Here is a 232,801-nt window from a genome sequence, read left to right as displayed (position 1 = left end):
AGCACTGGATAAGTGCCGGCTCCTGCCACAGTGGGAGACCCGGGGCCCCTGAGCCCAACCCTCTGAGCCTCCCACTCCAGGACCAGAAAGCAGGGACAGTGCGCAGTCTCGAGGTGTGGTCAGGATGCAGCGAGGGCCTGCAAGGAACACAGTTAGCCTGGGCCCCGGCAGTGGGAGGTGCTGGCAGGAGGCCGGGCAGCGCTGCCGCTCTCTCACCCCACCACTGCAGAGCTGTCTCGAGGCATTAATGCCACGAAACAGCTCAAGAGAAAGACTCCAGCCCTCCCTGCCCGCCCCCGCCCTTCCCGGCCCTCGGTAGGGCAGACACACGCTGGGGAAGGGCTGGCGCATCGGCAGATGCTGACCGGGAGCTCGGGAAGCTGCTTGGACGCCGTCCAGCCCCCAGGACGGGACAGTTCCAGGTTCTGGGTGATCGCGGAGATGGGCTCACTGGTGCACGGGTGGGAAATGCCGCCCCATGCCTGCATGTGACCTCGTGGCAGCCACCCAAAGCGTGGTGGGGCCTCAGAGGGCAAAAGGGGTGCTCAGTGGGGGTGAGAGTAACCCAGGAAGGCCTCCTGGAGGAAGAGGGGTGGGCCCCCCTAGGGCATGGCCAGAGGAGTTCGACAGTAGTCACTGGTCACCTGGTTACTTCTCCCACCAGGATGGCGGCAAACCCCAAAGGGAAGGGGTCTCCGCGGAGGGGAGAGGAGGCCTGGGCCTGTCACAGGGAAAGCCGTGCTCCCTGGCCGTGACATTCACGGGGCACAGCCGTCCGCCCTGCCCCTCTCAGCCCTGCTCAGCGGCCAGGGCGGGGCAGGGCAGCTCGCCTTCCGCCTCCGCCTCCTCCATCGCTGGCGTCTGTCTCTGTGCCGTGGCCTCTCCGCTTCCTGTGGGCAGGAGGGATGGGGACTGGACGGGGGTGCTCTCTTCCCAGTCTGCCCCCGTGGTCCCCACCCCCGAGGGGGCACTGGGCTTCTCAGCTGGGCCCTGCTCCGCCTCCCTTCTCTGCATGGGTGGGGGGAGACTCCTCCTGCCAGGTGTCACTGCCTGTCCCTGTTCAGGGACGGGGAGCCAGGAGACCTGGGGAGCCAGAGACCTGGGGGAGCCAGGAGACCGGGGGAGCCAGGAGACCGGGGGAGCCAGGAGACCGGGGGAGCCAGGAGACCCAGGGGAGCCAGGAGACCGGGGAGCCAGGAGACCTGGGGGAGCCAGGAGACCGGGGGAGCCAGGAGACCGGGGGAGCCAGGAGACCCAGGGGAGCCAGGAGACCGGGGAGCCAGGAGACCTGGGGGAGCCAGGAGACCCGGGGGAGCCAGGAGACCGGGGGAGCCAGGAGACCCGGGGGAGCCAGGAGACCTGGGGGAGCCAGGAGACCCGGGGGAGCCAGGAGACCGGGGGAGCCAGGAGACCCGGGGGAGCCAGGAGACCGGGGAGCCAGGAGACCTGGGGGAGCCAGGAGACCTGGGGGAGCCAGGAGACCCGGGGGAGCCAGGAGACCGGGGGAGCCAGGAGACCCGGGGGAGCCAGGAGACCGGGGAGCCAGGAGACCCGGGGGAGCCAGGAGACCTGGGGGAGCCAGGAGACCCGGGGGAGCCAGGAGACCCGGGGGAGCCAGGAGACCCGGGGCCTGGGCCAGCATCCGGGTGCCCTGGCCTGAGAGCGTTTGGAAGCTGCCTCTGGGCCGGCGCCAGGAGCGCCCGTGGCAGGTGGGCCAAGGTCGCTGCTCCTGCAGGCAGGGCCTGGAAAACTCCAGCCCTCCTGCGACCTCAAGATGCTGGGTGCCCAGGGCGCCCCACCTCAGCTCCCCCGCCTGGCCCATTCCCTGATGTGGCTGCTCGGCCCCTGGGGACACCGGGCAGCACTGGGAAGAGGCAGCTGGCTCGGGGAGACAGGGCGGTTTGTGGACACACCGCCTCGCCGGAGCCCCCGGCCTCACTGGGCCTCCCTCCCCCTGCAGCCCGTCCAGCTGCAAACCCGCGTAGCCAACCCGAGGGCAGAGAAGTAGATGTGTTCTCAAAGAAGTCAGGTCTTTAGAAGCCTGGAAATGTCTGCCCCTCCTGGGCCTCGAGTAACGTTCCCCCGGCGACGCTGCTGGGGACAGAATGGCTCGGGCTGGCGAATTTGCCCCGCGCACTGCCAGCGCCTGGTAAGGAGAGCGAAAGCAGAGGGCCGGGCCTGTGACGCTGGGCGCCTGCCGTGGGCCAGGCAGGGTGTGAAGGCTCCAACACAGGCGCAGACAGCGGGGTCCCGGGACTCGGGAATCGGCACCGACTATCACCCACATCCGACAGGCCCGGCAGCTCAGAGAGGTCAGGAGGCCTGGCAAGGCCACACGGCGAGGCAGTGGAGAAGCTGGGATGTAACACTCGTTCGGCCTCGGCCCACCATCTCGGTCTTTGTCAGAAGCCACCGACTCGGGCTCAGCAGCCGAAGCCTCAAGATCTCCACACCAGAACTGTCACCACCGTTGCCCAGCCTCTCTGGCTGGAGGCCACTCCTTTATTAACACGGCCTCCGCTGGGGAGGCCCAGCGAGTGCCCGGCTCTGCCCTGGGCAGGGCTCTGGGATCCTTTCCGAGGACCGGAGGCCTCGGCTCCTAGAGGGGAGGCGACGGGGACAGAAAACTTCCGGGGACAAGCAGCCCAGTGCAGGGAACGGAGGAGGGAACCAACATGGCTCAGGGCCTGCGTGGTACCAGGCGAGTTACAAACATCTCACTGTGCACGGCGGGGACTGTCACCACCAGCTTACAGACGAGGAAACTGAGTCCCCGGAGCTGCTGGTTAACGCGCAGTCGGGTGTCCCGTCCGGGCCTGCCGAGGCGAGGAGGGGCAGCTCGGGGCAGCCGGGCACCGGCAGGGCTTGGTGACCTGGGTGACTCTGGCCTCGCTGCTCGTCCTGAAGGCCGTGCCCCCGTGGACGCGGAGTGGCCGGAGGGGAGCAAAGGCAGCTCCCGGCAGAGGTCACCGGCTGGAGAGGAGCCGCGGCTGCCAGCGCGCCCGCAGCCCCTGGCCTGAACGCCTTCCAGGTCTCCGCGGGGCCTCGCGCCCTGCCAGCTCCGGGCAGCTGCTGCTTTGGACGACGCTGGGACAGCCAGGGAGAGTTCCTCACCCCACGCCCGCAAGCACCGGCCCTGGCCAGAGAGGAGAGGCGTCCCGGCCCAGGGAAACTGAGGCAGAACCGCCGGCCCTGCGGACTGCGGCATGCTCCCCCGTGCCCCGCACCAGCACGGGCGACAGCACCTGGGCAGAGAGGCAGCTCCGCTTACTCCAGGTCGCCGCTAAGCCGCCAGTCGCCGAGTGGGAACTTGAATTCAGAGCCGGGTCTAGAAACTTCTAAGCCACTGAGTTCCCGGGAGGGCACCTGCCACCCCGTGCGCAGCGCTGACTCTTTCCACCGCGAGCGCCCAGAGCTGCCAGGGACCACGCTCACGGGAGACCGGCTTCCTGAGCCTCTTGTGCCGGGCCCAGGAGGAAACGCCCACAAAGTGAGACGACGTCCCCGTGACAGGGGTCCTACAGCCCAGTGGGACAGACGGGACGTGAACCAAACCACCCCAGAAACCAGTGTGGCATTGCAAGCCAGAAGCCACGCTCCGAGGCCAAGTGGTGAGTGTGGTGACAGCCCAGGACGAAGGGCCCCGAGCCGGCCCGGGTGTCAGAGGAGGCTTGGGTGGACAGCTCGTCACTAAGGCATCGACAGGCCAGAGGTCAGCAGCGGGGGAGGGGAGGAGAGAGAGCTGGGCAGAAGGACCTGTGTGTGCAAAGGCCCTGTGGTGACAGGGGCGGGACACAGAGGGTTCAGGAAAGCACAGGCCAGATCGGCTGGGGGCAGAGGGAGGCACGAGATGGGGCTGGAGGCGTGGACAGAGCCGGGCTATGCTAGGACACAGCCTGGGAAGATGGCGGGCCCAACCCGAAAAGGGGTGGACAGCTGGGCGTGGTGGTGGCACCTGTAGTCCCAGCTACTCAGGAGGCTGAGGCGGGAGGATCGCTTGAGCCCAGGAGTTCAAAGCCAGCCTGGGCAACATAGCGAGGCCTCGTCTCTAAAAATAAATTGATTAATGAATTAATTAATTTTAAAAACAATGGAATTTACCAGTGATTGGCAGTGGGGAAAGGAAACGTGGCGAGTGCATCAGTTAACAGCTACGTGCCCTGCTAGGCGTGTCTCTCGCACTGAATGGCCCCACATTCGTGGTCCTGCACCCACGTCCTCTGCTGGCAGCTGCTGGCTCTTTGCTGCCCGGCCATCTCTGACAGGAGCCGGTGCCTTCGCAGTGTCCCTCTGCTCCGCCGTGGCTGGGTGCAGACGCCTTCCGTCCCCTGGCGGCTGTAATGGTCTGAGCAAAGCGGGGCTTCTCGGCCACTCCTCTGCGCCGGGCGGCGTTGTGTGCCCTTTGCTGCACCCGGCCTGTGGGCGCGCCCAGCCCTCCTGAGCGCCCACGGTCACCTTTGTCGCCCTTCTGCAGGGGAAGGCAGGTTACAGCCCAGGAAGCCAAACCCCAGCCACAGACAGGCCCCACACACACACCCGCCCTGCCCCAGGGCCCCCCAGGGCGCCGGCCAGCTGGGGCGTGGACGAGAGATTGGAACCCGTGTGTGACTAGTTAAGATCCGAGCTGCCCCACCTGCCCGGGCGCTTGTTAACTCATCCACAATCATGCCGGCCCTGTCTACGTCCCGGGCCCCGGGGGGCTCGGGGTCCCACGGGGAGGCGTCCAGCCGAAGAAAAGCCTTCACCACGGCGGGCCAAGCGCCAAAACTGGGACAGGCCGAGTGCTGCGGGCCCCGCTCCGCTCTCCAGCAACGCGGCGATCGTCTTTCTCCTGCACAGGGACACCCGTCCTCCTCCTTGCAGCTTCCCACCGCTGATCCTGGTTCAGACGCCATCCAGGCTCCTTGGCTGCAGGGTTCTAGAATGTTCTGGAGGCAGGCCCCAGAAGGGCAGCCAAGAGGCCTCTCTGCCACCGAGGGAAAACGGCACACTCACCGAAACCAGTCGCCAAGCAGATCCATAGGAAGCTAGCTTGGGCTTGTTAATTGGCCAGAGGCCTAGAATCCGACTGGCAGGGATGGAGCAGACAGATGGGACCCTATATGAAGCGCCTGACTCATTCAACTTAGAAAGAGAAGAAACCCTTATTAGTCAACGTTTCAAAGGGCTGCGACTTCACAGGAAGCCTTCTCCGGCCCAGCCAGCTGGGGCTGCCTCTGCTCCCCGGCCCCGCGGGAGGCTCCCCCACCCAGGCGTCGCAGCGGGGTGCCCGCCAGCCCCATCCCTGTGCCCAGGAACTGCTGCTCCCTGGTCCCAGGGGCTTCCTGTGCCCACCAGCAGGCGGAACCAGGCGGAACCAGGCGGAAGGCCCTCGCGTGGCCTCTTCTTGGTTCTACCCCTGGCCTGACCTCAAAGTGACCTTACTCAAGAGGCTATTACTGGTGGCACACGGGTGCCACCTTCCAGAGATCCTGGCATGTGGCTTGGGACGTGGACATGTGCCCAGCCCGGTGGGTGCAGCTTGTCCCTCGTTGGCCGAGCGATGCTCACCGGGCTTCCTCTCCTGTCCAGCGCCCTCCGTGGGCGCCCGCTGCCATCCACAGGCTCCCGGGCCCCCACTGAAGCCGGGTGGAGACTCTCCCTTCTGAGTTGCTGTAGGAGTTGTCCAGGCTCGGCTTCACTCGTCACTGCCATCTTCTGAAAGCCCAGGCCACGGGATGGCAGCCCAGAGCGCCGCGCCAGGCACCCTGTGAGGGGCCTGCGCCGGGTCCCAGAGCACCGGGTCCAGCGTGCATCTCCTCACCCAGCCGCCCCTGCGCCTGCCAGGCCCTGGCACCACGCGGGCGCCGTCGGCGATGCTGGGATGAACGGGGCTCGTTCCCTGTGATCGCGGAGCTTGCGATGTCCTTTGTGTTTGTTTCCAAAGCCAATGCTTTCGGATCAGCCAGCAGCCCGTGACGCCCTTGCGGGCCAGCAAGCAAATGTCAGACGCCAGCCTTCCCGCTCCTGTCTTCACTCGCCGGGCGCCTGCTACGCGCCACACACATAGATCGTCTCCTTCGACCCTGTCACACTCCCTCCAGGATAGTCATTGCCATCCCATTTTAGAGATGAGGAAGATGAGGCTCAAAGAGGTCGTGAGCTTGCGGAAGGTGACAAAGCTGATATGCGGCTGAGCAGGATCCGAAGGACCCTGAAGCTCGCGTTCAAACCCTCACGGTGCACACCCTGTCCAGCCACGGCCACTGCTCTGCACAGGGCGTGTTCTGAAGACGGGGAGGGAGCGTGAGCCCCGCCCAGGGCCTCCCAGGAGCGGGGCCCTCACCATCCTCGTCCTCGCTGGCTGGCCAGGCTGGGTAATTTGGGGCCGCCCACTCGACCCCTCCCAGAGCACATGGCATTGCTGGTTTTTGCTTTATGAACAAACTGGACCCTTCACGGCCATCATGCAAGCAGAACTGTGGCTTCGTCCCACAGGGCACAGAGCTAGTTTCATGTGCTCATGAGTTTCAAAATCGTATTCCCCTGGGGGCTGAGAGGTGGGGTGTGTGGCCCCTGCCCCTGGTGTTTGTGCTAAGCCACAGATGTGGATGGAGCGGCTCCCGCCCTCAGGGACTGAATGCAGGGGACAGTCATCGTCCCAAGTCCTGGGGCAAGTGTCATACTGAGGGGCTGTGGGAGCCCAGGGGAGGACCTGGGCCTCCTGGCCACGCCCCCCACCCCAGCGCTGGCTGCTTCCCCCTGCGGATGGGGGGGCACCCCTCTCCTCTCACGGAGGAAGCACTGCGTTTGCTCTCCCCACTTAGCAGAGAGGAAAACTGGGGTCCTCTGATCCCAGTGGGAGGTCCTGGCCAAGTCAGGCTGTAGGGTGCTGGCAGTGTCCTGTCCACCAGGCCCAGGCCAGCCAGGCCAGCCCCTCCTCTGGTTCCCATTTTGAGTTCCGTTTCCTGTCATTATGCTGGCGATCCATTCAGGTCAGGCAGGCCAGAGGCCAAGCAGAGGGGTCACCGCTAACTATATGCTAATGACAGCAGGGACCAATCAATCTCCGCTTAATCAGGCAATCAATGCACCCTGCAGGTGTGTCCGATCCTGGCCCCAGGCTGAAGGAGGGGAGAGGAGGGGGCAGAGGGGAGGAGCAGAGAAGGGGAGGAGGGCTGGGGAGGGGGTGGGGCGGAGGGAATGGGCACCGGGCTCCCGCCTCTGCCCCACCCCCACCGCGGTTAGGTGCGGGCTGTGCTCCCAGCCCCGCCCTCCTCTCCAACCCTAGAGAGCCGCTGCAAATTGAAATCACTGCTGCGGGAAAGAACCAAGGGGAAAAGAGGAAGAAAAAAAGACGGCATCTTTTTAATCAACGCTCAGAGCTGCAGCCGCTAATGAATTCAAGGTGCTGGGAACCCCAGGGCAAGTCTGGGTGGATGGAAGCCAAGAGGCTCCCTCTGCCCCCCTGTGCTGTTCCTGGTGGGGGGGGCCTGCTGGGGCCTTCAGACTGTGGGGACCTGGGGGGAGAGGGCTGCTGGGCCTACCCCTCCCTTCAGAGAAGAGCTCAGGGCTCCACCAGGAAGGGCCACCCAAGGTCACGGCCAGGGCAGGGGCTTTTCCTCCCCTCCCTCTCCGCTTAGGGGGTGCTGTTAAAAGAGGTGTGAGTGGGCCTCCCCTCTGAATGGCAGGCGTCCTTTGGGCCAGCTGGAGTCTTTCGTGCTTTGTGCACCTCCTGTGTTCCAGGCTGCAGGTGCAACAGCACGCTGAAGTCTCGCAGCCGCCCGCATCTGACCTAGCTGCCATCATCGGCCTCTTTTCACCCAGGTGAGAACACCAAGGCTCAGGCAGGGTTGCGGGATCTGCCCACGTTTCAGCCAAGTCAGGGTAGACTGGGGGACGCGGCCTGTTGGCCTCCAAATTCTCCTCCCAAGACCCGGGTTAAAGGCTCGGGTGCCCCGGTGCTGGGAGGGGCCCTGGCTCCCAGCTCCCCTCTGCCCGTAGCTTTGGTTTCAGGTCTCTGTTGGCACAGTGTAAGGCACAGGTGATGGCAGTTGTGACTCAATCTGCATTTGTTCCTTGCCGGCTGGCTGTGTGATGATAAGTCGCTGGCATCTCTGGGCTCAGCAGGGGATGTGTGGCATGACAAGCTTACTGCCAGCCCCTCATCCCCTGGAAGAACTTTCCTGTGCCTCACTTGCCCCTCAGAGAGTCAACTGAGACCCAGAGAGGTTAAGTGACTTGCCCAAGGTCACCCAGCAAGCCAGTGAAACCCCGGCTGCCTGAGCTGTCTCTGCTCAGCCTGCTGCCTCTTGGCCCCGGTGGGCCGCGGAGGCCTGCGCAGTCTGCAGCTCCCTCCTCTTCCACCTGTTCTCTTCGCCACCTCTAGAGCTGCCAGATCGGGAGGCAAAATGAAAAGCTGCTCTGCGAAGGCGCAGGGTAAATAATGCTTGTTAAGGAATTCATGGCCTGGGAAGCCTATTCCCAGAACAGCTCATTTCAAAAGTTCTGCGGTTAAGAGCTCTGTGCAGCGCAGCGGAAACTGCGGTGAAAGCCGAGGTTCGAGGCCACGCCCGCCAAGGGGAAACACGGGTCTCATTTGCTTCTCCGCCGCACCTGCCTGGCCCCGTCTGTCATGATCCGCCTTCCTGCACCCCACACACGTGCACACCTGCATGTATGTGCACACGGGCACACACCGCGGCACCCACGCCAGGGCTGACCCCAGCCCTGGAAGTCCCGATTTCGGGAGAAGCCGCACTCAGCACAGCTCAAGCCGGAGGGCGTGGGCACCCGAGGGCAGGAACAGCCCCTGGACCCCTGTGCAAGACGACAGCCACCAGCCACTTCGAATTAAAATTAAGTCCAATTTAAATTTATTTCAGTGAAGTAAAGTTTGATATCCAGGTCCTCAGTTGCACTCAGTAGCCACATGTTATAATCCAAGACTGAGCCCGAGAGGGCTGCCGCCCGCCCGGCCACCAGGGAGGTGGAGCACGTCAGAAAGTTCTGTGGACAGCCCGTCTCCTGAAGAGGAGGGTTTGCCTCTCCGTGGGGCTAGTTCACTCTTCTGGATTTTTCTGTTTGCTCCTCTGGTACATGGCCCAGCACGGCCACCACCGCAGGGCTGCCTTGTGCCTCCTCCGCTCACCCCCTAACTCCGTTCCTCTCAGGTGGCTGCCAGGGTGTCAGGGCTGTCCCGGGAAGCCAGGGCTGGGGGCACAGGGCTTTCTTCGGGAGGAACATGGTTCCAGGGCCCAGAGCATGGAGGACAAGAGCAGGAGAGGAATGGCATTGTTGGTGCGGATGCCACGCTAGGGCGGGATGTGCCCTGCTGAGGATCCTGCTGGTGCCAGCAGCCGTAGGACCCAGGCACCCTGGTCACATTTCACAGATAAGAGCACGAGTCAAGTAACTGATCTAGGCTCCAACAGCCCGTAATTGGCAAACCCCCAGGCTCAAGTTCCCTGCAATGACTGGCCGGAGAGCCAGGCTGCCTGTCTAAGGCCAGCAGGCTGGCACCAGCGCCGGCTGCCCCGGGGCTTCCTTTCCCGCACTCTGGTCTCCTTATCGCTTCATCCTCCTGCGAGGGGGGAAGAGCCCCCACCGCTCTCACCCAGATGGCAGTTCAAGGTCGCCAGGCCTGTGTGACTGTGGAGTGTCAGACTGGTTCCCCCTCCAGCCCTGGCCGGAGACGAGTCTGTCCGCAGGTGTGCAGGGCCGGCGTGACATAGACCAGCAGCCGTGTCTGCTCAGCCCGGACCCGGAGCTCCTCGGGCTGTGTAGACTCAGAGCACTCTGACTGCTCGGACAAATGGCCCCGAATCTCAGGGGCTCGACACAGGCAAGGTTCTTCTCTCGCCGTGTACCCGTCCCGTGCAGGCTACTCTGGCGCGCTCCGCAGTCACCCAGGGCCCAGGCCCCTTCCCGCTGGTGGCTCCAGCATCCCTCAGAGCAGCAGTCAGCCAGCTTTCTCTCCAAAGGGCCAGACAGGAAAGATTTGGGGCTTTGCGGGCCATGCAGGGACAGCTGCTCGTTTCTACTGGTGTGCAAGAGCAGCCATGGTCAACACGGAACGGATGGTGTGACTGTGCCCCCTGTGAACTCTAGTCACAGACACAGGGCTGGGGTTGGCCTGTGGAGCCCAGCTTTCTGACCCCTGCCCTAGAGCTTTGGAGTCCCTCCCTGGCACCCCTGTATCTGATGAGAAGACTGGGAGAGAGAGAGCTGGGGGGTCATGCACCTCTGCATTCCTTTGCAATTAGGAAGACATCAGTGCTGACAAGGAACAGGAGCAGGAACACGATGTAATCACAAGGGTACCGGAGCAGGGGTGCACGGTGAGGGAAATGAGATAAGTGATTGGTGGGGCTGGAAGTGGCATGCGTCATTTCCACCCATATCTCCTTGGCCAGCACTCAACGATGTGATCCCGTCCTGCGGCAAGGGAGTTGGGAAACACAGGCGAGGAGAGCCTTCAGGTGTCACCTGCTCCCTCCTCCTACCTCTGGTCCATACTATTGATGAAGTCACTCCCAGATAGGTGACCTCTCTCCTAGTTCCTCGGAAGCTTTGACAGTGAGAATGTTTTTCCTGCTGTCTCCTGGAGCTAGTCCTCTTCACCCAGCGCCCTCCAGGCAAGCCATTCCCCTCCAGCAGGTGGGTGGAATAATTGGCTGCCCTCATCGCCAGAAGAACTCACCTTGTGGTCAGCTCCCTCATTCAGCAGGTGATCACGCTGGGAATAGAACCACAAACAAGACCTCTCTGGACCTTGCCCTCATTCACCCAAAGACCTCTGTTCCTTTTGAGTTGTCTCCCTTTGTCAGCCCTTGCTAGGAGCTAGGAGCTGCGCTAAGGACCCCATGCCTTTCTCCTTTCATCTCCCCAACAGCCCTGGGAGGAACATCCATGGTAGACTGTAAAAATGGAGCTAACACTTCACCCCTCCATGTACATATGAATTTATAGTTCCCTTCCATTCTGATTCCAAAAGAGTCTCCAAGAGGCTTCCATTGGCCAGTGGGAGGTGGCTCACACCTGTAATCCTAGCACTCTGGGAGGCCAAGGCGGGCGGATTGCTCGAGGTCAAGAATACAAAACCAGCCTGAGCAAGAGCAAGACCCCATCTCTACTATAAATAGAAAGAAATTAATCGGCCAACTAATATATATAGAAAAAATTAGCCGGGTATGGTGGCGCATGCCTGTAGTCCCAGCTATTCCGGAAGCTGAGGCAGAAGGATCGCTTGAGCCCAGGAGTTTGAGGTTACTGTGAGCTAGGCTGACGCCATGGCGCTCACTCTAGCCTGGGCAACAAAGTAAGACTCTGTCTCAAGAAAAAAAAAAAAAAAGAAACTAGTGCAATCATCACATGGTGCGGTTGGCCCTCACTCTTGCATCTCCATCATCGCCAGGAGAATACGCACAGGCTGGCCTGGGGGAGGATGAGAGAAAGTGGCACAGAGCTCAGTCATCTGAGTCACCCCAGCCAACATCTGGCTGACCCCCAGACAGGCAAGGCCTTCAAAGCTGCAAGACCTGTGATCCCTCTCTAGGTGACTCTAGATGCATGAGAAATAAATGCTTATCGTTGCATGCCACTGAGATTTTGGGGTGGTTTGTTATGCAGCATTACTGTAGCAAATAGGTAACTGATACACTCTTATTCTCTCCATTGTGAAGACAAAAACTGACCTAGGATATGTCCAGTGATTTGCTCAAGGTTCCACAGCTGGCAAATGGCCTCGATTTGCCCCTATGTCTCTAGCCACAGAACTCTGCACTAGAGCACAAGTTCCATGAGGGCTGCTATGGTTTGGGGGACTATGTCCCCCAAAGTTCATGTGTTGAAAACTTAATCCCCAATGCCACAGTGTGGAGAGACCTTAAGTGGTGATTAGGTCATGAGGGCTTTCCGTGTGTTATCTCAGGAGTGGGTTCCTGATGAAAAATGAGCTTGGCCCCCTCCCTCCATGGGATGACACAGCGGGAAGGCCCTCACCAGGCAGCCCCCCAACCTTGGGCTTCCCAGCCCCAGTTGAACAAATAAATCTCTGTTCTTTATAAATTACCCAGTCTCAGGTATTCTGTTATAGCAGCAAAAAAATGGACTAAGACAAGGGCCAAAGCTCTTGTCTAAAGATTTGACAACTGCTCAACCCCACTCAGCTATAGCGGTGTCTGCATATTGTAGGTGCCAGTATTTGCTGAGTGGGCAAGAGGCCCCTGCTTGTGAGTGGTAGTGACAGGGAGGCTTTCTTACTCTCAGGAGGCACATGGGGGCCTTGACTCTCCCACAGCAGACAGAGGGGGAAGCCACGAAACCAGAGATTAAAATTCTCTGCAGCAGCAGGAGCCTGAAGTCACGGCAGACACCAGGGCCACGTTACCACTCAATAATGCCCTTTGTTCTCTCCAAGACCCAGGGGGGACAGGGGCAGAATCAAAGGATGAAGAAAGAGAGGCTCTTTAAAAATCACTGGGCTTTTTGACATGATGGAAGCCCTTTTGGGAAAGACACAGGGAAGGGGATGCAGGGTGCAGCTCAGGGGATGGGAGTGGGGGAGGGGCTGGGGGAGGGGGCCTTAGAGCAGGGAGGCTGCTGCTTGGTACAGGCCGAGACGAGCCCAATTGAGACCAAGGAACTGTCCAGAGGGACATCTCAGGGGAGCGTGGAGGGAGAGACACTTGGCCAGGCCCTTCCACAGTGTCCTTCCAGCTCCTGTTCACCCCAATCTTGCCATCCTGGGAGCTCCCTAAAAAAACCCTGCTCTGCCCAGCATTAGCTGCAAGGGTTGGTGAGAGGAGTAAACATTTTCTCTCTGGCTAGAGTTTTACACACTCAGGCGCACATGCACATACGTCGCAGATCCAGGGGAGAATTGATTTTCACTTATCTCATTTCCCCCACCGTGCACCCCTGCTCCGGTACCCTTGTGATTACATCGTGTTCCTGCTCCTGTTCCTTGTCAGCACTGATGTCTTCCTAATTGCAAAGGAATGCAGAGGTGCATGGGCACGTGTGTGCACCATCCTGCAAACACAGAAACCCATCCTGGTGGTCCAGCTTGGTTCCCTGGGTAGTCTGATGTCATCTGACAGCATGACAGAGCTAAGCAGCCACCAGGTGAGTGGTGTCAAGATTCACTGCCTCCTGGAAACTCCAGAGCCTCAGTCCCAAATGTCCCTCTTGTCTCTTGGGGAGTCTATGCATTTTCCAGAACACTCCAGCTCATCCTGAAAGCACAGGAGCTGGTGCCATCCATTGACTGGACCCCCAGGATGGGGCCGGGCACGGAGTCCTCTTGTGCTTCTCTCTGAGAGCTTCCATCTCAAGCCGACTGTGCCAGCGCCCATTGCATTTATGGCCAATACTCATCTTAATGCATGGTGCATGGCACGTGGTGTGTGTTCAATAAGCGTGTGTAGAAATTAATGTAACTTCTAAGTGACGACAGTGTTGTTAGGGGAAGATTGTAGCTCTGCTCGATCCTGGTAAAAGTGAAAACAAAAACAAAAACAAAAGCTCACTACTCCCTATTCTTCCAGCACTGGTTCTTTGGGGGCACAGCTTCGCCATAAGGAAACAGCAGAGCTGGGCTGGTGTCAGCAGTGTTCGGTTACGGGTCATTGCTACGAATCAGATGGACCGGTAGGTAAGAGCTAGACTCTGAGGTAAGACAGACCTTTCCTTGAACCCTGGTTCTCACGTATGTGTGGCTTTGGGCAAGTCACGCCATCCCTTGGAGCCTCCTGACACAATGGTGGTAACAGGAGGGTCTGCTGTCAGAGTTATTGTAAGTTTTCAGTGAGACAGAGCAGGATAGCAGCACGGCGCTGGCACGGCGTTAATGGCCATTGCAGGGGTTGGTGGCGGGGCTGCCACCGCCGATGTCCATGCACAGCTCAGGCTGCGCTCTGCTGAAGGAGGGAGAGAAGGCGGGAGCCAGGACCCCTGCGAGCTTGCAGCTGAGTGGAGAGAGAGAATTCACGGAGATTATCTTGAAAAGCTTTGCTTGCTAAACTTGGCTCCAAGTTCGGTAGGTCAGCAGGGTGAGAAGGCAGAGTGGGCTGCAGTGTCAAGAGAGGCTTCTTAGTGGAGGAGGTGGTGGTGACAGGCCTTAAAAGTTGGGTCAGATGACAAGGTGGAGGGTTGGGAGGGGAAGAGGCCTGGGCTGGGAGGGGCACCATGCAGTAGCCTGCAAAGAGCTTCTGGGCAAAAGGAAGGCGTGGGAATGCAGGTCACAGGTTTGCTTTTGCCATAAGGATGATGTTGGGCGTACTAAGTGGGACACGATTTTCCCACAGGAGGGAGTTGTTGTTTGGTGACTGCAATAATGTGAAAAGAAAGGCACCTTCTCCGGCCTGGTGGCAACTGTCTGACCAGCAGCATTTTGTCCTGTGGTCACTCCTCACTCCACTGCTTCTTTCCTCTCTGGTCTCAGAATTCCTGGAAGGTGGTGGACAGGCTTCCCCAGAGCCAGGCATAGGTGGCGGTTCAGCACCGTGGACAGCACCCTGGGCCCCGCTACAACTTTAGGTTCAAAATGCCAGTGACTTCCATGTCCCCCAGAGGAGCCCCCACCCGGAGCTGGCTGCTGCCCTCCTGCTTGCCCCTTGCCACCCCCTGGCACTTCTGTTTGTATCCCGTACTTCTCAAAGCCCAACTCTCATTCTCCCAAGAGGTCAGCTAATACGCCTGCCTCATTCATTCCACAAGCATGCGCTGAGCGTCCTGTCTGTGCCAGGCCCCATGCTTGTTCACGAATGGAAGAGGGCCACCAGGGGCCCCTCTGGTGTCTAGGCAATGCGCATTGTCTCTGAGGTCTCCTAGATTCCCTGAGCACCTTCGCCAGGGAAACCACTCTGAAGAAGTGAGTGTACACACCCAGAAAGCTAGTCGGTGGGGAGCTGCACCCTCCCAGTCCCTCCCTGAGTGACCAGTGAGTGTAGTAACTAGGACATCACTAGCAAGTAGTATGTTACTACCTGCTAAAGCAGCTTCTGCCGAGTGTGCCTGGATTTTGCACCAGCCACCGAGGCAGGCTCCTGACATACGAAGTTGCCACGGGACTGACAGCCCCCCTGCCCAGCGGGGCTGCGATCACCTGCATTTGACAAGCAGGCACAGGAGACGAGGCCACATTCCCCAGTCCACATGGCTGACAAGCACCGGAGCAGGCCCGGAGCCGGCCTTCCTGGCTCCAGGCGCTCGCCCCTGCCTCCCTCTCTACAGCACAGCCTCAGACAGTCTATCAGATAGAATTGCCATTTTCCTGGGTCAACAAATGGCTGAATATCAGAAATGTCATGTGGCTCCACCTAATATTTCCTCCTCTGAGAGCATCCCTTCCCCTGCCAGGTGCCTGCTTCCCCCCACAGCTTCCAGGCCACGGGGTCTGGGCAGCCGCGACCTTCCCCACCCGGGGCGGCAGGCGGGGAAGAGCTTCCCCTCCCAGGGAACTGCCCGCTCAGAGGTGGCCCCACCGAGCCAGGCCAGACCGCGTGACCCTTGCAGCGGCTAATGAACACAGGTCACAACGAGAAAAGCAGCTTTGTAGAATAATCCTTGATGTGGGAGCTGCCTGGTGTGCGCAGGTGGCTTCATCAGGACGTCGATGGAGGGGAATTAATCAGGAAACTCGCTGGAGCCGCCAGTGGTGGGGAGCGGCAAGGAGGTGGCGGGGCTTGGGAGGGGCTGTTCCGTCTCGGTAATCAATGCTGGAAAGAATCCTGTGAATATTAATGGTCTAAATGCAGGCTGGAGGCCAGAGGAGAACACCAGAGAGCAGGAAAGGCCAGGCTGAGTGAGCGAGGCATGGTCCGCCAGCCTCCAGAAGGTCGCCGGTGACCGTCCATGCACCGACGCCATCGTTCCTTCTTCCAGACAGTCAGTCAGGGTCCGTGGACGTCCCCAGCGTGCTGGGACTGGTGCAGCGGTGACAGGACAGCCGTTCCCCTGCCTTCGTGCACTGAACTGCAAAGACATGTGGAATCAAATTCAGGGATTTTGAGTCTTTCCACAACTTTCTGAGTTCCTCCTGCCTCCCCGACCCCTGATAATAACATATGTGATCATTGTCATGTATGGAGCCCTTGCTGAGTGCCAGGCACGGTGCCACTCTCTCCATGGATCCTGGCAACAGTCTTGAAGTAGATACCATTGTTCCGATGCTACAGATGGGAATAAGGCCCAGAGAGGTGGGGAACTTGCCCAAGGGCCCCGAGTCAGCCAGTGGTGACCCGAGTTTCAGACCCAGGTCTGTGCGTGCAGAGCCCCTCTCTGAGTCGCTCTGCCATACCGTTTCTCTAAGGGAACAAAGCTGTTTGAGGCTTCGACAAGACTCTCCGATTCCCTTGGCTTCCCCGTCCCCGTCCTCATCCTCACCACACCAGCCCCCAACGCGACTGCATGTTCCTCTTGGTCCTCCTTGCTCCCTCGAGTCCTCCCAGCCGGTGTTCAGCTGTGTGATAATTAAGCAAAAGGAAAAGATTTCAGGAAAACTGAAGTTCTTTGAAGACACTGGCTGAGCCTACGGGAGTGCTCCAGCCAGCGTGTCCTTGGCATCTCAGGGCCCCACCTGCGCCGTCCCCATCCTGTCCTGAGAGCTTGCCCTGTTTGGGGTCCATGCTGCTGGCAGGGGACACAATGCCCTGGGACACACTGTGACCTTCAGCGAGGCCCTTGGTCTCTGATTCTTGTTCTCCCCAACTGGGAATGCGACGTGGGCAGAGGGGAACCCCAGGGGGGTCTGGACTCCTTGCTGGGAGAACAGGACGCTGCGTCAAGCTGGGAGTGACACATCTCAGCCCCTTGGGACTGAGTCTTGCTGGTCTCTGCCCCCCCGGGTTCTGCCGGGCCTGATTGGGGGTACAGCCAGCCCCGAGTGTACCTGCCGTGCTCCCTGCCTCCTGTGCCCATCCATCCTGGTCCTTAGTCCACGTTAGACAACTCCCTCCCAGGTCCCCGCCACCCCCCACTTCCTGTGCCCCAAGCTCACCGTGTTAACAGGGGACTTTTTTCCTTCGGTCATCCTCAGACTGAATTAAAATAGCACAGCCATGGAGCCGTGTCAGATGTGCCCAAGGAATTCCGAGTCTCCGGTGACTTCATTAGCTCCAGCGCCTTGAGTCATTCGGGCCACAGTGCTTTCTTGTCCCGTCCCCTCCCCCCTGCAGAAGGGGCCTCATTAGCTGGGAAATATGAGCCACTTAGTAGTTCCATTAGCTCCACGCTTCCAGCACGTTTCATCTCTGCCTTTCTTCCCGCTCTGCCCTCTCCCCGTCTCCCTGCCTCTCCACTCATTAGCCAGAGGCGCCTCCGCTCGCCAGCGACCCCCTCTCGCGTGTCCCTCGCCACCCGCCCCCTTTCTCGGCGCTCCCATCAGCTTCAGAATCAAAGGACTTGGAGGTCTCGAACTAGGACCTCCTCCTTCAGCGAACATCTGATGGCCACTGGCTCGAGAGCCTCCCCCGCATGGCAGGTGTCAGGACCCCAGCCCACCCCACCTGCACCTGGTGCCCAGTCATCTCCAGGAGCTTCTGAAGTGGCATTCACACCTGCCGCGGCCACCACAGGGCTTCTCGGCACTCCCCCTCTGCTGCCCTGGCTCTGGCCACAAACCTCCCTCAGATGCATCCCCCAGGGACCCTCCCATCCCCCAGGGACCCTCCCATCCCCCAGGGACCCTCCCATCCCCCCGGGGACCCTCCCATCCCCCAGGGACACTCTCATTCCCTGGGGACCCTCCCATCCCCCAGGGACACTCTCATTCCCTGGGGACCCTCCCATCCCCCAGGGACACTCTCATTCCCTGGGGACCCTCCCATCCCCCAGGGACACTCTCATTCCCCGGGAACACTCCCACGTCCCGGGACCCCACAGCAGCGTGGAGGGGGTGCAGCCACTCCAGGGGCCGAAGCCTGGGTGCTCTGCCTCTGCCTGCCCTCCCTCTGGGGCTCAGCAGCCCCCCACCACCCTTCACCCCCACCCTGTTCTAGCGTCCCCTAGCATCCACCTTGTAAAAACCTCTCTTTCCCCCAGTCCTAAGGGAAGGCTGCGTGCGTGCGCCGGGCTGTGGCAGGCCCTGCGGTGTGCGGCAGCTGCTGTCGGAGGCAGTGGCAGCCAGAATGGCCTGGAAGGATGGTCCGTGTTAGCACAGAGAGACGGAAACACACCCGGGCGCGGTCGGAGGCCGGAGGGGTGCGGGAGAGGAGCCGCCCACCGTCTCTGGGCAGCCTTTGCTGCCACTGTCCCCCTCGGGTTTGTGCCTCCACCTGGCCGGAATGGAACCGCATCTGTTGGGTGCTCTCCTGTACCAGGCCCGGGTGAGGGGCCGGGAAGTGTCGGCGGGCAAAACAGAGAGAAGTCACGAGCACATGGGGCAGGACAGGAGAGGGAGAACAGGCCTGGGCCTCGGGCGGGAGAACTGTGTCCCCACACGCTGTGGGAGCCTCCCTGACCCCTTTTCCCTCGAGAAGCTCGAGAGGGACACGCACAGACCAGGCACCTGCCACAGGCCAGCCCCGGTGACGTGGCTGCAGAGCAGGGCATGGTGGCATACTCTTTCTGGGTCCGGAAGGCCTGGACCCGCGTCTTTTCCTGCCGCTTATAGGCTGTGCGACCTCAGGGACAAATTGTTTCACTTCTCGTTACCTCAGTTTTGTCATCTATGAAATGGGAATAACAATGGCACCCACCACAGTGTTGCTATGAGGATGAAGTGAGGTGAATCGCCGGGGACCGTGGCTCCAGCCAGGCACCCAGAGAGCAAGCCGTGTGGCTCTCGGTGACAGGCACCATCACGCGGGCGTTCAAGGGAAATGGGGGTCGAGGTTTCTGCGTGGGCGTGAGGAGGAGTAACTGGTTCTGCCCGGAGTTGGCACCTGGGCTTTAGAGGACTTGGAAGTTTCCGTGAGGTGGAAAGCACTTGTGGCCCAGGTTCCTGGGTGGTCTGGCGGGTGCTGTGAGTCTGAGCATGGCGGCCTGCGCCCTCCCTTCCCCGGGCACCTTTACTGAGTTCCTGGAAGGTGCCAGAGACCAGGGCTGCCACCACGCACCATCCTAGGGCACAGTCTCAGGGAAGCGAGACGGAGGACGCCCTAGGCTTGTGTGATGCAGCGTTGAACAGCCCGATCCCTGCCCTCGTGGACAGCCAGGGCCGTGTGCAGAAAGGGGACGGGAGACCCCTGAGCAAGGAGCCCCCCCCCCGCCACCGCTCAGAGCTCCCCAGGCCTGTGACCGCACTTCCCACGTGTCCAGTGGTGCCCCTTGCAGCTCCCAGCGGAGGTGGCTGTTCTTCCTGTGTCTGTCTGGTGGGCAGGTCCCCGTGGGGCAGGGCTTGTCTTCCCCTTGTGTGGCCCACGGCTCTGGGAGGCCAGTTAAGCCTCACGCTGGTCACCAGCATGGGAGAGCCGGGCCGGGGCCGGGTGAAGCAGTTATCTCTGTGCTCCGCTGTAAAGAGGGGAGCTGTCGCCCCGAGTCCAGCCCACGCACTCTCGCCTCCCGGGCAGGCTTATCTGCAGGGACACGGCTTTGCAGCAGCCTCACAAGGCGTCGTTGCTAAATTGTGCGGAGGGCGGGAGTCCCTGCACAGAGTCATTCCTGCATTCAGCAAGTGCCGATTGAGAGGTTCCTCTGTGCCAGGCGCAGGGGACACCGCAGGGACAGGGAGGACACAGCCCTGGCATCAGGGAGTGTGTCAGTCCGTGAACAAGGCAGAGAATGTCAGGTGACTCGCCCAGGAGAGGAAGAGGGCGGACGGGGGCTGGGACGCAGGTTTTGCCGTGTCAAAGGGGCTTTGAGGGAAGGTCCCTGCGAGAAGCTGAGCAGGTTCCAGCAGCATCTCGGAGCCGGCGGGGAGGGAGCTGGCCGGACCCAGAGCGCAGGACTGGCCCTCCCAGCATCGGGCCTTAGTGTCCGTCCGGGGCTGCGGTGACAAACCGCCGCAGGCTGGAGGCTCAACACAGCTGAACGTGTCCTCCGACCAGGAGGCCAGAAGTCCACACTCAGGTGCCAGCAGGGCTGGGTCCTCCCGGCAGCGCGTCGGGGCACTGTGTCCCGGCCTCTCTCCCAGCCCTGGTGCTCGGTGGCACCTGCGTCACTCCGGTCTCCGTCCCCGTCTCCCCGTGGCAGACACCCTGCGCGTCCCTGTGTCCCTTGTGTCATAAGTGCACCCTCACGGATTTGGGGCTTGTCTAATCCAGTATGGCCACATCTTAATTTAACTAACTACATGCAAAGACCCTATTTCCAAATAAGGTCGTGTGCGCAGGGCTGAAGACTTGAACATGTCCTTTGGGGGCTACAGTTCCACCGGCAGGCTTTGGTTCTCTTGAGTGTGGTCTCAGCCGCGTCTGGCCTTGCACGAGCCGAGCATGCCGAGCCCCTGGTCCCCTCCCCGCCCGAGGCGATGGTGAGGGTGAGGACACCACACGGCTGCAGGCAGGGCGGGGACCCTCCACTTGATGGAGCTGCCGCATCCCTGCATCTCTGGGGCCCAGGGGACCCTGCCGTCCCCCCTTGTCACCCCGCACTCCCCCAGCTGGGCACAGCCCCAGCCCCAGGACGACCCCTGAGCTTCTCTGGCTGGAAGGACAGCCGGGCCACAGAGCCGATTGTGGGACCCACCTCCTGGGGCATCTTGTGGCAGCTCCCAGGGCAGGTGTCAGCGAGCCAGGAGGAGGCAGCCACCACTGTCACCTGGACCTGGTGGCCCCAGGTTGAGCTGTGAGGGAGAGGGACGAGGGGAGCCCTGGCCAACTGCCCACATTGTGTAACCAGGTCCCCCGGGGCCCAGGGTAGATCAGTGTTACCCCCACTCTACAGAGGGGGGCAGAAGTGCAAAGAGGCAGAACCCCTAAGCCTGGCCACAGAGCTGGATCGAACCCGGGTTGGTCCACTCCCTGCCGGTGGCTGTCCCCTCCCCTCTCCTGGTCGCAGCCCCACTTTTACATCAGCTGGGCGCCTGGCGCGGAGGCAGGTGGTGAGCAGGAGCTACGACTGTCATCGTGATCAAATCTCATTCTCCCTGTTCTCCCTGTCCGTGGCTGGTGGAGCTCCTCAGCCCTGCACTGGGCGCAGGTGGCCCTCGGGAGCACTCACTTCCTGTGACGATGTCACCCGGGTTCCTAGAGGGCGAGCCCTGAGTAGGCAGGACCCCGACCCTAACCTCTCCTCCTCCTCCTCAGGGAGCCCAGGACAGCGCAGAGCACTTGGGGACCCCCAGGCAGCGTTAGCGGGAGAGCGGCTCTGTGCAGGGAGGAGGTACTGGGGTGGGGGGCGGGTCTCCACGCCAGCCCCTCCTCTGTCAGTGAGGACACTGATGGCCCTGCCTGACACCATCACCCCCCAGCAAGGACCACAGGAAACACTGACCGCAAAACAAGTCCTAACCCTCCCCAGAGCCCGGCCATGGCAGACATACGGGTATTCCATAGGTAATGCCCGAAGACCGGAGTCCACGGCGCGGCGGGACACCAGGCCCTCCTGGGCTCCAACCTGCCTGCTGACCACCCCCCGCCCAGCACCCCCAGAGCCTCTTGTAGATGCCACACCCAGGGCATTTCTCACCTCCATGCTTGGAGGGCCCTGACCCAGCCCCTCTCTGTTTCCTAGGTAACTCCAAGTCACACTTCGTGGCTCCATTCAGCACCCGCTAGGATGGCTGCAGCGCAAAGACCGACAGCACCCAGCGTTGTGGAGGACCCGGAGCTCTCGCACATTCCCGCGGGAGTGCAGGGCGGCAGGACAGCTTTTGAGGTTCCTTATAAAGCAAAGTGTCCATCTACCCCATGGCCCAGTCATTCCACTCCCAGGCGTTTGTTCGCTCAAGGGACATGAACACACGTTTCACAAACAGACACTCAGGAATGTTTATAGCAGCTTTATTTCTAATGGCCAGAATCCGGGAGCAGCCCCAAATGCGCAGCTGCCGGTGGACGGTTAGCCCAGGTGCGGCATCCTCACAGGACACGGCTCAGCCGTGAGAAGGAACGAACGCCTGGTTTGCACATCAGCACGGCGGCTCTCAAAGTCCATGCTCAGGGAGCACACAGGCGCCATTCAAGTGAACCCTGCAACAGGCCACAGTGACCTATTGGGACAAAATCAGAGCAGGGAGGAGGGGAGCGACTGGGAAGAGCATCAGGCTTGGCCTAGGTCTTGCACAGGGAGGCAGTTACATGGGCGTATGAAACTTACTGAAATGAACCCATAAGAGCCGGGCGTTATTGCGCCTTTACTGTACAGGTATGTATGTGTGTGCATGCGTGTGCATGCGTGTGCATGTGTGTGCATGTGTGTAAAGACTCCCCTGGGGCCTCACCCCTCCTGGGAGTCCTCCTCCCCACACCCGCTGCTGAGTCAGGCCCCTCCATCACGCTCCCTCAGTGAGGTCCCTCCTCCTGCCGCTGCTGGGTCATAACCACCCGCCCAGCCGCCCCCATCCCCAGCCCACGGGGCGCCCCTGTGGCCACAGGTGGCTGCTGTGGCTCTTCAGTCTGTGTGATGTGGCCTTGCTGTTGTCCCCGTGGGGCTCAACAGATTCATGTTGAAGGGACACATGAGGAAACGATTGCCAGATCTTCGTAGTCACAGCTGTAGCTGCTGTCGGGTACCTGTTTAGATCCACAAACTCCATTTCCACCTCCGGTTTGCGTTGGCCTCTGTTACATCTGCAGAGATCCACGACCTCCGAGTCCAGCCTGTCGGTGTCACTAGCTCTCTCTGTGACTCAGCCTGCACCCCTCAAAGGCGCTTGTGGAAGGTGCAGGCACTGGTCAGCTCAGAGGTCCTCAGGGTCCCCGTGGGGTAACAAGCTTGCAGCCTCTGCCAGGCCTGCCCCCAGGCTTGCCCCTCCTCCTCCCTGCCTTTCTTCTGCCCTCCCAGCGTGTGCACCACCTCCCCCAGCGTGTGCCCTAGAGCCCAGGGATTCAGAGGCAATCTCTGAACTGAGACAGAGCTGAGTTTGGTTTCTGGCTGTGCTATGTGACCTTGGGCAAGTCACTTACCCTCTCAAGGCCTCAGTTTACTCATCTGTGAAATGGGTAGTACCAGTACCTGCCTCACTGTGGTGTGGGGGTGGGGAGGTTGCTGGGGAAGGTTTCATGTGCAAAGCACCATACCTGGTACTTAAGGAGGACTGGCCAGTTAGGCAGACCCAGTGCGCCTCCAGAGGTTTTGCAAGTTGAGTGGGTCTCCCAGTTCGTCCATCCCCACCCCACGCCCTGTACCCGGGCAGCCTCCAGGGTCCTTCTCATCTGCAAAGAGCATTTGCAGCTCAGGCCAGACAGCCTGAGGCTAATTTGAAAATGAGCCTCCTACTGGGATCCCAAATACCAGGGATGAGCTGCAGGGCGGGGCAGACATTAGCCTCAGAAAGCAGATTAGAGAGTGGCAGGGCCCCCACCCGCTTCCCCCAGCAGGAGAGAAAGCAGAAATCACAGCTTTGCAAAGAAAATGACCAAATGCAGGGTGGGAAGACAGTTCTGGACCGACAGTTCTTGCCTGAACATGGTGAAGGTCACCTCTCTTTCACAATGGGGACAACAGCCCAAAGGCCATGACTTCACCAGCCCACAGCCTGGCCTCAGACACACCTGCTATGTCCCCTGGCACTGAGTGGGGGCAGAGAGGTACTGTCCTCAGCCCACAAAGCCCAAGACCTACGGTGGTTTCCCAGGCTCCACCCCTTACTGTCTGTGTGACCTTGAATACGTCACTAAATATCTCTGAAGTTTGTCCCTCTGCCATGGTAGGCACACAGCCCACCCCTCCCCACACCACAGGGATGTTAAGTCTCCGTGTCTGTCTGATCCCCGGTCCCTCCCCAGGGCCTGGCACAAGCAGGATGTTTGATACAGACTTGCAAAGAATGAAGGACGGTCCCAGCCAGGCCGCATTATGCCCTAACAAGGAGAGTGGGGAAACCAAGGCACAGAGGAGCCGACTTTCATTGTAAAAGGAGCACAGAGATGCTATGCCAGATTTTATCCCAGGTTTAGGGGGCAGGATCCCTGTGGGGCACTTGTCTTCATTCTTCCACTCCCAAAGCCCTCTGTACACACAGCCCAGATGCCCTGCCTGAGAGTGACACAAGAAATACTGTTGGGAAGAAATTAGAAAATACAGGAAAATACAAGGAAGAAAGAGAAACACCCGGATCCCCCCATCCCGAGGCGCCTGCTGGTGAGATCGTGGAGCAGGCTTCCCGCCAGCCCTCCGCGCACACGTCCGTACCCGGCCCGCTCCGGCCCGCGATTGTACAGAGACGGGATCCACGCCCCTCACGCCCAGTGTCGCTCACACCTCACACTTGCGGACTTTTCCTGTCAATAAGAACACATCTCCAACGCCGCCGCTGCTGGCCATGCGGCAATCCATGGTGTGGATGGATTCTAAGTGAATCCATCCACCCCCAGCAGGGGCAGAGAGCCATCGATTGGTGTTTTTCTCGCTGGAAGCAGGTGACCCTGGCAGGCAGACATCTAGCTTCTCTGAAACACCCCTGGTGACAGGCGCTCACTGCTCACGCGGCGGCCACGTTGCATTTCCAGGTGGCTCCATGGTTAGGGAATCCTTCCCGAGGTGGGGGACAAACTGTCCCCCGAACACGCCCTCACACTGGTGTCGGTTTGCACTTGGGGTGACACAGGTTGCCCACCCCTCGGCCTCAGCCTCCTGGCTTCCACCCCAAAGCCAACGTGTGCACCCACCTCTTCCATCTCTGGTTCGAGAGAAGGGCACCTTCCCCACTTGTGGGGGGGGCAAGCCTCCCAGGGCTGCAGGTGGGTGTGAGGCTTCCAGGTTTAGAGGCCAAGAGCCTTGGCTCTAGAGCCAGCCAGACCTGGGTTCAAATCCCAGCTCCACCACTTCCTGGCTGTGTGACCTGGGAAAGGCACTTGACCTCTGGAGCCTCGGTTTCCTCATCTGTAAAATGGGTTTAATAACAGTAGCAACCTCACGGGACTGTCACAAGGATGTCACGGGGCTTCCTGGTAAACCACGTAGCTCAGGACCAGCTCCCGGGAAAGCCTCACTAAATGGTAGACAGCCATGCTCCAAACATCACGGGCTCCTCTCTGTGGGGAGTCTGGGGACAGGCGCAAAAGGTGGGGACCCAGGGGCCTCGGTTAGCCGTCCCAACCCCGCCCGCCCCGCCCCTGGCTGTCGAGGGCTGTGGCAAGCTCATCCCTCAGGGCGGGAGGCTGCAGTACCAGGAGAAGCCGCTCAGGGAGGGGAGGACTAAAGACTTGGAGAGCGATCAATACATTATTTAGCAGCGAGGATGCAAATGAGGCAAAATTAATGAAGGCGCTTTCTCTCCCCTCGCCTCCCCATCCCCCACCCTTCCTTGACTGCGGGATTGCTGACAAATTCTCTAGAAAATATCAAAACAGCCTCCGGCTGGAACCTGCCACAGTGATGCACCATTATCTATTATTGATGTAAACCTTGACAAGTTCTCTTTTTAAGGAAGGCAAGCACGAGAGGGAGCTGCTAATCTGAGTTTAAAGGGACAGGCTCTCATCCGCCCCCTCCCCACGGCCGCTGGCGCCTGCAGATGGCAGCCCCCCTGCCTGCCGCCCCTGTCCTCCCGGAACAGGGAGGGACGCAGGGATAGAACAATGGGAGGGCGGTCCTGCCTTTCACCAACTTTCCCTTGGGTGTGCCTCAGTTTCCCTCTTTGTGCTCTTCCCAAGGCCAGCTAGTCTATGGCTATTCTTTGCATTGCCCTGGGGCAACATGGGTGTCACCGTGAAACCAGAGAGCTCTGAGTCCTGCCTCCTGCCCCGGTTCCCCCAAGGCCATCGAGGGCGGTGAAACCACTCTGTGTGACACTACCATGGCAGATATGTCACTATCCGTGTGCCTGACCCACGCGCCGTCTGACCCCAGGAGTGGCTCTGTGTAAACTGTGGATCTGGGTGACAATGACGTGTCACTAGGTCTATCCGTTGTAACACGGGTGAGACTGAGATCTGGGCATAGATATTCAGGGGTCACAAACTGGAGTGCCTTTATGGGGGCGGCCGGGCCACACACGGGGGAGCCAGGAGGGCGCGCAGTAGGCAGTGGTGGGCACTGCGGCAAACCGGAGCCCACAGGTTGGGTCTGAAAAAGGAGCTGCTCCTGAGCGCCGGCCACGCCCACAATGGAGGAATTGGGCCCATTGCTGTCAGATCTTCCTGTTTTTTGAGAAAAGGTGCAAATCAAATTTTAATGTGAGATTTCCCAGTGTTCAACCATTGACAACTAATTCTTCTTTTCTTTCTTTCTTTCTGTTTTCTTTTCCTTCTCTTCTCTTCTTCTCTTCTGTTTTCTTTTCTTCTCTTTGAGACAGTGTCCTGCTCTGTTGTCCCAGATAGAGAGCCGTGGCGTCAGCCTAGCTCACAGCAACCTCAAACTCCTGGGCTCAAGCGATCCTCCTGCCTCAGCCTCCCGAGTAGCTGGGACTACAGGCATGCACCACTACCACACCCAGCTAATTTTTCTATTTTCAGTAGAGGTGAGGGCTTGCTCTTGCTCAGGCTGAGGCTGGTCTCAAACTCCTGGCCTCAAGCAATCCTCCCGCCTCAGCCACCTCATCCCAGAGCGCTGGGATTACAGGCCACCACGCCCAGCCTAATTCTTATTCTCTAAAGCAGTGCACAGCCCAAAGCCTGCGTGCAGGCTGAGCACGGGCCGGGAGCCTCAGTGCGCAGCCTCTCTCTTCCCTGACGGGGAAACCGAGGCCAGGAGAGGTTTGGTGGTGTCTGTGGTCAGCTGCCCAGCTCTGTGGCCTTTAGGCAGTGGGTGCTCTTTATGGTTGGTGTCTGGGACGTGTAATGAGAATACCCACCAGGTGCTGGTCCTCGCAACACGCCGGGTCTGTGCTGGTCCCCCGCGTGTTCTGTCTCGCAGACCTGCAGAGAACGCTGGGGCGGGTGCCGCGCTTCTCTTTTGTGTCGGTGATGAGATGGAGGCTCAGAGAGTGAAGCAGCTCCCCCCGGGGTCGCGCATCTGCAAAAGCGGCGGAGCTGGGGGGGGGGTGGCGCATGCGCAGGCGGGGGTCCCACACTGGCGTCCCGTGGTGTCCCTCCTCACTGCAAAATGGCAGTGCAGCGGGGAACAAACACAAAGTGGGATCACCGTGTTGGTTTCCTATCCCTGCTCCAACAGATTACCAGGAACCTGGTGGCTTAAGGCAACACAATTTATTGCAGTTCTGGGGTCAAAGGTCCCAAAGTCAAGGTGTCAGCAGGGCTGCCTTCGTCCTGGCAGCTCCAGGGGAGAACTCACTCCTCCCCTTTCCCAGCAACTTGAGGCCGCCTGCGTCCCTTGGCGCTTGGCCCCTTCCTCCCCTTCAAAGCCAGCAGAGTGGCGGCTCCCCATTCCTCTCTCTGATGTCGCCTCTCCTTCCCTGACGGACCCTCCCCCTCATGAGGACCTTTGTGATGTCGTCAGGGTCACCCGGCTAATCCTGGGTGACCCCGCATCTCAGGTCCTGCTAATCCTGGGTGACCCCGCATCCCAGGCCCTTAATTCGATCCCATCTGCAAGGTCATGGTGCCACGTCGGGTGACACACTCCCAGGACCTGGTATCACGACATGGACATCATGGGTGGGGAGCATCATTCTGTCTCCCACAACTGCCTGCCCCGCAGAGATTGTGCTCGTCCCCCCTGAGTGGAGGGGCGTGGGAAGGAAATCAACAGAGAAGTTTCCAGAACAAAGCTCAGACTCCGCTGGGGGCTGTGAGCAGCCCGTGCAGCAAGCAGACGCCCCAGGAGCAGCCCCAGAGAAGCTGGGGCAGAGGTGCTGGCCCCGCCACACTGACCCCAGGCCGACGTCAGGAGGAGACGTTTTATCAACTCTGATCCGTCACCAGCCCTTCTGGGGTCACTTCCTGGGGCGGGGATGCCAGGATCTAGAACCCGGCATTCCCCGTTCCAACTGGGACAGGGCTGTCCAACACGCCTCTTCCAAGTCTGGCCTCATGATCCTGGGGGGCTCCGAGGGCACCCGGCTGCCCCTCAAGCTGACGGGCGCTGCCTCGTCTCATCCCTTCCCTCCTTCGTTCACCACGCACGGTCCAGCACCTGCTCTGGGCCAGGCCCTCTGCCAGGCGCTCGGGCGCAGCTGGAGGAGAGGCAGGTGGGCCCCTGTTCCACCCCTGTGGAGCTGTCGACTTGCCAAAGAGAGAGGCGTTGAGCACACAGTCATTTAATTGCAGGTAGCAAAAGTGCTTCAGGGACATGGCATCTTCCAGAAAAGAGACGCCTCATCTGGTGCATTTCCTAGGAAACTGAAGGTACTTTCTTGAAGAATAAGATGTGAAGAAGAGGAAGAGGAGGAGGAGAAGCCAAAACTCTCCAAAATGTACCACTTGCTTCCCTGCCCCAGTACAGTTGTCAGTTTCATGGTCCAGCCCCAGAGGTCAGATTCATTCTGTTCTGGGCTATGAAGTCCTGACTCCCTTCTCTTGTTCTGGGCTGTCTCCATTTTTTGGTGTTACATCTCTTTCCTCACTGTCTGACCTTTGGTAACACTTCTCCCAGGGAAAAGGGCTTGGCACTTGGAGTGTCACCTCCACTGTTCTGCTGCTGCACCTCCTGTGACCCGTGCACATACCCCTCTCCGCTGGGGTGGACGGGCCCAGACTTCACCAGGAGCCCAGGCCTGGAGTGCCCTGGGAGCTGTCCAGGCCACACCTGTGGCCTGAGGCCCATGTCCCAAGCCTGCCTGGTTGAGGCTGGTGGCCCTGGGCAAGTCCTGCCCACCTCCGAGCCCCAGGCTCCCCATACGAAACATGGGCGGATGGATCAGGTGGTCTGCAAGGCCCCTGGCTCTTTCCCGGCCTGGACTGCAGGCACTTTAAGGACAGGGGTCAGCTCCAAGTGCAGATCTGGGCACAAAGTGGACGCCCCACAAGAACATTGGCGCGAACAGCCTGCGAGCTGCCGCAGGGAGCACAGGCCTCGCTGACATTCTCAAATGATGCCCGCGGTGGGGCTGGCACAGACCCAGTGGCTGCGGCCCAAGGCTGCAGGCTCCCCACGGGGATGTGCCATCCTGCCACTCCGTGGGGAAGTGCGGGCGCTCTGTCCTTGGGCAGGGAGGGAGCTGGGCGGGCCCGGGACTCCCAGGGATGGCACCTTCGCTGAATTCCTCTAGGGCTGCCAACCTGGCTGTGAGTCCCCATCCCTCAGGAGAGAGGGCTGGGTGGGGCAGCCTTCAAGACATGCACTTGGGAATCTAACATCCCTACATTCAAGTCCCGCTCTCTCTGGCTAGCCAGTGGCTCTGGGCAAGCGGCAGAATCTCCAGCAGCCTCCGCTTTCTCGTCTGCACAAAGGGGGCACCCACTCCACGGGGTCTGTGGGGCTAAGCGAGACACTAAGATGTGGCCGAGGGCTCCCCGTGCTGTGAGTGCTCAGTAAGCGAGTGGTGGCTGTCAGGGTTATCACACTGGTGAGTTAGTCTACTGGCTTCAAGGCTGGGCTGCTACTGCCTCTCCGTCCCTCCCCCTGAGAAGTGGGGGAGGAGTGGTCATCCCAGTGGTCTCCCAGGTCCTTTCCAAGCTTACATTCTGTGACCTACGTGAGCTGTTACTCTCCTGTCACTACTTCCAGCACTAGATTGTGGACTTCTGGGGACACTCTGCCCCTGGATGCCCAGCGAACAGGAAGTCATCTGCCAGGGCTGAGCAGCAGAGTGGGCAGAGCTCCTTACCTGGGCAGGGCTGTGTGGGGGCAGGTGCGCAGTGTGGGGCCAGGTGGTGGCAGGGGCAGCCAATGCCACCCACACGGAGGGAGGAGGCAGCAGGGAGGTACCCAGAGCCCCAAAAGAAAGGCCATCCTTTCCCCCCAGGTCAGAGGTTGTCCCGCCCTCAAGGTCAGGGATGGGGCCCGATTTTCAGATGAGCCAGGAAAGCTCCCTGGATTTAAGAGCTTATGGAGAGTTTAATTAAAGAACCTCGTTGTTACTTTTGAAAAAATCCCTCTCCCTGCATTGATCCTCCTTTGAAAGGCGTTTGCTCCAGCAGAGCAGCAGAGGAAGGATGTGGGGGGACGGGAGGGAGAAGGAGGGACTCATAAACGGGCTGGACGTGAGGCGCATGGACGAGAGGCCTGGCTCCCCAGGTCTGCGGGGCCGGGGACCCCGCCCTGCCACTCTGCCTCCTGAAAGGTGGCTGCGTTCAAACAGAGCAGAGACCCCCGGCCCACCCTGGGGCCTGGCTGGCCAGCCTGCCTTCTCCTGGCTGCCACTGTGTCTGTCCTATCTCCCCAGAAGCCAGGGGTGGCTGCAGTGACACAGCAAACAGTCTGGGCCCCAGGCGAGGAGCTTGGGGGCAGCCAGCTCTCTGCAGCTGGGAGTCTCCCGAGACTTCACAAACGGCCCCAGCTTGCCTCGGGCCGGCCAGAGTGCTGGCTCAGCAGGGCTGGGCTCTGGGCAGGGCTCCTGCTCCCTGAGTTATTGCACAGGGCACAGCCGCCAGCTCCCGGCCTCGGCCCAACTCTTCCCTCGGTGCCCCTCCCACCACGGCCACCCCAGCTGCCCTGGGCCCCTGAATCAGGTACAGGGGGCCATCCCTCCTCCCTGCATCTCAGGGGATAGAGCGTCTGTAACACGGGGGCCCAAGAAGCTGCAGGCAAGGTGGGAGCACCGGGTACCAGGGAGGAGGCTGTGCAGGTAGAGTGGGAACCCTGGGGTGGGGGGATATGGTAAGTTACCAGGGTGTCCCCTGAAACCCAGGAGCAGGAGGCAGCCAGGCCTCTGGATAGAACAGAATCTGAGGCCCGGACACCCAGCCCCAGGCTCCTGGCTCCTCTTTCCCTGAGCTTCCTTGGGGGTGGGGGGCTGCCCCACTCCCCTCCGTATTCTTCAAACCACAGGGAGAAAAGTGGCCCCTCACCAGCCCCCTTCTTGGTCCTACCTCCAAGTGCCTGGGAGAGTGAACCGGATTGGTCCTTCTTGGCCCTGTGCCCACCTCGTCCAGTTGGCGGTGGACACGACCTGAACCAGTCTGAGAACCCACTGTGGGAGCGAGGGGAGGGGGCTTGCAGTCGCCCTTCATCCTCGAGCAGGAGCTCACCCCCCGCCCCCAGGCATCCCCGACATGCGGCCTGGGTCTGGGTTCAGAGGAGCCGTGTGGGGCGGGGAGGGCGGGCTGGCCCGGTTCAGCACCTTGGACAGCCCCCACAGTTTCTGCCGGGTCAGAAGGGAGCGACAGCCCCTGCCCTGCTGCCAGCTCCACATGGGGAGGCCAAGTGCGCACAGAACAGCCAGATGTGGCACTCACGTCCTCGGACACCCTGCCTCTGTCCAGGGCTCACCCCACTGCACAAACCCCCCAGGGGCAGGCCCTTCTCCCAGGCTGGCTTGCTGTCTGGCCAAGGCAGGGACTGGTGCAGGTATTCATATAAGAAGGTGTTTAAAAAGGTAGGTTTTATTATTATGCAGGTATGGTGAGGCCGACAGACCAGGAGGTGACTCTCATTGAAAAGACAGTTTGTTACGCCCACAGATCCCTTGGGGAGGGCTCACCACACCACGCAGGGCCACACAGGGCCAGGGGCAGAGGGAGTGCAGGGAAGACATGGGCAGACAAGAGCCTTTATTGTGGTTCTCAGGGGAAGGAGCAGGTGAGGCATGTAAACAGGCTAGGGATTGGCTCGTTTGAATAATTTCAGTGTACTCTGGGCACAAGGGCTGTCCACAGTTGTCTGGTACCTGGCCCTGAGGTGGTTAGGGCAGGTGGATAGTGGCCCAGAGTGTAAGAACCCAAAAGAGTGGCACTGTGGGCTCTGGGTTGGTGGCTTGCATGTGAAAGGCATGCTCTTACTGTCCCTAGGAACTGGCTAGCACTGGGAGGGACAGTCCCTCCAGGTTCAGCCAGGCCCCAAAATGTCAAAGCACCAAAAACATAGAACATAGGCCAGGTGCAGTGGCTCACACCTGTAATCCCAGCACTTTGGGAGGCCAAGGTTGGAGGATCACTTGAACCCAGTAGTTTGAGACTAGCCTAGGCAATATTGAGATCTCATCTCTACAAAAAAAAAAAAAAAATTAGGTGTGTATGGTGGCACGTGTAGTCCCAGCTACTCTGGAGGCTGAGGCAGGAGGATTGCTTGAGCACAGGAGATGGAGACTGCAGTGAGCTATGATGATGTCAGCCCAAGCAACAGAGCGAGACCCTATCTCCTAAAAAGAAAGAAAGAAAGAAAAACACCCATAAAAAGGCAGGATTAATACAGAGGGCAGATGTCTGGGCAGAGGAGCCACAGGGTCCCCACTCAGAGGGTCCCATTCACCCAGCCCAGGAATGATAGTCCCCTGAGGTAGGGCACTGTGCCGTCCTCCAACTCTCCCCACCCGGACAGCCTCCGGCCTTGGCCTCTGTCTTCCTCACCAGAGCTACCTGCTCTGGCCAGTGCTGGCTGGAGACACATGGAACATTCTGGCTCTGAGCCCAGCCCACATGGTGGGGGCAGCTCTCTGACATGGCTCCATGTAGCTGGCAGGGGCAGGATGAGCTCAGGAGGTGGACTTGCGTTTGAGACGAGGCCCCTACTTCCTACTGGGGGCCCACGGTGAGTCACCTAATCTCTGCAGGCCTCAGAAAAAGCTCTTTATTCAAGCTCTTTATTCGATCTCCGCATTTCTTCTCTTTGAAAGCCCAGAGAGGTCGAGCCGTGCCCAGGGCTGCAGAGCTGATTCACGCCCAGCCCCAGCGTACCAGAACCGGCCCCTGCCCCGGGCTCTGTGTTGGCTCCACCAGCCTGACAGTTTGTCCGCCGCCGACTTACAACCCTGCGTGGCCCCGGGCCCTGGCGGTGGGGCAGGGGCGAGCAGGGCCTTCCACAGCCCCTCGCCCTGGCCTCCCAGCCGCCGCTGGCTTCTGGCGCCAGTTTTTGTGACTTTGGAATATTGATCATATTCCCTGCTGGCATGCCTATTTGTTGGTCAGGCTTTTGTTTGGAAGAGTCCTTCTGGAGGCTGCCTAGGGTCACCTTCCCATCCCGTCGGCCCTGCCGGAGGGTCTCCCAGCCACAGAGAAAGGCAGAGAAGAAAGGCAGGGCCCAGGGGAGACCCCAATCGATGGGACAATTCTTCCCGCGCAGCAGCGGCCCCCGCTCCCAGGCACAGGCGGGAGGGGGCCGGGCGCCCGTGTGCAGCCGTGCTTCTGCGAGCGGAAAAGAAGCACCGGACCCCGCGGGGGACAGAAGCCATTGCACAACTGAGCAGCAACGTGGGGCAGAGCTTACAAATGTCAGGAAAGCTTCAGCAGAAGCCAAGCTGGAGCAGCGGGACAGGTGCGGGCCGGGTCTGCAGGCGGGGCGTGCCGGCCTCATGGTGGTGCACCCTCCACCCCGTGCCCTCAGGGCAGAGCCAGGCCCTGCTGCCGCAGGCTGCTTGCAGCACCAATGGAGGCTGTGAGCTCTGGAGTCAGGGAGACCTGGGTCAAATCCCTGGCCAGCTACTGCACCGCACGGCCCATGACTGCATCTGTACAATGGGGGTAATGACCGTGCTTCCTGACAGGCTGCAGGGGGAAGGAGTGAGGTGATGCGTGTAATGGCCACTGATCAGCCAGTACTATCACAACAACACCTCCAGCCTTGCTTCCTCCTGCCCTCCTGCTTGCACCCTCCGGCCCAGCCACGCCCCATTCCACCGTGCGCCCTTCCACGCCCTCGCTCCTCCTGCCTCGTGTGCGAGCAATTCTCACTCTGCTCCTCTTTTTGTTTATTTATTTATTTTGCTGTTGTTTTTTCTCTGTGTGTTTTGTTGCTGTTGTTGTTCCTTGCTCCTCTTTACCCGGCTACGTCTTACCCGGCTTCTAGGTCTCAATCTCAATGTCACCTCCTCCAGGAAGCTCCCCTGGGCTAGGTGCTCTTGCTGTGCGCCCTGCGGCACCTGTGCTGTCCGCATCCCAGCGCTCCTATGGCGGACTCTCCGTTGAATCGCCTGTCTCTTCTGGGATGTGGGCTGCCTGGGCGTGGGGCCCGCGTCTGTCTGTGCACCCCTGTATCTCTGCCCCCCAGCGCCTGAATGAAGCTGCACGTCACAAATGACTAAGCGTGGCGAGCTGGGGCGCTCCATCCAGGGAGTTGGGGTTATCATTACCAAGGAGGGGCTGACAGGTGAGGAAATGAGCCTAACGTGCCCAAGGGGGCGGGCGATGACAACGGACTTGCTTGTAATTTTCGGGGAGCTGAGGCAGTCCCTGGGAAATAGGGTCTTTTCCCCACGAGGCTCAAGAGGTTGTAGCCCGTGCCTGGAAAACCAGGTTCAAATTCTGACTCTCTCGCTTCCTCCTCCAAGCCTGATGGGCTCCCCTTTGATAAAAAGTACGCATGGAAGACGGCTTTTCAGAGAATCAGACGTCACCCCCGAGCACCTAGCACAGGGCCTGGCACGGAGCAGGTGATCCATTTTTTAAAAGCAACAGATGTTAATTTTTTAAAAGACACTACAAATCAAAAACATGTTTTACATCCTGTCCCTTTTTCTAACCAATCCCCCACTCGCAGTTCATAATTCCTTCCCCATGACATTATCCTCAAAATAATGTTTTCAATTTATAATTTATTGGATTTTTTTCCTCCTGAGACAGACATCTTCGAGTCTTGATCTAAAGAATACAATCAACAAAATTAATAATTGAATCTAGGAAAATCTAAATTTGGTGACTGATCTCAGGGATATGAGTTAATCGAAGATTTTTAGGCCTTCCAGGCTCTGCATGGGGCATTGCATTTTGTATGTTCTCCTGGGCTAAGCAGGGCAAGAAAACTGCCTCATTGCTCCCCTAACCCTGCAGCCAGAGCGCTCAACCAGGAAAGGGCGCTGTTGGGAAGCGCACTGGGCGGGGACCGTGCTGACAAATGGGGGGGGGGGCTGTGGTCCCCCTGCTGAGGGCTATCCTCACGGAGGGTCACAGCCTCCTTCCTGCCCCCCCCACCATAGGCTCCTTCCCCCACCTCCCCACCCCAGCCCTGAGGGCAGCCAGTCTCCATCCACCTCCCACACCAGCTAGGCAGGAGCACACACAGTCCGGGAGTCTGGCCCTTTCCTTCCCTGCTCAGAGGGTGCCTGGCCCCGGGGGAGGCGCTCAGTAAATATTTGTTGAGTAAATGACCGAATCAGAGCTGGAACGCAAGAGGAAGCCTTTTGCCACGCCTGCCGCAAATTATGGTGAACTTTGCTCTAAAGTCATCGTCATCTCTAATAAATACTATAGTTCTTCTCTTTGGGTTTTCCTACCTGTGCTACCTTTAACTGTATTTATGAAAATGGGGCTTCAGAAAAATTCTTACTCTTCGAGACAAAATGGGAGCAACAGTGAGAACTCCAACAGTATTTGTGGTATCCAAACAAATTACCTAATTCCCCTGGCAGTTTGGGAGCCACCACCACCACCACCCCCACCCCCACCCAGGATGGCCTCAGTCCGCCTCCTCTTCCTTATAAAGTGCTTCTCATCATCCGAAGTATGAAACAATGTGACCGGAACAGAAATCTCCCACGTTCTAGTTCCAGTTCTGACCTCCCGGTAGGCCCAGATCCTCTGTCCATGTGGCATCTCTGGGTCACCTTTGTTTCCTGGGCACCCAGTGGCCATCGCTCCCGCTGTCCCCTCTCAGGGGAGCTTTGCCTCTTCCCCACCGGAGGTGCCTGGGCCTCCTGCCCCCCCTCCCCCACGCTGCCCCCCTCCCCTCCCCCAGCACTTCAGAGCACACGTCATTGCCCAAAGGGTGGTATGTTTGTTGATTTGCTCCTCTGACAGCGCTATGGAGGGGTAATTGACATGCACAGATTCAAAGTGCACTGTTACGTACTATGGGACATGCGATGACACCCGTGTACCCGTCCCCTCTGTCACGGTGGCGAATACACCTGCTAGGGGCTCAGTTGCATCCTTCTGAAAATGTGCTTGCTGACGCCCTAGCTCCCCGCACCTCAGAACGTGACTGTATATGGAGACAGGTCTTTATAGGAGTAATTAAGTTAAAATAAGGCCGTTAGGCTCAGCCAGGGAAGAAGCAGCGCGCTCAAGAGGCGCTGCCTGACCACACCCATGCTACTGCGGGCCCTGGCCCAAGCCGCAAATGCAGGACATCCCAGTGGCCGGAGCCTCCACAGCAGTGCAGTGGCAGCCACCTACAAGTCCGTGAACGTGCAGGAGTCTGAGATGGACATGAGGTCAGTGACCGACCGGGCAGCCCGGACCCTGCTGTGGACTGAGCTCTTCCGAGGCCTGGGCATGACCCTGAGCTACCTGTCCCGGGAGCCGGCCACCATCCACTACCCCTTTGAGAAGGGCCCGCTGAGCCCTCGCTTCCACGGGGAGCACGCGCTGCACCGTTACCCATCTGGAGAGGGGCGCTGCGTCACCTGCAAGCTCTGTGAGGTCATCTGCCCCACCCAGGCCATCACCATCGAGGCCGAGCCGAGGGCTGATGGCAGCCGCCGTACCACACGCTACGACATCGACATGACCAAGTGCATCTACTGTGGCTTCTGCCAGGAAGCCCGCCCTGTGGACGCCATCGTGGAGGGCCCCAACATTGAGTTCTCCACCGAGACGCATGAGGAGCTGCTGTACAACAAGGAGAAGCTGCTCAACAACGGGGACAAGTGGGAGGCCGAGATCGCCGCCAACACCCAGGCCGACTGCCTGTACCGGTGACGCCCCCGCCTGCCCGGCTCTGCCCGCAGCCCCTGCTGCCCAGCAAAACCGCTCCAACCCCCCCCCTAAAAAAAATAAGTTCCGTTAGGATGGGTCCTAGTCCGATGCGACTGGTGTCCCCATAAGAAGAGGAAATTTGGACACGGACGTGTGCAGAGGGAAGGCAGCGTGAAGCTCCCGGGAGAAACCGGCCACCTATAAGCCAAGGAGAGAGGCCTGGGACAGACCCTTCCTTCTTAGCCCTCGGAAGGGTGAACCCTGCTGACGGCCCAGACTTCCAGCCTCCGGAACCGTGAGGAAATGGATTTCTGTTGTCCAAGCCCTAGTCTGTGCACTCTGTTGTGGCCCCCGGAGCAGCTTAGCAGGTGTCCCCTGTCCCCCAAACCTTCACACGCCTCTGTGCGGCACCTCCTGCCCCCAGCGGCCCCGAGCAACCACTGGGCTGCTTTCTCACTGCACGTTAGCTCGCGTTTTCTAGAATCTTTCTGGAATTTTGTATAAGGAACTCCTCCGCTGTGTACTCTTGTTTGGTCGGCCTCGTTCACTCGGCGTCGTTACTGTGCGATTCCTCCGTGCCGCTGTGCGTGTCGGGAGTTCATTCTTTCCACCGCTAAGTGCCGTCCAGTGAACTGATAGACCGCGGCCTGTTGTTTAATTGGTGATAGCCAAAGGCTGGGGGCAAAACCCAAATGTCCATCAACAGATGAATGGATACTTCTTTGTCTTTAATACTTCTTTCTCTCCACCTGGAACGGGCCCCCACAAGAGCAGGGACGGTGCTCACAGCTGCAGCCACAGCATCCGGGGACCTGAGCCCGGCACACGGTAGGCACGCAGTCATGCCGAGCGAATTCATTGTCTTAAGGTCCCAGCTGTGGGGAGCACCTTCCTGAGTCCTGCAGCCAGGCCGGCCTCTTTCTCCCCGGCACGTGGCCTCTGCCGGCACCTGGCTGAGCCGCTGCTGCACCTGCTGCTCCCCTGCCCACCGTAGCCCCCCGCCCCGCTCCCATGGGGCCTGCTCCTGTGCCAGAGCAGGGAAGATTTAGTCCTCAGGGAAGATTTCCTGGCAATCCCTGCCCACATAGACTTTTCACTCAGCTCAAGCTCTGCCTTTGCAGTGCTGCTGCCCAGCCGGCCTCCTCAGCTAATGCTCTCATTTATTCCTCAAGCGTTCATTGGGCACCTGTTGTGGGCACCGCGCTGGATGCTGGGAAGACCGTGTCCCAGACAGACGCGGAAGTCACAACGCGGTCCCGGAGGCCAAAACTAAGGGAATCGTGTATGATTACCCACCTACACCTGCTACCCTGTGCCATGAAGGGCAAGGGTCCTGACAGAGGGGACTGGTCATGGGGAACCTGATCTCCTTTAGGGGCTCTCTCAGGGGGACCTCGGGGCAGAGACAGGGTTGCGGAGGAGCTGCAAGGCTCCGCGTGTGCAGGGCTGCAGCAGGGTTGTGCGGCCCGAGCGTGGTGAGCACAGGCGGGGTCCCCCTGGGGACATGGGGCCTCTAGTACAGCCTCGAAGACTGTGTTCCCAGCCCTCTCCTCCGTGTTCACGCGGCATCTCACAGCTGCGCCCAGAGCCGACGCCGCCCTTGCTCTCAAACCGCAATTAGTTTCTGTGCACCGCGGGCAGGAGTTGGGGGGTGATGCTTAGTTTTCTTGCCCCTAGTCCCGCCCCCTCCCCTGCGCTTAACAGTATGAGGCCCACGTTAGGCAGATAACGAACGTTCCTGGATTGATTGATTGATCGATTGCCTGATGCTGATTGATTATCTCATTCTTATGCAGAGGACGGGGACTTCGTCCTGAAGGGCACCGAGTCCTCGCTCTGCAAGCTGTGGGTGTCGGCACAGGTGTTCTGGTGCGAGCGTTAGCGTCTGTCTCCTCCAGAGCTGGGCTGCAGACGACGCTGGAAGGTAGTTTATTTGCAGGCAAAGTGGTGTTTCTTGCCTCACCACTTCATTCCCCAGCAGAATCGGGGCTATTACAGATGCTTTCCGATGTGCTGGTGTCAAAACCCACCCTCTTTCCAATGCACCTTGAAAAGGGCTTAACATGTGGAATCTATCAAAACACAATGGATTTGTCTCTGCGTTCGAGAGAGAAAGGCTGGGAGTACCGACCAGAAGACGAAGATGGAAAAACGCACGTTAATGCGCGATGCTCTTTTTCCTTTTTGTCACGGGAACAGCTCTTTCCTCTCTCACTTATTAATCACAAATTTACTTCTCCCGGGCCCCAGTGACCCATTCCTGGAAAGCCACATGGTCTCCTAGTTGCCGTTTTCTTTGAGATGTACCACAGATCTGGTCTAGGGAAGGACCAGACAGATAATGTTGAAAGATGGTTGTGCAGAAACCCCGGGGGGACAGTTAGACGCTGATCCAGGGTGAGAACACAGAGAGGGAATGCAACCGAAGCCGGTGAGGTCATTAAAAACAACAAAACCAGAAACAGGGTATCAGCAAGAGGACAGAAAACCTGCGCCCGAGTGCCAGAGTGAATTAATTGCAGGTGGGGAGCACATGAAACTTGACAAAGATAATCTCAAGATAGAAGAAGAGGAGGAGGAGAGGAAGAAGTCTGCACTCAGTAGGGAAAAGGTAAATTGAACTTACCAGCTAAAAATATAAACAGGTTCAAGAAAGGCTTTCATAAAATATTTAGAACTAGGAGGGGCCTTAGGAATTATCTAGTCTGGTGGTTTTGAACATTGTTTTGGTTAATTTTAGCACCAGAACTTTTTTTCTTTGAAATAACATGGCAAAGCCTTGAAGAGCTGCTCTACCTAGCAGGAGTCGGAGGGACCCCTACTGCTCTTCTTACTCCCAAGACCCTGGGGACACTCCAGGGGGCCCTGATTGAAAAGCTCTGATCCTCTTCTACCCCCACACTACAGAGGAAGCGGCAGAGGTTGAGGGAGGTAACAGGAGGTGACAGGAGTCCCAAGGGAGCCATCCTGTGCTCACCAGTCCCGGGAGGTGACAGCCGCATGTGGGCACGATGACTCAGGCCTTACAGAGGACGACTCTGACCAGGCGCTCCGTGGCCAGACGGTGTGGGGAGCCCCAGGCCGGCTCCTGCAACTTGGGTGGATTAGCGTGCCCCTCTGAGCCTCAGTTTGCTCATCTGTCCAGTGGGCACAATCACCTGCCTCGGTGAGTTGTGGCCCGAAGGCAGGAGTGAAGGGCACCCAGAGCAAGGAGCAGGCCCCTGGGGACACGCTGGGGTGAGGATGGCACCGACGACACCAGTGCTTTTCTGCCCCACACTCCTGGGCCCTCCAGAGGGTGGTCGTGAGGATCAGAGGAGAGAAGACTTTGGAGGCACCAGCCAGATGTCCAGCACAGACTAAGCGCTCAGCAGACCACTGTCATTATCACAGCCATTGTCACCCCCAATACTATTACTAGTTCTGAGGCTCTCCATAGGCCCACAGAGTGCTGCAGTGTTATGATGACACTATTTTACAGGTGCAGAAACGGAGGCACAGAGTAGTTGAATGACTTTCCCGAAGTCCCAAAGCTCGTGGATGACAGAAGCCAAGCGGTCCCTGGATTCCCTCCCCAGGGCTCAGACCACCATACCAGGGCGTGAGCTGAGCAAAGACCCCCCCTCCCTCCCCCCCAGTCAGCAGCAGGGTCCAAGCTGCCCCCTCAGCTCCTCCCTCCCCCACCCCCGTGGCTCTGCCGGGCAGGCGGCACCAGGCGGGGCGGTCCTTCTGCGGGACTGTACCGCCCTCTGGTGGCTCCACCAGCAGACGCCGACCAGCAGCCGGGCTGTCCGGAGGGGCGTGAGAGAGTCCTCGCCCACCACCGTTGCACCCTGGCCCCTTGCACCCCTCACATGTGCACACCCCACGCTGTCCAGGGATGTCGGGGAAGGACTGTGCCATGACCCCCGCCCCACCCGGCACAGATGTCAGCCATGGCTGGAGTGGCCCGCGGGCCTCACCGGTCACCAGTCCAGGTGTAACCAGAAATGGGGACACCGCAGTGGCTGCGTCAGGGGCAGCATGGGATCTTTGTTTAGGAGCCTCGACTCGGGGCTGCAGGTGTGTGCGTGTGCACGTGTGTGTTTCTACGTGTCAGGACCACGTGGAGGCAGCATGAATAGGTGAGAAGGAAAACAGGGACGGAATCCTAGTGCATGCCCTGTATCTCGTCACCTACAAATCCAAAGCAGCAGTCAAACGGGGTTTAGGGAGAGAATGGAATGCTTTCCAGGTGTACATTTTGCAACTGCCTACATCATCATTGCATATTTTATTTTATTTTATTTTATTTATTTATTTTTTTGAGACAGAGTCTCACTTTGTTGCCCAGGCTAGAGTGAGTGCCGTGGCGTCAGCCTAGCTCACAGCAACCTCCAACTCCTGGGCTCAAGCAATCCTCCTGCCTCAGCCTCCCGAGTAGCTGGGACTACAGGCATGCGCCACCATGCCTGGCTAATTTTTTCTATATGTATTAGTTGGCCAATTAATTTCTTTCTATTTATAGCAGAGACAGGGTCTCACTCTTGCTCAGGCTGGTTTCAAACTCCTGACCTCGAGCAATCTACCCGCCTCGGCCTCCCAGAGTGTTAGGATTACAGGCGTGAGCCACTGCACCCAGGCATCATTGCACATTTTAAAAGCCAAGAGACAGGAGTGTAAACTGATAAAATTACTCTGAAACAAATGTTTGGCAGTAACTGCTAAAACTAAATGCACGTATATCCTAAGGCCCAGCAACTCCATTCCCGGGTATGTGTGAGGAAATCTGGAAACACACAGACACATGCTCTCACAAAAGATGGGCGCGAGAATGTTCCTGACTGCATCATTAGTAATGACCCAAACCTGGAAACAACTCAAATGTCCGTCAAGAGTAGAATGGATGAACAAATTGTGGCAGTGGTACACATTTTATATGATATTCTAGAATATTACTCAGCAGTGAAAAAGAACTACGTGCAACAGCATAAGCAAGTCTCATAGACCTCATGCTAAGCAAAAGATGTCAGCCCCAAACCTTCCATTTACACGAAGTTTAAAACCAAGTTAAATCTATGGCGAGAGATCAGAATAGTGGCTACCTCCAGTGGGGTGGGGGTTCTGACTTGGCAGGGCAGAAAGGAACCTTGGTGATGGGTGGGGGTGCTGGGAATGTTCTAGATTTTGTTATGGATGGTAGCTATATTGGGGTAAAATCTCATCAAACTGTACATTTAAGATTATCCTGCTTTCTTGCGTGTTGGCTAAACTTTAAAAACAATCTAGAAGGAAAACGAAAGCCAGCGGACCGTGAGGGAAGGGGGGTGAGCTTATTGCTCACTTGAGCAGCAGTACTGGGCAGTGGTGACTTGGGACACTGAACAGGTGAGCTTGGGCTTGCTGTCCGGCCTCGCTGAGGTAACGCGGCTGAATCTCGGGCATTGAGGAGGTCCCAGGCACGCAGCACTCAGACATGGCTTTCAGAACCCCAGAGGGTCCTGCTTCATATTGTCCTTTTATGAAATGTACTTGGTTAATTTCCTTGTTCAAAGCTGCAGAGTAGGATTGTGTCTTGCCCCTCCTTCTTTCTTTTTGCTTATTTGTATTTTTACATTTTTCTACAATAAATGTGTTACAGCTTTTGTGATATGAAAAAAAGCAATAAAAGCTATTTTAATTAAAGGGAAAAAAAAGCTGTGAGTGCAGATTCTAGTTTGCGGATTTTGCAGAAAGGCAAACTCTAAAAGCATTAAGGTGATTTGAGTTGGGGAAAGGGTGGGGGGTTTTGAGCTTTTTGGCCCAAAACTGCCTCTGCCGCTTTCTCCCATCTAAGAGGTAGCTGCCTTTTTATTGATACAAATGCAAAAACATCGCATGCCTGCATGAGCCGTCAGGCTGTGCCCCCCTTAATGGGTTACTCAACTAAGTGCTTTGCGGACGTTAGCTCCCATAGCTTTCTAACCAGCTAGAAGGCTGGTATTGTCATCAATTTCATTTAGAACGGAAGGCCCACATGGCACACACCACATGGCTGGTAGGTGCCTGGCTTAGAGTGGCTTTGGTGACAGTGGCTTAGATGGCCACGGTGGAGGGGTTGGGAGGAGTCAGGAGCTCCACCTTCCACTTCTGGCCCTTCTCTTGACAGGTGACATTCTTCAAACCCCACCCCCACCTGGACCACCCCTCCTGGAAGGCACTGAGCATTTACTTCCCACCCGACAAGGTTGGTCGCTATTATTATCCCCATTTTACAATCAAAGGAACAGGTTTAAGGGTGTTGAAATAACTTACCCAAGACCACCTAACCCATAAATGACAGTGCAGAGAGTCACCCACAGCCAGAACTTCCTGGCCCAGAATAGAGTTCCCCACCAAGGAGCGCATGCCCCCTCTGGCAGTGTCTAAGTTCTTTTGTTCTACACTGGGTGTGTGAGGCTCTGAAAATCAACTCGTTACAGAGTTTACTTTTCAGAGCAGCAAAAGAGAGGATAGAAAGAATTTCAAGGTGGTTTCTTTTGGGGAAAGATTAAAGGAAATGTTATAGCAAAACTCGGAATGGTTGGTCTTTAAGTACTGTCTTTCCATTGTGGAAAAAAAGTCTATGTGATGAGTTGATGTATTTGCCTCATAGGAATTTGGTAACTAAGGAAGGCGTTCCTTGGTTTCTCATCCTGACTCCCCGGATTGTACATAATACTATAGAGATATTTACTCAGAATTTTTATTGGCAGTGCCCTTTCTTTAAAGCGTGGAGAGCAGTGGCTTGTTAGAATTGGAGAATAAATGTCTCAGGGAAAGTGTAAATTGATACAATCTTTTTAGAGGACAATATGGAAACATGCATCAACATTTCACACATGCATATCTCTCCACCCAGAAGTTTCACTTCTAGCAAAGAGACACGCAAGGATGCTCATAATAACACTGTTTGTAATGGTGAAAATTAGGAACCACCTAAACATCTAACAATATGGAATTGCTCCAGTAAAATACGGCGCGTCCACCCGGTGAAATACAGCACAGCTGTTAGAAACAAGGATGCAGAAACTGATAGCAGAGGGTGGTGCTCCCAGGGTGAGTGGGAAATGTGCTTTTCATCATCTAAATACTTTTGTAATTTTGTAAAAAAATGTTTTAAGGTAATTGTAGATTCACACGCAGTTGTAAGAAATAATACAAAGAGATCCCTGGTACCATTTACCCGATGGTAGCATCTTGCAAAACTAGGGGGAGCTAGCTCACCCAGGATGTTGACATTGATTCAGTCAAGACACAAACACCCTGTCACCACGACTACCCTTCCCCCTCCCTTTTATGGCCACACCCACTTCCCACCTACTCCTACCTCCTCTTTAACTGCTGACAACCACGCATCTGTTCTCCATTTCTACAACTTTGTCGCTCTAAGACTTTCATGTAAACGGAGTCACACAACATATAACCTTTAGGGGCTGACACTTTTCACTCGGCATAATTCTTCGGGGATTTATCCAGGTTGCTTCACGTGTCCAGAGTTGTTTCCTTGGCACTGCTGAGTAGCGCTGCATGGTGTTGGTGGCACGGTTTGTTTAACCATTCACCTATTGAAGGATATCTGGGGTGTTTGCAGGTTTCAGCTGTTATGAATAAAGTTGCTCCTAATATCAGTGTACAGATTTTTGTGAGAACACAAGTTTTCATTTCCCTGGGATGTATGCAGGAGAGGGCAATAGCTGGGTGATATTTTAGTTTTTTATTTATTTTTTTTTAATGGTAAGAGAACTTTATTTTAATAAAAATGTCCTCTTTTTAAGTTGCCCCCCCACCACCACCACCACTAGAAAGCAGCTTTATCACTAAAAAGCAATCCACTTATTTAGACACACTCTTCTTAGGCAACTTTGACTTCTTCCGCCGTTGTAACACCACTCCGTATTTTTCACTTCAAGTCTTCTCTTCAAACACTTTTTTTCAGGAGAGTCCGCATCACTGTCTCTGCTTCTGCTTCTTTATTGTCTCCAACGAGAAGATCCAATGTATCTCCCACTTTCCCCGTTCTGCTTTTCTTCCATAATTTTTCCCCATTCAGCCTGAGTTCACCTGTGCGGACCGCATCTTCCGCTTTGTTTCTCCCAGCGTCTAGGCCCGTCTTCAGGAGAACATCGGACCGAAAAGACGGCAACTACTTTTTCCAAGTCTGCATAGTCTTTGGCCACCCTAGGGTCATCCTCAAGCTCCTCTTCCCTCTCATTCATTTCGCTGTCATCCTCCTCTGCGCCAGAGTCCTCTTCATCTTCTACTTTTTGTGGAGACTTTTTAGTGGGATTTCTTTAGAGCTTATATTGCCTTTGAGTCCTATGGAAAATGGAAAAACATATTCTGGAGACATTAAAAGCCCTGGCAGTCTCAGTGAGAAAATGTTATGGGAAAATGTTTTATAATTTGATGCATTTAACTCAGCACTTGAAAAAGATGCAAGTATTGATTCCAGGAAGTACAGAGTTTATGGGAAGAAGGTGTTCCTCCGAGGAGCACACCCCAGAGTCCAGTCCAGGCATCTGGCTTTCTTGAAACACCGGCAAGCGATCTGACATCAGTCCTAGCCATGGCGCACGTAACGCGGAGCGCGCGCGGGGCGCGCCAGCAGGGGGCGCACTCACCTGGACCACAGCGCCGCTTGTCCCTCCCAGCTTCTGATTGTTTAGTTTTTTTAAAAAACTGCCGGAACTGTTTCCCGGAGGGCTGTTCCATTTTACATTCCCATCAGCAAAGTGTGAATGTTTCTCTGCACTGTCACCAACATTTGGGGTTCTCGCTATTTTTTAATTTTAGCCATTCTGATGGGTATACAGGGGAGTCTCATTGTTTTTAATTTGCGCTTCCCTAATGGCTAAGGATGTTGAATACTCTCTCTCTCTCTCTCTCTCTCTCTCTATATATATATATATATATATATATATAAAATTTGCTTTACAGGGAAATTTTCAGGCTTTACAAAAGAATATGTGATTGGTAGTAAGAGACACACGGAATGTTTATGAAGAAATTGCACTTTCCTTTTCCTTTACATTTGGACTTCTTTATAGTTAAAATATACATATATCTATGACTTCTAAAAATATATATATATATATATACAGTCCTGAGATGGCACATTCCTACAATTGAAGAAGGAGTCTTGGGATCCCCTAAACTTGCATACCCAGTTTTTTTTTGGTATTGTAATAAAAAAAAGTAATATGACAAGAAATACTCTTGTGGAACTGGAGAGGGAGCCCCTCCGCCTGCCCACGCCCCTGCCCCTGCCCCTGCCCCTGCCCCTGCCTTTTCGTGTGCTTCTTGGCTGTCTATATATCCTCTTGGGTGAAAGGTCTTTTCATGTCTTTTGACCATTTTCTAATTGGATTTTTTTTTCTGTTGAGTTTTAAGAGTTCTTTATATGTTCTAGATACCAGTCCTTTATCAGATATCTATGTGGTTTGCAAACATTTTCTTCCATATGTAGCTTGTCTTTTCATTATCTTCACAGAACCTTTAGATCCTAACGTTTTCACCTTTTTTTCTGCTCTAAAATTTTTATAATTTTACATTTTACACTTACGTCCATGATCCACTTTGAACTAACTTTTGCATAAGGTATAATATTTAAGATGATGTCTATATTTTTGCCTATGGATGACCGATTGTTCTAACACCATTTGTTGAAAGGCTTTCTTTCTTCCATCGATTTTTTTGCAACTTTGTTAAAAATCAGTTGGACATACTTGTGAGGATCTATATCTGGATTCTTTATTCATATGCATGTACTACCTATCAAAAATTAATTTTAAAACTATATTAATGATATAGAGCTATAATTATTAATGTGGAAAATGTCAACATAGAGAGGTAGAAAAAATCTTTCAAAGAGCAATTTGCTATATTCCAATTTTCATGAAACTGTTTTTAAGTGTAATTTTGTGCATATACATGGGGTCAACACACAGAAAGACCCTGAAATAGCATTTTCCAGACTGTGTCCTTGAGAGTCCCTTGAAGGGTTATGGGGTAGGAGAGACACTGATTTAGACAAAGCCGCACTCAGCGCCTGTGCCTTGCTGGTGACCTGTGATGTTTGCTGATGGAATGCGGCTCTTCCTAAGAACTCCCAACAGCGGGATCCTCCCCCCACCGTTTTTCCCCCTAAGGAGTGTTTCTCAAGGCCAGTGTTCAAGGGAACATATTTTAGGAAACTGGTCTGAAAGGCTGTCTGCCAAAATGTGAACAGCAGTTATCACAGTATTATGGGATTTGGAGTGGTTTTTACTTTTTCCTTTCTAACTTTTTCTGCTAGCTGAAAACAATTTCATAACAAATATTATTTATATGAAAAACTAAAAAGGCGGCTGGGCAAGGTGGCTCACACCTGTAATCTCAGCACCTTGGGAGGCCAAGGCAGGAGGATCGTGTGAGGCCAGGAGTTTGAGACCAGCCTGAACCACATAGTAGTGAGACCCTGTCTTTACACAAAATTTTAAAAATAGCCAGATGTGGTGCTGCACACCTGTGGTCCCAGCTACTTGGGAGGCTCAGACAGGAGGATCACTTGAGCCCAGGAGTTCAAGTCTAGCCTGGGCAACATAGCAAGACCCCGTGTCTAAAAAAGAAAAAGAGAAAACCTAAAAAGGTAATTCAAGTGTTCCCAGGGCAGGGGGGGGGGAGGGATAGCAGGGCACCCAAGGACGAGAGTGGGGATAAGAGAAGCAGAAAACACACACAACGCCTCCAGTTCACTGAGAGGAGGGAGAAAGAGGAGATGAGGAACAGAATCCACGCAGATCTCAACAGTACTGTGGTGATGGTGGGCGTTTTCACATGCAACACTCTCTGAGACCTCCCTGTGTGACTGGGAGGTGGCCTGGGCTCTGGGAAAAGCCGGTCCTAATGCCACCCACATGGGGAGTGTGTTAGTACAAAGGTGTGCCAAGTGGCTCGTACGGCTGCTGGCCGTTACATCCCTGAGACTTGGTGGAACAGGATTTTGATGAAACCAGGTCACAGAAGAGACTCCTGCTAATTACAGCCACGGCTACTCTTTTTTCAATCTTTCATGCGTTTATTTATACCCACCTTATGCTGGGGGGGGGAGCGGAAATTAAGAATAGCTTACAAGTGCTCATAAAATAAGACGAGACAGCATAAAATTAAATGCAGACGGGAGAAGAGAGGAAAGCAGGGAGGATGCCAAGTGGAGCCAGCAACCAGCTTACGCCCAGCCCGAGGCCCATCGCCCAGGCAAACACAGGCCCTGTCACTCTGCAGTCCCTCGTGGCAGAGGCCGGGGAGGAGCAACGCAAGAGCGGGGCCACCAGGTAGCACCATGGGCCAGGCCAGCTGTTGGTCATATTTGTGGAGTGGATAATACACATTTGACGCTGAGAAGTCAAAGCCGCTTCAGATTTCCATCGCTGACTGTCCGGTTGCGACGGAGTGGCCATTTCCCAGGATCGAGCTTTGTGTGGCTTGGGGGACCAGGGTTCTCTGGGGAGAAGACTTTGAAGAGGTAAACAGCCAATCCCGGACGCTGACTTTCCCTCACGCCATTTGCAATGGCTCTACTCAAAAAACAAAACAATACAAAGTGTTGCTGAGGACGTGGAGAAATTGGAACCCTCGTGCACTGTTGATGGGAAAGTGAAATGATGCGGCCACTGGCAAATAGGATGGTGGCTCCTCCAATAACTAAAACCAGAATTATCATGTGATCTACCAATTCCGCTTCTGGGTATATAGCCAGAAGAACTGAAAGCAAAGTCTTAAAGAGGTATTTGTGCACCCATGTTCATAGCAGCATTATTTGCGATAGCCAAAGGGTGGAAGCCACCTGAGCGTCCCTCAGTGGATGAATCGATCAACAAAATGTAGTCTCTGCACACAATGGAATATTTTTCAGTCTTTACAGAGGAATGAAATTCTGACACATGCTGCAACATGAATGAACCTTAAGGATGTTGTGTTAAGTGAAATAAGCCGGTCACAAAGAGCACGTGTATGATTGCACTTATTGAGGGACCTACAGCAGTAAAGTTCGTGGACACAGAACGTACAACGGAGGTTGCCATTGGGGAGTTAGTGTTTCATGGGTAGAGAGTGTCAGTTTGGGAAGATAAAACGTTCTGGGGACGGATGACGGTGATGGTTGCACAACAGTGTGCATGTACTTGATGCTTCTGAACCGTGCACTCAAAAATGGTTAAGGTAGTAAATTTTATGTTGCATGTATTTTCCCACAATTAAAATTCATTATATTAAAAAAGTAGTCTTCAAAAGCAGGTTGCATGCTGGCAACTGTGGGCCTACCAGCTGTCACAGGGGGTGTGTGTCCAATGGGGAGTGTGGGCTGCCAGGGAGGGCTAGGTGGTCACTAGACCCCTGAAACAAGGATGTCCAAAAAGACACCTTTGTGCTAGCAAGGCCCCTGCTCTCTCGGCCTGCTCTGGTCCAGGGCTCCTGCCCTAGAGAAACTAACACGCAACAAGTATGGATTCACTCAACCAGTATTCACTGAGCAGCTACTATGTGCCAGGCCCTGTGCATAGTGCAAATGTGCACGACAGGCACCGTCTCCCTGTGTATCTTCCACTCTGTTAGGGGGAGACACTCTAAAGCAAACAGGAAATTATAAAATTAAGATATGATAAAAAATGTGCACACCTGGATAGCTCTATTATATACCATTCTAAAAACTGCAAACCAATCTGGAGTGACAGAAAGCAGAGCAAGGCTGTCTGGGGCTGGTGGGGCACGAGGCGTAGACTGCCAAGGGCATGAGGAGACTCTTGGAAGGATGGAAACGTCCTGCACCGTGTTGTCAGTGGTGATTTCCTGGGTGCATACGTCCGTCAAAACACATCACATTGTATACTTTAAGTGGATGCAGTTTATTGTGCATAAATTATACTTTGCTTGATAAAATGTTGTTTTAGTTGAGTGATAAGCTACAAGCAATGGGTTTCTCAAAGGTCATGTTTAAAGTGAGACATACAGGAAGATGAGGGGCTGTCTAGACAATGACAGAGGAAAGGGTGGAGGTGGAGGAGGGCCCAGCACCTCCAAAAAGCTCAGGTGGCTGAGACTGACCAGAAGCAAGAGCATGCACCTGGGGGCCGGGCTGGGGAGGGAGGCTGAAGCCCACCGCAGGGGCTTGGGCTCCAGGCTGTGGTTGTGGGAATAGTGTGAGGCCCTTTAATCTGGAGATTGACAACCGCATCAGGTTAGTGTTGAGAAACCCTCTGGCCATAGGTGGAGAAGAAAGTGTGAGAAGGGCAAGAAGGGAGGTGGAGGCCTGTCGGGAGTGACTCAGGCACAAGGTCATGAGGGCTGGGAGGAACGAGGAGAGTGGCGGGGTTGAGAGGCGTTCGTGATGGAGTGTCCTGGCTTCTGAACTGGGCAACCTGTGGAAGGAGGTGACCTCTCTGATTGGGAAACCCTGGAGAGGAAGCAGGTTTAGGGCCAGCTGGGTGGGCATCTGGATGATCTGAGTCTGAGCTGCCTCCAGGACAGCTGAGTGGAGGCGGCAGCCGGCCGGGATGGAGGCTGAGCTGGACCCAGGGGGCGCTCAGGTGGCCAGGGAACCACGGCGGCTGTGGCAGATCAGCTCTCCAGGGACACTCACGACAAGCTCTGCCATCCCACGTGGTCTTCTCCAGGGCGACCTCGCCAGGCTCTCACCAAGAGGGCCAGTGGGCGTGGCTCACGCCTGTCATCCCAGCACTTTGGGAGGCCGGGCGGCAGGGTCACTTGAGCCAAGGAGTTTCACTTTTTATTTTCTATGTCTGTAGTATTTATTTTTAAAATGATGAACATGTGCTTTCTGTGAGATTGAACGACTTACAGATTTGTAAAAGGATTGCACGTTGCTCTTTTCTTTAGACTTTGAGCGAATGGAGTTTAGAATTCCAAACGTTCGCCAGGGGGCAGAAGAGATGCGCGAGTGTGTCCCCGCTGTTTGCTCTGCGCTGTTTCTGCATCTCTTGCAAAACTTCCCCGCTCACTGGACCACCTGTAACGCCTACTGACCTGTTTAGGGACATGATAGCACTCAGGCCTCTCACACTAGTAGATATCATCTGGGGGCCCAATATTCCCATATTTTCTCCAAATTTTCTTTTTTTTTTTTTAAGACAGAGTCTCACTCTGTTGCCCAGGCTAGAATGAGTGCCGTGGTGTCAGCCTAGCTCACAGCAACCTCAAACTCCTGGGCTCAAGCGATCCTCCTGCCTCAGCCTCCCGAGTAGCTGGGACTACAGGCATGCGCCACCATGCCCGGCTAATTTTTTCTATATATTTTTAGTTGGCCAGTTATTTTTTTTTTTTTTGAGACAGAGTCTCGCTTTGTTGCCCAGGCTAGAGTGAGTGCCATGGCATCAGCCTAGCTCATAGCAACTCACAGCCTAGCTCACAGTAAAAAAAAAAAAAAGCTTTTATTTTTGCGTCTTGTTCTGTCACCCTGGCTAGACTGCAGTGCCATCAACATAACTCACTGGATGTAATCCTAGCACTCCAGGACGCCGAGACGGGCGGATCATTTGAGCTCAGGAGTTCGAGACCTGCCTGAGCAAGAGCGAGAGCAAGACCCCGACTCTACTAAAAATAGAAAGAAATTAATTGGCCAGCTAAAAATATTTACAAAAAATTAGCCGGGCATGGTAGTGCATGCCTATAGTCCCAGCTACTCGGGAGGCTGAGGCAGGAGGATTGCTTGAGCCCAGGAGTTTGAGGTTGCTGTGAGCTAGGCTGATGCCACAGCACTCTAGCCAGGGCAACAGAGTGAGACTCTGTCTCCAAAAAACCCCCCAAAAAACCAAAACAAAACATAACTCACTGGAACCTCAAACTCCTGGGCTCAAGCAATCCTCCTGCCTCAGCCTCCTGAGTAACAGGGGTTATAAGTGTGTGCCATCACACCTGGCTAATTTTTCTATTTTTTGTAGAGACAGAGTCTCTTGCTCAGGCTGGTCTTGAACTCCTTAGATCAAGTGATCCTCCCACCTCGACCTTGCAGAGTGCTAGGATTACAGGCCTGAGCCATCATGCCCAACCCATTTTGTTGTTTTTTTGTTTTAGAGATGGGGTCTGGTTATGTTGCCCAGGCCAGCCTTGAACTCCTGGGCTCAAGGGATCCTCCCACCTCAGCCTCCCCAGTAGCTGGGACTACAGGCATGCACCACCATGCCGGGATTATTTTAGCCATTTTTAAGTATACAGTTCAGTAGCATTAACTACACCCATAATGTTGTGCAGCCAATACCACCACCCATCTCCATAACTCTTTATATCTTGTAAAACTGAAACTCTGTACCTATTAAACAGCTACTCTCCAACACCCCCTCCCCTAGCCCTTGGCAACCAACATTCTACTGTCTCTATAATATTGACTGACTCTAAGTACCTCATATAAGTGGAATCGTACAGTATTTGGTTTTCTGTGACTGGCTTATTTAACTTAGCATAATGTCCTCAAGGCTCATCCATGTTGTAGCATGTGTCAGAATGTCCTTCCTTTCTCAGGCTGAATAATATGCCATTGTATTCTTATGCCATACTTTGTTCATCCATTCATCCATTGATGGATACTTGGATTGTTTCCACAATTTAGCTGTTGTGAATAATGAGGCTATACACATGGGTGTACAAATACCTCTTTGAGGCACTGCTTTCAATTCTTTTAAGTATATAACCATAAGTGGAATTGCTGGATCATATGGTAATTCTATTTTTACTTTCTTGAGGAACCACCATACTGTTTTCCACAGTGGCTGCACCATTTTACATTTCTACCAACAGTGCACAAGTCTTCCAATTTCTCAACATCTTTGCCAACATGTGTTATTTTCTGAGGCTTTTTGATAATAGCCATCTTACTGGGTATGAGGTGGTATTTCATTATAGTTTTAATTTGTATTTCCTAATGATTAGTGATGTTGAGCATCTTTTCATGTGCTTTTTGGTCATTTGCATATATATCTTATTTGGAGAAATGTCTATTCAAGTCCTTTGCCCATTTTTCTTTTTTTGAGAGACACTGTCTCACTTTTTCACCCAGCCTGGAGTGAGGTGGCACAATCACAGGTCACTGAACCCTCTAACTCTTGGGCTTAGGCTCCTGAGTCATAAGGAGTACAGGCACGTGCTAACCTGCCCAGTTAATTTTTAAATTCTTCTGTAGAGACAGAGTTTTGCTATGTTGCCCCAGCTGGTCTCAAACTCCTGGCCTCAGCCTCTCAAAGTGCTGGGATTACAGGTGTGAGCTACTATGCCTGGCTATTTGCCCATTTTTTAATTGGGTTGTTTATTCTTTTTGTTGTTATTGTTGTTGAGTTTTAGGAGTTCTCCAAGTATTATGAATATTAATCCTTTATCTGATATATGATTTGAAAATATTTTCTCCCATTCTGTGGGTTGCCCTTTTATTTTGTTCACAGTGTCTTTTGATGCACAAAAATTGAAACATTTTTATGAAGTCCGATCTATTTTTACCTTTGTTGCCTATGCCTTTGGTGTCATATCCAAGAAATCGCTGACCAATTCAATGTTATGAAACTTTTGCCCTACATTTTCTTTCCCTCCACTTTTGAAGGATATGTACTGTGTTTTCTTCTAAGAGTTTTATGTCTTACATTTAGGCCTTGGACCGGTTAATTTTTGTATATGGTGTGACGTAGGGGTCCAACTTCATTTTTTTTTTTTTTTTTTTTTTGAGACAGAGTCTCACTTTTTGTTGCCCTGGCTAGAGTGAGTGCCGTGGCGTCAGCCTAGCTCACAGCAACCTCAAACTCCTGGGCTCAAGCGATCCTCCTGCCTCAGCCTCCCAAGTAGCTGGGACTACAGGCATGCACCACCATGCCCGGCTAATTTTTTGTATATATATTTTTTTAGTTGGTCAATTAATTTCTTTCTATTTTTAGTAGAGACGGGGTCTCGCTCAGGATGGTTTCGAACTCCCAACCTCGAGCAATCCGCCCGCCTCGGCCTCCCAGAGTGCTAGGATTACAGGTGTGAGCCACCGCGCCCGGCCCCAACTTCATTTTTTAAGTGTGTATATCCAGTTTTCACAGCACCATTGGTTGAAAAGACTGTCTTTTCTCATTGAATGGAGTTTGCACCCTTGTCAATAATCACTTAACCATACATGTGAGTGTTTAATTCTGGGCTGTCTATTTTATTCCATTGGTCTACTTGTCTGTCTTTATCCCAGCACCAATCTACTTTAATTACTGTAGCTTTGTAGTTATTTTATTTTATTATTTTTTCTTTTTTTTTGAGACAGAGTCTCGCTTTCTTGCCCAGGCTAGAGTGAGTGCCATGGTGTCAGCCTAGCTCATAGCAACCTCAAACTCCTGGGCTCAAGCAATCCTCCTGCCTCAGCCTCCCAAGTAGCTGGGACTACAGGCATGCACCACCATGCCCGGCTAATTTTTATAAATATATATTAGCTGGCCAATTAATTTCTTTCTATTTTTATGGTAGAGACGGGGTCTCACTCAGGCTGGTTTTGAACTCCTGACCTTGAGCAATCCGCCCGCCTCGGCCTCCCAGAGTGCTAGGATTACAGGTGTGAGCCACCGCGCCCGGCCGCTTTGTAGTTATTTTGAAATCAAAAGATGTGAGTTCTCCAGCTTTGTTGTCTCTCAGGGTTGTTGGTTATTCACAGACCCTCGAGATTCCATATCAGTCTTAGGATGACAGGGTAAAATGTGAAAAAAAAAATTTTTAGGATGGATTTTTCTATTTCTGCAAAAAAAAAACAAACCCATTAGATTTTGATAGGGATTGCATTACATCTGTAGATTGCTTTGGGTAGTACTGATATTTTAACAATATTAAGTCTTCCAATCCATGAATATGGGATATCTTTTCGTTTATTTATGTCTTTTTTAATTTCTTTCAGAAATGTTTTGTAGTTTTCAGTGTGTAAGTCTTTAACCTCCTTGGTTAAGTTTATCCCTAAGGATTCTGTTATTTTTATTTTTTTTAATTAAATTATTTTTATTATTTTTAGAGATAGGGTCTTGATGTGTTGCCCAGGCTGGACTCATATACTTGGACTTAAGCGACCCTCCTGCCTCAGCCTCCCAAGTAGCTGGGACTATAGGCGCGTGCCACCACACCTGGCCATTTATTTTTGATGCCATTATAAATTGAATTGTTTTTTAAATTTCCTTTTCAGATTCCAGAAACCCCATTTCAACCTGATGCAGGGCTGTGGTTATCTTATGAATCATTACTGAAAATATATCTGTTTCAAACCAGCTTTTTTTTTTTTAAAGGAACCACTCAGACTGCGTCCTCTCCCCTTTGCTCCGCTGAAAGGAGAGAAGAATGATCATCAATGGCAAGTGGCGGTTGCAGCAAATCAACGGCAAGGTCCGGCTTCACTATCAGGAGACAATGCTGTGCCCCATGTGCTGAAAACCAGACCACATGTGTAGACCCCAGCAACTGTGTGCACTGTGTAATTCCAACCTCCCCTCCCCCCACCCCTCGCGCCAGACCTGGCTGGATCCAAGGTGGACCAATGAAGCCGGGCCGATCGGCTCATCTCTCCTGGAATTTAGGTTTGGGATTGAACATCCTTAACGGGTTTGGTCTGTTGGCTGACGTGGGAGAGGAAGGAGCCTGGGGTGTGCAGAAAAGTGACTGTTGTGTGTGATTCAGCTCCTGGTAAGGTGTTGCGGTGCCCACCCTTTGGTTCTACCTGTGAGTCACCTCTGTGTTTTCCGAGAAGTTCCTCTTTGCCCACGTTGCTACGTTGGTGTCTACGATGAGAGAGGCCAAACACCCCCTTATCTAGGCCCCCACCTCCCAGGATTATTGTGAGGGTTGACTTGAGCAAGGCCACCACAGGCAGCCCTCAGGAAGTGTCAGCTCTTGTTACCATGACGACTGTTGGCAGTAGTCCACCTGCTGGCTGCAGAGGAGAGGTAAGGAAGCAGCACCCTCTGTCCTCAGGGCGCTGACGGTGATGTCGGGGAGTTCAGGCAGCTGTGTGCAAACCAATCCCCCGTGATCCAAGCCAAGGTGAGCTCCAGGGCCGCCAGCCTCGCTCAGGCTATTTTCTACCGCAGTGTCAGTGAATTCCTCTTAACCAAATAGCTGAGTGTTATCTGCAAATGCCAAGAAGAGGATGTGACCCTTTTGGAAAAGGCCCCTTCTAAAATAGGCTCTATGAGCAGGCTCCCGGTCACCTTGCTACTGCTTCCACCGCGGAGTATGGAGAGGCACTGGAGTGGCACCTGGTCTGCCCCATCCCTCCCTGGAATGTTGGAGAAGGCCCGACAGCACCCATGCAGGTGTTGCCTGAGCTCCTTCCCTGTGCTGGAGTAGGTGCTGCAGCAGTAACTGAGCCAGATGTGGCCCATTTGTATTAATAGGATTAATACTCTTTTTCATTTTATGTTTGTTTTTTCTATAGAGATGGGGTCTTGCTATGTTGCCCAGGCTGGAGTGCAGTGGCTATTCCTAGGCACCATCATACTGCACTGCAGCTTCAAACTCCTGGGCTCCGGTGATCCTCCTGCCTCAGCCTCCCGAGTAGCTGGAACTACAGGTATGTGCCACTGCACCCTATTATGATGTTTTGTTGTCTTAAAAATCTTGCTGGCCGGGGAGAGAGTGCCCCTCCCAGCATTAGCCAATTCTTAGAGATAGCCAAGGCAGCACATCTTCCATGTGCAAACCAACCAATCCCAAGTGTATAGCTCCGATCACCTCCTTTTCTAATTCTCACACACCAGGCTAATATTTCTCCCGCCCTAAATCACCCCAGAGCCAGATTCCAGGTAGTCAGAGACACCTCTCTGGCCTAGAGCCCACTGGAATCATCCAAACTGGCCAATCCCAAACTCTTTTCCCACCCTACCTGCCCTTTCCCGTGGAGACCCCGGTAAGGCTCTGGCCTAGGCTCTCCCCTTGCTCCTGCTTCTGCCTCCTGACCCAAACCCAGGACTCTCTGCAGCCCTGGGTGGCATGGATGCCTCTTCTCCCGGGAAAGGCAATATATCTTCTTTCAGTGGCATTGGCCTCACGATGCGGTCACTTGGTCACCTCCATACATTAAAATCCTGTATGGCACAAACAAGACAGTCCCCGCCTGCACGGAGCTCACGGTGCCCTGAAGCAGGCAGGCACTAAACAGATGCAAGAAATCAACGGAGGCGTGTGCCATGGAGGAGAACAGAGGAAGCTGTGAGGCTCTGACTGTCTAGATGCCACGGTGGATGTCTGTCTGTTGCCTCATGGCACCTCCTCCCCGATATTGCTTTGAGCAACTGCCCTCTCATCTCCCCGTTGCTGGTTTGGCCTCCACTCCTAAGCTTTCTTGCTTTGCCTACCCCTTTGCCTGCAGTCATTGGCTCGGGATGGGCATGGGACTCAGACGGGGCTAATGAAAGTCCACCTCGGGGCTCTTTTCAGAACAATGAGGAGAGAGACCCTCTTCGTCCACTGGGGTTGTTCAGCAGGCAGATGACAGGCCTGAGACTGCTGGTGCCCAGCTTTGTCCTTCGCCACTATGTAAAGAGAGATGGCTTGAGAATGCAGCCAACAGAGAGGAGCAATGCCATTGTCCCAGAGCTGGGTTAGCTGTGTTTGGGCCTGGCTCTACTCCTAGTCTCCAACAGATTCCTTTTTTGCTCTACCCAAGCAGAGCTGGGTTTCTGACAGTGAAATCGAGTGCCCTGACCAGTGCAGGGTGCTGGCCTGACTGTGGGTGTTGAGGAAGGATTCCCCATGGAAGTGACAGCAGGAGCAGCATGTGAGAAGGCTCCAAGGAGGGAGGACCAGGGCTTTAGGAATTTGTTTGCTTCATTACCCTGTGTGTGGTCTACTGTGACTATAAACACCTTTGATGAATAACCTCTATTAAATAACTTCCATGACCCTGATTTAGAGTGATGTCCACTTGCAAAGTGCTTTATTGTTTGCAAATTCCTTGTCACTTGGTATGTCATGATTTATTCAATAGATTTGGTTTTGTTCTCAGGAACCCCTAATTGCACCTAGTATTCATTCAGTCTAATTTTCTACTTTGCAACCAGGATTTTGGACTTAAAATACTGGCCCTTCTGAGCTCAGAAGCCTAGATGGGTCGGGGCAGCACTGGGCTGTTGTGAGGTGGGCCTGGGCCAGGGGCCAGTTTTGCCTGGTGATGCGGCTGCCAAGAGAGCTGAGCAGGCCCCTCTGGCTCAGAGCAGCCGTTCGTCAGCTCGAAAAGATAAATGAATTTGTCAATCTTTGGCTTTGCCTTTGACCCCTAGAGGGCTGCAACTGACGAACTGATGACTCTGGAAATTTGGCTGCCACCTAAGGCCAGCTCTCAGTTACGGAATCAGTGACCCAAAAGAGAGTGCGGGGAGATGGAAATATCACAATATCAACTACCTTTTCCTTCTCCCTGCATCTCCCCCAAGTCCTATCCCCACACTAGATTATTTAATTCACTTATTTTGGGGGCAACAGGAGGAAAAACTAGCTGAGTTGGTTTGTGCTACTTCTTTAAATTCCATCTTGGGCCAAGAACAGCAGGCAGGCGGCAGTAGACTTCCCCACTCTTGAACATCCCTTATGTTACTATAATTTATTGTTATTTAATACTTGTATTATATGATTTAACCTTGACTCTCCAACTAAATTATGAACGCTTTGGAAGGAAGAATCAATTGTGCTCATTTTTGTAGGGCCCACAGCACCTGAAATAGTGCCTAGCCCTAGTAGGTTCTTTGATTCTTAAACAAGTGACTTCTTTTCTTTTTTTCTTTCGTTTTTCTTTTTTAGACATAGGTGTGCTCTGTTGCCTGGGCTGGAGTGCAGTAGTTTCATCAGAGCTCATTGCAAATGCAGGCTCAAGGGAAACTTCTGCCTCAGCTTCCCAGTAGCTGGGACTACAGGCACGGGCCACGGCTGGCTAATTTTTGTACTTTTTTGTAGAGACAGGGTCTTGCTAGGTTGCTCAGCCTGGTCTTGAACTCCTGGCCTCAAGTGATCCTCCCACCTCAGCCTTCCAAAGTGCTGGGCCACCATGCCCAGCTTCAAGGGACTTTTTTTTTTTTTTTTTTTTTTTTTTTTTTTGAGACAGAGTCTCACTTTGTTGCCCAGGCTAGAGTGAGTGCCGTGGCGTCAGCCTGGCTCACAGCAACCTCAATCTCCGGGGCTCAGCGATCCTACTGCCTCAGCCTCCCGAGTAGCTGGGACTACAGGCATGCGCCACCATGCCCGGCTAATTTTTTGTATATATATTTTTAGTTGGTCAATTAATTTATTTCTATTTTTGGTAGAGACGGGGTCTCGCTCAGGCTGGTTTCGAACTCCTGACCTTGAGCAATCCGCCCGCCTCGGCCTCCCAAAGTGCTAGGATTACAGGCGTGAGCCACCGCGCCCGGCCCAAGGGACTTTTAATTAACTTATTACCACACTAGAAAAGGCCCACAGCTGAGCCCCAGGGTACCCGTCTGGGGGTCTCATGAGCAGGACAGGCATGGGGTGCCATGTCCCTGATGGGCTTGGGCCCAGGCCTTGGCACGGAGGCTCTAGGCCTCAGGGGACACTCAGGCCTGAGTGGGGTGGCTGCAGCTTGCAGGGGCTGCTGAGTCCTGCATGGAGGCGGGGATGAGTCCCATGCCTTGGCATGGACTATGGGCCAGCAGAGAGCTTTGAGTGCCCAGTGCAGTCATTCCCCAGCGAGGAGCCTGTGGGCTGGGAGGGGTGCTCTGGGTTCACTCCCAGGCCTTGGTGTGGGGGCTACAGTTACAGGGCCTGCTGTGTCTTTGGTGGAGGGTCAGGATGGAATCCCAGTCAGCAGAAGTTGAGTCCAGTTCCAGGCCTCGGCAAGGAGCCTCTGGCTGGCAGAGGATGCTGAGTCCTGGACGCGGAGGAGGTGTCGGTTCTAGGTCCTGGGGCAGAAAATCTGGGCTCGTGGCTCGGGTGAGGGGGCATGCTGGGCTCTGGGCAGTGGAATGCACTGACCCTGGGTTGGGGTGTCAGTCCCAGGCCTCCGCCTGGAGACTCTGGACACCTGCAGAGGATTTAGTCTCTGGCGAGGCCGGCCCAGGCGTGGGGACTCCGGACCGGCAGGGGGCGCTGCGTCCCGGGCGGGAGAGGCTCGAGCCAGCTCCGGGCCGACAGGGGGCGCTGTGCCGGCGGCGGCGTGGCGGGCGGCCGGCAGGTGGCGCTGTGGCCGTGGCCGCGGCCGAGGCCCGGCGGGCGGGCGGCGGCGGCGACGGCGCGGCGCTGCGGCCGGCTCGCGGGCCGGGGAGCGGCGGCGGAGCGCAGGAGGCGGAGCGGCGGCGGCGGCGGCGGCGGGAGCGGCGGGAGCGGCGGGGCCCGGGCGGGCTGGAGCGCGGTCGCCGAGCGCACGGGCCGCGGCCGCGCGGAGCCCGCCATGCCGGCGCGGGTCTGAGGCGCGGCGAGCCAGGGCCGAGGCGAGCGGCGGGCGCGCCGGCCTGTCGCCCCGCGGCGGCCCGGCCCGGGCCCGATGAGCGGCGGCCTCGGCCTCCGGCGCAGCCCGGAAATGTCCGGCAAGGTCGAGAAAGCAGGTGAGCGCGGCGGCGGGGGCGGCTCTCTGGGGCCCGGCCCGGCCCGCGGGGTCCCCGCCGCGCCGACTAGGGCTTCCCGGGCGGCGCGGGCTGTGCGTGGCGGCGTCACCCCAGGGCCATTTTGGCGGCGGCGGCGGCCCCGGCCCGGGAACTCGGGAGCGGCCCGCCCCGGCCGCGTGCTGAGGCGGCGGCGGCGGCGGCGCCCGGTGCCGGCCTGGGCCGGGCTGGCGGAGCCGAGCCGAGAAATGTGTCATGTCTAATGAGCCCGAGTTTAAATTTAACCAGAGGCGTCCACACGGGCTGCTTCAGAGGGAGCCGCCGCGCTGTGCCGGGGCGTTCTGAGGACGCAGCCGAGTTTCCCCGGCGGCCGGCCGGGCTCCGGCGGGCTGCGCTCGGTCGGGTGCGAGCCGCCTCTTTGTGTGTGCCTAGAAATCCCGGGGAGGTGCCTCCGATTCCCTGCGCTTTACCTGTGCTGGGAATGGACTCTCCAGAGATTCGGTTGCTGTCGTGCGCAGGGGCCCGGGCGTAGTTAGCCGCGACACCTTGCGGGGCAGTGCTTGGCCCGGGCAGAGGGGGCGGGCTGGCGGGACCCGGCACCAGGTTAGCCTGGCGGCTCAGTTATGGAAGGCAGACTTTTAGGGGAGCCCGAAAGGGGGGTCTGTGGCGTTGATCGTGGGAGTTGCTTATGTTTCCCGGGTTGGATCGGGGTACTTTTCTGGGCCGCACCTGTGCGGTGGACGCAGAAGGCAGCGTAACTTTTGTGGGCCGCGGCTGAAGCTCGCTCAGGAAGGAGATTTTTGTAGCCATTATTGACGGTTTACTCTATATCCGGCTCTTCACTTAAGCACCCAAAGTGTGTTGCTTACTAAACCTTTGGAGATCCTCTGTGAAAGAGAATATGGTCCCAGTTTTACAGGCTCAGAGAGGTTCAGTGAGTTCCTGTAGCCCACACAGCAAGAGGGTGCAGGCCCAGCATTCATGCCTGGTCGTTTGACCAGCAGCTGTGCGCCTTCCTCAGGGGCAGGGCTCTTGGTTTCAGGGACTGTTTCTTGGGTATTTTTCTCACTGTTCTTCAGCCCCAGGCTTGCCCAATGACCATGAGTCGCCTTCCTGCACACGTGCTGTTCCAGAAATATCTTGGGCTCATCTGTGCAGCATTTTTCATGAGCTGCTTGTATAGTGTCTCATCAATGGTACTGTTGGGAAACTTGGACAATCTACTCAAAAAATAACATTAGTTGGATTTTCTGTGATTATAGGACTATTCTATGGTCATTGTCAAAACTTGGAAATCATGGAATGACAATTAGCTGTCATCTCATGAGCTGCTTTCCACAGCTGGGCCTCTCAGATCAAGGTGACTCTTCGCTTGCGTTCTCTGCTACCCGGAGAAAGGTCTAAGGCCTGTTCCATCAGCGTGCGTTATCTGTCCTGGGGCCTTCTCTGGGCATCACCCTCCACTCGAGGCTGTAGTAGGTGCAAAACCCAGCAAGTGCCTGCCCCAGAGGCTTGTCTGACCTAGCGTGATGCCCAGGCTGCCAGCCCATCAGAGCTGTGCTCTGCGGGTGCAGGTGAGGGAGGGGCCTTAGCAGCGGAGGGAATGGGAAGGGCTCTGAAGAGAGGGGGAGCTATTCCAGGTGGAGGTGCAGATGAGGGAAGAGGGCAGAGTGGAAGGGGCTAAGGGGGGCCTGTGGAAAGTGTGAGAGAAGATGCTTTTGGCAAGAAGCAGGAAAGTAAGAGTTCTGAGGTTGGCAAGACCACCTGCCAATTGGGGATCCCAGATGTGGCACTGGCGAGATGTCCAGCCGTTTTGCAAAAGGTCTGTTGCTGTGATCCATACACAGCTGCCATGGAATATTGGGCACTTCTGGAGTAAGGGTTGGCCTTCCTGGTGGTTTCTGCTGCTCGTTGTAAGTGACTTCACTTTGTGTTTCATCAGGATTTTCCATTAGGTTTCTGTTGGAGTTTTCTGAGTGGACCTATTCCTGTTAAGTCCCCAGAGGAGTGTTGGATCCAGAGGAGAGGTCTTTAGGTGAAGTGGGGACAGCCTGCACCCAGCAACCAGTTGTCATGAGTGGAGTTTGCTGTTTTCCATTGTCTTGAAGCAACAGAAATGTTGCTTAAATGTGTTTGTAATCTCTTCTCTTTGAAAGTAGAAGGCCCCGTGTTTTTACTGCTCAGGGCTCAAGCACTCCAAGTTTTTTTGAGTGAACAGGAACGTTTCTTTCATACCTCTTACAGCCTGAGACTCTGCCTGTTCTTTATCCTTCTTCCTTCTCGGGGAACAGGGTTCTCCTCAACCCCTGGGGGAGAGCTTTGGAGCCTGTCACTGCTGCTCCTCAATACGTCCACTCTCTCCCTCGGCAGTGCCTGGCTGGGGCCTTCGGAGGGGCGAGACGTGGCTACACATCCTCAGAGGACTTGTTTCACAGGGACACAGAAAAGCAAGCCTCACATTCAGCTGTCCCAGGTGCCCATGGGGATCAAGCAGTTCCAGAGGGTGGCAGAGTGACAACTTGCTGGGCGGCTGGTGAGGCTTGGCAGAGAAGGGTTGGATTTGGGGGACCTGGACGAAGGCCGGGGTGGAGGGGGAGGCTTCTCTAGACTTTTAGTGCTTCCAGAGATGAGGAGGAGGTGTCTGGTGGGACAGAGCCAGATGGATTAGGGCGCTGCTGCGGTGAGCTTGTGGGCAGGCCTGCCAGGGGGAGGAGGCCCCGAGGAGGTTCCTCGGGAACCAAGGGGGCCTTGTTCTGGAAGACCGATGGGAGGTGTGTGCAGACTTTCATTTGGGGAAGAAATGAGCATGGTTCTGCTTGTGCAGGCAGTTATGGTGGTTCTGTTTGCTCATGTTTCTTCCAGCAAAGACATTAAGTGTTGCTACCCTAACATTTCTGGAGCTTAAGCACAGACTGACAGCAGTGGGATAGATTCAGGCCGTAGATATCTTGTGTTCGATCCATGTGTTCTTGAGGGAAACAAGAATTAATGGTCAATATTGAAAAATCTGGAAATTGCTCAGAAATCTTAGGTTCCTGGTTCTCTTGAAAAATGAGAATCTCTGGTAGCCCCGAGCCCTTGTTCCTACCTACAAGGCAGCTATGGGAGTTGGACAGTGGCCACCTCTGAGGAGCCCGTCACTCCCTTAGCTAGCCATGTCATTATTCCTATTGCTCAGTTGACTGTTGACATTTGAGTTTGCACCCCCTTCTTTGGAGAAATGATTCACGTTTGTTTGTTTTTGATCTGGACTTTGGAATCTTTGCTCCATTCCTTCATTCAGTACTCGATCCCTTCATTCAGCACTGTTGAGGGCCTGCTCCACCAGGCCCTGTATGAGGCCTTGGGAGTTCACTGGTGAAGTCAGCAGACATCATGCCGCCCACTGTGAAGCCAGCCTAGCCTGTGCATTGGGGGGTGGTGGTGGGAGGGTTCCCAAGGATCAGATTCATAGTGGGGAGCCGTAGTCAGGGAACCACTGTACTTCTGTGACAGCATGAGATTTAAGGTGACATGCGGAGGATGAGTGGAATTAGCTGGGCACAGTCCGGCGGGTAGGAGACTGGCCTATTGGGGTAGGGGTGACTAAAAGGCTTGGCGGCTGGAGGGAAGAATGGGTTTCCGTTTACTGATGGCACCCATCAGCTTCTGTTGCTCCTTCCTTCCTTTCTTCCTTCACTCAGTTGATTCATCAGATAGTTTATGGAGCACCTCTTAAGGGCCTGGTGTCATTTTCGTCCTTAGGATACAGCAAAGAGCCCTTCCTCCTGGGCCTTATCTTTAGCTGGGCCTGAGGATAAAAATAGACATCACAAAAGAAGTAAATTATTCAGGGTTTTGTTTGTTTGTTTGTTTTGTTTTATTTTTGAGTCCCTTTCCTCTCTCTCTGTGCTCCTAGCAAACCACAGTCTGCTAGAAGTTGATCTTTGCTGAACCCTCTGGGCAGTACAGGCTCCCTGGCCTCAGCTGCTCAGTGGGGCTACTGAAGTAGAAGCAGCCTCACCCAGCACACCCCCGAAGTCAGAGTAAATACGGTGTTAAACTCAACCTGCTGTGTTTTCCAAATGTGAGAAGTTGCTTTTTATCATCAATTGAAAAGAAATTTACTATGACTATATTCATAGCAACTTTTAGTCATTATGTATTTTCTGTGCATTCATAGTAACATTGTGTCATTATGTACTTTTCAGAACAGATACTAAAAGTGCAAGTACTGTCACTTGGGGCTGCACATTTCTGTAGCCTAAGAAAGAGGTCCTCTTAGATTGGCAGTCGCTGTGTTTTGATAAATTTTAAACTCTTCAAATTTTGTACTTCCTTTTTCCCTCATAGTTAGGAATTTTTGCGGTCAAAATGTACTCAATCAACCAATGTAACATTTTGATGGCCCCTACTCTTCATTCATTCGCTGACTCATTTAATACTTGCTGCTTGGCAAACATCAAGTGACACCTCATGGTGGTAGGGACCCATCAGGAACCCAGTCCTCTGGAAGTCATAGTCCAGGGGTTATATCAAAAATCTTGAACATTTCTGCAATTTCCAATAGTTTCCAGAATGCATTTACAGATTACCTCATTTCAGGTCATGCTCACAACAGCCATGAGGGGGGACAGGGCTGAGATCCCCATTTTGCACCTGAGGGTAGTTAAGGCCCAGAGAAATTTGGTTACTTGCCCAAGATCACAGCCTTAGGGAAGTGAAATGGGGAACCAGCCCCCTTTCTTGTTTTTACAGAGCACTGCTTAGAGCCTCCCTGTTGCTGGAGACACTGTAGTTTTCTATCTCAATTCTTATTCATGCTTCTCAGTTTCTTTTCTGGTCTTTTTTTTTAAAAAAAAAAAAAATCTACCAGTTAAATTAAGGTAGGCCCATCACAGTCTTTAGGCTGCATATGATACTCGTAATACTAATGACATTTAGCAGTGCTGTAGAGAGATAAGAAACAGCACTAGCACAGGCTAAATGTTTTTTTAAAAAATTAACCACAGCAACCCCAAATGTTTCCTGGTCTCTTGAGCAGCTGCTGGCAGAGGCAGCTTGAATGGGATTCCTTGTAGCCAGGAGGCCTGATAGGAGGCCTGTAAAGATGAGTCATGTGTGACGTGCAGAAAAATCATTTCCCAAATTAGCCCGGATTGGAGGTTGCCTCAAATGCCAGGCTGGGTCTTAGTCCAGCTGAATGTGTCCCCTGTTGCCATAACAAGATGACGCACTGGAAAGAGGTGAGGCCTGGCAGCGCCACCCGACGGGGCTGCCCTGCTGCTGGGACAGGTGTGCCTCTGTCTCTCACCCACCTTGCCCCGGAGGCTGTTTTATTAGCAAATGAATAAAGCCCACAGTTTGTGAATTATTAAGGGATCTGTCATCCGGTAGGCCTGTTACCTTAGTTTCTGGTTTTAGACCATCTGAGACCTGATGTTGTGTCCTTGGGTGATTCTTTCCCTTTTCTGGGTCTCATGTTCTCCATCAGTGTCAGGAAGGGCTGGGACTCTAAAATTAGTGCTTCCCTGTTCGTTTAAGCATCAGGTCCGTCTCTATACATAAAGATGTTTATTAGATAACTCTTTCTGCTCTGCTGTGGCCCTGAGGCTCCTCCTTGGACCCTCAAGCAACATGTGAAAACCCACTTCCGGGTGCTCTCACAGCCGCCTCTACCAAAACCAACTTCCTCTGGGCTGTTCATGCCTTCTCATCCTCTAACAGATAGTAAATTCTATGGAAAGGCCCCAAATAAGCACTTGGGTAGAATGATACTATTTAACTCATTCAGAGATCAAAGCCCCAGTTCCCTTTCTGCAAGTTGAAAATCAACAAAGTCTTAAGTAGACCATTGGCTCCACAAGGGAGTGTGTCTGGCCACCACTGGGATGCCATCACCATGCCTTGCACACAGTAGGTGCTTAATAAATAGTTACTAAAAGAATGAGTTAATGTTATCATAGAATAAAGTTAGGTTTCTAATTCCAAGTCTCAAATTATCTTTAGCTGCAGCTTCTTCTGATTTTAAATTGCTAATTAGGATGTTTGTTGGTGAATTAATAGGACCAATACTTTGATCAGGGGTATTCAGTTCATCAGAGGTTCTGTGTTAATCATATACATTGATCAGTGTTTTCGTGTAGTTCTCTGAAAACTAGCGATGAGGCTAAGATCAAAGTTCCAGAACACTCCGTTGGGGGAACAACAGGACGGGGTGAGAGACTGAGCCACAGCTGGGCTCTGATAACACGCCTGTCAGGACACATTCTTTGAACTTCCATTTGTAGTGATTGCATGGTTCTGTGGGATGCACAAGAACAAAGTACTCTTAAGCAGTGCTCAGTTTGCATGTGTGGTTGTAATTTGCCTTATGTTTACAAGCCAGAGTACATGCCAGCTTCGCTCAGTCTGGTGCCCATAACAGGCATCCTACCAGGAGTCCCTGTCCTTTTTTTTTTTCAGTTGGCCTTTGAACATTGTTTAGGACTGGCTTGCTGCACTATCACACTCTGTTCTCGGGATGGCTGTATGGTACATGCCGTCTTAAAGGGCTGGGAGAGGCAGGCTGCTGGGGTTCTTCCTGGCGCCCCTGTGTCAAGGGGCATGGGCATCTCTCTTACCACCTCCTGCTCCTCTGTAGGGTAAGCTGCAGGGGAGAGAACTGCCTGAGGGGATTAGAAATCTGCTATCTGGTAGTCACAATTCCTTTTTCTCCCACCTTTTTCTTCCGGGCTGTGGTTTGATAGTTCTCTGAACCGGAGTCCTGACATGCAATGCAGTCTGGACTGCTGCTTCCTAAAACACCATGACTATCTCATAACAGCTTAGACCTGCTCCTGTTAGTCCCTTAGTGGTGATCTTTCTCTTTGCTTTTCACTAGCTTGCTGGAACCATGGAGTCACTTTACTGCAAATTAAGTTTTGTGATCAGGAAACTCTTTTAAACTGTTAAAACACAGTAACGGAGGCATTGAGCACAGGATGGTGTGCAGTGCTTCCCAGGGCTGGAGACAGAGGGGCAGATTTCAGGTGTTTGCTTTATAACTCTTTAAAATGTATGGCCTTGGTGTGGACCTGATAGATGTGGCCCCCAGCCCACACCATACTATTAAACATGGAGCAGGAGTGTGATGCTGGCAGTATTTGGGAGGAGGAAGGACAGACATGGAATGAGAAGAGAGGGCAACTGAAGCCCAGTGGAATGTGATGGCACCAAATGGCCACTTGCCTGACCCCAAACAAGCACACACACACACACACACAAGACCCCTGGTTGGAAACAGTGATTGTATTTTGTATTTATTTGCTGGTTGTGGGTAATCACGTGTGCCCGCCCTCCTTCAAGTGACTGGTTGTGAATAAATAGATGCATGATTGTGCATGGGCCATGGAATTGGCTACTCTCAACCCCTCCTTTAATAATAAATAAAGATAGTCGTAGCCAATGTTCACTGGGCACTTACCCCCTGCCAGTACCAGGCTCTGTTCTGTGTATTTTACACTTGTGGTCTCGTCCCATCCTCACAATAGGAGAAAGATACCGTGACTGTTCTCATGCTACAGAGGAAGAATCTAAGACACAGAGCTTTTCTTTGAGGTCTGGAACAGTTAAGATATACTGAGTTGGGGAAAAGTTAGGTCTAAAGCCCATTTGACTATTCCCCACTTATTCGTATTTTCATTGATTGTGATGACATTATTTTCTTGGCTGTGTGACTTGGATGAAAGTGAACATTTCCAGGGACCCCTCGCTCTGCTGCTGAGGCAGCTGCTCTACTGACAGGCCCACACCAGTGCTGCAGGGGTCCTGGAGAAGACTGCTCTTTCCTGGTTGTCCTGTGCACACCCACTGGGGGCTCCGGGAGCCTTATTGGGTGACCTGTGGCAAATTGCTTAATCTTTCCAAGCCTCCTGTGCCTCTGTTATAATTTATGGGGCAGACCCACCTCAGAGCACTTTCTAATGCTGATTCTTTGTGAGTAGTCTGCAGCATGAAGGGGGAGTCGGATATATTGAGCGTTATTTTGTTGATGTTTTTAATAGCACTAAATGTTGCATGGTACTTTACTATTTATCATCAGAATAAAACTTAGATATTCTTCATAGCTTTCAAGACAGTTTTATAGACATTAGTTTCTTTGTTGTTTTAGGCTTTGTTAATTTGTTTTTTAAGTTAAGGTATTGGAGTTACACAGCATTTTTCTCAGATAAGGAAGATGACGGCTAACATTTTGAGTACTTCCTGTGTGCCAGCGTGTGTGGTAGGAGCTTTACCTTCAGATACATGTATGATTTAATTTATTCTTTTTTTTTTTTTTTTTTTTTTTTTTTTTGATAGTCTCACTTTGTTGCCTGGGCTAGAGTGCTGTGGCGTTAGCCTCGCTCACAGCAATCTCAAACTCCTGGGCTCAAGTGATCCTCCTGCCTCAGCCTCCTGAGTAGCTGGGACTACAGGCAAACACCACGGCACCCAGCCAATTTTTTCTATTTTTAGTAGAGGCGAGGTCTTACTCTTGCTTACCCTGGTCTCAAGCTCCTGAGCTCAAGTGATCCTCCCACCTCAGCCTCCCAGAGTGTTAGGATTGCAGACATGAGCCACCACGCCCTGCCTAATTTATTCTTAAAGAGAGAAATGGCAGATATTGTTCCCATTTGACAGCTGAGGAAAGGAAGGCAGCAAGAGGCCAAGTGACTTGCCAAGGTCACTTACTGCTAGGAACTTGAGTTTCACTGCCCTCCTCCTCTGGCCTAGGGTCTGATGCTGGTCTGCTGCTGAGCCTAGGGGCTGACTTGGAGGCGCCACCATTGTCTTTGGTTGGAACCTGCCTTGGGAGTCCCCTGGGGCTTTCCAGCCTGTCTGCGGGACTTCTAAGGTTGCCCCACGTGCCTACAGATTGATGATGCAACTTCTGGTTTCTCAATTATAGAAGTGGCTTAAAAAGTGTATTTGCTGAGAATCTGCTTTGGAGAAACCTTTCACAAATGGCACAAGAGTGGGAAGTGGCCCTTGTGAGTTAAAATAGTTCCATCTGCCTACCCACCCAGCACTGGCTGAGTGTCCCTGAGAGTCCGGCAGCCTGCCAGGGCGGGGAAAGGTGCCGAGGGGGGTAGAGGCGTCGTTACCCTTGGGGAGTTGACGGTCCAGCCACACACTCATCCGTGTTGGAGGCAGCGTGAACCTGCGCTGGGGGACGGGAGGCCTGTGTTGTGGCCCCTGGATCATCTTCGCAGAGAGAGGATGGAGTCACTAAGGCAGGAACGGAGCGCGCGCTTCAGGTCCCACAACTGGTGTTGGATCCCAGTTCTTCCATGTGACGTTGTGGGACCCTGGGCCAGTCACTTCACCTTGTCTAAGCCTCAGTTCCTTGTCTGTAAAATGGAGGAAATCATGACAGTGCCCACCTTATGGTGCTGAGGGAGGGTTAAATGAGCTGATGCACACAGAGCATGTTGTCAGAGTCTGGACACTGAAGAAGTGCTCAATAAACCTTAGCTTTGTCCTTGCCTGGGGTCCCCTTCTGCTCTAAAGTGACCATTTCTTTAAAAACGGAAATCTGGTAAGTATAATAAAATTCAGACCTCAGCACTCGAAGAAAGGAGGTCTCTGACTGTTGAGGTATTTTTCCTTTCTCTTTCTGTGTCTCTGTCTCTTCCTGCCCACTCTCATCCCCATCTGAGAAGCCTGAATTCCAGGGAATACATTTTTGTAATTAAGTAATAAACCTTCAAAGAGATCAGTTGTAGGCAGAGTAGGTGGCATTTCATTTCCACTGCACCTGTGGCCCCAGTGCATGCAGGTAGATCAAGGAAAGTCCTGGTTGTGTTACTTCCTGAGTCTGTCTAGAAGGAATGAGCCTGCGCGTGCAGGCCATGGTTTATGTCAGGGTCACAGCAGGGCTCATCCACCAGCAAGTATATTTTTGCTCCACCCCAAGAGACATCACCTCAGGTTCTCCTTGCAGGGTGACTCTCAGGACTAATTAAGTCATCTTTGTTCAGCTCTGGAGGTAAAATGATCATAATATGTTGCTTTTGTTTTGTGATAGTGATAATATCATAAGCCATTCAAAGTCTTCATGTATAAGTAACTTGACAAGTTACATTAAACACCACAAACAGGGTGATCTTATACCCTTTATTTTTTTTCCCTCAATTAGCTTTCACAGTTAAAATAATTTCAGAAATCCTGCAGTATTCTGAGTTTTCCTTAACCCCTGCTCCCCTGGGAATTTTTGATAGGTGAAGGTAAACGTGTGTAGTCTCCTTGCAAATTCATCAGTGCAACTAGCGTAAAGCACAGTGCTGTTTGCAGAGACCAAAGCCCAGGCAGCCCTTTTCACTTTCTTTAATCATTTGGTCCTGGAGCTGCAGAACCTCTCATTTAGCAGAACCACACTAATTTGTGCCTCTGCCTCAGCTTGTCAAGAGCTCCTTACAAATATTAATTCTCTGAGCTCATCTGAAAACCAAAGGCACAGATCAAAAGCATGCTTTTCTGCATGATCTAGCCTTGTTTTTTCTGTTCATGGGGAGCTTTCTCTATTAACACATTGGCTGCCACACTAGAAAAATGTCTTTCCTCAATTGAGGCCACAGTGTTTTATTACAAAAATAGAATAAAAACTTTGAAAAACAAAACAATCCTTTCTAATTTAATGAAAAACAAAGTTTATTGACTTCTATTTATTTAATCCACGTTCATAGAATTAATTTGCCAATATTAATTTTAATAATAAGAACATTAACAAGTAAGATTTTAAAAAAATGACGACAGGGTTTTGCCCAGGTTTGTCTCATGAGGGCCTGGGCTCAAAACTAGCATGAATTAAGTACAATTCACATGACAGTTAATGTGTAATTATGCTAAATATGTAAGGTTGTAACATGAAGTTTTTATATTTAACAAGATAAGCATTGGCTAGGGACTGCCCTGTGTTACAGGGAGCCTGACGATCCTTAGCCCCAGCTTGGTAGGAGAAATGCATCTACTGCTGAGGAAATCATGTGCGCTAAAATCGTTGTGGGGAGCACGTGAGTTACTGTCACCAGGAATGCTTGGGACTGTGGCATCTCCGGGTGAGAGAGAACTGGCCTGGCACTGCCACAAAAATGTGCTTTGTCTTCTGGGGCTACTCTCCCTCCCTGGGCCTTTTGGCCCCCTCCATAAATTGAGGGCCTTGAAGTGGAGCAGCAGTTCCAGAGCTTTTTAGGGTCATAGGTCTACTGACATCTGATGGAAGCTCTGTGGACCTTATCCCCAGGGAGAAAGATTCGTTATGTGCAGACATGTTTCTGCCAACTATAAATTCCTGCTACCATGTGATAAATGATAATCTGCAAACACCCTGGGTCTTGGAAAGATCAAATAGAATCTTGGGTGTCTGGAGTGATCGGGACTTCGTTTCTCCTAGTTCAGTCTGATATGGGTTCAAGTGACAGTAATTGTGCATTCTTGAGGTTTTGTAAGGATACTATGACATGGTGCTTGTAAGCTGTCTAGTGTAATGGCTATGTAAATAAAAGGGGGGAACCTTCCCCTTCTGGGTGAGATCTTAAAAATTTACATACAGCAAAATTGGCTTTTGGGGGAGTTATAACTTTATGAGTTTTAACACAGGTAGATTTGTGTAACCACTGCCACATTCAGTGTACAGAACAATTCTGTCACCCTGGGGAAAAAATCTTTTGCCACCCCTTTGTAGTCAAACCCTTCTCCCACCCCTGACAACCATTGGTCTGTTTTCTGTCTATACCTGTAGATTTGCCTTTTCCAGAATACCATAGAAATGTAACAGTATAGTATGTAATTTGTGGAGATGGGCTGCTTTTTCTCTGGTGATGCCTTTGAGATTAATCAAGCTGTTTTTATTGTTAGTTAATTCCTTTGTATTGCTGAGTAGTAGTCCACTGTGTGGACATAACAACTGTTTATCTGCATGGGAATATGACCTTGGCTAACTATCTAGCTCTGTTCGCTAGAAATAGACAAAGATGGCACAGGGCCAACAATAAACAAACAACCCAATTAGAAAATGGGTGAAGGACTTGCATAGGCATTTCTCCAAAGAAGATATACAAATGGCTAATAAACACATGAAAATATGCTTAGTATCACTAGTCGGTAGGGAAATGAAAACCCAAACCATGGCGAGATACCACCGCACACACGTGAGGATGGCTGCTTTCAAAAACATGAAGAATAGGGTTTCCAGGTAGCTGAACACATGGAGTTTCCTGGAGGGTGGTGTGCCTGGGGAGGTCACGGAATTTCCGTGCCCCTTCTCCACACCTCCTCTACGCATCTCTTCCTCTGTATCCCGTGGTGCAGCTCACTGTGACAGGGTCCAAGCTTTCCCCTGTAAGTGAGACTTAGCCTTTGGATGAAGAGTTGGACTCTGGATTTTTGCTTGTAGATGTACCTAGTCTAGTCTCTCAGTTAGATGTCTGGACACCAGAGGAAAATTGCTTTGAGGATCATTGTGCTCATGTAGACTGTGACAGATGGGATGATGATCATACTTCCTGGCTTACGCCTGCTGTCCTGGCATAATTGTTAATATCACCTGCCCTACCCCTCTCAAAAGTGTCCTGGTTTGGATGAAAGAACTCTGATGGAGTAATCATTGACAACTGCTGCCTTCCACAAATTTGTGTTGGAGAGGGTCTGAGTTTGCAGTAAGAGAACTATTACAGAAACGCAGCCTGTTCCAATGGAGGACCAAGCCCAGCAAGCCCCCTGGAGGGTCTGTGGGACTCAGTTTTGGTTCCATTCTTTCTGTGGGCATCTATGTGCCAATCACTCAACTGTGGCAACATCAAATCTGGGACAGTTTGATTTAAGAAACAATAAACATGTACATATAACAACCAGAGTATATTTTTCTTTTAAACATTTAACCAAATCTTAAATTCATATTCTTTGGAATGGATGGAAGGGATATGAGTATTTGTGCCAATTTAAGTTTTACAGAGAAAGTTGGAAAAGTAATTATATAGGGACAGTAGTCTGGGTTAAGCTGGACAGAGGTTTTTTTGTTTGTTTGTTTTTTCCCCCTGTTGCTATAGAAAGGAGTATGGGGATAGGATTTTTGTAAGATGTTTCATTTTTATGCAAGTGGTATAAATAGCCAGAAAGACAGGTAGGAAGCTTTGTGTTTGTAACAAATTGATAACTTGCAGCTTATTACATTAGTAGGGGTTGCTGACAGGGTCATCTGGGGCCAGGTGTGTTGGGGCCAGGTGCTCCCTGTCCTGAGGACCTACTGGGTGGGTCTCCCAGGATGCTGTCTGCCTGCTCCTTGGTTCTCAAACTTTAGCACCTAGAGATTGCTGGGCTCCAGTCCCTAGTTTCTGATTCAGTAGGTCTGTGGACTGAAAATTGGCATGTCCACCAAGTTCCGAGGTGGCCCTGATGCTCCTGCTGGTGATGGTGGGGTACACTTTGGAACTGCTACTCATTGTTTGGGGAGGAATGGAAAGAGTCCTAGGGATTTCACCTAAAAAATAAAAAGTTGCCCTTAGAAAAATGATGAAGATCACTAGAATAATGATGAAGATCACAATGATTATGTGACAGACAACTTCAGTGCACTAATGGCAGGAACTGTGCTACATATATTTAATCCTCCCAGCAGCGCTGCAAGCAGGTGATAGTGGCCTCATTTCACAGATGAGGGGTTTACGTGACTTGTCCAGCTGGCACGTGGTGGGGGCTAGGTTGAAGCTACTGCCCAGTACTGAAGCAAACCCTTATAAAATGGAGAAGTGGCTTCAGAATATCCCCAAAAGACATCACAGACTGAAGATAATTTTAATAATATATGCAAGAGTGAACAAGAAAATGTTGATACTTCTCCTGCTTCTAGTACATACTTTTTGTCAGCAGTATTATGAGGGGGAACAACAAATGATCTAATTAGCTATGACGAGAAGGCAGGCACAAATAAGCAGTTATGAAGAAGATTCTTTCATGAATCTCACACTTGATGTGTATCCTGCCTTGGGATATTAGCCAATTAATTTGGATGATATATTTGTCATCACAATACGCAAGACGCTTAAAAACTAAGTGTCCAGAACTCAAAGACAGATTCTACAATTTTGCCGAGTGTGGTGGCGTGTAGCTGTAGTCCCAGCTAGTCAGGAGACAGAGGTGAGCATTGCTTGAGCCCAGGAGTTTGAGACCAGCCCGGGCAATGTATAAAGACCTTGCCTCTTAAAAAGAAAAATTCTAAAATTTAAATTATGTTTAATGTCACACAGTATTCACATTAGTAATTTAAAAGAATAGTAGTAAATGTTTACAAGCTGTTTCTGAATTTTCTCTTCTTTTTTTCTTTCTTTTCTTTTATACAAGACAGGGTCTCGTTCTGTCACCCAGGCTGGAGTACAGTGGTGCAGTCACAGCTCACTGCAGCCCCGAACTCCTGGGCTCAAGTGATCCTCCTGCCTCAGCAATCTACCCCGCCTGCCACCAACTAACTAGGGCTATAGGTGTAGCGACCACACCCAGCTCCTCCTCTTTTTAAAAATTAGTTTCTCATTGTTAAAGTGGATCCAGTGGTAGGGGTGTTGGAGTCCATGCACAGGAAATACTTAGATCGCAAGCACTCGGGAAACACGTGCTCTCCTTGAGCTCTCCCTCATGCATGCAGCTACCTAGTTCCATCAGGTCTCTCCTCAGATGTCGCCCAGAGAGGTCGTTCCTACCACTGGGTCTGAAAAAGCAGAAGAGTGCTCCCATCACTTTCTGTCCCTCACTCTGTATTTTTTTTAACATAGTATTTGCTTCTTTTTTATGAACTTCTCCCTCATATGCAGTTAAATTCCTTACCAGCTTTTTTACCAGAGCCCAGAACAGCGCCTGGCACACAATTGAAATTCATTAATTTTTGTTGAATGCATGCATATTGGGTGTGGACTCCAGACTGCTTAACAAAGAGCGTGCATCCTACCAGCCCGGGGAGACACAGCATGGTGGTTTCCATGCTCGCCCAGCGCCGGCAGAGGGCCATGCGGTAGAGTTGCTCAGTCAGGTTTGACCACTGTCCGTGGAAGTAACGGGTTCAGAGGACAGGAGGCAGCAAAGCCTGGAAGCTGAGCAGTGGGCGGGCGGAAGAGGGGCCGAGTCTTCCCCAGCTTGGGCCTGCCTCTGCGTGGGGTGGGCTGTGGGACCCCTTGACAGGGACGCTGGCTGCTGGCTGTTAGGTTTCGTTTGATCACCTGGAGAGCAGGGAGCTGAGCTGCAGTGCAGGCAGGTGGGCATGTGGAGAAGTGGGAGGTCAGGTGAGAAAGGATGGAAGGGCTGGAATGCTGGATCCCAGCAGGATCTACCTGGGATCCAGTCCAGGTACTTGAGACTTCCTCCTTTATTCCAGGAAGCATTACAGCTTTAAGAAGTATCTTTATGCATATTTAGACTTTCCCCAAGTCTCCTAAATATCATGAAATAAGTGGCAGAGGAGAAATTTACTATTTTTATTCACTTTTTTTTTTTTTTGAGACAGCATCTTTGTTTCCTGGGCTAGAGTGTAGTGGCATCATCATAGGGCACTGCAATGTCCAACTCCTGGGCTCCAGCAATCCTCCTGAGTAGCTGGGACTACAGGTGCCAGGCACCACACCTGGCTAAGTTTTCTGATTTTTGTAGAGACAGGGTCTTGCTGTGTTGCCCAGGCTGGTCTCAAATTCCTGGCCTCAAGCAATCCTCCCACTTTGGCCTCCGGAAGTGTAGGATTACAGGCATGAGCCACCACACATGGCCAGTTTTTGTTCACTTTTGTTGAAAATCATGCCTATCTCTCAATTCCAGGTAGAATTGATAAAATTGGAGTTATTGGCTTTCTCCCTTTCACGCACTGAGGGATACATTTCGTTCCTGGCCCAGTCCTGATTTTGAAACGAAAAACAAGTAAACAGCTGCTCCCAAAGGCTGGATGCTGAGTTAGCAGTGAGAGCTCTACCCCGATTGCCCTTCCTGTGTGAACCAGCATCATCCATGGGGGCCCTTGAAAAGCCAGAGCCATCTCATCAGGGGTCCTTGGAATCTTGGAGGTGAGGGCATGTTCTGAGCTCCTGTGTTTTCCAGGCTAGGTTAGCCCAGGAAGGATGGGCTAGGTGACTTCATGGTTCACTTCTGCAGAGTGTCACTTCTAGGCCTGCCTGACACAAAGCCGCCTTGTTTTGGATCTAGTATCGGTGCTCAGTGAGGATTAGCGTTTGTTGTTGACACATCCCCTGCAGAAACAAGGCGGCTGGCTGGCTGGCTGTGGGAGAACGCTGGACTGGGAGTCAGTGACTCAGGTTCTCCAGCCTCCTGTGAAACCATGGGGAAAGTCTTTTTCTCTAGACCTCAGTTTCCCCATTTTGTTGTAATGAGTTGGACTAGCTCAGTGGTTCTTAACCTTTTGGAACTCTTCAAGACTTTAGTGGAAGCTGTAGACCTCTCTTTCCAGAAAAATGAACACACATGGCTTGCAACACCCTAGGAACCGCTTGAACCTATGAGACAAAGTCCTGGACCTGCAAGGTCCTGTCCTGTCTGACCATCCCCCTACCTTCCCTGTGCATGTACTTTGGCTGCACAGGCCTTTGCACATGCTGCTGCTTCTGCCCAGAATGCTGTCTGCCCCTTTGCTTGATCCACTCCTGCTTACCCTTTGTGTCTCACCCTTCCCTGACCTCCCAGATTAGATTAGGTCACCCTGCTGGACATGCTTCCCCTACTCTGAGCTTCTCAGCTCTGATCGCAGTGGTAACTAAGTTATTCTTTGTGCATGTTGTCTGACTCTGCCTAAGCTCCACGTTGGTATTTATTGAATAAATCTCTGAAGCCCCACTGACCATGGCATTCTGAGACTGATCTATGAGTATGCAAGTGTGTCATAAGAGAGAGTCCCTGAGTTTGTGTGTCCTATGACACTCTACATGCAATGTGTCTTTGCTTTCAGTGATTTCCTCCAGGGCTGCGCAGGTAAGTCACTTCACAGCAGAGTCTACAGGACCCAGAAAAGTGGCTCCTAGACTTTCTGCCTCAGTGCCTCAGTGCTCTGCTGGGCCTGACCTCCAGGCTGGTCCCCTTGTTTATGTTCTGGCCTGAGCTGGAACTCCCACTTGGAACATTCCCACAGTGCTTGGTGCTTCCTCGTATTGTTGTATTTTTCTCCAGGAGGGAAGTGACCAGCATCAGACTTTCCTTCCAGCAGACAAATTCCATACACAAAGCTTTGTGTCAGCTACCGGGTAACCGCCTGAGCTCCTGGCCTCTGTTTCTTTGGTTCTGGGTGGGCGAATGTGTACGTTGTGGGGATCCATTGGCCTTTTCCTCCTGAGACATTTCTTTAAAAAAGAAAAAAACTCCCTCAAGAATCGAGCAATGTTCTACTTCAAGTTCTCCCCCCCCAAAAAAAAAAAAAAAAAGAATCGAGCAATGCCTTGCAGAAGCCCAAGGCGTGGGTGTCTTCTGAATCCTGCGGTTTTTTGCATGGAGGGGAGAGCTCTTCCTAATATGTTTCATACTTCAGAGGCCACAATGTCACCTCTCTGGCTTATGTCACTTTCCACATCAAAATATTATTCCTAAGGTACAGATGTTTGTAAGTGAAATTTTATTTTAATTACACTAAGACAGTGAGTTATTTACCCGAATGTTGCAGTGGATCCTATTCTAATATGGGGAAAGAATCCCTAGTGAGGGCAAATAATTTTTTTCAGTGTATTGTATTTAAAGCTTGGAGGTTTATAGGTAGTAACTGTCAAAACAGCAGCAGTAGTTATTCATATTGAGTGTCTGCTGTGTGCCAGCACTTTTAAAACATCCTGGTTAACCTTTATGAAGTAGGCGGCATATTTGTACACATTTTACATATGTGAAAAAATAAAATTCAGAGAGGTTAGGTTTCTATCCCAAAGTTGCCCAGCTAGAAAGTGCCCACATAAAGATTCAGACCAAGGCCAGCTGTCCTCCAAAGCCTTCTGGTCATGAGGAAGTAGGTAGCATGAAAAAACTTCATGAGGAAGTTTGTTTCCTAGCCCAGGATAAAAACTTGGGGTCTGGATCCAGTCCTCTCACTAAATGTGTAGACTTGGTCCTTGCCCCTCCGTGGGGCATCTGTAAAATGAGGGAGGGGCTCATTGAAAGTCTCCTTGGGCTGTACAGTGATTTGGGGCTTGTGGTAGTAACACCTCAGGGAGTGACTTTAATAACTCATGGTCAAATAGGTCTGCTTCAAAGCAAGGCATATATCCACAGCATCATCGAAGTGCTTGTGCAAGACGTGGAAGCATCACAGTGGTCATGCAGTGAGCCTTCTGTCTCTGGGCCAGTTCATTTTTTATCCTTCCTATCTGTTAAGAGTCTTAAGTTGTCTCCCTAAGATAAGCGCTGGAGATGGGTCACTTGCTCATCTTGGGCGGCAACATATTACTTTTGCGGATGACTCTAAAAGACACTTTCTGAGCTGGGGATTAGTGAAGAATTCTTAAGAATAAGCTACTCTGTTCATCTCCCCCACCCCTATCCCTGAACAGTTCACATGTGAATCATTCTGGGGAGCCATGATTACCTGAGAAACAGTTGGACTACAGGGACCTCATTTCCAAGCTGTATTCTCAAGGAACAGAACTTGAGTTGATCTCTCAAGGTCATCAGTAAATTAGTTGTTTGGAACTTGAGATGCATTTTCTCATGGAAGCATGTTATGAATGTGTCAGCCCCCAGCTGAGAAATGGCAGAGCCTGGCACCCGAGCCCAGCTTCTGCAGCTGTGACCCGTGTTCTGTGTGTGCACAGGCACTACGAGGAGCTGCCACAAACACAGCCCCTGGCTTCAAGGACTTCGTAGACTAATAAGGGAAATAAAGATAGGAAGAAACTCCAGGGCAGGGGAACTGCCTGAGCCAAGGGGTGGGGGAAGTGGATAAAACAGTACTCCGGTCGATCGGCCCATGCCCTGACTCTTGCTAGGAGAGGAGAGTTTATTTGTGGATTAGAAACTCTGGTTAACCCATTCTGGGGGACGGGGGCAATCAGTGTGGGGAGGGGATGGAGAATTCTCATTTGCTTATTACTTCCTCTTTCCACCCATTTGTTCAACAGAGAGTTATTAAGCACCTACTGCGTGCCAGGTATTCTGCTGTGTACCTGTTAGGTTTCAGTGGATGCCTCTGGCATGGTGGGGGTTCTGGCCCTTTGTTTTTTGCTAGTTTGTGGTTGCCATTTAATTTGGGCAGAAGCTCAGTGGCTCAGTGAGGGAAGTCAGGGGGTTGGGGGGGCCTTCTTGCATTTGCTTTTTCCTGCTGTGTCAGCAGGAAGGTGAAACAAACATGTGCTTTTTATTTGCTAAGTTCGGATCTCAGGCTATGATTTTGTAAAAATTATTTCTATATTGGCAGATCAAATTGGAAGCCTTAAGATCTCATAGAGATTTGGATTTGGCTTTATTCATTTTGCATAAATTGGCAAGATTCTTTCCCCCTCCTTCAGAACAGGCAGGGGCTGGTATAACACAATGGCCGATGGCGCCCAGAAGTTGTAACAGAGCATTAAGTGCCTCTTAAACTTGGTCTCTTTGGTTCTGTGGGTCTTTTTTGAAATATTGTCTTCAAATTTTACTCCAGTTCTATACTTTGCACCCATATGTACTATCCAACTCCATAGAATAAATTTACTTTGGTGCCTTTGGCTAAATTGACTGAAGCCAGGAATCTGCCATCTGAGTCAATGTAGTTTCACAGTCTAAGATATAAAAATGATGACAGATATTCATCAAGGGCTTCCTAAGTGTTGGGCAGCAAGCTGAGTACTTCACAAACATTCTCTCTTATTTGACCCTCATTACAGCTGAGGAGGTGGGACTAGCACTACTCCCAATTTAACAGGGGAGGAAACTGAGGCTGCTGTGCTCAGCAGGCAAAGCTAAGTGGCAGAGCCGGGATTTGAATCTAGGTGTTTGGGCTCCAGAACTATCTTCTTACCTGTTATGCCACAGGAGATTCTTTAATAACTTTTCTAGCCTCGAACTCTGGGATTGAAATAAGTGAAATATTTTCGTCCACCTTGACATTTTCTTCCTTTTTACCAAGAGTGTATGATTTCATGCAATTCTTTCTTCCAGGAAACCCATATTTCAAAATTTAGGTGGTAATTGCATCTCCAGCAAAATTGTTCCCAAAGTGGAGTGGAAGTTGGGAACTTTGAAGTTATAAATTCTTAGCTGTGTTTGTCCCTCTTGGTTTTTTTTCCTTTGGAAACTGAGGTGTAGCTTGCTTTTTGATATTTTGTTTTTCCCTTGGAAACACACTCTAATGAAATCAGCTTGTGTTCTCTGATGGTACTTGTCACATGGAGCACCCTGGTCTGAGAGTGAGACCTTTAGGCAGAAGGTGCAGCACAAGGGTCTATGTGAAAATGTTTCTCCCTGCACACTCCAGAATGGTCCATTTATGACTTTTAGCTTTTTGATCACCCAATTCCCCACTTCTTCCCCAGGGAAAAGCAGCGTATTTTTTTTTTTTTTTTGAGACAGAGTCTCACTCTGTTGCCCGAGCTAGAGTGGAAAAGCAGCATTGAAAGTGTTGGAAGTATAGTCATTCTCTGAGCTGCTGCTGTGCTGATGAGTAATGTGTCAAAGCGGGGGGTGGGGGGTGGGTGGGGAAGAGCTGCTTAATATAGACTGGTTACTGCAGCTCACCGGTAGGGCGATAGCAAGCCTTTTCTTCTGATTTCCTCCCTGGGACCAAAGAGAGTTTGAAAGGCAAAGACTTTTCAGAGCAGAATTCCTCATGTTCTTGTGAGGGTTAGCCAGGGCTCTGCTGCTGGGTGGTTTGGGATGTCCAAGAGATGAATCCCTTTTTGGGTTCTGACTCAGTCCTTATTTGCTGTTCAACAAAGACGCCTGAGCTCGGAAGGGCCCTGTGATCCTCTGGCGTTAGAATGGGCAATGCTATTGAGAAACAGAAACCCCTGAAACGAAGCCATCTGTGCCCCTGGAAACAAGGTAAGAAAGCCCTGGGCTTCATTTCCAGGAAGAAGCAAGGAGGCAACCTTCTATTGAGAGACTTTGGCTCAACACCAGAGCTGAAACCACACGGGGAAACACCTTCCAGATCAGAAAACACTTGTAGTCTAACGTGGTCTAAATAAAATTAACAGATAGTTTTCCTAAGGAATAAAATGATTCATATCTCAGTATGATGGCTTAGCTGAGAATTTAGTTCAGCTCAAGATGTTTTATTCAGTACAATATGTCTCTGTTGCAAATTTTCACTTTTTATGAAATAATCCAGTGGCTCATGCCTGTAATCCTAGCACTCTGGGAGGCCGAGGTGCGAGGATCACTTGAACCCAGTAGTTTGAGAGTGCTAGGCTATTTATTTTTGCATGTGCATTTGCAGATCGTTTGAGCTCAGGAGTTCGAGACCAGCCTGAGCAACAGTAAGATCCTGTCTCTACTAAAAAAGTAGAAAGAAATTAGCTGGACAACTAAAAATATATAGAAAAAATTAGCCGGGCATGGTGGCATATGCCTGTCATTCCAGCTATTCGGGTGGCTGAGGCAGAATGATTGCTTGAGCCCAGGAGTTTGAGGTCACTGTGAGCTAGGCCGATGCCACGGCACTCTAGCTCAGGCAACACAGTGAGACTCTGTCTCAATAAAAAGAAATAATGCAAGTCAAAGTTTTGATATCCAGGAGTTTGAATCTTTTGTGATATTTTTGGTTTAGAGAACATTATTAATGGCTTTTAAATGTTTAGTACCTTTCTTCCAGAAAGTTCAAAGTATCTTCTGTAAAAAAACAATCTCATGTTTATCTACCTCGGACCTCTTTTAACATCTGCTTTGTCTATCAAGGGTTCGAATGGGCTTGAAGTGGAGGAAGCCAGTGGGGCCACAAAGCAGTGCAGTGGTGCGCTTGGTATTGGAGACCTTTAGCACTGTCCCAGGGCAGTGCAGTCATCTGACACATTCAGTGGCCTTTTCTCACAGTTATTAACCCAGGAGGCCAGCAGTTTGGCAAGCCTGGCAGGCATGGCAGAGATGGCACATGCAAGACTTTACCGGGTCTTTACCTCCATCACTTGCCAGAAAAAGTTGCAGTAGCATTTGATCTGTAACAAGATAGTTCATTCACAACTGTATATCTGAGCATGTGTTTATGGAAAGAAAAAGGAACTGGAAGAAAATGCATGGAAATATTAACAGTTGTGATTTGTGGCCAGATGGTAGGATTTTTTTTCTTTTTAAAAGGGTTAGGATGGGATAGGTGGGTTGCTGATTACTGCCAGGTTCCGTCCCTTCTGACTGTCCCTCAGTGATTCTTTGGTCTCACGTGTCACTTTGAAAACCGTGATTGGAGCCTGCTTTGAACAGAACAGCCATCAGGACGGGCGTGGTGGCTCACGCCTGTAATCCTAGCTCTCTGGGAGGCCGAGGCAGGCGGATTGCTCAAGGTCAGGAGTTCGAAACCAGCCTGAGCAAGAGCGAGACCCCGTCTCTACTATAAATAGAAAGAAATTAATTGGCCAACTAATATATATATATATATATAAAAAAAATAGCCGGGCATGGTGGCGCATGCCTGTAGTCCCAGCTACTTGGGAGGCTGAGGCAGAAGGATTGCTTGAGCCAGGAGTTTGAGGTTGCTGTGAGCTAGGCTGACGCCATGGCACTCACTCTAGCCTAGGCAACAAAGCGAGACTCTGTCTCAAAAAAAAAAAAAAAAAGAACAGCCATCAGAGACATTTGGGGGACATTTCAGGAGATTTGAATATGAACTCAGTAGCAGATTATAATGGGGAACTGTTTCTTTTATTATGTGTAATGCACCGAGCCATGCAGGTGCATGCTCTGTTTTGGGTAGTCATACTAAAGCATTTAGCAGGAAGAGTTGTCATCTGTAATTTCTCTGAAATAGTTCAACAAAATAATAATTTGGAAGTTCCTGTAACCTTGAATTACTGGATTCAAGCTGTCCTCTTGCCTTAGCCTCCAGAATACCTAAGACTGTAGTGCACACCACAATGCCCAGCTAATTTTGTATTTTTTGGTAGAGACAGGGTCTTACTATGTCGCTCAGGCTGGTCTCGAACTCCTGGACTCAAGTGATCCTGCTCCTTGGCCTCCCAAAGTGCTGGGATTACAGGCATGAGCCACTGCACCTGGTCTGGGTTTATTTATTTATTTTTATAGCTCTCAGGACCCAAAACATAAGAAAATGTTTTTGTTTCTTACAGTAATGGATGCTTTTTGCGGTTGATAAATTTGACTCATTTGTGTTACCATTGTGAGTTCCAGCCGGCCTGAAGCAGAAAAAATAAGATGAGAAATGGGATAAGGCAGTGGCTCCAACGCTGAGTACTGTCTGCTGGGTCCATTCTTCCATCCTCAGCACTAGCACAGTGCCCTTTGCAGTGCTCCTGGCTGCAGTGTCGCCCTGGGTATCGATGAAGGTGGGCATATGAAGGGCTGAGCCTGGTGCTCCTGGCGCACAGTAGTGCGCAATAAATGGTAACTGCCAGTGTTGGCAGTTACAGAGTTCATGGTTATATGTGACTTGGAAATGTTCATTCTTAACCTTTCTCAGCTAAGTAGAGACATTGGGGAATAAAAATAGGTACACTTTCCTCTATCCTGTAGCAATTCTGAATTTAGAAAGAGTAAATTTATTGATGATTGTTCACATGCTTCACAAAAGACTCCCATAAAGAGTCAAGATTTAATTGTTGATTCAGACACCTGGGCAAACTTTGAAATTTAGAGCCAAATTGAACTTTTCTGAAATAGGCCTATAATACCACCCCCACCCCCCCCATCCCTGCCCTCACCCAAGTCTGACTGGCAGGCTTTCTCTTTCTTTTCTTTTCTTTTTCTTTCGTTTCCCAAAAATAATTTGAAGGGTTACCTACAGTGTTCATTTTGGCTCTTGGGAGTACAACTTGCACAGAAGTTTCCTTGGGAATTAAAAATTGCAGCAATAATTGCAAATTGAATTGTTATCTCCTTCAAAAATCCCAGCAGCTCAGGGCTATACTAGCCTGGTAAATGGAAATGTTAATGATTTGCATGTTTGTACACAGTGTGGGTGTGAGCGAATGAAATTAACACCCTGGGTGGAAGAGCTGACTATAAAAGGCTTCAGCCCACGGGCCTGTGCTGGCTGTGGGTTTGCTGTGCCGGGAAGGAGATTGACAGGAGAGGGTGGGCTGCGGATGGGGGTGGGTGGTGGGGGTGGGTTGAGGATTTGCCTCAGTTCCGCCTGCCAGAGTTTGCTCCACTAAAGGGGCAAATTTAGAAATGTTTGGATTCCAGCCAGTAAAGGTGTTTAGACTTGCCTCTACTTGCTAGATAGTGAAGAAGCATCTCAACAGCTTGATGCCCGAGTGCCAGCTAATTAATATTGATCCAGAGCGCCCAAGGACTGAGTGCTGCACTCCGACCACTAGCTCAGTGCCTTGTAGCTAATAGTAAGGCAAAACAAATTACCTCACATTTCCAAGCCTGTTTCCTGATCTCTAAATGAAATTAATAATAATAGCTACTTCGAAGGACTATTGTGAGAATTAAATAAGGTAATTCATATAAAGGGATTATAGCCCTTAGCATACAGTAAACATTTAAGAAATAGTAGTAATTCTTGTTATCACACATTGCGTAGTAGAAAGAACCCTGGATTTACCAGGTGCGTGAACATGGATCATAGGCCTGGCTCTGACCTAGAACCTGCTAGCTGTGTGAGTTTAGGTAGTTCTCTAACCCTTTCCTTCTCTCAGTTGGAGGTATCATGTGCCTGATGATCTTAATGGCCCCCTTGAGGGCTATGAAGCAATAACCATCAGCACTGGTCACTGGCTTTCTTAGCAAGCTCCCAGAGTGTTCAGTACCTACTGAGCAGGTCCCGCTGAGCTCCAGGGTCATAGGTGTGATTTTTGTGGTGTTGAATTTCTTTGAAAAAAATTTTTTTTGAACTCTGGAGCCCAGGCGGCAGGGTAGAGTTCCTGTTCTCCCACTTTCTAGTTGGCTGACCATGGGCAAGTTACTTAACTTCTGGGCCTCAATTGTATGTGCTGCAAATAGTGCACCTCCCTCATAGGGTGGCGTGAGGATCAAGGAGTCTGTGTATGTAAAGTGCTTAGAACAGTGACTGGCATGTAGTAAGTGTCCAGTAAGTGTTTATTATTATTATTATTACTTAGAGGTCAAATATAGAGAAGTTACATTTTATTTTAATTGAAATGATGTTATATTATTCAAGGAAAATATTGGAACAAATTGACAAAATGCAAAGAAGACAATGAATGTTGAGTGCCTAAACTTAAAGGACCTACAGCATAGGCAACAAAAGTGTTAGCTGGTGCTGTTATTCTCTTCCAGAGCTGCTGCACATACATACATATTTTTCATGTAGTTGTAATCATGTGCAGATAATTGGTTTTTTTCTTTAATTTCATGCTTCTGTGTGGTCCTCATAGCTACTATAATGACTGTGGCATTCCATCATGTTAATGTTGCATAACTTCAACATTCATATTGAATATTGAAATTGTTTCCCTTTTTTTGCTGGTACCAGTAAGGTAGCAGTAAATAACCTCATTAATATAGTTGAGTGATTTCCTTAGGATAAGTTACCAGTGTAAAGTTCCCAAGACAGGAACATAGAAGTAGCTTTAAGGATTTCTTGCCATGTTGTTTTCCAAAAGAGATATATCTGTTAACATTGTCATGAGTAGTAACAGAAATTTACAGTCAATCACATGCACATCAGCATTGAATATTGTCATCTTAAAATTGCTCCTCTTATAAAACTTGAACTATACTTATCTAATGCCATTGTGATGAGTTATCTGATGGCATGGGGCTCAGGGAAAGGTTCTAGGAACTTCAAAAGCCATTATCAGTGCTGAGTCCATTTTTGTTATAAAATTCTGATTTCCCACAGTCCTTTGCTGTAGGCTTGACTCAGTGTCATCCAAGTGTTGAGTTTCATAGAGAAGAGACATGAGGCTTCGTTTAAGGATACGCACTTACCATCATGGCCTTTTCTTCTGCCTCCTAGAACAACGATTATTAAACACTTTAATTTCCTCACATGACAGAGACAGAGCGAGCCCAGAAGTATTATTAGCATGGTCAGTGTAATACTGGCTCTTAGTCAGTGTGACCAGTGACCCAGCTCTTCCTCTTCACTGCTTCTGTTGAGGGCTGACTCATTCCCGTTTTCCCCAGCGCTCACACATGATGGAAGCTCCAACTCAGTGGTTATTAAGATGTATATACAGTATTAAACAGCTTGCTGTGAGGGCAGTTTGGATCAACTAGCGCAGCACATCGGTGTGTTAGAGTAATGGATGAAGACCATGTCTAGTCCTGCTTATTAGCAAGGTTCGAAGCTGTGTTGGGATATAATAATAAATAGGTTCAGGGTAGGAGAACAAGCTAAGTTATTTAACATGCTTTTGGAATCACAGAAATCTTAAGCTAGAAGGGAACAGTAAAAATCTTCTAACACGATTCCCCAATTTTACCAATGAAGAAATTGAGGCTTAGGGAAATGAAGTGACTTGTCTGAAGTCCTGCAGTTAGTTTGTAGCTTTGTGTCTCCTATGCTAGGATAGCAGTGTAATGATGTAATAATGTATGTAATAAAACAACAAAACATATGTTATGATTACATATTTTATATTTATATTTACATGTTATAGAATACTTGTTCAGTATGTTGTGTGTGCAATACATTATATATTGTATCTTATATGTAATATGTAATGTGATACAATAATACCATGTTGGAATATAATATTAGAGAAATACCAGTGGTTTCCTGTGTGCCAGGCATGGCACTAAAAGACTGTGTACATTAGGGGCTTCCATTTGTGAGCAATTGATATGTAATTCAAGCATCCCATAAATTGGATTTTTATTAAGGGAAAGATCAGATGTAGGAAATGGAAATCATAAGTGTTAAGGAATTTTTCTCATGAGAAATGTGGGGTGTTGTTTTGGGTGTGGGTAAGAAAAGGGAAGGAAACTTGGCTCTGTCATCAGATATCTCCAAATTTAGAACAATGTCTATCGCTAGCCATTGGCTTTAGGATATGCTTTACCCTGGGAACCTGCGTAAAATACATTTCCGTCTTTGGCTATTTCTTTTCCAGCTGTATAGAGGGTGTCGCCGTTATTTAAGATAATAGGAATGGCCAGTGGCCACTTAATATCTAATTACCTATCAAATTTCTCTTCAGTGAAGGCATTTGGTTTCAGAAGTCACTGTGTGTCACAATATCGGGATGACTGTTTCAGGGGACCTTGTGGACTGCAGCCAAGGAGTTTGCTCCTAGGGGTCAGTAAATTTCTTAAAGGGCCAGATAGTGAATATTTTAGGTTTTGTAGGGCCAAGAAGCAAAATGTCTACTGTTATGTAGACACTATTTATTTAAATGGTTTCATTTAAAATGAAACCATTTAAAAATATGAAAACCATTCTTTACTTGTAAGCTGTGGGCAGAAGTTTGCCAACCTGTAACCTGTGGTTTTTGGTTTGGGTATTCTCTTCAGTCGTCGTTACTCTGGAAATCAGAAGCAGGTCACTCACAGTTACAAAAGGTCAAAGAATCTTCTAATTTTCTGGCCAGAAGAGGCCTTAAATATCATCCTCCAGCTGCCTCAGGTTTGTGATTGGCATTGCTGGCTGAGTGGTCTCTAGTCTGTCACGCACACATTCAGGTCTTCATCTGTGAAAATGGTCTTTCCTGTCACTATAATAAGGAAAAAATAGATGATGGAAGGTTTGAAGAAACTGATGGGATTGTCTGTAGAGGCTTTCAGTATTTTTCCATTACCATTAAATGGGACACAGTACTAAAAAAATCCATTGTTTCTATGTTCATTGATTGATCATCCAACAAATATTTATTGAATAGGTCCTGTGTCAGGCACTGTTCTAGGCACAGGGGGATACCTAATTTTTAAAACATGGCTACCCTCTGGAATTCATAGTTTATATATAAATAAGTAAAATATATAGACTTTTGGGTGATAGGCATCATATAGAGAAGACAGGGAAAGGGATAGGATGTCCAGGGCCAGGGAAGAGGGTTGTTAGTTTTGCATAGGATTGAAAGGGAGGGAGTGCTCAGAGGTGAGGAACAGCCTGAGTGTTGCTGATGTCTGAGCAAGAGCACTCTAGAAGGAAGTGCGGAGGGCCTGGAATGGGAATGTGTGGCTGGAGCAGAGTAGACCGGAGAGAGTGACAGCAGAGGAGACCAGGCCTTGAAGGTGATGGAAAGGACTTTGAATGGAAGAACTAATGGGATTTGCTGAGGGATTGGGTATGGCGTGGGACAGAGAAAGGAGTCCAGGATATTTTTCGCCTGTGTATCTGGAAGATTGGCATTACAGTGCAGGTTGGGGGGCACAATCGGGAGCTATGTTTGACACAGATGGAGTTTGAGATGTTTGTTAGCGATCTATAGGGAAGTGGCCATTAGGCCATGAGTTTTAAAATCTGTAGTTCAGAAAAGAAGTCTAAGCTTTTTTGAGAGTAGTTGTCAGTTGACATAAAGATGGTGTGTAAAGCCATGAGACTGGGCGGGATTACCAGGGAAGGGAGTTAGAGAAAAGAAGGGGCCTGAGGCCTGAGCCCCAGAACACTCCAGCATTAGGAGGTAAAGGAGGTGGGAGGACCAGTGGAGGCCTAGAAAGACCTTCCAGGATGGAGGGGGAAACCAGGAGGCTGGTGTCCTAGAAGCCAAGTGCAGAAAGTGTTATCAAGGAGGCGGCAGAGAGGGAGCCATGGTGACACATCATGCGATTTGGGTCAAGGCACCTGAGGACTGGTGGTCATTGGGGACCGTGATAAGAAGTTTCAGTGCAGTGCTGGGGCAGAAAGTATAAAAGAGAGTTGGCGGAGAGAAATTAGCTACAGGGAGCACGGACACTTCTTTGAGGAGTTTTGCTGTAAGGGCGAGCAAAGACACAAGGTGGTAGTTGCTGAGGTGGTGGGGGTCAAGGGAAGGTTTTCATGTAGGATGAGATAATGGCACAATTGAGTGCTGATGGGAATGATCCAGTAGGGAAGGAAAAATCAATGATGACGGAGAGAATTGCTGGACAAGAGAGAAGTTGTAATTATCATAGCTTTGTTTCACTGAGTATCACTCTAGCAGTCAGTCATTGCTGACAAGTCACCCCAGTATTTAGGAGACTTAAATAACAACCAGGCATTTAGTTTATGTTTCTGCAGTTGGCAGGTTAGGCTAGACTGCTGAGCTCCATTTCTCACCTGGGGTTCCTCAAGTGTCTGGAGTCAGCTGCTGAAAAGGCTAGTCTTTATGCCTCCAGCAGGCCAGCCCAGGGTCACTCACCTGGAGACTGGCAGGTTCCCAGAGAGCAGGAGACTTACAGGGCGCCCTACAGCCCCAGGTCAGCACCAGCACTGTGTCACCTCCACGTCATTTCTTTGGGTAAAGCACATCACAGGCCAGCCCAGATCCAAGGAGCAGGGAGGGAGAGACCCCTCCCTTCTGCCCCCACCTCTCATGATGGGACACTGTAAGGTCACCTTGCAAAGAAGTATGTATACAAGGAGGGGAATCGTTTGGCCGTTTTGCAAACTGTCTGTCACAGCTTTCTGTGAGCTGAGCATCTTGTATTTGACCCTCACTAGAGTTCTTTGTGGTAGGTAGTATTTGTTTCACAGATGAGAAAACAGAGTCACTGATGGTCTAGCAAGTTCCTCAAGATCACGCAGCTAGTAAGTGGCAGAATTAGGACCCAAACCTAACCTCTCTGATGTCAAAATCCCTTTCTTCTCTATTCTATCTTCCTGATAGTGACTGTTTATAAGAGCAGAGTGGAATGATGCCTCCTCGCTTTTCTTGTTAGGCACAGGAATAATTTTTTTGTAGATGATTATCATCTCATAACCAGAATGGACAGAGGGAGCTGATTATCTTGTGTGGCTTGCATGTTTACTGCGTGGGATTGGACAAATGTATTTATTAGAATCCCATTGAGGTTACAGTGGTGTGTCATTAGGGCTTCTTTTGACACATATTCATGTCTCTGCTCTCAGCTGGTCCCTAAGTGCCCTTTGACAGTCTTTCTGCTTGTCCTTAGTAAGCTGACTGTCCTATCCGCATAGTCACTCAAGTCCCCCTTCAAACCCTCCTTGGCTCCAGGCCTTCTGACTTACTGTGTCTGCCTTTATCCTTGCTCCTCTGTCCCTGATAAGGGGACGTCCTGCCTCTAGTCCAAGATTAGCCTCCTCTGCTCAAGTCTCCCTCCCTTCAGAATCTGTTGTAATCAGCATCTGTCTCCTCCACCAACTGGGCTTCAAGCTTTTCAATAGCAGAATCCAAAAAGTGGAAAGATTTGAGTTAGCGTCAGGGAACTTTGGCTCTGCTGCTGGTTGTGTAGCCTTGGGCAAGTTGCATCTCTGAGGTTCATGAGTTTGTGAAGAGTGGACAAGCTGGATCATCTCAGAGGCCAATCAGGGAAAGGGAGACTTCTTTATGTCCACATAGGAAACTACTGGCCTAGAGCTCAATTCTGTGTGCAGTGGTTATGGTGTGTCCTGAGTCCCGATCTCTGTGTCCTTCAATTTGCCTGCAAGAGCTGCAGCATTCTCTTTGCCCTCCTCATTAGAGTGTCAAAACTTTGTTGGCCCCGGACTGGAGCAGCTGCTGGCCACTGAACTTGTTTAGGAAGGCAGCTGGAGAGGCGGCCTATCTTGTGTTGGTTCCACAATATTAGAAAAGATGACCTTTGGTTGGAAAGCCCAGACCTCAGTAAAAAATAATGTTTAGAAACTCTCTTTGGGTAGAAGGAGCACATCAGTGAGTCATTAGGTTCAGTCAAGCATTTCAGGTCTCTATAACCTTGCTTATATAGGGAGCCCGGAGCTTTGCCCTTCTTAAAGTCCCTGGATTGGGATCCCAGCAAGCGGAGTGTCAGGGAGGGAGGGACGGAGGTTGGCTCATGGAGGAGAGGCACGGGCCACGCTGATGCTCAGGCATGAGATTCGGGATGCAGAGTCGGTTTTCATTTTTAATGTAGTTGGCCATAGCAGTAAGTAGTCCTGCTGTTTATTTATCATGTGACTTCTTGGGAAGTTACTTAGTTTCTGTCAGTCTCAATTTGCTCATCTGTAAAGTGAAGGCAGCTAATGATACCTGCTGCTGTAGAGTGTGAGGAGGAGTGAATACTTGGCAATACTTGGCATAAAGTTAGCACTTGATACATTTCAGCTGCAATTGTTATTATGTAAACTTCAGGCTTTGTTGTGTTTATGTTGTAAATAACATTGGTTAAAGATTTTCCATACTTTCAGGATCGCTGCATACTTTCAAGATGTGCCATTGTAGTATTTCTTACTCATTTAGTCATTCATTCACTGAGTTTGTATTTATCAGGCACCTACTTATGGGCAAGGAACTGTTGATTATTTTCTCTCTGTTCAGGTTATGATGAGTTGTTCATTTCTTAGTGGTTGCCATTATATTACAATTTTCAGAGCTACATTTACTGAACAGTAGAATTGCTCACTTGGGGGTTTAGATTCTAACGTCAGAACATTTCATAGAGTCAGAATTACTCTTGGAAAATCCCGTAAATTGTCTGTAGTATACAGTCTACATTGGGGGTCATCAAACTTTTTCTGTGAAGAGCCAGATGGTAAACATCTTAGGCTTTGCAGGTCACACATAGTCTCCGTCATATGTACTTCTTCATTTTCTTTTTTATAACCTTTTAGAATGTAAAATCCTTTTGTGAGCTCTGAGTCCTTCAAAAACAGTCCTTGGTCTATATGAGCAGACTGTGGAAGGCCCTCTCCAAGGTGGCACAGTGACCTCCACCTCCTAGTGCTCACACCAGGTGCAGTCCCCTCCCATGCTGGGTCATAGCTGATCCCCGTGACCAGCAGAAGACAGCAGAAGTCATAGAAGTCATTGTGGCTTCTACCTCCTTTTCTCTCCAGTATCCCCTGCTCTGGGGCAGACCAGCTGCCATGTGAGGAGAGGCCACAGGGTGAGGATCTGCGGCCTCCTGCCAATGGCACGTGGTAAGCTAAGCAGTCCTGCTGCGTATTTATCATGTAACTTCTTGGCAGATCCTCCAGCCCAGTGAAGCCTCAGGTGACTGCAGCCTTGGCCAACATCTGGACTACAGCTTCATGAGAGACCGTGAGCTAGAACTGCCCGGCTAGTGTGCATCACTCTGCCCATAAGGTGATTGTAAAGCAGTGAATGGGGAGCAGTGAGGAACTCTAAAGAATGTCTGCTTGCCTGCAGAGTTTAATGGATTTTTAAAAGACATTTTAGGTGTCTGTGCCAGTTACATAAATCAGCAAATCTGTTTATGGTTAGGATGAGATGGAAGGGTGATTAAATTACCTAAGGGAACTTAGAAGGAGTAACTTCTAGGTGGGGCAGACATCGAAATACATGTAATCCCCTCAGCAGCCGCCTCCTCCCATGAGGCCAGGGTTGGGAGCTAAATACCTGGTTTGATCCAACTTGCTCCTGATCCCGTCTGTCTTGGCTTTCACTGATGCTTGGTGTGGCCTCTGCTGTAACAGCCGTAACAGCCACATGTGTGCACCCCATGGGGAGCATTTGCTCCCACAGAGGAGAGCTCCAGGTGGCTTTGCTCTTTCTCAGTTTTTCCCACAGGACTTTCTGCACTAAATGGCTTCTCCAGGGGCAGCTGGCCGTTGACCTATGAGTGTGGTCTACTTTGGAAAGATGAGCTGGGCCCATTGGTTCCACCTGAGGAATTTGAACCGGGAAGAGAGACATTCTAATCATTGGTGGGCATTTGAGCTAAAGAGTCTTACAGAATTAGAGCCAAGCAGCCGCCACGTGCTCCCAAGTTAGGAAGGAGCAATAACTCAAAAGAAGCATGTTCACGCACTTATTTAACAGATGTTGAATAGGCCTCTGCTGCGTGCCAGGCATTGTTTTAGTCACTTGGGTTATAGATCTGGTGGAGCTGACATTTCTAGTAGGGGAAAATGGACAATGGACAATAAACCTTATCCGTTAGTGGATTATACATGAAGTGTGTAAGAAGGTGATAAGTGCTGTGTGCAGCAGGATAAAGAGGGTGTCAGGAGTTCCAGGGGTCAAGGGTTAAGTAGGGTGAGTGATGTGGCCTCATTAAGAGGTGATGTTTGTGTAATGTCTTGGAGAAGGCCAGGGAGTTGGCCAACAGTATGTCTGGGGCACAGGCATTCTAGGCAGGAGGTCAGGCAGGAGTGTTCAGGGAGCAGCGACCAGGCAAAAGTGAGCAGGAGTGTGCCAGCCTTAGAGTCGTTGCAAGGACTTGGCTTTTATCACAAGGGAAATGGGCAGCTGTTGCAGAGTTCTAAGCAGAGCAGGGTAGTGGTCTGATTTGGGTTTTGTGAAGATCACTGTATTGTGTTGGGAATAAAGGGAGCCAGTGCAGAGGCAGAACCTTCTGGAAGCTGGTGCAATGATGCAGGTGGGACAGCAGAGATGTGGGGAAGTGGTTGGATCTGAGTGTGTTTTGAAAATGAGAGCCAACAGGATTTCCTAACAGATTGAATGTGGTTTCTGGGAGGAAAAGAAGAATCAAGGATGACTCCAAGGTTTCTGGCCCAAGCAGCTAACTAAGGATGCAGTTGCTGTCAGCTCTGATGGGGAAGGCTGTTAGGGAGCAGGTCATCGGGAGAGACCAAGAGTTCAGCTTGGTCATGTTCAACTGGAAGTGCCTTGTAGATATCCAAGTGGAAGTACTGAGTGGACAGTTAGATACATACTGTTTGGATGAGAGGTGTAAATTGGGGCATTGTGGCATGTAGATTGTATTTAAAGTCCTAAGGGCAAGCTTTGCATAGTGGCAGTGTTGTAGCCAATAATGTTTGTCTGAGGCACAATTTTTGCTAACTGAAAGCTTTTCCCTAAAGTTGTAGGAGCGATTGAGCTCTCAAAGAGAGTAAACTTGGATTGAAAATGGATCCTAGTCCAGAAAGGCCATGAAGCAGGGAGAGGTGGGGAGTGCTGGTTCTCAGGGCTGCTTTCTTCCTTCTAACTCCTCCTGACTTCTAGGTGGGGCTTTCCTTGCATTCTCGTTTATCTTACACCTTCCTTTTTACTTTTTTTTTTTTTTGAGACAGAGTCTCACTTTGTTGCCCAGGCTAGAGTGAGTGCCGTGGCGTCAGCCTGGCTCACAGCAACCTCAATCTCCGGGGTTCAGCGATCCTACTGCCTCAGCCTCCCGAGTAGCTGGGACTACAGGCATTCGCCACCATGCCCGGCTAATTTTTTGTATATATATTTTTAGTTGGTCAATTAATTTATTTCTATTTTTGGTAGAGACGGGGTCTCGCTCAGGCTGGTTTCGAACTCCTGACCTTGAGCAATCCTCCCGCCTTGGCCTCCCAAAGTGCTAGGATTACAGGCGTGAGCCACCACGCCCGGCACACCTTCCTTTTTAGGTGAACCAAGTGTCATTGGGTTTCTACTCCTTGCCACCAAAGAGCTGTGGCTAAAATGGTGGTATTTATCCCTCTTTATGGGTAGGAAACAGATTTGGGGGTTAAATGACTTGCTCGAGGTTATACCAAGTGGGCCAGCTGGGATTGGCTCCACTTTTCCTGGCTCCAGAGAGTGTGCTTGGTGCGGGATGCCCCTGTCCTTCCCGAGCAATACCCAACCACTATTGGCTATTGTGCTGTTTGTGGTGTTCAGTGGGATTCCAGTGGTTTAAATGGTCTTATGCAAGTGAGGAGATAGGTGAGGTGAGGCCTTACACTGAGACGATTATTGGCTTGAGTTTTAAACCTTAGGAATCCTAATGCAGTGAAAGGAATTGAGGCATTAAGTGGCAGTTCTTTGATATCCTGTTTAATTTTCAGTCAACAAACATTTTAGTACCTACTGTGTGTCAAATACTATTAGGCACAAATCTTTCCAAGCCTGGGTTCCTCACTTGAACCACAGAACACAGAGCTGTGACTATTCCCTCAGATCTTCCAGGGATGGTCAGTGGCTAGTGTCCTTCTAGACGCATAGGAGAGGAGTTGATTCATTACCTCCAGTGGACGCCTCAGTGGATGCCTTCAGTCTCTGCTGGAACCCTGATTGAGAAAGGCAGAAACTGAAATAACTCCCCTCACATATAATCACAGTTTCATAAATACTGTGAAAGATCAGAGATGAGATCTGAAGGGCAAGTCAGAGTGAGCTAGGTGAAGTGTGAGGTGGGCCCTTGGAGAGGGAGGGGGTACTACCGGGTTTCCCTGAAAATAAGACAGGGTCTTATATTTATTTTTCCTCAAGAAGACACCCTAGGGCTTATTTTCAGGGGATGTGTTATTTTTTTAAGTACGGTACAACAATCTACATTTATTCAAATATAGTTAAGTCGTCGTCTTCTGGAACATCATCATAACTCTCCAAACCCCAAATTTCATCCTGAATTTCTTGTGACTCTATTTCCTTTAGAACCATTGGCTCTGATCTCTCATGTCGAGCACTAGAGCTCTCATGGGGCGGATGCTCGTCTTCTTTACCGCTCTGAAATGCATGGGTTGTGCAGATACATTGCGTAGCCACGCCCATCACTAGGTCTTTTTTTCTGGGTAGGGCTTATATTGTGCAAATGCTTAGAAATCCTGCTAGGGCTTATTTTATCAGTGGAAGGGGTATCTAGGTGAAAACAATGGGCATAGACCCTGAGGCAGTTTGGGGTAGGGTGAGATGCACTTCATAGGCCCTGTCTGAGCCTTGAGTTTGAGAGCGCTGGCAAGTTAAATAGCCATTAAGTATTTTCAGTGGTGTGTGTGCTTGTCTGTGAAAGAGATAGATTGAGAGAGGAGAGCAGATTTGTGCTTTGACAAGATGACAAGATCACGCTGGCTTCAGTGGAGAAGGCCTTGGAGAGGTAAGAGTGAAATTCGTAGGCTGAGTTGTATTTCCAGGCAGATGATAGCAGCTTAGATGAGGGTGGTGGCAGTGGGGCAGATTCCCTGGGTATCTGGATGGTAAAATGGAAATAGCACTTTGGAATGGATGGGATCTGGGGACTAAAAGGGTGGTATTGTCAAAAGACAAGTTACAACAGATTTAAAGATCTGAATTGGCTTTTCCTGTGATTACAGAATCTATAAAATAGATTACAGAATCTATAAAAATAGAATGAGTTTTCTGGTGGGCTGAGCAGAGAAGGTTGGTTTTTAAGACAGAAAAGGGATGAGGAAAACAGAAACAGAAAATAAGAAGAGGATTTGGTCATTTCAAAGTTACTTTTCTCGTAAAGGTTAAAGCACTGGGGACTTCCTTATCCTGCTGGCTAACGCTGCCATGTTGGTTTGGTCTCTTATAGTGCAGGCTCTCAGTCCAAACCAATAACCTCCTAAATTTTATTTAACAATTCTCCTTTTTCCCCAAAACTTAGGGCATCAGCAGTACTCTCACTCACCATCATTGTGGGTTTTCAGCCTTACAAAGTCATGGGTTTTGGTGTCTGTGTTATTAAGTATTTCTTGGAGTTTCTATCATTCTAGCCAGAGAGAGACAATTTAGCATTCATAGCTTCATGTAGACATTTAATACTTTTTTGAGAGGATACAGTGCACCAGGGAGACTACTATTATGACTAATGACCATGAGGAGGATAATACCAAGAGTTTGGAGTATGCTGTTAGCCAGGGTCCCATGAATCAAACCAACTAAAATCATTTAGATCAAAGAATGAGCCAGACAGGGAATCTACCTGTTTTAGCCAGGCAGCCTGTTAATTCTGTTTATCCACGTGCAACAAGAAGTGTTAGCAACTGCACAGATTCTTTCCTGTTCAGCTAGTAGGTAGCACTTCTGTTATCTAGAGTCCCATGACTGGGTTTGGCATGATAGATCCAACATTTTATCAGTTTTCTAAAGAAGCTACCGATTATGAAATTCCAACTACAGCATTATCCTGTCAAGAGAAAAAGACAGGCATAAACGAGGAAAAATAAGATGGATAGGAGTCTCATTATGATAGGGAGTCTTAATTCTGATGTCTTGGGAAAAGCTTAAGGCATGTTGCCAACTTCTCATCCTGGTTTGCATTTTGAATGTTTCTGGTTATGACATTGGGTGTCTGGGTGAACTCTCTGTGTGGCCTACATGTCAGGCATGAGTGTCCTTTGTAATTTACATGGAGTTGTCCAGGTTCAGTTGATAGGGCTTTGGGAACAGGGCAGTTCTTGTTTTTAATTGGAAAAGTATAGCCAAATAATAGAGGAAACTAGAATTCAGGATCCAGTCCAGTCTACAAATAGATAATAAAAACTGGAAAACAACAAACAGGGCTACAATCTAATAGGCGTATCATGGTTTTTTTGAAACATGAGTTTTCTCTCTAATCTCCCTCATCTCTACTAAAGATAATCAAAGTAATACTAATTTGTTTGCAAAGTAAGCTTATCATCATCAGACATGGCCTGATGACTGACCACAAAGTTTGCTTTTCTGGAACTTTTTTTAGAGAAATGGTCTTTCTCTGTCATCCAGACTGGAGTACAGTGGCATGATTATAGTTCACTGTAACCTTGAACTCCTGGGCTCAAGCAGTCTTCCCACCTCAGCCTCCGAAGTAGCTAGGACTATAGGTATACACTACCACACCTGGCTAATTTTAAAATTTTTTGCAGAGGCGGTCTCACTGTGTTTCCCAGACTGGTCTCAAACTCCTGGCCTCAGGCAATCCTCCTGCCTTGGCCTTCCAAAGTACTGAGATTACAGTCATGTTGCTGGAACTTTTTATAAGGAATCCCAGATTAGACTTTTAAAAGACTTTCAAGGGTAGGAAGCCAAACTAATATTTCTAACTGAATCCTATTATAAAGAGAGCAGATTCTTATTGAACTTATGCAAATAACTATATTAGTATAAAAATAAGAATACTACAAATAAATTTCCAAATTCTAGAGTGATCAGGTAGACAGAAAAAGCAAATTCAATTTTTGTTCACAAGAGTATACTTTACCAAATTGTTATAAGCTATAGATAGCTTAAAAGGAAAAAGACTCCTTAAATCTGGAAAATAAAAACACTAAAAGACTCAACAGTGTTTCAAATAAAGAGCTGTAAAACCCATAATTCTTCTTTATCAGTTTATTGAGTCTAATGTAATTAGTTCTGCTTGATCTTGTTTAGTAGTTTCATAAACCCATCAATTTCTTTATTAGGGTTCTGGAAAGTCTTAGAACCCAGGTGATCTTAAAGTCATCAGAAACCTGTACTTGTCAGAGTCTTTTCCATCCTTTCAGTTAATCTCCTTGAGTATATAACACTTTAGGATTATAGCTACTTGTAAAAAGCTTTCAGAAGAGCATCAGAATAAAGCAATTAATTTTGAACAATAAGACAGTGGCTGTGGTTAAAGATCTGATGAACGTTCATTATAGTATTGATTCAATTGCCATGGAAATTGGTTGCTTCTGTGGCTTACAACAATTTACCATAATAAACAGAATTATAACTGATAACATATCAGATTTCTAGGCATTTCATATCATTTTTTGGAACACATATTGATAACATACCTATAAATATAACTTAAAGAAGGTTTAACATCATTTATTTGACAATGCTCCTCATATAATTTAACATATCAAATAAGCCTAATTAATTTAACCTGTGTCTTTCACAAGGCAAGAGATGTATCCTTCCATGTTTTCCTGGGGCCAAACTTTGACATCCCAAAGTTAATTCAAGGTCAAAAAGACTTTAACTTGGAATTTGATTTTGGGAAGTTTGTCAAAAGGTTTACAACAATTAAAATAAGATCACAGGTAATTGTGAAATAATAGTCATTCATTTAACCAGAGTGATAATTAAAAGACTTCAGAAGGCAAATATAGAAGGTTACATAGTTGTCAGCAAAAACTTAGCTCCTTTATTATTTTGAAGACCCTCACTTTTCTTAAGTAATCAAAGACCTAATAAAAGATAGCACAAGGCACAAGAAATTATCTTGATAAAACACAAAATCTTTGTTTCTTAGGCCAGTTACCTAAAAGATGAAGAAAAACCTTTCACTATTTCTTATTATGAATGATTAAGGCCAGGCTTGGTGGCTCACACCTGTAATCCTAGCACTCTGGGGGAGGCGGGAGGATTGCTTGAGCTCAGGAGTTCGAGACCAGTTTGAGCAAGAGTGAGACCCGTCTCTACTAAAAATAGAAAAATTAGCCTGGCATTGTGCCACACGCCTGTAGGTCCAGCTACTGGGGAAGTTGTAAGAGGATTGCTTGAGCTTAGGAGTCAGGTTGCAGTAAGCTATGATGAAGCCACTGCAGTCTACCTTGGGTGATGGACTGAGACTCTATCTCCGAAAAAAAAAAAAAAAAAAAAGAGCAGATTAAGAGAGAACCAAATTTTAGTTTTGCATTGGTGTACTTTTTTTTTTTTTTTTTTTTTTTGAGACAGAGTCTCACTTTGTTGTCCAGGCTAGAGTGACTGTCATGGCATCAACCTAGCTCACAGCAACCTCAATCTCCTGGGCTCAAGCGATCCTCCTGCCTTAGCCTCCCGAGTAGCTGGGACTACAGGCATGTATCACCATGCCCAGCTAATTTTTTATATATATTTTTAGTTGGTCAATTAATTTCTTTCTATTTTTAGTAGAGACAGGGTCTTGCTCAGGCTGTTTTCAAACTCCTGACCTCGAGCAATCTACCCGCCTCGGCCTCCCAGAGAGCTAGGACTACAGGCGTGAGCCACTGCGCCCGGCCTTATTTACGATTTTCTTATCTATTCAGTTTTTATCCCATACTTTTCCTCCTTCTCATTTTGGAACAACCAGTCACTCTAAGACAAAAATTACTTTCTTTTTTCCTTAACAAAAACTCATTCTGATACTTTATAACTTCCTTAATGAAACATGCCTTGCTTCCTTTGCATACAGAGTTGTTTCCCTTCTTATTTCTAGTCTTTTTTTTTTTTTTTTTTGGATACAGATTCTCACTCTGTTGCCAGGGCTAGGGTGCTGTGATGTCAGCCTAGCTCACAGCAACCTCAAACTCCTGGGCTCAGGCAATCCTCCTGCCTCAGCCTTCCGAGTAGCTGGGACTACAGGTGTTTGCCACCATGCCTGGCTAATTTTTTTCTCTTTTCGGTAGAGACGGGGTCTCGCTCTCACTCAGGCTGGTTTCGAACTCCTGAGCTCAAGCGATCCTCCCGACTTGGCCTCCCAGAGTGCTAGGATTACAGGCGTCAGCACTGCACCCGGCCTATTTCTAGTCTTAATGACTGTATGCTACTATATTAATTAGAATTTTTTAACTCTTAGAAACCTTAATTTCTAGTGAGAACTGTAGGAAATAGGCAAATTTAATCTGTTTAATATCAGCATTTTGCAGATGAGTACCACTTCATAATTTTTAGAAACATGTTTCCTCATAATATATTTTTTCATGTGTATTAACAGGCCCAAATAATTTACCTTCTCTATACCATATAAAAACAAGATGCCAAAATACATATACTTTAAGTTTTTATTCTGCAATTAATATTTCAATACTTTAGCTTATTTAGAAACGACTCAGACATTTCATGGCTATTTATTACTTAATTTAACATGACTTTTAAGATTTCAAGTTTCTGAAAAAGATTTTTGAAACTATGACAGATTCATAGCCAATGAAGGAGTTCAGGAAATGCCATCCCAAAAATGTTGCTTTGGTATATTGATCATTTCCAGCTGAATGCATTTGAAAAATAAATGTAGGGAGAAGCCTTCTCTAGATTTCTTATCTCTCCAATGATAGATGCTCTAAAGGAACAAAACCTTCATCCATGTTACAAACTAGGCAAGTGTCAAAAACAGTACAAAAGTGAAGAAACAGAAGTCAAGCTTGATTCTTTTCCTTTCAGACCATCAGTCTTTCACTTGCCTGTTCCATCACCCTAAGCAATTTTTAGCTAGACAATCCTAAATTTGTATTTCCAAAGGAATAACTCTTAGGTGAGCCAGGGTAGAAGATTTACATTTCAAAGGCTTAGAACTTAAACACCTCTATTTGTCTAGACCAAGAAAGCCCTGTTAAAACTTAATGGGCAAAGGTGAGGCTTGTTATGCAGATTTAAGTCTTTGCCTTGTCATTGTAATAGTTTCTTGTGATTTAGGATGGTGGGAGGGAGACACCTTTACACAATGGAGATTTCCTTTATAGATATAAATTTCTTACAAAGAGTTTCCAAATAGCCAGCTATCTACCAGAAAGGTGTGTTTTGGAGCTTTTGGAGCTCAGTCAAACCAATGGCCTCCTATAAATTTTATTTAACAGTATGAAGCAAGCCAAGGATGGCCACTAGGTTTCTGGCTTGTGTTAATGGGTAGTTGGCATCCACTGAGATAAAGAGTACAGAAGGAAACCACTTGCTGTTTATTTGGTTTATTTATAATCAGTGATTGTGGTTCCTTTAGGGCTTTTTCAATTTTTATTTACTGTAGGAGTCCAAACTATCGGCTGTAGGTGTTCACAGACTCAGAATAATTGACTTCAATTCTCCCCTAAAGTTGTTAATGTGTGGGATTTGGGGGCTTTTAAAGGGAGTGACTTGGAGGGACAGAGCTCCCATCCCACCTTGAGAAGTCTCGCTTTTTTCTGGCATGATGTCTCTAGCTCATCTCCCCCGGGGTATCTCTGCCCAGGCAGGTAACTGCACACAAACTAACCTTGAAAAGGGCAAGAGACTCTCTGTGGCTCATTTTTGTTTCTTTTCTTGGGCACTTGGCTCCTAATGAGAATGCTGCTCATTCAGAGATGCCAGGAAGCCTCTATCCATGAGCGACTCACATGATTTACAGAACTGCCATGCCGAGCATCCTCACGTGGCTAGCAATCACTCCAGGCAGCCGGCAGCATGTTGTTATCAAGCTATTGGGACCTGTGTGATGATGGCGTATCAAGATTGACAAGTTGATTTTCTGTTTATATAGAAAATTATGTGGAAAGGAAATTTTTTAAGGCATGGAGGTGGAAGATCCTGGGATGTGTGGCACGGAGGGAGAGAAGATAGGATCTCTTACTTGACATTAAGAATTTACCAAGTACATTTAAACTCGTCATCCTTGGCACCCACTCAGGGGCTGGGCAAGCTCTGAGCTCTACAGGGGTCACAGGAAGCTGGTTTTACAAATGGGCTGAAATGCTCCCATGTGTCTGCTTTGCTTCAAATTAAGAAAAAGGCAAGGACCACCTTACTCTTGAGGCATTTAAAAAAAATAGAAACCTAAAAGAAACATACTCAGGTGAAAACAGGCTTGTGGGGAGTGATGACTAGAAATCCTATGCAAGTTGCTCAGTTTGCTACTCAGAAAGGTTATTGATTGATTATTCATTGAATCTGTCACCCAGGCTTGCCTTCTTGAATTTTCCAATATTGCTGAGAAGCCAGAGGCTAGCAATGATTTGATTTAACATAGTGGATACTAGTGGTAATTTTATTATCTTTATATGGTTTTGAACCTCAACAGTTGAAATGTTCAGCTTACTTTAGACCTTCCCTTTCATCAGAACTCCATTCATAGTTCAACTAAATAATTATAGTACAACTGTGTAATTACATTTAAGTGACATGAATGTAGAGTATTCGGGACTGAGAAAGCACACACTGGAACCCAGTTTACTTCATTCAGCAGATATTAATGAGGACTTCCTAAATCTCTAGCACTGTGCTAGGCACTGGGAAGACAGCCATGAGCAGATGGAGACTTGCCTTTCACTGCCTGGGGGGAAAGAAGCAGTAGACTCAGCCTGCAATATAGAGAGGTACGTTTTATGCAGGAAGCTATGACCTAATTACCTGGTTTAGGAGGTCAGAGCAGGTCTATGGGAGAAAATAATTATTCAAACTTTGGGCAGGAGCCAAGGATTTCTGGACAGTGTGATGGTGACTTTACATTGATTTCAGGGTCGATTTGGCAGCTCTTAGCATTGATGCCCAGCTGTACAGTGGGGTTGCATCTCATACAGGCAGGGGGTTGGGTTTGAATGAAAGAATATATGGATCAATTGTGTATACAGAAAGTCACCTTTGAGAATCCCATTGGGAGCAACAGAGCCAGTTAGTTGCCTTTTCAGCATTGGAATAGGGTGCTGTTTCTTAACTTAGACTGTGGTCCCCAGGTCCCCAACCCCCAGGCCACGCCCTGTACTGGTCCATGGCCTGTTAGGAACTCGGCTATGCATCACCACCTGAGCTCCACTGCCCCCAGACCCCTCCCCTGGAAAAATTGTGCTAGGTGAAACTTAGGAAGAGGGGAGTGGCAGGCCACAGAGCAGGAGGTGAGATTCCCCCATCACTCAAATCACCACCAAAAGGCTGTGTAACCGCAGGGATGGCAAACAACAGGCCAAATCCAGGGGGCTGTCTGTTTTTGTAAATAAAGTTTTGTTGGGACACAGCCATGCCTGTTCCTTTACATACTGGGGACACTGCTTTCTCACAAACTGGCAGAGTTGAGTATGAGACTGTATGGCCCACAAAGTCAGAGACATTTTGTATCTTACCCTTTAAAGGAAAAGTTTGCTGCCCTCTGCTTTAGAGCAAGTGAAGTTTTATATTCAGGCACCATTTTGTAAAAAGAAAATTGTTGTCTTCAAACACTAGAACCTTATCAGTGAGATGAGCTATATACACCACATGAGGCTTGAAGAAACTGAAGCAACAGCCACTTCCCCTCTCCCATCTTTTATTTTTTTTATTTTTTTTTTATTTCGGCATATTATGGGGGTACAGATTTTAAGGTTTCAATAAATGCCCATTTCCCCCCCTCCCCCCACAAGTCTGAGTCTCCAGCATGACCATCTCCCAGATGGTGCACATCTCACTCATTATATATGTATATACCCGCCCCCCTCCCACCTGCCCAATACCCTATTACTGTAGTACCTATGTGACCACTTAGGTGCTGTTCAGTTAATACCAATTTGCTGGTGAGTATATGTGGTGCTTGTTTTTTCATTCTTGGGATACTTCACTTAATAGTATGGGTTCCAGCTCTAACCAAGAAAATATAAGATGTGCTATATCACCATTGTTTCGTAGAGCTGCATAGTACTCCATGGTATACATATACCACATTTTATTAATCCATTCTTGGATTGATGAGCACTTGGGCTGTTTCCACAGCCTTGCGATTATGAATTGTGCTGCTATAAACATTTGAGTGCAGGTGTCTTTTTTGTAGAGTGTCATTGGATCTTTTGGGTAGATGCCCAGCAATGGGATTGCTGGATCAAATGGTAGATTCACTTGTATCGCTTTAAGGTATCTCCATATTGCTTTCCACAGAGGTTGAACTAGTTTGCAGTCCCACCAGCAGTGTAGGAGTATAGAATTTTTTTTATTTCCATCTTGATTTCTTCATTTACGAAGTAATCATTTAGTAGGAGGTTGTTTAATTTCCACGTTTTTGTGTAGAAATGTGACTTTCTGTTAGGGTTGATTTCTACTTTTATTCCACTGTGATCTGAGAAGGTACATGGTATGATTTCTATTTTTTTAAATTTCTTGAGATTTACTTTGTGTCCTAGGATATGGTCAATCTTAGAGAATGTCCCGTGAGCTGATGAGAAGAACGTATATTCAGTGGATTTTGGGTAGAATGTCCTGTAGATGTTAGTCAGACCCAGTTGTTCCAAGGTTTTGTTTAAGTCCATTATTTCTTTATTAATTTTCTGTTTGGAGGATCTATCTTGTGCCGTCAGTGGGGTGTTGAAATCTCCGGTGATTATGGAGTTGCTATTAATCCATTTGCTTAGATCCAGTAAGGTTTGCTTTATGAAACTGGGTGCACCTAAGTTGGGTGCATATATATTTAAAATTGTTATCTCTTCTTGTTGAAGTGTGCCCTTCACCATTATATAATGACCCTCTTTGTCTTTCACTACTTTTGTTGGTTTAAAAATTAAATCGTCTGAAATTAGAACTGCCACACCAGCCTTCTTTTGGCTTCCACTTGCCTAGAATACTGATCTCTACCCTTTTACTTTTAGTCTATATGCATCCTTGCAGCTTAGATGTGTTTCCTGAAGACAGCATATACTTGGACTGTATTTTCTTATCCATTCAGCCAGCCTATGTCTCTTGAGTGGAGAGTTTAAGCCATTCACATTTATTGAGAGAACTGATAGGTAAGGTAGATTACTGTTCATTCTGTTGGGTTGGATGTTGTTGCTTTGATTTCTCTCTTGAGCCATTGTATTATCTGGCCTTTAATCTTTGGGTTTTGGTTGTTTTTATATTCGTGAGTTTTTATTATGGTGTTCCATGTGTAACACTGTTTTGAGTACTTCTTGTAGGGCTGGTCTTGTCTTGGTGAATTCTCTGAGACTTTGCTTGTCTGAGAATGTCTTTATTTCTCCTTCATAGACGAAGCTTAGTTTTGCAGGGAATAAGATTCTAGGATGGGCATTGTTTTGTTTCAGAAGAGTGAGAATGGGGCCCCAGTCTCTCCTTTCTTGTAAAGTCTCATTAGAGAAGTCTGGTGTTATTCGAATTGGCTTTCCCTTGTATGTCACTTGCTTCTTTTGTCTTACAGCTCTTAGAAGGGCCTCTTTAGTTGATATTTTGGTCAGTCTGATGACTGCATGTCGTGACGTCTTCCTGTTTGCATTGAATCTCCCAGGGGTCCTCTGAGCTTCTTGAACTTGTATATCGAGATTTTGAGCAAGGCCTGGAAAACTTTCTTCTATTATATCTTCAAATAGCTTGTCTAACCCTTGGGTGTTGTCCTCTTCCCCTTCTGGTAACCCTATGACCCTCACATTAGGTTTCTTCACATAATCCCACATCTCTTGTAGGCTTTGCTCTTTTCTCTTGTTTCTCTGCTCTATCTCTGTGATGGTTTTATTTAGTTGGAGGGTGTTATCTTCAATCTCTGAGATTCTTTCTTCTGTTTGATCTACCCTGTTCTTGAGACTTTCCACTGTATTTTGTAGTTCCCTGAATTGATTCTTCATTTCCAGGAGTTCGGTTAAACTTTTCTTCATTGTGTCTATTTCTTTAGTGAACTTTTGTTCTAGGTCCTGGAGGCTTTTTGTGATTTCTTTGTGTTGGTTATTGAGTTGTTGTTGCAGCTCGGTGAGTGTTCTTATGATCCACATACGAAATTCCTCTTCTGTCATTTTGGTTGCCTGATTTGGGTTGGTGTCCGTTTCTAGGGGGCTAGTGTTCCTCTTTGGGGGTGTGTTTTCTGTTTGGTTCTTTATATTTCCTGAGTTCCTTCGCTGATTTCTTCCCATGTCGATCAGTTGTTGTTTCTTTCCTTTAGGTTTTTGTTTGGGTATTCACACGCCTTGTTTAGTTTCTGAGCCGTTAGGTGGTGTCTGTGGGTGAGATTCGACCACTCCCTGTATAATGAGTCAGTGGGTGCAGTGAAAAGGCTGTGCAGGATGCCATCCCTGTCAGTAGGTGGCGCTTGCTTGGAGGAACAGGCTATGCTGTTGTTTTTGTGGCCTGTTATCAGCTCTTGTTCTGGGCGGAGCTGGGTTGGGTAAGCCTGCCCTCAGGCACCACCAATGCTGTTAGCAGGGGTCAAAGTTCTGTTCTCTGCTTCCAGGAAAAGCTGTCAGGGCGGGGCTGGAATGGTCCTGCTCAGCCAGAAAGTCTGCTTGTGGGGGTGGGGCTGTCTGAGACCCGCAGTCTGGAGCAGGCCTCGCTTCTTTCCACCCTCCCCAACTCTGCAGCTACTCCTGGACCTCTGCCAGCAGGCCAGACTACACGTCACCAGGCCTCCCCGGATTGTGATGCCAGCGGGGAGGTTCCCTGCGCAGAAACGCTGCCTGGGCTAGGCGCACGGCCTCCCTTTGGTGGGAGGGTTGCCCTCTAGGATGCTGATCTGCCCCTGGAGGCACACACACCTCAGCAGGCTGTTCACAAATATCCCTTCTGTGCCCCGGGCAATGCTAGACCTCGGTGCACGGGATCTGGTCTGCAGGTCCAACCTCTGGGTCCCAGAGTTCAAACTGTATCCCCTCCAGGGAGAGGAGTTCCGGTCCCAATTCACCCACAGGGAGCCCAAGCTGTGTCTGTGTCTCTCAGCCTCTGAGTTGGCACCATTCTCCTGGGAACACCGTGCCAGCAGCACCTGGGAGGGCTGGCGGGTACGGAGCTCACAGTCTGAGTTCCCCTGAGTCAGCTGTAGGGTCCCAAAAGGGAAGGTCCCGTTCCCTGGAGGTGCCTCCGGCTGGTGGCTGTATTGTCTCTCTGGGCAGCCGCAGGTATGGTCGACCGAGGGGAGAAGGAGGCAATATGGCGCCTGCCGCGCGGCTCAGGTCTGTGCACACGGAGGTGCCCAGAGGGATTTGGGAGTCTGGTGCTGCGTCTGCTACAGGCTCACCGCTAGCTGGTGGCGGCCGTCTCTGGGCTGGTGTCCGCAGGTCTCTCCACCTGCTGGGGAGCCCACCAGCAGTCCCAAATGCAGGGGAGGGGAAAGGTGATTTATCCACCTACCCTTCCTGCTGGTCTCCAGGCTGCTCCAGTGGTCTCAGCTTCCAGTTCTCCTCCGCAGCCTCCTCTCGTGGAGTCTCCCGGGGTCTCAGGTACCCCTCCTTCCGGCCCTCGTCTGCTGTATGCTCACCTTCTTGCTTCTTTTTTCTAATTTCTGCTAGAATCTGTCTTTTCTGCAGAGACACTCTTTCTAGCGGTATTTCTCGTCCGCCATCTTGATCCTCCTCCCTCCCCTCTCCCATCTTAATTTCAGCTTGGGCCATACGCTCATTAACCGAAATACAGAGTGATTGGCCTCAAATATGTATCCTTCCTCCTTCCCTCTCTCCTCTGTCTGTCTGTCTCTGAACTGAATTCGGCTGCATTCAGTGGAGTCTGTCGCATACACTTTGTATGCCTGCAGTCGTGGTAAGCTGATGAAGAAAGTACAGAGGCAGACTGAACATGTAAGTGATGCATTTCTGCCAGCTAAAAGCTAGAATGTTGTCCTAGTGATTTCAGGAGGAAAAAAATGGTAAGAGAATGACTTGTCATCTTGACACAGTTAAGCACACTGAACCTCAAAATAACCCTCCTGTAGCTCTCCCTACTATGCTCACATTGTAACTGGCCCTGCGGTCTCAAGAAGACATTGTCCTGATTGCCCATAAATGAACCTTGTTGATCTAAATTTGGGGGTGGGGGTTTTATTTGCATTTAATTATAAATTTGATTATATTCTATAGTTGTGAGAGAGCTAGAAGCATGTGGCAGACAGACTTTAAGGTGGCCCCTATGATTCCCACCCCCTGGTGCTCACACTTTGAGTCCCTCCACTTGAGTGTGGATGGCGCCTGTGACAGGCTTCTAACCAGTAGAAGACAGCAATGCTGATGGGCTGTCACTCCCAGGGCTTGTTTTGTTATCTGAGACTCTCCTGACTGGCTTTGAGGGGGAGGCTTCTGTGGCCTCAGCCTACAAGCAGCAAAAAGCCGAGGCCCTTAATCTTAGAGCTGCAAGGAAATTAGTTCTTCTGCCCATACCTGAGTGAGCAGCGAGATGCAGCCCTTTCCCTGGCCAAGCCTACAGATGAAACCAAACCGTTCTATGCCTTTAGTGCAGCCTTGCAGGGGGCCCAGCTAGCTGTGCTTGGACTCCTGACCCACAGAAGCAATGAGATAATGAATGTGTGTGGTTTTAAGCCGATAAGTTTGTGGTACTTTGTTTTGCAGCAATAGAAAAATAAAACAAAGCATTTAAGAAGTTTACACCAGTAGTTATTGGTACATATTTAAGTCAGATCACCTTCAGGTGGGAACATCTGAGTCACAGCCCTGAGGAGCTTTTAATCTCTTGTTTCCTTTTTCTTCTCCTCAGGCAAAGCCAAAAGTGGCTCCTGGGGTCATTTTTATAGTACCTACAAGGTATTTCTAGCAAGACACTAATGAGAGATGCACTGCCAGTGAGGTTTCCTTGGTCACAGTGGGAGAGAGGGGCCCCCACACCATGGCCCAGTGTTCTTTTAAGCCGGAACTCTTGGACGCGAGCATTGGCCCCTTGGGCTCATCCTCCCTGAAGTCCGCTGCAGCTTCCAAGGAGGTGGCATCTGAAGATGTTTATAATCTGTCCTTCATACAGCTGCTTGCGCGCCCTCTTGTCAGTAAGAATTCCCTGTTGGGGGCCTCATTTCTTCACTTGAGCTTCAGAGGGCCCTTGTTCCAGTCCCTGGGTCCGGATTTGTCATGGCATTCTTGTCCACCCTGCTCCATCCGTGCTCCTTCTCAGCCCTTTCTTCTCCAGGCTGAGGAATTCCAGACTTTTTGCTCTGCGCTGCTCCCACTGTCCTATTTTGCCCATCTACTGCCCTTCTACACCGTATCCCGTTTCACTCATAAAAAGCAGGGGAAAATGGTAAAACTGAACTTCAAGCCTCCCTATGTAATCCTGGCTCCCATTTGATTGTTGGTTCTTTGAAGAAAGATGCTACCTGTGCTGCCCTGTATGAGGCCAGCCTCCTGCATCATGTGATTGGATTTTGCACCCCCAAGGCCCTGCTAGTGCCTGCAGAACTGACAGCCTCTTGGGCACTGGTGTGTCAGGCCATAGTCATCAGTACTTTAACTGCTCAGAGCTCAGTGTTGCTTGACTGACATCTCACTTCTGCCAAAAATAGGCGAGGTAAAACATATTTCTGTTCTTGAAGGTTTATTTCTATATCAAGTTGGAGGTCTTGAAAGCAATACACTGGGCTATATTAATAGATTCCCTAAGAAATATCAATTGATATAAAGCTATTGAGCTATTGACTTTTTTATAGAGCACAGATACTACATGGTTATTTGAAGAACATTGTAGATGTTGTAAGAACAAAGTTGAAGACCCAAATCATAGTTACTTTACATCCTTCTTGAAATTCCTTCCAGAATATCACACTAGAAAAGTTTTCCTTTTAAAGAAGTTCATATACTTTCTTTTAATGGACAAAATTTATCCATCTTATTTATCTTTTTACCTTTGCTACTAGGAAACTTAGAGCCAAAAGGCCACAGCTTAGCTGCAGTAAATCTTGTATTCTGAGCTTCTGATACTGTTTGCTTTTCAACTGTCTTATGTGCTATGTATCTAATGTTACCTAAATAAATACCATTAGGAGAAGATTTGCTTTGCAACTTGCACATTAATTCTGTGGTTTGCTTTGACCCTGCTTCTGAGCAGAAGTAGCTGTGAGTGTGTTACATAAATTATTAGAGGAGTTGTTTTAACTAGTGTACTCAAGAGCTTGTTGACCTGTGCTCTGGGTGAGAACTTTGATTTCTGCTTGTTTTCAAAGTGGTCTAATTCCATGATACAATTTTGATTTAGGAGAATTTGGTTCTGACCTGGTGTGAGTCAGTGAGTCTTTGTGGGATTGGTGCAAACCAAGACTCTTCATGTTGATGACCAGGTCTGTAGCAGCTAGGCAGCTAGTTCTGCCTTCTGAGCCTGTTCCATTCCCTACCCCACCCCCGCCCCCTTCTGCTTGGGCAGAGGAGAGAGAAGGAAAATCTTTTGGTAGATGTTTCTAGCAGGACCCTTTAGGCATAGAGAGAAAGCTAATTTTAGTCCTGTTTTTAATATTATGGTAGTTTGGTTGCGTCTTTCCTCTTAGGGCAGAGAATTTTAGCTTTTGTTTTTGGTTTTGCATTTCCTGTGTTTACCTCCTGAAGCAAAATGGACTGCTAAAAATGTCACTTGGTATTTGTTATTTTGTGCCTAGAATAACATTTAAGACCTGTGAGCACTGTGTGAGTCACTAAAATAGTTTTAGGAGAAAGAAATGTCATCTGTGTTACTCTTTCTGTATTTCTCCCTAGAATTTTCCCAGTTGATTTTCTGTGTTTGTTAATTGGACATAATCTATTTCTTCCATCAGTAGCAATGCAATAACATTATACTTGTGGTCATGTTGCATCTCTCCTTTATGCGGAACACCTTATTTTTAAAACTACAGTAAGTTTAGGAAGAAGATCATGGCTAAAGAGGGAAGTTGCTGGAAAATACAGTTGTGCTGCTTACCCAGTAAACAGCCAGCGAACAAGCTGTATGTGCTTTCACTGGTTGGAGCTTAAACAGGTGCTTGTCACAGAGCAGAGTTGGGTTTGTTCAGCAGGTGTCCCCAGTGAATAGCACATAGTAGGAACTTTGTAAATATGTGTTGGATAAATGAAGTCAGTAGCATAACATGTAGGGAATAGGAAAAGAGGGATGGTTTTATAAAACAATAAAAAGGGAGATCAGCTTGGCCTGTGGCCTTTGAACTTAGTGTGTATCAGAATCACCTGGGGAGCTGGTTAAAGCCTAAGGCTGGGGCCCAAGGATTTGTATCTCTAAAAAGTCTCTTAATGAGGCTGCTGCTGCTGGTTCAGGACCACACCTTGAGAACCACTAATATAGGCTAATGCCTGCAGATGAGAAAAGAGGTTTGGAGAAATTGTGGGGGTTTTGTCTGACAAAACTAATTAGTGACTGAACCAACACAAAAAGGCAGGTGTTTCTTTCCCACTTCCTGACTTGAGGATGGAGAAGTGTACTCCGATATTCCTGAACAGGCAAACTGCTATGGTGGTGGCCACGTACCCCAGTTTCTTTCCTGGGATTTAGTCCCAGCTAACGGACAACCTTGGGACAAACAGGAGGACAAACAGAGGGGTTGTTCCAGTGTTTGTTAATTACTCCTGCAAATGTGCCCTGTACCAGCCACCCTTTGTGACTGGATGGCATCTGCCACCCAGCAAAGGAAGAGGTTTGTTTGGGAGCCAAGTAGTCTTCCCGATTGTTTGGCAGTTGTGTCCCTAAAGTCTCTTGCCTATCTTGGAGATCTTAGCACAGCCCATGTGCTTGGGGTTCAGCTGCCCCGAGGGGTAGTCAGCCCCCACAGTTGATTCCCATATACTGCGGTGGGTGCTGAGACTAGGGGGCATTCTTGATAGACATTCCATTTACTCACAGCCCTTGTCCCCTCTGGGTGAGCCGGGAAGAACCCCTGGTGGGTGCCCTGGTTTAGCGGGAAGCTGTTTAGCCCAGGCAGGAGGAGGTTACTGTGGCCATCTCCTGTCCACGGTTTTCTTTGTTTCCCTTCCATGGTACTGTCAACACCCAGCTCTCTAGCACCTTCACACTCTGAGAGATGCGGTCACTTGCATCCATTTAGGAAGGCACTACAGTGTTATGACCGAGGCTGTCAGCTGAGTTCAGGTCATTTCCCACTTGTTCTGGGACTTTGGGCCTAGCTCTTTTCTCTGAACTTCAGTTTCTTCATCTATAAAATGGCCATTAAAATAATGTTTGCCTATCAGGGGTGGCATAGTAACTGCTCAATAAGTTACTGGCTGTTTTGGAGGAGTGTGGTGTAGGATAGATTGGGTTATAGACAGTATCCGACCAACATGAGCCTTAAATCCCTCTTCATCCTCACTTCTGTGGGCTGTTCTGGCACCTGGGCAGGACAACCATGCACGTACACTTTAGATTTTGCCTTGTGGCAATTTGCTTTAAGACAAGATTGGGGGAATTCATTTTTGTCTAAACATCTGGACCACCAGTACATTGGTAATGAGTCTCTTAGGTAAAGGAAGGTGTCTTCTGGGTGGTTGGCTGTTGGATACCGTATTTAGATGAATGAATTAACCCTTTCTCATAGCAGATGAAGAAAGCACATCCTGAACCCTGTGACCTGCATGTCCCAGCACCCTGAGGAAGGCTGCCAGGCCTCCCCAGTTCCACAGGACCCGCCCCCATCTGCAAGACCCGCCCCCAGCTTCCCTGGCCCTCCCAGCCCAGGGCCTTCCGAACACATGCCTCCCTCTGCCAGGAACACTGTCCTCAGTCCATACTTTACCCCCAGCAAAAATACAGTGCAAGCTGGCCAGCCTTGCTGGCCTCGCTACAGAGGCTCACTCAGGCTTCAGTTTAAGCCAGCTTCCTCCACTGTGGAGGGCTTCACAGCACACCTTTTCCTGGCTCCCTTCCTCCCCTGCCTTACTGCCCCCTCCCCTGCTGCAAGAGTCTGCTTCTAGGAAACCTAGAGCAGGACTTTAAGCATTCACCTGGGGGAGGCCACTGCCACCCACCTGCCCAGATCTGGTTGGGGTCGTTGGCCTCACTTTGTAGCAGTCACCACCTCTGTGATGGTGTGTTTTGGGTCTTTCTTCCTGTTCCTCCTAAGTATCGGTGCCCTGTGCGTCTGCCTGCCTCACTGCTGCATCCCAGACACTGGGTATTTGGGGCGCTTGAGAAGTGCCATGTGCCATGTCACGTCATAGGGTCCCCCTTTTCCACAAGGTTTCTTGTTCTCTGAGAGAAGTGAGGGAATGTGACAGAGAAAGCTTTCCTTAGCAAGCAGCCAGGGGTGAACTTTCCTTCTAGGGAACCCTTTTCAGATTGGGGCCTTAGGAAGGCCCTCTAAGCCTGAGCAGCTGTCGGAGACATTCACCGGACTGGGCTCCACCCAGCAGTTCACACCTCCAAGCTCCCAATAGGCCCGGGCAGGCAGAGCCACAGCCCTGACAGGGAAATGATGCAGGGAAGAGTGCTGTCCTGCACCAGCTGTGGAGGTCTAGATTCCTTTGTGCCTGGGGGAGAGGGACCACAATGGTGGCTCTCACACAGTGGTGACCAGGGCCAGTTTATGTTTTTTTAGAGACAAGGTCTCATTTTGTCACCCAGACTGCAGTGCAGTGGAGAAATCATAGCTCCCTACGGCCTTGAGCTCCTGGGTGCAAGCGTTTCTCTAGCCTCTGCCTCCCAAGCAAGTTGGGTCTACAAACGCGAGCCACCAAGCCTGGCTGATTTTTTTTTTCTTTTTTGTAGACATGGGGTCTCACTATGTTGCCATGGCTGATCTCGAACTCCTGACCTCAAGTGATCCTCCTGCCTCAGCCTCCCAAAGTGTTGGGAATACAGGCGTGAGCCACGGCACCCAGCCCAGGGCCAGTTTAGAACACAGAGGTCTGAGCTCATTTTTATGTCAGGATGACTGCTTTGAGTAAGAGAGTGGGCTTTTAAAGCCAGAGAGTGCTCTACAAGCTGCCTGTTTCAGCACTTTAGGGCTGGTCTTTCTATAGCTGGTTGTGGTTCGTCGCCCTCAGAAATGAATGTTGACAATAGTGTCAGGCCCCATTTGAAGCAGCCGATTTTAACCAGGCTCCAGGAAACATAGTTCTGTGCTAATATTTTTGTTTTGATGAAAAATTTTAAAACACTACTCTAAACCCCCACCACAAAGAATACAAAAATATTATTGTAAAGAAACTAGATATATTTCAGTCCCTGCTCTGTGGTGGTGCTTCAATTTGTAAGGAAAGTTGGAAGCAAAAATGCTTTAAAAGGTGGCCTCAAAAAGTGCATGTAACTTTCTGTTCTCATACTCCTTTTTATAGAGTTAGAGACCCCATGTATACGTTCAGTCTATAGATTTTCATGCATTTTCAAACATCTACTAGTTCCACAAGTTGCATATTTTTACTATTAAGGTGCCCGTAGCTCTGAGAATGAGGGGACTGACAGACGCCATGTTTTTCTTCATGGTCACTTGGTGGGTCTTAGAAACTTTCGGTTGAACACCACTGGACTCTTGCCTGCCACCTTCTTTCCAGGCAGGCAAGGGGTTTTATAGTCCCCACACAGATTGGGTGGGATTCCTGAGTTCCTAGGAATGTTCTGCTTTCTATCAGATCTGGAAGGACCTGTGCTTTGGGTTGCTGGATCCTTGGCTGATTTCATTCCTTCCAGCAGTTGATTTTGTTTACCTGTTTAGAAAATGTAAGGCATCTCTTTTTTTTTTTTTTTTGAGACGGAGTCTCGCTCTTTTGCCCCCAGTAAAGTGCAGTGGCACCATCACAGCACACAGCAACCTCAAACTCCTGGGCTCAAACAGCCCTCCTGCCTCAGCCTCCAAAGTAGCTGGGACTACAGGCACGCACCACCTCACCTGGCTAATTTTTCTATTTTTAATAAAGATGGGGTCTCATTCTTGCTCAGGCTGGTCTTGAACTCCTGAGCTCAAGCAATCCTCCCTCCTTGGCCTCCCATAGTGCTAGGATTGAGCCACCACACCCAGCCAAGGTTTTCCATCTTAAACGTAAAATGTGGATGTCATCTTAAACACACTTTGTTTTCCACTGAGGATAAAGTTCATTCTCAGGTCAGGTCAGCAGTGACATTAGGACCCAAACTCCAGCCTCTGGGCCTGCTCCTAAGCAGGCTGGCCCCTTAGGCCAAGTGTCTTGGTGGCTTTTCACCCAGCCTTAATTTTGTAGACATTAATGTCTCAGCCACTCCCCCTCAGATAGTCTGATTTGAAAGTTACTGTATCTGTTCTGTATTCCCATGAGAAAGGCAAATGATTTTGTTCAGATTTGCTTTCTTCTGATTGCAAATATGAACATTTATATTTGTTTTGTGTATACGTTTTCAGACCAGACACCGGACATTCTGACCCCTCCCTCCTCCCTTGAGAACCACTGACTTAGAACAGTCACTCAAGGGCAAAAAACACATTTTTTTTCCCAGCACAAAGTAGATGCTAAACAAACACTATAGCCAAATATAAACAAGTAAGTCATTCGGCAGAAGGAAGTTCTGGGTGAAATATGTTTGCCCTCACAAGCACTCCATGCACACAGTGGGGCTTCAGGAAATACTGGCTGACTGGCTCTCTGAGCCTTGTACTTGAAGAGCCCTGGTTTCCTTGGTTGGGGTGATTGGTTAGTTGGAATTTGGTGGCTGCCACTGGTGGTCACCCACTCTCCCCCTAGATGGTCCTTTTCCAGGTACAGCATTTACACATTTGTTTCCCAGTTAGGAGGGGCTTATCCTAGAGAATGTTCCGATCTGAGATTAGAATTTGCCCTGCTGTCAAAGTCAAAGGATCCCACGTGCCTGTCACTTTATATATGCACTTGACTGTAGTGGGCTTGCAGTCAGCCTCTCCCCCCTCCTCTTTGGCCCAAGATTTGAAATTTCTTAACAGCTTTACCACTTTTCCCTTAGACCTTTGTCTTCTAAAACATAGTCACCTGAAGGGCTTGTCAAAGCCTAGTTTGCTGGGCTGCTTCCACAGAGACCATTAGGTTCATTGGATTGAGGGAGTTTGGGTCCAGGCTGGAGAGCTGGCGTTCTCTGTATGTGCTGCCGAGGCGAGCAAGAGAGCTGGCTTTCTGACTTCTCCCAGGTAACACTGGTGCTGTCCTCTGATGCCCAGCCCTTCCCTTTCTCAGTTGAAGGCAGGATTAAGACACTATTTTGTCATAGAACTGATTCAGTGAAATGGTGAATAGTGAAAAAGTGCAGTGGAATTTTAATCTTTCTAGATTTTGATATACTTTTTATACTTGGTTGTAATATAAAATGCATTTCTCATTGTTAAAAAAGGTTTGAAACCCACAGATAGTCTCTCCCTTAGCTTATTCTCTAAAAGGGCCACCTGTTGCCTTTGCACCTGTACGTGGCCCTCAGCTCCAAACCCAGGGTGGGAAGCTTAACCAGCATCTTGGTAACTTTGGGTTAAAGGTCAGATTTGTGGTCTTGTCCACCCCTGACCTACAGCAACACCTCATCATGCAGAGCCTGCTGGTATTTTCTATTGTTTCATGTTTTAATCCATAAAATTGATTTCAACCTGCTAATGGGTTGTGACTTATAGTAAGCATTAGCAATGGGAATAGCCCACAAATCCATACCTCCCCCCACCCCCAGGGTAGCAAGGGCCAGTTTTGTCTCTCAGAGGTGCCTGTCCTCACCCAACTTAACCCCCCGCTGTACCTCTCCACCCCACCCTTGCCCCCATTCAAGGGCTTCCTTGCTGAACTCCTCATGCATCTCTCAAAGAGTAACCCCTTATGGCTGCAACATTTGACTCACCTGTGTGTAGCTCTGGCTGCTTGGCTTGATCTCTGTGTCAGCTTATTAATAACTACCTTAGGGCAGGGCCTATTCAGCCTTGGGCCCCCTGTGGCAAGTGCCCAGCACCCAGCTGGTGGGCTCAGGCAAGTTGTGCTCGCTCCATAGTGTTAACTGTATTTCAAGGGGAAAGTGCATTCTGATTCCCAACAACTGACTTCCAAGGAGACAGGGCTCGGCCTGGGCTTCTCCCCTGCATGGCCTGTGCTGCCCGTTCTTCTCCCTGGCGTGCTGAGATGTGAGTCTTCAGACAGTGGCAGGGGGCTGCCTCCTGTGGGAAGGTTTGGTCCTTTAAAATAGGACTTCAGTTCTAGGAGACTGAGAGGATATAGCCGCTGAGGGAGAACATTGACAAACAAGATTCCTTCTCTAAATCTGGAGCAGATCACGCTGTTTCCTGCTCTCAGGATTATAGAATGAAGGGGCTGAATTTTTGAAGTTTGGTTGTCCCCTGGACTTTTCCTAAAGGCACTCCCCGGGTGGCGTGGGGTTTTGGAGAGCTATGAACCAGCGAGGTAATTTGGAGGGAATTAGAAGAATGTCTTGAGTGGCTGAGTCCAAGATCCAGAAAGGGGATGGCTATCTTTTAAAAACATTGATGACCCTTTTTAATCAGTGTCGCGAGGCTGTTTTGTTACTGATCACAGACTGTTAAGGTGTAAATTCAGGGAGAACTAGAAGGCCTTTCTGGTTTTGGGAAATCCCCCTCCTGCTTTTTACCAAACATTGGCAACTCCAGCCATCACAGAAATATATGTTCTTCCCCACCCGTTATTTTTTGTGTTGTTTAAAAATAGTGTCTTGGTTCTATTCATACCCCCAAGTTGAGAGAGCCAGTGTATAACTTTGGCTTCTCCCCCTCAGGCCAAGAGAGTATGTCCGAGATTTTACACTGGAGAGTTTTTAGCCCAGGTGAGAGGGCAGCCAGGAGCCATTGATGTACCCCTGCTGAGAATGAGCCATCGTGGTCTTGGGCTTTTCCAGAAGGGCGTGATTCACTTTCATAACCAGTGCTGCCAGAAAGTCTTCTGTTCTTGTGGTGACTTGCTTCCCTGGTGATCAAAGCTGTGAACACATTTAATAAACAGTTTATTTGCTAGGCTTTGGCTTTCAAAGAGGGAAGAGGAGGCCTACACCAAGATGAACCATCTGAGCTGGAAGCCGGGGTTGGGGACGGGGTGGTGGTGATCCCACCTGAGTCCAGCGTCCTGCACTTAGTGGGTGTTGGTTTGTCACAGTGGAACACTGACCCAGTGGAAATAAGAAAAATTCCTTCCGGGACACACATGGGCATGAGCCGTCCCCCCTCTGAACTTGCATTCTGCTTTGTTTGGATCATCCTTAGGGTGCTTTTGTTTTTACTTCTCCCACTAAATTGGGAGATGGCATGGCTGGCGTGTGAGGCAGAGCTGGATTCAGATCCAGGGTCTGTCGCTTCCTCCTCAGCCTCGGTTTTCCTGTCTGTGAAGTGGAGCCGGTGGTGTCTGCCTTGCAGGTTCACCATGGGGACTAAGTGACATGCCTGTGGAGCGCCTCGGTGGTGCTGGGCAAGACATGGTTCTGGTTGTTGCTGTGCTGTCCTCCCTGTCAGCGTCACTGTCAGCTCCACGCAGCAGGACCACGTGTGACATGGTGCCTAACGCGATGCCTTGTACGCTGGGGCTGGGCTGGAAATGAAGTGGATTGAGTTTCGGCCTCTAAACCAGTGAAGTTCTGGCTTTGCCTAAACTAGCACAACTTCAGATTTTAGTCCCGGAGTTTTGAAGGTCCTCAGAGCCTCAGGTGGGCAGTAAGCCCAGCTGTGGCTGTACGTAATTCGGGAGTAAGAGGGTCGGTGGGTGTCAGCTGCCCTGGAGTGGGCTGCCCGTTATTCTGGCCCTTGGTACACTTAGGTATTACATCGAAGTTGTGGCACGAGGGGGAGAAAGGCCTATGGGAGGCAAGTGGATACTTTTTCAGCCACGACCGAGGAAGGAACCTGGACTGGCCTCGTTAGGGGTTGGAACCTAGGCTAGGGCTGCTTGCAAGTACTTTGCAAGTGCTTGGCGCCTAAATATTTATGGAGCAAGTGAATGAGGATGCCGTATGGTGCCTACCTTGTGTTATCTGGTGCAGACTGTTTCCCTAAGGTGATGAGGGAAGGGACTTTGTAGCACATTAACTGCCATGTGAGTTGTATTTAACTCACGCTAGTTTTGAGCCCGGGGCTTTGTGAAGTGTATGTAACTCACATGTGTCTTCACCTTGGGAGCTGTGAGAACTATTTTTCAAATTTCATGTAACTCATGTACAGAAAACAATAAAAAATAACAAATTTTTCATTAAATTAGAAGGATTGTTTTGTTTTTGAAGTTTTTATTCTATTTTCATAATAAAACACCATGACCTTAAGGAAAAAAATTTTTTTCTAGTGTGGTAGTGTGCTAGGTGACACTGTCCCTCTACTTTCTTCTCCCTCTGCCCAGGGAACTTATTCTGCAGTGTCCCACTGCTGGGGATGGTGGCTCCCAGCTCCTTCCCCTGTTGCCTGGGAAATGAATAAGTGAGTATGTGCTCACTGACAAATGAAAATGTTGTTTTTCTTCTGGAAGCCCAGAGGGTGGCCTGACAAATGATGAATTCTCAGAGTCCCTGAGCAGGGCCGAGTGCAGCAGAGGCGGGCAGAGTTGCCGTCTGCCACAGCCTCTGCAGCCCTGTGAGCTCCACAGTGCTCTGTCCCTGTGGCCTCGCCCCAGGAAAACACCCTTCCTGCCCAGAGTGGGCTTGCTCTGCTGGTGGCAGCTGCTGAAGCAGAGGCTGCTGTGCCCAGGGAGTGTTTCTGAGTTCTGAGGTGGCATCCTGCTTCCACCTGTCCCTCCAGCCCTGAGGCCAGTCCTCACAGGCAGCTGCCCTGCAGGACTGAGGCTGCCCCAGACAACTCCATCGAAAGGACACATGTTGGGGTGGATTCTGCTTCCTCATTCACCAGGATCCCAAGTGATGCCGTGTGCTTTGGCCCTGCCCACTTTCTGCCCTGTGGTGTTAGTATGTGCACTCAGAGTAAACCGTTATTTTACCATCTCTCTTTTTCTCATTTTGTTTCTGGAAATAAAAATGAAAGAGACAGAGACATGACTAATTCATGTCTCTGGAGGTCTATGAAGTCTGTGGTTTTAATCTCTAGGTCAGTTCCAAACAGTAATGGAAAAGAAATACTTGGGAGTAGGCCACTGTGGCCACAGGCTGACTTTGAGTGGTTCAGGACACCTGTTAGGGCCACAGTCACCTTGTCTGTGACATTGGGAAGGGAGGGGAGGTTTAGGCTTAACTGTGGGACTTTGGCCAAGGTCCTGGACTCCCCTGTGACTTGGTTTCCTCACATGTCAAATGGTAATAAGAATGCCTCCCTTCCAGTGTTAGTGTGAGGATTGGAGAACTCCCTACATATCAGACGCCCCACTCCCTGCTTTTAAGGGGATTTTTGTTCATTGTAAGGTTTTAAAAATTAAATTTTTAAATCTTATTTTTAAATTTGTAGGGGAGTGTTTAAAAATAGCACCTACTGATTGAACCACTTCATTAGGCTCCAAGAGGAAAGCAGCCCTCAGGCCCAGAGTTCCCCTCTCATCCCTTCACCAATGTCTGCTGTCTGTCTGTCTGTCTATCTTAAAAAGGGTGGGTCTGGGCAAACTCTTCCTATCTCCGGCAAGGGGGAGGGGGCTCCCAGGACATCCTTTCTGTGCTTTGTTCACATTGCAGAGGTTTGCTTGATGGAGGCAGTGGCTTCTGTTCAAATCCTATGAGATACTTAAGTTATTGGAATTTTCCTCTATCTTTAAAGCCTACTGTGTTAAATAACAATTGTTCAGTCAAAATGGTGGAATTTATTCCAAAGAGGAGTATATCTCAGAAACATCTGGGTGACAGCAGATGGTATTTATTGAACATTTACTAAATGCTGGGACTGTACAAAGTGACTTTACATAGAATACTGCATTATATCCTTGTAATGGCACAGTGAGGAAATGATAATTGCTCCCATTTTACAGTTGAAAAAAGTGAGGCCCCAGAAGGCTAACCTCTCCAGTGCCACACACATTGATGGAGGTTTCGCTTATATCAAAGCCGTGGGTGAGGCAGGAATACATTGATGGGTCTCTCCTGGGCCATGTGTAGAGATTAGTGCGGCTTCTTTTTGTCCACATACCATGGCAATAGGACATGATGGCAGTGCCACCATGGTCTCCCTCCAGAGAAAATCAGTTTGCATTGTTAGAAGGCTGTGATTGTCAGAAATTTCTTCTCTTGAAACAACAGAAGACCACCTCGGACTGTTTTTCCTCCTCCAGATCTTGTATGTTTCTTCAGTCCATCGTTCGATGTTCTCTATCCCTGTACTGGGTGCTGTTTAGGATGAGACCATGTAATATCTCTGGGAAGGAAGTGAGTATGGAGGGCTTCAGAGCCTGGAACTCAAGTGGTGTGCCTGAGCCCAGCTGGAGGATGAGCAGGAAGCCACCTTAAAGACCTCAGCACACCACCCTGAAGCAGTCAGATCCAGCCTAGCTCAAGACACTTTCAAGAGGCCAAAGGGGTCGGCAGTCTCAGTGCCAGCCCTTCTCAGCATGGGAGGTGAGGGCCTAGAGCTGCGCCGTCTAGTCCCATAGTGCTGGAAATGTGGCCATTGCCACTTGAGATGTGCTGGAAGTGTGAAATCCACACCAGATTAGTAGGAAAGAAAAGGAAGGTAAATAGCTCGTTAATAGTTTTTCTGTTAATTACATGTTGAAATAATATTTTAGATAAATTGGGTTAATTAAAAAATATGTTAAAATTACATATGTGGTTCACATTATGTTTCTATTAGACAGTAGTAGCCCAGAGAGTCCATCACACTTTAGAGACTAGAGGAGGAGGATGAAAGGTACAGTCTTTCTCTTGTCTATTCTCTGAAAGTGGCTTTAACAACAAACTTTCTAATAACCCGAATAACCCAGACCAAAGCACCCCGCCAAAGGAAGTTCCTGATTGAGATGTCTCTGACTCGTTGTGTGTTGGTACTAAGAGAATTATATTAAAAATGCATTGTATATAAACCATCCCATCTACATCTCTAATCTTATGTTACCCCCTGGTGTAGGTTGAATGTAGTCGTAGTTGTTATAGGATTCATCGATTCTTTTGTCTGTGTGTTCACTAACAAACATGTATGTATTCGTTTTCACTGTGTGCCAGTTAATAACCAGCAAAGTGCCAGATTCCAAAATGAATAAGGCTTGATCTTGTTGGCATCTCAAGTGACCAGTAAGTAGAACCCTTTTTCTCTCTCCTGAATTCTGAAAGTTGGAAAGGAAGATAATAAGGTAGCTGGGGAATAAAGTTTTGTCTTTATTTCTGATACAGCCTGCTTTAAGGATGCAGTTTGCTCTAAGAGCCAAATGAGATTCGTAATATTGAATCCCAAGATTCGGCTAGCATTACCCGTCCAGTCGTGGCTGCTTTGCACTTCTCAGCCCTCCCCAGATAGAGGACATCAGGGACTAGGTTCCCTCTAGAGCAGGGGTCCCCAACATGTGGTGAGTTGTATAATTATTTCATTACATATTATAATGTAATAATAATAGAAATAAAGTGCACAATAAATGGAATGTGCTTGAATCATCCCCAAACCATCCCCTTCAACCCCCTATCAGTGGAAAAATTGTCTTCCATGAAAGTAATCCTTGGTGCCAAAAAGGTTGGAGACTGCTGCTCTAGAGGGCTTATTCCCAAAGGGCGTATGTGTATGGGGCTGGAGGGGGTTGGAAGTTGGGGTATACATGGCAGGGTGCAAGTCGTGTAGGGCTTATAGACCTCTGGGGAGCTTTGCTTTTTTCTCTGAAAGAGAAGAGTGGAGACACAACTGGACCCACCTTTTACAAGGACCCCTCTGATTGCCGTGTTGAGAATAGGTTAGAGGAGGGCAAGGAGCAGGGAACCAGTAGAAAGCTATCGCAGTTGTCTAGGTGAGGAATGACGCCAGCTGAGGCCAAGAGGTCAGTGGTGCAGGTGGTGCAAAGTGGTGAGATTCTGAATAACCATCAAGGTAGAACTACCAGGATTAGCTGAAGGATTGTGTGATGGACGTGAGTGAAAGCGCAGAATCAAAGATTTTACCAGAGCTACTGGAACTATGAAATTTCCTGTTTGCCAAGATGTGGGAAAAGCAGGTTTGGGGAGGAAGTTTCAGGAATACAGTTTGGATTTGTGTTTGAGCTGCCTGCTAGACGTCCAAGGGAATCCCCAAGAGCTTGCTTGTAGAAAGAGACCACTCAGCGATAAAGTGACCTGGACCTATTCTCTATCTGCACGTATGGATCTCCTCGCTTCCTATGCTGTGTGTATGCTGACAGTTCCCAGATATGTACCTCCAGCTCTGATCTGTCTCCTTAACTCCAGCTCACCTTCAAACTGCCTAATGCAGACACCTGTGGATGTCTATTATAGTATCTATAAGAAATAAGAGGAAATAAGGATGGGTATGTCACTTACTTCTATGAAAAGAAACAAAGGAAGAATAACCAGAAGTTAGTTTCTTGATTTTTGAACTGTATAAATGTTTTATAAATTCAAAAAAAAACTCTGAAATTGAGTATCATTAGAAACTAATAAAGCTGTGTATCAAATGACATAACCTGCACAAAGAATTAATTTAAATATCTTTTGAATACAGTACTCTATGTGTACCCTTCATAGGATATATTCATATTTCCCAGCTGTGTCCACTGAAGGGACATAGAGCAGTGACATCCCAGTGGCAGTGAACACATCTAATGCCCAGATCTTGCTTTCTAAATACTCCGCACCAAAAGGAGCCAGGGTCATTTAAAAAAATGGATGATTCCTTGGAGAAATGGGCTGTCGAGGGTACTGGGTTGTTCTGGAGCATCTTTTGCACCAAAAAACAAAGAAGTGTTCAAAGATTGACAAAGACACATCAATAATACAGGAGATGCTTTGAAAGAGCTCCCTCTGGCCAAGTTTGGAACAGTTTGAACATCAAAGGGAACGATTTTAATGGATTATAACACACTGAATAAAAAAATGAAAACCAAGTCCATGGTGATACCAAAAAAAGTGAGGGGTGGGTACCCATTACTTTTATAAGAATGCCAGCCAGTAAATGTAGAGGAATAATTGAAAATCACCAATTTGTAACCACCAATAAAAAGGATTCACACAAGGATCATCAATGGATGCCAAACCATTGGGGAAAAATGTGTTAGGGAACAGGATGTTTACAATCTCAAACTGTACTACAAGATTACTTGTTAGTTATTATACAAAGGGAAAAACATATCGTTGCAATGGAGAAATTTGGCGGATACCGCCTTGACCAAGTGATCAAACTTAGCATCATCAACAACTGATATACCGTAGAAAGCACACACCACCCGTGAACTATTTTTACCAAACATGTTTTACCTGACTCTATTGACAGGGAACAATCAGACAAATCCAATTTATGGTATCTTCTATAGCACACCTGGAATACATCTTCAGAATATGTCAACATCCAAAAGACAGTCCCCTCCCCACTACCACCAAATTAGATTGAAAGAGTCTAGAGAAACCTGACAACCAAGTACAATGTGTGAGCCTTAATTGGATCTTGGATTTTTAGAACAGCTATAAAGAACATAATTAGGGAAATTTGATTATGGAGCTAATATTATGTCAGTGTTAAATATCTCGGGTATGACAATAGTATTGTGGTTATTTATGTAGGAGAATGTCCTTGATCTTAGCAGACAGCTTGTAGCATTTAGAAATGTAGCATTATGATGTGTGCAGCTTTCAGTTGGTTTGGTAAAATAAAAATGTGTGTGTCTATGATGGGGAAGAATGGAAAGAAAGCAAATGTGACAGGATGTTAACAGTTGGTGAATCTAGGTGAAGGTTATGTACGTATTTGGTTCATAATATTCTTGCAGCTTTTCTGTAGGTTTGAATTTTTTTCAAAATGGGGAAAAATAAAGAATATGAGGAAAAAAGAAATTATAGGAATTATAGCCGAGTCTTTCAAGCAGTTCAGCATTTTTTGTTGTTGTTGTTGAGACAGGGTCTCACTCTGTCGCCCAGGCTGGAGTGCAGTGGCCTCATCATAGCTTGCTGCAGCCTCCAACTCCTGGGCTCAAGCAGTCCTCCTGCCTCAGCCTCCCCAGTAGCTGGGACTACAGGTGTGAGCCACAGTGCCCAGCCCCCGTTTTGCTGTTTAGGGAAGCAGAGAAATGTGGGGTGAAGAGGATTTTGGCTTTTAAAATGGGAGAAATTTGTGTGTATATGCTGATGTGAAATGCACAGCACGAGGAAGCGTGTTGGGGCGGAGCAGAGAATTGCTGGTAGAATGTCTGTAAGTGGGCTACGTAGAGGTTCCCACTGCGGATGTGAGGCCTGGTACAGATGAGATGCTCAAATTTATTGAATGAATATTGGTTTTCATTCTTAGGCTAATCTCATGAAATTGATACTGTTTTATTAAAAATACATCTATTCAGTCTTGATAAGTAAGAGATTATAGTTTTCAATTGAAAAACGTTAAGTTTTTCAGTCAACATTAAGTTCTTTGAATTTTTCATCCAATAAGGGAGAAGAGATTAGAAAACATTTATTTACCAGTGATTTAAGATCATAAGAATATTTATATTTATGTAGGCTCTGTCTTTTATTATTTTTACAAAGATGAAACAAAAGCTTTCTGAGATATCCACATGCTATTCCTGGCCTATTCAATGCAGAGTTCTCTGGGAAGATATTCATTCTGTAATATTCATGATTAAATACATTTGTTTGTTTTATGGAATGAGATTTCCTTAAATTGTAAATGAACTGTTAATCTGAAAAATGTCAATGGTGGCTCTGTCATATTTGAACCCAAATCCAAGGCAAGCCTGGTTTCTCTTGTAGGTAGTAGGCCCAAGCCCAGCCTCTTTCCTGCACTTTGCCTCTCCTGCCTGCCCACAGCCTGGCTCTGGGGTGGTCCTGCTGGCTACATCCGGCTCAGTACCAGGGTAGTTTGATAGTATCTCATCAAGCTCTGGATACTTGTCCTTTGTTGACCTGATGTCCTTTGTTGACCTGTCCTTTGTTGACAATTCTATTTCTAGGAGTCTGTCTCCTTGTGCAAATGCACAGAGAAGCAGGCATGAGGGTGTTCATTGACGCAGCATTGTTTGAAGAGCAAAAGTTAGAATCAATTCAGTTAGGGGACTGACTGCTTAAATGTATTGTGGTCTGCAAAACATTACTCAACTGTTAACTGTATTCACATGCAAAAATGCCCACAGTGTATTGTTAAGTTAAAAAAATAAGTGAAAAAGATATTTCAGCTCTGCTGTCTATGGGGTTATGAGGGATTTGTACGTTGTATGTTATATATTTTCCAGTGCTTGGATTTTTATAATGAATTATTTTGCCTTTGTTGCTGAAAAAGAAAGATAAGCTTAATATTTCCATCAGCAGTATCACAGTTATCAAGTAGACTTCCTAAGCAAATGGGTAATATGAATAGATTTTCATGTCAAAGGAGCCTTTGGAATTGCAAAACTCCAAATATTGTGTTCCCTCTGTTTTAACATGAATAGTTCTATATTAAGTAAGACAGAGGATCTTTCAATGTGGAAATTGTTGGAGAAATATAACTCCGGGTTGCTTTTGGCTATACTAGGCTGGGATTATTTTTAGCTTTTGCCTTATTAAGTGTTGGCAGAGGCCTGGCGAGGTTGTAAGATAACAATGACGGCTGCTGTTTATTAAGCATTTGCTATATCTCAGGTCCTTGACTGCATACTTTACACACAGGATCATGTTTAATCCTCACAACAACCTGAGGAGGTAGGTGTGTGGTTATGCCTTTCCCATAGGTGAGGAACCTGAGGCTCAGAGAGATGAAAAGTTTGCCCAGTTGGTGGCCAAGCTCAAGTTAAAACACAGCCACGCAGACTGCCTGATCCACAGCCCTGTGCTGCCTGCCGTGCCCACCACCCTCTCGCCCATCTCTCATCTCCGTCTTCGCCTCAGTCTGTAAAATCCTAGATAAGTGGACACACTTTTTAAAAATCTGAAATCCTTATATTTTAAAAAAGTTCTTCCTACTGTCCTTTAGTCACTTCTCTGCTCCATTTGTCTTTTTTACACATTTGGAAAAAGAGGGATGTGGATTAAGTAAGCGACCTCTAAATCCTTCCCAGCGCTGCAATTCTAGGCCCAGTATGCGGTAGGTGATGAGAAATTAACAGCCACGGGGTTTCCCAAGATGGGCTGCAGCCCTTTTGGAACAGCCTCAAGGTGTTATCTACCACGCCTTGTCTTTGTGGGTCCCCACAACTGATGTTTAGAGACACCCCCTCCCCCATCCCAGAGTGAAATTAAGCCCTGACAGAAACTGCTAAGTTGGGATCCCAGCTGCTGCTACAAGTGACATTTTAAAGAAGACCAGTTGATGTGTACATTTGTCAGCAACAGGCAGAGATTATTGTTAGGCCTGGCCAAGGGGCAAGTTGAAAATTTAAGAATGAAATTTTGACACCTGGCAGACCACTTTGGAAGAAATTGGTTTGGCTTTGGTGTGCTTTTATTCTGCTTGGTTTTTTGTTGAGACACGATTCTGTGAACACGCTATGCACTCTCCCCCAGCCCATCCTCTCTCTCTAGGGAGAGAAGAATATTCCATCTCACAGCCAGATCTGCAGCCTGTGATGGGTGCCCATGCTGTTAGTAACAGCATGGTCATTTATGCAGAAATTGTTTGTGAGCTTATGTCAGCTACCCTTCCTCTGGAAGGAATGACTAATAGAGTAGTCATTAGGCGTCTCTGACCTTGCCATGGTGCCATACTGCACTATAGTCTAAGACTTTGTCTTAAGTTCTGTTAGTGACCTTTGAAGTTGCTTTCACAGGTTTGATAGATGACAATGAGATACGCCATGCCAGCTAATAGCATTTCTGTGTGAAGGAGGGCTTTTGCGTCCTTTGGCTCGACATGGCCATGTGGGGAAGTGTGCAAATCTGCCAACCCCAGGTATGGTAGGGTGTGGAGCAGCTGGGACTCCTCACGCGGGCTAGTGGAACTATAAAGTGACACAGCCACTTTGGAGAATCATTTGGCAATATCTGCAAGATTAAATATGGTGTATGCCCTAAAATCCAGCAGTTTTACTCAGAGAATTCTTGGCATGTGTTCCAGGAGACATGGATGAGACTGTCCATAGCAGCGTTGTTTATGAAAACAACAAGTTTGGAAATGACCCAATGTCCACTGACAGGAGAACACATAAATAAAACTGGTATCATGGAATCTGTGGAATTTCACAGCATTGAAAACAAAAGTACTGATACACACCCAGCGTGGTTCAGTGTCCAGCCTACTATTGAATGATTAAGCAAGAACATGAGAATCTTTATAGTATCATATCATTTGTGTAAAGTTCATAAACTCAAGTTAAACTATACATGTCAATATAAACTATCATAAAAAGTAAGGGGCGATAAGCACAGGAGTCAGAATCCTGGAGACCCATCACAGGGAGGAGAGATGTGATGATGAAGGAGCACGTGGTGGCACCAAGGGACTCGACCTGCTTTTAGAGCTGCAGTGTCCAGTGTGCAGCCACCAGCCACGTGTGGCTGTTTACATTATAGTTAAATAGAAGTTTGGTTCCTCAGGCACACTCGCCACAATCAAGTGCTTAGGAGCTACAAGTGGCTGTCACGTGAGTGCAGGTATAGACCACTTCCATCACTGCAGAAAGCTCTCTTGATAGGCCAGAACGGGAGATGCATGGAATTGATTCATTCCCTGTAACTTGTACATATGTGTGTATGAAATCTCTTAAAATTTTCTTTTGATTTCAGTACTAGAAAATTTTTTAAAAGACGCATATACAAAATCTAAAGTATAACTTCTTAAAGTGTGAAAAGACAGAGTGACAAGGGTGGTCAGTAAAGCCACCTGAGACTGCCATCATGCGTTTCTTGGGCGGTGCCCTCTACTCCAGATATAGAAACGTGCGAAGGAGGGGCAGGGAGAGCGTGTGCACTTGTGTGTCTGTCTGGAGCTGCTGGCAAGATTACCCTAACCGCAGTGTTCACGCAGTGCCACCTGTTGCTTCCTTCCAGCCTACTGCCACTAGCCATTATAGTGCCTTGTCAGCCTGCAGACATAGTTTGAGTGGCCTTGAAAATCACCTGAAACCTGTACTGCTAACTCGAGGTTTCAAGAAAAAGTTAACAGCTTCCGCGTCAATATCTGTCCCTAGTTAGTGCTTCTAGAGTTGAGAAGGTTGGTTGTCATTACTAAGAATCTCCTTTCTCCATCTGATTTATTGCTGCTTGTGCTAGAACTGGCTGTTTTGAGGCTATTAGGTATCCCAAAGAGAAAGATTTATTGGTAGGCATTGCACTGGTTATGACCCCTGGTTTCCCAGACAGACTAGAATCGTGAGTGCTGTAATCTATTTCCTGGGTTCTGTTAGCATGTTATGGGCAGAAGTGCCCTTAGTTGGTCCCTGGGTCATCATTGGGGACAGCCCTGCACTTGCATGAACCTAAGGTGGTTTTTTGGGGACTAACCTCCACACCTCACTTGTCTATCCTAATTGCGCCCTGGTCATGATGGCAGAGTTGTGAATCTGGCCAGTTCCTCAGCCCCATGCCTGCCCACACAGCAACTCAGGGCAGCAGACAGTGGAGAGGGCAGAAGTTGGTTCACCCAGCCTGTGTCTCTGAAGATCTTTGGCCGCCAGAGAACCCCTCCCTGCATCCTGCCTAGACTTCCCCATTTGTGTCTGCTTTCCCCTGCCCTCAGTCTCACATGACAGGGAAGAAGTCACACAGATTAGGAAACCGCTCTCACATCCCGTTTGACTTGGGAACCTGCCTGGTGAGGGGTATGCTGTGTCTTTCAGAGTTGCTGTGAGGCAGCATCAGAGGGGTGGTGGGGTGAGGCAGCAAGGAGATCAGTACAGAAGGAGGCGAGTCAGACCAAGGGGGAAATGGATTAGCAGGCTTAGGGCCAGATTGAGACTTCTACCTCAGTGCCACAGGAAGAGGACAGTGGGCATTTGTAAGGTCTTCCTTTACTCAGGGTAGAGAGTTAGATGTTCAGAGCTACAGAATAACCTGAGTAAGATCTGTATCTGATCAGTAAGATCTGATCAACCTTGCTACCCATCCAAACCATACTGTATTGAACAAGTGCCATGTGCCAGGCTGATAAGTACCTGATTGCTTTATCCATAGGCAGTATCTTGTTTAATCTATATCATATCAGCCATCTCAAGAAGGATATTATTTTATTTTTATATTTATTTTTCCATTGCACAGGATAGTTTTTTTCCCAAAGAAACTAATGATTTAAGGAGATGCCATTAAGTATTTTAGCCCAAGCAGCCTAACTCCAGTGCATAACCCTTTTTTAAAATTTTTTTAATTTTTAATTTAAATTTACTTTAGAGATGGGATCTTGCTGTGTTGCCCAGGCTGGAGTACAGTGGCTATTCACAGGTGTAGTCACCACACACTACAGCCTTAAGCTCCTGGGCTCAGGTGATCCTCCTAAGTAGTTGGGACTACAGGCCCATGCCACTACACCAGGCTCCCAATGCGCACCCTTTTAACCACCACGTGAATAATTAGACTGTTCACATAAATAATGAAACATAAAAAAGGAGTATAGGCTGGGTGTGGTAGCTCACGTCTGTAATTCTAGCACTCTGTGAGGCTGAGGCAAGAGGACTGTTTGAGCTGAGGAGTTCAAGACCAGCCTGAGCAAGAGTGAGACCCCACCTCTACTAAAAATAGAAAAATTAGCCAGCCATCATGGCCCACGCCTGTAGTCCCAGCTACTCAGGAGGCTGTGGCAGGAGAATCACTTGAGCCCAGGAGTTTGAGGTTGCAGTGAGCTATCTATGATGATGCCACTACACTCTGGCCCAGGAGCCCGGGGGGGGGGGGGGGGGAGGGAGAGAGAGAGAGAGAGAAACTCTGTTTCAAAGGGAAAAAAAAAAGAAAGTATAAACTATAAATGGGACCCACCCTACTTGGGTGGGGAGGGAGAAGAGGCAGGTCAGAGGGAGCTGGAGAAATCACACCGTCCCATTCACCTACTTCTAACTCCATTATTGACTGCTAACATATAAGGGCTGGTATCCAGAGCCCTCCTGACCCTGCTTGTGTAGCTGTCCAGATGAACTAGCCAGGTGCACTGGCTTCCTGTGGATTTGTGTCCACATTTTGAGGACTAAGGGCTTTCTGCAGCTCTGGCCAGCACACAGCTGTGAAGCTCTTTGGTTTGACTCTGCATGTGAATGAGGGTCAGGCCCTGGCTTTTCTCTTTGGTCCAGAGTGCAGTGAGTTCCTAGATAGTTGCGAAAGGGGTAGATAGTTTATCCCATCCTGTCTGGCACCTGGGAGGTTTTTGACAAATAAGACTTTGGTCTTATTAAGTCACATGCAACAATGGTAGACACAGTGACAGCCCTAAAGTACAAGGTGCTATATGTACAAGGTACTATTTTTTTTTAGTACTAAATTGCTAAAAAAAATTGACAGAGGGAGTGCTTTTTATTTTTAACACTACAGGTATTATTTGTCCATTGCATAGGATAGTGTTCCATAATTTTTAGACAATTTCAAGTATATTCTATGAATTTCTGTTACCACAATAAGTAGTCCTCTTCCTGTTTTTTTGTTTGTTTGTTTTTGGTGGTGGTTGATTTGTTCATTTGTTGAATGAATGTTCGCTCAGCATCTTCGATGGGCCAGGTACCATGTAAGCCCTGGGAAGACAGGCATGAACAAGACAGGTAAGGTCCTCAGGGAGCTTGCATTCTTGTGAGGAGATAAACATAAATCAATTAGCAAGATGATTTCAGACACTGGAAGTTGTTGTGGTAAATGGTGAGATGAAGGAAGACTGCCCAGTGGGTTTTGGTTTATTTAACAGCTTTATTGAAATATAATTCACATGTCATACAATTCACTCATTTAAAGTAAACAATCCAGTGTTTTTTTAGTAATGCACTGAGTTGTGCAGTCATCACCAGATTCTGATTTTAGAATATGTTTGTCCCCTATCAGAATAAACCCCATACTCACTAGCAATCACTCTGCATCCCTCTCTCTGCCCCCTCCAGTCTTAGGCACCCACCAATACTTGGACATTTCAAATAAATGGAGTCATACAACGTGGTCTTCTGTGGCTGACTGCTTTCCCTTAGCATGATATTTTCAAGGTTTAGCCAGGTTGTGGCATGTACGTAATTTCTTTTTATTGCCAAATGATATTCCATTGTGTGGATATACAGCACATTTTATTTTGTCATTCCTGGAAATTTGGACATTTCAATTGTTTCCACCTTTTGGCCACTATGAATAATATTGCTATGAACTTTTCCTTGAACGTACCCGTATAAGTCACATGGATGTATGTTTTCATTTCCCTTGGGGACATGTCCAGGAGTGGAAGTCCTGGGTCATATGGTAGCTCTGTGTTTGATCTTGTGAGGAATTGCCCAGCGTTTTCTAAAGCAATTGCACTGTTTTACATTTCTGCCTGCCATGTATGGGGATTCCAGTTTCTCCAGTCCTCAGCAACACTCTGTCTTTAATCTTCTCTGATTATACCTAGTGGGCATGAATTGATAACTTATTGGGGTTTTGATTTACATTTCCCTAATGACTAAATATGTTTATCATTTTTTCATGTGCTTTGTTGCCAATTTGTATATCTTCTTTGGAGAAGAATTCAATCCAAATTCTTTGCCCATTTTAAATTGGGTGATTTGTCTTTTATTACTGAATTGTAAGAGTTCTTCATATTTTCTGTATATAAGTCCCTTATCATATATAATCTGCCCTCCATAGCTACAGGTTCTGCATCGTCTGATTCAACCAATCTCCGATAAAAAATACTTGGAACAAAAAAACAATATAACAATGAAGAAGACAAATTTTAAAATAGATTACAACAACTATTTACATAGCGTTTACATTGTGTTAGGTATTATAAGTAATCTAAAGGCAATTTAAAGTATACTGATAGTGTGCATAGGTTATGTGCAAATACTATACGATTTTATATAAAGAACTTGAGCATCCATGGATTTTGGTATCTGATGGAGGCCCTGAAACTAATCACCTAAAGATACTGATGGTGACTGTGTGTGATTTACAGATATAATCATGTGCCAAATAACAACATTTTGGTCAATGCTGGACCACATATATCATGATGGTTCCATAGGTTATAATGGAACTGAAAAATTCCTGTTGTCTGGTGGTGTCTTAGCCATCATAACATCGTAGGGCAGTGCATTACTCACATGTTTGTGGTGAAGCTGGTGTAAACAAACCTACTGTGCTACCAGTTGTATAAAAGTATAGCTCATATAATTAGGTACAGTACGTAATACTTGATAATGATATTAAACAGCTGTTACTGGTTTATCTATTTACTATATGTATAGTATTTTTTTTTTTTTTTTGAGACAGAGTCTCACTTTGTTGCCCAGGCTAGAGTGAGTGCAGTGGCGTTAGCCTAGCTCACAGCAACCTCAAACTCCTAGGCTCAAGCAATCCTGCTGCCTCAGCCTCCCGAGTAGCTGGGACTACAGGCATGCACCACCATGCCTGGCTAATTTTTTTTTTCTATATATATTAGTTGGCCAATTAATTTCTATTTATAGTAGAGACTGGTCTCGCTCTTGCTCAGGCTGGTTTCGAACTCCTGACCTCCAGCAATCCGCCCACCTAGGCCTCCCAGAGTGCTAGGATTACAGGCGTGAGCCACCGCACCCGGCCTATGTATAGTATTTTTATCGTTATTGTAGAGTATACTCTTCTAGCTATATATATATATATGTATATATTTTTTAAGTTAATTGTAACAAAAGAGTCTTAGGCAGGTTCTTCAAGTGGTGTTCCAGAAAAAGTATTGTTACCATAGGAGACGACAGCTCCAAGCATGTTTACTGCTCTGGAAGACCTTCCAGTGGAACAAGATGTGAAGGTGGAAGACAGTGATGTTGATGATTCTGACCTCTCTGGGCCTAGGCTAATATATGTGTTCATGTCTTAGTTTTTAACAAAAATGTTTGAAAAGTAAAGAACCAAAATATTTTAAAAATAGAAAAAAGCTTTTAGCATAAGGATATAAAGAAAGTAGTTTTGTAAAGCTGTATGTGTTGTGTTTTAAGCTAAGTGTTATTATGAAAGCGTAAAAACGTTTAAAAATTTAGTTTATAAAGTAAAAAGTTATAGTAAACTTAGGTTAATTCATGGTTGAAGAAAGAAAAATTATTTTTTATAGGTTTAGTATAGCCTAAGTGTTCAGTGTTTATAAAGTCTGTAGTAATATACAGTAATGTCTGTCGTAGGCCTTCACATTCACTCACAATTCATTTACTCACTGACTCACCCAGAGCAACTTCCAGTCCTGCAAGCTCCATTCATGGTAAGTGCCCTATATAGATGTACCAATTTTTATCTTTTATACGTATTTTTACTGTACCTTTTCTATGTTTAAATACACAAATACTTACCATTGTGTTATACTTGCCTAGAGTATTAAGGACAATAACATGCTGTATGGGTTTGTAGCCTAGGGACAATAGGCTATAACACATAGCCTAGGTATATGTAGGCTGTACCGTCTAGGTTTGTGTAAGTACACTCTATGGCATTTGCACAACAATGGTGCATTTTTCAGAATGTATTCCCCTCGTGAGCAAGGCATTACTGTGTTTTCTCCTATCCTGTGGGGTTGTGTTTTCACTTTTTGGTAGTAGCATTTGTAGCACAAAAGTTTTTAATTTTGATGAAGTCCAATTTATCTATTTTTTTCTTTTGTTTCTTGTGCGTATGGTGTTGTATCTAAGAAAACATGGTCAAATCGAAGGTCACAAAAACTCCTTTGTTTTCTCTAAGAGTAGTATAATTTTAACTCTTACATTTAGGTCTGATCCATTTTGAGTTCATTATTGTGTATAGTGTGAGATAGGGGCCCAAATTCATTCTTTTGCACATGACTATCCAGTTGTCCAAGCACTGGAAAAGAAAAGACTATTCTTTCCTCTGTCAAATGGTCTTGATACCCTTGTTGAAAATCAGTTGGCCATAGACACATGGGTTTATTTCTGGACTCTCAGTTCTATTCTATTGATCTATGTGTCCCTATGCCTGTATCACACTGTCTTGGTTAGTGTGGCTTTGTGGTAGTTTTTAAATTGAGAAGTGTGAATCCTCCAACTTTGTTCTTCTTTTTCAAGATTGTTTTGGCTATTTGGGTCTCTTGTATTTCCAAACTAATTTTAAGATTAGATTGTTGATGTCTGCAAAAAAAACAGCCAGCTGGGATTGTTAATAGGGATTACATTGAATGTGTAAATCAATTTGGGTGGTATTGCCATCTTAACAATATCCACCTTTTGATCCATGACAGAGGATGTCTTTCCATTTATTTAGATTATCTCTAATTTCTCACAACGATATTTTGTAGTTTTCAGTGTGTCTTGCATTTCTTTTATTAAATTTATACTTGTGTATTTTATTTATTATTTTTGATACTGTAAATGGAAGCTTTTTGAAATTTTATTTTGTAATGTTCATTGCTATCATATAGAAATACAATTGATTTTTGTACATTGTTCTGGTATCCTGTCACCTTACACCTGAATTTGTTTGTTGGTACTAATAATTTTTTGGTGGGTTGCTTGGGAATTTCCATGCATAAGATCATGTCATCTCCAAATAGAGATACATTTCCTTTCCAGTCTGGTTGCCTTTTATTTCTTTTTCATATCTAATTGCCCCACAAGAACCTCCAGTACAACATCAAATAGGAATAGCAAGAATAGACATCATAGTCTTGTTCCTGACCTTAGGGGGAAATCGTTCAGTCTTTCAGCAAGGTCCAGAGGATTTTGAACACCTTACCTCTAGTTTAGTCGCCCCTTCCATCTGTGGAGCCTTGCACATGTCACTTGTTGCAGTTTCCTAAACCAAAGAATGAGGAGGATGATTCGAAAGGGCCTTCCTTTTCAGTTCTTACATCCTGTGCTTCTGTGATTGTACTTGGTATTCTTTCTTCTTAGCTAGTTCCCTTGGATGTTGGTTAGATCATCATATGGATTCTCTAAGGACATTTGGAAATATTTGCAAGTTCTTTTTCCATATTTATTGGACTGCCTCTGATTTCCACAATTCTGAACCACCTAATATAGATGGAAATTGCAAAAATTGAAACATGGGAACAGAGATGTTTTCATGGATCCGTATTTCCCTACCTTTGAAACTTCGAACAGCCAGGAAAAAAGATTGGTTTGGGGACATTGCTCATTTCCACAAAAGGTCAGTGAACCATTCTTCTTCTCATTCTGCCCTCTAACAATCAGTACCCTCTTTGTTTTCAGACTCTCAGCGATCTCATCTCTCTTCCTTCACCATGAAGCTGATGGACAAATTCCACTCGCCTAAAATCAAGAGAACGCCGTCAAAGAAGGGAAAACCAGCTGAGGTGTCTGTGAAGATTCCAGAGAAGCCTGTGAACAAAGTAAGCTGACTCTCTCCAGGTGTTTCTCCTGGCCTCACCTGCTTTGAGCAGTATAAGTCTGTGCTGGTTGTATGTTCGCTCCCTGGGAATTGAGCCTTGTGTACATCATACCTAACATCATTCCATAGCATTCCATGGTTCCAGGTGGGGCCTTGTGAAATAACCATTAGGATGGTCAGTGTCTGCCATGTTAATTAGAGTCAAGCTCAGTTGGCTAGCACAGTTCTTTTCCAGCTGTGTCATCCCCTAGGCATTTAAACCAGCTCAGCACTTATGTTCACAGCCCAGGATGCTGCCTCCCTGCCCCAGAGTTCCCCCTGTTGCCCTGGCGCACACTGGAACCAGGGAAGTTTGTTATGTCCAGAGAACGTCCACCATTCGGCTTTAGGGCCAGTGCTCTGAAACGTGCAAACCCCTTGAAACCTGGCAGAGATGTCCTCAAGTTCTAGTAAGCTCAGCAGGGCCAGTCAAGCCAGATATGTCGGAACAGCTATTGATTTTCATCAACCCCTCCTTTTAGCCTAAAACGGCCATTTCAAGCTCTGTAGGAATCCAGGTTTCCTCTCTTCCAGGAGGCAACAGACAGATTTCTACCAGAGGGCTACCCTATCCCCTTGGATCTGGAGCAGCAGGCAGTAGAATTTATGTCCACCAGTGCTGTGGCTTCCAGGTCTCAAAGGCAGAAGGTCAGTGTGACATTAAGAACAATTGGGTTTGCCTTGCCTTCTACTTCAGAATCCTGGCCCATGGTTTTGGGGATGGAAAAAATCTATTGCAATACCATTGTGTTCTATTGGGGGGCGACTATGGGCTGAATTGTCGAGAAAAAAAAAGAGTCCAAGGGGCCTTGGATAAAAGTGAGAGTTTATCCAAGCTCTCATGATCTTTGGAGAGAGCTCCGTGCTCTGTGGCAAAAGCTTGGGGCTTCTTTCTGGGGTTGGTCTGGGTGTGCTGCTTGGGTCCAACGGGTTCCAGGGGGAAGTGGGTAAGTCTCATCCCTCAAGACCAGCTGTTCTTTCCTTGAATCTCTAAGATGATCTGAATAGTTGAGAAGGGGAAGGGCTTCTAGAGCCTTAGAGTGCTCACTCAGATATCTTGCAAGGAGTGTGATGAGACTGCCACGTAACCAAGTGCTCTCAGAGCCAGGGACACCTTCTGTGTCGCTAAAGTTTACCGTTACGTTTACATTCTTGGCCCATTGCTAAGTGCTTTACACGTGTTCTCTTATCTTCATAACAACACTGACAGGTGATGAAAACCTACTTTGCTGAAAAGGAAACTGAATCTATAGAGATATTATAGCGTTTAGCCAAAGTGAAACAGTAAAACTGTGGTGTAGTCAAGATTTGAGCGCAGTCTGTCTGACGTCAGAGTCTGAATTCTTGAGATGCTACATTTCTTCTTTATGAAAGACAGAATTGATTTAATATCTCACACATCTAAATATTAATCCCAGCTCACTACTGTACATAAAACTAAACTTATTAAAATAAAAACAAGCCTCGTGGACAATAGGTCCTTAATCCTTTAGTGATTATCCAGAGCGTAGCTTCTGTGTAGTAGACTGTTGTCACATCTGTCAACATAATGCAACTGGCAAACACCACCTTGTTGTTTAAACACCGAATTCTTTTTTTTTTTTTTATTTTGGCATATTATGGGGGTACAGATCTTAAGGTTTCAATAAATGCCCTTTCCCCCCCTCCCCCCACAAGTCTGAGTTTCCAGCATGACCATCCCCCAGATGGTGCACATCTCACTCATTATGTATGTATATACCCGCCCCCTCCCCCCTCCCACCTGCCCAATACCCTATTACTGTAGTACCTATGTGTCCACTTAGGTGCTGCTCAGTTAATACCAGTTTGCTGGTGAGTATATGTGGTGCTTGTTTTTCCATTCTTGGGATACTTCACTTAGTAGTATGGGTTCCAGCTCTAATCAGGAAAATATAAGATGTGCTATATCACCGTTGTTTCTTAGAGCTGAATAGTACTCCATGGTATACATATACCACATTTTATTAATCCATTCTTGGATTGATGGACACTTGGGCTGTTTCCACAGCCTTGCAATTATGAATTGTGCTGCTATAAACATTCGAGTGCAGGTAAACACCGAATTCTTGAATGCTGCAATTTATCTTAGTTGGTTTTTATGTTGACCAGCAGAATATCTTAAAATTCTAGTGAAAAGTAGAAAAAAATAAACGTTTTAAATCCAAAAATCTTCCATTGAAAAAGTTTTTCCCACCCCATCTGTTAAGTACAGGAGGCCGAAGAGGAGGAGGCAGACAGTCAGTGTTGGCCAGATGGAAGGAGAGTAATAAAGTAGAAGATTTGGTCAGTGCCACGATTTTGTGTTTTTAATTATTATGGTACATAATAGTTGTTATCACAATTATTTTTTATTACAATCTGTTTAGCAATCTCTTGGAGCTGAGTTTAATATTAAACTCCACGGAGCTAACTCCTCTAACACTAGCCCAGGCAGTTCAGAATAAAATGATTTACTAACAGCTTTGTTCTGCTGGTGAACTCTGATGTGAAACTGTTCAGCCACTCAATTCTTGGATTGTTTTCCTTTTATTCACTGTTCCAGAAGAGGTTATAGAAGAAAACATGATGCTAGAGTACGTTGACTTGGTAGGGCACCAGCAAGCCCCAGGGGACACTTGGCACTGTCTGGAGACAGTTTGGGTCGTCACAGTGGGAGGGTGAAGCAGGCGCTACTGGCATCTAGTGGGTAGGAACCCAGGGTGCAGGTAAACATCATACAATAATACAGGACATCTCCCCAAAACAAAGAATTGTCTGCCCCAAAATGTCAGTATTGCTGAGGCTGAGAGACCTGTTCTGTGGCAAGAAGCTGTAGATGTGATCTTCTACCAAGAAGGAGTGTTGCCCTTTTTTGGTAATTGCCCTTTAAGAAGGGTTGGATTACTGTGCCCTGCCCCAAGTCACCTTCGTGGGACAAAGTAGATGTTGCTTAGAGGAGGCCCACAGACAGAACTGGAAATGTTGGGGAATCTGCCAGAGCATGTGGACTCAGAGGATTATGTCGAGAAACCTTGCCATAGATCTGTCACCTGCTGTCCTCATTTTCTGTTCATTCGCTCTCACTTAAGGGAGCATTTACATACCTTCTCGCTTTATCCCAAGTTGTATACATGGCTTTCTCTTTTTAAATACATGGGAGACTGAAGCACAGGGAGGTAGAAGTACAGATTCAGATTCATTGCCACTGATTGAGGGTTCTCTTTGCACAGGGCCTGTCCTGGGTGGTTTCACGAATGCTGTCTTATTTACTCCTCACCATGACTATGCGGGAAAGCTTTTATTATTCCCACTGTGCAGACAGCGTTGGCTCTGGCTCAAGTTTTCTTAGTTGAAATCTGGTTTTCCCACTATGTTTAGTTGTCTTTCCAGACTACTATTAGTAGTCTCTTACATCTTCTCAGTTGAATTTTAAAATTCAGAGTACACTGTAGTGAATTTATAAACTTTTTTTGCAACTTTTAAACAAGCCTAGCAGTGAGCTGCAGGGTGTTAAAGTAGTGGAGAACATTTAGCCACATTCTGGGAGTCCCGGCATAGTTACAGTTAGCGCAGTCCAGAATGACCTGGGAGGTGTGAGTCCTCCCTCGTTGAGGGCATGTGGACAGAGGGTTAGATCCGGGGGCTTGCTGAGTAGACTTCTGAAAGCCGCTCCCTTTCTGCTTTCAACATCTCATGAAATATAAGCAGGAGATGCTGCTGCCGGAGAGCGGGGTGGTGGGCGGTGATGGGCGTGCCTGCTGTACCTGATCTCTGTGTTAAACGCGTCTTCTTGCTAGACCTCACCGTTCTGGTCCAACGAAGAATAATAATGTTGCGTTGCCTTTTAAAACATCCTGTGATTTAAGTGGTTTATTACACTGTTTGTGATTTGCTTTCCTCCTCACTCCCCCAGGCTTAGCCCAGATTTGTGTGTTCACTGTCCTCTGCTGTGGAGCAGACAGGCCCCGTGCTGAGACAAGGGGGAAAAGGCAGGTTGGGGTTGCCCTAGATGCTACTTTGCTCTTATGAGAGAAGTGTCTGAAGACGAGGACCAGTTTTCCCTCACTTCCCTCTCCTCCAGAGCCAGCGTAGTGGCATATAGCAGCGAAGCAGCAGCCCCAGTGTCCCTTATGATTACAGCCCCACAGGCAGGAAAGCCGGTAGAAGTTTTCTGTCCATCTCTGCCATCTCTGCCTCATTTTACTGATTCATTGAATAGAGCTTTAGACCAGGGGATCTCTAGTAAATTATTTTACTTCTTATAGTAGATTTCTGATTGATCTTTTTTCTCCTCTCCATCTGCCCAGGCTCTGTAATCTAACAAAGTTCAAATTCCATTTCCTTTACCACAGCTGTGTGACCTTGGGCAGATTGCTTAACCTCCCTGGTCCCCATGAAGCCTCAGTTTTCTCACCTGTGAAATAGTAGTATCTACTTTATATGGTGGTTGTAACCCTTAAATGAAACAAAGTGTATAAAATACATAACACAGTGGGTGACTAGAAGTCCCTGATGAGTGGTAGCAATAATCTGGCCTCTTTCTTTCCCTTTCAGAGCTGTACATCTTTTGTTCTCTTTCTTGGCTTTATTATTAACAGATACACAGCCTCTGATGTTGGCGGAGCATCTGTTAAGTTGATGCACCACTTTCATTTGCATCTCATTCAGTCCCCACATTTACCTCTTTGGTGACACAGGGCCAGTATTATTTTTCCCGTTTGAATGACAAGCCCCATGTCCAGCAGTTGACCTTGTGTCTAGGCCCTTCCCAGGCACAGAAAGTTTTGTTTAGTTTCCAGGCTTATGTGAACCAGTGGTGGCAACTCATCCCCACAGCAGGAGGGCTGTGCAGGTGGATGCATCTGCCTCTCAGGTTATGCAGCCAGGCCATTTTAGCAAAGCCAAGGCATCCAGTCCCAAGTTCTGGCTGGTGCTGGGTATAGGTGTGTCACTATAAACTCTTTGTGGGCTGCATTTTGCAAGAAGCCACAGTTTAACAGCTGAAGGGCTAGGGGGATGCACAATGTTCAGAGGGCATTGATTCTGGGAGTGGGATTTGAGAGTTAATGGATGCAATATGACTATGCTAAGTTGTCGGCTCCTTTATTAGGAGCCGAGGGCAGCCTGGCTCTTAAATAGCTGACTTGATCTCTCTGCAACAACAGGAAAATTCTCTTTTTGCTCTGAAGTGCCTTGTCCCTTTCCAATGGCTAGCAGACCTGATGACACATTTTTCTTAAAATGTTTCCTCTTCCCTCACTAAGTTTCATCATTTCTGGCTTCTGCCACTTTCTGATATGCCAAAATGGCAGTGTTATTGTCATAGTCCTCCTCTTGCCAGACTGCCCGTGGCGTTGGGCGCATTTGATGTATGCACGCACTGCGATTCCTTCTTACTCAGGTTCTTCCCTGCCGTGGGCAGGGGGTGGTGGAACAGAGAGCTTTTGTCCATGGAATGGAGAAACAAGCACCTGGCCTCTTGTGGGTAGGAAATAAACACGTCAGTAGTGAAAGGAGAAACATAAAGCCGGGGCACAGGGATCCAGCTGTCCCCTCTCCAGGGGATGAGGAGGGGTGCTCTGGAGAACACCTTTTGGGAAGTACCGGTTGAGAGAAACTGCACTGGGTCTTTGAAAGTTGTCTGACTGAAGTAGCTATTTTATGATCTCATTCATTTATATATTTTTCTCTTGATAGTCTCATGAAATAAAAGGCTCTACTATTGAATTATTTTAATTTAAAATAACATTCCCCATCATTTTAGAAAAGAGCTAGTGTTCAGAATCACAATCACTTTTCACTTTATTTCTATTATTTGTACATTTATAGATTATTATTTAAATCAGCTTTTTCTAGAAGTTATCTCCTTACCCTCAATTGCTTACATTTTCTGGACTGAAAAGAGCCCACAGGTGGCAGTTTTTCTCATATGTACGCCTCCCTGTTAATTTGCACTGGGCATGTCATCAGCTTCACCCGAGTTGGCATCCACTGTGCGTTCACCCATCCGTAGATTGCTCCTGGTTTTGCTTGCCCTGCCTGCCATCTGGACCTGGCTCGTGGACATCAGGACTAGTGCGAGGTGGGGGAGGAACGAAAAGGGTGTACATGTCACTGGCTGTGGACCCACGTCAAGGAGAAGAAAGGGGTGGTACTTTGAATATGGAAAGTGCAGGGCTCTGTATTTTCCTTTCATCTTGGGTAGTCTTTCCTCAGGAGCAGAGGGACCCTGAGAGCTGTTAGCAGCCAGTACATGAGTCATTGCCATCTGCTCTGACTTCTTCACCTCTTCACCCCAGGGTGTCCCCCTTTCGATCCCTGGGAGTTCCCAAGCCCTTTGGGCACAGCCTGTCATTTCATCCAGAGGCCTTCACTGGGCTGAATAAGGTGGGAGTCTAGTGAGGAGTCCCGAGGGAAGGGCTTTGAACCCTCATGCCCTAGACCAGTCTTGCACGGTCCCTCAGATCTTTGGAAGAAAGCCCTGGGGTTTCTTGATTACCGGATGTATGTGTACCATGGGATTGGCCTACTGCTTTTCCAGGTCATCAGCAAATCAGCCCTCCCTACACTCGATGCAGTTAGTGGTGATAGCTCAGGTGCTTACTAGGACAGAGAGGAGGAGAAGTGGTTTTCTCTAGACCTGAGGGTCTAGGATGAGAACTCAGGAATTACTAAATGACCTTTCTTGGTCCAAGCCCCCTTCTCCCTTGAGGTCTAGCCTCTGTCTCCCGATTACAATCCTTAGAAAAATAATCTGCTTGGTTTCTACAACAAGAAACCTTTTTCATTCACATCAATCTAAAGCTGGTTTATAGAAAATTTTATTTTATTTTTTTCAAAATAGCTCCCTTTAATTTCTCTCCTCCCTCCTTATGCTTAACGTTTCCTTTCAGAACCTGAGCTGGCTGGAAGAGAAAGAGAAGGAAGTTGTCAGTGCCTTGCGATACTTTAAAACCATTGTGGACAAAATGGCTATTGATAAGAAGGTACTGGAGATGCTTCCAGGGTCAGCCAGCAAAGTGCTGGAAGCCATCTTACCCCTGGTGCAGAGTGATCCTCGCATTCAGCACAGGTGAGTTGCCCCGAGGGCCTCGGCCGTGTCACAGCAGTGGAAGGCTTAGAGGTGTCTTGGCTTTAGGACCCTTGAAACTAGAGATTTCTAGGAACAGTTAGGAAGAGGTGTCCACCCTTAACCCCTCGCTCCAACACAGCTATCCTTGGTGCCATTGCAGGGTTGATGTCATAGTTACTCCTGAAGCCTCGACCCTGAGGCAGATCTCTCTAGCCACAGGGACATGGCCACAGTATGAGTTTGTGGTCATTTCTTTGCATTAGCTCATCAGTGATAATCGAATTGGTTCGGGCATTTCTCCTAGTACCCTCAGCCACCTGACATATTTGGTCTTATCAGTATCTAGCTGTTGCATTCCTCAGCTGCTTAGGTGATCAGGGCAAAAGAGGTAGACAAGAACCCCATTAGAGCAGGGGTGCTGCAATGCTTAACTGGTCGAGCTGGGATACCTTCCAAACAGTGCCTGGCTTCACTGGAAGCAGGGGAGGGGGCTGCTTTGAATGAAGCTCTTTTGAGTGTCCAATAGCCACCAGAGACCCAGGCAGAAGAGCAGGGGTCCCACCTGCATGGGTCTCCTGGTGGGCCTTACCCTCAGAGATGGACTGTAGGCCTGGCTTCAGTGACACAACCATAATGTGGGAGTTCAGGAGTTTTTTAGTATGAAATACTTTAGATCTGAGGGGTACACAGCAGCCTGGAAGCCACACATGGAGGTCAGGGAGCACAGGCAGCGGGGTGAGAAGAGACCCCATGGGCCTGTGCCTTTATTGGGTCCAGGCTGTTATCCACACAGGTTTCTTTCAGGGAGCTTTAATTGGTGGGTTTAAAATAGTCACTAGTTCCAGGAGGTCACGCTGTTACTGAGAGGTCACTTTAAGTTCTGGGGCGAATGTCTCCATGGTCCCCTTAAAAGAAGCGGTGGGGAAGCAGGGAGCCCAGCCTGTGCAGGATGAGAAATGCCTCTAAGTTTTTATCTCTGGCCACTGCCTGGAGGCACTGGGATGGGGTGTGGTTGTTGGTTTCGAACTCCTGACCTTGAGCAATCCCCCCCACCTCGGCCTCCCAGAGTGCTAGGATTACAGGTACTAGCCACTGCACCCAGCCCAGTTGAAACTTGTCAAGAGTTCTTCAGCCCTACTTCTGGTGTGAGAAAGTTCAACAATTTAAAAATAGATGCTGAGACAACATAAAATTATAAGCACTCACTGCAGGGGCATGGAGTGAGCCTTTGCCCCAGGAAGCTTTTGTTGGGTAATGCTTTCACTGTTTGGGTGCATTTTCCTCTTAAAGGTTAGTGAGAAGCTTGTCCCATATTTATTGCTAAATGTAAAAAGAAAAGCAATATTAAATGTAATTTGAAATGAAAGCCTAGCAGGAGCTTTTTCTTAAGAGGCTGGCAGATTTTTTTGTTTTGCTTCTGTGATACCTGTTCGGGATAAATGCATCTCTGTTTTAATTCCTTAAGATGGCTTGGTGTTCATTTAGCCCCATGAGGCTAAGCTTTTATGACCTGCTTTCAGAACTTGGCAGTAAAGTTCATAGTTTTCTTCTTCTGGGAGATAAAGCAAATAGTGTCTTTATTTCCGAGAAACTCTCTGCCCTGGGGCTTCCACGCTAGAGTTTCAGCCGCCCCCTGCACGTGGTCTTTGGCAAGGAGCTCTCTGGCGCTGGTGGGTGAGGAAGGAAGAAGCATGCGTGTGGCTGAGCCCACTGCTGTCTTCCCTGTCATCGGTCCAGTTCCCAGCTCTTAGAAGGGCTCAGTGCTGGTGATATTTTTCTTGATGTCCCCGAAATCATTGAAAATACTCCTCGAATATTCCTTTTACATTCTTTTCCTTGCGTCTTTCCTCCCTAAGTGCAGCTTATGAAGGTCTTTCCCTGCCCCTTCTGTGGCTGGGCCCTCGCAGGCAGACCTTTGCCGCCCTCTCCTCGGTTTCTAGGATGGTGATGGACTGGCCTCGAACAGGCAGCTGGCTCTTTAGTTTGAGCCACGACTGGAGGATTCTCCCATGTGAGAGCGCGAGCCGTGCCGGCCATCACGGGAGCTCTGCGCTGTTGCATAAATAAGCCAGCAGGCAAGCCTCTGGGCAGCGTTTTTATAGTACTGAACCCTCCTTCCTTTCTTACATCTTGTCCCTTTGACACATGAGTATTCTTTTTTTTTTTTTTTGAGACAGAGTCTCGCTTGTTGCCCAGGCTAGAGTGAGTGCCGTGGCGTCAGCCTAGCTCACAGCAACCTCAAACTCCTGGGCTCAAGCAATCCTCCTGCCTCAGCCTCCCGAGTAGCTGGGACTATAGGCATGTGCCACTATGCCTGGCTAATTTATATATATATATTAGTTGGCCAATTAATTTCTTTCTATTTATAGTAGAGACGGGGTCTTGCTCTTGCTCAGACTGGTTTCAAACTCCTGACCTCGAGCAATCCGCCCGCCTCGGCCTCCCAGAGTGCTAGGATTACAGGCTTGAGCCACCACGCCCGGCCGACACACGAGTATTCTGTTTCCAAGCTAATAATGGGAAGGGTGAACATATTGTCACATTCTTTAAGTGCCTTCAGAGAAACTTTAGCATCCAGCACAGGGGAGAAATTACATATTAAATAAAAGTATTTCCTCTTGTTTTTCATCTCGCTATTGCCAGTAGTTTAACAGTGGGATGCTTTGGTGGAATCCGCCGTGGGCACATCGGTGGAAGGCAGCAGTGTTCGTTAAAGAGGCCTCACCCACAGCGGCTCACGCCTGTAATCCCAGTACTTTGGGAAGCAAGGCGGGAGCTGATCCCAGGAGTCTGAGGCTGCAGTGAGCTATGGTCACCCCACTGCACTCCAACCTGGGTGACAGAGTGAGGCCTCATCTCAAAAAAAAACCAAACACGGCCGGGCTTGGTGGCTCACGCCTGTAATCCTAGCTCTCTGGGAGGCCAAGGCGGGCGGATTGCTCGAGGTCAGGAGTTCGAAACTAGCCTGAGCAAGAGCGAGACCCCGTCTCTACTATAAATAGAAAGAAATTAATTGGCCAACTAATATATATAGAAAAAATTAGCCGGGCATGGTGATGCATGCCTGTAGTCCCAGCTACTTGGGAGGCTGAGGCAGGAGGATTGCTTGAGCCAGGAGTTTGAGGTTGCTGTGAGCTAGGCTGACGCCATGGCACTCACTCTAGCCTGGGCAACAAAGTGAGACTCTGTCTCAAAAAAAAAACAACCAAACAAATAAGTAACAAAGAGGCCTCACCTGGCCTTGCCAGGAAGGGCAGGGTCTGTCCAGTTGCCAGAAGCACATTCCCTGCAGGAAGACATCAGCTGCGATCCAGCCCCCGCCTCTCCGGGCTGCAGAGTTTTTGTTTCCCCCCTCAGCCCTCCTTCCTGAGAGAATAGATCCAACACTTGAGTGCTTTCATTTGTGTTATCCCCAGAAACAGCCCAGCCCTGGCTTTCTCAGAGCTCCTTTTAAACATTTTTTGTTTCTAGTGGGCTTGAGCAGTTTGCTTTCATTCCCTCTCACCCTTCTTTTCTCCTGTTGGAGCGCGCAGAGTGGGACCGCAGGCTAAGTGGAAACTTTCCATCTCGGAAAAATCTCTTGTGTGATTCCCTCCTTGTGTGATTCTGAAGAGTTTCTCATTAGAGCACTGTTTGGTTCAGGTTTTTGTTTTAAATGGCTTTGTTTGTAGAACCTCTTTTAATTATGTTTTACAGTATTATATATTTTCCTCAAAACTATTAACATACCTTTGGCTCCTAAATGTCTGCCTCATTTTTCTTTTTTCGGAGTGGAGGAGGTGCGGCATGTACATTTTCTATATTTTTGTTCTTGCTCTGTTATAATGCATAATATTTAAAATGGAAAAATAATTCTTTCCAGAATTCCTAGGGAAAATTATCTTTAGCTATTTGAAAGTATGCGAAAGATGTAAAAATTCTTTGTTTCGGCTACTACTCTATAATCACTGAGGCACTCCCAAAGTGCTCTGGGCTTCTGTTTGTGTGTGTTGGCAACACAGCATAGCTGGTAGCTGGTACCTTACACACATACCACACACACACATACACTCACTGGCAACACAGCGTAGCTGGTAGCTGGTACCTTTCATGCACACGCACATGCATACCCCGACCACCATCACAAGTCATCTCGCCTCTGGTTTGTTGTTCTCAAAACAGTCTCCGCTAGTGCGTTGCTGCAACCTCAGCCTCGGTTACAGTGTGAGGATGGTGAGGCTGAGCCCATATTAGGAGGAATTTGAATAGACTACATGTCTGTTCTGAGCTCGTGGCTCTTCCTTTAAAGGAATATGCCATTAAAATTCCTGTTGGAATTTAAATTTTAAAACCTGTTGGCTCCCTGTGACACGTCTAAAATGAATTTTAGTCTAATTCATAACAAGTACACGATGCTCTGACCTCGTCTGGTGACCAGCAGCCTGGAGGCGGGAAGACATGGCTCCTTGAGAGATGTCACCAGAATCTCACAGAGGGATGTTAAGTGGGAAAAGGCACGTTAACTGTCGTGATGGAACATTTGTTATATTTGCGAAATGAAAACAATTTTATAACACAAATTAGAATGTAAAGCTCCACAAAATGTTTTGTTGGATGTAAGGAGAAAGGCCCAGGGGAGAAAAGGTTTGTTTATTAAAAGAAGGTGTAAATTTTACAAAAAGAAAGATTGAGAAACATGCCTTAGTCACTGAGAAAGTGGCTAAGTGGATATCTTAACATGATGGTCATGCTTTAGATTTTTTTAACATTCTTTTAAAAAATCTCTTCCCTGTAGCTCAGCCCTCTCCTCCTGCTATAGCCGTGTGTACCAAAGTCTTGCCAACCTCATCCGTTGGTCTGACCAAGTGATGCTGGAAGGAGTGAACTCGGAAGATAAAGAGATGGTGACCACCGTGAAGGGCGTCATCAAGGCTGTGCTGGACGGAGTGAAGGTACCTGCTCAGGTCTCCGGCCTGCTGGGCGTTTATCACATAAGAATTTGTTCCTCACCATAACACAGGAGAAGGAATGTCTTCCAGCATCTCCAGTGTTGTGTGCTCTATTTGATAACTACTTATTTCTCTCAGGACTGGAGCAAATGGCTCGTAGGAGCCCTTGGAGTACTCGTCCAGACGGTTTAGAAGGCTGCCTGGAGCAGCTGGCCCTCACTGAGCATCGTGTTAAATCTTCAGAGAGTCTTTGTGTCCCAGCCCTGGCTGCGTGTGCTTGCCAGCTAGACAGAGTGCTGCAGGGATCCCTTCTGCATTGACTAAGCAATACTCCCGGCATGTCAACTGTACCTTTCATGTCCCAGGAACTTTTGGGATTCTTGGAAAAAAGCAAGATTGAGATGAGTAAGAAGTGTAACTGTCTATAATAGGAAGTTATGGATCATAGTTAAGATAGGAAGCAAAGGCCATGGAGGATCTGAAATTCGGGTGGGGGACAAACCCTAGTTGAGAAAATAAGTACTGGTGGTGAGGAGCAAGACAGGATATAGGACATGAAGCAGGTGAGGGCCTTTGGCCAGCACCAGGGCTGTGACCAACAGGCAAGTGGAACCTTGCCGTTAAGAGAGGCCAGATGTGATGGAAAGGGCACTAGCTTGGGGCCTGGCTAGGTTTGAATCCTGAGTTCACCACTTACCAGTCTGTGAATCTGAGCAATTACTCAGCTATTCTACATCTTAGTTACTGCATCAATAAGATAGCTATAATAATAGCACTGTGCGTCACAGGGTTGGAGGAACGGTTAAATGGGTCATATAATGAGTACATACGATGCTCTTAGAACAAGGCCTTGGCTGCTGTGTGTTATTAATTATGTAGTGCTAGATGCATGCCTTGTTAATAGATCTTTTGGCTTGAAAAAAACCTTGTCCCCTTTCATTCTAGACCCTTCAGTCCAAAATTATAGCTGAGGGACCTACCCTAGGTCAAGAAAAGTTCCTTCTCCACTCAACCACGCCAACAATTCCTGAAAGCTGCCTCCTTGGCTTGACATTCCCCAGAAGCTCTGAGAGTAGAATAAGGACCTCCAGAGGGTTTACATTGCAGAGAGAAGCTAGGAAAGCATGGTTTGGCGTTACAGATTACTCCAGAATGGAATGTGTGTGAGCCTGAAAGTGTAGGTGGCTCCACGCCTCCGGCACCGTGTGCGTGGAGGCCGGCGTGTCTGCTGGGACGCGAGTTCATTCAGAGGAGGCTCAGCTGGGTGGCATCGGTATTTTCCTTTGAGAGCCCCTGTGTCTTTTTCATTGCAAAAAGTTATTAGGTCCTACATTTTCTGTTCAGGACAGTGAGGCCTAACAGTGTAGCCCAGGGTGGCTGTTGTCATAAGACCTGATGTCACTTTCCAGAATTTGAAGTACAGTCACATACATCATCCTCTTTGGTCCTCATGATGGCTCTTTGAGGTCAGCAGGGCAGAATGAGATGTGACCTGGGCCATACTTCGCTGGCAAACTCGTGTATTTCTGGCTCACCCACCCTTGCTATTCCTGTCAGGGCTTCTGGAAATATTGTTATTGAAAACTTATTTTTCAGGTGACTTTGTTAAGGTTTCCTTCTACCAAACTGATTCCGATGAGATGTTCAAAACAAGTTAGAACAGCCAAAACAGAGGAGATGGAGTTTCCACACACAAAGCTTTGTGACAGTCCCAAGTAGATTTCCTTTGTGGAATCATTAAAGCACCACTGTATTGGTTGAAAGCCACGTCTGAAAGAAAAACGTCTTTGATTTTTTTCAAAGCAACCGGGATAAAAAAAAAAAAAAAAGAAACCTATATATTATGAACCTGTCAATGTCTGAGAACAAATAACTTTTCCATAATTGTTTTAAAAATATTTTAACCACAACAAAGACTGTCTAGGTGAGGAACTCTATAAATTCAATTTTGTTTCATTTATTAAGGAATCATTTAACGAGAACTTTCTTGTGCCGGGCACTATGAAATAATTGGGACTATAAAGATGAACAAGACTGGCACAGCCCTGACCTTATGGAGCCACAAATGGGGGAGGCAAAAGGACAACGAACAAAAATGTACGGTTACATAGTATAGTGCTACCAAGGAAAAATAGCATGTGGTATTATGAGCGTGTACAGACGATAGTCCTTTTTCAGGGTGGTCAGAGATACTTCCCCAGGGAAGAGACAGGCCAGTGCCTAGAGAATGGGCAGAATTGACCTATGACTGGGATCTTTTTGTGCTGGAGTCAGTAAAGGCAGTGAGGTGATCGAGACACTATGATGTTATAAGCATTTGTTATTAATATCTAATTGTAATAATAGCTAATGTTTACTGGGTGCTTTTTGTATATTACCCAGACTTAATACTCATAACAGTCCTCCAAGGTAGGCCCCCTTCACGGGTATGGAAACTGAGGCTCAGACCAGTAGTCTGTAACAAGGTTACGATTTACACCCGGCCTGCTGGACTCCCAGACCCAGTGCACTGTGCCACCCTCAGCTGCCTCCCACAGAAAAAAGGGTTCTCTGTGCTCCCACTTCCAAGCCAGCTGGCTTCCAGCTTCTCACTGTCCCCATCAGGCCAGGGACACCTTAGAAGCCTGTGTCCAGGTGGCGTGAAAGAGCCTCGCCTAGCTGAGAGGGGCCAGGACGGCAGAAATGAAGTACATTCAGAGGGTGTCTTCACCCCACTTGGAGGAGAAATGTCAGCATGTCCTTTAAACTGACTTATCATCTTTCAAGTGACTCAGTCATTAAAGGGAATCTTTTTTTTTGGGGGGGGAGGGCTTGAACAAATGTTTTAAAACAGATTACTTTGTTTTTGTCCCTATATGGGTAGTACCATTTATCATTTAAACCACCACATAAATGCCACTCGTTAGCTGTGTAACTTTGGGAAAGTTACTTCTCTGAGTTTCAAGTAGGCTTTAAAAATACTCACCTGAAGATTTGAGGAAAGACAAAGGAAGATAATTTACATAGAGTACCTGTCGTGCTTAGGTGCCCGTGTGCAGTGGGAGAGTACTGTCCGCCATAGAACAGCTCACACCAGCCGGCCTTGGCAATGATTATGGCTCTTTTTGAGGTATGCTCGCAAATCTCAGGCCAAAACTCAGACTTCTGTGACCTGATCTGGCCCCGGGGCTGCTTTTCCAGCGGGAGTCTTGGCTCAGAGGTGCTGGTGACTCTCAGAGCAAGGAAGTCTCTGAGGAATTTAAAGGCCTCACTTTTTTCCTCTAAGAACCATGCCCAGCCTAGCACCTGGATGCTGGGGAACTGAGCCATGCAAGGGCAAAGAGATACCCCAGTTTGATCTGTTGAAACTAGCACCCCAACTAGTTTTGCCTTTGTCTCTTGTCTCAGCCATATAACTCCTTACTTGTCTCCTCGGGCTCTGGTTGCTCTCTTTGCAGATCTTCTAGGAAGGTCAGAGCTCCCTTGTGGATTTCCCATCTCCAGCCGAGAGACTGTCTGTCCCTAACCTCCAACCACACACACACAACAAAGTTTTCATAATTAAGGGGAAAAAAAAAGCCTTACACTGATAACCTTGGCAAGAAACTTTGTGGAATACCTACAGTTCCTTCATTTAACCATCATCACTCAAAACCAGACTTGTATATCAGACTCAAACTCATATAACAGGAATATTTTTTAAAAAATGCTTTTCTGACTATAGCATTTAGGATTAGGCTTGACTGCAAGAAAACCCAAACAATAGTGGCATTTAAAAAATAAAACTTTATTTTGGCCGGGCGAGGTGGCTCACGCCTGTAATCCTAGCTCTCTGGGAGGCCGAGGCGGGCGGATTGCTCAAGGTCAGGAGTTCGAAACCAGCCTGAGCAAGAGCGAGACCCTGTCTCTACTATAAATAGAAAGAAATTAATTGGCCAACTAATATATATAGAAAAAATTAGCCGGGCATGGTGGCACATGCCTGTAGTCCCAGCTACTTGGGAGGCTGAGGCAGAAGGATTGCTTGAGCCAGGAGTTTGAGGTTGCTGTGAGCTAGGCTGACGCCATGGCACTCACTCTAGCCTAGGCAACAAAGTGAGACTCTGTCTCAAAAAAAAAAATAAATAAATAAAAAAAAATAAAACTTTTTGTCTTTCACAAGACAGTCTGGGGCTAGTATGACATTTTTGCAAAGTACTCTTCTCCCATCTTGCTTTCCTGTCATCCTTAGCACATGGATTCTAACTCATGGTTCAAAAAGGCTGCATGGTCTTCAGCCATCATGGCAACATTCCAGCCACTGAGGAAGATGAAAGAGTAGGAATTTGTGCCTTCTACTTTTAAGGAGGTTTCTCAGAAGGCCTCACAAAAACTTCTGCTTACATTTTATTGGCTAGAAGTTAATCACGTGCCCTGCTAAAAATCTATCAGTAAAGAAGAACAGATATTGTTCTCTACCACACTGACATTTCAAATGAGCCATCTCTTTTATTCCTTTTCAGCCTATTTTTATTAGGCTGAATTTTTATTATTTATTATTATTATTATTTATTATTTATTTATTATTATTTATTAGGCCTATTTTTATTATTTTCCTTTCCCCTATTTTTATTATGAAAAATTTCAAACATTTGTGAAAAAGGGAATAGTGAATAGAAAAGGAATAATGAACATAAAAGGGAATAAGGAGCCCTGTCCCATAGCTTCTGCACATCTGCTCGCAGCCAGTCTTGTTTCCTCTGCGCCTCTGCCTGCTCCCTCGGAGCAAACCCCAGACCCCGGATCCTTCCGTCTGCAGACATCTTGGTACATGTCTTTAGAACAAGGCAAACCTTTTCTGTAAAGGGTCAGATAGTAAATATTTTAGCCTCTCAGGCTACATACAGTCTCTGTTACATATTCTTTGGTTTTTTATTTTTACTTTTTATAAGCCATTCTTAGCTTGAGAGCCTTACAAAAACAAGCCCTGGGCTGGATTTGGCCTACAGAGTATAGTTTGCTATTTTCAAACAGTTTTTTAATTCAGTATCCAATATTCCCAGGGTTCATCCAGTGTTGTAGCATGTATCAGTACTTAATCTTTTTTTGTTTCCAAATGCACAGACGTACCACATTTTATCTGTTTGCTTATGGGCATTTGTGTGGTTTCCCCCTTTTGGCTATTATGAGTGATGCTGCTGTGAACACTCAGATGCAGGTTTTTGTGTGGGTGTAGGTTGTCATGTCTCTTGGATATACATCTAGGAATGTCATTGTCAGGTCATTTAGTAACTCTGATCTTGCAACAGACTACCAGACCATTTTCCAAAGCAACTGCGTCATTTTATATTCCCACCATCAGCATTTGAAGGTTTCCAGTTTCTCTAGGTCTTTTCCATCACTTGTTATTATCTTTTGATACAGCCATCCTAGTGGATGTGAAGCAGTATCTCATGTGGTTTGTTTTGTTTTGTTTTGAGACAGAGTCTCACTTTGTGCCCAGGCTACAGTGAGTGCCGTGGCATCAGCCTAGCTCACCACAACCTCAATCTCCTGGGCTCAAGCGATCCTCCTGCCTCAGCCTCCCGAGTAGCTGAGACTACAGGCATGCGCCACCATGCCCAGCTAATTTTTTGTATATATATTTTTAGTTGATCAATTAATTTCTTTCTATTTTTAGTAGAGACGGGGGTCTTGCTCAGGCTGGTTTCGAACTCCTGACCTGGAGCAATCCGCCCGCCTGGGCCTCCCAGAGTGCTAGGATTACAGGTGTGAGCCACGGCGCCTGGCCTCTCATACGGTTTTAATTTGTATTTCCCTAATGGCTAATGATGTTGGGCATCTTTTCATGTGCTCATTGGTCATATTTGTGTATCTTCTTTGGAGAAATATCTATTCAAGTACTTTAACCATTTTTGAATTTTGAGGGGTCTTTTTATTATTGAGTTGTAAGTCATCTTGTGCATTTTTTATCACAGACTTAGAATCAGCCATTCCTTTAAAGAACCTTTTTCTGGCCAGCTGGGCGTGGTAGCTCACGCCTGTAATCCTAGCACTCTGAGAGGCCAAGGTGGGTAGATTGTTTGAGCTCAGAAGTTTGAGACCAGCCTAAGCAAGAGCAAGACCCCATCTCTACTAAAAATAGAAAGAAATTAGCTGGCAAGGTGGCGCATGCCTCTAGTCCCAGCTACTCGGGAGGCTGAGGCAGAAAGATTGCTTGAGCCCAGGAGTTTGAGGTTGCTGTGAGCTAGGCTGATGCCACGGCACTCTAGTCCTGGCAACAGAGTGAGACTCTGTCTCAAAAAAGAAATAAATAAAAGAACCTTAGGCCGGGCGCGGTGGCTCAAGCCTGTAATCCTAGCACTCTGGGAGGCTGAGGCGGGCGGATTGCTCGAGGTCAGGAATTCAAAACCAGCCTGAGCAAGAGCGAGACCCCATCTCTACTATAAATAGAAAGAAATTAATTGGCCAACTAATATATATATATATAAATTAGCCGGGCATGGTGGCACATGCCTGTAGTCCCAGCTACTCAGGAGGCTGAGGCAAAAGGATTACTTGAGCCAAGGAGTTTGAGGTTGCTGTGAGCTAGGCTGACAGGCCGGGCATGGTGGCACATGCCTGTAGTCCCAGCTACTCGGGAGGCTGAGGCAAAAGGATTACTTGAGCCCAGGAGTTTGAGGTTGCCGTGAGCTAGGCTGACGCCACGGCACTCACTCTAGCCTGGGCAACAAGCGAGACTCTGTCTCAAAAAAAAAAAAAAGAACCTTGATTCCCTTTGTTGGAAAAGGGTATTTAGAGACCACAGTGTTAGTGTTAAGGTTGCTCATTGCTACTGGCTATTCACTGTTCTTTTCAGTGGCTAGAGCTTAAAAATATATGTTTAGTTTTTTTTACTCAAAACACATTATGAGTTTATACTAACACTTCCCAAGCACAACCAGGACCATAGGGATTATTACTTAACTTCATGAAACATATCTCTTAATAACCCCCTCCCAAACCTGTTTTCTGAGCAGTTCAATAAGTGTATTTTCTAATAAATCTGCTGACATGAAGCCCTACACTAAACGTTTACTTTTTATAATCACAAGGGCTTTGGGTGCAGGGCTACACCCTGCCCAAGCTAGGGTGGCAGAGGTTCCTCCTTTGGTGGAAACACTGGTGGTTTCTGGTGCTGGCTGCTCTGCAGAGTCACAAAAAGCAAGAAAAAGTCTTTCAATTATCTGTGAGGGCTTTATTTTCAGGGTGACTCTTGCAGGCTTTTATTATTAGAGTTGCAGCTTCTTGCCCCAACTACATTATTATTTTGAGTACAAAGGTGCCCAGTTGTAAAAATTGTGCTCCCCAGCCCCCGCCCTGGTCTGCTCCTTGGTAGGCGCCATGGGCACCCTGCTTGCTGGCGTGGAGTGTGAGCTCACCCACGGCTCACACTGGTGCATAGGCTATGGGAGGAGCACCAGCCAGCGCCTCGTGGCCGGTGCGAGCCTCCAGGAGCCAACCTCACGGCATCAGTGCCACCCGTTTGCTTCTGGGCCTCGCGTGCTTGGTGCTCTGCCACTTCCTCTTTTTTGTTGTTGTCTCTTACTACCCCGTTGGATGTGGGCTCGGAAGGTCCCTTTTCTTTTTTTTCTTTTTTTTTTGAGACAGAGTCTCGCTTTGTTGTCCAGGCTAGAGTGAGTGCCGTGGCGTCAGCCTAGCTCACAGCAACCTCAAACTCCTGGGCTCGAGTGATCCTTCTGCCTCAGCCTCCCGAGTAGCTGGGACTACAGGCATGCGCCACCATGCCCGGCTAATTTTTTATATATATATATCAGTTGGCCAATTGATTTCTTTCCATTTATAGTAGAGACGGGGTCTCGCTCTTGCTCAGGCTGGTTTTGAACTCCTGACCTTGAGCAATCCGCCCGCCTCGGCCTCCCAAGAGCTAGGATTACAGGCGTGAGCCACAGCGCCCGGCCGGAAGGTCCCTTTTCATTGCTATAAAAAAGTCACACCGGGGCTGGACATCCCTGTGATTTCCTCACGCAGGTTCCGTCACAGGAAACTCCTCAGTGGCCCGCGTTGCACGTACTTAGTAACCAGACTCACTCCAAGGCCGCTGGAGAATTTGTCAGAACCACCTGAGAGAGGGGTTGTGTCATGGCGGCATAAAACGCGTATCTGCTGGGCTCTGCCCCCCGCCCCCAGGAGATTCACAGGGCCAGAAAGGGACAGAGGATAGACAGAGATGGGATGTGAACAGGAACGGAAGGCCACAAGTTGTAGACTGGTGTGCTTTTCAGTAGAATCACGTTCCCCTCTGTGTGAACCTGGCGGGCACTGGCGTGAGGCTGTGTGCGTGGGCCCCTTGGTGGCAGGGCAGCCTGGCAGTGGGTGGTGACGTTGGTGTCCCTGTGGGCGCCTGGTGGGGAGCACTTTCCTTGTGCAGTGCACGTCCCCTCTGCCGGGCAGTGGGCTTGTCTCAGTGCCAGGGAGAGCTGGGAAGATGGATGGGTTCACGTTGTCTCTCACGTGGGCAGCGGTGCTGTGTTTGGACTTGCTGAATGTCATCTGAGCCCTTCCATCTCTATGATCATTGTCACTATGGATGAAATGAGCTTGGAAATGAAGTAGTATGTCTTTGGAAAGATAACTTTTCCAAAGATCTTCTTTTGGCTTTTAAAAGCTGATTTTCAGGCCAGATGTGGTGGCTTAACACCTGTAATCCTAGCACTTTGGGAGTCCGAAGTGGGAGGATTGCTTGAGACCAGCCTGGACAACATAGGAAGACCCTGTATCTACAAAAAATAGAAAAATTGTTAATAGCTGGGCATGATGGCGAGGGCCTGTGGGCCCAGCTACTAGGGAGGCTGAGATAAGAGGACCCCTTGAACGCAGGAGTTTGCGGTTGCAGTAAGCTCAGTGGTTGATGATGCCACTGCACTCTAGCCTGGGCAACAAAGCGAGACCCTGTCTCCAAAAACAAAACAAAAAAACCTGATTTTCAGTGAACTGAAATATAGTCGCTGACTATATATACATAGCCTTTTCTAACTTGTGCCTCACCATGGTTAAAAAATCTGACATTCCTCTCAGAAATTCTGCCTTCAGTAGGTGTTTGGCTCTCACCAAGTTACAAATGGTCAGCTTTCGGTGAGATTAGGGTTAGCACAGTAGCCAGAAATGTGCAGGTTTTAAAGGTTTTCCTTTGTCTGTGATAGTTAAGGCAAGTTGAGACTAAACGACCTTCTGTTTAGGCAGGAAGGTTGGTGGTAAATAAAAAACGCTGCCGACCCTTTTACACACTCTTTTCAAGCCTAGGCCAGCAACCTGATAGAAGGAAGAGTGGCTGTGATCATGACGTCATCTTGGAATCCAGGTGCAGGCTCGCACATGTGTGCCTGTCATTCCAAGATTTTTTGCCATCATTCACTGGTTGAGTTCACAGCTGCCTGTCCAGAAAGATGGCGATCTAATTATAATTGCTCCTGAATTGATACAGAATCGGTGGAATGTTTTCCTGTGTCGGCAGATGCAAAGGTAGAGCCCTCTCTGTATTCTTTTTGCCCTGCTCTAAAGAAAAGTGAATCTGAAAGTGGGGCGTCAGGGTCACTGTGAGCTGGCAACACGCCTTCAGGATGAGCTGCCTCTCCCACCTCCTCCAGTTGCGGGGTACAAGGGGGCAGCCTCCATCTATCTGCCGTCTCTTTGATTGTGTAGCCTCTTATCCCTCCACCTTGTCCTGTTTGTAATCACCAGCTAGGTAGCTGATCCTTAAGTGTTGACTTCTAAAGCGTGCTAACAGGCAAGTGTTACGTTCTCTTTACTTCTGCCAGTACTGGGCTCTTAGAGATCCTCGCTGCCCTCATTTCTCCAAGAGTAGGCATCATCTCTGTTACCGACTGGGGTAACACTGAATCAATCTGCTTGTATTTATGTGCCTTTATTTGGGAGGGGGGTTGTTTGTTTAATTATTATTTCAGAAGTAATACAAGTTCACTTTAGAAAATTTAGAAAATAAAGAGAACAAAACAAGGCCGGGCTTGGTGGCTCACGCCTGTAATCCTAGCTCTTGGGAGGCCGAGGCGGGCGGATTGCTCAAGGTCAGGAGTTCAAAACCAGCCTGAGCAAGAGCGAGACCCCGTCTCTACTATAAACAGAAAGAAATTAATTGGCCAACTGATATATATATAAAAAATTAGCTGGGCATGGTGGCGCATGCCTGTAGTCCCAGCTACCCGGGAGGCTGAGGCAGAAGGATCACTCGAGCCCAGGAGTTTGAGGTTGCTGTGAGCTAGGCTGACGCCACGGCACTCACTCTAGCCTGGGCAACAAAGCGAGACTCTGTCTCAAAAAAAAAAAAAAAAAAAGAGAACAAAACAAGATAAGAAATGCTTCATAGCCATATTTTTTCTGTTATATATGTTTCTAAAACATACAATATATGCTAGCATGCCACCTAGGGCTATTTTTCCACTTAATGTCGTATTATAGCATCTTTCCATGCCATACCATATATTCTTGTTGTGACTTTGGTTTTTTGGTTTGTTTGTTTGAGACAGAGTCTCACTCTGTTTCCCGGGCTAGAGTGCCAGGGCGTCAGCCTAGCTCACAGCAACCTCAAACTCCTGGGCTCAAGCAATCCTTCTGCCTCAGCCTCCTGAGTAGCTGGGACTACAGGCATGTGCCACCACGCCTAGATAATTTTTTCTGTATATATTTTTAGTTGTCCAGCTAATTTATTTCTATTTTTAGTATAGATGGGGTCTCGCTCTTGCTCAGGCTGGTTTCAAACTCCTGACCTTGAGCGATCCACCCGCCTCAGCCTCCCAGAGTGCTAGGATTACACGCGTGAGCCACCACACCCAGCCTATGACTTTGTTGTTTTTTTTTTTTTTTTTTTTTTTTTTGAGACAGAGTCTCACTTGCTGCCCAGGCTAGAGTGAGTGCCGTGGCGTCAGCCTAGCTCACAGCAACCTCAAACTCCTGGGCTCAAGCGATCCTCCTGCCTCAGCCTCCCGAGTAGCTGGGACTACAGGCATGCGCCACCATGCCCAGCTAATTTTTTCTATATATATTAGTTGGCCAATTAATTTCTTTCTATTTTATAGTAGAGACGAGGTCTCGCTCTTGCTCAGGCTGGTTTCGAACTCCTGACCTTGAGCAATCCGCCCGTCTCGGCCTCCCAGAGAGCTAGGATTACAGGCGTGAGCCACCGCGCCCGGCCTATGACTTTGTTTTTAATGACAATATAATAGTCTGTTTTTTGGTCTGTCATGACTTATGTAATCAGTACCTATTATTGAATGTTTAATTATGAAATATTGAACTACTATTATGTCAATAATATATAATATGTATGATGCTGTGATGACCACCCTCTCTGGCTTAATTTTTACACACATTCATGACATTTTTCTTGTGCAAAATTCCTATAATGCAAATATTTAAGGCTTTTGATATATACAGATATCATCCTCTGCAGAGGCTGTCCAAAGTGATGCTCCCATCCACCATGTCTAGAAGTTTCTATTTTGTTGCCATCTAAGCTGGAGAATCTCTTATGATTATCGACCGTTGTTATTTTTTTTTTTTTTTATTTTTTTATTTTTTTTTGAGACAGAGTCTCACTTTGTTGTCCAGGCTAGAGTGAGTGCCGTGGCGTCAGCCTAGCTCACAGCAACCTCAAACTCCTGGGCTCAAGCAATCCTGCTGTCTCAGCCTCCCGAGTAGCTGGGACTACAGGCATGCGCCACTATGCCCGGCTAATTTTTTTATATATATATATCAGTTGGCCAATTAATTTCTTTCTGTTTATAGTAGAGACGGGGTCTCGCTCTTGCTCAGGCTGGTTTTGAACTCCTGACCTTGAGCAATCCGCCCGCCTCGGCCTCCCAAGAGCTAGGATTACAGGCGTGAGCCACAGCGCCCGGCCTCGACCGTTGTTATTTACATTTGTGAATTTCTTCTTTGATATTTCTTTTGGTGTGTTCGTCTTTTTTCTAGTGTTTACGTTTTTGAAAGAACCCTTGCTCTGGGAATGATGTCGACTAACTGTCTTATTTCTAACTTATGCCACACTTTCTGCATGTGGCGTTTTTCAAGCTTGGAGAGGCTTTGCTGTCTCTGACTGGGGAGACATTGCCGTGCCGCCTGCTGGCAGCCCGCACTGCCTCCTCCGCCACTTCAGAAATTGGGGTTTATCCATACGTGGGAACGCCACTCGTGCACACAAAAGTGTGGCAGTTTATGCTGAGCAAAAGACAGACACAACAGGCAAATGTGTGGAGACACAATGTAGCTTAGTGGTTTCCAGGGGCTGGTGGGGTTGAGGGGAATGAGGAGGGACTGCAGATGGGCACAGAGTTTCTTTCTGGGGTGATGAAAAGTCCTAAATTTGATTGTCTTGATGGTTGCACTGCTCTGTGGACAGACTAAAAACCACTGAATTGTGTACTTTAAATGAGTGAATTTAATGGCATGTGAATTATGTGCACTTAAAGCCATTTACAAAAAGAAGATGGACACAAGAGTATACATACCATGTGGTACCACTGATAACAAGTTCTAGAATAGGCAGAAGGATCTGTGATACCAGAAGTAAAAGAGTGGTTGAGGTGGGGCAAGTTGACTGAGAAGGGTGATGGGAATGTGCCTTGGGTTGTGTTAATAGTTCTTAGTTTGGATATATGTAGTCAAAACTCATCAAACTGGGAAAAATGCATTCTAACTAAAAAAAAAACCAGTGGGCCCTAATCTCATCCCTTTTGTTTGTTTGCTATATTTTGAAAATTAATTTTCCTTTTCTTTTTTCTATTTTAATGGTTTTAAGTCATCTCACTGGTGGATAATATACCCTTAACTCCTCTGAATTGACAAAGACTCTAGCCAGTCCCTTGGGGTACCAGGTGCCACCACACCAAGGCCAGCTCTTCTTGGGAAACCACCCAAAGCCATTGTTTGCACATGTTTAATAATATAATGGCTTTAGAGAACTAACACCATGGTTCTTTCCCCACAAACTGACTGGGAATCTGTTCTACTGGGTGTTTAATTTGTGTCATAAACTTAGTCATTTTGAGACCATGGGGTTTGCCATTTCCCCTCCCAAGAGGAAGTGCCTTTGTGCATGTGAAACTTCTTGACATGCTATCAAAGTATTTTTGGAGGGCAGGGGACATTTGGGAAGCTGTGCAGATTACCTAAGGCAAATAATACTTGCCTTTATGTTGTATGGGGACTCTGTAGACAGAGAAACGAGTCTCAGCCGTGGGGGGCAGACAAGTCACCTGCCTTCTTGTCAACGCTCGGTGGTGGCTGGAGCTCTGCTCAGTGCCTTTCTTTCTTGCGGGTGCAGGAGCTGGTCAGGCTGACCATCGAGAAGCAGGGCCGGCCCTCGCCCACGAGCCCAGTGAAGCCCAGTTCCCCGCCTGGCAAGCCTGACGGGTAAGTGCTGACCCGTCACCCTGTGGTGAGGGTCACATTCGGTGGCACACGGTGAAGGATGGGACTGGGTGGGCAGCAGGTCGAAACAGGCTGCTTGAGGCCCCTGCTCTGTCCTCAGGGATAAGTCAGAGCATGCGTTTCACATGGGCGTTGAAGTGTCGCCACCTCTCAAGCTTAGCATTTCGTGTGGCCATTTCTGGGCATAGCGTGGGAGGGTGTCCAGGGACATGCACCAGCACTCTTCCTGACCAACTTCACTTCATTAGAGAGAATTTTTAAGGGTTTGGATTTGGGGGCTTGACTGTAGCCTGTCCAAACTGAAGTGTGGACAGTTGCAATAGCTTACATCCATTTCCACTGTGTGCCCTGGTGAAAGCAGGGAACCTGAGTCTGGAGCATTCTAGAGGCCCTTCAGGTCATCTGCACATGAAGATACTGAGGTGCAGAGTCAGGGACACGGCCAAGCCCCAGTGGTCTGTTAGCTGTCAAATCCAACTTGAACCCCAGGGTCCTGTGTCTAGGGAACCTGCCCTCAGCCCCAGCCCAACCCCATCGTGCCCCTGCCCTGGTCAAATGTCAACCCTCTGGGGACCCGTATGTGCTCTGTCCCACCCACGACCTTCTGTAACCCCACGCTCTTTTCCGCTTTCCAGCCCGTCTGAGCTCCCCCTGTCAGACCGTGAGATGGAGATCCTAAACAAGACGGTGGGGGTGTCACAGCCCGCCGAGTTCCTCCCGGATGCCACAGACGAAGAGGTCGCGCCCCCCAAGCCCCCTTTACCTGGTATTCGGGTGGTTGATAACAGGTAATTACCTTCCTGTTTCCCAGCAGCACCTTTTCTCGTGACGCGATGTGAGGCGTGGAGGGGAGACAAGCAGAAAAGGGGGGTGGTGCGGCTGGATGAGAACCCAGAGCCCAGGCCCTTCCTCTGTGCAAGCTCAGGCGTTGGGCCTTCCTCGGGAGGGGCATCTCCTGGGGTATCCGGTCCCCGCCTGCCTCTGCCCCTCTGAGCTCTCCTAAAGGCTTTCCTTGCTTCAGCCCAATGGCACCTGGTGTGATTTGTTATGAAAGGAAAAGAACAGGTGGTTCTTTTTTGTTGTTTTGGTATTTATGGGTTTTATTTTGGCATGAGGGGAATGAGTAGTAGTTGAAGTGTGAAAATGGGGTGTGGAGAGTCTCTGATGAAAGAACCCCACATCCTGCACCCTAATATGGCGCTACAGAGCTTTCGTGTGCATTGCTCGGTCTGCCTGGATGTTCTGTCTGTTTCAGTCCTCCCCCAGCATTGCCACCCAAGAAAAGACAGTCGGCACCATCCCCTACCCGAGTGGCTGTGGTGGCCCCCATGAGTCGAGCCACCAGTGGCTCCAGTTTGCCTGTTGGAATTAATAGGCAGGTAATGCAGTCCCTATTCACTGTGTGGGAAAGTGGAGGGAGGGTTTTGGGATTTGGCTCCTGAAGCTAAAAGAAACCCAGTGGTCTTTCAGGCCCTGGTGTTTGCCAGGTCTACACACGTTCTTCAAGGGCATCCTTCTGGCTCCAGGACATGGTAGAAGTTCTTGTATGGAGTGTAGGGGCAGGGGGCAGGGGGAGGCTAGAGCCAAAGGGACATCTCCTGGAGACATCTGAGCCCCAGCCCCAGGGTCCTCCCTGGCCACATACCTCAAACACTACAACAGCTGCTTTCTGATCTGTCTGTCGTTTTATTGCTGATGTCAAAGACAGTTTCTGAGTTTGGCAGTACTTCCTTCTCTAAGTAAATGTACTGACCACCCCATCCCTGGTCTCTCGTTTCTCAGGAGTGACTCGGATTTGTTTTTATTTTTTCACCCAAGGATTTTGACGTTGACTGTTACGCACAGAGGCGACTGTCCGGAGGCAGCCACTCGTACGGCGGGGAGTCACCCCGCCTCTCCCCCTGCAGCAGCATAGGCAAGCTCAGCAAGTCAGACGAGCAGCTGTCCTCTCTGGACAGGGACAGCGGGCAGTGCTCCCGGAACACAAGCTGTGAAACACTAGGTGAGCGCCAGCGTCGTCCTGCCTCGTCCTCTCTCGGGGGCTTCTTAGGGGTCATAGGGTCCTAGGTTTGAGTCCCAGGTAATGCCAGTCATTGACTACATGACTTTGGCCAAGTCATTTAAAACCCGAGCCTCAGTTTCCTCACCTGCAAAATGAGGATTAGCAATATCTGCTCCTCAAGGAGGTTGAAAGTTTAAATAAAACAACAGTGTGAAACCACATCACAGATACTCAGGTGGTGGCTGCTGTCAGTTAATCTGTCCGCGTGCAGTTGGATGCGCCTTGCCAGAGGTAAGTGCTTAGAGCTCTATGTGACAGGGTGCCCTGGCAGGGTTGGAAGGCAACGAGCCGTGCTCCTCACCACCTGTGGGTCAGTGCTGGGCCTGTGCCATGTGGCCCAGCAGAGTCCGCAGGGTGGCTGGCAGGGCGTCAGGAGCGGTGGGCTGTTGGTGTCCCACAAACTGGTTTTTCATTTCAGAGAATGTATCCCAAGAACATAATCAAGATTTCTGTCCAAGGATGTTATTCCCAGTGTTACTGGTAGTGGCATGCTGGAGGCGCTCTAAGTCCTCACCGGTAGGAGATCGGATGAGCCGTGGCATGTTCGCCTGGGGGATGATCTGTAGCTGTCAAAGGCCACGGACAGTGACGCGTTCTGCAGCAGCAGCCCTTGCTAAAAAAAAAAAGAAAAGAAAATCACTTATGATACGTTGATAAATGAAAAACGTCCAAGACCATTTGCATAGTATTTTCTCAGTTGAGTTTTTGAAAGAAGGAATCCTGGAGGAGAAAAAAAAGACTTTTAATAAAATAACATCAAAATGTAAATAGAGATTATGGGTTATGGGAATGTGAGTGATTTTCATTTTCTTGATAGTTTGCCATGTTTTCTACAGTGATCATATTGTTTTTGTTTTTTTTTAAGTAAGAAATTCAAAAAATTTAGGAAAGTACAAAGAATAGTATAGCAAACAGCCACATTTCCATCTGTTTTACTTTTATAATCAGGGAGAGGAAGGAAGAATATAAAATATAAAACATGGAGACAGGTTTTTGTCACACACTCATGAGTGAGGTTGGGCGAGGCGAGAAGGCAGGGCCGCGTGTTTCCAGGGACCTCGAGGCTAACAGGCGTTCTCCCTGTTGTGCTTGCAGATCACTATGATCCTGACTATGAATTCCTCCAGCAAGACCTCTCCAACGCAGACCAGATACCTCAGCAAATGGCCTGTAACCTTAGCCCGCTGCCGGAGTCCTTGGGGGAGTCTGGGTCTCCGTTTCTTGGCCATCCTTTCCAGCTGCCTCTTGGCAGCTGTCCCCAGCCCGAGGGGCCCTTGGCCCCAGGGCAGCCAACAGACACGCCGCCCGCCCTCCCCGAGAAGAAGCGCAGAAGTGCGGCCTCCCAGACCACGGACAGCTCTAGCTGCAGGGTATCCTACGAGCGGCACCCCTCACAGTACGACAACATCTCCGAGGACGACCTGCAGAACCCAGCCCCGATCCAGTCCGTACCCTACACGCCCTTTGCTGCTGTTCTCCCATTTCAGCAAGGAGGTTCCTCAGCCCCTGTTGAATTTGTGGGTGATTTCACTGCTCCTGAATCAACAGGTGACCCAGAAAAACCACCTCCTCTGCCAGAGAAGAAAAACAAACACAGTAAGCTTTTATTGAGCTGTGCCATGAAGTGCATTTTATAACCTAAAATGGTGACAAGTTTTATTTAAGCATTTGACTAAAGTCAAACCAGTGGCCTCCTTATTTCATATAAGACAGGACCATGGGTACGTGGACACTTCTGGGAGCCTGGCTTTGTCATTCTTGGTGGTGGTTTTTAAAGCCCGATCAGCTGACCTTTCCTTTATGGTCTCTGTAAAATCTCTGGCCCAAGTGCTTCTCTTTAGATGGCAGTCAGCCAGCCTGGCCTGAGCACACAGGGACAGAGGGGAATGAGTGTCCTGGTGTGCAGGACAGCTTCGCAGCAGCATCTGCGGAAAACAATGTTGTGGGCGTTTGATTTTGAGCAGAACTTGCCTGGTGCCCACAGAGCGATTTCCAGGCACCCTGAGCAGAGGGCGCACTGTCCTCTGTTGCAGAGGACAGACACTCACAGTGACCTGGAGCTGAGTCTGCCTGGCAGGAGTAACTGAGGACCTCCTGGACCAGACAGTTTAATATGTGATGTTATGAGGACCCAGAGGTGGAGTTGAAATTTTGAACGTTTGTTTATATTTTGAGTATTTTCCAACTGTAAATTTGCCATAAAATTACTAAGGAGAGTTCCACTGAAATTTCTGTTTTCCCCTGGCTCCCCTGCCTGCCTCACATTGTCGAGAGTTGCCTGGCCCTCTAGGCCCCCACCCTGTCCCCACTTTGCTGACACAGCTCTGCTTTGATTTCCTTTGGCAGACCAGCTGTCACCACTCTGACGTGTGAGGCCACGTCAGTCCCACAGCCCCAGGGTTCCCTGGCCTTAGTCGAAGCATCCAACAGAGAATTTCTACAAACTAGAAATGGAATCTCGATTCCAGATTCCCAAATGAGAGCATCTGAGTGGTTCAGCTTAGAGCTGAATCCTGTTCTTAAAGAAGGGAAGCCCTGGCTCAGTTAAACCCAGCAAGGACTGTCCTGAGGGCCAGCCAGGCAGTCCGTGGCGGGAGGAGGCTGCTGATGGTGTAACATATTCCCAGCTCCTCACTGGGTGTTACCCAGCTTGTACAATGGCCTCAGTGGTGTGGTCCCCCCACCAGAGGGAAAGCTGGCTCTGTGGGGCCAATGATGTCATCCCCATCTGTTGTGTAAATTTGCTCATTAGAAACCAGGGCACTTGGGGAAGGGAGTGCAATGGCAGTGCAAGGAATGCTTCCCTCTCTGCCTCCCCCAGCACGGGCAAGTGCTCAAAGCGCTGTTGGCTGCCCCTTCCACCCGCCCTGCCAGGAGCAGTGTGCCATGTGGGCTTCACCCTCTTTCCTTCCCTAGGCATCCTCCGAGTTCAGACATGGGGCAGGATGACATGCGTGCAGAGTGTGGCAGGTGCCAGGGATTCTTACCCTTCCAGCTCCTAGTAGAATGAGTGTGGGCAGCCGTCCTCATGCAGGGTCTGTAGAAAAGAGAAGGAAAGGGAGGGGTAGCCATTGTTTCCTTTCAAACAGTTGTGTGTGGCTATATGTCTTTCTATTAATTTAGGCCACCATTTTGAGGTTTTGGCCCACTCCTCAATGTCTGCAGCACTCATGCCTGCAAACCTTTAACAACTCCCAAGAGCTGCAGGCATGGCATGGTCTCAGCTAAAGCTGCACACACCCCGTCATAGGTAGTCATTGCAGCCACCTGCAAAGCCGGCATTATTAGCTCATATTTATAGAGAAAGAAACTGGAGCTTAGATGACTGAGCACTTGCCAAGATCCCCAAGCAAGTGGGTGGCAGATCTGGGGGTCAGAGCTAGGCCTGTGTTGTGCCAGCATGTCGCACTTCCTGTAGGGTGACAAGGAAGGAGTTCCACCCTCTTTCATTGAGCTCCCGTCAGTTTTCAGTAGTGACCTCCATGCAGAGGATAGTCTCTCTGTTCCCTGTGAGAGAGCCCCAAACTTGGGCATCCCAAGGCTCTGTCCTAGCCCCGAGTCTGCTCTTCACTCCTTGAGGGAACTCTCAGAGGGTTCTATTCCATGACCCTGTGGAAAATGCCTCAAAAGATTGCTTTGAGGGCAAGAAGGAAATACTCATTGTTCCATGTGCATGACCCATGCTGGACCAAGTTTATTCATGTCACTGCCGATGTTATAGCATGTCTTCATCACAATGGTCACAGCTCCTCATGCCAAGGGCAGCTCCGTGAGTCCCTTGTGTCAGATGAGCTTCCTGGTCACTGCCTGTCACCCAAAGTCCACACATGCCTGGTGCCCACTGCAGTGCCAGCCACCAGCTCTGCTGGCCTCTGAGCCACTGCTGGGCTGCCTTTGAGATGGACCACGTCCTCCTTGTTTGTAGATCTGAAACCCCTCGCTGCGGCTTCTCTGTGCAGCATCAGGAGTTCATAGAGCCCTCGTGGAAAGATCATGGTTCTGCTGAAGAGGCAGCCAGAGGTGGTTGTGGTTAGAGTTTTCAGGGAGCAGTCGGTTTTCAGGATCTCCTTCCCAGGCTGGAATCTTCCTCTGAAACTTGGTGTCATGGGTGGTGTGGTGTTAAAGGGGACGCATTGTGGGGCTGGGGAGCTGCACTTTTCTTTTAGCAGCAGCAGCTGAGAGAGGAAGCCATCCTTTCCTGTCCCTGTTTTCAGCCAACTTCTGCTTGGCACTTGTTGGAGCTAATAAATTCTTACTTATTCTTTTAAATAAAGAAGGTGACTTTGAACCCTTTTCTTCAGTGAGGGGCACCAGAAAGACATGCCTGGAGAGAGGGCATTTCCTACATACCTAGACCCCAGACGCAATTGGGGGAAGAAATGGACTCTCTGTGACCGTCTTCCTCAGCTCGGTGTCTGCTTTTCCTTAATTTCCTGACTAGTTTAAGTTTTCAGTGAAGCCCCCAACTTTGTGGTTATTTGAAAATACAAAATTCAGTACTGCAGAGCTGTCTGTGCCACTCTTTACTGGATCTGAATGTCAGCTCCACCTAGCAGGTGTTCATGGCACTTGTGACGTGACCCAAGGGGAAACTGGCAGCTCGGTAGGTGACTAAGACTAGCTGTTCCTGTGGCTGTCCTGGTGCCCACCGCACGCTTAGGTCCAAACCCAGGGCCCTTTTACTTCCCAGCTCTTGTCAAAGTCCAGAGTTTGCATTTGGGTTCCCTCTTGGTGTTGTACACTCTGTGGGTTTGGACAAATATATAATGACACATATCCACTGTTGCAGTATCATACAGAATGTGACTTCACTGCCCTGAAACTCCTGCGCTCTGCCCATTCCTCCCAAAGATCCTCTCAGTGGAAACCCCGCTGGCTGCCATGGGAAGAATCAGGGGTGGGGGTTCTCTTGCACAGCAGCCCCCAGCCCTGCTCCACCCCAGCTCTGTCCGGGCATGGGAGGTGCAGAGCTGCCACCACCCCATCTGTCCCACAGTGCTGGCCTACATGCAGCTGCTAGAGGACTACTCGGAGCCACAGCCCTCCATGTTCTACCAGACGCCGCAGAACGAGCACATCTACCAGAAGAAGAACAAGCGCCTCATGGAGGTTTATGGCTTCAACGACTCCTTCAGCGGGGGGGACTCCATCCAGGAGCTGGCGCCACCGCCTGCCCTGCCCCCCAAGCAGCGGCAGCTGGTAAGTGGCACCCTCCCAGTCCCAGGTCCCTGCACTGCCCATGGTGACCAGAAAGTTCAATCTTAGCAGGTCTCTAGGAACTAGAACGACCCTCCTTTGCAGCAGGTTTGACCCTCTTTTCAACCGTGGCGGGGCCCTTGGTTTGTGTGTTGAATGCACCATGTCCCACGTGGGTGCTTTCCTTCCTCCTAAGCTGCTCGCCAGTGACCTGTCTCCATCTGCCATCCCCACCCTGAGGGCGGGGGCCTTTATTTCCCAGAGCTGCCCCATGCAGCTGGGACAGGCTTGTACTGAGAGTGTTTGCTTTCTCTGCTGACAGTCTCTTGTAGTTTTTCTTTCTTCTATGGCTCCAACATAGACCTCCCAGAAAGGAGGGACTCAATCAGCACAGGGCATGGTCTGTGCACGGCCATCTGTGGACTTGATTAACATAACGGGCCCGACTGTGTGGAGTCACTTACATCCCAGCCCTGTCCGGGGATGGCCCAGTGAAAACAAGCTCCACTGAAGCAGGATGGCTTTAGACAGAGCCACTCTGTGTTTCAGACACACACTCTTCCTCCTTTAAAAAACACGCCCTGTGTTGAGGGCTCCCATGTACATAATGAAGTGCAGGTCAGCACAGTAGGCAGGCTGTTCCACCGTGGGCCGCCCAACAGGCTCTGGGAATGTGCGTGGGCACACTGGGGGTACCTGTTGCTGCCTCCAAACCTTTTTCTCTTTGCTACCAGTTGATGAACCCAGCAGGCCCTAGTCAGGCTTTAGGATTAGAGCCTCCTGCCAAGTCCTGCTCCCCAGGAAGAGCACACACAGAAGGGAATCCTTGGCCTATTCAGAGCTGCATGTGCTGCTGGGCAGTCCAGTAGCTTTCTAACGAGAGAGGGGACTGGTCAGTGCATCAGAGCCATCTTTTATCCATTGCAAGAGGACATGGAGGTTCCATTCTGACTTTTCTGGGAGGCATCTACCAGCTAGAGGACAAACATCCCTTGGTCATTCCTTGTAGCGCCTGGGGCTCAGCCTGGTGCTGGGAGTCCCCGAGCGTCCCCGAGCCTTCCTACACTCGGTTGGCTCAGACTGACTGAGCAAGCTGTTTTCCTCTCAAGCCCCAGCCAGCCTCTTCAGAGGCAGCCCCATCCAGGGGAGGGAAGGCTGAGCTCCTGCCGCTTGTCAGCCATGTCACCCAGGCCGTGTTCAGGGTCTCAGTTCTTCGCTTGCCCTGCCCACCCCCTGAACATCGAACAGGAATCTAAATTGCTCTGAAAATGTTTCCAGAAGGGATCTCCACCATGGAAACTTAATGCCTATTCTGGGGACTCCTCACCTGCAATGCTGGGTTAGAGCTGCTGAGCCAGGTTTCACTGAGAGTTGAAACATCCTCAGCCCCTCCTGCTGGTGTCCTCATGCCCCTGAGCCATGTGTGGCATCGTCTCCGCATGGTGGAGCCCACAGGCTTCTGAGTGTTTGGAGACAGGTCCCTAGTGAGTGTGCAGAGTCAGAAGCTCTGAGGGAGCACGCTAGCCCTCATGCCGAGCCGGTGGGGCAGGAGCGAGCTCAGCCCCAGCAGGCCTATGAGGGACCCCCTTGCTGAACACCTTCCCAGGTAAGCACTGGAACTTTCTTAGGGTCTTGCACTATCCTCACCACAGCTCCCGGCATGCCCATTGTGAGTAAATTGAGGCTGAGAGAGCCAGAGAGATTTACTCCAAGCCCACAGCTGGAATTAGACCTGGGAACTAAACCCAACTCTGACTGAAGCCCAGGCACGGCACAAGACAGGCCTCCAGCTGCTGCCATGCCCCCTCTCAAATGCAGGTGGGGGGGAGCTGTCCACATTTTACAAACCAAAATGGTGGCAATAATTACAGCTGTCAGTCCATGTGTGATATAGCGGGCACGACTGCAAGTGCTTCATACCTGTCACCCTGTTTAACCCCCAGCAGCCTGCACCAGAGAGCCGGTGTCAGCCCACCTCATAGATGGGGAGCCTGAGGCATGGAGATCTTTAAGTGATGCCCAAGGCCAAGTAGGCGATACAGGCGTGGTCCAGGCTCAAAGCCAGCTGGCCTGAGCCCCAGTCTGAACGCTGAGGAAGCGTGTGTGACCTCATGTGTCCCTTCCCCACAGAGGAAGGAGCAGCTCAGAGCCGGGAGTCTACCCCGGTCTGTGTGCCTCCGGCCCACTTGTCCTTCCACCTGACCTGCCTCCAGGGGACGCGGTGTGTGTGATCTAGCATGGAGAGGTGGAGGAGGGTGCCCTTTCCTTCAGGTAGCCTTGGGCAGGTATTTTTGATCCCTGAACTGGGCCCAGAACCTGTCCCTCTCCAGAATGTCCCTGAGCACAGGTAGGTAGCAGCCTGCACAGCCTTTCCCAACACGCCTGACTATTCTCTGCTTCTCTCCCCTCCCGCCTCCCCTCCTCCCTCTGTCCAGCAGGCCTCCTATGCTGCTTCTTCCTTCTCCTCTGTCTCCTACTGTGTCCAGCAAACTAAAGTGGCCTTCACCCCCGAGGACGGCAGTGCCACTCAGGGCCTCAGTGTGTCCGTCTCTAACTCCTTTCTCAGCCGGCACGGCAGCTTGCCCGTGCCCTCGGTGAGTCACTCCCTGCTGCTCTCTTCTTGGAAACTCGGGCACAGGATCATTCCTGTGTGGCCTGCGCCTCGTGGATCTCTGTTCTGCTGCCCTTTGCGCACTCACCTTTCTGCAGACCCTGCACGTGGAGGGGAAGGGTATGAACAGCTGGTCCTCTGGGGTCTTAGGGACTGTGTGACATGTCCAGGTGGAGGATGGGGGCACAGGGGATGTGAGTGGCCACATCTGGAATGTCACCACTCTAGCATAAACTGGCAGAGACATGGCCTTTTTATTCCAGTCTCCCACTGGGCCTTGGGAGCAGCCCTCGAAGTGTTATATATTTAAAAATAAACATTCCTAGCATAGAGATCTGGGCTGAGGGGAGTGGGCTTTGCCAGGGGTGTGACAGTTTGAGTTTGAAGACTGTGTCAGTTAGTTTTGGCTGCACAACAGACCACCTCAAATTTAGTGGCTTAAGATGACAATAACTGTCTGTTGTTGCTTAGGACACAGATTAGCAGGGTGGTTGTGCTGATCTGGCCCAGCATGGCTAATTCTGACTGGACTTGCTGACATCTCTGAGACATTAGCTGGGACAGTTGGGCAGATTGGGTCTGACCTGTTGCCCGGCCTAGCCTGGGCTTGTTCACATGGCAGCTGGCAGGGCTCCAAGAAAACAAACGGAAGCATGCAAGGCCCCTTAAGGCCTAAGCTCAGAAGTGGCACGATGCCACTCCCATTGCAGTTGCTCAGTTAATCACAAGGCTGGCCCAGAGTCGGGGAACAGAGAAGTAGATGCCACCTCTTGCTGGGAGTTCCTGTTGAGTCTCATTGCACAGGGCACAGGTCCGGGAAGGGGAATAAGTTGCAGCCATTTCTGTAAACAGTTTACTACTAGAGCATAGGGGGTACTGACACTTAACACAGGGTCTTTCACTGGAGCCTGCATCTGTCCAGCAACCTGAACAGCCCCCATTCTCCCTGTAGTCCATCAAAATGAAACTGAGCAGCAGAAGCAAGGACTTAGAACAGCTCCTGGTCCTACTCGAGGTCAGTCAGGCCTTGGGTCCTCCCGGGCCTCGGAGTCTTTCCTTTGGGATTGTCCTTTTCCTTACCTCATGTGTCAATCATGAAGATTAAATAATACATGAAACGGCTGGGCACAAAGTAAGTTTAGAAAGTGTGTTGTTACCCTTCTTGTTCTTATTACCGTAGTAGTAAGAGTTCTGGATTCTAGTCTTGTTCTGCTTCTGATTTTAGCCATAAGAGTTGGGCAAAAGCTGTTTTCCCCCTCTATAAATGATGGGTTTGGACTGGGTGACTTTTAAAGATTTATCCAAGCTCAGGCTCCCAGTTTGTTTTTGTCTGGTTTCCATCTGTGTGCAGGGTTGGCAGTCCCATTCCCAAGGTCCTCTGTGTCCAGGGCCAAGGTGGTCCTGCGGTTGTGAGGGCTGTGGAACGCATTCTTCCCTTGGGTGCTGGGACCTGACTCTTCAGAGCCCCGAGCAACTCTGCTCGTGCTGGGAAGGCCAAACACCTCCCCCACCCCACCCTGCCACGCCACACAGACGCCCTTGGCTTCCTCAGAAGGCACCTCTGGCAAGCTCCTTTCACAAATCTTGCAAAACTTGGCTTTCAGACAATCTTGGCTCTTGGCTGGTTTTTTCCCCTCCTCTAAGTTTCTACAATATCCCTTTTGAGCAGTTACAAGTTAGAGGACTATGAATGAACTGGACTGTTTGCTACAAAATTAAGGAAAATTTGGGGGCATTCTAATTAAGCTTGGGCATGAGTACATCATTGTTTTTATACCTGGAACGTGCAGGAGTCTTAAGACATCTTGCATCTAAAATAATGCACCCTCAGCACCTACTCCACAAAGTAGGCCAAAGCTAATAAGGTGCTTTATTTGTCAGAAGGACAATGCCTCAAAAACTGTTAGCAATGGCCTAAGTGTTCAGAACATTTGACATCTGATATGCTGAACCCCAGAGAAGTGATTTAATATGATGCCAACATGTTCTTCATGTATTCTGAGGTTAAATTCTGAGATAAGCCCCAGATGTAGGGCTTTGGATTACTGTTATTCCTGAATTTCTGTATTCTGTTGTTCCTGGGCCTGGGTCATTGGTTCAGCATGGAATTCCGAAGGGTGCCTCTTGGGGACACAGTAATCAACAAATCTGAAAACACCTTACATGGCTCTTGGCATAGTGGGCTGTTACTTCTGCTAAAAGGTTTTAACCATTAAAAACCTGTTGCCAAGGGGATTTATAGAGGAATAAACCTGTGCTGAACAATTTAAATTGAGCTAGGTGCTGAGAAGTATTCTTGTTCTCTCTTCTCACAATCCCAGGGTTGGTTTTAATTCAGCAAACTCCGGACATTGGCTTGTATTGGGTCAGGCTGCCAGAGGGATCCAGAGCACGGAGTTGGCCCCAAAAAGGGCTTGCGATTCAGGAGACAGCATAAGGCAAGCATAAAAGAGACTCCTGTCCAGGCAAGGTGTGAGCAATGGCATGAGAGCGACAGTTAGTAGAAACCTCGTGGGGGGGCACAGGGGGGCCAAGGTCAGGCAGCACCTCATGGAGGTTGGTGGTGGGGCGTGAGCTGTGGCTTGGAGGGCAGTTAGGACTTCAGGGAGATAAGGAAAGTGAGTCAGATATTCTGAGCAGAGGGCTCCCTGATGGATGGAAGTGTCCCTGCCAGAAGGGCATCTGGGGTGTAATTGCTTGAGGAGTAAGGTCATGGAGGGTGGTGACAGCAGCCAGCCTCCCTAGGCTTCCCCGGGACCTCCACTTGGGGAAGAGCCAGTGGCCCCCACACTGTAGGCTCTGCCTTTACCGCACCCAGCTATTTTCTGAGCTTCTCCCTTGTCAGCTCAGCCCCTGAGTTGGTCCCCAGGCGGATTCCTCCTGCTGTTCTGGGCGTGCCCGCCCTCGTCTTCACAGGCTACAGCCGGTCTGCTCAGCTCCCATTCCACAGCCACCCTCCGTTTCCTAACCTGCGCGTAATCCTGGGAGACTCCAACACAAGCATCCAAACTCCGCCATGTGGTCTTAGGGACATTCATACCAGCTTGATAAAATACATGTGTTGGGGGGGAACGAGCAAGTGAGTGAGGCAAGAAAGATGTGGAGGCCTGAGAGGCCAGCCACACCTTTCTAACTCTGTCCTGGCCCTGTCAGGTTCCATGTGTGCCTGCCACACAGGGGCGCTGCTGGGGGTCTGAGTGATGGCCTTACCGTCCCTCCTAGAAACTGGTGGTGCCTGAGCTTTCTGGCCTCTTCCTGTCCCTGGACTCTCGCTCAGTGGCTTTCTGGGCTGCTGCCTGCTACGTCTCATGGCAGCCCTGCCCAGGGGGGCTGCCCACTTCAGCCTCTGCTCCAGTCCTCCCCGCCCCCACCTGGTTCGCACAGCCCTCTCCTGCAGGTCCTTTCCCTGGCCCTGGTCTTCTCTGGTTCTGAACACTGGTGGTGCGAATCTTAAGGGTTTTGGATTTGGTCCATGTTCACTTTGTCTTTGACCAAGAACCAGGGAGACTCTCAGTAACCATTCTGGTTGCCATTGCCCTTCACGTATTACAGTGTTGGTTGGCATTAAAACAATCACCTTCCCCATCCTCCAAACTATTTTCTTTTATATTTTTTCTTTGCTAGCTGTAATTTATAGATATTTACTGTCACCAAGAGAGCTGTTTGGATGCTAGAAATCTGTTGAAATTCTTTATCGTCTTGGCTTCCAGAATTCTGGATAAGTAAAACTGCTAGCAGCACAAAGTTTTGAGTAGAAGTTATGTTGAAATGCTCATAATAACTCATTTGTTTTCTAAAAAAAATCTTCAGGGTAAGAAAGTCAAGTGTGTGTCATCCTGAGAACTTCAATTTTTTTAAAAGGATCTATAAAGCAGCTGGTATCCCACTCTGGGCAAACGAGTCATTTTCTGAGATGTTGGGCCCAGACTTTCGTGGATCAGCACATATGCTCTTAACAGAAGGTCTGAGCTTCGTGCAGACACGTGGTCTCTCCACCATGGCCCAGCCGTCTCCTCGCTGCAGCCCAGCCAGGGCTGTCTCCTCCCCCACCAACCTCCTGGCCACCAACCACCCCGAGGATTTATCCAACAGCCATCACAGACGCCACGGGCACACTGACCAGTCTAAAGGTCAGACAGGAAAGAGGAGAGATGATGGGAGAAGAGGAGAGAGGGGTGGGTGTGAGAGGGGGAGGGCCCACGTGGGGACTGGAGAACAGTCCTGTGGCTCTCAGGCTGCCTGGCACGGCAAGGTGTCTGTCCACCTGTTGCAAACAGTACATTCCCACAGTCCTTGCCTTTGTCCTTGTTTCTCCCTGATGTCATCTTGTCTTTATGGGCTTCCTGTCCTGGTCAGAGCCGAATCACATCGAGAGATAAAAAGGAGGGACATGTGTGGGCAGAGCCCCGTAGCCACCAGTCAGGGAGGTATTTCTGAGAGTGGCCTCCAGGGAGGCCTTCCGACTTTCCTGGGAGTGGTCCTCCGTGGGGGACCCAGGAATGTGCTGCTGTCCCTCATGTAAGGAGGCTCTATAGGGCCTCTTCACCTCACTGGTGGGGTGTGTCCCTCCTTGGCCTGGTGTGACTCGTGTACTGTGTAGGGGCTTCAGAGTATTTCAAGTCACTGGCTCCTAGACTCTCCCCGGTCCCTGGGTTTGGCAGCACAGCACAGTCCCCGAGTCCCAGCCCGGCCCTGCTGAGTCTCAACTATTTCTGTGCAGTCTTCTCTCCTTGCCAGGCTCAGGCTTTCTGACATCGGGGATTGGGTGGCGTGTGGCAGCAGGTGGTCATTGTTCGTTCAGTCTTGTCCTACTGAGTTCACTTTTGCCCTTCCCTGTCCCTACTATCATGTGAATGTTTCCACTCCACAAGGAACGGAAATGTCATCTTGTCATCCCCACCACGTGTTCATCATGTGTACCCATGCACAGTCACCAGGTCCTACTGAGGCTGCACAAGTCTTCGGCCTTGGGCTGGTCCACTCTTCCTCGACCCGGCACCACCCCTCTCTCCCCACCCCGGCATGTCACTCATACGGCCACTGTGACCTCCTTGCTGGCCTCCCTGCCTCTGCAGTCAGGCACCCTCCCCACTGAGCCCTGCAGCCAGACTAACGTCACTCATCCCTGCAGACCCAGGGTCAACGTTTCCCTCACTCTCCTGAGTCCGCCCATCCCCAAGCCATTCCCTCTATCCCTCCCCCAGCCTCCTCACTCCTACACACAGTTGGTTCTCTCCTGCCCCAACCTCCCCTGACTTTCCTGCCCCCATCTCCCCACCCTGTTTCTTCTTCTTGCTGTGTGAACCCACGCACCCAGCCCCAAGTCACTAGGCCTCCGTTTCCTCCTTTGTCCGGCGGGGGCCCGAGATCGTTGTGCGGGTGAAGGGAAAACGGGTGTGGCGTGTGCATGACGCACCACCAGCAGTTGATAAAAAGGAGGAGGCATTGCCATATTTGTCACCACACTGGGTAGGATTTTTGTCTGTAATGCTCAGGTTTTTTTCTTCAAGATTGCAAGTTCTCTGAGGTAGGGACTAGGTTTTGACAAACTTGTGGACTTGGTGCATGGCCTATGCCCAGCCGGCAGGTGACAGGTGCTCTGTGGCACTGAACAGATGTGAAGATCTTGATGCACTCCAAGGCAGCAAGTGGTGACCAAAGAGGGAGGCCTCGAGCTCTTTCCCTCGGTCCCCAACATTTCAGAACAGCCTGATGCTAACGTGTCACATGACAGCAGCTCGTCCCCATGCAACAGATGCATCAGTCCCAGGGTCTGGCCGAGCACCTGTTGTCTTCCACGTTTTCCTTCTCTGCTGAACCACGAGGCTCAGGCTGCTGGCGTCTGGCTCCAGTTTTATAGGTAGTTCCTGTCTGCAGAGCCCTTAACATGTTTGGCTCCTGCAATGTGTTCCGCCGTGTTTTTCCGCCCTTCCTGAGAGACCCAGGGTGCTGTGGGCCAGTGGTGCCTCCGAAGTGTCAAGTCCAGACTAGGTCCCACTCTGAGCCTATCCAGCCTTGTAGGAGAGGTGTACACAGACCAGCCCCGCTTCCAGGTCTCTGCAGCCTCAGGGAGAATGTACAGCCACCCTTGCAGAAAGCCCTGGCTCTGGAGTAGGCAGTTACCGCCTGAGCCCAGGCATGGGCATGCCTTGCCCTACAGCAGGCAGAGAGGAGCACGCCTGTGGCAGGAGACAGAACTGGCCCCTGCCCTGACGACAGGAACGGCGTTTCGAGTGCCTAGCCTTTGGGGCTTTTGAAAGAACTGCTCGGACTCAGCCGCTTCCACCCCTTGCTTCTAGACTTCCTGACGCTCTGATTTTGTTCACAGCCTGGCATTTTGGCTGGTCAGTGCTCTCAGGGCTGACATCTCCAGGACAAGAATGTCCCTGTAGCACCTGCTAATGTCATTTCTGCATCCATGACAGCCAAACTGGCCAGGTACCAAAAGGACCCCTTTCCCTGTGAAGGTCACTGGTGACATGCACCCAAGGGTGCAGTTCCACACACAGTAGCCTTCCTGCCTTTACCTTCCTGTCAGGCTGCTAGTCTCCTTGTCAAGGGCCTTCCTCACTGCTCTGTGACAGGGTGGTGTACCACAGCTGGAAAAGCCAGCATCGGGAAGCCAAGCCGTTTGTTCAGTCTTCAGCTAGAGGCAAGAGTAGAATCCAGATCCCACCATGAACAGTTCGGTGTTAGGCTAACGTTTCTGAACTGCTCACTTGACAAATGAATATTGAGACCTGGTAAGGCGAGATCGAAAGGCAAGTCCACAGGCTGGATACCAACAGGTGTGTATTCGTCCTTCATGTACTGACACGTCGTGAAGTGTAGTGACAAGCTCTAAACAGAGTTCTCAGGATGAGTATAAATTAGAGACACTGTCATGCTGTTGAAATCCAAACTGAGTAAAAATAGTTCAGTCAGATTTCTAGAACTAAATTTGAATCATTTTTCAGTCTGTACTGAATCTTTCTGTGAAGAGTCGATGCTATTCAGGTCACTACTCAGTGAACATACATACAGAGCACCAAAAATACACCGGAGGTTTCCGCAAGAGTGTCATTAGCCGTGAAGCCACTGACCAACCTGTAGTGTGTGTTTTGTTGTTTTTTTTTGGTTTTTTTTTTTTTTTTTGAGACAGAGTCTCGCTTTGTTGCCCAGGCTAGAATGAGTGCCATGGCATCAGCCTAGCTCACAGCAACCTCAAACTCCTGGGCTCAAGCAATCCAATCCTGTCTCAGCCTCCCCAGCAACTGGGACTACAGGCATGCGCCACCATGCCCAGCTAATTTTTTTTCCATATATATATATATTAGTTGGACAATTAATTTATTTCTATTTATAGTAGAGACGGGGTCTCACTCTTGCTCAAGCTGGTTTCAAACTCCTGACCTCGAGCAATCCACCCGCCTCGGCCTCCCAGAGTGCTAGGATTACAGGCGTGAGCCACCGCACCCAGCCTATAGTGTTTTTAAGGAAGAGCTTATGATTCGGGCTGCAAAAATATGTCACAGGAGAAGGAACTTAATATAATTTTTTTACTCGCCCATCTTACTACCTAAAATTCCCCCCAGCAGAATATTTGGTTTTTTTACATTCTTTGTTCTTAGAATTTTCAAGTGGTTTTTAAAAATAAACTCCACTAGGAAGTTTATTCAGAAGGGAGAGGATATTTTTTGGAGCTGACATGATGCTAATGGTGCCTCTCTTTGAAGAGACTGATGCTATCTCATTCACACAGTGTGACCTACAAAAGTGCCTTCTTACCAGGAACAAAGAACAGCCCATGACAGATCTCAAGTTCAGGTGCTTGTGGCATTGGCCTCAGAATCTACTGTTTGGCTGTGGAACCTCATCTTTTAACATTATGTAAAATGTAATTATTGTTGTAAGTTAACGCAAGTGCATCAAAGAAGGGAGTAGCCTGTGGGCCTAAGGTAGACTCGCCCAAATGGTGGCATTCATAGACCAGTAGTTAATTGGGACCAGTAAGGAGAAAGAAGACAAAGCCAGAAGTCTTCCCTCCGGTTGGCCAAATGGAGTAGCAAGGGACCTTTTCTGGTGTCCTAGGAGTGATCGTATCCTGTCTCTGTAAGAACCAAATCAGATGAGCTTCTCGCCAGGCAATCATGTAGGGTGTTGTGTGGTGGCCAAAGCCTGACTTCCTCCCAGAATCAATGAATTAGGTTCCACATTGCGACGCTTGCAGTCCCTGGTGGAAGGAAGTGTGCTCGGAGCCCAGCGCCAGTGCTGAGCTGCAGCTCCTAGGGATCCTCTGCCACACTGGAAAAGCAGCTTCCCTTGAGTGTGTTTTGTCACAAATGAGGGATAAAAATTTAAGCCTGAAAACCAGCTGTGTAATAATCTATTTTGCTAAGCAGTGTCCAGAAACACTGAAGTCATAAGCCTTGCTTGAACCAAGATTATGTAGTGATGACCAGTCTCTGGCAACTTCTCTTCTTCCCAAGCACTTCACCGTGACAGTGAGTCCATTCGTTTACATGATCGCATTTCCCGTAATTGGTAGAGGTGACAGGTCTCCAAGGCTTGGAGCTCACATCACTATGGAGCAGCCATTCGGGTCAGGGTCCCTAGATCTGTGGCTCCAGCTCAGCTACTGGTGTGCAGAACCGCCGTCCATGGACTCAGAATTTTTCATTTAAAGATCTACTTTTCTGCCTTCTTGCCAAGGCAACGCAGGGCCCGTCCCCAAGTCATTTTTCTTGCCAGAACTATAATGGAGAGACAGTGTCACTGTGCCTCACCAGCTGCAGGTAGCTTTGCGTTTTAACGAGTTGGCCACAATCTAAGCTATAAAGTCATCAGCCTCCATCGTCTTTTAGACTCTGAAGACTCAGTGGTTCTTTCAGGTGTACGTTTTCAGAAACCCAGTTGCAGATTCTATCTTTCCCTGCCCGTCCTGGAACGCTCTGGCCAGTGCACTGCTCTCTGCATCCCAGGGCACTCCGCGAAGGAGATCTCTGCATGCAGTTAGCGAGACTGCATCATGCAGAGCCGTGGGTGGTGTGGTTAGGGCCTGCCATGTGCCCAGAATACTCCTTAGCGTTTCAGAAAACACGAACTGAGTGTGGCACAGGCCATCCCCACTAACTGCGTGTTACTAGGTTCATGGTCTACCCTCCCAGCTCAGTTTCTCCATCATTATAGTAAGAGTCATGACAGTACTTTGTGTAGATTAAATGAGATGATCCCTGCAAAACTCTTAGCACCTCATCTGTACAGCAGAAAGGAAGCATTCAGTACAAGTAGTTGTGAGTAGTTCTCCTCATCTGTCTGTAGCAGTCCCCACTGGCACTTTGACTGATTATGGGACCAGGACTGGATGGAGGGCAGGGCCAGGCAGCTCCTCTCCTACCTGCGCATTTACACTGACACCCTGAGGTCTTCTGCAGAAGTTTGCAGGTCTCAAATAGGCAGCCCCCATGATCTAAAATCCTCAACCCAAACAGTCTAAGTCTGGCTATAAATAAAAATTCCCACTGCACAGAGAGCAGCAGCTCTTCAGGAGCAAAGCCAGGCACCAGCTAGATCCTAAAATAAACTCCAGGCTGTGGTGAGGCCAGCCCCGCCTTTCTGCCTGCCCCTGTGGATAGTGTGATCTCAAAGGGCTGGAAGTACTGCTCTGGGGAGTAAGTGGAGACCTGGGCTTGTTGAAAATGGTATGATCAGAGTCCTGATGCAGCTGCCGGCATCTGCAGAGCCCCCAGGGTTTGTGGTGATCAGAAAGCCTCCCCATGCATCCTCCCACCCCTCAGGGTACTTCTCAAGCTTGGCTCTTATCCCAGCATGACTGCATAGCTTGCATACCAGAGCTCTGTCTCAGAGCTGCAGGGGGAGGGAAGGCGGGGTGGGCAGGCCCTTTGTCCAAGCTATGCGGACTCCTTCCTTTCTCCTTGGTGACTACCCCTCTTCTTGGCAGTCCACACCCATGGTAGCATCCCTAAGCTTGCTTCCTCAGTCTGTGGACCTGAATCCGAACCCATGCGACAAGTGAAGCTTATCTCTCACTCTTCCATGTTCAAAACTGAGTTGCTGCTGTGAGTTAGGAAGTATTCCAGGCACTTTGATTAATAATAGAATCAGCAAATAGTTTTGGGTCCCTATTAAATGCCTCAGCTCTGTTACTTAAAATAGTTTCTAGAGTGGTGTTTTAGAGGGCAGGCTGAGAGCAAAACCTCTAACTAAACCTGCTATATGTACCCTGTGATCAGCTAGGAAGATACTACTTAGACTTGATATGTTTTGTTGTGATTACGTGAAAGCCATCTATGCACATGTAAATCAGGTGCTCAGCTGTTGCAGGGCATGCTTAAGTGCTGAGGGAGTTTACATGGGGGCATCCACGATGACAGTGTCAGGGCTTCAGAAAGAGCACTTAACAAGAATCTTAAACTAGGTGCCAACAAGTAGGTGGGTTTGGGGCAAGGCAAGAGGTATCTGTTAGCAAATCTCGTGGCAGCACCTGGGCATTGGGAACAAGGATCTGAAAATCTGGGAACTGCAGGAAACTGAAGTCACTGCCCGGAACAGAGTCACTTGGGGCTTCTCTGAAAGCACACCCCGAGCTCCAGCACCATGCCGTCCCTCCCCTCAGCCAGTGCATCCCACTCACCGTCTTCTCTCTGGGCCCCGCAGCCATGAGAGCCTCACTACAGGGTGAGCATCCTCCAGAGACAGAGGACACAGACAGCCAAGCCCCTCGCCCCACTGCCATGCCCATGAAGGCCCAGAGTGAGTGCCCAGGCCCGCAGCACTGTCTCTGGTAACTGCTGGGAGAGGCGGAAGTGACCATGTGAGGGCTGCGGGTAAGAGCCGCAAGCCTGGAGTTGCTGGACCGGGGCATGTGTCCCTACCTCCAGCTTCTCCAGAAAGAAGAATGTGAACAGAACTTCACTTGTAGCAGGCATCTGGGTGTTCAGTGTTATTTGGTCACATGTATGGCACTTCCACTGATTCATTTGACCATGGTCATCAGTTGGCCCTGAGTTTGTAAGTTAGAGGGGGAAATAAAAGGCTTAATAAATAGTGCCAAGGGCAGGTATCATGAGTCTGCCATAAACCAGCAGCCACTAGAGCTCACAGGAGCAAGAGAGCCTTGGCCTCACTAAAGAGGGAGGAAGAGCTTTAAACTCTGATGAGTGCCCCCGGAAGAGGCAGGGGCTGTCTGCACAGTGGACGGATATAGGGACTGCCTTGTCCCTTGAGTCGCAGGAGTTGTTTGTCCAGGTTGAAGGGGAGCTTTGCAAAACTTGGGTCACTGTGAGTGGCTTTGACGCACTGTAAGTTTAAAGCTTCATTTTTCCTTCCTCCTTTTCCTTGTTTCCATGGGTTCTGAAAATCCTGTTCCACAGCAAATGCATAGAACATTTGTATGAGGGATGTGCACCTTTGTGTCAGGTTTGACTTGTTGAGTCCTGGCACCTATGGTAGGCAGGTGAACCTGGCAAGGGCTTGGGACTTGGGCTGTGCTTCCCCCTGGATGGCCTCGCAGCCCCCCCCCCCCCCCCCCCCGTGGCGGTATCAGCATGGTAGCAGGCCTTTGCAGGGCATGATGACATCGCCAGGTTCTCAGCATGGGGGCCACTGATGGACCAGTGGTCTGAGAGCTCCTCTGTCTCTCTTCCAGCAGTGGAGCCTGCTCCAGGCTGCTTATCAGATCTGAGAAGCTCTGGGTATTTGCTTCCACTTCTAAGAAAGAAAGAGAAAAGATTGAGTGGGAAGGGAATTGAACTCAGAAATGTTTAGCATTTTGATACCACATTTTTTCCAGCCATTCTTAAGTCTTATGCCCTTCCCTTCTAAAAGGATTTGAGGTGAATTACAATATTTAAAAGGTAAATTACAATATTTGAAAAGTTGCAGTGTTTGACTTTTAAGGGATAAAACCTAAAAGACTCACCCAAAAGATTGAAAGTTAGTAAATACAACGACGTTGAATTTAACTATAAGGACCATTAAAGGACAAGAGGCAGTGGGTTGGGTTGTGTAGGTGATGTTTCTGTCACAGTAGAGCGTGTGGTCACTGTGCGTGAGTGTATGGGGTTGGCTCTCCCTCGGGGGCCTCAGGGGGCTGTTTTCCACGTGCTGTTGTGTACACAAGTCTCCGGTTTCAAGACCCTTCTCCAGGGAGGATGTGTTGGGTGTGGGGGGACCTCATGGCCAGAGGACCAGGGTATTTTGGTGGCATGATTGGTGGTCCTTATTAGAGTTACTGTGAACAACCTATCAGTGCTCAGCTACGGTTAATCTAATCACTTTTTCTTTTGTCTGTTTTCTTCTTCCTGTATTCTCGTTTTTGTGTTTGTTTTCCACTTTGATTCTGTAGTACAAATCTGTGTTTAGGTCCTACTCCCAGGATTTCGTGCCTCACCACCAAGCTTCCGTTCAACCTTTCCTCCCGCCTACCTCCTCTTCCTCTCCACATTTCCCACCTGTCCACCAGTCTCAGAGCTCTGACTTAGCGGTGCCAGCTGTAGCCAGTCTGCCGCCCAGCACCGTGGACGGGCCTCTCTCATCTTCCCAGGAGAGCAGCTTTCATGGGAATACTGTCTGCCTTCCTTCCGAAACCTCTTTCACTGACTCGGTGAGAACTCAACACGCGCACCTGCACGTGGGTCCGCACGGTTTCAGAAAGCGCTGTCACTGTTCCCGCCAGACACGTCTGCCCCTCACTGGCAGTCGGGGGCATCTCGGGCATTCGCCCTGAGCGGCATGGCCAGACTGGTAGCTGTGGCCACCTGGTAGGTCACAAGGTGCAATGTGTAGCCCATCCATTTCTAGAACAGAAAATTGAACCCTTTCTACAAAGTTTCATCAGACTAGGAATCTGGTTTTCCACAAATAGACTAGTGACCGTTTAGAGACAAGAAGTTAGAAGCATAAGATAGAAAATACTACCAGCTTTTAGTTTGGTTGTTTTTAGAGAAAGGTACAAACTCCTTTTGGGGGTGTGGGAGTGGCAGCGATCCAAGGCAGTTGCCTGTTCATGCAGTTGCACATAGTGCTGAGGATAGGGGGCCTGGTGTCCCGTCCTGTTAAATTGCTCGTGGCTTCACTCGAAGCCAGGGCAGTGCTGCCTTGCAGTTTGGAGTGGACAAGTGGGTGGCGCAGAGGACATGCAGGCGGGGTGACCACTCCCTGGCGTGCTGAGCTGCCGTGATGTGCTGCTGCTTTCCCTCCACAGCCATTTCCCACCATACTGGGGACCCCTGCAGTCCCCTCTTCGGTGGGGTTGTCTTTTCAGGACAGTTTGAATGGCCCTCGACACCTTTGGAGAAGATCAAGCAGGAAACTTGGGTCCTCTCTAACATAGAGGCAAGAGGTGGCAAAAGCAGCTTTGTTCTGTGACACTGTGGAGACCAGAGTATAGGCTGTCACCTTCTTTTCTTTCTTATCAAGAGTGTCCTGGTCAGGGCCAGCCCTGCTGGCTAGAGGGCCTGGCCCATGTGTCTTTCCTCTCATCCTATCTCCCTCAGAGTGAAAACGCCAGTGAGGAAGCTGGTGAGGGTGAATATGTCAATCTGTACTCCTCTGGCCAGAGCAGCGAGGAGCTGGCTCCCCCTCGAGGAGTAAGTAACCTCGGGCGGCCTGCATGTGGCCTGGCCCTGCAGGAGCTGGGCCCTGCTCTTCTGAGGCTGCTTCCCTCCCACCTGCTTCTGTTTGGCTGACCTTCCCCCCCGCAGGCTTGCTGGGAGCCAGGTTGGCTCTGTGGGAGAGGATGGGCTTCCAGGTGGCGGTCTGCTTCCAGGTGGAGGTCTGCCCGTTTGCTCCTGCTTCAGTACATGTGGCACTCCTCAGAGCCCGGCCATATGGGCCTTGTAGAAATCTGTAGGAGCAGCATGGCATGGACCCTGGCCACGGAGCCAGTTGCTCTCTGTGGGAGTCTTTCTGTCCCATCTTCTAGCGTAGAGCTCCATCTTCCGTCCCTCGCCCAGAGGCTCACAGCCTTTCAGACCTTGTCCCCTCCTCCTCCCCAGCATGCTGTGTCACCCCTACATTAACTGCTTCCCAGGTAGCCCTGCGGGTTTGTGCACACCTCCCTCTCAAGGGAGTAGAGAATTACCTGGGACCATCACCCCCCTTATGTTGCCGTCCCAGCTCCTGGTGGTCGAGGGACTGCAGTTCTGTTGAGTAATCAGCTTTCCAAGTTTTGCTTCAGTAAAACATGAGCAAGTTCAAAAGCTTCACAAATAGCTCTTCCCTACACGCGCCAAGTGGGACAAGGTCCTTGTGGGAGGGTCCATGAGGACTGAGAACTCCCCAGTCATCAACCTCAAGGGCAGGGCTCCCCCTTAAGAGTGGGGTCCCTACGAAATTGTATATGTCACACAGGGCAAGCCCCACCTAAGGCGTTAGCAAGTCATGGAACATTGAGGAATTCTCGCTTCAGTGGGATTTGACCCTGTCCTTGGGAGCCAAGCTGATGTCCCTACCTCAGCTGTCCCCTCTGCTGACCTGTGCCTCTGGCATCATCCAGCTTGGCCTCCACCTGGTGGAGTCCATCCCCCGGGAGAAAGGCTTTCCACGCTGTCTCCCTCTGCCAACAGCTGTGTCCAGGGTTGACTTTTCTTCTCCTTGAGCCACTCTCCACAGTGATGTTCCATGTATTTGTGCCACCCCAGTTCTCTGTCATGGCCTTGGTTATCACTGAATAGGGTGGGCCCAGAGACCCGGGAGGAAGCAAGTCTGCTGGAGGAGGAGAGGGGGGACTGACACTCACGTGCCTAGGCAGCTGGACCTCTGGGGACTGTACCAGGTTGAGCACTACAGCCCTAAAGACTTCCTTTAAGTCAGCAGAGTTTTGTACCTGACTGCAGTGCCCAGTGCTTAAGGGTACAGGCATTGGAGGTAACAGCCCTGGGCTCAAATTCAGGTTCTACCATTTACCAGCTGTGTGGGCTTAGGCAGAATCCTTGACTTCTATCCTTGGTTTCCTCATGTGGAGTGGGGACAGTGGTGGTAGCTCATTGAAGAGGCCACATGAGGGGCTGTGTACAGAGCCCTTAGCCCAGGCCTGGCCGGGCTCTGGTAGGCTGGCTGTGGTGGCAGTTTTTTCTTTGAGGAGGTGGAGGTGGCTTCATCTAGGTTGTCAGCTGAAAAATGTTACAAATAGTGGCACCTTTCACTCTCTCTAAAGGCAGATGCTAGTCTCAAGAGGGCTTGTGCCTCCTGTAATTAACTGCATTCACCATTAACTTGTTCTCCTCTCAGATTGTTCCGTAGGACCTTGCACTCCAAAGCCACTTGTGGGCAGGAATGCTAGGAAGACAGATCTGCCCTGGAGTGGACCACCTGTCCAAACCCAATGCTCACCTTTGTTTTCAGGAATCACCAGCCGGGAAAGATGGGCAGCCCAGAGATCCCTCAGCGGCCGGCACCATACCTGGGAAGGACAGCAGAGATGGCAGTGAGAGGTAGGGAGTCACCCGAGAGGGGCTAGGTCCCCCAAGAGAAAGGTCCTCTTAGCTCTACCCGAGTGGCCCCCAACCAGCCAGCTCTCCAGGCCTGCAGGTGTTTGATGTTGGAGTCTTTCTTCCTTTTTTTCTGATTCTCCCATCCAAGTACTAACCAGGCCTAACCCTGCTTAGCTTCCGAGAGCAGACGAGATCTGGCATGTTCAGGGTGGTATGGCTGTAGACCTGATTCTCAAAATTATATATGCTCAGGTTAGAAACTGTTGGAAAGAACAGAAAATTGCAAGAAAGCCGGAAAAATCACTAAGAATCCTACTCTTCAAAGGCCTTAACATACAGTTTGCCATTACTTTCTAATAGTCTACACCTATGTTATCCACCTTACAAGTTACCATGATAGTCTTCTCTTTTTCCATCCTGGCCAACCTTCTTTGAGTTTGGTCTCCTTCAGGTTGTGACAGGGAGCATAAAAGATACCCCTCCCCGCCCACAGACTTGTTATTGTTGACATTTGTGGACATGTGTAAATTGTGTTGCTAAACCACCTAAAAGTAAGTTGCAGATGTTGTGGCACTCGGCCCACAAGTACTTCAGCATGCCTCTTGGAAAAAATAATCCTCATTACAGTAGCATTGTCACACCTAAGAATATTAATGAATTCCCTCATGTCATCTAATAGGCAAACCATGTTCCAGTTCCCCAATCCTCCCCAAAATGTCTTATATATCTTAATTTTTTTGCAACCAAGATCAATCAGGAGTTCTTTATTGCACTAAGTCATTATGTCTCTTTAATCTTTTGTGACATTTTTCAATATTAGCATAAGCCAAACCTAACCAGGTGTAGAAATATGCAGTAAATTTCCCCAATATGGGCTGCTCTTTGGGAGGTTGAAACAGGACGGTCACTTGAGGCCAGGTGTTCAAGACCAGTCTGGGCAACATACCAAGACCCTGCCTCCACAAAAAATTTAAAAATTAGCTGGGCATGGTGGCAAATACCAGAGTCCTAACTACTTGGGAGCCTGAGGCAGGAGGATGGCTTGAGCCCAGGAGTTTGAGGCTGCAGTGAGCTATGATCACACCACTGCACTCTAGCCTGGGCGACAGAGCAAGACACTGTCTCAGGAAAAATCCCCAGCATACACTTACTAAATACAATGTGTAGGCTGCACATTGGCACTCCCACCTGCAACTTCATGTTGACTTCACCTTCTTTGTGAAATGTTCGATACGTTCAAGCTTTTCCTCCCTCGTTAGGTCATGGTTCAGCTACCTTTGGTATCCAGGGTGATCTTAGCAGAGCAGGCAATGGCTGCTTGTCATTCTCAGGCCTGAGCATGAAAGTTGAAAAGGTAGTAAAAAAAAAAAAAGTACCAGGAGAAAGAGATGCAAAAGCTTTCCAAAGGGAGCCTCGCGGAGGGCTAGCTGCTCACCCTGTCTCTTGGCTGCTCTGCGGTGCCATCCACATGATGCCTGTGTGATTCTGCTGCCCAGGCTGAGGTCTCCTAGAGTGTTAAGCAGGGATCGGTGTGTTTTCGTGTACCTAGGGGTAGAAGAGGTATGCACTGAGCAAAAGTAGCTAATGGGTTCTTTGAGCTCTTTCACCAGCTTCATTGAACCCAAAGGTGTCATTTTCAGAGTTCCAGATGGTCCTTGTGAGAGAGAAGCATGACCACGTTGGTTAGAAACTATGTGGTGGTGTGGGTGGTGTTTTCCTCCCACCCAGTCCATACCACAGGCTGGACATTGACAAGACGTGAAACAGAATAGTTCTTCCCAAGACTGGGGTGGGTTTGCTCTGGCCTACTCGTGTTCTCTTACTGAAGGCACGCGTTTTTACGTCTCAGATACTTAGGGTGAAAAATGTGATCTGTGAGCCAGGCACAGTGGCACACACCTGCAGTCCCAGCTACTTGGGAAGCTAGCTGCCCTTGTGCCCACCTGTGGGGAATGTCCTCCCTGTGCTTCAGCGTGAGGCTCAGCTCACTTGTCCCATCCCAGGGGCTTTCCTGACCTTTTAGGAGAGGCCAGGGCCCCTGCAGTGTTTTTCCTCCCCTCGGTGCTGCCCCGCCACCCCGCTTTTTTTTTTTTTTTTTTTAGTGGAGTCGGGGTTTTACTCTTGCTCAGGCTAGTCTCAAACTCCTGACCTCAAGCGATCCTCCAGCGATCCTCCTGCCTGGGCCTCCCAGAGTGCTAGGATTACAGGTCCTGCTCCCCCTTTTCTGTGTTGCCATGACCACTTGTTTTATAGTCCATGGTCCTGCTAGATCGAGTCTTGAGAACAGGAGCCATGTCTACCTAGTTTATGGCTTTTTCTTAGTGCCAGACAAAGGGTCCAATGGCGAGTTGGCCCTCGGAGAAGTGCCAGGGAGCAGAACAGCATCGAGCCATGCTGCCTTCCCCACCCGCTTGCCCGTTTGCTCCTTCTCCAGTGCTGACTGTGTGTATAGTGGGCCTCAGGAGGTGGCTGAGACCATCACCCAACACAGCTCAATGGAACCTTCTTAACCACTTCGGTACGAGCGTCAACTATAGTCGATAGCCACAGATACACGCGTACAGTCGACTATGAGTGCGGCTGTCGGCAAGGTTTCGAGGCTGGTGAGCGCCGTACTGAAGTGGTTAGTCTCCCAGTGGAATCCCTTCCATGTACAGACAGGCCATCCAGAGAGAGCAGGAGAAGGGCCCAGGTCACACGGCTGATCAGTAGTGAGCTGGGGACCCAGTGCATGACGATGGAGTTGCCACACAGGGTGGGCTCATTCAGAGAGCAGTTCTGATGCCTGTGCACAAGCTGGCACTGCCTGGGCACCAGGAAGCCCAGGGGCCTGCAGGATGTTTGCAATACAAACCGCTTCTCCCTCCAGGGGCCCAAAGTCACCAGATGCTCTGGAGTCGGCCGAGTCGGAGGAGGAAGTGGATGAACTGTCCCTCATTGACCACAATGAGATTATGGCCAGGCTGACGCTCAAGCAAGAGGTAAAGACTCCCAGGTCTGGATTTCACAGTCTGGCCCCACAGAGGGAGAGCAAGGGGGCCAAGTAGAGTGTGACCTTGAGGTGTCTCGAGCACAGAGACCCAAGCCAGGCGTGGAGGCCAAGTCTCAGTGCTCCTGGTGGAGCTCAGCTCTGGGCTCCCAGAGCGGTGATGCCAGGGAAAATATGCTCTCTCCTTCTCTTGATGCTTCTGGAAAGTGATTTTGGTTATGCTGTAGCATCCCTGTGCCTCAAATGACAGGACTCCTGAGAGTGTTGTGAGGATGAAATCCACGTGAGTGCTCAGCGCAGAGCCTGCATGGGGTGAGCCCTCACCAGTGTGGGACATTTTTCTATTGTTGATAAAATAGCCCCACGATAGCCTCAGCCGGGAGACACCAGCTGATTGAGAAAACTCAGGCCTGGACAGTGTAGCTGCTTTCGTCCTGTGCCTTGTCTACAGAGCCTTGTTGGTGAAAACAGTGCCCAAACCTGTCACAATAAGAGGAAATTGGACTGAGAGAGCTTTGCCTCTTCCTTTGACTATGCATTTCTGGAAATGCAAAGGAACGGCTTCATAAAGTAGCCCTGACCTTCCCTCCCCCCGCCCTCCCAGGGAGGTAGCTGTGTTCCTGGGCTTTGATGTGCTGATAGTCACACACAAACATGCAGACAAAAAGGCAGATGCTGCCGTTTGCATGCTCCTGGCCCAGGCCAGGCCGGCTCCGGCTGTGGCAACGAGCAACCCGGGATGTTGTCTGCCCCGGGGCTGTCAGGGCACTGAGAGTCCTGACAGAAGTGACATCTCATGATCCTTGCCATAAATTTCTTCCTTAAAACCAGGTCAGAGGCATAACCCCTACCTCTGGAGGTAAATCGAGGACACTCCCAGAACCCTAGGCTTGAGGGGTGAAAGATCTAAGCCCTAAGAAGACAAGGCGCCTTAGAGTGGGTGCTGCGGCAGCAGGGGCTTGAGGGAGTGTGGGGGCAGAGAAAGGCCCTGGGTGTTTGTCCTGGCCTGGTTTGCTGGCCCCTGTAACAGTGCCTTTTGGCCCCAGGCCAGGTGGTTAAAGCTCTGCTTGCTCTCATGGAAACAGATTTGCTCCTTAATGACAGCTAGGGGTTGATGGTCATTTAAGCAGCATCTGATGTCATCAAACATCTTTGTGACACTCTCACTCCTCTAATGAAGGGCTTCGTGGAAGAACCTGCAGTAATACTAGTGACTGCCTCTTCTACTTGGGGAAAAGGGTTTAGACTTAGGGCAGCTTACTGCAGTTTGGGGAATATTAACATGCTAATATATAGTCCTTTTCTCCACTGGCATCCTGGCAGCTGACTATCCTGCCTCCCTGTGGGTTCCCACTGTCCCCCCCCTATGAAGACGTCCACCTCCCCTCTGGCCCATGGATTGGTGAGCAGGGGAAGGTCGAATGGCACTGTGTCCCCTGACCCAGCTTTGTCCTCAAAACAGCCCTGGAGCCTGGGCAGCTTTCAGGCCATCCAGCTCCCAAACACGGTTCAGTCTGCGCCTGTCACTGAGCATGGGTGGTGGGCTGCAGAGGCAGCCCTGGCCTTGCAGCAGGGCCACACTGCAGAACAGCCTCTTGGTCATCTCATCCCTGCCTGGTCCTTCCTAAACTTACTTTCTTAAGGGCACGCACTGCCTCATGCCCCTCCTTGTCTGTTTTCATTACAGGGCGACGATGGGCCAGACGTCCGTGGAGGATCAGGGGACATCTTACTGGTCCACGCTACAGAGACGGACAGGAAAGGTAGGGCACCCCTCCCTGGGCAGCTTAGTCAGCAGGGACTTGCCTCTGGGACCATGCTTTGTGCCCTGACTCAGTGGCTCCCGTCGCTTCTCCCTCCAGACTTGGTGCTGTACTGCGAGGCCTTCCTGACCACCTACAGGACCTTCATCACCCCAGAGGAGCTCATCAAGAAGCTGCAGTACAGATATCCTTGCCCAGCCCCACCTCGCACCGAGGCCTTTCCCACCCACTCTGCCCCAGTGCAAGGGTACAAGTGATGCGTTGGGCAGCAGTGTGATCAAGGTGGGGACGTGGGAGTCCCCTCAATCTGCGATTTGCCCCATGGGCCACCCTTGGTAAATGTACCCCATACAGTAGTGGCTGAGGAAGACCCCAGAGGCTTGGAAGGACCCACTTTTTTTTGTTGCCCACTTCCTCTCTTCAAGTCCAAACCTGCCTGTGCAGCCAAAGCTAACCGCGGCTGCTCCTCCAGGAGGGCAGCCCATGACTGCCATCTGCTGGACAGCTGCCACTGCCGGGGCAAAAAGTGGAGTCCTCCAGCCCTCCTCCTCCCCTTCCCGCAGGCCTCGAGCCTCCCCGGTCCCCCTCAGGGTCTCCTGCAAATCTTACTGTGGCCCTTAGACTGCCCTGCATGTCAAGACGGACGTGGACGTTTCTCCCTGGTAGGACTCGGGTCGGGTCCCCTGGCACTTTCTGTCACTCAAGAGCACCTGCTCACAGGCCCGGCTCAGCCAATGGCAGTCACTCACCTGTGGAGAGCTTACTCAGGCAAGATGTACATTTACACGTGTGACATCAGCTATAAGACCACCGTGTTATGCATGGTGCCACTTATAATTTCTTGTCATGTAATTGAGGAAACCGAGGCTCAGAGAGGCTCAGAGAGGTGAAGGATCTGACGACCCATCTGGCTGCTTGGTGGCAGAGCGGCCACAGCCCCCTTCCTCTGCCTCCAGCACTCAGGTTCTCAGTCTCTGCCCTGAGTGGCCGCCTCAGGCCCATGCCTGGGCACCAAGCTCTGGGCCCAGGTGGCCACGAGCCCGTGCTGAGGCCAAGCAGACTGTCCCTAGTGCAAGGCTCCGTCCTGAGCCCAGGACATGGAAGGCTGTGGGTCGCTGGAGAGCAAGCAGGACAGAATCAGGGAGGGTCTGGGGAGTCGATGGCAAACACAACAGTGCGGCAGGAAGCCACAGCCTCCCACTTCAAGGGACAGTGAGAGCTGGTCGAGGTTTGAAGGGCTGGCACGGAGACGAGCCAGTATGGAGCTTGCTGCTCTGGGAAGGGAGACCTTGCCCAACATCACAGAAGCAAGGCTCCTGGGAGGGTGTCCAAGCTAGAGCAGCCCATGGCCCAGGGAGATAGTCTCGGCGTGGAAACTCACGGACAGAGCAGAGGGAGGCACCTCTGGCCTGTAGACCTGCCAGAGAGGCCTGGGGTTTGAGGGTGTTTGGTATGGGACCACTTCTCTACCTGAAGCTCAGCAGAACATCCTTCAGGTGCCAGTAATGTCACAGAGCCTTGGGTTGAAGCCAGCAGAAAGGCAGGCAGGCGAGGGAAGCAGCTGGGAACAGGCCTGTGGTGAAGGAGGTTTGGGCTCAAATCTCAGCTTTGCACTCTGGATGCGAACGCTTCACTCGCAGGGTTCCTGGCGCATAGTAAGCACTTGATAAATTATAGCTAGAAGGCAGCCCTCCACTTGCGTCTCCCCCACCATGTGGCTTATGTCTTTAACCCACGCTCCACATACGAGAAGTTCTCTCCGTTTGCCGACACGTTCAAGAAGCGAGTCAGCAAGAACACGTTCTTCGTGCTGGTACGGGTGGTGGACGAGCTCTGGTGAGTGCATCCTCTCGGGCTCTGCCCTGCAGACAGCTCAGTGGGCCCGGGTGGGCCTCAGGGTGCTGTGGGCTTCCCTGCTGAGATGGGCAGCCTGTCCCCGTTCCACCCGCCTCTCATGGGGGTGAACACCCACTGAGCACAGAGCTCTGGTCAGGGATGGCTCTTGCCTGCTTTGTCAGCACCCTTTGAGAGAATGACTTGTCCCCCATAGGCCAGGGTGAGGTGTCTCTCCAGCCCCAGCCCAGGCCCTAAATTTCCCACAGGAGAGGAACCTGTACCGCCCAGAGCCATCCCTCTTGCAGGTATTATAGGACCAGTCCACAGCCAGCTATGCTCTTAGCCATCAGCATTTCCATGGTCATCTGTCTGATTCTTTGACACAGCACTTGCCATTTTCATTCATTTAACAAATACCCATCAAGGAGGTCTTTCCTGGGTATGGAGAGTCAGAGGTAGATGGAACAGCCTGGCCCCTACCTTCTGCTGGGGAGATGACTGTGGCCAGTGGCTGCACAACTAGGGAACAGCCATGGCATGGACGGTTTTCAAGGTGTAGTTCAGGAGCTCTCCCAGGGCAGGATTGGTGTGGGATTTGTCTCTGTAGCCAGTCCCCAGCTTTGTCCTTGGCACTTGTCCAGTGCCAGCAAACGTTTGTTGAGGGAGTGGCAGGTGTTTCTTACGCTGAGACCACTCTCAGCACTTCTGAGGGTGCAGCCGCCGTCCCTAGATCTTCTCTCTTGCTCTCTTCCCATGGAAGGTTTCCAGATATGTACTGATCGCTGCTGCATGGCCTTTGGGTATCTGGAGGTGGATTCCAGATCTTCTGGGTCTTGTTCTTGCCCCCTCACCTGTGCCTTTGGCCCTTTAGCCTAGTGGAGTTGACAGAGGAGATCCTGAAGCTGTTGATGGAGCTGGTCTTTCGCCTGGTATGCAACGGGGAGCTCAGCCTGGCCCGCGTGCTCCGGAAGAACATCCTGGACAAGATGGAGCAGAAGAAGCTGCTCAGGTGTGCCAACTCCGACCAGCCGCTGGCAGCCAGGGGGGTAGCAGCCAGGTAAGCAGCCAGCTTCCCCAGTCTCCACCGCCTCTGGCAAGAACTGTGCCCAAGAGCTGCCTTGCTATGGCACTTTCCTCAGTTTACCCTCCCCCAGTCCCCTACAGTCTCACATCCTGGTTCTGCCCAGGCTCTGTGACAAGGTGCCTCAGGGACAGCCCAATGGGTCCCCTGTGGCTGGGCCTCTTCTTCAGAAGTTGTATGCTGGTGATGGAGTCACCTTGTCACCAGGAAGCAAGATAGCAGGGCACGTAGGGCTGCGTAGGACAGAGGTAGAGAAGTGTGTTCCGGGCTGTGGTTGCTCTGCGTGGCCTTGCCAGCGTTAACAGAGCAGCCTCCAAGGCCCTGATGAAAGTTCCATTCTGCTGCCTACCTCTACCCCAGCCAGAGGCGAGTTTCAGTTCCGGCTGTAGATATTGTTGCTTGACGGGCTCCTTTTTAGTGAGTGCTCAGCTTTTGTTTAAGGGTGCCATCTCTGTTCTCCTGGCCCCTGGAAGTGGGGTTGGGCTGTGAGCGAGAGTCCTCAGGCCTCTGAATTCACAAGGGAACTCCATCTCCTGATTCTAAAAGCTGCAGGACATACCTAGCAGAGGCGGGAGGGGAAGGCAGACAGCGTCATCCTGGGGAGAAACGTGGGGCCCAGAGGGACCCAAGGAGCAGCTGGTGCTGGCCTGTTCCATGGCCTGCTCGCTCCTGCAGTGCAGCCAGGCTGATCAACTCCCTGGCCACTGTCCCCACCCCCTGATGGGGGTTCTCCTGCCTCTGTCTTCCAGGCCGGGGACCTTGCATGACTTTCACAGCCATGAAATAGCCGAGCAGTTGACACTGCTGGACGCCGAGCTCTTCTATAAAATAGAGGTGTGGTATGGAGGGGGGCAGGGCCTGGGGAGCCACTGCCGGTTGTCCCTGAATGGGAGACCTCCCCCTGCCCCTGTCACAGGAAAGCCCAGGATTCTGCCTCTATCTAGCATCTTTCCTTTTGCAGATTCCTGAAGTTTTGCTTTGGGCAAAAGAGCAGAATGAGGAGAAGAGTCCCAACTTGACCCAGTTCACGGAGCACTTCAACAACATGTCCTACTGGTAAGAAGGGGCCACAGCACCAGCCCTGTGGCTCTGGACGGTGGCAACCGCTCCCTGTTTTCCTTTGCAGAGAGCTTGAGTGGTACAGAGGAGCTGCTGCTTTCATTCCTCCAAGCTCCTCTGGGGGCGCTGTGGGGACGAATCATGAACCAAAAGGCCCAGAACAAGGGCAGGGACAGGAGAGGGCTGGTTGCAGAGGCTCAGCAGGGAAGAGTGCCAGGATTGATTAGTCATGTCTGCCGTAGGTGGCAGTTGGGGAGGGGTGTCGGGCTTGGTGTCCTGGGCTGGTCACTGCCAGGCCCTGCCACACGTACCAGACGCTCACACTGACTGTGCCTGACAGAGCAGTTAGCAGAGAGTGTCTTCTGTTAGCCTCTAATTCTTAAACCAAAATGAATCCCAACAGTGTGTTTATAATGCAGAACTCTTGGCTCTTTGAGATGTGACTTAAAGTGCTCACAGCATCTCGGCATCAAATAGTCTCTGCGCGTGGCAGCTGTTCAGTGCTCCCCCATCTGCCGCTCCCACCAGCATAATGTTTGTTTCTTAAATGTCCCCAGGACTGCTTATTAGAGAAAAATAGGGTCATCGCGCCTTTCCCTGCCTTTCTGCCCAGCACAGAAGCAGTCCAGGCCGCAGTAGCGTGTGCTCAGCTGTAGCAACCCACCGTTCAGTGTGGGGCTAGCCCAGTCGGGCATGGTGGTTCCTGGGGCAGAGGGAAGCGGCACACACAGCCTGAGCCTGGCGTCTGACACCAGCTTCTTGCTGGGTCCAGGAAGCTCATGGGCACCCGCCCCCTCTCACCCCCGGAGCCTGGCCCAGCAGAGGTGCACAGCCGTGGTCCTGTGTGCTCAGTGCAGCTGCCCTCTTATGAGGTGGACAAGGGGATGCAGAATGTGGCACTTCCTCCGAGTGATGCTGGTGGTGGCTCCTCTGAAACCACAGGAAGTTGAGGCCAGCGTGAGGTCCCTGCTGCACACGTGGCGCAAATGAGACTGGCCTTTGGGTTTGGCTTTGGCTGCTGCTAAGGTTGTGAGATCTGTGCCCCTGTGGCTGGCAAAAGTGGCCTCTTCAGTCACATGCCAGCTGGTCTCCCCAAGCCAGTCCTGAGGCCACATGAGGAACCTTCCCAGCCGCAGTGGTGCTCAGGCCCGCACCTGTCAGGAAAGGTTCCGCTTTGATCCTCCCAGACCTGCATCTGCAGGATCGGAGGTCCCCATTGGTGGTGTTGGGCACCAGTCACCAGATTTCTTTGTGGTGTCTTGTCTCTCCCTGGGATGCTGTCGGCTCCGTGAGAGCAGAGACACGGTCCGTGCCTGGGCCCTCACAAGCCCTGGGCACGCAGATGGTGAGCTCGTGGCTGCTGGTGCCGGGGCTGCAGGCCCATCTCCGCCAGGACTGCCTGGGGCCTGTAGGAAGATGGTCGGCTCAGCTGTCTCTTCTTTTCCACCGGTCCATGCAGGGTCCGCTCGATAATCATGTTACAGGAAAAAGCCCAGGACAGGGAACGGCTGCTCTTGAAGTTCATTAAGATCATGAAGGTAACGGTGGCCAAGCCCTCCCCAGAGCACCCCTTCGGCCCTGCCCGGGAGCTGAGCCCGCCTGCCCTGCTGCCTGCCCTCACGGAGGCCGCACCTCTCTCCATAGCACTTACGGAAGCTGAATAACTTCAACTCCTACCTGGCCATCCTCTCCGCGCTGGACTCGGCGCCCATCCGCAGACTAGAATGGCAGAAGCAGACCTCAGAGGTGAGTGGCCTTCGTGTCATGGGTGGGAAGGGAGCCAGCAGGTGGGGTCCTTGCCCAGCCCTTGGGCAAGCGGCAGTGGATGCTGGGGCTCAGGAGCCTGCTCTGCCACCAGCCTGCTGTGTGGCCAGGACAGCTGTCCACCCCCCCCCCCAGCTTCCTGTCTCTGATCACCGGTCACCACATCCTGGGGGGCTTTGGGGCTGAATCTGGGGCTGTCATGGCATCCTGCTGCAGCCTGCAAGCCCATCCCTGGGCCCAGCTTCACTGTGGTCCTTCCTCCAGCCCATCCTTCAGAAGGGGCCATTCTGGGCTGGCGCTGCCTCAGGCACAGGCCATACCTTGAGCAGCTGCCATCCTGTTGGGTGGGTTTCTGCAGGGTGAGCGCTAAAAGGAGACAACTGGGCTGTGGGGTGAGGCACTGAGCAGGCGCTAGCCTGGAGCAAGTGTCTCACATACCACCACCTACAGAGCAAAAGGAAGTTCCTGGAAAGGGAAGAAAATTTCCATCCAAGGGGACAGAGCAGATCACAGCCTGGGAGCAGGTGGGGATTTGGTGTCTTTGAGGAGCAGGGCAGGGACTGGGATGGCCATATCACTGGGAAAGGGGGCCAGCTCTAGGTGAGGAAGGCCTCAGGGGGCCTGGTGAGGAATTTAACTTTTTTTTTGAGACAGGGTCTCGATCTGTCACCCAGGCTAGAATGCAGTGGTATCATCATAGCTCACTGCAACCTCAAACTCCTGGGCTCAAGGGATCCTCCTGCCTTAGCCTCCTGAGTAGCTGGGACTACAGGTGTGTACCACCTCACCCAGCTAATTTTTTTTTTTTTTTTGAGACAGAGTCTCGCTTTGTTGCCCAGGCTGGAGTGAGTGCCGTGGCGTCAGCCTAGCTCACAGCAACCTCAAACTCCTGGGCTCAAGCTATGCTCCTGCCTCAGCCTCCCAAGTAGCTGGGACTACAGGCATGCACCACCATGCCCGGCTAATTTTTTCTATATATTTTTAGTTGGCCAATTAATTTCTTTCCATTTATAGTAGAGATGAGGTCTCGCTCTTGCTCAGGCTGGTTTCGAACTCCTGAACTCGAGCAATCCCCCAGATTGCTAGGATTACAGGCGTGAGCCACCGCACCCGGCCCTAATTTTTTATATTTTTTTGTAGAGACAGAGTCTCACCATGTTGCCCAGGCTGGTCCGGAACACCTGGCCTCAAGTGATCCTCCCATCTCAGCCTCCCCAAGTGCCAGGATTGCAGGCGTGAGCCACTGTGCCTGGCCTGGAATTGGACCTTTATCCCTGTGTGGGACAATATTCTTGAGAAGGGCAATAAAGCCCACAGCTTTCAGTGTCAGCCAGGCCACCTGGGGGACCCTCTCACTTGGTGCACATAAGGGGACAATTATAAGTCAGTGTTGTATGGCGAAGTGCAAAATTCACTCCAGGTGCTACAGGAACACAAGAGGTCCGGAGGAGGCAGAATAGTGTTGAGCATGGGGCAGGGGTGGGTGCATCTCCTAGGCAGAAACCTCACAGCACATGCAGAGGCAAGAAGCAGCTGGGCCCTGCAGGAGGTTGAGGTCACGTGCTGTCCCCATTGCACCTGAGGTGCAGGGAGGAGTGAAGGCAGCTCTGAGCCAGGAGTGGCTCAGTTTGGTGTGCTGTAGACGTGCCCTCAGGCTTGAACACGGAGCAGGAACCAAGCAGGAGCCCCAGCTTCCAGTGTCCTGCACACACAGCGGTTGCTGGCTGCTCGGACATGGTTTTACCAAGCACAAAAAGCCCGTGGGGTGTTTCTCCCTAATGGGCCTAAGGTCTCTCTCTGACCAGCGTTTAGCTAATACTCAGTTAAAAGAGACTAAATCTGTGCCGGCCAGAGGCAGGGCCTGCATCTGGCTTGTGTTCACATGTTGTGGACACCACCCTGCCAGTGTGGACGGAGTGGGGCAGGCAGGCTGGTTGGCATTTCGTGCCAGGCTCTGCCCCGCAGTGCCCCAGCAGTCGCTAACCCCTGCCCTGTCCTGCCAGGGCCTGGCCGAGTACTGCACGCTCATCGACAGCTCGTCCTCCTTCCGGGCCTACCGGGCGGCCCTCTCAGAGGTGGAGCCCCCCTGCATCCCGTACCTGTGAGTAGCCCCGAGCGCCCTCGCCCACGCAGCTGCCCGGGGAAGATGCACTGGGTTCCCCCAGAGAAGTCCTCGCGTGAGGGCTTCCAGCTGTGACGTCTGTGCTTCTGTTTTAGTTTTCACTTCTAACTTTAAAAGTAAAACATGCTCCTTGTCACGGAATTTAAACAGAAAACATGCTCAGGAGTGGAAGTGCTCCTTCCCATCTCCCAGCCCCGCTCCCGCTTCCTCCTGTACCTGCCAGAGCGCACGTGCAGGCAGGCGCGGGTCCTCCCCACGCGGCGCCATGCAGCGTCTAGCGGCCCTCATGCTCAGCGGCAGTTAGCACCGCCGAGGAGCCAGTCACTCCGCGAATCCCGAGAGCGCTTGGCTTGAAGAAGTTCCGAAAGTCTTCCTGAGGGCGGGCTGTGGGGCGGGGGAAGTGTGTTTCATGGAAAAGGGAAATTCCAGAAAAATCAAAGTTAAGCAGGTTTGATTATCAGAGCCTTCGCTACACTAGTGGACGTTGGGACTCCCCAGAGTGGGGACAGAAGACTGGGCAGTGTCCCTCGGGTTAAGGCCTGAACTGAACACTGGCACGCTGCTGTCCCATCACAGACCCACCTCTGGGCCCTGCGGCCGAGCGCTCCGAGTCCCCACCTTTTCTCCTATGGTATTAACAAGGGGTCTTCACCCCTTCCTTCCTCAGTTTGGGTTTTGTTTTTCTATTGCTCATGTGTTAATTTCACATGAGCAATGCACACCCTGCAGCTCTCTGACAGTCCTCCTCCGGCTTGGAGGGGCGGCATGTTCCAGGCCCCTCCGATGCCTGAGCTGGCTTCCAAGGGACACAGCAGGTGCTCATGGACCCACAGATGGTGAGGTGGGAATTCATTCCGGAAGAAACAAACACCCAGACTCGCTCTTCGGTTTGCTCTTGAGGTTTCGGCAGCTGCGTGGGCTGGAGTCGTTGTCCGGCACTAGGCTCTCGGTAAACCAGCTGCCTTGGGAGTCGCCCTCTGTAGTGGTGACTGGGCTTCTTCCCCGTCCTCCCAGGGGGCTAATCCTGCAGGACCTGACCTTCGTGCACCTGGGGAACCCAGACTATATCGACGGGAAGGTGAACTTCTCCAAACGCTGGCAGCAGTTCAACATCCTCGACAGCATGCGGTGCTTCCAGCAGGCGTGAGTGCCCTGCCCAGGGCCGGTGGGGTGGATCTGAGCCCTCCAAGATGCAAGGAGCGACCCTGGGGCCCTGAGCAGAGGCAAAAGGTCACAGAGGACTAAGTGATCCTCCATCTGTTGAACAGGGTACAGCCTCTTTGTCAGGATAACGTAGGAGAGTACACATAAAGGGCTCGGCTCCCTGTCTGGCCCTGGGCTTGAGGCCAGTGAGGCAGCCAGCTCATCCTCCCATTTCGCATACCAGGAGGGTGGGGCCCGCCTTGCTGTGAGGAGAAGGCTGACGAACCTGGGCCTACCTGAATCCAGAGTATGCCCGGGGCTCCTGCAGTGGGGGCTGGGCTTCCGCAGCCCTCACTGGGGGCCAGTCCTCGTGCTGGGTGCTGGCTCTGAGCTCTGGCGTCCTCTGTCCTACTGGGCCATAGCAGCACAGCAGTTTGCTCTGAGGGGTGTGGGATGGTCCACGTGGCACCCTCGGGCTGTTTGGCCCTCACTGGCTCTCCCTGCCTGCCCCCCCTCCCCTGCACAGGCATTACGACATCCGGAGAAACGACGACATCATAAATTTCTTCAACGACTTTAGTGACCACCTGGCTGAGGAGGCCCTATGGGAACTCTCTCTGAAAATTAAACCCAGGAACATAACAAGGAGGAAAACAGACCGGGAAGAAAAGACCTAGGAGCAGGTGCCAGGATGGAGGCACGCGCTTGGGGGCGCAGAGCAGCTCCAGGACCAGAGTGCCCTGGGGACCTATCGGGGCTGCAGCACTCCTGGCCCCAGAGCCACGAGGCCAGGCCTGGCTGAGCCAGCAGGGGCCTGGAGCCTGCTGGCAGCTTCCTGCCGCCCTCCCTCCCTGTGGGAGCAGAGCAGGCGGGGCAGCCACTCTCGGCCTTGTTGCTGTTGCTGACTTGAGAGCCAGTGGTTTCCTGGGGTAGTTTTGTTTTCTGCTTTCATGTCTGTCTTTCCCCTCCTGCCCGCCCTCCCTCCCACCCACTCCCCTCCAGCACGGAGCAGCAGGGATGTCATCGGCAAACAAAGGACCAGCCGCCTAAGCTCCAGGGTACCTGAATCTTGTGAAATGGCGAATGAGTGGAGGCCTGAGGCCCTCTGGCACAGGAGCTTGGCCAGGGCTTGGGCAGAAAGCAGAGAAGACCCAGGAGGCCCTTTCACTTTCCATCTCCTGCTTAGACATGGAGGATGATGACAGCTTTTCTCTGGCCCAGGCAGGTACAGCAGGTGGCGACGCAGCAGCCCCGCAGCTGGCACTCCTTGTCATGGTACTGGTGCCCGCAGGGCCTCCCTTGCTGGACCACAGGCAGCCAGGGTGTCTGTCATCTTGCTGCACCTGGGACGAGGAGTATGGTGGGAGGGAGAACTGACTTATCAGACGCTGGTCTGAGCTGGGGCCAGAGCTGAGCCCCGGGCGTGTTAACTCGGAGGGGGAGTGCAGGAGCTCTGGCTCAGTCCAGCAGCCCCTCCCTGTCGCTTGCTGTGTGCCTTAAACGCCAGTCTCCAGCTCGCCTCCTTGGGCTCTGCAGAGCTTTCTGTCACTGCCCCCTGCCAGGACAGCGTTCCTGAGAGGCCCTCGGGGCACGGGGAGGGCGGAGGTGCTCCTGAGGCCCAGCAGCTTGCTTCCCTAGCGAAAGCGGCTTCGCGGGCAGGTACTCCTCCATCCTCCTTGTTCAAAACCATTCTTGCTGCTGAGGTTGACAATCGGGGCAAGGTCTGCGGATGTGCCACTGGAGCCCTGCCTGGCTCTGTGGCAGCCAAGCGAGGGGGGGGGGTGCTGGCCGGAGCCCAGATGCGCTGCCCACCTGGGCCTGTTCTGCGTGAATGAGCGCTCACTTCTCCTGGGCTTGGGTAAGCAAACACCAGGCTCTAACTGTGCTTGCTTAGCCCAGTTAAAGCAGAACAAAGGAAAACAGTAGAAGGCAACACCTGTTGATATAGAGTTTTTTAAACAACCCTGTCACTTTGAGTCCTTCATGAGTTTTGGAGCAGCATTTATCAAGAAGAAAATGGGGGCTGCTTTTTCCTCTTTTGTGTTTCGTTTGTCCTGTAGAGAGAGGGGTGGACCCCTGTGGACATCAGGTAGGATCCCCTCTGGCAGCGATCCTGCTGGGGCTGGCCGGAGCCTGTCACTTTATTATTTAAAGCGTGTGTGTGTGTGTGTATGTGTGTGTGCGTGTGGTCGCTGGTTTATTAACAGTGTTGATCAACACTGTGTGTGGGGTTGGGGTTTTGGTTTGTTTCCTCTTTAAGTCCCTTCATTTCATCAGTGCCTCCTGCTTCCCACCCTCGCCCAACTCTGGCGGATGCACTGTGCACGCGGGAGGGCCGCTCTACACGCAGGGCTCTCAGGCTGGAAAACTGAAAGTCCCCTCATACTTGCGAGAGCCCCTGGGAGCCCCCCTGCAGCACAGGCCAACACTGCGCTGCAGCCTCAGAAACCCAGCCCGGTCCCCTGGGTCTGCAGTCGGGCTGTCGCAGCTCCAGCGGCCTTGGGCTCAGGCATGAGCTGGCCGGGGATCTCTTCCCATGTGCTGAGTTTAGAACAGACCCTATGTCCATCCCTGGAGTGCCAGGTGGCTCCCTGTGTGGGGACAGGGAGGTACAACGTGTTTTTTACCTTACTGGCTGACAGGCGCCCCCACCCACCCCTCAGTGCTGCAGGCGTCCGGGACTAGGCTGCTTCCTGGGGACCAGGGAGTATCCTGGGAGTTGGTCTTCGCAGACAGCCGTGAGCAAGACTCGGGTCCCTGTAGAGAAAGTCAGTTCTCACCCGTAGGTGTGGGCGGAGCCGGGTGGGGCAGGCATGCACCTGTTGGCCTGAACCCCAGTTCTGAGGAGCGTCCCATGCTCTGGCTGCCCACGACCACCCCAGTGTTCCATTGTAAAATAAATCCCCCGACTAACCTGTTCATGGCATCTTCCTGCAGACATTTCAAATGTGTAACTTTTATACAGAAAAAAATAAACACGGACGAAAGCTGCCCAGTGCTGGGTTTGCGCCACATGCTGTGTGTGTGCACTTCGAGTGACAGTTTAGGCTGGCTGGGGGGCTGCGGTCATTTGTCTCATGCCCCACATCTTCTTGCTGTTGTTGGGATAGTTCTGTCTAGTGGAATGAATGTCAGTAGCATCAGCTCCTTTCTAGAACTTTCTCTCCTAGGTCTTATGCCCCAGAAGCATTCAAATTGACCAGAACCACATGTGCCCTGGAAGTGGGTTCACACGCAGAAGCTGAACCACCCCCACCCCAGTGTCCTGGTGAAAAGGGCATTTCTAGGGTGGGAGCCCCAGGCTTTGGGGCGTCCCTGTGTGGGAGCACGCCCTCCCGCCCCCTGGGTAGTGCGCACCCACGTGCGGGGAGCAGCAGAGTCTGCGCCTGCACTGCCGGAGGGGGGAGGCCCCAAGGCTTCTAGTCCTTTCTCCGCCCTGGGAGGCAGTTTGTCCTCCCAGAGCCATCCCACTGGCCAGTCACCCCGCCCGGGCCCCAGGCTTCCCTCAGCACCCTCACTGCAGTGAGACCAGCTGCCCAGGGTAGGGCACGCCCTCTCTCGTGCCCTGGGCCCCAAGCCCCAGCTCTCATCTCTGCACGAGGTGCCCCCAGGGCAGCCCCAGGGGATCCCCACCTCTCCTGGAGCGGTCCACACAGATCAGAACCTGGCCCCCTTGCCCTGAGCCTATCCCCTTAAAGGGAGGAAGCCAACTGTTCCTGGGCTGATCACAGTTACTGATCTGACAGAAGGGACTCCCACTTTGGGTGAGCCCTCCATCGCGCTCAGCTGTTTACTGAGCACCTAGTGTGTGCCAGACAGCATCAGGACATAGCACATTAATCTTGTGGGGCGAATTAACACTCATGCCTCAACTTTCCCTTTATCTGCTGTTGTCCAGTTTGGTCCACGAGCACATGGAGGCCAAGAGATAGACTAGTCCTCTACCGAGACCTCTACCACCTTCACCCTGCCCTTAACTGCCAAGAACCTGGTCTCACCCCAAGACCCCCTGGTGACCAGGAAGTGACCGGCTAGACATGAACCCCAGGCCTGAGCCTTCCCACCAGGGCAGCTGCAGGTCTTTGGTGACTGGGGGGGCCACAGTGTTCACACCGAGGAAGCATTCGGGCCTGGAGCAAACACCTGGGTTCCAGCCCCAGAAGGCTCCCTCCCTGGGCCTGGAGCACGAGGCTTAGCCAGTGACCCAGGTGCCTGCTTCAAGAACTGCGGCCCTACCAGAGGGACTGAGCATGTCCCCAAGTGGCCCACCTGCGTTCAGACCTCCAGTTCAGTGACCTGAGGTATGATGGCTGCTTAGTGCCACCCCCAGTGGGGTGAGAGGCGGGCCCCAGCCTTCATTCAGACTGTCCCCTCTTCCACTCACTCGCTGGGGCTGCATTATTTAGGGGCTGGGCTTGGGTCATTTGAGTCTTGCATTTGCTGGCAACAAGCTACAAAGGACTTGTCCTGACTCTGGAGCCAAGAAGCCAGAGGACCTTGGGTACGTGGTGTTTCTCTCTGCTCCCCAGTTTTCCCAGCTGGAAGTGGGGCTCCTGCCACCTGCCTCATAGGTCTGGTGAAGTTTCAATGAGCTAATACCTGGAACAGGGTCTGGTGAGCATTTCTTGTGTACCAAGCACTTAGCAGACTCCTCTGCCTCGGTCTTCTCAGCTGAAAAACCACATGAGTGAAACATTACAGCCATGGTGAGTGCCGCAGAGAAGTGGTACTTGACATTAAAGAAATTAAACCTGGCTTGAAGTCCACCCACCAACATCAGGGCCAGACAGGTTTAACAAGTCATTTATGCTAAACAAAAAGGTAACTTCAATGTTGCACAAACTCCCCTTGAGAGTAGAAAAAAGGAAAACACTTCTTAACTCATTTTATGAACAAAATAACCTGAACATCACATCCAGACAAGGACAGTACACAACAGTTACAGGTCAGTCTCATTTATGAATACTGATGCAAAATTGACAAAATCTTCATCTTAGCAAGCCCAGACCAGCAATGCTTGAAATCAGCAGTTCCCGCCCAGAGCTGGCTTATCTCAAAGATAAAGGATGGAGGGGTCTCCGTCAGCCATGGGTGTCATTTGCCGACCCCAGGCCTCGGTCCATGGCATGACTGTTTTGCCACCTGCCTGGACACCTGGGGGACCACGCTTCCCAGCCCCCTCTCATGAGACCTGAGGGACAGAGACACAGGTCACTTGGGCCTGGACGTTTGAGAACTGTTGTGCCCCCTCCACGCTCGCTCTTTCTCACCCACAGCACACTTAGGGTCCCCCAGGGAGGGACTGCCCCACACTGGACTTTGCATGAGTGAAAAATGAAGCTGCCGAGAGTCCAGGGTTTATATATTCACAGCATGGCCTCGGCTTCCCTGCGGGTGCCACGTCAACTGAAAGAAAGAAGCCACAGAATCAAGCAGTAGTCCCAGCACAGCCTTTGTTAAACATGCAACACCCATTCATAATCTTTATTTTTAAAAACCTCTTCACTAGAAATAGAAAACCTCCTTAATCCAATAAAGGTTACCTTCCAAAATCCTGTGCAGACATCCTGCTTACTGGTGAAATACTCAAAGTGTTTCTTTTAAAATCAGAAACAAGGAAAGATCCTGCCACCATCTGACTGTCCACTCCACTGGAAATGGCAGCCCACACTGCAAGGAAGGAGAAACAGCCCAGGGAGTAACAAACCTGCCGCGGTGGTGCACACACATTCCTATTGTAATCAGCAATTAGAAAATGCCGTTCTTAACCACCTCGGCGCTCACCTGCCGCGAAACCTCGCCCACAGCCGCACTCACAGCCCGCACGGTGGCTTGGGCTGTGCGTTGACGACGGATCCCTTTTGCTCTTGTGTGATGAGGAAACCTTTAAAGCACTGAAAGCTTGTTTTACTTTACAGGCAGCTTCTAATGTAAATCAGAATAGGCAACATATACATATATGTTTTCATTACGTTATTTTTAAGTGTTCACAATTTTATTTTGATAAATGAAAAATTAGAAAAGTCCTATCACGGCTGTCGGCTAAAGTCGACATGCACGTTCATTGTGGCTGTCAACTGTAGTCGACGCTGGTACCGAAGTGGATAAAGGACCCCGTTTATACTGGCATCGCAAGTCTCAAGATCCTAAGCATAAACCCCACACAAGATGTAAAACCTTTATAGCAACAGTGATAAGAGTTTATCAAAAACTATAGAGCAAGAGAGAGACCCCATCTCTACTAAAAGAAAAAAATTAGTTGGATAACTAAAAATACATATATAGAAAAAATTAGCCAGAAATTATATATAGAAAAAATTAGCTGGTGCGTGCCTATAGTCCCAGCTACTCGGGAGGCTGAGGCAGGAGGATTGCTTGAGCCCAGGAGTTTGAGGTTGCTGAGCCAGGCTGATGCCACGGCACTCTAGCCCGGGCAACAGAGTGAGACTATCTCAAAAAAAAAAAAATAATAAGAGTTTATCAAAAACTATAAAGGAGACAGACCTTTGAGAGATTGCATATTCATGGCTTAGAAGATTAACTTTCTCGGCCTGGTGCGGCAGCTCACGCCTGTAATCCTAGCACTCTGGGAGGCCGAGGCGGGCAGATCGCTCGAGGTCAGGAGTTCCAAACAAGCCTGAGCAAGAGCGAGACCCCATCTCTACTATAAATAGAAATAAAATTGGCTAACTTATATAGAAAAAATTAGCCGGGCATGGTGGCGCATGCCTGTAGTCCCAGCTACTCGGGAGGCTGAGGCAGGAGGATCGCTTGAGCCCAGGAGTTTGAGGTTGCTGTGAGCTAGGCTGATGCCACGGCACTCACTCTAGCCTGGGCAATAAGGCAGCACTCTGTCTCAAAAAAAATTAAGTTTCTCAAAGATGGCAGTTCTCCCCCAAGATAATGTATTAATTTAAAACTATTCCAGTGCTCACTTCAGCAGCACGTATAATAAAATTAGAACGATACGGACAAGATTAGCATGGCTCCTGCACAAGAATGACATGGATATATTATTTTAACCGCTTTAGTACAGCGCTCACCAGCCGCGAAACCTTGCCCACAGCCGGCACTCACAGTCCGCACGATGGCTTGCGCTGTGCACTGACGACGAGTCCGTGTTGCTCTTGTGTGATGAGGAAAGCTTGAAAGCACTGACAGCTGTTTTACTTTACAGGCAGCTTTGCTTTTTTTTCCTTTTTTTTGAGACAGAGTCTCGCTTTGTTGTCCAGGCTAGAGTGAGTGCCATGGCGTCAGCCTCGCTCACAGCAACCTCACACTCCTGGGCTCAAGCAATCCTCCTGCCTCAGCCTCCCGAGTAGCTGGGACTACAGGCGTGTGCCACCATGCCCGGCTAATTTTTTCTATATATATTAGTTGGCCAATTAATTTCTTTCTATTTATAGTAGAGACGGGGTCTCACTCTTGCTCAGGCTGGTTTCGAACTCCTGACCTGGAGCAATCCGCCCACCTCGGCCTCCCAGAGTGCTAGGATTACAGGCGTGAGCCACCGCGCCCGGCCGGCAGCTTCACTTCTAATGTAAATCAGAATAGGTAACATATACATACATATTTTGTTATTTTTAAATGTTCACAATTTTATTTTGATAAATGAAAAATTAGAAAAGTCAATTCAAAATTAGTTCTATTTCATATCATAAAGAAATAAGGCCAGTTTTTTAATATTATGATAAATTTTATTCTTTGGTATAAATTTTGAAGCATGGGGCTACAAATAGGGCAACATTACGTTGTTTGCGATAGTATCTAGTGCTACACCTTTTATTATTTTTTGAGCATACATCTTAATGGATTTTTCGTTTTTGTTTTATCACTATTGTAAGGTGCTGGAAAATGTCTTTCTCTAAAACACATGAGACTCTCTGCTGGAGTACAGGGGTCGTATTGCCTCGATTCGGAGTACTGTTGTAGTCGATGCTCCTACCGAAGTGGTTAAAAAGTAAACAAACTATTCCAGAGGAAATCCCAACAGGATTTTATAGAGCCCATGACCAAGTTTATTCTAAAATGTCTAAGAAAGAATTTCCACTGTGATGAGGCATGGCAGACTAGGTCATTTAGACCAGGCCTCCCGCTGGGAAAGCTGTATGAACTGTTTTAAGTCCGCCTGAAGTCAGCAGAGCCGCAAGAGGGTGGATCGCTGGGCCAGGACTTGAGAAGAGGCAAAGGCAGGGGCTTGCCTGCCACCGTCGGCCACGTGACATCAAGGGCGCCGGGCCATCCAGGCGCGGGGCTGAGAAGCCGAGCGGCACTGCTGACAAAAGGTGGGCTGCAGAGGGGGCACGGGGGAGTCCAGAACTCGCCAGGACTTGAGTTGAAACCTGGAGGCGCCCTCCAGGTGGAAGGGTGACCCGTGACAAGTATACCAGCCCCCGAAGGACTGAGCTAGCGTGGAGCTGCCCGGCACAGACGTGAAGGCACAATGCTCATACGTCCTAAGAGTGACACGGGACGCTGCGGCGATAGAAAGGAATGGACGGCGTGCTGCAGCAGGCACGTCGGGAGAAGGCAGATGCAAAGGACGCATATTGCATAATTCTGTTTACGTGAAGTGTCCAGAAAAAGCAAACTTATGGATGCAGAAAGCAGATTCACAGCTGCCCGGAAGTGGAAATGGAGGCTGATGACAAAAAGGGCATGAGAGATCTGTTGGAGCTGACGGAAATCTTTCTTAATTGGATCATGGTGCTGGTTACGCAATTCTAAATGTACTAATGATTGAATCGTGTGCTTAAAATGGGTGAATTTATATGTAAATTATACTTCAGTGAGGCTATTTAAGCGAGTTTTCCAAAACTGGTTGTGCCAGATACCAGCTCGCCGCTCCTCACGTCCAAGTCCTGCCTTCGGAGCCCCCCGCTCCGCAGCGCCCCCCCCCCCCCCGCTCCGCAGCGCCCCCCCCCGCTCCGCAGCGCCCCCCCCCGCTCCGCAGCGCCCCCCCCGCTCCGCAGCGCCCCCCGGCTCCGCAGCGCCCCCCCCCCGCTCCGCAGCGCCCCCCCGCTCCGCAGCGCCCCCCCCCGCTCCGCAGCGCCCCCCCCCGCTCCGCAGCGCCCCCCGGCTCCGCAGCGCCCCCCCCCGCTCCGCAGCGCCCCCCCCGCTCCGCAGCGCCCCCCCCCCGCTCCGCAGCGCCCCCCCCCGCTCCGCAGCGCCCCCCCCGCTCCGCAGCGCCCCCCCCGCTCCGCAGCGCCCCCCCCCCCGCTCCGCAGCGCGCCCCCCGCTCCGCAGCGCCCCCCCCCCCGCTCCGCAGCGCCCCCCCCCCGCTCCGCAGCGCCCCCCGGCTCCGCAGCGCCCCCCCCCCCCCCCCCCCGCTCCGCAGCGCCCCCCCGCTCCGCAGCGCCCTCTCCCTTGCAGCCAGCACGCGCCGCTGGGCTGCTCGGTGGAGACGCCGGAGGGACACTGCGGGAGTGGTGCTCCTAGTTCTTCCTTAGTGCTCTGTCCCCACCGCTGCCCGAGGCGCGTGTGGGAGACGTCTGGGGGTGGTCTGCCCCGCCGTGCGCCCACAGCCTGCAGCCCCCCAGAAAGCTGGCAGCCCGGGGCCGGCGTGGGCACCGCACACCCCAGGCCTTGTGCCACCGACGGGCGGGCAGGCTCCCCGCACCCCAACTCCCGGCGCGTGCCCACCCACCAGGCTCGGCCCGTCCACACCACTGCCCTCTGGCACCTCAAAGGGAGGTTTTCCCACTTGCCCGGCTCTGGGAACCGACTCCAGCCCGGGTGAGCCAGCCCAGTGAATTCTGAATCCCAGCCAGAATCGGGAGTGGGCCCTCCTCCCCTGGGCACTCACGCTCGGCCCTAGACCTTCTCCAGCACCCTCTCTCTGCCGTCGCCGGGACTCTCCCCTCAGAGTCGTCAGCTCCCTAGGCTAAGCTCCACCTGTCCCATCACTGCTTCTCGATTGGCCTTTGACTGGCAACATCAGTGCCTCGGGTTCAAGCGGCCTTATCAACGCCACATGGGGTAATTACAAAGAAATATATGCACGGCATGGTCAAGCTTCTGAAATCCAAAGCCAGAAAGAATGTCTTTAAGCAACCATAAGAAAAAAAAAAGAAGACACATTACACCTTTAAAGGAGCAACAATCAGACTCCTCAGCAGACACAGCTGAGGCCAGAAGGCAGTGGGAGGGTGTCTTCAGTGCTGAAAGAACCGGCCACCGTGCAGAATCCTCCTCACTGAAAACAGCTTTCGAGAATGAAGGTAAAATCGAGATACTGTCAGACGAACAAAAACCAGGAAGTTCGTCACCAGGAGACCCACACAGGGCTGACTAACCAGCGTCTCAGACACAGGGAAATAGTCCCACATGGCAGGTCAGACGTGACGAAGAAGAGAAGGAGTAATAAAAAGAGTAAATATGTGGGTAAATGACCACTAACTAAACAAAACAACAATAAAAATGCCCGGAGTTTAAAACATAGAGAATTAAAATACATACGATGGCACGTGACTCAGGGAGGAGATGAAATGGAGTTAGCGTATTCTTGAATTGTCCAGGAAGCAGATAAAGGTAGTAAAAACATGGGATTTTGAGAATACAAGAATGCGAGTTGTAATCTCTAAGGAACCACTGAAAAAATAGCAAGAGAATGTACTGATATAATTGCCAAGCCAATAAAAGGAAGATATGGAATGAAAAATACTCTAACAGAAGGCAGGAAAGGCAGGTGGAAGCGTGGCACGGGTGGGGAGTAGGAAGCAGACAGTGACATGGTAGATTTACCTCCCCCCAAAAAAACCTGTTAAATAAATGTCCCAGTTGGAAGATAGGCTGTCAGATTATTTTTTAAAATCTATATGCTGTTCACAAGATGTGTCTATCTAAAATTAAAGATGCAGAAAGGTTGAAAGTAAAATTATGGAAAAAGATCCACTCTGCAAATACAGCCCCCCAAAACCTATTAGTACAGCTATATTAATATCAGAAAAAAAGTAGACTTTAAGGCAAAATGGATTGCTACTTACAAAAGGACACTTCGTAAAGATATAAAGTATATTTAACAGAACCATTTCTAAATTTGCATCTAGTGAATTACACAGCCTTAATATGTAAAGTGAAAGCTAATAACTACAAGGAGAAATGAATAAATCTATGATCCTAGTGGGAAATTTTAACACACCTCTCACAAACATTAAAAAAATGAATGTAATACAACACTTCCAAAAAGAAAGGAAAATGAGGAACATTTTTCAGTGCTTGTGATGGGACCAACATAACCCTGATACCAAAACTATAACAAGAACAAAACCCAAATCACAGGCCAGTTTCACTTATGAACACAGTGCAAAAATCCTAAACAAAATATCAGCAAACTGAAAACCAACAGCATCTACAAATTATGAGAGTTAACTGAATTTGGAAAGGTTGCTGAATACAAAGTCAAGAATCAATTCTGTAGACTAGCAAATAAAAGAAAAGGAAATACTTAAAATAGCATCAAAAAATCAAACATCTAGAGATACTAATGAAATCAGCTATATTTCTACACAAAACACTAAAAGATGTTTTAAATGTTTTAAAAGACCTAATAGTCCCCCCACCCACGGGGGTCCGTTCAAGGACCCACAATGAACGCCCGGAACTGCGGATGGCAGCAGACCTACCTGTGCTGTCCACTCCGTGCTGCGTCCCCTCTCGTAACCACACGCAGTGTGCATATGTTGGACAAAGGGACGATTCAAGTCCCAGGGGCGGGGGCAGAGGACAGCAAGAGATTTCATCATGTAACTCGATTGAACTTAAGAATTATTTCTGGAATTTTCCATTTAATATTTTTGGGCCACCGTTGACTTACGGTAACTGAAACCTTGGAAAGCAAAGCCGTGATGAGGCCGGCCGGACTACTGCAAGAGAGGGGCATCACCGTGTTTACTGGAAAACTCCGCATTGCAAAGATGTTAACCATTCCCATATTAATCCATAGGCTTAATCATAGTCAAATTTCCAACCTGTGTGCGTGAAAATTGACAAGTTAATTCTAAAATTGGTTCTAAATGAATATGATTTAAAATGGCCAAGACACTTGCAGACAGTGGGAGGTCTTGGCCTGCCCGACGTCAGGACTTCACGTCAAGCTCCATAAGGAAGCGTGACAGTGGCACAAGGACAGACAGACTCCTGCGGTCTGTTCCAGGCAGATCTAAACACTAACAGCCAACAAAGCTTCTAGATCTACAAGATGGTTGAGACTATCTTCATTGTCTAGGAGCAGGGAAATTTTTCTTGAGCCATGGAAAGCACTGTTCACAGAGGAAAGACAAGTTTGACGACATTACAGCTGAGAAGCCGTTTTCAGCAGGTGTCACCGTTAGGTGTGAAAGGGGCAGTCCCACAGGGAGAAGGACGTTTGCAGCTGCACTCAACACAGGACGCCTCTGCGGACACACACACTCCCCTGACTCCACCAGGAGAGGCCGGGCCGGCACACAAGGGCGCCAGCCTGGAGCAGGCACGCCCCAGAGGGATGGGACGGGACGGGCAGGGCGGAAGGCTCGGCATCAGAGAAGCGCAGACGCACCCCACGCCGAGCTGCCACCACACCGCACACAGAAGAGTCAAAACCTAGAAGACCGACAGACACCAGAGGTGGATGAGGTAGCGGCGCCGCTGGGGTGCGACGTCCTCTTCCCACACTGCCCCAACACCCTGAAGTTATACAAGTACATTCCTACGCTTTCTTCTGTTATTATTTTACACTTAGTTCTTTAATCCATCCTGAATTTGTTTTTGCATTCAATGAGATTGTTTCTACTCAGAAGGCTAGTGCTGCCTATGAGGAACCCTTCCTTTGACTCAATTAAAATGCCATTTTTATCATGTATTAACTTCCCATAATACTTAAGATTATTTATTTATTTTGAGACAAGGTCTCACTCTGTCACCCCAGCTAGAGTGCAGGGGCATCATCGTAGCTCATTGCAATCTCAAACTCCTGGACTCAGGTGATTCTCCTGCCTCAGCCTCCCAAGTAGCTGGGACTGCAAGTGTGTGCCACCATGCCTGGCTGATATTTTTAATTTTTTTTTTGGTAGAGACAGGGGTCTCATTCTTGCTCAGGCTGGTCTCGAACTCCTAACCTCAAGCAATCCTCCTGCCTTGGCTTCCCAAAGTACTAGGATTACAGGTGTGAGCCACCATGCCCAGCCTTATTTTCTAGACTTTCTATAATTTTTCACTGATCTCTATGGCAGTACCATGCTGTTTTTTGGGTTTTTTTGGTTTTTTTTTTTTTTTTTTTGAGACAGAGTCTCGCTTTGTTGCCCAGGCTAGAGTGAGTGCCGTGGCGTCAGCCTAGCTCACAGCAACCTCAAACTCCTGGGCTCAAGCGATCCTCCTGCCTCAGCCTCCCGAGTAGCTGGGACTACAGGCATGTGCCACCATGCCCGGCTAATTTTTTCTATATATTTTTAGTTGGCCAATTAATTTCTTTCTATTTCTAGTAGAGACGGGGTCTTGCTCTTGCTCAGGCTGGTTTTGAACTCCTGACCTCAAGCAATCCACCCGCCTCGGCCTCCCAGAGTGCTAGGATTACAGGCGTGAGCCACCGTGCCCAGCCCATGCTGTTTTGATTATTGTAGCTTTGTGGTAAATTTTAATATCTGGTGAAGAAAGCCCTCTCCCATTAAACTTTTATAAAATTATCAGCAATTTTTGCATACTTTACTTCCATACAGTTTAAGTAATTTTGTTGTATTTTTAAAAGGCTTGGTTTTCTTTTCAGAATTACATTGAATCTATTTGATATTTTTACAATATTACATCTTTCTAGATATTTTGTTCAGTTCGTTTTGATCTTTTGGTAATTTTTAAAACTAATTTTATTCATTTGGTTCCCAGATCTTTGTTAAATTTATTCCTAAATTGTACTGTTTATCACTATTGAGAATTTTAAATTTTCCTACTTTTACCTGGTTATTGCTATTAATTTTGCGTATTTATTTGGTATCCAACTATTTTCCTGAGTTCTCTTATATGTGCGACAGTTTTTCATCAACTGTTGGATATTCCAGCCAGGTAATTATTTTTTTTTTTTTTTTTTTTTGAGACAGAGTCTCGCTTTGTTGTCCAGGCTAGAGTGAGTGCCGTGGCGTCAGCCTAGCTCACAGCAACCTCACTCCTGGGCTCCAGTGATCCTTCTGCCTCAGCCTCCCGAGTAGCTGGGACTACAGGCATGCGCCACCATGCCCGGCTAATTTTTTTTATATATATATCAGTTGGCCAATTAATTTCTTTCTATTTATAGTAGAGACGGGGTCTCGCTCTTGCTCAGGCTGGTTTTGAACTCCTGACCTTGAGCAATCCGCCCGCCTCGGCCTCCCAAGAGCTAGGATTACAGGCGTGAGCCACCGCGCCCGGCCTAGGTAATTATTTTTGTCTCTTCCAGCTTTTTCTGTTTAAGAGTCAGGGTCTCACTGTGTCACCCGGGCTGGAGTGCAGTGGCACAGCCTCAGCTCGCGGTAACCTCGAACTCCTGGCGCAAGCGATCCTCCCGCCGCTGCCGTCCAAAGTGCTGGGATCACAGAAGTGAGCGCCACGTCGGGCCTCTGCTAGGTTTCATGCCACAAATTTCACGTCCGTGCTTTTGCGCTAGCTGGACCTTCACAGCAACCTTGGCGACGGAGACCCTGGGGAGCATCTGTGGTGTGATCCTGGCTTTAATGCCTTTTAGTTTTAATAAGTTCCTACTTAACTCGCTGTCGGTTTCGCCGCCACCTTCAGCGCCACCTTCAGCGCTCACCGAGAGGCAGCTCAGGCCCTGCTCACGGGCTCAGGCTGCCGCGCGCACTGAAGTCCAGGAGCACTCGCCCGCACGGCTCCGCTCTGGCTGTTGGATTCCAACCAAGTATTTTTTGGCATCTATTGATCCCTAAAAAAATGATGCCTCCTCCTTTTTGTGGTTATCATATATTTTACTCCTCATTCTAGACCAGCTCTGTGTCCCAGAACAGGGCCACCTCACCATCTCCAAGCTGCTCGTCACTTACTTCCTCATCCCGTGTCCCCAGCTCCCGGAGGAGGGCCGGGCCGGCCTCCCAGCGCCCCTGCTGTGAGCAGCTCGCCCCTGCTCAGAAAGCTCCGACTAACGCGAGCTGCGGATCCTTCAGGGCTCGCCAGGGGTCCCCCTTCCCTTTCTCCCTCTACCGGTGGTTTGGAATCCTGTTTAAATGGAGGGTCCTCAGGACCAAACCTCACCGGCCTGGGGCTCCAGGCAGCAGACCTGAGCACCCAGGTGCAGCTCTGCAGGCTGCGGGGGCAGCCACCAGCGGGGGGCCCAGCTGACCCTCCGGCTTTGGGCCATGAAGTTAGAGACAGAGCGCACAAGCGAGCAGAAAGCTAAGGCGGGGTGAGGCAGGAGCTGAAAGACCCCAAGAAGCAGTAAGCAGAAGCCGAGGCGGGGAGAGATGTTTCTAGTTAAGCTGCCCCCGCCCCGGCAGAAACGGGTCCAGGCGAGGCAGCAGCAGGGCTCAGTGGCGCTGCAGCGTGAGCAACACGCGGATCCTCGGTGTGCCCACGGATCCCCAAGAGGGGCGGGCAGGGAGCCCTGGAGCCCAGCTGTGGGCGGGTGTTGCCACTTGCGCCCCGCAGCAGCACCGTGAAGCTCTGCACGGGGTGTTGCTCTCTGCTGACCGAGCGGGCACAGACGGTGGGGTCCGCGTGAAAGACCCCGTCTCTGGCTGGGCAGGTGCGGGACAACCAGCCGGGAGTTACTAGGGAGGGAAGGAGGGGCAGCTCCTCGCCACTAAACACGGGCAGCCAGATCGCCCCCAAGTCCCTGGGGTGGATTGAGGGGAGCCGGGGGTGGCAAAGTCCTTCCAGATGGCTCTGAAGACAGTGAGGGCTTTAGTCCTTCCCACGGCCTCTGAGGGATGAAGGCAAAGGCAAGAGTCCCTGGAAGACCTTGGGAGCCGGCGCCTGGGAAACAGCCCTGTCCCACGCGGGGTCCGGGCTCCGGGGCCCCTCAGGTCAGGACGCTGCCCGGGCCTCAGCGAGCCGCGGCGGGGGCTGAGGTCCAGGCTGCTGAGCTCACCCTCATCTGGGCCCTGGGTCCGCTCTGTAGGCGACGGCCGGTCACCGGCGGGGCTCCGAGTCCACAGGGAGGGGCTGGCCAGGCTGGTTCCCCCCGAGGCATCCTCAGGGGAGGTACAGTGCCACCACCACGTAGATGACCCAGCTGGTGGACACGAAGACCCCGAAGAGCAGGCTGAACAGCACCAGAGAGCGGGCCTTCCGCGAGGCTGCCTCGGCCTGGGCCAGGTCGCCCCTGCCCAGGGCTGCACGGGTCTGCAACGAGATAGCTCGGGCAGTGAGCAGCCAGGAGCCCCACTGCCACCCTGTGCAACGCCGCCAGAGACAGGCCCTGTCCTGCAGCCTGGAAAGCACACCCTGAGAGGGCCAGGGACCTACCAGGCCCGCCACTCGTAAGGAGTGATGGCGGCAGTGGCCACCTGCTTCCAGGTGCTCGTCCTGGCACTGACTGATGCCCTTACAGCTTCATCTGCCATCCCCTGAGGCTGCCCCCACTTTGCAGGTGTGGCAACAAAGGCTCAGAGAGGTTAGGTGACCTGCCTAGGGCTGCACAGCTAGTTAGGGCTCACAGGCAGGCAGTGGCCTCCAGAGTCCCGGCTCTGAGCTGTCCTGAGGGCTGGCTTCTCTCCATGGCCCGGGCTTGGGTAGTAGAGGGAAGCCAGGGCCACACACGTCAGCCTTGAGCACAGGCCCCAGAGGCTCGCCTGCTGCGTCTCTGCTGCAGTCTCATCACGCTGGCATCGCCGAGTCCCCAGGGCCCAGCCTGCGCCCCATACGGTCAGTGAAGTGGGGAGGGGGTGAGGGAGGGAAGGAAAAGGGGGAGCTAGTGAGAGGCGGATGGAGGGGAGGATGGGTGAGGAGAGGGACAGGTGAGTAAACAGATGGGTGAATAGACAGAGAGGGAGGGACAGAGGCTACAGAGGTGGCAGGTAGGTGGGTGGGAAGAGGCCAGGGAGGTGAAGAGGTGGTGGCTGGTTGAGTAGACACACAATGAAGAGGGGTGGGCGGGCGGGCAGCAGACGGGCAGCTAGGGGAGGGTTCCGTGCCGGGCGTGGACAGGCGTGGGGATGGGCGGTGGCGAAGGAGCAGCTTCTTCCCCTTCAGAGCACAGCCCCAGCGGACGGGCAGCCCCTGGGCCTCAGCCGCCACCCACACGTGCGAGTTACCCTGGCCGGCGCCCAGAGCAGCGCTGGAGCGGCCAGGCGCCCATGCCAGAGGGCGGGGACCTCCCCACTCCCCTCCCCTCCCCTCCCGCGGGAGAGACCCCAGAGAGGCTGTTGTGGGAGAGGGGCGCTGTGGCCCCCACCTGGGGTGCTGGTGGCTGCGTGCTGGGAGGGGCTGTGCGGGGCGGCCACCCCACCTACCTCGTGGGAGTACACGATGGCGACGAGCCCGGTGAGCAGGCAGCAGAAGAGGGTGGCCAGCACGGACTCCACCATGTAGTCCTTGGGCAGGGGCCTGTGCTCCGCCGGGGGCGGGGCAGCCACGGGGCTGCCGTACTGTGGGGCAGAGCCACGTGGTGAGGGGCGCCCACCGCCAGACAGCGAGTGAGGACACAGCCAGCCCCGGCCCGAAGGTCAGTCACTCTGTGCCCCTCACCCCCACCCGGTGACTCCAGTGATGCTGCAGGTCACCTAGGGAGTGGGTCAGGGGCCCCTGCCCTCCCCCTCCTGCACCCCCCCGCCGGTCGCTCAGCCCCCAGGAGTCCTCTGGGCTCTGCCCTCTGCAACCAGGGTCCCGCCACCAACGGCATCTCCAGTGCCCACCTGCTGCCACGCCCCCCGGGGCGTCTCCAATCTCTCCACCGGGCATCCCGGGGAAGGTGGGAAGGTGGGGGGGCGTGGTGGGGGGGGGTGTTTGGTTGGTTATTTTAAAGAAAATCTAATCAAGAGCTCGCCCAAAGCCCCGGGGCCCTCACCTGGGTCCCATCTTCCTTCTCTCCCTGCCCCACCCGCGCCAAACCAGCCGCGCTCGCTCGTTCCCCCCACGCCGTGCTGTGCTCTCTGCCCGGGCGCCCTTCCTCCCCTTCTCTGCGGGACGCTCCTATCACCCTCCCGCACCCGCTCACAGGCCCCCACCTCCGGGAAGCCTCCCGCTCCTCAGGCCAAGGGACCGGAGTGAGCCCTCGGCCCCTGCGCGCCGCTCCCCGCCCGCCCGGCCCCGCGGCCGCGACTCACCACGGGGAAGGGGAAGGCGGGCGCGGCGGGGTAGAGCGGGGCGGGCGGCGGGAAGGCGGCGGCGGGCGCGGGCGCGGCCTGGAACAGCACCGGCACCTGCGGGAAGGGCGGGTAGAGCAGGTGCACCGCCTTGGGGTCCGGCGGCGCGTAGGGCGGCGGCTCGCCCACGAAGCCGATGGGCAGGACCCCGCCGGCCGCCGCCTTGGGCTCGGGCCTGGCCTCGCCCGCCGCCGCCGGCTCCTCCGGGGCCGGCTCGCTTCCTCCGGCGCCCGCGCCCGCCGCGTCCTCGCTGGGCCCCGCGTCCTCGTCTAGGGGCTGCGGGCGGCGCGGGAGCGCGGGGAGCGCGGGGGGCGTGGGGCTCCGGGCGTCCTCTGCAGGGACAGGGCTGCCACCCGCTTTCGCGTCCCCGCCTGGAGAGAAAGGGCAGGGCGGTGAGCCGGGGCCCTCAGGTGGGACCTTCCCCCAACACCCCAAACACGCCTCCCCCTCCATACCGAGTGCCAGTCCTCTCCAGCTCATCAAGCGAAGGACAATGATGGGACAAGGAAACTGGGGCTCAGAGGGTTGAGGCGGCTTGCTGGGGTCACACGGCCCCCAAAGGGCCCAGCTGGACCCACCTGGCTGTGGGCCCCCGCCCTAGGTCCAAATTGCCTCTATTAGGCGCTAGCACCCGCCCCCAGGCCCAGCTTTCACAGCTGATTGGACCATAAAAAGAGCATGGACCCGGGGCAGCCCCTGATTGGCTGTCCTGAGGTACAGCTCCAACAGGTGGCTCCTCTGGAAAGATGAACAGAGCCAGTCAGAGTCTTGGGTTGCGGCTGTGGGGGAGGAATGGGGTGCTCAGGCACTGCCAGAGTCTGTCAGCCAGGCTGTTGCTAGTAGAGTGACATGGTGGAGCCAGGAGGTCACTAAGAGTCATCTGCCATCAAGGCACAGAGAGAACAGAAACCAGAATGTGCAGGGCCCTGCAGCCAGGGCCAGAGCCCCAAAGACGCCCAGCTGCCTGCCTTCCAACCCAGGCCCTATCCAGCAGACACAGATAAACTGGTGGCTCCTGAGTAGGTCTCAACACATCCTGAAGGTCCCCCTGCACCTCCCGAGAGCATCCTGACCAGCCGTGCACTTGAGGGTCTCTGGCAGGGGCCCAAGGAAAGCCCTGGAAGAGAAGCTGGGATGGACTCTTCTGATCATGTGGGCATTCAAGGCCTCACACCAGGGGCGGGCAGCCCGGCAACAAGGGTTTGGCTTCAAGTTCGTTTCCTAAGTGTCCTTAAGGGTTATAGAAGGCAGAGGCGGAAGTGAAACACTACACGGGACATCTTAGTGGATGGGAGGGGCCTTTCTAAAGACCCCTTCTCCCATCTCCGTCCCCCATAGGGCTGGAGGGTGGAGTCAGGGACAGGGATCCTTGGGAGGGGTCCCAGTGGCAGGAATACTGAGCCCCTGAGAGCTTCCTGCCCCAGCCCCTCCCAGCAGCCAGGGTCTCACTCAAGGCCTCTGCTCCTCACACACCTGCTGTTTATACCGCCTCACCTTTACACCTGCCACAGTCCCGCTATTTTTCCAGTCCTCGGAGCTTGGCCTGGCCATGTGTCTGGCTTTGGCCAATGGGACATTGACAAACAACTTGCAAGCAGAGGCCCTATAAACCTCTCTCTCCAGGTTACCAGGGGCTGGGGCAGGGGTAGGGGGGACGTGGGGTTAGTGTTTCTTTTTGGGAAGAGGAGAAAGTTTGGAGATGGATAGTGGTGATGGTGCACAACACTGTGGGTGTACTTAATGCCACTGAATTGCACACTTAAAAATAAGTAAAATGTTAAATCTTATGTTACACGTATTTTACCACAATTTTTTAAAAGCCCATCTCTCGGCCAGGCGCGGTGGCTCACGCCTGTAATCCTAGCACTCTGGGAGGCCGAGGTGGGTGGATGGCTCAAGGTCAGGAGTTCAAAACCAGCCTGAGCAAGAGTGAGACCCCGTCTCTACTATAAATAGAAATAAATTAATTGGCCAACTAATATATATAGAAGAAACTAGCAGGGCATGGTGGCGCATGCCTGTAGTCCCAGCTACTCGGGAGGCTGAGGCAGGAGGATCGCTTGAGCCCAGGAGTGTGAGGTTGCTGTGAGCTAGGCTGACGCCACGGCACTCACTCTAGCCTGGGCAACAGAGCGAGACGGTCTCAAAAAAAAAAAAAAAAAAAAAAAAAAAAAAAAAAAAAAAAGCCCAGCATCAGTTTTTCCCAGGATGCATGCAATAAAAAAAAAAAAAAAAAAGCAAAAAAAATATAATAAAGAAATTAAAAAAAAAAAATATTAAAAAAAAAAAAAAAAAAAAAAAAAAAAGCCCATCTCTCCATCTGATGACAATTAAAAAGTTAGACAAAATACAAAAAACAACCTGAGGTCATTGAAAAGCACTCAAAAGCAGGCGAATTATGGAGTGGGGTCAAAACCCAGAGTCACCCTCGGCGCACTTTTGCTTGTATGATCCCCAGTTTACAAATGGGGTAAGTGAGGTTCTCAGCAGGTAAACTGAGCCTCAGAGAGTTAGGTCTCCACTCCGGAGACCAGTGCCTCCCGGATGGTGCCTGCGACAGGAATTCTCGCAGGGCCCTTGCCCCAGTTATCACAACAAAAACCACAGTTCCCTGGATCCCGCCAGGGCGAATACCGGGCCGAAGGCGGAGATGGGGCCGCAGAGTAAATAAACCTGCTGGCGGGGCTGCGGCCGCGACCTGGCGGCGTCTCGGGTGGCAGACCAACACCTGAGCCGGGCCGGACGTTCCAGCGCGAGGGCGGGGGCCGCGGGCCGAGCAGGGGGTGAGAGCTCCAGGTCCGGGCGGACCCCGCGCGGGGTAGGAGCCGGGCCGGGCCCCTCGTCGCCCGGCGGCCCCTGGAGCCGGTCGGATGGATCTGGGCGCGCCCCGCCCCAGTTCCCGAGGCGTGCTGTGGGCCGGGCCGGCGGGACTCTGCGCGGCCACGCGCCACCGCGCAGCCCGACCGGCCCGCGACTCGCAAGGCCGCGCGCGGGTCTCCCGGCGCGGGGCTCGCCCGGGCGCTCGGAGTCGGTGGCGGCGCTTTTGCGCGCGGCGCCCGGTGTGCGCGTCCCTCCGCCTCTGCCCCGCCCGCCTCTCGGCTTCTGTCCCCACCTCTCCCGTCTGAACCTCCCCTCCTCGACCTCCGCCACCAGCCTCTGTCTCCGCGCGGCTTGCCAGCGTCGCCCTCCCCGCAGCGCCGAGCGAAGCCACCGGGGACGGGCCGCGGCGCGGGCGGCTGGAGAGCGCCCGCGGGCGTGCCGGGCATCTGCTGCCGCCCGGCATCCCGCGCACGGCGCCCCCAGAGCGGGGCAGGGGCTCGGCCAGAGCTCCAGAACTTTCTACAGCCTCCTGGGCCCCCCGCTCGGGTGGGAGATGTCCGGCCGGGCGGTCGCCTCCTCCCGCCCCGGCCCGCCGCCCCGGCCCCGCGGCCCCGCCGTACCTGCCTCCATGGCGCTCGGGACTGCGGCTCCTGCTCCCGCCAGGCGCCCGGCGTCGCCGCGGGCTCGGGTTTCCTGGTGCCGCCTCGCACCTGTTAATAATTGACTGCCTTGTTTGCCGACGGCCCCGTCACTGCCGTGCAAGGCGCCACGGCGGGGTCGGGCTCACCGCACTACGGGGGTCCTAGGGGCTCGGGGCCGGCGGGGCATCTGCAGGTGCCCGCAGGGGCCTGGCTGGCCAAGCGGCACAGTAGGATGGCGGAGGGCATGCGACCTCCAAGCACCGCGGGGGATCTTAGTGGCCAGATCTTCCTTTTAATTTCCCAGCAAGTGAGACCAGAAATGTAGATTTTTCATCTGAAATCTGAGTTTTTATTTTAACGCCTGCCCCTTCTTCTAAAACAGAAATCTGAATAATTAGGCCGGGCACAGTGGCCCACACCTATAATCCTAGCACTCTGGGAGGCCGAGGTGGGAGCATGACTTGAGGCCAGGAGTTCAAAACCAGCCTGAGCAAGAGTGACCCTGTCTCTACAAAAGAGAAAAAAATTAGCGGGGCGTGGTGGCACACACTGTAGTCCCAGCTACTTGGGAGGCTGAGGCAGGAGGATCGCCTGAGCCCAGGAGTTTGAGGTTGCTGTGAGCTAAGCTGAGGCCACCACACTCTAGCCCAGACAACAAAGTGAGACTCTGTTGCAAAATTAAAAGAAATCTGAGCTTTAAAATAATATGAAGGTCGGGAGTTGGAAACCAGCCTGAGCAAGAGCAAGACCCGATTCTACTAAAAATTGAAATTAATTGGCCAACTAAAAATATATAGAAAATATTAGCCGGGCATGGTGGCACATGCCTGTAGTCCCAGCTACTCGGGAGGCTGAGGCAGGAGGATCGCTGAGCCCAGCAGTTTGAGGTTGCTGTGAGCTAGGCTGATGCCACAGCACTCTAGCCCGGGCAACAGAGTGAGACTCTGTCTCAAAAACAAAAAACAAACAAAAAAACAATGTGTGCGAGACTTCTCCCTGAAATGTGCCCCTATGGAGAACCTGGAAGCGCCGGGTAAGCCTGGGGGCCGGTCTCAGTGGCCCAGGGCTTGAGTTTCACACCCGGATGAAGGCAGGAGACCGAGCCTCGGGCCTGGTAAGCAGGGTTTGGGATGCAGAGAGCAGAACGGCCCACGGCTCATACAAGTGACAAGGAAGTTGGTCTGAACCATCCCAGTTATGGGTGAGGAAATAAAATCTCCCTGGGGGTTGGAACCGCAGGCCTGTTCCTCAATTCCAGTCTCTCTAGTGGTCCAGACACCCCCACACTAAAAATTGACATTAAAAAAAACAACAACAAAAGGAGCTCCAGGAAAGAGCTCTGGGACTTATCCAAAGCAAATGTAAAAGTACTCCCTTCTGAGCTGACAGAATTCCCATGGAAAAGGTGTCCCTGAAGCTGCGCTCACAAGGCACAGGGGAAAACATGCAGACAATCCACCATGAGCAAGAGCCTGCGGACACACGACAGCAAGACCGGGTCAGCCAGGATGAGTCGGGAAAAGACAAATCACTCGGAACACTGAAATCAGAGAAGAGGTAGCACAGAGAGCAGGCTTTAGAGGTGACAAAAGAGACAAAGGCTGACCAGAGGAGAAACAACCCAGAGCTTAGTGTGAGGAGGAGGACGACGTCCCCGAGTGACATATTAACAAGGGCAGGAAGGTGGGAGCAGCCCACCCAGGTAGGTGCAGGCAACAGGGGTGCGATGTTTGAAGAGCATTTGAAGATGATCATAAAGGTGACTGGAAGTTGCTCTGCTTTTAATCACCATGGGACAGTAATCCTAATCACTGCCTGGGACCAAATACTCCTCCCCAAAAAGAATGTTTTGTTGGTCTGAGGTCTAAGCCATTGCTGTGGTTACTGCTGGCTCACACCCAACGTCAGGTCTCCACCTCCTGGCAGAAGACTAGAGAAGACTAGAAAAGTCCTCTCCCAGGAATGTGAGCAGCCCAAGGGAAAAGAACAAGATTTAAAAAATATCAATGTTTCTTCAATGAAAATACCCCACATGACAAACCCCACCCATTAATAAGAATTAATTTCCAGCCATCTTTCTAATTCCCACTCTTCTTTTTATTTTTGGAGACAGAGTCCTGCTCTGTTGCCTGGGCTAGAGTGCCATGGCATCAGCCTAGCTCACAGCAACCTCAAACTCCTGGGCTCAGGCAATCTTCCTGCCTCAGCCTCCCGAGTAGCTGGGACTATAGGTGTATACCACTATGCCTGGCTAATTTTTCTATTTTTAGTACAGATAGGGTCTCGCTCTTGCTCAGGCTGGTCTAGAACTCCTGAGCTCAAACAATCCGCCTGCCTCGGCCTCCCAGAGTGCTAGGATTACAGGCGTGAGTCACTGTACCCAGCTGTAATTCCACTCTTAAATATTAACAGAAAGACAGTGATCACTTGCCATGGAGCTGAAGAATGCGTCTCACCTGAAAAGAGATACAAATGAACAAGTGGAAAAAAAGTGACTTGGAGGAAACAGATCGTGGAGGGAGAAGAAAACTTTAAAAACAAACCAGTATGATCAGAGAATTTGAGAAAGCTCATGAAACAAGGGCAGGATGGTGTAAAAAAGGAAACTTCATAAAACAAAACAAAAATCTCTTGAGAATTAGAGATCTGGCAGCAGAAATTTAAAAACTCCATGGAACGCAGGTGCGGTGGCTCACGCCTGTAATCCTAGCTCTCCGGGAGGCCGAGGCGGGCAGATTGCTCGAGGTCAGGAGTTTGAAACCAGCCTGAGCAAGAGCGAGCCCCTGTCTCTACTATGAATAGAATGAAATTAATTGGCCAACTAATATATATATATATAGAAAAAATTAGCCGGGCATGGTGGCACATGCCTGTAGTCCCAGTTATTTGGTAGGCTGAGGCAGGAGGATCGCTTGAGCCCAGGAGTTTGAGGTTGCTGTGAGCTAGGCTGGGAGGAAATCTTCAAGGAATGCAGGGAAATGTGTAACTGAAGGACACAAGTTTTCAGGCAAGAGCTCATTGAGCACCCAACAGACCAGGGAAAATAGCCCCTCCAAAGGCACATGATTGTGAACTTTCAGAATACTAGGACAAAAGAGAGATTCTATCAATTTCCACAGGAAAAAAGGTAAGTTTCATACACTGGATTGAGAATAAGAAAGACATTGGACTTTCTCCTTTCCTCTCCTCCCCCCCCATCCCTCTCGGAAAAACCACTTTATACTAATTAATTCACAAACAATAACATCAGAACAGCAGGTTTAAGGAGGCCACACAAACACCTGCTTAGTCCTAACTTAAATCTGTGCTGTCCCGATGGACTTCCGCAGGGTAGGAACACTGTCCCACTGCAATTCTGAAGCAAGGGAGCCATTAGTACAGAGGGGAGGTTTGACCGGTGGTTCACATTTATACTTTCATTATCAGCTATATTTTTATGCTAAATTAACTTGGTCATGAGAATTGATTTTCCATCTTTTTAATTTGAATGTTTGGATTAGGCAAAAGCATTTGTAAATCTACACTGTTTCAGCGCCTTGCTGAAAGCCTTGACAAAGCGTGAGGTCCCCGGGTCCCGGGCACACTTGCAGAACCGTCTTGTCTTGGTTTGGCAGCGAGGGCCAAGCTGCCGCCCTGCTGCTGCTGTGACCGCTGGGTTCCCTGCGGGTCCGGTATGTAAGTGACACCAGGCCTCGAGGGCTCAGCGTCACTTCCTCCACGCAGCCCCAGCGATGGCACGCCCCAGCACGTGGCCAGCAGCTGAGCCCACAGCCACGCCGGGAACAGCGGTTGCCATCTAGGCCGCCAGACCTGGCTGCCGGCGCTGTGCTGGCCTAGGCACAGCTCTCACCCGGGTGCCCCAGTGGCCAGACGGGCTGTGCAGGACGTATGGCTTTGGCTTCCATGAGGCGTCACGCCTGGGAGGCGGTTCGATGTCTAGAAGTAGGAAACCCTGTGGAGAGCCCGGCTTGAGGAGAGCAGAAGACGGAAGGATGCGGTCTGCTGGCCCCCAGCTGCCACGCTGGGGGGAGCCCCCGTCTCAGGAGAGGCCACGTTGTATTTGGGGTGATGGCCACTGTAGGTCTTCTGGTGGACAGCCCCAGCTGACTTCCCAGTTGACAGGTAACATCAAATGCCAGCCATGTGACTGAGCCACCTTGGACCCGCAACTCAAGTGAGCTTGTGCCCCAGACACCCTCAGATTGCAACCGAATGTGCAACCCCAAGGGACAACGGAAGCTATGCCAACCAACACCCAGAGCTGTTGTTTTAAGCCACTGAGTGTCGGGTGGCTTGTTTTGTAACAATAGATAACCAGAACACCCACCCAGAAGTCTAGATCCAAGCAATCTATCCAATGGAGTATAAAGTAAAGGCATTTAAAAATATTAAAGCTCTCAAAAGTTTTATCCCAGCCAGGCGCGGTGGCTCACGCCTGTAACCCTAGCTCTCTGGGAGGCCGAGGCGGGCGGATTGCTCGAGGTCAGGAGTTCAAAACCAGCCTGAGCAAGAGCGAGACCCCGTCTCTACTATAAATAGAAAGAAATTAATTGGCCAATTGATATATATATAAAAAATTAGCCGGGCATGGTGGCGCATGCCTGTAGTCCCAGCTACTTGGGAGGCTGAGGCAGGAGGATTGTTTGAGCCAGGAGTTTGAGGTTGCTGTGAGCTAGGCTGACGCCATGGCACTCACTGTAGCCTGGGCAACAAAGTGAGACTCTGTCTCAAAAAAATAAATAAATAAAAATAAAAAAAGTTTTATCCCTCTTTTGACTTTATCAAGAAGCATTGCCCCCCAAAAGGAGGTAAACTAAGAGAAAAGAAGTCATGGTATGTAGGAAATAGGAGAGAGTCTCTTTACTAAGGAGACCCTCAAAAAAACACTGCTGAGACAGAGGCTGCACAGCAGGCCCTGAGAGCCAGTCTCCCAGAGATTTGTCCAAAATTAACAACAGACTTCAAACCACACAGATCCAAGCAAGCAAACAAAACAATCCAGGCATATTGCATCCAACCCCAAAAAAAGAAAGAGAAAGAGAGAGGCTGGGTGCGGTGGCTCATGCCTGTAATCCCAGCACTCTGGGAGGCCGAGGTAGGAGGATCGCTTGAGCTCAGGAGTTTGAGACCAGCCTGAGCAAGAGCGAGACCCCATCTCTACTAAAAATAGAAAATTTAGCTGGACATTATGGCACATGCCATGTAGCCCCAGCTACTTGGGAGGCTGAGGGAGAAGGATCGCTTGAGCCCAGGAGTTTGAGGCTATAATCATGCCACTGTACTCCAGCCTGGGTGAGAGTGACATTCTGTCTCTTTAAACAGCAACAAACCCCAGCAAGGGTAGGACTAGCGAGAGGCGGGAGGCAAGTGAGGCCCTTACCTGCAAGACTCACAGGGGCCCTCGCTGTCAGGGTCACGCCTGTGCAGCATTCCGCACTTGTGCGACCCGAGAGCTGCAGTGGGGAAGCCTGGCAGACACCCCGAGCCGGGGGGTCTAGGTGAGCACCCCAGTAATCCATGACGACGTCACGTACCCCAATCTGATGCACCGAGAGGGGCACAGCGCATCCGGGGCGTCCCTCCCAATAATGCATGAACTCAGTCACAATAAAACGCCACGCAAACCAAACTGAGGACCATTCTACAAAACACTTTGATGTCTTTATTTTTTATGGTTAGAATTTCCATCTGGCTCTCTTAAAGAGCTGCAACTTTTAATAATGTCTTTTGTTTTGCTTTCTTTTCAAACAGCCTTTAAAACTTTTTATTTGAAAATACTTTAAAACTCATAGAAAAAGTTGCAAGAATAGTAGAAAGAACCACCGTGTGACCTTGTGCTCCGGACTGAATTGTGTTCCCCTCAAAATTTGTCTGTCGAAGTCCTAACCCTTGGTACCTTAGACTATGGCTGTACTCGGAGACAGGGCCTTTAAACAGTGATTAAGGGCAAGCGAGGTCATGAGAGTAGGTCCCAACCCAACGTGACTGGTGTCCTCATAAGAGGAGACACCACACGTGCACATGCACAGAGGGACAGCCATGTGGAGAGGCAGTGTGAAGGTGGCCGTGTGCAAGTCAAGGAGAGAGGCCTCAGTGGAAACCAACCCTGCTGGCACCTTGACCTTGGGCCCCCAGCCTCCGGCACCGTGAGAACAATGAATGTCTGCTGTTTCGGCCACTGTGTCTGTGGCGCTCGTCGCGGCAGCCAGGGCAGACGCGGCCAGCGCCAATGCTCTGCACTATTTGCTCTGTCACTCTCGTGCTTGCTCTCCACTCGCGCGCGGAGGTGCACAAGTATTTATTGTTTTCTGAACATTTTAGAGTAAGTCGCACATCATAGTCCTTTACCCCTAAATATATGTATTTCCTAAAAAGAAGGATATTTTCTTACATAACCACAGCACAGTTATCACATTCAGTGACTTTAATGCTGACCCAATTAGACAGACTCTACTGTTCAAATTACAATTTTGTCACAGGACCCGAAAATGTCTTTTCTAGTATATTTGTTTCCAGTCTAGGATTATGTATTGCATTTAGTTGTCAGGTCTTCAAACAGTTTTATAGACTTATTTTAAAATCCTTTTGTGATTGTATCATTTCTGGTTTTTCAGATGTGATTTTGTCGCTTGCTGCACCTGTTGCTGTTGTCCTCCACTAGGGGGCAGGTTTCTTCCCCTCTAACTTTGTGAGTTCATTTGCAGCAAGAGCTGCCTGCCTAAGGAGCCTGCCCCTGCCAGGCTCATGCCCTGGGACGCGGGCAGTCTTGCGCTTGTCTCCACGGATCTCTACAGATAGATGCACTGGTTGTGGACCATTTTTTATGCTCGTTTCTCAGCGTGACGTTTCTGGACCACATGGGTGGCCCACGCGTAGTGCAGGCCCATGGTTCCAGTTTCTTAGAGATGACATTTTGCCCAGCGCTGGATTGACGTGATGGTTTGCTCTAGTTTCACAAAAGGGCAGCTCCTTCCAGGCTCCAGCTGTATGCAGAGGGCCAGTTCCAGAACCCTGCCGCTGGGCGTGGGGCTGGGCCTGGACTTCCACCCCTAGGCACATACCTGGTCCTGGCCCCACTACGGACAAGTGAGCTTCAAGCCACTCGATACGAGGACCTGGTGCTTCATTTCAAGGGCCCGGATAGCACATTTCCCTTATTTTGAACAGGGAGATTACACGTTTCTCGTGGCATGTGCACGTGTGTGAGCGTGTTGGCTCCATCCACCTGCCAGCTCGGTCCGGGGCAGCTGCAGGCCCTGGCCAAGCCACGTAATCTACTCTCAACTCACCCGTCAGGAAAACGGGACCTAAGGTACCCACATCATAGGGTTGTCGTGAAGCTTTGCTATTCAATTCATAACCAAACCCCGTGTGACCTTCCTCGCCTTACCTGCCAACAGCCAACCAGACCAGACGGGCAAACGCCAGAACACAAAACCGTGCTTTTCCCTGGGTGATTTCAGTTTTATTTGTGTTTGTGTATATACATTTCTGCAATGAACATGAGTTACTTTTGTGATTAGGAAACAGCAATCAATTAGACATAAAACATTGGGCATCTGGCCAACTCTTTAAGTGCTGAGTGCCAGCTTGTGTGCAATGAAAGCTTCAAGACATGATGGGGACGTTTTTGCAGGGGGTCAGGATGGTTCTGGGGATGGGGAGGTAGCCATGGAGCACATTTTCCCAGCCCACACGTGTTTGCGGGTGGAGAACAGTGAAGGTAAGAGAGCGAGTCCCACAGGGTGGACCCTGGTCACTCCCATGGTACTGCCTCGGCTGGTCCCAGAACCCTGACTCCGAGGGCTGCTAACCTCAAGCTGCTGCCCCATTCAGCAACAACAAGCCTTTATCGTGGGTGCCAGAGATTCTGAGGAACAAGCAGCCACTGCCCTGCCCTCAGCAGGCTCTATGATCAGGACAAACATCAAGCAGGTGACGGCGGACGCAGCTACTTCACTGCAGCTGTGAGAGGGTCTTTCCAGAAGGGCGGGGGCCACTGGGAGCATGGAAGAGTTTAGCTTGGTTCAGCAGGGAGGGCCCAGACCTTCTTTGAGAACCAGGTGCTGGGAACAGTCCCTGGGGAAGGGTTGGGTGGGAGGTGTCCCGGGCCCGGACCCCGGGGAGACACCTTGGTCCCTTCTCCATCTCCACACCTCCCAGCATGCCTTGTGCAGGGCCAGGCCACAGGGCATGTCTGAAAGATTGAACAAATAGTGGAACCAACCAGGATTCCTCCCATTCACTTGTGCTTCTCCAAGGTCCTTCTCCACAAAATGGGGACAGGCTGGGGCCATCTAGAGAGTTTGGGGCTGGACATCTGCTTGGTGGTGGTTGGGGGGTGGGGTTGTCCCACAATGTAGCCACAGGGCCAGGACAGGATTGTTTCCTGGATGATGCCTGGTAGCCGGCCCTGGGATGATTTAAGGAGGGGGCAGTCTCGGCTGTGGGGAGAGAGAGTTAAAGAGAGAGTTGGGGCTATCCATTAATACTTGGGACTGGCTGCTTTGCATAAGAAAGGACTGCTCCTCCCCAGTCCTGCTCCTCCCCAGTCCTTTGCTGTCTCCAAGAACTGGCTAGCCCAGCATTTTGGGAGGCTGAGGCAGGAGGATCACTAGAGGCCAGGAGTTCAAGACCAGCCTGGTCTTAGTGAGAACTCATCTCTACAAAAAATTAAAAATTTAGCCAACATGGTGGTGCTGAGGTGGGAGGATTGTTTATGCCCAAGAGTTCAAGGTTACAGAGAGCTGTGATTTTGCCTGTGAATAGCTACTGCGCTCCAGCCAGGGCCACAGAGCAAGACCCGGTCTCTTAAAAACATAAAAAATAAAAAAATTTGGCCCTGGGAGGGGAAGTCGCTCCAGGGGTCCATAAGGCCCCCAAATGCCAGAGCACCAAGAATACAGAAAATAAGAAAATATAACTGGCCCTCTGTGAACGGATGTCAGGCAGACAAATGCAGAATCCAAGAAACTGAACAGGCACCTCCTCTGGGCCAAGCCCCCAGCGAGCCCTTTGTGTGTTTTACGGCAGGGAATTCTCAGCGTGTTAATTCCCCTATTTTTTAGGCCCGGTATAATCCTCACACCCTGGGAGGCTGAGGAGTTCCAGATGAGCCTGAGCAAAGGTGAGACACCATCTCTACTAAAAATAGAAAAAATTAGCTGGCGCAGTGGCATACACCTGAAATCCCAGCTACTCGGGAGGCTGAGGCAGGAGGATCGCTTGAGCCCAGGAGTGTGAGGTTGCTGTGAGCTAGGCTGACGCCACGGCACTCTAGCGGGGGCAACAGAGAGAGGCTCTGTCTCAAAATAAAATAAAATAAAAAATCCCCCTATTTTGGCAGCGAGGTGGAGGCACACAGCGATCACATCACTGCCCGAGGTCGCTCAGCAGGCCAGGTTCGAACGCAGCTGTCCCTCAGCACCTGGCGGCCGCGCGTCAGGGAGCTTCCCGCCGTCCTCGTCCCCTCTCGCCCCCCCACTGGTCAACGCCTGCGAAGTGCCAGGAACCGCTACTTCGGACGCCTGCACGTTCCCAGACCCACCTGCGTCGACCGTCGGCGGCGTCAGGTATTTACGGAGTGCTCGGCCGCGTCGGAGCTAGACTCGCACAGTCGCGACGCCGGGGTGAAGGCGCGACGCGGGCGGATCGGCAGTTGGCTCGCACCTGCCCCGCGCCGGGCCGGCGGCGGGGTGGACCTGGGCGCTCGCAGCCCGTGGCGCGAGCCCACGCAGTCGGCGGGGGCGGCCCGGGGCCCCCGCGGGCGGTGCTCGCGCCGGGTCCGCAAACCCCGGCGGGGAGCAGGCCCGAGGGCGGCGGGCCGAGGCCGCGCCAGGGCTGCCCCCGTGCAGAAACGGCGGCGCCGGGGTGGCGGGGGCACGGGGCGGGGCCGCAGAGGGAGCCGAGCCGGGCTCCGGCGCCTCCCTGCCCGCCGCCCGCGGGAGCGCGGACCAGGAG

At 50.3% G+C, this 232,801-nt stretch overlaps 3 protein-coding genes, 1 non-coding gene and 3 pseudogenes across 8 annotated transcripts; 4 read left to right on the top strand and 3 right to left on the bottom strand.

The window, feature by feature from the left end:
* Nucleotides 1-31,082: 31,082 nt before the first annotated feature.
* On the top strand, nucleotides 31,083-36,714 carry LOC105859883 (NADH dehydrogenase [ubiquinone] iron-sulfur protein 8, mitochondrial-like). The gene is made up of 4 exons (XM_076009210.1): nucleotides 31,083-31,178; nucleotides 32,745-32,799; nucleotides 33,349-33,485; nucleotides 36,006-36,714. Exons 1-4 carry the CDS (start codon nucleotides 31,083-31,085, stop codon nucleotides 36,657-36,659), a joined length of 942 nt encoding a protein of 313 aa, XP_075865325.1. The 3' UTR covers nucleotides 36,660-36,714.
* Nucleotides 36,715-44,489: 7,775 nt separating this feature from the next.
* On the bottom strand, nucleotides 44,490-45,224 carry LOC105859858 (mitochondrial transcription rescue factor 1 pseudogene; annotated as a pseudogene).
* A 9,708-nt stretch (nucleotides 45,225-54,932) lies between these two features.
* On the bottom strand, nucleotides 54,933-55,060 carry LOC142874619 (uncharacterized; annotated as a pseudogene).
* A 4,939-nt stretch (nucleotides 55,061-59,999) lies between these two features.
* On the top strand, nucleotides 60,000-204,129 carry RAPGEF1 (Rap guanine nucleotide exchange factor 1). 5 transcript variants are annotated; one of them, XM_076009141.1, is made up of 27 exons: nucleotides 60,000-60,187; nucleotides 136,476-136,615; nucleotides 137,188-137,301; nucleotides 143,547-143,725; nucleotides 148,500-148,656; nucleotides 161,951-162,039; nucleotides 162,693-162,845; nucleotides 163,313-163,436; nucleotides 163,876-164,059; nucleotides 165,215-165,715; nucleotides 169,116-169,318; nucleotides 171,754-171,909; nucleotides 184,273-184,530; nucleotides 185,423-185,515; nucleotides 187,272-187,360; nucleotides 190,230-190,341; nucleotides 192,037-192,112; nucleotides 192,212-192,296; nucleotides 193,856-193,948; nucleotides 194,820-195,005; nucleotides 195,779-195,863; nucleotides 195,991-196,085; nucleotides 197,548-197,626; nucleotides 197,733-197,834; nucleotides 199,856-199,953; nucleotides 200,989-201,117; nucleotides 201,644-204,129. In XM_076009141.1, the coding sequence occupies exons 1-27, from the start codon at nucleotides 60,127-60,129 to the stop codon at nucleotides 201,792-201,794; spliced, it is 3,792 nt and encodes a 1,263-aa protein (XP_075865256.1). In that variant the 5' UTR covers nucleotides 60,000-60,126; the 3' UTR covers nucleotides 201,795-204,129. The 5 variants fall into 5 exon arrangements, with proteins under 5 accessions (XP_075865256.1, XP_075865257.1, XP_075865258.1 ...); XM_076009142.1 differs by lacking the exon at nucleotides 137,188-137,301 and having other exon boundaries at nucleotides 60,001-60,187; nucleotides 171,751-171,909; XM_076009143.1 differs by lacking the exons at nucleotides 171,754-171,909; nucleotides 184,273-184,530; nucleotides 185,423-185,515 and having other exon boundaries at nucleotides 60,004-60,187.
* On the top strand, nucleotides 94,008-94,090 carry LOC142874631 (uncharacterized; annotated as a pseudogene).
* A 3,915-nt stretch (nucleotides 204,130-208,044) lies between the features above and the next one.
* On the top strand, nucleotides 208,045-208,147 carry LOC142874666 (U6 spliceosomal RNA). Its single transcript, XR_012922321.1, has one exon. It is a non-coding gene; the product is annotated as a U6 spliceosomal RNA (small nuclear RNA).
* A 9,049-nt stretch (nucleotides 208,148-217,196) lies between these two features.
* On the bottom strand, nucleotides 217,197-221,511 carry PRRT1B (proline rich transmembrane protein 1B). The gene is made up of 3 exons (XM_020289542.2): nucleotides 219,342-221,511; nucleotides 218,529-218,663; nucleotides 217,197-217,419 (listed from the first exon to the last, which is right to left on the bottom strand). Exons 1-3 carry the CDS (start codon nucleotides 219,858-219,860, stop codon nucleotides 217,270-217,272), a joined length of 804 nt encoding a protein of 267 aa, XP_020145131.2. The 5' UTR covers nucleotides 219,861-221,511; the 3' UTR covers nucleotides 217,197-217,269.
* Between the last annotated feature and the right edge of the window lie 11,290 nt (nucleotides 221,512-232,801).

The sequence above is a fragment of the Microcebus murinus genome, chromosome 12 (assembly GCF_040939455.1).
Source record: "Microcebus murinus isolate Inina chromosome 12, M.murinus_Inina_mat1.0, whole genome shotgun sequence".
Taxonomy (NCBI): Eukaryota; Metazoa; Chordata; class Mammalia; order Primates; family Cheirogaleidae; genus Microcebus; species Microcebus murinus.
This window is presented reverse-complemented; position numbering and strand designations above follow the sequence as displayed.

Bases quoted from the DNA above. Each gene is read 5' to 3' on its own strand.
- LOC105859883 (XM_076009210.1), top strand. From the start codon at position 31,083: ATGCGGCCTGGGTCTGGGTTCAGAGGAGCCGTGTGGGGCGGGGAGGGC. The intron at 31,179-32,744 runs GTCAGAAGGGAG...TGGCTCCACCAG, and splicing joins GCCCCCACAGTTTCTGCCGG to CCTGACAGTTTGTCCGCCGC. The intron at 33,486-36,005 runs GTAATGACCGTG...AGGCTCAGCCAG, and splicing joins ACTGCATCTGTACAATGGGG to GGAAGAAGCAGCGCGCTCAA.
- RAPGEF1 (XM_076009141.1), top strand. From the start codon at position 60,127: ATGAGCGGCGGCCTCGGCCTCCGGCGCAGCCCGGAAATGTCCGGCAAG. The intron at 190,342-192,036 runs GTAAAGACTCCC...TTTTCATTACAG, and splicing joins GGCTGACGCTCAAGCAAGAG to GGCGACGATGGGCCAGACGT. The intron at 199,954-200,988 runs GTGAGTAGCCCC...CCGTCCTCCCAG, and splicing joins CCCCCCTGCATCCCGTACCT to GGGGCTAATCCTGCAGGACC.
- PRRT1B (XM_020289542.2), bottom strand. From the start codon at position 219,860: ATGAGCTGGAGAGGACTGGCACTCGGTATGGAGGGGGAGGCGTGTTTG. The intron at 218,664-219,341 runs GTGAGTCGCGGC...TCTGCCCCACAG, and splicing joins CCGCCTTCCCCTTCCCCGTG to TACGGCAGCCCCGTGGCTGC. The intron at 217,420-218,528 runs GTAGGTGGGGTG...ATCTCGTTGCAG, and splicing joins CCATCGTGTACTCCCACGAG to ACCCGTGCAGCCCTGGGCAG.